General features: G+C 39.3%; 14 protein-coding genes, 1 long non-coding RNA gene, 1 other non-coding gene and 4 pseudogenes across 23 annotated transcripts in view; 10 read left to right on the forward strand and 10 right to left on the reverse strand.

Annotated features, from left to right (window-relative positions):
* The first annotated feature begins 23463 nt into the window (after positions 1 to 23463).
* Positions 23464 to 25452, forward strand: LOC143886750 (putative aquaporin TIP-type RB7-5A). Its single transcript, XM_077390865.1, has 3 exons — positions 23464 to 23649; positions 24442 to 24692; positions 24888 to 25452. Exons 1-3 carry the CDS (start codon positions 23523 to 23525, stop codon positions 25260 to 25262), a joined length of 753 nt encoding a protein of 250 aa, XP_077246980.1. The 5' UTR covers positions 23464 to 23522; the 3' UTR covers positions 25263 to 25452.
* An 847-nt stretch (positions 25453 to 26299) lies between these two features.
* On the reverse strand, positions 26300 to 28450 carry LOC143878061 (putative aquaporin TIP-type RB7-18C). The gene is made up of 3 exons (XM_077380413.1): positions 27648 to 28450; positions 27276 to 27526; positions 26300 to 26773 (listed from the first exon to the last, which is right to left on the reverse strand). The coding sequence occupies exons 1-3, from the start codon at positions 27772 to 27774 to the stop codon at positions 26399 to 26401; spliced, it is 753 nt and encodes a 250-aa protein (XP_077236528.1). The 5' UTR covers positions 27775 to 28450; the 3' UTR covers positions 26300 to 26398.
* A 350-nt stretch (positions 28451 to 28800) lies between these two features.
* Positions 28801 to 39030, reverse strand: LOC143878035 (formyltetrahydrofolate deformylase 2, mitochondrial-like). 2 transcript variants are annotated; one of them, XM_077380411.1, is made up of 8 exons: positions 38839 to 39029; positions 38539 to 38651; positions 37605 to 37755; positions 37407 to 37480; positions 37168 to 37327; positions 33248 to 33346; positions 33056 to 33142; positions 28801 to 29111 (listed from the first exon to the last, which is right to left on the reverse strand). In XM_077380411.1, exons 1-8 carry the CDS (start codon positions 38974 to 38976, stop codon positions 28965 to 28967), a joined length of 969 nt encoding a protein of 322 aa, XP_077236526.1. In that variant the 5' UTR covers positions 38977 to 39029; the 3' UTR covers positions 28801 to 28964. The 2 variants fall into 2 exon arrangements, with proteins under 2 accessions (XP_077236526.1, XP_077236527.1); XM_077380412.1 differs by having other exon boundaries at positions 29087 to 29225; positions 38839 to 39030.
* A 1863-nt stretch (positions 39031 to 40893) lies between these two features.
* Positions 40894 to 41999, forward strand: LOC143878077 (uncharacterized). 2 transcript variants are annotated; one of them, XM_077380417.1, is made up of 2 exons: positions 40894 to 41052; positions 41691 to 41999. In XM_077380417.1, exon 1 carries the CDS (start codon positions 40894 to 40896, stop codon positions 41050 to 41052), a length of 159 nt encoding a protein of 52 aa, XP_077236532.1. In that variant the 3' UTR covers positions 41691 to 41999. The 2 variants fall into 2 exon arrangements, with proteins under 2 accessions (XP_077236532.1, XP_077236530.1); XM_077380415.1 differs by having other exon boundaries at positions 40894 to 41048.
* A 5898-nt stretch (positions 42000 to 47897) lies between these two features.
* PSD1 (phosphatidylserine decarboxylase 1) lies at positions 47898 to 64064 on the reverse strand. The gene is made up of 12 exons (XM_077380421.1): positions 63859 to 64064; positions 61313 to 61401; positions 58761 to 58814; positions 58563 to 58628; positions 58095 to 58155; positions 56015 to 56124; positions 55655 to 55908; positions 54412 to 54518; positions 53438 to 53505; positions 49977 to 50054; positions 48680 to 48793; positions 47898 to 48432 (listed from the first exon to the last, which is right to left on the reverse strand). The coding sequence occupies exons 1-12, from the start codon at positions 64010 to 64012 to the stop codon at positions 48271 to 48273; spliced, it is 1317 nt and encodes a 438-aa protein (XP_077236536.1). The 5' UTR covers positions 64013 to 64064; the 3' UTR covers positions 47898 to 48270.
* Positions 64065 to 65893: 1829 nt separating this feature from the next.
* On the reverse strand, positions 65894 to 75802 carry LOC143878103 (cell number regulator 6-like). Its single transcript, XM_077380427.1, has 4 exons — positions 75502 to 75802; positions 74180 to 74294; positions 71908 to 72173; positions 65894 to 66368 (listed from the first exon to the last, which is right to left on the reverse strand). Exons 1-4 carry the CDS (start codon positions 75610 to 75612, stop codon positions 66147 to 66149), a joined length of 714 nt encoding a protein of 237 aa, XP_077236542.1. The 5' UTR covers positions 75613 to 75802; the 3' UTR covers positions 65894 to 66146.
* A 5233-nt stretch (positions 75803 to 81035) lies between these two features.
* On the forward strand, positions 81036 to 89147 carry LOC143878111 (Ribosomal protein L23/L15e family protein). The gene is made up of 4 exons (XM_077380434.1): positions 81036 to 81191; positions 83096 to 83262; positions 88342 to 88539; positions 88621 to 89147. Exons 1-4 carry the CDS (start codon positions 81188 to 81190, stop codon positions 88864 to 88866), a joined length of 615 nt encoding a protein of 204 aa, XP_077236549.1. The 5' UTR covers positions 81036 to 81187; the 3' UTR covers positions 88867 to 89147.
* A 4019-nt stretch (positions 89148 to 93166) lies between these two features.
* NAGK (N-acetyl-l-glutamate kinase) lies at positions 93167 to 96166 on the forward strand. The gene is made up of 3 exons (XM_077380447.1): positions 93167 to 94124; positions 94663 to 94836; positions 95677 to 96166. Exons 1-3 carry the CDS (start codon positions 93420 to 93422, stop codon positions 95827 to 95829), a joined length of 1032 nt encoding a protein of 343 aa, XP_077236562.1. The 5' UTR covers positions 93167 to 93419; the 3' UTR covers positions 95830 to 96166.
* A 2942-nt stretch (positions 96167 to 99108) lies between these two features.
* Positions 99109 to 101224, forward strand: LOC143878121 (type III polyketide synthase A-like). Its single transcript, XM_077380440.1, has 3 exons — positions 99109 to 99356; positions 99912 to 100232; positions 100426 to 101224. The coding sequence occupies exons 1-3, from the start codon at positions 99155 to 99157 to the stop codon at positions 101076 to 101078; spliced, it is 1176 nt and encodes a 391-aa protein (XP_077236555.1). The 5' UTR covers positions 99109 to 99154; the 3' UTR covers positions 101079 to 101224.
* A 6561-nt stretch (positions 101225 to 107785) lies between these two features.
* On the forward strand, positions 107786 to 131405 carry LOC143878140 (E3 ubiquitin-protein ligase BRE1-like 1). Its single transcript, XM_077380453.1, has 19 exons — positions 107786 to 108480; positions 111640 to 111801; positions 111884 to 111971; positions 112610 to 112837; positions 112965 to 113132; positions 113408 to 113601; positions 113703 to 113786; positions 113943 to 114062; positions 114158 to 114344; positions 114451 to 114611; positions 114722 to 114793; positions 117610 to 117686; positions 120644 to 120838; positions 122107 to 122179; positions 122276 to 122362; positions 125863 to 126000; positions 126106 to 126308; positions 126426 to 126591; positions 130806 to 131405. Exons 1-19 carry the CDS (start codon positions 108370 to 108372, stop codon positions 130935 to 130937), a joined length of 2646 nt encoding a protein of 881 aa, XP_077236568.1. The 5' UTR covers positions 107786 to 108369; the 3' UTR covers positions 130938 to 131405.
* A 16943-nt stretch (positions 131406 to 148348) lies between these two features.
* LOC143886759 (ethylene-responsive transcription factor ERF034 pseudogene) lies at positions 148349 to 149490 on the reverse strand (annotated as a pseudogene).
* A 9719-nt stretch (positions 149491 to 159209) lies between these two features.
* LOC143886769 (dnaJ protein homolog) lies at positions 159210 to 168013 on the reverse strand. The gene is made up of 7 exons (XM_077390887.1): positions 167867 to 168013; positions 166935 to 167100; positions 166697 to 166835; positions 160956 to 161089; positions 160692 to 160853; positions 160337 to 160516; positions 159210 to 160228 (listed from the first exon to the last, which is right to left on the reverse strand). The coding sequence occupies exons 1-7, from the start codon at positions 168011 to 168013 to the stop codon at positions 160047 to 160049; spliced, it is 1110 nt and encodes a 369-aa protein (XP_077247002.1). The 3' UTR covers positions 159210 to 160046.
* Positions 168014 to 176868: 8855 nt separating this feature from the next.
* On the forward strand, positions 176869 to 186880 carry LOC143878148 (uncharacterized). Its single transcript, XM_077380457.1, has 5 exons — positions 176869 to 177138; positions 178288 to 178426; positions 184556 to 184782; positions 185661 to 185918; positions 186405 to 186880. Exons 1-5 carry the CDS (start codon positions 176884 to 176886, stop codon positions 186717 to 186719), a joined length of 1194 nt encoding a protein of 397 aa, XP_077236572.1. The 5' UTR covers positions 176869 to 176883; the 3' UTR covers positions 186720 to 186880.
* Positions 186881 to 188043: 1163 nt separating this feature from the next.
* On the reverse strand, positions 188044 to 191977 carry LOC143886778 (putative anion transporter 6; annotated as a pseudogene). The gene is made up of 4 exons (XR_013253916.1): positions 191502 to 191977; positions 191174 to 191356; positions 190628 to 190839; positions 188044 to 190208 (listed from the first exon to the last, which is right to left on the reverse strand). The product of XR_013253916.1 is annotated as a putative anion transporter 6 (transcript).
* LOC143892865 (peroxisomal acyl-coenzyme A oxidase 1 pseudogene) lies at positions 190630 to 191607 on the reverse strand (annotated as a pseudogene).
* Positions 191978 to 202635: 10658 nt separating the features above from the next.
* LOC143878154 (uncharacterized) lies at positions 202636 to 212441 on the forward strand. The gene is made up of 5 exons (XM_077380463.1): positions 202636 to 202914; positions 204061 to 204199; positions 210087 to 210313; positions 211389 to 211646; positions 211929 to 212441. Exons 1-5 carry the CDS (start codon positions 202660 to 202662, stop codon positions 212250 to 212252), a joined length of 1203 nt encoding a protein of 400 aa, XP_077236578.1. The 5' UTR covers positions 202636 to 202659; the 3' UTR covers positions 212253 to 212441.
* Positions 212442 to 213186: 745 nt separating this feature from the next.
* On the forward strand, positions 213187 to 219758 carry LOC143886785 (uncharacterized). 2 transcript variants are annotated; one of them, XM_077390907.1, is made up of 5 exons: positions 213187 to 213343; positions 214037 to 214175; positions 217477 to 217703; positions 218530 to 218787; positions 219285 to 219758. In XM_077390907.1, the coding sequence occupies exons 1-5, from the start codon at positions 213302 to 213304 to the stop codon at positions 219597 to 219599; spliced, it is 981 nt and encodes a 326-aa protein (XP_077247022.1). In that variant the 5' UTR covers positions 213187 to 213301; the 3' UTR covers positions 219600 to 219758. The 2 variants fall into 2 exon arrangements, with proteins under 2 accessions (XP_077247022.1, XP_077247029.1); XM_077390914.1 differs by lacking the exons at positions 213187 to 213343; positions 214037 to 214175 and adding an exon at positions 216751 to 217222.
* A 700-nt stretch (positions 219759 to 220458) lies between these two features.
* On the reverse strand, positions 220459 to 230046 carry LOC143878160 (putative anion transporter 6; annotated as a pseudogene). The gene is made up of 3 exons (XR_013250885.1): positions 229731 to 230046; positions 229195 to 229396; positions 220459 to 223150 (listed from the first exon to the last, which is right to left on the reverse strand). The product of XR_013250885.1 is annotated as a putative anion transporter 6 (transcript).
* A 119-nt stretch (positions 230047 to 230165) lies between these two features.
* Positions 230166 to 288358, reverse strand: part of LOC143878167 (uncharacterized) — a 67538-nt gene continuing 9345 nt past the window's right edge. Inside the window, exons 6-10 of one of the 3 annotated variants that reach the window (XR_013250888.1) lie at positions 232460 to 232487; positions 232242 to 232365; positions 232036 to 232157; positions 230560 to 230629; positions 230166 to 230391 (exon numbers count right to left, since the gene is read on the reverse strand). This is a non-coding gene — a long non-coding RNA (uncharacterized LOC143878167). Of the gene's footprint in view, positions 230392 to 230418; positions 230630 to 231838; positions 232158 to 232241; positions 232366 to 232459; positions 232488 to 288358 lie in introns of those variants that run through there. The other 2 variants (XR_013250887.1, XR_013250886.1) reach the window with 2 other exon arrangements.
* LOC143846189 (U5 spliceosomal RNA) lies at positions 252229 to 252344 on the forward strand. The gene has a single exon (XR_013234684.1). It is a non-coding gene; the product is annotated as a U5 spliceosomal RNA (small nuclear RNA).

Below are 288358 nucleotides of genomic sequence, written 5' to 3' on the forward strand. Positions count from 1 at the left end.
CCAAAGAAGCCTACGTATCCCCGCCTCCACGAGAATCAAGGCAACGTAGTTCTTCGCGCCTATTCTAAGCTAGGATGCCTAAGACACCTAGACTTCTATCCTAGACTCGATCTAAAAGACCGAACCGGTTATTAAAGTTTCTTGTACGATTATTTAAATTTCAGTGAATTGTGGATTTTATGACACCCTATATGCCCTAACTAAATGCAGATTAGCCCTAAGCTAATGCAGGTGGTTCTTACAACCTATGTGTGACTAGGCTGTATTTCCTACGGAAAACCAAGGGTGGACTAGCGTATCCTACTCTAGTCATCACTCGGCGATATGGATCGCCGACTGACCGGACGGAGGCGCTCCTATAACTCTAGGACAGACCCCTAACTCTAAAACAAGCACACAATAAACAAACAATCAAACAACCTATCAAAAGAAAAATCCTAACTCTAAAACTCTCTATCTAGGAGAAACTCCTAACTTTAGAGGAAGATCTTTTGAAAACAAGATTTTAAAGGTTTTTGAAGAAAGTTTTTGATATTATTTACAAAAAAGGTTTGGCTGGACTTGGGATATAAATCCCAAGCTGCACTACGTACCTCGGAAGAGGATCAAGCCAACGTAGTTCGAAAATCGAACTCGCCTAATACGCTTCTAAAAGAAACACTCAACACTTTAGATTTTTTTTAAGGTTTTTGATGTTTTCAAATGTTTTTTTGAGTTTTAAATTTCTAATGTTTTTGGATTTTATAGCTTTTCCAATGCTCAGGACCTTAAAATATTTTTAATCTTAAAGGGAACACGCAAGTAATACCACAAACTAGGGCAAAGCCCTAAAGCAAAAGGGGAAACCCCGAATAAGCAACTAGCGTCTCAAAGAGACAAACCACAACAAGAAAGATAGCGTCCCAAGAAGAGAGAAAATGGTCCAAGATCCTAAGCAAGCAAAGCTCTAATAAGACTGAGTTAGCCTCTAATCAAAAGCGAAGTAATCAACAACTCTAAAGGAGAAACTCCGAACTAACAACACTAAAGAGGGGAACAAATGAGTCAGAGACTCTCTAATACTACAACTTAGAGGAGGAATGAGTCAAAGACTCCCAAATAACGCCAACAGAAGAACCAATGAGTCAAAGACTTCCTAGTAGTACAACAAAAGAACGAATGAGTCAAAGACTCTCTAAAAGAAATGGAAACATGAGTCAAAGACTCCAATAACACCAACTAAAGGATAGATGAGTCAAAGACTCTCTAAAAGAAAAGGAAACACGAATTTGCACATTTGGCAGAGGTAAAACACCCAGCCGGGCCGGACAGCTACCTAGCCCTAGGGTGCAACAAATGTGCAACCCAATACCCATAAGGGTAGGGGTATGAAGCCAAGCCGAGTATGGTGTTCTCCCAAAACCAAACGGCGCACAAAGAGGACTAACGAGAGAATGAGACCGGGCGGGTCTCCCAAACAAACACAAAGATGGGCTCCAAGTAACCTTATCATTGCCCTTGCAAGGGGGAAGCAAGGCTAAGACAACTAATTGACCAAATTGGTCTCTAATTAACAGAGGCACAAATTGAGGTGCAACCTCAGAGAGGATTCTACAAATGAGGCAAAGCAGACCTTCTTAAGGAATTAAGATGTGACAGAATTTAAGGTCCTTTAGAGATTTTAAGATGATTTTCAATTAATTTCGGATTTTCAATGAATTTTATCAATTTTAATCATATGAGTGATTTTACAAGTGAAGTTGTTGCAAACGAACTCAAAATGAGTTGAAACTTCTCCAGCAACAAGATATGATGAGATGTAACTTACTGGAATATTTTTATAGATTATTACATTAAACTCATATTTAATTTGGATTTAAAAATTAATTGACCAGATTGCAAAAATAACACAGAAACTACTAGAAATAGAAATCTAAATTCCATGAAATTTCTACAGTAGTAAGATATAAGTGAAAATAGCATGCTGTGAGATTTTCATGAATTTAGAAAACTATTTACTATCAGTTTCGGATTTTTCAAATGTCAAACCAGATTATGAATTAAGACTACAGCTCATATGAAACAAGATCAAAATCACTTGAAACTTTTACAGAAGCAAGAAGTATAGAATTTAAGACTACTGTAAAAATTTGGAGAATTGAATCTGTGATTTGACATCAGTAACAATTCTCCCAAAATCTGATAATTTTCAAAGAATGCGTAAAATAATATACCAAACAAAATCCAAAAATGCTCACAAATTCATGGTAGAATGTATCATTAGCATATTATTTTCCCACGAAATTTCATTATTTTTGGAATCTGTTTAGTATATCTTTTAGTTTTCTTCGTTAAAAATCATACAAAAATCCGAAAATATACCAAATAATTCTAAACAATTCCGAGAACGGTGTACCTACCTGTGATCGAAATCCTCGCCGAATCCGAGAGCCGAAAAACTCGAAAATTCCGCCTCCGTGCGATCGCTTCCGCTTTCTTTCTCTTTTTGCTTCTTTCTTGTTTCTTTTTCTTCTTTTCTTGTTTCTTTTCTTTTTTTTCTTTTCAACCCCTCATAGCAACTTTGTTAGAACACATGATAGAAGAGAAATGAGTTCTTCCTCTCTTACTCACCCTCATTGAACCATTTATAGCAAAGGAATGGGAGGGTGGTGGCCACCATTGTGGACTTATTCCATGGTAGGTGGCCACCATTGTGGACATATTCCATGGTAGGTGGCCACCATTGTGGACATTGAATTTTGACATGTGTGTGGCCCCATGCATGTTTTTTTAAAGTCCTTTTGAGTAGGTAAAAGATAATCCAAATGGGTCCCATATGTGACCAAATTCCCAATTGTGCATAAAATCATATGCCCCACTCCAAAGTATGATCGGAACCGTTCATTTGATGGGCGACAATGTGATTTAATTTGTGCTCCGCTAATCAATCCTATGGGCTGATCCAAGCCATCCAATAGATCAAAATGTGAATATGTTACCCCATTTTTAAATCACTCCCATTTGATGATCCGAACCGTCCATTTGATGGGCGACAATTGATGATCTTGACCGTTCAAATGGTGGGTCGCAATGTAAATTGGTTGTGCCCCCTTAAATCATTCCTCTATGACGATCCAGACCATCCAATTGATGGGTCCCCTACCTAAGTAGGTTGTGTCCTCCTAAATCATTTCAATGGGCTGATCCGAGTAACTCAACCTGATGATCGTAACAAAATTGGTTGTTAAAACGACTTCTCTGAGATCTTGACCGTTCTCTTGATGATCATCTTTAGGTGCTGGATCGAAGTAGGTTCAAAACTCATTTTTCACTAAAACAATGCGCGGGCCACCCTGTTTGATCCAAATCTAAACAAATGCTCAAGACGGGCCCATCAATCGGATCCAAATTCTCTCTTGCTCGGATTCTTGGGAATAATCTCTCTCAACACTTAACGGAAAAGTGCGAAACATGGCAGAAATGATTGAACGGGATTTCGCCCAAGCATAGCGAACTTGGGTCCGGTCAAAATGGGGTGTCTACAGATGCCCCTCTTTGGCAAAGCGTGTGTAACACGCGAATGGCAAAGCTGAACAGACGACACATTTTGGCCGGCCCGAAAACAAAGTAAAACAAGTTTTTTTTTTTTTTTTTGTTTTTAAAATGATGTTCACCAGGGTAAAACAACAAAATAGCACTACGAGACTGAAAGACTAGAAGCAAAAGGGAGATGACCTCTCACCGACCTTTAACTCGGCAATCACGACATCTCAATGAGATGGCCTCTCTCTAATACTCACAACTCAACTATTTAAATCAATACGCAAAGACTCTATTAAAGCAAACACAAACATACTCTGTTAAAATAAAGCTTTTAAGAAAACGAACCCAATGAAATTACCTCAAAGAAAGCAGACCACTATCGATGCAGACGTAAATCAACCCTTCAAAGAATATCAAATCAAATTACTCAAAGAGTATGTAACACTCATAGAGTCTCAAATCAAACACTCAGAGAGCTTCATAGAAATCTTTATACTCAAAGAGCCTCAACTACCCGAAGAGTCTGTAACACTCAAAGGGGCTTAACTACTCAAAGAGTCTCAAATTAACGCAAAACATTTATACTCAAAAAGTCTCAACTACCCGAAGAGTCTGTAACACTCAAAGGGCCTTAACTACTCAAAGAGTCTCAAATTAACGCAAAACATTTATACTAAAAAAAGGTCTCAACTACCCGAAGAGTCTGTAATACTCAAAGGATCTCAACTACTCAAAGAGTCTTAAATCAACAAAGATCATTTATACTCAAAAAGTCTCAACTACCCGAAGAGTCTATAACACTCAAAGGATCTCAACTACTCAAAGAGTCTCAAATACATCACAAAAACATTTATACTCAAAGAGTCTCAACTAACACTCAAAGGATCTCAACTACTCAAAGAGTCTCAAATCAACAAAGATCATTTATACTCAAAAAGTCTCAACTACCCGAAGAGTCTGTAACACTCGAAGGGTCTCAACTACTCAAAGAGTCTCAAATCATGGCGAAACATTTATACTCAAAGAGTCTCAACTACCCGAAGAGTCTGTAACACTCAAAGGGTCTCAACTACTCAAAGAGTCTCAAATCAACACAAAAAATATTTATACTCAAAGAGCCTCAACTACCCGAAGAGTCTGTAACATTCAAAGGGTCTCAACTACTCAAAGAGTCTCAAACACATGCAAAAATCTTTATACTCGAAAGAGTCTCAACCACCCGAAGACTCTGTAACACTCAAAGGATCTCAACTACTCAAAGAGTCTCAAACGCACACAAAAACATTTATACTCAAAGAGTCTCAATTACCCGAAGAGTCTGTAACACTCGAAGGGTCTCAACTACTCAAAGAGTCTCAAACACACAAAAACCATTTATACTCGAAAGAGTCTCAACTACATAGAGAAACATTTATACTCAAAGAGCCTCAACTACCCGAAGAGTCTGTAACACTCAAAGGGTCTCAACTACTCAAAGAGTTTCAAATACATCAAAATCTATTTATACTCAAAGAGTCTCAACCACCCGAAGAGTCTGTAACACTCAAAGGGTCTCAACTACTCAAAGAGTCTCAAACACATGCAAAAACCTTTATACTCGAAAGAGTCTCAACTACATAGAGAAACCTTTATACTCAAAGAGCCTCAACTACCCGAAGAGTCTGTAACACTCAAAGGGTCTCAACTACTCAAAGAGTCTCAAATACATCACAAAAACATTTATACTCAAAGAGTCTCAACTACCCGAAGAGTCTGTAACACTCGAAGGGTCTCAACTACTCAAAGAGTCTCAAATTAACGCAAAAACATTTATACTCAAAGAGTCTCAACTACCCGAAGAGTCTGTAACACTCGAAGGGTCTCAACTACTCAAAGAGTCTCAAATCAACACAAAAAACATTTATACTCAAAGAGCCTCAACTACCCGAAGAGTCTGCAGCACTCGAAGGGTCTCAACTACTCAAAGAGTCTCAAATCAACACAAAACATTTATACTCAAAGAGTCTCAACTACCCGAAGAGTTTGTAACACTCAAAGGGTCTCAACTACTCAAAGAGTCTCAAACGCACACAAAAAACCTTTATACTCAAAGAGTCTCAAATCAACACGAAAATATTTATCGATCTTATATCGAGTTCATTGATAGCATAGCTATCTCCTGCTGAGAATAAATTGGAGTGCATGATCTTTGCTGAAAGCAAAACTCAAGTAGATTGATGAGATTTTTAGGTGCTGACTCTCTTTAACAGATGAAAAGCATTCTAATGAGGTTTGAAGGATGTAGGAGTAGATTATATACCCCGCTGGAAATTGAAGTTTATGAAACTTTGACTCCAAAAGAAACAACTTGATCAAGGAATTCAACTCAAAGAGTATGTTCAAGCTTCTCTGGTTTCTATTTGCTAAGAATAGATATCCCAGTTATCATTGTGTAATATCTTTTATGACGCAAGTCATAAAAGATGCCCCTAGTATGATGTGCTTCCATGACAAGGTTTTAAGAAAGCAGAACCAAGGTAAGTAGGAAAAATTTGAGTTTGCATGGGTTCTTTCTTTGGTATAATGGTAAGACCACCTTCACAAAGGCTGAACGTAAGAGTTCTTCATTTTGCTCAGTGCTTGAGGCTTTGATGTTTCAGGCAGGTCTGAATAACAAATCTCTTGCCCTTCTTTGATTCTTAAACCAGGATCTACTCTAGATTTTTCTTTACATTTCGGAAGGTGTACACCCATTCTCTCCAGTGCCAAACACTTTTGATTCTAAAAGAAAACAATGAGAAACAAGGAACAAACTCCTGAGGACTCTTTCAAAGAAGACTTACAATATTCATGGGACTTGACTAAATTTTGATTCACTCTTAAATCAAATGTGTTATTTTTAAATGGTAAGGTCAGCCACTCTTAGAGTAGTCTCAAAAACCATGCCAAAAGGCTCTAGTTTCCTCCATCAGGACATCCGTCATGGTTATACCCCTTCGGATTGCTCGGTTTTAATGCCCCTAGTTTAAAAAGGTGTCAAAGTAAGCCTTGCTGACACTATTCGGATTCCAGGATCCTGCCCTATAGAGGTTGCTTCTCAGTCTCCTTGATTTGTCTTTTCGGAAGAAGTCAAAATTAATGTCTTCCAATTTTTCAGTCTAAAAGACCACTTATCTCAACTTTTGCTTTCCAAGCTTTCAGTCTAAAAGACTACTTATCTCAATTTTTGCTTGTACTCAAACTTAGGAATTCTACGTAACTGAGGAACTCCTTCTGCTTCTATTCAACTCAACTTTTCATGGGAAGTATTTGCCTCTGACTAGATTGTCTCTTCAAGTTTTCAATCCAGCATACCACTACCCTTACCTTCTGATAAGTCAATCATTTTGCTTGTTGACTTAGCAAGAAAAACGACTTTCACCTTTCTCTAGGCCGCCCTTTCGGGTTTTCAACCTAGCGGGTCTTCAGACTCTCATTCTTTTCTTTCTGTTTTTCTTTTCATTCGCCTCGAACCTTTACTTGTTTCACCAGAAGGACTTTCTAGGTGGGCTTGGGTTCGAAAGGGTTGAATACCTAAGGTTCTAAGGATTTAGACCGAATCTGGTCTAGCCAGACTACCTACGTACCCCAAAAATGGAGGATCAGGTCCGCGTAGTTCGCTTAAGGATTTTTCAAAGAATGGTTTAGCATTTAGCTTCAAAATTTTGAAAAGGGATTTTATCCCAAGGTTTGACCGAACCTGAATTAATCAAGTTGCCTACGTACCCCTGAAGAAATGGGGATCAGGTCCGACGTAGTTCGGGTGCATAAATGCCCCGGGTTTATAATGTGTTTGAAAAGAAACATTGGCTTTAAATTGTTGGCCCAAAGGGTTCTCAAAAGGATTTTAAAACGTTAGGATTTTGGCTATAAAAGTTCAAACGCCCAAGGATGGCCTCCTGATGTATTTGATGTATAAGCTCTTTTGCTTAAGGTTCAAAGGCTTAAAAAATTTTCTAGGAGTCTGACGGCATGTCAGGCAAAACTTCAACCACTGTGCTCCACTCTCATCTCAAAGATCTTGGATTTATGCTCAAGATTCCACCACTCCTTGTCCGAAAATCTTCTCTCAGTATTTCATCAGCTCCACAGGATGTCTGATGCTTATCTCTTTAAAATTTTACTCTTCAACTGGATGTCTAAAGCAGATGAAGTCTTGCTTTGCTCAACGACAGGGCATTCCCCTGGTTTATCCTTATAGGATCAAGCAAGACTACCTCAAACCCCTCTAAACAGGTTTATCAATTCTTTGCGTTCCTCGGGAGATAAAGTTTTGCCACTCCATCTTTCTCGAGTTTCGAATTTTGATACCACTATCAATGGCTTCGATTTCTTCTTCAAGTGGCTATGCTCGACGCTCTTCCTCTCGTTTGACCATCTTTCAGATCTCGAGGGGAATTTCGTCTGCATTCTCATCCGAGAAGGGGGTCTTGTAGTTGTTTTAAACATTTAATCCAAGAGTGAATCATAAAAATTTGAAGATACAGACTCAAATGCTTTATTGAATTGAAATACTTTGAAGTACATAGATGACTTTGAACGCGCCTCAGTAGGCTCTACATTGAATTTAATCAAAAAGCTAAACACCGACTCTGAACGAGAAAGACTGATTGACATGACACATTTTCTTTTCTTTTTTTTAACATCAACATAACTGAACTTTTCCAACTTCGAGAGAAGAAAGTTGATGTACACTTAATGAAAGACAAATCTAAAGACACAGGACACTTCTTCAAAGGTAGTGAACCGGCACTGAAAGTTTATAGGTGATACACCTTTCTTCATGATAATGATAATTACAAAGTTCGATCCCGAAGTAGGAATCCCAGAAAAGGCAACTCCACAAGGTCTAGGTTAAATGGGGCAACAAAAGGCTTATGCTGACAATGTGGGTAAAGCAATAGACTGATGTATCGAATGAATTCAGAAATGGTCAGTCTTTTGGAAGAGGGGCTTTTTGTTGAACACAGACTTTTGACTTAGAAGCAATCACACTATCTCAATAGTCATGGGATAAAAATTCTAAACAAATAGAGAAAATAGTAGTCTTGAAATACATCAACGGGTATGTTAATTTGGAAAGAATCCTCAATCTATTCCTTAAGGTGTTCTTTGGATATAACCGTTCTTCTTTTGGGAATGAAAGAGTCAGGAACGATAAACATCCCTAATCAAAATAAGTTTCGATCTCAGCAACGATCATGCACTCAAAGAATACAGGTGAGATCAAACTTTTTCATCAATGATTTCGATATGATCCAGGGGTAAAAGATATATGATAAACATTGGATCAATCAATGGCTCAGATAATAGACCATGGCCATAAGAATGACAAAAGTAGGGTCAAGGACCAGATCTAAAATCTGAATGATGGATATCAACAACAAGATGAGATCAAGATGAGATGAGATAGCATAAGATTGCTTTCAACGGATGGATCATGAATGACTAATCCTATGAGATCTTTGGAAATGAATATGATTTACATCCTAACCCCAAAGGAAAAGTTTTTTAATCTTCGCACATTTTATCAGTGTTACCTGAAGGCATCAACCCTAACCCTAATCTAGCGGAGTGGAGAGAGGATCTCGACTCATGACTTTGTTTGTGTACCTAGGACCGATCGTAGCCATTGGAAGATGGACTACGGCCTAATCTAGACACAAATGGGCCTAATCTAGACACAAATGGGTAGGATATCCTAAACTAGGCTCACACACACAATTGGGTAAGATATCCTAAACTAGGCTCACACACGTGATGCACATGTGTTCGTATACTACATGCATGTGTGGGTTAATCTAGGGGTAAGGCCAAGAGTTCCCTTAGCGCGAATCCATGTTCGATATACTGTACCAGTGTCCGGCGTATCAGTACGTGAACAAGAGATCCGTTTACGTACCATAAAGGTACTAGGCTAAGGGTGGAATGCTTCTCTAGCACAGAGGCACCAGGTGATGAAATCCCAGTCAACCATGCTAGATAACACTCCGGGTTCCTAAAATGGGACGTGTGTGCATGTGAGATGCAAGGGTTTAGATGCAAGTGATGTAAGTGTGTGCAATAAGTTCGCGCAATCTATGATGCCTTCAGGTTTTGTTAGATTAAGTTTGAGTAAATGTGATGAGAAAATAAAGCATACAAACTAATCTAACAAGCATAAAAGAGATAGAGTTTTCATGAGCCAGTTAAAATAGATTCAAATGAGTTATCCTTTGGAATTGTAATGAAGTTAGGTGGTCCCCAGCAGAGTCGCCAGTCTGTGGGACCCGATCCCGCGAGAGGGGCGTGGGGCGCGAGCCGCCGCGCACTATCCCTTGGTCTCTCGTACCCACGCGATTGGCGTGTGCCTTTTATTATTAATTTTAATTCATCTTTTATGTGAACTTGGGATCACTAAGGCAATCCGAATTCCACACAAAAGAGACTGACAGAGTCGCCACCTAGATGTGGGATCTAGGACCCATAATTAACCAGAAATCTAGACTCGCTACCTGGTTACAAGAATGGAAGGTATGGGGATTTATCCACCACATGCACCATTCCTGCCCGATAATCGGTCTTCAATTCCAAAAGTTAACCCTTTTAAATTCATTTTTAATGGCTCATTCAACTCTCTGTTAATGTGCTATCTATGTGACATGCATCTTATGATCTAATTTCAATGTGAATCCTAAATGTGTATCTTGATTTCTTAATTGGTTTGGATTCAATCTAAGTGAAAGTTCTCCTAAAATTCTAATTTCATGGAAAATCCTAAGTGATTTGATTGTTTCAACAGTTTTAAAAGTGATTAGCCCGAGTCCTCAGATGATCTGGTATTCATCCAAAGAAGCCTACGTATCCCCGCCTCCACGAGAATCAAGGCAACGTAGTTCTTCGCGCCTATTCTAAGCTAGGATGCCTAAGACACCTAGACTTCTATCCTAGACTCGATCTAAAAGACCGAACCGGTTATTAAAGTTTCTTGTACGATTATTTAAATTTCAGTGAATTGTGGATTTTATGACACCCTATATGCCCTAACTAAATGCAGATTAGCCCTAAGCTAATGCAGGTGGTTCTTACAACCTATGTGTGACTAGGCTGTATTTCCTACGGAAAACCAAGGGTGGACTAGCGTATCCTACTCTAGTCATCACTCGGCGATATGGATCGCCGACTGACCGGACGGAGGCGCTCCTATAACTCTAGGACAGACCCCTAACTCTAAAACAAGCACACAATAAACAAACAATCAAACAACCTATCAAAAGAAAAATCCTAACTCTAAAACTCTCTATCTAGGAGAAACTCCTAACTTTAGAGGAAGATCTTTTGAAAACAAGATTTTAAAGGTTTTTGAAGAAAGTTTTTGATATTATTTACAAAAAAGGTTTGGCTGGACTTGGGATATAAATCCCAAGCTGCACTACGTACCTCGGAAGAGGATCAAGCCAACGTAGTTCGAAAATCGAACTCGCCTAATACGCTTCTAAAAGAAACACTCAACACTTTAGATTTTTTTTAAGGTTTTTGATGTTTTCAAATGTTTTTTTGAGTTTTAAATTTCTAATGTTTTTGGATTTTATAGCTTTTCCAATGCTCAGGACCTTAAAATATTTTTAATCTTAAAGGGAACACGCAAGTAATACCACAAACTAGGGCAAAGCCCTAAAGCAAAAGGGGAAACCCCGAATAAGCAACTAGCGTCTCAAAGAGACAAACCACAACAAGAAAGATAGCGTCCCAAGAAGAGAGAAAATGGTCCAAGATCCTAAGCAAGCAAAGCTCTAATAAGACTGAGTTAGCCTCTAATCAAAAGCGAAGTAATCAACAACTCTAAAGGAGAAACTCCGAACTAACAACACTAAAGAGGGGAACAAATGAGTCAGAGACTCTCTAATACTACAACTTAGAGGAGGAATGAGTCAAAGACTCCCAAATAACGCCAACAGAAGAACCAATGAGTCAAAGACTTCCTAGTAGTACAACAAAAGAACGAATGAGTCAAAGACTCTCTAAAAGAAATGGAAACATGAGTCAAAGACTCCAATAACACCAACTAAAGGATAGATGAGTCAAAGACTCTCTAAAAGAAAAGGAAACACGAATTTGCACATTTGGCAGAGGTAAAACACCCAGCCGGGCCGGACAGCTACCTAGCCCTAGGGTGCAACAAATGTGCAACCCAATACCCATAAGGGTAGGGGTATGAAGCCAAGCCGAGTATGGTGTTCTCCCAAAACCAAACGGCGCACAAAGAGGACTAACGAGAGAATGAGACCGGGCGGGTCTCCCAAACAAACACAAAGATGGGCTCCAAGTAACCTTATCATTGCCCTTGCAAGGGGGAAGCAAGGCTAAGACAACTAATTGACCAAATTGGTCTCTAATTAACAGAGGCACAAATTGAGGTGCAACCTCAGAGAGGATTCTACAAATGAGGCAAAGCAGACCTTCTTAAGGAATTAAGATGTGACAGAATTTAAGGTCCTTTAGAGATTTTAAGATGATTTTCAATTAATTTCGGATTTTCAATGAATTTTATCAATTTTAATCATATGAGTGATTTTACAAGTGAAGTTGTTGCAAACGAACTCAAAATGAGTTGAAACTTCTCCAGCAACAAGATATGATGAGATGTAACTTACTGGAATATTTTTATAGATTATTACATTAAACTCATATTTAATTTGGATTTAAAAATTAATTGACCAGATTGCAAAAATAACACAGAAACTACTAGAAATAGAAATCTAAATTCCATGAAATTTCTACAGTAGTAAGATATAAGTGAAAATAGCATGCTGTGAGATTTTCATGAATTTAGAAAACTATTTACTATCAGTTTCGGATTTTTCAAATGTCAAACCAGATTATGAATTAAGACTACAGCTCATATGAAACAAGATCAAAATCACTTGAAACTTTTACAGAAGCAAGAAGTATAGAATTTAAGACTACTGTAAAAATTTGGAGAATTGAATCTGTGATTTGACATCAGTAACAATTCTCCCAAAATCTGATAATTTTCAAAGAATGCGTAAAATAATATACCAAACAAAATCCAAAAATGCTCACAAATTCATGGTAGAATGTATCATTAGCATATTATTTTCCCACGAAATTTCATTATTTTTGGAATCTGTTTAGTATATCTTTTAGTTTTCTTCGTTAAAAATCATACAAAAATCCGAAAATATACCAAATAATTCTAAACAATTCCGAGAACGGTGTACCTACCTGTGATCGAAATCCTCGCCGAATCCGAGAGCCGAAAAACTCGAAAATTCCGCCTCCGTGCGATCGCTTCCGCTTTCTTTCTCTTTTTGCTTCTTTCTTGTTTCTTTTTCTTCTTTTCTTGTTTCTTTTCTTTTTTTTCTTTTCAACCCCTCATAGCAACTTTGTTAGAACACATGATAGAAGAGAAATGAGTTCTTCCTCTCTTACTCACCCTCATTGAACCATTTATAGCAAAGGAATGGGAGGGTGGTGGCCACCATTGTGGACTTATTCCATGGTAGGTGGCCACCATTGTGGACATATTCCATGGTAGGTGGCCACCATTGTGGACATTGAATTTTGACATGTGTGTGGCCCCATGCATGTTTTTTTAAAGTCCTTTTGAGTAGGTAAAAGATAATCCAAATGGGTCCCATATGTGACCAAATTCCCAATTGTGCATAAAATCATATGCCCCACTCCAAAGTATGATCGGAACCGTTCATTTGATGGGCGACAATGTGATTTAATTTGTGCTCCGCTAATCAATCCTATGGGCTGATCCAAGCCATCCAATAGATCAAAATGTGAATATGTTACCCCATTTTTAAATCACTCCCATTTGATGATCCGAACCGTCCATTTGATGGGCGACAATTGATGATCTTGACCGTTCAAATGGTGGGTCGCAATGTAAATTGGTTGTGCCCCCTTAAATCATTCCTCTATGACGATCCAGACCATCCAATTGATGGGTCCCCTACCTAAGTAGGTTGTGTCCTCCTAAATCATTTCAATGGGCTGATCCGAGTAACTCAACCTGATGATCGTAACAAAATTGGTTGTTAAAACGACTTCTCTGAGATCTTGACCGTTCTCTTGATGATCATCTTTAGGTGCTGGATCGAAGTAGGTTCAAAACTCATTTTTCACTAAAACAATGCGCGGGCCACCCTGTTTGATCCAAATCTAAACAAATGCTCAAGACGGGCCCATCAATCGGATCCAAATTCTCTCTTGCTCGGATTCTTGGGAATAATCTCTCTCAACACTTAACGGAAAAGTGCGAAACATGGCAGAAATGATTGAACGGGATTTCGCCCAAGCATAGCGAACTTGGGTCCGGTCAAAATGGGGTGTCTACACCTTATTGAGACATAATGTGTCTCCTAGTGGGGCTCTAGATAATTCTTTCATTGCCCTTGCAATGAAGAGGGATTAATGAATAAGGGTGTCTAAAAGACTAAGTAAGTTTACTAAAATAGAAGAGGAAAAAGGGGAAAGCGCTACTAGGCCCGAGCAAGTCCCCTAAAGATGGGTTTGGGGTTATCACCTTCATCGCCCTTTCTACCTAACCACATTTCCTTATTGCAATTAACTATCCTATTTTGCAATTCACAAGAAACTCTTATACACTATTCCATCAGAGAAAATATTATAACAGACATCAGTTTTAAAAGCATATTCTTGAAAATTAACAGGATATCTTATTATCAACTAAGAAGATGGGGAAAAACATGCTTCTCAATTAAAGCTTATCAAAGTAATATACCCAGTAAAAAAAAAAGAACTCCACTATACACCTGTTCTAGCACGTGAAAGGAATAAATTCATATTTCCATATTCAATTGACTTGACCTCCGAATGATAGAAATTGCACCACTTTGGCACTTAAAATGAGAGAGTTATTGATGTATTATTAAATAACTCCCTATATTATCTCAAAATTACAGTTTAATACTTCCTAGAGTAAAAAGACCATCACTCTCTCAACCCATCGAATTTTTTGATGAGGTTTTTTTCTTTAGGAAGAGAATTTGAAGACCTCCGAATGGAAGAAATTTCACCAGTTTGGCACTGAAAATGAGAGAGTTATTTATGTGTTGTTAAATAACTCCCTATATTATCTCAAAATTACTGTTTAATACTGTTTAGGTTAAAGAGACCATAACTCTCTCAACCCATTGAATTTTTTGAAGAGGTTTTTTTCTGTGGAAAGAGAATTTAACGACCTCCGAATGGTAGAAATTTCACTACTTTGGCGCTTAAAATGAGAGAGTTATTTATCTTTCATTAAATGACTCCCTATATTATCTCAAAATTACGATTTAATACTTTCTAGGGTAAAGAGACCATAACTCTCTCACCCCATTGAATTTTTTGATCAGGTTTTTTTCTGTGGAAAGAGAATTTGACGACCTCCGAATGGTAGAAATTTCACCACTTTGGCACTTAAAATAAGAGAGTTATTGATGTTTTATTAAATAACTCTCTATATTATCTCAGAATTACGGTTTAATACTGTTTAAGGTAAAGAGGTTTTTTTTTGTATACTATAGAGATTCTTCCCGTGGCGTGTTCATATTTGTTTTTTCGTCTCTCTGTCTATTGTCCATTTGGGTCTTTGTTTTTGTAAACTAGAGATATTCTTCCTGTGGTGTGGAGTCTGTTACTCTGATGCATTATATCTATGAAGTGTTTTGGTTTTCAATGATCATTAAAAAAAAATCTTCTAATAGAAGGGAAGAAAACTTACAGTGGGTAGTCGTGAGTTGGAGCTCTTTGTTTTGGATTTTAGTCCTGTTGAAAAGTTTGGGTTTTCAATGATCATTGTAAAAAATAAGTCATTTTCTTAGACAGACAGAAAGAAAAACTTTATAAATCTTAAATCCTTTGAGTTGAAGCTCTTAGGTTTGGATTTTAGTCCTATTGAAGCTTTGGGTACTGGGTGATCGAATGACTGACAAAATATGGGTAGTAGAAACTTAATCTTTCTATAGATAATATTGATTGGCCCAGATCAAAAGATCACCAAGGAAAAAAAGGATATACAATGCCACCGGTATTGTAACGAAAACAATTGACTAAGTTGGAGAAGTCCCCTCTTCCATTGACTAAGATGATCATCAGGAACCATCGTGTTGTGATCCCGTCTTGGCAGATTGGTGCACCTAATGACCCGTTTTTGTTGATTTTATTTACAAACAGAAATTTTCTTCTTACACAGACTATTGTTCACTCCCCTTCTTTAAAATCCTTGCAAAGATCACCTATAATATGACTTGATTTTTATTCTTTCATAGGCTCATATCGCAGGACATAACATCTGTAATTGAAATGATTCAATAAGCCATGTTTTCAATGGATATTCTATTCAATATATTTGTCCTAGGCTGTGTTTGACACTGAGACATACTAATAAAATTTTCTTAATTATTTTCTCTTTTTAGGTTGTTGTGACTGAATGTCTCTGTAAAATGAATATAATTCAGGTGCAGAGAGGCTCTCTTTTACCTCGAGTTGGTTTTTGGATATCCTTTTTGGGTCTTCCCATCTTGATGTACAATGTTGCGGAACACCAAACATAGTTTATTAGTACTTCACAGTGGCTTTTTATGACATAATGTGTATGTTATATTTAGTGTCGAATTTTGTTTCTTGGACTACTGTTTCTAATGACGGGAGTTGATGGTGAATTGTCTATAGTTGATTGACATGCTATTTGTAGAATAAATCCCCAAAACAAATACATTATCAAATTCACTAGAGAGCATGATGACCCAACATGCAGTCTTGCAAGGGATCCACATTGGAGGTCAAGAATATTTTTGTTGTTGGAAGTACTACAATGTACTAATATATTGATCTTAAGGAATCACTCTCGGAACATTGTTTATAGATGGTAAAGGAAATTCGGAGTAACTCATCTTCCTAAACTATGTGTTAAGTGGGCTTTCCTCAATAAGCCATGGAGCCTTTAACTCATGATCTTACTAACTCAATACAGTGTAACTAATTGTACTTGATGGGAAGCCTAATTGGTAATAGAAATTTACTAATATAGATGTGACAGCCTATGTTATTTATGCAGCTTCAAGAATATCGACAACCGTTACATTCAATAGTTAAAAAAATTGACATAATTTTTTAGCCAGGAAATCCAACCTAAGGCTAAAATTATTCAAATTTAGTTACATGGATATAAAAATCAGAATATAGTAGTCATTTTAATTAGTTAACATTTGCAAAAAGTTTTAAGCAGCTATACTAAAATCCTGTTCTAAAGAAATTTGACAGGGACCATCACATAAGGCATTTCACGGCTAGGCTGTTGCATGTGAGAGCAGCCACCTCAGATGAATTAAATGGATACGACAAAATCCGAGCATTTGTGGCTTCTCTCACATGCAACAGCCCAACTGCGAAATGCTTTCTGCGATGGTACCTAGCAAATCCCTGTTCTAAAATATCTTTAGTCGCACGTGTATTTTTTACTAGTATGAACAAAGTGAGATGTTCTTCGCAGGTTCAAACCCTGAGCAGAAAGAACAAATTCGTGCAATTCTCAACATTCAGGAAGGCCAACTTCCCATAAAGTATTTTTTTTTTTTGAAAGATGAACTTCCCATAAGATATTTGGGACTATCTCTCATAACCAAGGTTTAAAATTTCGGTTTCGGACCTTTTCGGTCGAAATCTGGTACAAAAATCGAAAGCAATATTTTATTGAATATTAAATTTCGGCCGAAATTACCAAAATTTCGGTGAAATATTAAATTATTTTTTAAAAAAAAACAGTTTTTTTGAGTCAAATTTTGGAAAAACCGAAATTTCGGCCGAAATAAATAACCGTTTCGGTTTTTAGTGGTTTTGGTGTCGGTCTCCACCGAATTCCGAAATTTTGGATCTCGGTCGAAATTTGAAACCATGCTCATAACATCTAGGCATAGTCTCAGAGATTGCCATACTCTCTTGTAAAGATACAAGACAAAATTGCAGGGGTGGACAAGCAGATTTCTGTCAAGATCTGGGCGAATTGAGCTTGTCAAATCAGTTCTAGCTTCATTCCAGATTTATTGGTCTGTTGCTTCCAACCTCCCGATGGGAATTTTGGAAAACATTGACAGAATATTTAGCGAATTCATCTCGGACGGGGGCGAAAACATTAAATAGGCCAAAAAATGAAGGAGGAATCGGTCTAAGGAAATTGGAAGATATGAACAAGGCGGCACAGATGAAACTGCAATGGAACACCTTAAACAACAAAAACACCCCCTCCCTGCGCTGAATGGTTTCATAGGAGATACATTAGAGGCAGAAATTTCTTGATTCTAAAAATGCAACAGAATTTTCTAGACTCTAAAATCTTCTCACAGATAGAGGGTTGGATCCTATACTCTTAAGAGCAACCATATGATGTACTCAAAAGTATTCTTTCCTATGCTCTTATCATCCTCGGAAATAAAAAAGAGAAACGGATGGCACTTTCTCAACAAAATTAGCCTAGGAAGATTTCCGTCCAAAACAAACCAAAGTTCCTTGGTTTTCTACCATATGATCGAGCGGCAGATTTTCTCACTAAATCTTCATGTTCATGCGAGGGGGAGTGCATTCCACTCCATTTTATTCCTCCCCCTCTCTCATTCCTCCTTCTTGTTACAATCATACCCCTTACTACTACCTTACAATTATCAAAGACCTACTATTACTCTACACTACATATACTCAAATACTTTGACCAGGCTCGATCCACATCAATATATCGTGAAAGATAACTAAAATATCTCACTATCTTAATGAAAATCACCAAAAATTCCCATGTGAGACTGGAAAATTGATTGTTAGGATTGAAAAAAATGGTGATTATATACCTGATAGGGCTCATTATAAAAACATAGAGCTTTTGTACAACTCTTGGTCAGTATGGGACTGAACAAATGAACGGGACCGGTCACTAGCATATGAATAGATTTTTTTTATCCCATCATTACCACATTGGCAATTTTTTCTAGCCAATCGACGGACAGAGAAGTATCCATACGCTCAATCTCCACCATGCATGTGGTTATATGAGTGGCGGCTTAATCGGGATTGTTGCGTTATTAAGCTATTAAAAATGTGGATTATTGATATGCTAATGCATATCTATTTCTTAATCTCCTATTTGTATGCCGCCAATTGGACTGTTGAGATTGTTTAATTAGCACAGCTTTTCGTGCATGCACGTTGGATGGATAACCCGATGACCAGACACGTGGCTATGAGTATGGAGAGGATGAAGCCCATGTATATTCCATGGATAGGAAGCAACCATAGTCATTAGAGTGATTAATTAGAATTGTACAACTATAATCTCCCACACAAGTTGGAGAAGATAACCCAACCACCATGGTTTTAAATTTCGACCGAAATCCGAAATTTCGGTGGGGACCGAAACCGAAATTTTCTGAAATTCAATTTTTCGCCATTTACCAAATTTCGGACCAAAATTTCGGTAATTTCAGAATTTTGGTCCAGAATTTGGAACCAAATTACCAAATTTCAACCGATATTTCAGTTTTCCGGAAGTCCGAAACCGGTACTGAAATCGAAAATTTAAACCTTGCTAACCACCACATAGTCCTAATCAATGACTAGATTTAAATTAACTAATGATTATGTTTACATATTTTAGAGGTGGCCTTCCAACTCCAAGCACAACCAAGTCAAAATAATTAATTAACACAATCGAGAAAACATGTCTAATATATGCACTCCTTTGTTTTTAGAATTTTTTACTACTTAAATTCGAAAAGATATTGAAATTACGTATCAAATGCGGTTTACAACTTTTTGTCAACTGAAGTTTTTTTGTATGGGTCAAAATACTCAAATACCCCTCTATTATTTTCTCATAATTTTTTGAAACAAAATAGAAAAAGCCTAAATAACATGGTAAGAAAGAGGATGAAGAACAAGAAGAACAGAGAAAACGAGAACAATAAGAAGCTACTTCCTTTGTATACCTTTTGAGTCTCTTAAAAACATCGAATAGGCAATATTGCGAAAAAGTTAATTTATCACTATAAATTGACTTTTTACCCCTATAATTTATTTACAGCTATAAATTAGCTTTTTACCATTCTAAATTACATTCTTAATAATAATTAATATGCAATGTCATGAAAAAGCAAATTTACCTCTCTAAATTGAATTTTTACTACTATAATTTGAGGAATTCTAGACTGAAGGGAGCCCTTGCAAAAAAGAGGTGAAAGGGCTCTCTCATTGGCTGCACATCACCATCATGCATTAATAACCGCCGAAAAGTAAAAAATGATGGTGATTTGCAGCCAATGGGGGAGCCCTTTCACCACTTTTTTGCAAAGGCTCCCTTCAGTTTAGAATTTCTTCCTAAATTGGTTTTCTATTACTCTAAATTACATTTTTTTAAAATAATGAATACACAATGTCGCAAAAAATGAATTTACCGCTCTAAATAAGAAGGCCGGCTAATGAGATTATTTTAAATGTATTGAATATTAAGAGATTTTATTTATTGATGAGACAAACCAATAATGTAAAAAAGAGTTAATTAACAATCCTAAATTATAATGATTATAGGAGCATAGTTGTCATTATGAAAATCCTAATTTGAATGTGTTTACAATTGAATATCTTAGAAAAATTTTATCGAGATCAGAAAATCTTGGTTTGTGTTTATAAAAAAGTCTAGAGTTGAAATGAGAAAACATAATGTAAGTATTTTTTTTTTGAAAGGTACCTAATGTCAATAATATATATACATTTGTTAATTATTTTGTTAAATAATTATGCCCGTCGATCTACACATTTTAGAGATCAGGGCAGTGATAAATCGACTCCCCAAATGTCTATGTCTCTCCTCTTTCTCTCTAACCTAGAGGAGAGAGAAAGACAAACGGGCAGTCGATTTATCAATTTCGGGAGTCGATTTATCACTCCCCTATATTAATTAACTTAAAAAAAATCAAATCACAAATTTTAATTGAAGTATATGTACCAACAATTATTAAAAATAGAAGTAAACATGTTTGGTAAAAAGATTGGGTCGCCATATTTTTAAGACCACGAGAATCCATATGATCACCTGATTCCGGTTGATATGGCTGCTACGTATTGCTGATGGGAAATAATATATTGGCCCCCCTTTTTCACCTGGGATAGCCCCATCTAGTGTCAAAGAATAGTCAACTCAACAATACACAAAAGGGGCTGTCCTGAGTTAAAAAAAAGGGGCGGATACCAATATTTTGAACCATAGTTTTTAACTTTTAAGTGACTCCAAAGGATGGTTAGGACAGTCTGATCTGTTCCATTGTACACCTTCACTCATTTGATGTTATGCCCAACAGGTGATTGATTTCGATCAGTAGTGTTGTAGACTTGTAGAATCGACGGTGGACATTGGGTGGGGCCACTATTCCATCCAAACCAAGCAGAGGGTAGGCCCCTACATTTACACCTCATTTTCATCGGAAAGGGCGCACCATTTTACTTCACAATGTTTGATGGGTTTGTCTCACCATCTCTACTAAAGCCATGCATAAGGTGGGGCCCACAGTTTTGCATCTCATGTTTTGATGCGTGGGGCCTAGTTTATTACACCTCATTTTTATGAGGTGAGGTCCACCATTTTACTCATCATGTTTTGATGGTGGGTCTCACCATCTCCTCCCAAACCCATGCATAGGGTGAGGCCCATCATTCTGAACTCATGTGTTTGATGGGGTGGTGCCCACCATTTTACAACCATGCTAGGAATGCTAGAATGTATTAAGGGAAAATTACCAATGGGGGACAAACATTAGGCAGAATTATCAACTGGACCCAGGCTTTTCAGAAATTACAAATGGGGGACAAAATCTGTCTTTTCAGTAAAAGCTGGACGAAAATACCCTTTGGCATATAAAACACGTTTTGACTTTGGAAGGAGGTTTTCAAGTCTCTACGATTGGGATTATTAGGTATCAAAATGGGGTTACCAATTTCAGAACGGGGTTTTCAAGTCTTTAGGAATGGAGTTATCTAGTATAAAAAATGGGGTTACCAATTTCTGAATGGGCTTATCAAGTCCTTGAAAATTGGCCGAGGGTATTGGAGTTTTGGAATGGGGTTTTCAAATCTCTAGGATTGGGGTTATCAAGTATCAAAATGGGGTTACCAATAACCTCAATCGTAGAGACTTGAAAACCCCATTCTGAAATTGGTAACCCCATTTTGATACCTAATAACCCCAATCGTAGAGACTTGAAAACCCCCTTCCAAAGTCAAAACGTGTTTTATATGCCAAAGGGTATTTTCGTCCAGCTTTTACTGAAAAGACAGATTTTGTCCCCCATTGGTAATTTCTGAAAAGCCTGGGTCCAGTTGATAATTCTGCCTAATGTTTGTCCCCCATTGGTAATTGGTCCATGTATTAAAAGCACTACTTTTATGCAAAATGATAAGTTAAGAGGTATATGACAATCAAATATATATAAAAAAAACTATATCCCATTCATCTGCAACAATCCTTAAGAAAATTAAAGATTTTTTAAAATGGAAGAAAAATAGACACCTTTATTAATCTAGTCAGACAAACTCAAGGGAAGATCACTTACTTCCATTCTCTCCTATCCAAGGTCATGTTCTCTGTTATGTTCCAGCCATCAAGTCTTTCCTCATTGTTTCTACCCAACTTGTTTCAGGCTTAAGAACGATTGTTAGGAAAATTCTGAAGCATAGACAACACCCACACGGGCACACTATTTTGCAGATTTTGTCTTATTTACTTTACTCATCCAAGGTGGCTCTTCTCTCCTCCAAAAGTGAGCCACGGAATATCTTTCTACAAAATTGCCTAGCAAATTCCTTCCTTACAGCATAGCAACTTTCAAGATTTTATTATGCTACAAACAGTTCAGCGCTTGATAAGGGAAATGATATCAGCACAACCGTGCTCTGATAATATTACAAACTCAGCTTGTATTTTCTTTTATAATCGGCTTGCGAGAGTATTTTTTGGAACTGTAATAACCCTTTAAATAATAAAAGACAATATCGTTTCGTGCAATTATCAAAACATTGTTGTGCTGGTATCATTCCCCCAAAATAATTGTGTCACATTTTATAAACCCACATACGTTAATTTAGAAGGTTGACATCTACGCCCCATGTTTTAGTAGATACACCACCGACCTTATCTTTAATACCCTTTTTTGTTTGTTTGGTTGTCATAAATCACAATCCCCGATGGGCTGTAGGAGCCAATGAAGGAGTTCAAAAAAAAAGGGTTATTCGCAGCACGAGAAAAAAATGGGGGTGTACATATCAATTCCTTATTTTTTTATGCCCAAAATAGACATCACACTTCAATCACTTATCTATTTGGATTTGATATTCTAAAAGGGTGATGATATTTTCACCCCCTGCAGTACTTACACCCACCCCCCGCCTAATAACGTGACGTGATTTGACATAAGGTTGCTCACTTTTCATGTCAAATCAGATTATCAGAGGGGTGTGCACGTAATACAGGGCGGTGAAAATATAATCTCCCTTCTAAAAAGCCATTCTTGTGTCGGCTATTAATTACTACTTGAGTTGTTGTCTTGACTCTCATAATGCCAAATAAATACAAGATGGACGGTGGGCGGCAAATTATAGTATCCACATGATTTACGCCAGCATAGTGATTTATTCGTCCCCATTTCTTCCCCAGGCCACCCTCTTCTAAGTGTAATTTTAACTACTCTTTTTACACTGTAAGGGTGTGGCCCAGGAAAGAAAATGAGTGAATATATCATTTCCACATACACCAACATATTCTTTTCAATCATTCGCACCTGTTCATGGTGGGCCATGGCCGGTGCCGGGCTAGTCTTATGTCGAGCCCATTAGAGGGCTATAAAATGAAACCATAACTGTCTCTATGGCTCAGAAAGTTAGTAAGAATTCTCCCAAAATCTCACATTCTAACCCCCCTTCAATTGCCAAACATGGTGAAGCTCGCATTTGGAAGCTTTGGTGACTCATTGAGCTTTGGATCATTAAAAGCGTACCTAGCCGAGTTCATCTCGACCCTCCTCTTTGTGTTCGCCGGTGTTGGATCCGCCATCGCCTTTAGTGAGTATACTCAAGGGGTGCAACTCGGGTTGAGTTTTGAGAATTCTGGTTGAGCTTTTACCTTGAAAGGTCGGGTTTGGATTGATTCCAATTCATTTTTTAGCAAAAGCTCAACCCCGACCCAATTTGCACCCCTACTCACGCATTCACACACAACTATCAAGGGATTATTTTCACTTGGGCATGTTTGACAACAATGAAAAGTTATTCCATAGAATACTCTTAGAGCCCAATTGTGTGAGAGGGGTAGAGAATGAAGGAGAGGGAGATAACAGAGTGGGAAAACTAGTGGAAAATACCTATTCAGAATTTGCTTGTTTTGTTTTCACTTTTCATGCTCGGCTCATTCCAATCCTCTCAAGTTTCCCTCTCTTCTGGTCCATCTCTCACAACTGGGGCACAAATATTCAATGGAATATCTTTTCACGGTGGCCAAACATGGCATAAGACTATTTCTTTTGCGCGTAAAATTTATTTTACACCCATTTTATGTTGATAAAAACGCCTGTATTTTTTGCATGAATAATGCTGGAGCATACTGATTAATCTAAAAAAAATCCTTGAATGCTACACATGTTAAATACTATCTTATTCTTTTGATAAAAACACCCTTTGAATAACTTTGAGAACATGATTGTTTTGCCCTGAAGTTTTTTGTTTTTGTATCCCTATGAAACCACAGTATTTTTTGATATGAGAAATGCTATAAACTTTAGAAGTGATTGAAAGTCAAATTCAAAAAAAAAAAAAAAATTAAATACCATACTCAATTTTCCTATGTACCATGTGTAGATAAACTGACATCAGATGGGGCATTGGAGCCTGCGGGCCTGGTAGCGATCGCCATAGCCCATGCTTTCGGCTTGTTCGTCGGAGTTTCCATTGCGGCCAACATCTCCGGTGGCCATCTGAATCCAGCTGTCACCTTAGGATTGGCTATTGGCGGCAACATCACCATCCTAACTGGCATCTTCTATTGGATAGCCCAATTGCTAGGCTCCATCGTGGCATGCTTCCTCTTGAAGTTCACCACCAGTGGAATGGTAAATCATCATAACAATCCATTATCTCCGATTTTAAGTAAGAAATCCACGTTTTAGTTTGAAAGCGGTGTAAAATTTCCCTGGCATCTTCTATTGGTCCCACTCAACCCCATACCTAGGCGGGCCCCACTTAGGACCGTAACATCATGCAGACCCGGTTTTTCTAATGCCCTGTTTTTTCCCGGTTTTTTTCAGGCAATCCCGACCCACAGTGTGGCTGCGAGTATGACCGACCTAGAGGGTGTGGTTATGGAGATCATCATAACGTTTGCACTCGTATACACAGTGTATGCCACGGCCGCAGATCCTAAGAAGGGGTCGCTCGGAACTATTGCTCCAATCGCGATTGGGTTCATTGTCGGGGCCAACATCTTGGCCGCCGGTCCATTCAGTGGCGGTTCAATGAACCCGGCTCGCTCATTCGGGCCCGCTGTGGCCACAGGAGACTTTTCAGGCAATTGGGTCTATTGGGTGGGCCCCCTCATTGGAGGTGGCCTGGCCGGGCTCGTCTACGGCGACATCTTCATTGGGTCCTACACCGCACTCCCTGCTTCCGAAGATTATGCTTAAAATGTTGCTTTTTCTGCTTTGATTTGGGGGTTTTCTCAATAAAAGTGTAGAAAGTAAGTAGAATTTCTTCTTCTTCTTTTTTTTAATGTTTTTGGGTGAAATCTCTTGTTGTGCTCTCCTGCTGCTTGAATTGGAAGGTTGGCTTTTGTTCCTTTTTAAATAATGGAAAAAATGTCATTTTTCGAGGTCTCATTGGTGGTGGAACCTATTCTCATTTTCATTAGTGTACACATCCGACATTGATTATTCGAACTCATGTCATTTGTCCAACAAAAATCAAATGTCTAGCTTGCAATTCCAAATGCTCCTGGCTATAATGAAAACAATTCTTCTAGACATGGGCGGACGCGGGGAGGGGGGGGGGGGGGGGGGGGCGCGCAATTGCCCCCTTGGAAATTCAGATTTTTCCCATGTATAAGAAGGGAATTTGCCCCCTCCACCCTCTCTGATACAACATTTGCCCCTCTCTCTATGTGACACCTCTCTCTCTCTCTCTCTCATTTACGCCCAACAAATGAACGGTTTGGATCATCCATGATGTGTGCCCAAAGTATTTTTTGAAAAATGCTAGACTTCACAATCTTCACGCGCTAACAACATATAAAAAATTTTAAAAGCAAAAAGCAAAAGAAGATCTTTTTTCATGCTGTATACGGGTGTAAAATAGTGGGCCCCACCCATCTGAACATGAGGTATTAAGCCCACAAAATATGGTTTCTAAATTGTGGGCTCCATATGCACATGTTAGGGACTTATGGGGGAGATGGTGGGTCCACCTAGCAAAATATGAAGTGTAAAATGACGGGCCCCAACATGCTATAAATACCATTCTCTGCCACTCTTGATACAAATTCCTGGATCTTCTTAGAGGTATCCGAAAAAAGTCCTTATTTTGGCCGGACAAATGAACGGTTTGGATCATCCTTTGAAGTGGGTCCCTCACTGTACTTTTGGAAAAATACTGGACTTCCTAGTGATAGAGGAGAGAGAGAGAGAGAGAGAGAGAGGGAGGGAGAGATCATTAGATCATTAGCAAGAATATTATTGGTTGAAAGAAAAAAATGTGTACAAAAAGTAAATCAATAAAAATAGTTTCCATTGATATGGTTATTGTTATTTCCTGATCTTGAAGGAATCTAAACCACCAAGGCCTCCACTACACCATGAGTGGATTCCCAAGGAATCATGAGATTCTGGTAGACGAGGCCTGCTATTCCAGCACCAATGAAGGGCCCCACCCAATAAACACCATGGTTCTTGAAATTTCCACTTATCATAGCGGACCCAAATGACCGGGCCGGGTTCATCGAACCCCCTGTGAACGGACCGGCTGCCAAGGCATTAGCACCCGCAACGAACCCGATCATAATGGGCCCAATGATGCCCATCGGGCCCTTCTTCGGATCCATCGTTACATAGATAGTGTACACTAATGCGAATGTTAGGATGCTCTCTAAAACCACCCCTCCAAATCCTGTCATCTCCGTCGCGATTGCACTAGCAGGAATAGCCTGAAAAAAACCCGCAAATAAGATTTTTAAGGACATCCCTAAAATTTATTATTTTCCTCTAAATTGTTTTTTTAATGATATTTTCTTCTTAAATTGTAGACAGAAAAAAAAAATCCCAGTTCAAGAATTTTTTTTCTTGCAATCCAAACAGGGCATTATTTCATTGGTTTGCTGAGCGCGCAGCAGCAACATGAATTAACCCGGTTTGGATGGCAAGAATTTTGTGGAAAAGTTTGGATAGGAAAAATATTTCTAAAATTTCCTACTTTTCTTACACACGAAAAAGATAATTAGAACCGACCCCGTTCAAATTTTATTCAGAGGGACTTATAATTTATGATAATAACTAGTCCAAACTAACCATCATCATATAATTTCCCCGTAAATTGTGGAAAGAAAAAAATTCCCAAGAAATTTTTTTCCATCAGAAATGTTTTTCTTGCCATCCAAACGGGTAGGGGTGTAAATATCATTTGTGGAAGATAAATTTCAAAATGCTGACCTGTCCAGCAGTGAGCACTCTCAAGAGAAGGCAGGCCATGGTGGAGCCCAACAACTGCACAGCCCAATAGAATAAAGCCGTGGTGATGCTCACGTGGCCTCCAACAACCAATCCAAACGTGACAGCTGGATTGACGTGGCCCCCTGAGATGTTCGCTGCCATATAAACCGCCGCGGATAACGCAAAAGCGTGTGCCACCGCTGCAACCACTAGAGAAGATGGATCTGACGTGGCATCCGGCGTCATCTTACCTGAAGACACGTGGCATCTTATTAATCAGAAACAGATTTTGAAGAAAAAAAAATCCATAGTTTCTACGGATTACACAGGAATACAGTGTATAAGAGGAAGAAAAAGAAAAGAAAAACTCACTTGCAGACATTGTGGATCCAACGGCTGCGAAGACGAAGATGAAGGTGGAGATGAACTCTGCGAGATATGATCGGAGGGCTGTGGGAGTGAGAGATTTCTCCAATCGGCTTAGGGTCGTTGAAGCCATATCATGCGAGGAGTAAGTGAGGAGGAGTGTCTGTATCAATTTATTTATAGTGCGAGAAGGGTTGGGTTGTCTACGAAGAGGCGGGATCCTGGTAGGAAGTGTTCGTCCGCGAAGAGTCGCATACTTTTTATTTAACGTTAATGGGAAAAAATTTAAAATTTGAAAAACCAACGGGTGAGAGAGGCTATTTTAGGGATTGGATGACAAATAATGGATGGGGATGCTATTTGATGATCTAAGCCGTTCATCTACTTGTGCTGGATATGGATGGCCCATGGCCCACCAGATTATTGGGTCCCAGTACCACAGGCTTTTCTTACTATTTTTCGTGGGTGGGTCATCGTAAAGATCAGTTTTTCTACACTGTTAACAGGTATGTGGAATCAAGACCGTTGATTTAAGGCAACCCAAATGGTCCCGATCTTTCTGCAAGTTACAGGACTGAAAAATCAAATGGTTTAGGCTCTGTTTTTTTTTGGATTTTGAAAGCCGATTGTGAGTCCAAAACTGATTATTGGACTCACAATCGGTTCTTAAAATCCAAAAGTAGGTTATTCCTGTAGAATCCTTAGGCGTGTTTGTTTTGGATTTTGAGAACCGATTGTTAGTCCAACTCTTAGGCCCTGTTCGTTTAAGATTATAACAACCCATTTTGAGTGCCAAACCAATTATTGGACTCAAAATGAGATCAAGAGGCTAGAATCATGGGAACAAAATGGGGTCAACTCAAATGGGCCGGACTTGTGTTCAACATTGGAACAGATGGGCCCAAAAAGTGGCGATTAGGAAAGAGGACTTAACATCCAATTGTTTATAACATTTTTTCCTGTAATTGTTCTCTAGTTAGCTTGGTGGCCATTTTAACTGTCATCTCATTTTAGCAAACCTGTAACCATAAATATCGATATTCAAAGTACTGCTTTGTTATTTGGATCTAACAACATGTGTTTTTATGCTATCCTATTTCTCCAATGACATCTATGAAACTAAATCCATGTAAGCTGTGCAACCAACATGCTAAATCAGTAATCTACCAGGCTCCTTAAGAGCGCTCTGTTAAATTAAATTGAAACCAGTAATTAGTGGCATTGCTGTCAATGCACAAGATTGATGATAAAAAAAAAATGAGACTGAAAAAAAGAAAGGAAAGATTCCATACAAAGTGTGACTCTTTGCGTCCACCTTGTTCTTCAAAATACAACAGTCTTGGATTCCTCGTAGGGCAGCACTCGAAGCTCACAGTATGATTTAATGGCCTTTGCCAAGCATTGTTTCTCAAGATTCTCCGATTTCTGTACAAAGCTTTGTAGGTTGTCTCTGTGGGAAACTCGCTCAACCTGCACAATTAAATTGCAATCAATTGCCAATTTCGATCACTAATGGGCGGCCCAGTGCACGAGGCTCCCACCATTGCGGGGTCTGGACAGGGCTAGATGTACGCAGCCTTACTCCTGCCAATTTCGATCACTAATATCATGTAAAATGAGGATAACTATATCGATTAACAGCAATTTAAGGGAACATTCATGGGAAACCAAGGTAGAACATATTCGAACATGTAAGCGTACATGTAAATGAAGACAAAGGAAAACCCGACCACACAATAGATATGATTCATGTGAATGTCCTGATTCCTACATACACAGTAGATTATAAGATCAACCACATCACGAGTTTTAAGCATTCAATGATTACCCATTGAATCAACCAAATGAACTTTAGTAAAAATTATTCATGATTTGGTTAAACAGATTTGAAAGTAATTGTAATTTAAGGTGCAGTTTTGTGAAATAGACAATGTTTCTCCACTCTTGCTGTCACTGCCTTGTCTCTCTCAATCGCCAGACAAAGTATATTTCCTAGCCAAACAGTACAATTAAACTTCTAGGAAATGACATCATACCATTAAAACAGTGTAAAACTGCATCCTTCTAAAAATACAAGGTGCCACCCAAAGTGTGAATTTGAGCTGTTCTTGGGTAGGTTAGGGAGAGGTTTGAATGGGTTTCATGTGCAGCTAGCAGAGAGTTTGGGAGAAGATGGAGGGGTTTGTTAATAGGGTTTCATGCGGCTGAATCTGGGAGGTTTAAATTGTGGGATTCCCAAGTGTAAGGCTAAGCTGTATGGGCTGAAACAAAACAGAGAAGATTTGGTGCAGGTTTAAAGGGTTATGGGAAGGAGGTTTCACGAAGAGTTTATAAATGGTTTTAAGGGGCTGTTGGGTATTACGGTGGTGAGAAAAATCAAGGAGAGGGTGGCCTGCGGCAAGCAAAACCAGGAAAACTAGTTTCGGGGTATATACCGATTGATGGAAGGAAAGAAATGGGAGGCTATTCAAGGGTCAAGTGAGGGGACCTGCTTTCCTTTTCATTAAAGTGATAGCATTTACAATCTCCTGGGTAAAAGTTTTCCCATCCCTTGCATTTGTATTAGCGTATGATATTTGGGAAGGTTGGAACGAAGTATGCATGGGTGTAGAAAAGAAGCAAGTTGTTTCTCAAGTTTGGGAACCTCCGCCTATAGGCTACCTTAAGCTAAACTTTAGTGGATCTAGGTTGGGTAATCCCGGACCGGCCGGAATTGGGGGATCTTGAGAAATGACCAAGGGGGGATTGTTTGAGCCTTTGTGGGTCCCATAGGGACAGCGGACGCTTAGGAAGCTGAGGTACGTGTAGTCCATCAGGGCATCAAACTATTGGCATCTAATGTGATGGACAAGGTAGTGATTGAAGGGGACTCTTTGAACGTCATCAAATGGCTTACGGGGCCCAAAAAAAATCCTTGGAGATTTGATCGATACTTTGATGAGATTTCATATTGTATTAGATATTTTGGTCTATGCTTCAAGCATGTCCGTCGATCGGCAAACAAGGTGGCCGATAGCTTGGCTAAATTGGGGGTCTCGAAAGACGGAAAGAGTCCCTAGCACTTTTTGGCTCTCTTCTGCCGTAATTTCTTTTGGTTCCCTGTGTAATTTTATCTTATGGTTCTCTTGTATCTTGTATCTTGACCATCTCGTTCTTCTTTTTAATAAAATTGGCAAAAAAAAAAAAAAAACCGATTGATGGACAGACGAATGGGAAAAGCCCTTTCGTTCGGTGGTGCGTGGATGATGCCAGATGGTTCGATCCGAGGAGAAACCTCACTCTGATACCAACTGACGCAGCAGAAACGTGCGGAAAAGGCGAAAAGCATTGTCTTCAACTTGGTAGAAGAAGAAGAACGTCTTCTTTGATAAAAACTCCTGAATTCACTCTCTCAACTATTACTAATTAATCCTAAGATTCTAACTTATCTAGAATTAGAAATTCTAACTAAAAAAATCTACAAAAGATTAGAAAGTATCCTACATCAAGAACTTACCGACTTGCTGAGAACTTGGCCGAAGCACTCGGTTTGGCCAACCTCTGATTATGAGTCCAAACTTCAAGATGTGGAATAATTTAAGCTATATTTTTTTTTTTCATTTTGAATACTTTTAATGCACCTTTTTATTAATCATTTGCTTTTTTTGTAGCCTCCGTGCATCGCACACCGAACACATAAATAGATGATACATGCTAGCTACGCCAATGCTTGTGCCACATATGCCACTTCGAAAAAAAAATTCTAATCATAATAAATCTCCTTAGATATTTATGAGTTATTGTGATTACCATAGCCTGACAAACTGTTTCATCTTTGACAACCTACCTTCTACGAAGGATTCATGTTCTAAGCAATTTTTTCTGGCATTTTTACGAGATTACCATTGGCGTGCAAAATTCTTTCATCACTGACAATCTACCTCCAGAAAATTTCAGAAAGTTTGATAGTATCCCCACCATTGATTCTCATGTAAATTTTCTTTGCAATTAACGCCCCTAACCTTTTCCCGACTAACATAGCAAAGCGGAATATATTGACAAGAAGCTTATGTGCAGTGCCACACAATCATGAAGAGCTCCAATAACCACTAGTACGCACGCCAAGATCTCCTACAGATAGTTGTAACAAGAAGTAGCCCCATTAGAAGCCTCCATTGTGGTTACATTTTCTTCGGTCTCTTCTCACCGCATATTTGTTCTGTATCAAATATATTATGGGATCAATTTGGATTGGTACTAGTTGCTCAGGAAAGGTGTTCTAAATGAATATTGAGATTTAAGACCATCCTTAAGCTTCCTGCTCAGGAGCCTCTATACTGGGGTTTCTTCACCTAGCATGCCTTCACATCTCTGTTATAGCTACCTGAGAAGTCCATTAAGAAGACCAGCACCATTTACAATGACCACATCGCACAAACATGAGTGATCCCCATGATAAATTCTCTTAATCTGTGAGCCCAGACATGAAAATCTTCTCTAGATACGCAAAAGACAAAATAATGAATAGCATTCATTCTATTGTTTCCAGAATTGTTTCCTGACCAGCAGAAAACAAAACTATATCTTGCAGCGTTTCTTCAATACTCAACTCAACTCAACTAAGCCATTGTCCCAGACTAGTTGGGGTCGGCTAATGAATCCTTTAGAAAATTTTCATGAAGAAGGTGAAAGGATCTACGCGGCCCAAATTGACTAAGTCTTATCCTTACACTAGTCGGGTTCGTCTACATGGATCATTTTCTTCCATTCTATCCTATCAAAGGTCATGTTCTCTGTTATGTTCCTAGCCCTCAGTCTTTCCTCACTGTTTCTACCGAAGTTGTTTTCAGTCTGCCCTTACCTCTTTTTACTCCATCAACTTGGCAGGGGTCACTCTTCTCACTGGAGCATACAAAGGCCTATGTTGGATATGCCCAAACCATCTTAAGCGGTGCTCTCTCATCTTCTCCTCAATTGGTGCCACCCCCACCTTTTTACGGATGTCTTCATTTTTAATTCGATCTAACCTTGTGTGGCAGCACATCCATCTAAGCATTCGCATCTCCACTACACATCTTATGCACATGCTGCTTCTTGGTGGTCCAACATTCTGAGCCGTACAGCAAGGCTGGCCTCACAACTGTCTTATAAAACTTTCCCTTCAACTTGGTAGGGAATTAAAAATGGTTTCTTCAATAACGTTGTTAATTAAAAATGGTTGATGGAATGCTCAAAGTTTAAACCACCAAGTATCTCAATGAGTTACAAACCAATCAAGAGTAACTGAAGACTTTTTTTTTTTGAAAGGTAAAGAATTGGATAAATAGAAAAATGGGGGGAACCCCACAACCGAGGTGGTCAATACAGAGTTTGTATCACTAGAAAAATGAAGACTAAAAGATAAAGAAGGGCAATTATGCAGACAATCATCATACCATCTGTTCAATAATAGGACCCGTGTCAAGTTCTTCAGTTACAAAGTGACTTGTTGCACCAATCAACTTCACACCAGCATCATATGCCTGCAAAGTTGTAGCGCAAATTAAACAACTATAGCTAAAAAGCACGTGATATAATAAAATATTGCAAACCCAAATGATCCAAGAGGATATGGAAGAGTACTGAACCTGTTTTGAAGGATTCCCACCCTTGAATGATGGAAGAAGGCCATGATGAATGTTAATTATATCCTTCCCATAGATTTCCAAAAATTTTGCAGACAATACCTACAAAAATATTCAACCTATTATAGACGATATAGACTTCAAACAACACAAAAGGTAATTCAGGTAAACCTATAATTCTATATCGATATGTAATGTATCCAGATAAGGTTACACACAAGGAAGAATATAGTGATTTACAAATTCAGTCAATGTGTGTGTTGCGTGATTCCCAAAATTAAGAACCTTAGCGTGACTCTAGGTCAGTTTCATATCCCTATACATTTTCCTCTGTTTCTTCTTCTTCTTCTCTCCTTCTCCACTCTTTTTTTAATTTTCATTCCCACAAGCCTACAACAACCAACACCTCTACCAGCCCATCACCCATAGCTTCTACCCAAAATTTAAACCTTACCCTACAAACTTCCCAAAAATTAAAACCCTTAACTTTAACCCAGATCTTTTTCCTTACCTGTTCGAAAAATTCTATATACTTTTTCATAGGTTTGTTACTTACTATTTATCTGTACCTATTTAGCACTTTAACAACAAGAAACCCATTTGCCCGGATTCCATTTACATACCTTAGATTTGCGGATTAGAATTCTGAAACCAGTTGCTATTAAATCCTGTAAAGCCTACACTTTAAGAGAATATTCCCCACCTGCTACAACTGTTGGAAGGCTGCACTAAGGTTCCTCCCTATCAGATCTATTATAGACCTTTTATAGACCTCAGTACCAAATTCCTATTCCAGATTTTCCCCAGAGCTGAAACAAACTCGTCTTAGACATTTTGTTATAGATCTGTATTGGTCTGTTATAAAACCCAATACAGTTTTAGACCGATACTTGAACTGTTATAAACCTGTTATAATTTCTGCAGACAGTTCCTATTCAGACCTGTTCCAAACCAATCACTGATTTGATACTGACCCTAAGGCCATGTCTCGCACCAGGAATTTTTTTTTCATGATCAATTAGTATCTCCAAGTGGTGAGAGGGGGGTAGGGCGGGCGAGAGAAGGAGAGAGATTTGAGAGGGCACTACTGAAATGAGAGTTAGAAGTGGCTAAAAATCAGGAAAAAGTCGATCATATTTTGAGTAGAGTTTTTTGTTTCCTGATTTTTCAGGCTTTTTCTTGCCCTATCTTCACTCAATCCCTCTTGTATCTATCCCTCCCAGTCTTCCTCACCACTTGCAGAAGCTAATTTATCACGAAAATAAATTCATGGTAGCCAAACGTGCCCCAAATCTTTACCTGAAAGGCCGAAACACCTTTTATCAACCGTTATGCATTCTTACCATCAAACATTCCATAAGTAGCTCACCTTAGGATTGCTGAGGTTTATCCAAATCCCTCCAACTGAAATGAGGGTGAGAAGTGGCTAAAAATCAGGAAAAAATCTATCATATTTTGAGTAGAGTTTTTTGTTTCCTGATTTTTCAGGCTTTTTCTTGCCCTATCTTCACTCAATCCCTCTTGTATCTATCCCTCCCAGTCTTCCTCACCACTTGCAGAAGCTAATTTATCACGAAAATAAATTCACGGTAGCCAAACGTGCCCTAAATCTTTACCTGAAAGGCCGAAACACCTTTTATCAACCGTTTTGCATTCTTACCATCAAACAGTCCATAAGTAGCTCACCTTAGGATTGTTGAGGTTTATCCAAATCCCCCCAACAGTCCACACTTTTCTCTCATCAAGTTTAGTCAAGTCTGCTCCCTAAATCCTCACTAGCCCAATTCTGATCTTAAGACATATCAACATTCTTTCCCCTTTCTGTCCTACATCAGTTTCGTATCAGAGCTGCCTGTGCCCGTCCCCGCCCAAATTGGGAATCCCAGCCCCGCACAGGGCAGGGCGGATCCCCGTTTTCACTAGTGAAATTGCCAGCCCTAGAGCTACAATACTAGGTGCCTTTCCCTTTCCGTCCTACATCATGGATCCTTCTTAGCAAATCCATCAAAAGAGCAGCTGGATTCAAATATTTTGAGATGAACTGCATGTGGTAGTTGACAAGCCCAAGGAACAATCAAAGTTCCTCCACTTTGATTGAAGCCTGTCACTCTTGTATGGTACAGACTTTCTCACCGTCCATGTGAATCCCCTCCCCCCTCTTCTCCTACCTATTTCATGTCTCACGAACATGAAGCGTGCTCGGGCAAAAGAGAACTGCAACTTCACATAAAGGTGGTTCATTGAGGTGTAGAGGGTGGCCGGAGCATTAGTAAGGCCAAACAACACCATTTGAGACTCAAATATGTCATATCTTATATCACAAGTTATTTTAGGGTCATACCATTAGAAATCCACATCTGATAATAGACAGGCCACAATTCCAGCTTTGAGAAGTACCTTACTACTTGTTCTTCACAGTCACCTTGTCCGTGCCTAATAATCAACACACAACTGCATATTCTATTATGCTTCTTTTGAAATAATATCAGGGCACCAAAAAGGGATAGACAGCCTAATGAATCCCGATTCTAGAAATTCATCAAGTTGACTCCTAAGTTCATCCAGCTCAAGAGGGTCATCTCGTAAGGGCCTCGAGTTGGGGTACACCCTCCCAGACTCAAGCTCAATCCTATGGTCCATTGCCCTTCTCAACAACAATATCACCAGTAGTTTTTTAGGCACAACATCCTTAAAGCTCTCCAAAACAAGTTTGATGCCCTAAGGGATTGGGGGTAGCCACAAAGCTAGCTTCTCCCCTCTTCAGGCCCTTCTTCAACTGAAGATCTGATATGTGCTCGATATCCTTCTCCTGTCTCAACACAGAGACCATGCAAGGGGCTCCTCCCTAAACATGAAAAGGGAGTTGACGCAGGGCATCGGTAAGATTTGATCAACTCAACTCAACTCAACAAAGCCTTTGTCCCAAACTAGTTGGGGTCGGGTAAATGAATCCTTTAGAAAAAAAATTCATGAAGAAGGTGAAAGGAATCTACCCGGCTCTAATCCCGGCTCCAGTTGAGTTCTAGTCGGGCATCGGTAAGATTTGATATGATTTAGAAATGCAATCCCCAATAAGATATGAAAGTCATCCTGGGGTGTTGTTGCTGAGCCAGTGATAGGATGCGTTGTTGAGATCACCATCTTCATTTTACTGGAGCCTTTTTCAAGCTTCAACTTCAGTCGTTTCGCTTCCTGATCAGAGGCAAAATTTGTGTAGCACCGTGTTAATCATTGCTCGAGTCATCTCGCGTTGATGCATGCCTCAATGTACATCAACCTCCTAGATGGGATCTTATTTTTTTAAATGGCGAGATGGGATCTTCTCTATTGTTTGCCCCTTGATAGCGTTGAGCAATCTTAGGGATCCCATCTTGGGTTCCCCTTTTTTTGAATGGTAATCTCAGGTTGCTCATCTTCATCCTCCGCATCTTCATCTTGATTCTAAGGTGGAGTTGCCACAGGCTGCAGAGCATCAAAGGCTTGCTTGCTTGCTTCTGCAGGTAATTGGCCACCCAATATGGCCCTTTGCATATGAAACATTCACCCCTTAGTGCATGGTTTAGATTAAACTACTATGCATTCCCATATACATGGTTTTCTGCAATGTTGTTAATACTCTTCTCGGGTTAATAGTGTTGCTTATTTAACTTTGGAGAGTGAGCTAGGCACCTCAGCTCTCCTGTTTCTAAGGTTCTAACAGAAATTGGACTGGCAACCAATTTGTGATTTATTAGAAGAAGTTTGATCATGCATTCATATTGATTCTAGCTATCAATTTGAAAGTTTACAGGTCATATTGCAAATGCATCAAAGTTGCTTAATGCACCATGGACGATTCAACAAACAAATAAGTATACACTCTTACAATGGCGAAGTATGGTGAGAACCACCAACACCAAAAATATTTTGAGAATCAAAACTACCTGCATATATCTAGCAAGCACCAGAAAATCAGTACGTCCAACCAAATCCAAGATCTCTTCTTCTCTTTTGTTTCCTGAACTCGTGGGTAAGTAGTGATATGGAATTCCATGCCGTTCAAGAAACCGAATTACATGAGTATTTGGAGCTCTCTCGTGATTACTGTGAAAATGGATCATTAAGGCTATGAAGTTAGAAGGATAATATTCCACCAAAATTATTGTTCTTCTTAGAACTTTACCTTATTACACAAGTGATATCTACAGGAAGTCTCCCATCCTGCCATCCATGTAACAAGTCCACCAAACAATGGTCCTGTGACAGAAATTGTTTCGAGTTGGATAAGAAAGAATTAAAGCAAAGTACATAAAGCTTTAAACATGAAAGAGTTCTCAATGGAGCACATCAGAATGCAAACTGAACACACAATCAGCTTCACCTGCTTTGAAACAAGAACTGCTATTTTATACTTTGGATCTAGATCAGGCACTCGTACGATAGATTTTTGTGCATTGAACAACTTTGATAGTTTGAGAAAGTCCTCATCCATCACTGCTCGTGGCCATCGTGCAGGGTTGAAGACAAATTCACTGAAAATCGCATCAGTAGCTACCTTTAGTTTCAATTAAGATAAAACAAAACATTAATGACTAATATATGAATAGAGATGGTTTAGTTGCACATGGAAAATGCATCTCAATAGCAGATTCTTAACACTATTCCTTAACATTAAACATACATGGTCATGTAATGAGAAACACTAAGGCCATGATTGGCAACCATGAATTTTTTCCATGGAATATTAGCTTACCCTGGTGAGAGAGGGCGGGAGAGAGAGAGAGAGATAGAGGCCTGAGAGAGACTGAGTGAGGAGAGGGCAAGAAAACGCTGAAAAAAGAAAGGAAAAATATAACTCCACTCAAAATACAATTTATTTTTCCCTCTTTTAAGCCATTTCTCACCCTCTCTCTCCTTATCTCATCCTCACCACCACTCTCCCACCATTGATGAGACTAATATTCCATGGAAAAAAAAAATTCATGGTTGCCAAACATGGCCTGATTTTAACATCAATGTTCAGTGAAACAGTGAAGGTTCAATAGCAGATTTGAAACAACATTAACATTAAAGATTAAACATAAGGTAGATTTTTGAAATCTTAGCAAACAGAAAATTAATTGAAGAAGATGCACTGCCAATCCACAAAATTCTATGATTTTAACAAGAAGAGATTAAAAAAAAAATCATACTGGAATTTTCTATTCCATTTGAATTGAATACCAAAGCAAACAGAGTGCAAGAGAAAATGAATTCAAGCCCGCCCTGCTAATTTCTGTTCATTGAAATGACGCAATGGAATAAGAAGAAAATACCTTCTGGAATAGAAGAGCTGCTTGCGTTCTGGAACGAAAACATCAACACTCTGTATATTCCCTCCACGCGAAGCAATGCACTGCGAAAGCTTTGCCACGATTCCAACTGAGTCCTAAAACAAACGAATCCAATCCATCTAATCTAAACAGAAGCCGAAATCCCATTTTAGCTACTACTCCTCAAACCATATCTATGAACAAAAAAACCCTAATGGCCTGAATAAAAAACCTAATCTATGAACAAAAATCAAGTTTTTTTTTTTTTTTTTTTTTTTTCTGCTGAGGTTGTGTAGAAGATACCGGGCAATAAAAGACGTGAATTCCATGAGTGGCAGTGGAGGGAGAGTCGTGAGATTCTCCAGGAAATCTCCATGAAGAGAAGGGTCTTAATGAATAACCTACGATTTGAAGGAAATTCGAGACTCTTCGGATAAGCATCTGTTTTTACCTGTAGATTTGCTGTACAAACTCCTCCTCAGATTTGGGGCCTTACACAAAAGTGGTGTAGATTTGGTTCCTCGTACCGGCCGATACGAGGACTCACACACAGTCGTCGAAGTCTTCGTTTCGGTTTCGGCCGATACGATGACACACGAATTTGCGGGACCCATCGGCAATACCCCTAAATTTAAGGGATTTCAACCCAAAATCTTGCTTTTTGGTAATTATTTAATATTATCCCAAATTTCGGCAGAATTTCGGTTAGATAAAATAGCTGTTAAATTTATTTCGTCTGATTTTGGCTGAAATTTCGGTTTAGGTGAGGAGTGACCAAGGTTTAAAATTTCGGTTTCGGTACCGGTTTCAGACCCTGAAATTTTGAAATTTCGGTCGAAATCTGGTACAAGCCCCAATTCAATAGTGAAATATTAAATTAATATTAAAAAAAAAAAAACAGAGTTTTTTGGGTCAAATTTCGGAAAAACTGAAATTTCGACCGAAATAAATAACCGTTTCGGTTTTTGGTGACTTCGGTGTCGGTCTCCACCGAAATTTCGGATTTCGGTCGAAATTTAAAACCATGGGAGTGACTTAGTGAGGACGCATTCGGAAACCGAAATTTGAAACCAGTTTTGTGAAAAAGCTTGGAAAGGATCTAAAATTTCCTTCCTTTTTTTAGACATGGAAAAGTTATACGGAACCAACCAATATCTTTTATTTAGAAGGGCCTTCAATTTATAATGAATTTCCTACCTTTTTAAGTTTTCTTAGACCATGAAAAAATTAACCAGAGCAAATGAATATCAATTTTTATTTAGAGGGGACTTCAATTTATGATGTCCCTCTAAATTAAGCATAATCATATCATTTCGTGAAGGAAATTAACCATTGGATATGTTTTTATTGCAATCCAAAAGTTCCAAACAAATAGTTATCCATCAAACAACTGAATTTTTTGGTACATGAATTTGATAAACAAAGAATGTAAAATCCTTGATTTTATAACCTAAACCTGGATTTTATAACCTAAAACCTAGATTCAATAAGCCGAGTTTTTATATGATGAAAGGCCTTATGGTCCATTATTTTTCAAAAAGTACCGTGGCCCACACTATAGTATGATCCAAACTGTTCATTAGATGGGACACAATCTAAATAGGCTGTGCCCCAAAAATCATTTTCATAGGTTGACCCATCAAAGGGAGTACACATGAGAGGGTTGATCCTAACTATAGATCGGATGGTTAGGATCAACCTATGGAAATGATTTTTACTCCCCCCTAACAGATATCGTTAGGATATACAAAGGGGTGGAGGAGCAACCGTTAACTCTTTAGGCTTAAAAGTTAACGATTTCTGTTAAGAGAGAGATATCCGAAGGGGGGAAAATATCGCTGTCCAAATGCTTTGTTGTATTACATTTTTTTTTGAGTAAAATAGCAGGGAATGTAATTCTCCTAATTATCCGAGGGGTGTTTGGTAGGGATTTAGCATAAATTGAAATTTTGCCGGTTATATCGGCGCTTGTCTCGTCGGGTGAATTTCTCCAAATCAATCATTATACAAAAACTCCTGTAAGTCATAACTCATAACCCGCAAGATTTCGGAAGATTTCACAAAGTTATAAAATCCTTGTATCCAAACAGTTGGTAAAAGATTCCAGTAGTAGGGTAGAAGAAAGCCAAAATCCCTCGTCCCAAAGAAGAAAATCGCAGAGGAATCGTGCCCTAAATTTTCAATCTGCACAAGGAGAGACGATGCCTGTAAGATAAAGAACCTCTCTATCTCTCTCTCTCTCTCTCTCTCTGAAAATCTAGGGTTAGGTTTTTGTTTTTGAGCTTTTAGATTGCAGACTTGAAATCTATGATTAGGCTTTTGTTTCCGAATTAGAGATTTGATATAAGCTTGTTTGAGATGCAGCTGAGGAGGCTACTGGAGGTCGAACCTCCTTCTCCGGTGAGGTACATAATCGGAGCGGCGATAATGATGATCGGAGTAGTTTTTCCGGTCGGTTACATGATGTTCCGCAACAAGCGCGTTCCATCCTCTTCTTCTTACTCCAAGCAGACGTAGGTGTGGTTTTTCTTTTTCTTGATCCTTTCTTTTTTTTCCCTTGAAATGCCGTTCTGGTTCCGAATTTTACATTTTTTTGATCTGGATCTTTGAAATTGGCATTAAATCGTGCTCAAGGTTTTAAATCTCGGTTTCGGTGGAAATTTCGGCCTAAATCTTGTAAATTTCGTGGAAAATTTTCGGTTTCTCTAAAATTTCTTGAAATTTTGAAATTACGGTGGAAATCTTAAAGTAATTTTTGGAATTTCGGTGAAATCCTGTAAAAGAAGGATTTAATGCGAATTTCGTTTCATTCTTGGTGGAGTTCTGAAATTTCGGCTGAAATTTAAAACCATAATTCGTGGCAACTACATAGATCTTCCAATTTTTGGTTTGGAATTTTACATTTTTTGTTCTGGATCTTCCAATTTGGCATCAGAATGTGGCAACTACGTAGATATCATTTCATTGCCTGACATTTTTTTCTTTGGTTTTGAAGGATAAAGGCCTGTGCCTTGTCTTTTTTCTAGATCTGTTTCCTTTTTGCTTCAAATGTTTCTGATTCGGAATTTTACATATTTTGATCTGGATCTTCAAAAAGGCATCAGGTGGACGTAGATCTGATTTCATTGCCTGACATTTTGTATTTGGTTTTCTAGGATTAAGGCTTGATCTAGACGAAATTTTGTCTATCAACCCCTTCTCTTGTTAATGGAAGGCTTGCCGAGTGAATCAATGGTGAAGAAGAAGAAGCTTTTGTCACCTGCGGATCGACCGCTAATGCAGGTGTCCTGATTCGAGTTTTAATGTGAAATTCTGATACATTGTTCTTTGGAATTGTGCATGCCTATTTCTATAAGATGACTGCATTAGTTATTGTTCTTTATGGCTTGGAGAATTGCATTGAAGACTATCTCTTCCCATGTTTGCTGAAATTTTATTTAATTGGTTTTGTGTTTGGTTGCGTACTTGCGTGTTGTTTTCATGCTACCCAAACAAATAGTCATTGTGTTTTTTGATGCCTCGTTAAGGGTTTCACAAAGATATCCTTTTTGCATAATTAATTGGTTCAAAAGGTCAATGGGGGTCTTAATCTTGCCATTTAGATGGTTTTGTCAGGGAGCACTTGATTATTGATGGGATAAGGGTGGTCTATAAGAATAATGGAGAGGATGGTATTTGTAATGAAGTTGAGGGTGTGTGAGTTGTGGATGGTTTCTTTCATAGTTTAGTTTGTCAATTACGATTGATTTTCTGTGGCCAATTTTGTTGTCTTAAATCAGTTGCAATCAATTTAATTTGCCTTGGTGGCATAATTGAAGTTATTATTCAACTGAGATTGGAGCACTCCAACACGCCTCTTTCCGCTCCTTCCTGGTTGCAAGATTGAATCCAACCAGCAACAATAACTTCAATCCCACTCAAATTTAACATCTTTGTTGTCTACTTAATCTGGTTGAAGGGTGAGCAGGAACTAGGTATTGTGTTGTGATTAGTGTTGTATGTGTGGCTTTGGTCATTTTTATTAGCCCGTGAAAAGGGTGGTGTCAAATGATGGAGTGGAGATGAATATATCGTGGTGTCTCCGGGATGTGTAATGGATGCATGCCTTTTAAGCTATTTCGGGCTTCCTCTAAAGCAAGTAATATTCCCGATTTTTAGGATCCGGTTATTGTGAGAGTGGAGCAGAAATTTGAATCATAGGCTAAGATTCTTTTGGATGGAGATGTCTATAGGAATAGGATCCACTTGTTAGCAGGAACGTGAACAGCCCAAAATTGATAGGGTTATAGGGCAGTTTATTATTATCGATATTCTTATTGAGTTTGATTAATTTTATGTTCACGTGGAGACATACCCATTGTTAAAGGCAATAAAGTAACTGAGTCTCAATGTCCAAAGACCATCTTAGAAGCTGAAGAAATGAAGAAAATTCCTTATGCATCAGCTATTGGGAGTTTCATGTACGCCCAAGTCTGTACTTGCCCCGATATTGCGTTCGCAATAAATGTTCTTAGCAGATACTAAAGCAACCCTAGAATAGATCACTGGAAGGCTACTAAGAAGGTGATCAGGTACTTGCAGAGGACTAGGGATTTCTCACTCACAGAATATCCTTTTCATTTGAGGTAATAGGGTATACAGACTGACTTTGCTGAATGTCCATATGATAAAAAGCCGACATCAAGATACATTTTCATGTTGGCTGATGGTGTTATTTCTTGGAAAAGTGTAGCAGTCATAGCTTCATCGACTGTGTAGGTAGTGGTTTTCACCGAGAGGTTTCCATAGCTGACGGTTCATACACGTATGTGTTGGTTGCCTTGTAAACAAGGACGTGGGAATCATCCTTGTTAGTTTTCCTTTGACGGATAAGGAAAGTAAGGAGGTAGTGGGTAGTTTTCCATGAGAATAGGTCACAACTCTAACTCTATAAATCTTTGGTTCCATTAAGTTTGCTGATCATTGAAGCAAAGAGCATAAGGGGAGGATAGAGTTGAATACTGATCTTACAATCCGATTCTACATGAAGCAACAAAATATTTCTTATATCTTATAAAATATTTTGTTGTTAAAAATAAAATAAAATACATTGGTGGTATCAACTCTAAGTCCTAATGGAATGGCATCTTGTATTCTGACGATAGCAACAATGATATCCTAGTCTCAAGTCTCAAGTCATCATGCTCTCTTATGCCTTTTGGGATTAAAGACTATATTGATTTCTTACCCTTGCCTCAAAACAAACAAATCTGCATGAAATATTGCAGCAACAAAACTATGCGACAAAAGGTTTAGTGGTTTAGTTTGGTGATCTGGACCACTCATGATGGACCACCATCATGTGACACAATGTATCTTGTACCCAAGCCGAATGAAAATCTCATGAGTCATGACAATGCACCAGATCTGTGGTCTCCAACTAGATTCAGGACTCAGTATGTAAGTGGGTAAACCAGAACATAAGTCTAGCCATTACAGAAGTAATTTCTTTTAGGAAATCTTTCAAACAATTGGTGGCTGTAAACAAAGTACATAGCTAAAGTTATTTTAACAGATTCATTAAAGAAACGAAATCCCCATTGAACATTTCAATTCAATGCCACTTTTAAACAAGTCAGGACTGCCAATACCAAAGCAATTTCTTTCAAGAAATTTCCCGAACATGTGGTGGCTTCCAATCAAAATATAACTATTTCATATATATTGGCTGAGCAAACCTGCCTCTGATACCACGAATGTTAACATAAACTAAAAGCCAAAAGATGTTATTGACTAAATTGATACAAACATCATGTAGATCTTACAACCAGATTCTACATGAAACAATAAAACATTTTCCTTACCTACCATGGTTGTTATCCACTTTCAGCAAGAACAGTCTCTCTATCCTCCTTTTCCTTATGGCTTTTGATTCGATGATCAACAAGCTTGATATAGCATGAGATTTATAGAGTTAGAATTGGAGCCTATTATCGTGGAAAACTGCACACTGCCTCCATGCTTTCCTTATTCATTAAAGGAAAACTAACAAGGATGATTCTCACGTCCTTTGTTCACAAGGTAACCAATACATACATGAACCGTCAACTATGGGAACCTCTCGGTGAAAACCAAATTTGATTGGAGTGTCCATTTGGGTTTTATGGAAAACGGTTTTAACCGTTGCAAAGACCAAAATCCAACATTTTAGTTAGTGATTTTCCGAAGTGATTATGGCTGTATGGGCTTCTTTACCGGGGCATGATATGCTAGGGATTGTCGTGCATTTACCTTGGATGGTATGAAAATGATGGGCTGGGGGTAATTGGTTATCTTGTTGGGAGACCTTTGGAAGCTTCGAGGTTGGATTGGATCTCTGACTGGAGCTGTTCATGCAAATTGAGTTTTTTTCGACGGGTTGAGCAGACTGGGCTTTGTAACCAAATTTTAATGTCGTCTGTTTTGTGGTTGACAATTTGGGCTAGAGTGATGAACTTGTTAACTTCAAGGGTAGATCTTTCTCGTGGACTGCACAATGGAGAGCATTATTGGTGTGTTACTTTTTTTTTTTGTTTGAACAGCAAAAACTTGGCAGGTGGGTAACTTAATAATGGTTTGATCTGCACGCAAAGGTTTTTGGATTATATGTTTTCATCAGATGAGGTGATACAGTAGTAAGGGTATCATTGGATCCCTGGTTTTATTTTTTTTGAGGCACTTCTTTAGATTTGATCATTCCGAATTGGGAAGTTTCTCCATGAAGGTTGATCTGGAATGATGCAGTTGCCAACGGCAGCTCTGGGTGATAGGCTAGCTTCTAGAGACCAGATCTTCACTGGGTTTGGACTTGCTTTGGAGAAGCTGTTCTTATTTGGTTTGTAACCTTATCTGCAGTGGGGATAATATCATTTCATTGGTTTGCATCATACAGCTACTGCAGTATTTTCCATGGTTGCCAGAGCGGGAATCGAAACGGGAATCGAAAGCGGGAATCGAAGGCTCCGAGGGAAGAATCCTACTTAAGGTTGCCAAAGCGGGAATCGAAAGCGGGAATCGAAGGCTCCCAGGGAAGAATCCTGCTTCCTTGGTATTTTCAGGTGGCCTTTTACTCTTTTGGCTTGGACGGGGTCCTTTCTGTTGCTGCTGCTATGGAAAAGCTACCACTCTCTTCATGGATCCTGGCACGTTGCATTGTCTCCCTCCTTCCGTCATTATTCTGCTAAACCGTGATAAAACATCCATTGTGGACCCACAAATGCCACGTGTGGCAGTTATTTTTTCATTAAAGCGGCACCTTTGTTCATGCTGGGTAAGCTGTGGGATTGAACCTCCAACATCTAGGTTGGAGAACAAAGTCTCGACCATTGAGTTAGAGGCTCAATCCTAATTAAAGAGGTGCAATAATATAATGCTAAAATGGTGGTCAATATGATGTTTTTTTCATATCACATACAAACAATGTATACATACAGAAGTCCTAATTTGCATGCTTTTCTGGAAGGTGAACACAATCCCACCTTCAGGTTCCTTCAAGCAGGGAAAAACCCCACCTTCCCAATTCCCAAATTTTCTGAGCTATTGCTTCACCTAATATTCCCAAACCCAAAACTTTGATCTTAAAGTTGATCTTAAAGATGTGTGACCTCCACAAATGGATGGGTTAGGATGATCCTATGGAGCTGACTTTTGGTACACACCCGGACCCCATCTATGTAAGGGCCTTTCAAATGAATGCTTTGGATCTTCCTAACAAAATGGGCCCACATGTGATTGGGCACTCGAGCGTACCATAAGCTTGGTACACTCGAGCGTACAATCCTTTTCCTCACACACACACAATGGCTTCTTTCATAACAAATAAGTATTCTTCATGCTTCAACGTTTTCTAACTAATTTCACATGGATTATGCATGTTCAATATTCCATCACAGTCCATGTGCTTTACATGACAAAACCACAGATAAAGCAACTTATATGATGTGATGCACCACAAAATATAAACCAAACCTAATATATTGGCATGAGCAGTCCTTGTAAAAGGATCGTGTCTCCGTCCTTTTTTAACTAAGTGAGGTGAAATGAAATTAGTAAAGAATGCAAGTAATTGTCAAAGTAATCGTGCTAAAAGATCAATTGAGATTGAGATATCGGAAGAAACTAATGAAAGTCAAGAACTCTCGAAGTGGGAGGTGGAGAAGGAATGAGATCAAATCTTTCTCATGTTTGAAGAAGGGTTGGTGGAGACGAAGTGGCCCTCTTCTATAGCCGATGGAGTAAGGAGATTGATCTGTAGAAGAATATGTTTTAGATGATTGTTCTGTGTAAGAATATCTTTTAGATGTGGAGGGCAGATCCTCCGTCCTACGAGAATTTGGGTTTCTTGAATTAGGATTTGTTGTATTAAACACCCCTCATATAAAAAAATCATTCATTCTATCACTTTTTCTCAATCTATTTCTACCAAGAAAGAATATTTTTTCACATACAACTAGCAATTCTTATTAGTATCGATTTTTTTTCTTTTACTTTGTGAGATTTTATGCAAGAATAATAATAATTAATATCTAGTCAACCCGTTAAAATTCTTTTCAAATTCTACGTTTGGCCACAGTCCTACACAGTTAAGGCTCAGGGAGGGAAGAGATAAGAAATTCAAGAGAATGGCGTCGAGCTTTTGGTAAAAAATGAATCCGGAATCAACCCGAATTCCCAAAAATTAAGCCGAGTTGCATCCCTAATAAATCCCTCATGAATAAACATAAGGGGCCGTTTGGATATGCAGATTTTAGAATCCAGGTTTTTAGTTTGAAAACAGTGTCAAAGAAGGTTCATGATCGAGCTGTTGTATGCTGTCCTGACAGCGTTTCTTGGATTTTAAGCGACAAAATCAGGTTTTAAAAATCTCTCTTGCATCCTAAGATTTCTAAAACCTGGAAATATGGGAGGATCTGCTACTCTCTTGCTGACGGGAAGAAGGGCAAGAAGTTGAAAACGACGGCCGGTCCACTTCTTCTCTTGTCTCTTAGCTACAATTTTGAAGAAATCCCGGACTCTAAAATCTGCGTATCCAAACAGCCCCTAAGTAAACAAAATATGAAGAGTATTTTCCTACTTAGGTACCCACCATTTCGTTTTGGAACGCTTTTCCATTAGCGTTTGGATACATCGGACCATCTGGGTCCATTGAAATCCCTAGCAAAACCACAAAATGACACCATCTCTGGCTCAAAAAATGGTGGTGGTCCAGGAACGACATGACATCAAGGTCAATCACAAATGCATATAGGTATGTTAAACAGAGCACTGGGGATATTTACCCTTTATTATTGTGTCGTATATTTATCAAAATTTTAGGAATATCTTCATTATTTTATAGGCTTAGCTAAAACAAAGGAAGAAAACGCATGTAAATAAGACTTCTCAGGTGCCCAATATGTGACATTTAAGACATAATTTCTTGTCTCAGCCAATTAAATGGACAACGAACTTACAAAGTATGCATTGAGGAGAGATGAACAGCTTATACTTAGGCCTTGAATGCATTTTCTTCCTCTCAGCCAACATAAAGAGCTGAAAGTTCAGTAACAACTATGTGAATGCTTGTGTTAGAGAACAATAAGTTTAAAATGTGGATTTTGACACAGCTTCTAGACTTCCATCAAATGAAGCAGAAGACGTACAAAAAATAATCCGGTTCCAAAATGAATGATACAATGTAATAACCTACACAAAACACCCCGGTAATGTATGCCGATGCTACGAAGAGCGCCACCTACCCAAGGCTTCTCCAACTTGGATCCGATCCCCATTTCTAACGCAAAACTCAAACTCTGAAGTGCCACCACCATTTTCAGTTGATTTCGAAATAGGCGCCTGGAAAACGAGGACTACAGTAGACCCCAAGTTGAATGCCGCTACCTGGATGAGTCAGTTCAGATTAGTACTAAACCCATGCTAAATTGAATTTATCGGTCTTTTCTTTTACTTCTTTCTTGTTTCCAGCAAAAGGAATGATCCTTTGTGAAATGACCATATTGGATTATGATGAGAGTCATGTTCACAGTTGTTTTTTAAGGTGACCCAACACTTGAGCAGTAGTCTGGTGGGCCACAAATTTCAGATTTTGGAAACAGGGTTATGATAGCATGATTAAGAGCTTCATTACCTCTTCGCCCTTCTTGAGCATAACATGAGGTTCATAGACACGCTCATCTGGAGGCCCTGAATGCAGCAACCTCATTTTTGGTCTGTTTGTCCTGAGTTCTGGTTCAATGAAAAGCTGCCAAGAGCAGTAGTATAATAAACATAAACCAACAATTAACAGAACTTAATCAGGGAAAGACTGGAAATTTGATCAAGGAAAACACTTCGAAAACGGGATTCCGTCTGGAAAATAAAAAGGGACTGAAATGACCGTTGATTTGACTCTTTTCAATGTGTATTTATCACTTTTATGGGGATTTGAACTCATCCATTTGTCTTTTAGTGGACGTGGCTCAAATGGTTTATGCCTGTTTTTTTTTCCCAAAACGGAAGCCCGTTTTCCTAGCGGTACTTTTTGATCAAAGTGTGTCATATCACATCAGAGATGCACAATGAAGTCCTACAAGGATAATTAACAACAAAATTTCTACACACACATTTCAATAGGGACTCCATTAAGTTTCCCCCACAACAGAGCCTCCACTCTATCAGTTCAAAGTCATATAGGACTTAATTCAGTGGGAGTTTTCTTTCAATACTTCAGTTCCAATTCATATTCAGTGGGCGTTTTCTTTCAATGCTTCATTTCTTGATAGGTAGGCTGGGATGCAGCCCACAACCTCAAGGTTGTGATATAGAGCACTGTCCATCTGAGCTATTTGCTAGACCCCATTGCCACTAATTCAGTTCTAGCTGTTAGCCCATGAGTAGTATTAATTAGAAAACAGTAATAAACAAAAACGAAGCCACGGTAACTTAGTCCCAGGAAAATATTGTTTCCCTGTTTACCGAATTCCAATTTTAAGCTAATAATTTCCTCAGAGCATCAAGGCCAAAACACAGTCACCCGATATTCATTTACAGTATGAGCTGGTTCAAAGGTCCCCTACAATGCAGTTCATTGAGGTCGACATAGTCCATCGTGGTTTATTCACTCAGTTCAAAGGTATTATTTTATCTGCTCGGCCAGTCATCTCCGAAGGTGATTACAATAAATCATCCCCATTGATGCAAATTGTTTGTTCTAGTTTTTGAAAAATAACAAAGATAGGCAGGTAACCATTCAAAAAAAACAAAAAAAAAGATAGGCAGGTACCATAATTGTTTTGTATCAATATCAAAAGCAAATGAAAAAATATTTTCTTTTAGATCACATATTTCTAGCAATGCTATATTGTAAACAAATTAGGATTCATGCGACGGTATAAATACGGCATATTTAATAGCACGTTTAGCATGGGAAGAGAACACCACCGAACCTCAATGGATCCAACATTTGTCGCACCAATTGCCGCAATTGCCAGAAACCCCCCTGCCCACTGACCTTCAAGAACCACCTAATGACATGACCACATTTATTTAAATCGGTAAACACATGCATCAAGAAAAGATACCAAATAAAGGAATTTTAAATGTTGAAATTCAAACAGAGTTCCAACCAAAGAGAATGTCTCAACTCAACAAAGCCTTTATCCCAAACTAGTTGGGGTCGGCTAAATGAATCCTTTAGAAAAATTTCATGAAGAATGTGAAAGGAATCTATCCGGCTCTAATCCTGGCTCTAGTTGGGTTCTTCTACGTGGATCATTTTCTTCCATTTTATCCTATCCAAGGTCATGTTCTCTGTTATGTTCCTAGCTATCAAGTCTTTCCAACGAAAGAGAATGTATATCATCAAAATAAGAAGCCTTTAAATTATCTATCAAGTTTACTTGGTTTGAAAACTAGACTAAGAACTGTTGTTACGAACGGATTATCAAAGGGCAATAATGGAAGTTGTCAAATCAACAGAATAAACACAAACTAAAATAAATTAAAAACAGGATATGGAACTAATGAAATCAATAGTTGGCTGCATGATGGGACTTCTGTTGTGTAGCACAACTAGTGACTTGGAAATCCAAAACCAGAAAATATGGTTATCAAATTATGGATTGACCTGTAACAGGAGATGCATTTCGTGGTTTTCATAGAGTGGCTTCAAGACAACAATTAGAAGATTAATCTATTCTAAGCACTATGGCCTAGCCAACACCCAATGCTAAAATGTATGGCACCACCGACAATAGAAAAATTGTCTGAAATTTGATTAAAGATAACTCGAAATGAAAATATAACATTTATACTTGGACAATAGTTTCTACAGGCTTCAATGAGAAACCACACTCAACTTGTGAATAAGGGTGCCGACAATCACATATTATGCTAAAAATCTGGAAAGTCACTCTAAAAGTGCCCACTACAGAGAAAGTTCCTATCCAAGGTTACTAATAAAAATTCAGCTTTAACTGGCATATGAAAAAATTCCGACTACAGGCGATGATTTACCCATAAAAATTGTGCCATGAATACTACAAACCCATACAACTAGTGGAAAAGCACTGCACATAGGTACTCCCATCCAATGTTATCGGAAAAATCCCCTAGAAGGTTAGAACGAGCTTCCAGGGAATCGCATTTCGGAAGCAATAAAAGCGACGCTTCTCAAAAGCGGAGGAAGCATGTTTCCAATTTGTGGGAAGTGTGTTTCCTAATTTTAGGAAGCACATTTTCAACTTTGGGGAAGTTTGTTTCCCAATTTGGGGAGCGTGTTTCCTAATTTTTTTTTCTTTTTTTCTAAATTTTTTCTGTTTCTTTTCTTTTTTGTTCGTGTAATCCTATCCTTTTTTAATTTAAATTTTTTTATTAAATCATAAATATTTACTTATGAAGGTTGTTAATTTCTTATTTGAAGAAGATGAAGAAGTATGTATTTAAAGTTTTCTTTTTATTTCCCCTGATCTCCATTTTCTTTTTTATTATCTGAGTATTGATCAAGTTGTTTTTAATTGATTAATCACAAGAGGATGAAGAAGACAAATCAAGAAAGATGAGAAGAATAAGAAATAATATTTGATTTAATACTTTGATTAAATTACAATACTAAATTAACCATTTAACACTTTAATACTTTAATTTTCATTTTAGAATTTATTTTTTTTTTTTTTGAAGAGGTAAGTATAATCTATTAAAAGGGGCCAAAAAGCCCTAAGCAAGATACAGGGAAATATACAATACAATACAGAAAGGGAAAAGAAGAGAAAATATCAAGGAGGAAGATAGTCAAACGATTGCATGCTCTCCCAAACGATTGCATGCTCTCCCTATGTACTCCATCCTTGGCTAACTTATCGGCTACGACATTAGCGGATCTTTTAACATGATACGCCTTATGATGAGGGCCACCAATAATATCTTGGATTTCATCAAACCACGGTGCAAATCTCCATGGGAATGAGTGTGCGCCGCAAATCCAACTTATCACATTCTTCGAATCTCCTTCAATTTCAACCTTCTCCAATATATCAGTGGATAACAACTTAATACCTTAATGAGCTGCTCTCACCTCAGCTTCATTTGAATCCGTGACCCCAATGGGACCCGAGTAAGCCCAAATAACGTTTCCTTGATCATCTCTTAAAACTCCCCCGATTCCGGAAGGTCCCTGGTTACCCATGCTAGATCCGTCAAAGTTTAATTTGAAGGCTCCTTGCGAAGGGGGTTCCCATACCTGATCCACTCTAGATGCTTCCCTGTCTCCATTACATATAATATTCCAGCCACCCCAAAGGTCATAAGCTGACACAAATGCAAAGCTAGGAAGTAATCTCACCCAAGAAACAATGAGAGCAATAACCCTATTGAAAAGGAAAAGAGGTTTTCGAGAGAATCCTTTGAAAATTCTAGCATTTCTTTCTTTCCACAAAACCCAGATGACCGCGAAAAAAGACATTTTCCAAAGGCATTTCCCTTTCAAGGAGACAACCCCCAATTATAGCCACACATATTCATTTTACAATATGTGTGGCTATAATATATGTACGTTAGTCAGTTATTGTTCATAATTCATATATGAGATGATTTATATGCTTCATTGTAGTGTATATGTAATGTTGATGTGTAATTTAGTTATGTTTTTATATACTAGTAACTATATTGATTAGGTGATGTTAGTTAGTTAATGTTAGTTACTTTATTTTAGTGATTAATTGTACATTTTAGTGAAAAGGTATCCATTTGTCACACTTCACTTTAGTGTATTGGTAATGTTGATGTGTATATTTAAAAGTGATACTAGTTAGTTTCTTCACTAAGCAATTAATCATTAAATTGTCCCTTTTATACTTGAGAAAATTTTGCATTAACTTTGATATATGACACTTGCCCAACCCTTCACACTTCCCGCTTCCTCCCTTCCTGATAGCCATTGCTTCCCGCTTCCACTTCCCGCACTGGCAATTAGGTTCCCATCACTCGAAACAATTTGATAACTCGATACGAAATGCAATGTGGAAAATCGATCATAATACTTCAACAAACGTAGCAACAGAAGCAACTCTAAATATAAGAATGTTAGGTCCATTCCATTAAAAAAAAGGAATGTTAGGTCCATTCTCATGACCCATGTTTATTATTTGCAATCCACCATACATGTGGCAGTTGTGTGAAGTGATTGGATCCATTGATAGGGTGGACGACCCATACTGTAAAGGTAAGACCGGTTCGACAATTGAAAAGTTATTCAGAAAACCGGTATGACTGGTTTTTGCTGACCAGATTAACAGCCACAATCATCCCTACACATGTACCAGATGTAAAGTAGACCACAAGCAAAAAATAAATTGCTTGAAGAGTGGACCTAAGAGGTATCAAATATATCATGTGAGAAAATAGAATCTACCCTTTCATTCTCAATATGCAAGTTTCTGATTGTCCGTGTAGCACGTTCATTCAAAGGGAAAAGACGACCTGCAAATAAATTAACAGTACAGTTATTGAGTAAAACAACAAATAAGACACATAAGAAATGATAGAATTACTGATGCTCAAATCTTATAAAATAATTTGACTTGCAAGTTATAGGACATGTCAAAGTCATTTTCTCAAGCACCTGGAATGCGCAACCACAACCTCCGCATCTTTTTATCGGGTACTATTTCATAGACCTCTCCATAATCTCATGTGTTTTAGTACTGCTAAATTTTCCCTTCGAACTCTTTTTAAGATTAAGTACCCATGCCAGGACCTGTAACTTTTTCAGGATACAACTAAGCTGCTCCTAGGAAAATGTAGAAGCTTTATGTGCAATGAACCTAAGGACCATATTCTGAGAATATATCACATACAATAACATGGGAACTTTGAAACAAAGGAAAAGCTTCTCTGATCTGAGTTTTGGACCTAGTTAAAACTTCTCAGATAAAACCTTTTTCACTAATGACCAACTAACCATTTGACCATTTAGGAGATGAGATGTGTGGCTCGATACGAAAAACTATTAGGGATGTCAAAGTAATAGTGTGGATATGTTTTGAGATGGTATCCACATTTGGTGTCTTCAATTTTCAACTTGAAAAAAAATTAACAGGCACTTGATGAAGCTTGTGTTAGAATAAACACTATTATCAGTCACTCACCGGACAAACCAGGCTATGTTAAAATCGATAATTCTTAGGTTTTGGATTTATGGAAGTGGTATACAGAAATTCAGCAGTTCAGTTTGGCTCTTACGAAATATCAGTTTAGTGAACTATAAACAGCCAAAAGTTCAAAGTGTCATGTAGCAGTGAGGAATTGCTAAACACAAGAATTGGAATGTCATATAGCAGAGAGGAATTGCTAAGGAGGACAAGAATTGTAATGAAATATTGATACCTGAGAAATGACGACGAAGAAAAACCTGCCAATCAACTGGAGAGTGCACCCGGTGATAATCACCCAGCTTTAAATATATAACACAATAAAACACACCCTTCATTGGACTGCCATGAAACATTGAATTAGTCTTCATATTTCAATGCATTCACAAAAACAAAACAAAAAATACCCTTTAGAGGAAGTTAAACTTCGGTCCATGTTTCCTCAAATAAGATACAGTCAACATTTCATGAATATAAGGACGTACCAACTATGACAATGCTAAATTTAAACAGTAGCTACCGTATAACTTAGAAAATAAAATTGTACATGAGGCTGATGTAGCTCAACCAAAAGAGAGTTCTAGAAGAAATAGCCAGGAAACCAGCATGTATAAGATAATAAAATAGACATTTGCGGAGGAAAAAACAAAAGCTAACACAAGAAACTTCCCACAGTATATATCATTCTATACATGGAAAAGCTTATTAATGAACAGTTGAAATAAAGAACAAATGGAACAGCAGGAAACTGTTTATCCATGTAGCATGAAAAAAAACTGTCACAAATATCTCCGATATCAAAATATAGCGGTTTTATCGTGATGTTTTGATAAAACAATAAAATCCTGATATAATTTCAAGAATTTAAAAAATATAGGGATATTTACATTTTCCCACGATAACATCACATTATTTTTTTTTTTTTTCTTAATATTTATATTTTATATATTTTAAACTAATTTTATTTTATTGTTTTTCCCAAAAATAAACCCGAAAAAAAATAAAAAAAATTAATATATCCCGAGATTTTCCCTTACCGAGAACAGCCTATGCAGTTTTACCCTAGCCGATAGACTTAGATTTATTTGCCTAGACGGCTAAGCAATTGCCTGTAACTACAGTTCTTACAGACGATGAGGAAAATGATAATCATTACAACAATCATAGTTTTAAATTTCGGCCGAAATTTCGAGAAATTGATTTTTTTTTTTTAAAGAATATAGAAATATTCCGAAATTTCAGTAATTTAGGCCAAAATTTTATAAATAATTAATAAATTTTTATCATTAATTAAATAATTTTTATCATTATTACCGGATTTCGTCCGAAATTTTGGGATTTCAGCCGAAATTTTGCTTTAGGCCAAGGCCAAAATGGACTCCGAAACCGAAATTTAAAACCATAACAACAATCAATCAGAAAACTGTCAGGCATTCTACCAAGATAGAAAACGTGAAAATAAATTAAGAGGAAAGTACCACATTGGAAGGGGTTCCTGCACTTTAGGTGATGCAAAGGAAATTCTCCACCATGACTTTCTGTTTGAACCATTCGCAACATTTTTCTGTTCATCGTGTTCTTCATGTGTATCCTCTTCAGTTACCATATTAAGGAAGGGATTTCCACCAAGAAGAGAAGTAACTGGATAAGAAAATCCTTTGACTTGCTCGATCATAGCCCTTGATTCTTTAAGCTCTCCAATTCTCAGTACTGTACCATCCACAGGACTAACCTATTTCAACAAGGCATAAAATATGGTTAGTATGCCATCCTGCAGCATTCTAAAGTTTGAGAAAACTACACAAAGTAGGAGAAGCACCCGGTAAGTTACCAGTTACCAGACAAAATGGATCAGGGTCAATGGGCCTTGAGCCTTCTTTGAGGGTGCGGGCGAAAAAATCGCGTAAAGAAGCATAGCTTTCCAAAGGTAGCGCAATTTCTTCTAAATCTGCAATTAAGGAATATTTGTGAAGCCCTACTGATTTTACTTTAAAATATCACATTTGGTTTGAGTAGCAGTGATGCAGAGCAGGGGATCCATCAAGAGAGACCATAGGAGTAAAAAAAAATTAGCATCCCAATTTGATGGTAAAGAGGGCAAAGCAGAAAGAAGCCATTCTATTGTGGAATATAATATCATATGGTTCAACGATGCTTTATGAAGGACAAAATAGAGGATGTTGACATTTGAAGGAATCCAACAATCATGAAAAATCAACCAGCAGAAAAGAAAAGCTAGCTTGAAGGAATGAAAAGTTGTGCAAGTGACTAACACTAACTGTACCTGACTATTTACATTATGGCAAACATAATTGTCATTAAAAGACTAATGTTATTGTGATCCATAGTGTGAGGTGTGTTATGTTTCCATTGCTTTCCTGCAAAGTTCATATATGAAGATGCTGTCTGGAGACTACAGTTTAAACAATGCTGAAATGTATTAATATGCCTATCTTATCGCTGAAAAGAAATATGGCGCCCAAGAGCAAACAAAGCTGAAGTTGAGGAGGCATTTGGAGAGAGAGGGAGATGAGGTTCAAAGCAATCCTCAATAACTATGGCATTAATCTTCTGAAAAAGAGCAAGTAGTTCCCTCTCTCTCTCTCATATAAGGGATTTTTTTTTTTCATTTTAACTCATTATTCAGTGTTAGTCCTATTCATTTCAAAGAGCATTTTAGTCATTTGAGCATAATTAAGATGTATATATGTAATCCCAAAGGACTGAACTGAGACACATAAGAATCATCCCAAATCATAGACACACTATGTGATCCTTATGCATGTCTCATAATGAGATCTGCTCATGAGTAACAATCAACCACACTAATTTACCGAAAACGAGAAATTCCTGAGAATGGCTTTTTGTTGATCTATGATCCTTCTGTTGAGTGTCTGCAATCCACTGCAACTTGTAATACTCATCAGAGCCATATCTGACCCCTATTTAAATAAGAAAGTAATATGAGGGGCGCTTAGAGAGAGTGTCGGTGACGAGACGACCACACTCGTGTGCTGCACACATAGGCCAGACTTCTGATCATGCACGTGTAACACAGGGAGTGGCTGAACTAATGAGAATATCTCTGATGTCTGTGAAGAGGTACAGTTCTATTCTTTCCTTTGTTGGCGCCATCTAGTCCAATTTTTGTATTGTATCTTCAACATTTTTAAATTAGTTTCCTCGTTATTTCTCCAAGAAAAAAGCTGTAGTTGGTAGAGACTAGAGAGTGAGAGCAGGTATTAACACTTGCTATATACGCACCAAAAGCCAAAGTATCATAAAGATGTCAACCAGTCCTGTTGATGTAAGCAAAGTAATGGGACAACCATAAAGGATGATGGAGTTAACAAGGCAGATATGTCCAAGTTCAAATCTAAGATTAAATGGAAAATTAATTAACTACTTGTTGGCATTGTCATGCCACTCAGACTAGTATTTGAATGGCTTTTACCTTATGTGAAAGTCTGGAGGGTTAATTAACACGAGTTTAAAGCGGGTGAATGGTGAGCACTGGAGGAAGGAAAGCGTGACACACTATCCAACCCAAAAGCACAATAGCTTCTTTTCTTTTTTTTGAACGGTAAAGAATTTATTAAGAAAAGACCGAGATGGTCAAGTACAAGAAAGAAAGAAAAATAGAATCCAAAAGAACAATAGCATATTCAGCTATTTACGTGAGATTGCATTTGTCTGGGCATCCTCAAAACAAAGGCCAGATAAAAAAGTTCCATAAATGATATAAAACAAACGTTGTACAGTACTGTAATCCATTTATATTTGGACAAGAAAACTAGTTTTAAAATGAATTAACAGATTATAATAAACACATAACCATCCTAAATAGTAAATGGCCTACAAGTAGAATAATTCAGTATCAGCAAAAAATGAAGAGGAAAATGGCAGAGCGGCCATTACTTGAATGAAATGCTCTAGCCCACCCTTTGTAGACATAAGGACGCAACCAGACAGGTATTTCCTGGGAGAAAAAACATTAGCAAATAATGAGATACAAAAAATGTCCAGACCCGTGGCTATGGAGAAATACATGCTTAAGCAAAATTTATAAGGTACAAAAAAATAGGGATGGATGTGTCAGCAGAACATGGAGTAATAGTAAATGAATAGAAGCCCTCATATCGATCAAAACTTTGGAAGAAAAATGTTTGGGAATCGAAAAGGTAGCAGAGCATGATGTTAAGAGAATGGGAGAGAGGGAACAGAGCATAAAAAGTGTTTAGCTGAAGGAAAGAAATATAAATGAGAGTCAAGTCCAAGTTGGAGAACAAATTATCAAATGTCTTGAGGGCTTCAATATCAAAAACATGTTTGCAAGTGTAACATAAAAAGAATCCATTATGTAAAAAAGGGAAGAAGATTACTGACCATACTTGCCATTAAACCGCAAAAACGTGAAATGGAACGCAAGGGTAGCAACCTTAAGAATGCAGCCTATATATCAAAAGGACACAGATTTCTTGATGAGATGCTAGAATATCAATATAGTATTTTATGCATAGCTATCATAACTTAATCACAAAATCCAACGGAAGAATATTGGTGATTAAATATATAGTTAATTACTTTGGCATCAGGCGAGAACTCAAATTCAACCCCTTTCTCCCTTGCCTCTTCAACCTGGCATTCCACTGGGTTAAGCAAAGAAACAAATGATCCATCCAACAATAACAAACCAAAAGAACTAATCAGGAAAATTCAACAACAGTTACTACAATGTTCAAGTTTAATAGCATAAAAGACATGAAGAGAGATGAGAGTCCAAATATTTGCAAGAAATAGATAAATATTGAGGGGATTCTGTTTATATAGCATTGCAAAACATAAAATTCCAAATACCATGGACAAGAGTTCCATTCGTACAGCATGAAAAGCGAGCGCATTAAATACTATGCCAAAAAAAATTAACTTAAGGATCACACTAATTTATACAGGGAATGATGCAAAAGGACCTGTGTGATGTAAGATGGGGTCTATGTAAAGGATTTTAGGAAGTAATATAGGGGATGTTTTGATGAACTAGATGGGATCCAGAGAGAAATTATAAAGAAAACTGAAAGAAGAACTGATTTTTACTGCTAGGGGTGTCTATCAATTTTTAAGACTGATGCCTAGGAATTTTCAAACAAGGTCCAACCATCTGATCTGTTCGCAGTTCTTGAAATAGTAAATCAAATCTTCAAATTGAAGGGTTTAAACAATAGAACAACAATCGAACTTGTCTAACCTCTGGATTTTTCAAGAAAGTGAGAGATTAATGAAGAAAGATAGATATCAACGCAATCTAACTGTTGATCATTAGAACTTTTAGTATGATTGAAGTTAAAATCAGTATCCCATGAGAACTTTGAATTCATAAAATCGCAAAAAATAGAGAAGAATTCAAGTTGCTAACAAGACAAAAATAGGAGAAAGCTTAAGAAATACCTTAGGTAGAATAGATAAAAAAAACCTTTAAAAAATAGACAGAAAAAGATTGAAGCTCCAAGGCATCGAACCACTGAGTCCTAGGGCATCACGGTTCTAGACTTGATCAAGGCATCACATAAAGAACAAAGAGGATTCAAAATACATGGTTGCACAAGGCAACAGGGGATTTTCTTTCATTAACCATAATATCAAAACGATGGCCCTAAGACATTTACAATATATAGACCTTCACTTCTACATACTTTCTAAGACACATAACAAATGTGTGCCCTATTGACTAAAACCCTAAACTCACAAGGATCCCACTTCAAAACCCATGAAATAAAGCCCTCCCAGCTAAAATCTATCACTTAAAACTTTCCCTACTTAAAACAACATGTTGTTGGAATTGATGGGCCCTAGGGGTATCCCTCATTAAATAACCAAACTACCCTTAATGACTTAAATGGCTCAATTAAAACTCTATTCACTATCTAATACAATTATATTTCAGCAATGATGGACCCCCATCATCATGTTTAGCCTCTTTTGTGAATTGTGAAGGACAGTCCCTATCAACATGCCAGGAGGGAACAAGGAGGGAGCAAGGCTCCCAAGCAACAACAGGTCACCAAAGGGTGACCAAGCAACACTTGCCTGCCACGGGCACTCTTAAGGGCAAGGAAATGAAGACCATGACAACGATCAAGCCATCTAGCATAGTTTGCAATACCGGCCGAATTTCGGATCTCGGCCAGGGCCGACACCAAAAGTGCCTGGATCCCTGAAATTTCCACCAAAATCCAAGATTTTCACCAAAATTTTAAAAATTTCCACCAAAATTTCAGAAATTTCCAACGAAATCTTGTAAAATACCTATTCTGAAATTTTGGCCGAAATTTCGGCTGAAACTGACATTTAAAACCTTATCATCTAGTTCACGGATAGATAAGAACTAGGATTTTCCCTAGTATCCCCATGATGTTGTTTCCTACTTTCCTCAAAAAAAAATGTGGCAAAAGTCAAAACAGTTACAACAACGAGTTGAATTGGAGAAGCCCTCCTGATCCATCCCCTTGAACTGGTCTTCCTCCAGTCCTCCCTACGAAATCAATAAAGCACTTTCCTCATAAACTCTACAAAAAATTGAAAAGCAAGTTCCATAAAGTCAGTGGTCACTACTTGCAGGCAGGAATTAATTTCAAGACCATGGGATCTGGCTTTATTTCCTGAATAGTATCAATCAACAAGTAGAAATGTAATATCCAACAAACAACCAAACCAAGCATGTACCCAAACTGCTGCATAATCTGAGATGATCAATCAAGCTCTAACATTGATACAACATCAATTAAAAACCATAAAGACCAACAATTAGTACCAAGAATCAAAAACTAAATAAGAGACATGCATATTTGTGTACACAGTGCTCCAATGACTTTGAAGTCATATCAACAGACCTATTTAAAAATAAAAAATAAAAAGGTGAAAACCTTCCCAGCCAGATTCGGAATGAAAGAAAACAATGCACACTCACTTAACATAAAACATTGACTACTACTATGAATTTAATCACTGATAAGAGGTTTTTGGATCCTCCATTAAAGGGTAATAGATCTCGAGTATTAAAAAAAAATACTGAAAATGGACTATTTTATCCTTATATGGCATGCATAAAGATTCAAAAGGAGAAGATGACTAATTTGTACCTTCTTGTCATCATAGAGGCGTCGAGCATGAAGCAAGCCAAGCATAACTATAGTAGCCACAGTTGCACCAGGCACAAGGAAAGAATTACCTGTAAGCACACTCATAAATGAACAACACACAAAAGAGTGATTATACACAGCAGTCGCTAAAAACATTACAGTGATAATTTAAGTAAAATTACATTAATACATCCAAGAGATGAAAATAATGTAAGTATGCAACAAATGACCTCAACGAACATTAACCATCAAAATTTGTAATTCTATAAATAATCACATAAGCAAATGTTATTGAATAAAATTATAACTTAGTTCAGCTTGCATACATGCGTGCCCCTTAACAGAGCTTATCGCTTTAGAAACAATACATCACAGAGTAGAAGGATTAAATCTCCTACAAAGGCACAAGCATCAAGGGAAACACCATAACAATGATGCATCTATAGTTCCTAGCATATCTTACCTAAAAGATAAGATACAATCTTAACCTTTTGTAACCGCATATCTTACTTAAAAGATAAGATACAATCTTAACCGCAAAGTGGGATTATTTGGACTCTAGTCCAGCAGAAACTGCAACTCTGCTCAAACCTGGCCTTCATCTAGACAAACACTTTCGCTAAAGCGGATGAAACGACCTTTCCGATGGCCTCAAACTTGAAGTTGTGTTTTTCGTTTCAATTGATTACAACTAGCTTTGACTCGGGGCAGTCGCATTTCATGGAAAACCAAGAACCAGGCAATCGGTTCTAGACCGTCTGTTGAAGCTAGATATAGGTCCATGGCTTCCGTCAGTTGCGAGCTCACCTAGCTGAAATATCTTCTCGAAGATTTCGGTGTGAGACATTCCCAACCAATATTGATGTTCTGCTAAAACCATGCATCCTTATACATTGCTATAAACCCCGTGTTTCATGAGCATATGATGCACATCGAACATGACTGCCACCTTGTGAGTGAAAAAAAGAAGACCTATCAGGCATAATTTGGAGTTCATATCTTCACACTAGGCAATAGATGGCTGACTTCTTCAACAAAGCCACTTGGGCAAGCACAGCTCTAACTCTTAACAAGCAAGTCCGGGTGTCACTGATATCCATACACCAAGGGAGAGTCTTTTATCTCCCGTAACCATGTACCTACTCTTTATCTCTTGTAACAGATCTTAGCCTACACAATCTTTATCTCTTGCAACCATAGTTAGCAAACCATGATTCAGCAAAAAAAAAAAGGACAGGAAAAATTCAAGTTTAATACAGTATTGTTTCACAAAAAACATTGTAAAAAAACAGAAACACAAAAAAATGCGTTTAAAATTTTATCATTTTAGAAAATATAGTCTACATAAACACCCCTTCTTCAAATTCATGTTGAATGAGGAAAGGGCCGAGAGGAGGTTGAATTGGGAAGCCAACAAGATAGTAGGCATCCGGCTGGTGGAGGAAAGGATCGCTAGCAGAAAAAATCCTGGATATCTGGCTCGGATTCCAGAGGATTTGCTCATTGAAATGCCGGATTTCCAAATCCGGCACATCATGGAGGAGTTGGAGAAATGCTCGGCGTCAGTACTTTCAAGATCTCCATGGGAAGATCGCAAAGATTAGAATTGGTTTTAGTTTTTTATGAATTAGTAGGAGGCGGATAGTATTTAGGTATACAGTGGTGGAAGCATTTCTCGTTGATTCACAGCTGATCGTGGTGTGGCCGGAGTTTTTGGCGTGGAGTTTTGGTATGGTATGAAGAAAAAGTCAATCTATGGTATCTATCATACTATGTAAAAACACGAGGGCACTCCTGGTCCCCAGTGTAACCTAATGTATTTTTCATGGTATGAATACAATTGTCATATTTCAAAAAAAAAAAAAAAAAACACACACACACACACACACACATATATATATATATATATATATATATATATATTGGGCGTAAAGTTGGAAAGGTTGGCCAAAAAACGTGTTTTAAACACATTTAAGTGTTTAATACGTTTTCCTCAAAAAAAAAATTTGAGTTTTTTGTACTAGTTTAAAATGGAGTTTTGCTAACTACGCTCGCAACCGATCCAAGTGTAACTCAGCTCAACTCAACTAAGCCTTAGTCCCAAACTAGTTGGGGGTGGGCTAATGAATCCTTTAGAAAATTTTCATGAAGAAGGTGAAAGAATCTACCCGGCTCAAATTGACTAAGTCTAATCCTGACACTAGTTGGGTTCATCTACATGGATCATTTTCAACATATGATCAAATGGACATACTGACATTCAGAAGTAAAAAATAAAATCCTGAAAAAACAGATGCGCACGAACCTCATCCCCCACTCTTACGATTCTACTAATCAGATTTCTCATAAAACCACTAAGTTTTAAAAATAAAGCTACAATGCTTCTTAATTTTGCCATACAAAGAACAGATAGCAAGCATAAGAGTCACATCTAGGGCTACATCCAATAGAAAACAATAAACAAATAGGTTCTATGAAAAGAAAATCAAAGAGAAATTACAAAATAAAATATGGCACAAGTTGGAATTATCAAATAAGAATCTAACCATCACTGCTTTTTCCTCCACCGCCATTAACAGAAGCTCGAGGCGTTACAAAGTTTTTAGAGAAGGAAGAGAAGTTGCGATGGTGAGAAGAAACGCTATGGAGCCTTGAAGTGTAAGGAAGAAGAGACCGTCTCGGGTAAACCCTAAACTTCATCTCCGAGTTACAAGAAGCAGAGCGCGTATCGACTTTCAGACAGAGATGAAGATTTGCAGGCAAAAAGCGTGATTAATCTTTGAGGGGTCAGTATATTTATAGTAGGGCCCACTAGATAAAAGTCACTTTTTTCAGATCATTTATAAGTCAGCTTGGCTCGTGAAACCAAACCGTCACGTAAATAGGTTGTGCACAAAAAAATTTCGATTTTGGTATGTATTTCGGCCCTCGTCGAAACCGAAACTTCGGCCGAATTTCGGCAAAAAAAAAAAAACAATATTTTATTCATTACGAAATTTCCAGAATTTCGGCAAAAAATTCAGAAAAACACCATCTTATTTTTAAAAAAATTGAATTCTTGAAATTTCTTCCGAAATTTTGGATTTTGGGCCGAAATATAAAACTATGGTTTTTTTTTTTTTTTTTGTGTTTCATGATTCAAGCTCTCTCCATTGTCTCTTTGTGGACGTGTACCAATGATGTATCCCCTTCCTTTTTAATAAAACGGATTCCCGTTTTGCTAGCAGCGCTCGAAAATTAAACACAAAATCAATTCCCAAAATCCAAAAAGAACAAGGCCCAAGAGTGAAAGCTTAGTTCGTTTTGGATTTTGAGAATTGATGTTTGGAAATGATATTAGCTCACCCATGTTTTAATAATTACACAAACATAGCTTGTCTTTTCTTTTTTAATTAGCTTGTGATAACCTTTTGGGAATTGTAATAACCTTTGACATCTCTTTGAATAATAAAAGACAAGACGGGTTAGTGAAAATTTCAAAACATGGTTGTGTTGATATCACTTATCTTGAATTCTAGTTCAAAACTTGTTATTGGACTCAAAATTAAACGTGAATTTGATTTCAATGCTAGTTTTGGACTCCCAATCAAGCTCTTGCCTTGATCCCACTGCTTCAGCCACTATGAATTTTTGTTATGGAAAATAATTATAAAAAATCAAGTTTTTTGAATGAAATCCCTTAAATCTCGACCGAAATTTCGGCTATCAAATTCGGTTTCGGTCTTCACTGAAACCTGAAATTTCGGACTGAAATTTTGGTCGAAATTTAAAACCTCACCCTCCTCTGGCACAACTTGGAAACAGTTAGGCTGATCCAATGAACACGTGACATTTGTCCTTCGTGACGAGGAGCCTTGATATGATGGGCCCATCACAGGACGACCAAGCGGATCCAGGTCTGATACCGAAGAGAGATCACATTCACAAGATTGGCGCAGAAATCAACATGTAAAGATATCTTTAGGATGTCCTTTTCATCTCGCCCGATCAAAGGTTTAGAATTAATTTTCCAATGATGGTGGGATCAAGGTCAATTGGCTGGCCAACAATATCCATGGACCCAATCACCGTGCGCATGGCAGTGGGGTCGATTCTTTCCACGTAAAATGGGGATAAAACGAATTTTGCGCCCATGTTTAGTGGAAAAATGGGCGTAAAACAAATCTTACACCTGTTTTATGTTAAAAGAAACAGAGCCTAATGAAAATGATGCTAGACTTAAAAGATAATTCCTTTTCAATTGTCAAGACCCTTGCATTAGTGTGATTTTGTACCATGATCCGTCAACAATGGGGCCTACGGGTCAATAATTTGAGGTCAATCTTATAATTTTTTTTTAAATAAGGTCAATCTTATAGTTAATCACCCCATATTAATAAAGTGAAAGGCTGATTTCTGGGCGACACACTTGAGCTGTCGCGGCCACATGAAACATCATCTTTGTTCAAAACCAATGACGATTTTTCAAAGTTAATATCACAATATCATTGTTTAGATGTTTATAAAGCCTAAGAACAACTTGAACTACACGGATCAGAGTAACAGAGCGGGGTCAAAACTAATCCAATGTAGGCGGAGTGGTGATGTAATAAAATTTTGTTGTAAACTTCTTCAGAGTATAGTGTTTCCTTTCCTAAGAATGAAAAGGCTACAGGTGTAAAATAAAGCCAAGAGTTCCTATATAGTGTTTCTTACAGTCTCCAAGAGTTCCTAATTTCCAATATGTTTATAACCAACTCAGCCACCAAAGACCTAAACAAAAGGAACAAAGAAAATGAGGGAAGAAAATACAAAACCTGTGCTCTGCCCCAAGAAAATCTTTTTCTGAACTGAACTACAAAGCTCGCATCTCCAGATTAGTGTGCTCGATGCCGTTCTCAGCAGCCGCAGTCTCCTGATTTTCGCCCATATTCATTTCTTGAACAGGAGGTGGGTTTATGATTGTCATGGGCATGACAACATTATCAGAGAGACGTACTTTCATTTCCCGGTGCTCTTGACAGAGGGCACACCAGTGCATGCAGCAATGAACCATGCATGGATCGCATGGCGAGTTCTGCAGCCAGTAACAGTAATCGGAGTCAGTTGTCTCGCTAAATGATTATTGGGCCGAAAGAAGAAATGGCTGCATTTGCATAAGTTGATAATGCCACTCCTCTCTTTTATGTTCCCTTCAATATTGCTGTGTAAATCATCATCACTAGCTCTTTATGAACATATCCATGGCACACATTGCATACGTTAAAACAGATTTTTTATGCATTGCTTGTATTCAATATGAATGAACTTAGACTGCCATAAAACCCCATTGGCCCATTTTATACAAGAGAAACATGCATACAAACAAAATGTTATTTTCTACCATCTTGATAAATTAGCATTCACATTATTTGTATTGGCACCATTGGAAGATCAATCATGACTTGATTACTCAAATAAATTGATGATTAATTTTTGTTTCTTATTGATCTCCATATTCCAGACCCCGCAATGGCGAGATCCACATGTACTGAGCCGCCCTTTTATTGATCTCCATATTCCATGAAGAACCCTTCTTCAATTCTCTATAAGATGCCCTAAAATAGATCTCCACCCACTCCTATTGCTGCAATTGATAGGACTGCCACTAGGCCCACTATTAGGCAGTGCGACGCTAATGGTTTCCTAAGACACCTATGAAGTAACTGAACTCAATGAGTGCGAGCTCGCATAAAAGTTAGAAGATGAGTTTTAATGCATATGTAATAGAACTATCAGATGACATGGGTATCAGTCCGATTTTCAATGTGGAGGACCTTATTGCATATCATGGGCAACATGTTGGCACTCAATCCGCACCACCTGTTCCATGACTAACACATGTTGCTGAAGTCTAGGATACTTTTGAGGATGTTCTTAAGGAAAAAATCATTTCAAAAAGAAGCAGAGGCTACCATAAGTTCTTAGTCAAACAGAAGGACCGGCCAGTTCCAGATGGCACCTAAGTCTAAATCCTAAACTCCTCTAATAATAAGTCCTCAAGGGCTTTGTTCCTCCTCTGATAAGTCTTCAAGTGCGATATCAGTCCGATTTTCAATGTGGAGGACCTTATTGCATATCATGGGCAACATGTTGGCACTCAATCCGCACCACCCGTTCCATGACTAACACATGTTGCTGAAGTCCAGGATACTTCTGAGGATGTTCTTAAGAAAAAAATCATTTCAACAAGAAGCAGAGGCTACCATAAGTTCTTAGTCAAACAGAAGGACTGGCCAGTTCCAGATGGCACCTAAGTCTAAATCCTAAACTCCTCTAATAATAAGTCCTCAAGGGCTTTGTTCCTCCTCTGATAAGTCTTTAAGTGCTTCTTATTCCTATCGTCTCTCTCCATCTGAAAAGAACTCGACTCCGACGAGTTAATGCGCCATAATCATCATATACTTAAAGCTCCAAAGAAAGCCCCAATCCTAATTTGGTGTGTGTGTGTGTGTGTGTGTGTGTGACTATTAACAGGGGTCCTATTATCATTAGGGTGTCAATATCAAATATGGGTGTTATTATTATTTGATGGCAACATAATTGATGAGGTGTCATTATCATTATTGACACCCCTACAAATGTAATAGCTCATGACCTTTCGAGGCATGCTTGAATATTGAATCAACTTGATTAGTCCCAGCAAGGTATTCAACTCACTTAGGAGAAGGCCCATTCGTGGGTAAACTCTCTCTTGCTCTCCTTCCCTCTCCGCTCTTTCTTTCTTCTCTTCATGTTCTTGAATACTTGCAACCTATGAACACCGCTGCTCCTTCAACCCTTCGACTGCACCTAGCCCTCACCTCATCCCTATGAACACCACCAACCCTCTCCTCCCTCCCTTGCTGACCTTCAGCCCACCTCTTTACCCTTTCGCCCAGCCATAAGCTCCCCTTTTAAACACATCACCTATATGACTGCCCAGAACTCCCTTTCCTACCCATTGAACAGCCAAAAAACCTTTTAATTCCTGCTCACCTAAAACATCCCATCTATGATCAATTACCATAAACCTAAGACATACGAAACCTTTTCCCCTACCTAAACCCTGCAGCAACGTCCTTGAGCCTTACCCAGGCCAGAACCTTTCGAACGGACTGAAACTTAACCCTTTTCCCACAGTACCTGTGAAGTTCATCTTGGGGAACTGTCTGTCCAATAATCATGCAATAAGCTACCTGTAACCTGCTAATTGCCATGTAGCCAACAGATAACCCCTTGAGCCCCTAACCTTTGGACTAGTAACCCTCCTAAAGCATGTTACCGATTCACCCTTACCTTGCAGTGAAGTCCACTTCTTTCGATTTACACCACGCTTACCCATACTTTTTAATCTCCTTTCCACTCTCTCTATCATGAGGTCCAAAAGTCTTTTAGTGGGTCTACCAATTCATAACAGAAAGCCAAGGTAAGAATTAGGGATGGAGCCTATTTTCCATCTCAAGATGTTAGCAAATTCCTCAACTACCTGATCTTCCAACCTAGCCCTAGCCCTCATTACCATGGATTAAGCAAAGTTCATCCTTTGACCTAGTAACGCTTCATAACATTTGAGAACAGCCGTTAGATTCTTAATTTTAAGAGGATCTAGGCTACTACAAACAAAGGTATCATTGGCATATTGAAGGTGAGATTTCAGCCTGGCAAAATGTAGAAGCCTTCAATGAGACCTCTAGATCTAGCCTTTTCCATCGTTCTACTAAATGTCTCTGCCATGACAATTAACAAGAAAGGAGAGAGGGTCTCCTTGATGGAGGCCTCTGGAAGTATGAAAGAAATCTTTAAGTATCTCACTAACCAAAATTGAACACCAAGTTGACGATAAGCAAGGGGTGCAACTCGGGTCGAGTTGAGTCTGGTTGAGGCCAACCCGACCCGACCCTGAGGAACCCTTTTTCCAACCCGAACCTGACCCGACCCGATTTCCAACCCAACAATGTTGAACCCGACCCGACCAGAGGAACCCTGTTTTCCAACCCAACCCGATTTCCACCCCAACAATGTTCGACCTGACCCCGAAGAACCTTTTTTCCAACCCGGACCCGACCCGCCCGAGTTTTTAAGCTTACAAAAAAAATTGATAAAATATGTCGGGTTCCACTCGGGTCAGGTTGCCCAAACCCTCAACCCGAACTCAACCTGGGTTGGGAAAACTCAATCTGAACCTGAACCCAAAGTCAACCCGACCCAACTTTTTTTCGGGTTGAACCCAACGCGAGTTGCACCCCTACGATAAGCATTTTTGCCATAGGCCTTTTTCATATCCAACCTACAAAGAATCCCTTGTTTACCCAATCATGATAGAATTCAATGCACTCATTGGTTAGCAGGGCCCCATTGCGGATTTGTCTGCGTTGAATGAAGGCACTCTCAGACTTGAAAATAATTCCTCCCAACCTCAAAACCTATCCCCCAACGCTTGAGCCAAAATATTGTAAATACTACCGACTGGGCTAATGGGACGAAAGTCAGTGATACTCCCTGCTCCATCTTTTTTTTTGGATAAGAGCAACAAACATGACACCTATGCATGCTGATAGTAGATAATTGTGCTCTATATGTGGAGTGAGAGAAAATAGACCGCGTGTTTCGAGGCTCGCTAGAGAGGTATGGAGTAGGATTATGGGTAAATTTGGCCTATTGTGGGTCTTTCCATCCAGACTGACCGACCTTTTAAAGTGTTGGTTCCATGTCCCCTGGCACTCAAAAGGAAAGACTATCTAGGGATGTGGCCTTGCTGGCTACCCTTTGGGTCGTTTGGAAGGAAAGGAATGCTAAGGTTTTCGAGGGCTTTGTGAAGTCTTCGCAATTTATCTACACTAAGGTGGTCGCCCTAACCATCGCTTGGGCAAACACCCTCCCCCAAGCTTCATGTTTGTATCTGCTTTTGACCTTTGGCATAGAGGGAGATATGCTGTAGTGGTGAATAACTGACAACTCCCTCTCATGTTTGAGATCCGTGGGAACCCGGGAAGATGAAATTTAACTTTGATGGATCTGGCCTGGGCAACCCTGGACCAATAGGAGTAGAAGGGGTGTTGAGAGATGATGAGGGAGTCACAAGTTGGGCCTTATCAGTTCCAGTTGGGATATCGGATTCCAACAAGATGGAAGTGAGAGCGGTTTTCCGGTGCATACGGATTATAGACGGTAACATTATGGACAAGTTGATTGTAGAGGGAGATTCCCTTAATGTAATCAAGTGGCTGAAGGCAAGTCATCCTCATCCATGGAGGTTTGTGCATTGGTTTGATGAGATTCACGAGTGAGTTGCGGGAGTATCCATCACATACAAGCATGTTAGAATATCGGCAAACGGCGACGCAGACAGGTTAGCCAGGGCTAGTGTCGATAGGGAGGGTTTACAGATATTTGACTCCCCCCCCCCCCCCCCCCCTCTTGAGGGCTCTAGATTTCTGTATTCCTTCTATATGTTCTTTTTCTACCTTGTGTTCACCAACTCGGTCGTCGGGGTGGATGATATGGTAGGAAAAGAATAGCAGGATATTAAAAAACAAGAGCAGCGAGGTTTTAAATTACTAAAGAGAAAATCCTCCATTGCACAAATTGATGAACAAGTGTACGGGAAAATTGGCCTTCTAGGCCCTATCGGGATTAGAGATTTCAGCCACGAAGAAGCGTTAGCAATGCTCTAAGGTTTAAAGTTGGCGAGAAATCGGAACCATTGGCTATGGATGATAGAAGTAGAATCTAGGCTGTCATTGTGTGGGCATCCCAAGTGTCACTTGGATGATGGCCAAACCTTTTTCTTTTAATGGAAAGAAAAACATTTTTGCGAGGTTATTGAACTTGTATGAACTTTAGATGCGATATTTGGTCATGTTTAGAAAGAAGAAAATTTTATGGCCGATCAGTTGGCTAAGGAAGCTGTCACAAGGGAGTCGATTGTTGTTGAAAATCATGTTCATCTTTAGTTGTTTCATTGTAACTACAGCATTTTTCCCATAGACCATTTGTCAGTGTTTCAAAACACAGATATGGATCAAAATGGGGTAAAAGCAAACCTTGGTCAGCTCGACTCGACGCGATCGAGTACTTGGTTGATGCAGCTGAGTACTCAGTTGACGCGGTCATAACACGGGGCAGTCAAAGGTGTTTTGATTGGCTTTATAGGATGAAACGCGGACTCCGGACAGAACACGACCAAGGTACAAGGGAGTCGACTCGGGGGAGTCCACGATGCAACTATGCATTTTTCAGCTTACTAGTGAAAATTGTTCAGTTAAAAATATAACCGCTTGTGTAATTTAATGCCTTTTTTACCCCTCAATCACTTGTTAAAGAGCATTTTCTAAATAAACAGCTTTTATCTCTACAAAGGGAGCACTGGCCTGGACAAGATATCACCAGCTATATGTGTGCGCTTCCACCAAACCAGATGTATGATACATGCTAACATAAGTACCAGTGCCAAACAATTGCATGCAAAGTAAGATGTAAGTGTATGCATGCATGTGAAAATGTGCCCGTCCTGGAATATATGTGTAGAGTCTGTGGTGTTTATGTGGAAATTGGTGCTGGCGGCTAACATATGCATTGACGGAAATGGAGATCACCTTGAGATGATATTTCTTCTGCAATGATTGTCGAAAGAGACCAGTATAGACACCACACATCCACCAAGCAAATATCAAACCCTCACCAATCAGAAACGCTGTCCTCGGATCGATACCATGAAACACCGCAGTTGCAGCTGCAAGGGCCAAGCCACCTTCAACACAAAAGGCATGACAGATGCACGGTTTGGTCCAATCAATGTCTTCTCTTAACGTTTCAACATTCCGCCCAAACAACACACATGGGCAGAGCAATCCAGTCCAGCCTGAAGACACAAAGAACCAAGATTTTAGTTAATATGGGACAATGTAAGACGGGTGCATATTATATAGCGGAAATGAGGAGAAAGAAGATCGGATAAATCATTCAATAAAGAAACGGATGAAAAAATCAATATCTCTTGGCTGAAAACCTTGTTGTGTGTGTGTGTGTGTGAGTGTGTGTGTGTGTGTGTGTGTGTGTGTGTGTGTGTGTGTGTGTGTGTGTGTGAGTGTGTCGCGGGGGAGGGGGGGGGGGGGGTAGATACAAGCATCTGTTTGTGGCCGTTTGTGTGGAGCAAGTGGGAGAGAGAAGATTGGGTTTAGCAATTTATCACAGAACTCCTCGTAACTCATTATATTCATATTTTTCATCTTGAGCTGTTTCCAAATGAACCATAAAGACAAACCGACAAGTTTCAGTAATTAGTACTTACAGCTAAGAACAAAAATATAAAGTGACCTAAAACCAACTAAACACCATACATATGCATGGTTACGTGAAATTAGGTAAGGGAAAACTCCGGAAAAGTACAATTTGCTATGTCATATTCACATTGGATGGATTCAGTAGAGATTGGCAACAAAATTATCAAGAACAAACTAGATGGTGGAGGTACATGAAATTCGAGACTGGCATACTTGTGTGTATTTCCAGAAACGAAAATGGAGGTGTCTCATTCACCAATTCTAAGCACTGAAGATGTTATTGGCAAAGGTTGCAGCCCTTTTAGCATGCTGTCAACCAAGCTATTTTAGGTTGTTCCATTGACTCATTTGACTAGATCGAGTTCTTGAAACATTCAACCAGGTCAATTCACCAGGTCACTAGGCAAACACCCAAATCAAAATTGAGTTTTAGACATTGGGATAAGCAATGGCAGTTCATTTCAATAATACTTTTACCCAAGTTGCTTCTAATCTACGTTACATAATGAACATTAGCACACCCGTCCACATCAAATGTGAAACTGAAAAGCCAAAGCCATATTTACAAACGACAAACCTCACAAAAGAACAAAAAAGGACCAAGTATGAGAGTGGGGCCCATTCAAAGAGCATTAGTGTTTTTCTTAATTTTATAGGGATATCTTTAAGGATATCCCATCCCCAGACCCTGCAATGCCGGGAGCCTCGTGCAATTGCAGGGAGCCTCGTGCACTGAGCCGCCCTTTTTTTACAGGGATATCTTTAAGGGTGAGTTGAGTTGAGAGATATCTTTAAGGCGTAGTGAGAGTGTGAGATGCTACAATATATTCATTTCTATTAATTTCTATATGTTATCCTTTTTATTAGTTCTTGTGTTCTTTTGTTAGCAAGCATATTATAGTTTCTAGTCATTTTCTAGCAATTGTTTCTATCCTTCAATCCTCATCTAGAATAGTGAGACATTATTCTAGATAAGAGAGGTTATGTTCTATCGTTAATTGCTGCGTGTTATAGAGATCCATGCACTTTTCTATAGTTTTATTGAGTTTCTCTTCCTTCCCTAGCTGTCCTACATCACATATCTTGGACGAAAGTTAAAACTTAAAAACCAAAGAAGACAAGTAAAAATTGCTTTTGGAATCATCATTAAGTAATCATTATGCTAAACTGTAAATACACTCGTGAACTATAATCAAGAAGTTTTCCTTGATTGGAACAAAACTCTTGAAGGGAACATGGATGATGAAGACAGATCATCAGATGCACTTTTCATGACCGCAAAAAACAGATTGATATATCACTACTCCTCAGGACAAGGTAATGAAAGAAGAGTCACCAGTTTCCCTGATGCTGCTAAGTAAAGGACGGAAGTTTTTATGACTGCATGATATGTATCAAGTCAAGCAAAATCCTCTGCATTCTTAGAACATGCACAGTCGGAAAAAGAAAAAGAAATTATAAGTAGAACAGCAAGGAAATATAATTCTAGCTTTTACCATCAATAGTAGGAATAAAGCACCAAAACTAATCGCCAATTAAAAAAAGTGTTTCCAACTTCCAGTGTATAGGAGGAAGGAAATCTTACAACTGTCTGTATCTTCAGCACATCCAAAAATCCCAGTTGACCAAGGTTCATCAGCAGGGGGCGAGTAGCTTTCAGGAAGGGGTTGACCACACTCATTACATCTGTGAACGGCCAGCTGCCCAATAACACAATCAACCAGTTTATTATCCAAGAGGATTTTCAAGAATAAGTGCGTAATGAAATCCCCAATCAAAACAGAATGCCACATAATAAATGTCGTCATACCAACAAGGCTGGACTAGATTTTATCCAAAGGGCACGTTTGGCTACGATGAAATTTTTTTCATGATAAATCAGTGTCTCCAAGTGGAAATGAGGGTGAAGTGGCTAAAAATCCAGGAACAAAAAACGGGGAACTGGTGTCTCTGAGTGTGAGAAGTGGCTAAAATTCTGGAAATGATCGATCCTTTTTATATTTGGAACAAAAATATAATATACAAAATATCAGTACAGAGCATCTCTATTCGTCTTCCTGTAGAAACGACCCATATCAGCAGATATATAAACACGGATATGGATAGTACATAGCAAAAATGAAATGTACATACTATTATAGTGTTTATGGGGTAATTGTAATGGGGAAATGATATCTGCGCCAAGGTGTTTCAATAAACAAGCGCTCCACTTGTTTGTCGTGTGGTATTTAAAGGGTTAAAGGGATTTCAGAGGATATTACGGTTCTCAAAAAGCTCTTTAAACCCTTTAAATACTACACGACAGACAAGTGGAGCGCATGTTTATTGAAACACTCGGCGCAGATATCATCTCCCATTGTAATGCAGCTATTATGTGTTTATGGCTTATGTACTTTAGAGTAATGGGTGTTAGTTGTAGTACAATAGAAACCTAAAGAATTTGGCAACAAAGAAACTTTGTTTTAGGAGAGTCCCTCTGAGAGATCCAGTTGCCTCAAATCAACCCTTCCCCTCTCTTTTTCTATCATTTTCTTTGTTTATTTGTTATTAGAGAATAAAATCAGATCTCACAATATCAATCTTAGATTGATTAGACCCAGTTTAGACAACCCGATCTGATTAAATAACTATATCATATTAGGTTTATCTCTTTCCCTTCTTATCATGATCCCTTTCTATGTTTATCCCTATGAGTGTTTTATATAAACACACATTAGGGCTCTTTGTAAATCATCCAATAAATCAATGATTAATGAAGTTTTCTATAATGGAAAACTATGAAACCCGATCAATCACAATTGAAAGATCCTAAAACAGAGTTAGGCATCAAGAAATTAAAATTTAAGACTCCATTAATACTGAAAATTTTTCCCAATAAATGAATGAATATAGAATAAAATCGCAAACCTGAGGAACTTGAACGGGCTGATTGAGCTCTCCGGGCCTAATATCCTCCGCCGGAGCATCTTGATCCTTCGTGAGCTTCACGTAACGCGATTTTACAGTCTCTTCCGCCATCAGATCCAACACCAGAGAAAAAACCCTACTTCGCTCAGACAAACCCCCAAAATCGCAACCTGAAAACTCTAGATATGGACGATATATAGAGATGGTGAATCCAGTCTAAACTGACGTAGAGACGAGGAGGATTCGGGTCCGTTTCTTATTAGAATCGTTGTGATATAAGATTGTTTCGCCCCCTCTGCAAAATAATGCGCCGGTTAACGTGAATTGTAGGCAGACTCGACGCTTTTAGATGTCAAATCACGCTAACAGGGGAGCGCATTATCCTACATGGGGGCGAAAAAATCATTGTCCGTGAGATAATGTAAAACTGTAATAAATAAATAAATAGAGGAATTCTAAGACTGAAGGGACCCTCGCAAAAAAGAGGTGAAATAGAGGAATTCTAGAATGAAGGGACCCACGCAAAAAAAAAGGTAAAATGGCTCTCTCGTTAGCTGCACATCACCATCATGCATTAATAATTGCCGAATAGTCAAACATGATGGTGATTTGCAGCCAATTGGGGAGCCCTTTCACCTTTTTTTTTGCAAGGCTCCCTTCAGTTTAGACTTCATCATAAATAAATTTACTACAATATAGCGGGAGGAAAAAGAAATTTCTTTTTTTTTTAATCTGGGATTTACACGTCAGAATTACTTTTTTACCATTAACCCCTTTGTTGATATTTAACATCTATCTCTATGAGAAATTATTTGAGAGTAAAATTGTAATCTACATACGAATAGTACCGACACAGGTACTTGTCTATGACATTTACGGAAAAAAAAACTACCAAGAAGAGGTAAAGACATGACAATGACGAAAGAACTACTCTATATTCCCCATGCAAGACACTTGCAAAATATTGTCAGATTCCGAGCACCTGAAGAGGAACAACAATTATGGAACCTCTATCGATTGGAGCGCTAGGATCAACCTATTGAAATGATTTTACGGGCACAACCGATTGATATTGTGTTCCATCACATGGACGGCTTGGATCAACCTATAACCCTCTATAGATCGGAGGGTTCAGATCAAACTATGAAAATTATTTTTGAGGCACAACCTATGTAGGCAGTGGCCTATCTAATGCACGGTTTGGATCATCCTATGGTACGGGCCATACCGTACATTTTAATAAAGTGAGGAGTGCGATCATCAAAATACAGTGAGTAATGCCATTATAAAATATGGTAGTGGAGACATTAGCACTATATATAATTTGAAATCATCGTTGTTACTTAGATGTTCTCACGTGGGTCGGGTTCAACCCGAATTTGGGTTGAGTTGGGTTAGGCTTTTTTGCAAATCGGGTTGGGTTGGGTTGAGAACAATCAACCCGAATTGGAAATCGGGTCGGGTCGAGTTGGGCTGTCGGGCAACCTGACCGGACCCGAAACCCAAATTTGGGTTCCATCTGAAGAAGTTCTGTATATGTGTTTTTCTTTTTCAACATTGAAATAGTCTCCACAGTCCACAATGGACGGTTTGGATAATCCTATGGTGCGGGCCATACCGTATTTTAATAATGTGAGGAGTGTGATCATCAAAATATAGTAGTGCGGATAACATTTTCTTTTGTTAATTGTTAGTCCCTGTTTGGTTTGGATTTTGAGAACCGATTGTGAGTTAAAAAATGATTATTGCTGACTCACTATTGGTTCTCAAAATCCAAAACAACCCGGCTTGAGTTGAGGTGGTCTAGGGCTGCACATGGTTCGGTTCGGTTCGGTTTTGGGGGATTTCTTGAACCGAACTGATGCCATCGGTTTGGAAAATTTCCAAACCGTAACCGAACCGTTTGGGGGTCAAACCGAACCGAACCAAACCGATCTTGACCGGATCGGTTCGGTTCGGTTCACGGTTTATCCAATTTCCTTTAGTTAGATTGTTGCTACTTTTATGCCCTGTTTGGATTACAAGAAAAAACATTTTTGATGAAATTTTACTTCAGTTTTCAGCATGTAATAAGTTATTCTTTTAGTTTTTGGTGTTATATTTCCGCCCATTTATTTACTTGGAACCACCCATTTTGGTCGGTCTCTTCTCTTTCCAGTTAAATACATTAGATTTGGGTGTACGAAGTAAAGAAAATTGATATATATATATATATGATTTATAAAAAAAAATAAAAAAATGGCAAAGATACCATCGGTTCGGTTCAGTTTAAATTTTTCCAAGACCGTGACCGAACCGATCCAAACGGTTTATGGAAAACCAAATCCGTGACCGAACCAATGCCACTAAAAACCGAACCGAACCAAACCGAAAGGCCCGGTTCGGTTCGGTTTATCGGTTTAGGCGGTTAAATGTGCAGCCCTAAGGTGGTCAACAATTGGTACCATATCAAATCGCGTCAACCCGACCCGACCCAACCCGAATTGGAAATCGAGTTGGGTCGGGTTGGAAATCAGGTCGGGTTGGAAAATATGGGTTCCTCGGGTTGGGTCAGGTTGAGACCCAAGTTGCACCCCTAACGATGACGAAAAAACTACTTTTCCTTATTCACTATGTGCAGGTCAAATTACGGAAAGTTTGATATTACGAATGTAGGACACCTGTAAAAATATTGACGAATTCTGGACACCTTAAGAGGAACAACAATTATGGAAACCTCTATAGATTGGAGGGCTAGGATGAGCCGATGGAAATTATTTTACAGGCACAACCTATTTGTGTTGTGTTCCATCACATGGACAGTTTAGATCAACCTATGATGTGGTATGTACAATTCTTTGTCGACCCGTGCATTGCACAGAGTTTTTTACTAGTACAGGTATACACAACATAGTCCATGCCCGTTAAAAATGTGGTTGATGATAAAACGAGCGATTCGCTTATGGCCTAAATCACAAAAATGCCCTCGTTTGACTCACAGCTTGGGGCAAAAAAATTGTAGGGTCGTGGGACCGACCTTTTCTTGTACCCATTTTGATGCAAGGAAATGACATATTCGCCCCTGTTTCTTCCCTGGGCCACCCCTTGTAGTGGAGTAAGAGTAGTTATAATCATGGTTTTAAATTTCAGTTTCGGTACCGGTTTCAGACCCCACCGAAATCAAAATTTTTGACCGAAATTTTGACATTTCAGCCAAAATCCGGCGAAACGATAAAAAAATTATTTTATTCGATACCAAATTTAGGAAATTTCGGTAAACTATAAAATTAATTATAAAAAAATAGGTTTTTGGGTGAAATTTCCAATTTCAGAAAAAATGAAACTTCAGTCGAAATAAAATACCATTTCGTGTATGTGACATTTCAGTGTCTGTCCCGACCGAAATCCGTTTGGTTGAAATTTAAAGCCGTGGTCATAATAAACACTCCGGAGGGAGCGACACTTTCCGTTCACATTAATGATCTACGATGAATGCTAAACTGAAGGGCGCTATCAGCTCCTAGGGGCTCCCTATTGGATCACAAATGAACGGCTTGAATCATCTGATAAAGTGGGCCGCTGTACTTTTTTGAAAAATAGTGGACTTCTTGTGGGGCAGTGATAAATAATGGACCCCGAGTAATCTTGTAGTCTCTCTCCCTCTATCTCTCTCTCCAAACATAACCTTTGGTTGGGCCTAACAAGTGAATTGTTTAGATCTTTCAACAAGGTAGCCCCCCCCCCCCCCCGTAGTACCCTCTCTTTCTTCTCGTTGAGCACCAACCCTGAGTAAGGCCAACAACGAATGGTCTAGATCATCACAACCAGTACTCTCCTTTCTCCTCTCCTCGAGCACCGACCCTGAATAAGGCCAACAATTGGTCTAGATCATCACAACCAGTACTCTCCTTTCTCCTCTCCTCGAGCACCGACCCTGAATAAGGCCAACAATGAAGCTGGGCATCATAAAAATGTATTTAAAAAAAAGAAAAAAAGAAATCACTTGGGCACGTGTGACACGTAGATCCAAACTGCTTTTGTTGGGGCCCAGCAAAAATAGGCCTTTCCCCAAATTTCACCTCCACAGGATGATCAATTCCCCCTGAACAGCCTCTACAGCCTAGAGAGTCGAGATCACCATACGTAGATGACTTTTGGTGAAGGGCCTATTTACATTGGGCCCATCAAATAAACAGTTTGGATCTTGGAGTAAGGGCCGCAGTGAATTTTATAATAAATATGTGTTATATGGTGTATGTAGTTATGTACAAAGTTGCACGCATTTTTTAAAAATAGAGTGGGGCCCACCTTGTTCAGAGATCTAAACCATTCAGTTGGTAGCCCCAACATAAATACGTCTTACCACGAAAATCATCTCCATTGGATGATCTTAACTCATCGATCTATAGAGATTTCTATACGATATAATTTATCCATAGATTAGAGAGTTAGGATCATCAAAATGGAACTGGTTTTTGGGGCACAATCCAATAACATCAGGCCCAACAATTGAATGGTTTGGATCTTCGGATAAGATAGGCTTCACTGTATTTTTCAATGTACATGCTCACCTACGAATAGACGCAATATACACCAGTGCCCATCTCACCTATGTGCATACTGCATACATCATGTAATGCATATTTTTTTGTTAGAAAACTCATTGAGCCAGTTTTTTTCGAAGATTGAAATCGTTCATTCGTTGAGCTTCAACGTAAATAGGACGTGTGCCAAAAATCATCTCGACGATCTTAACCCTCCAATCTAATAAGGCGGTACCATATATGAATCACCATGGATCGAAGAGTTAGGATCATCCCAGGGAGATGATTTTTGGTTAAGGCCTTTATGTTGGGTTGCAACAAATGAATGGTTTGATCTTCGAACAAAGCGAGATATGGTGTCCAACTTCAAATATCTAAATCATTCATCATTGGGTCCTATTCAATGAGATGAGAGAGTGTGCGTACTGATTGTGAGAATAAGTACAGGTGGGGCCTATCTTGTTCAAAGATTTAAGCAATTCAATTGTTGGGCCCTACCAATGGTTCATATGAGGACACGGCAGGAGTTGATGAGGCTGAGTTTGGTGGGGTTGGTGGATGCTTGAGGAAGAGGAGAAAATGAGTGGGTGAAGAGAGAAAGACGGTTTACTTTCTTGGCTATGAGGAGGTAATAAGACTTTCCTTTTGTTCCTCTAGTCCGTCCCAACCCATGTATTTGGAAAACAACAGATAGGGCTGAACTCAGTTACTCGTACATTGCTTAACCAATTGTCAAAAGATCAAGACGGTCCGATGGACCATCTGAATCACAACTCGACCGAACAGGATGTAGACACATTAGTTTGGAAAATAATTTTTTCCCCAAATTTAGTATTTTCCAATTTCTGATTACGGCTAAGTAAATACAGAGTTACAGCATACCAATTCAAGTTTTATTAGGAAGGAACTTCAATTTATAATTAATCTCTCTAAAGAAGCCAGAACTATATCATTTCAGAGGAAAATGTTTTCCACTAGGAATATTATTTCTCCAAACCAAACAGCGATGACTTAAATGAGTGCAACGGACGGTCAAGATATTTTCAAAACAAACGGTTGAGATCTGCTATACCTAAAACCCTAGTACCTTATAATCTTTACCAGGAGGTCTCATCCGAACTCTCTGCCATAGAAAACCTTAGGAAGAAGAGGATCGTTCTGCCATGGGTAAGCCACTGTAATTTCTTCTCGAATCATCCATGAAAAATCTTTTGATTTCTTCTTTGTTTTCATATTTTATGCATCTTGTTTACACTATTATTTTCTATTCTCTGATGGATTGAGTTAGGGTTAGGGTTTTTGGGTTGTTTGAATCTGGATATCTCTACAAATGCTTACAGGTCGTTTGGATACATGGATTTCAAACTCCATGATTGTAAAATGCTGAAATTTACCTAAATTTTAGAAGCTAAAACCTAGATTTTATAAGCAAAAACCTGGATTTCACAAGCTAAAACGCAGATATTTATAAAATAAAATCTAGATTTTGTAAGCAAAAGCCTAGATTGTACAAGCTAAAACGTAGATATTATGAACTAAAACCTAGATTTTATAAGCAAAAACCTAGATTGTACATTTTTCAGGATTATTAAATCTAGGTTTAAGCTTATTAAGTCCCCGTTTTACCTTCTAAATTTCAGCATTTTACAATCATGGATTATGAAATCCATGTATCCAAACGGCCCATGGTTCTTGTGTTTGAATCCGTGTAGTTTTTAGGGTTTGATTCTATATTTCGTTTCTTGTCTGTTTCTTATATTGGATTCAAGGACTGGTTTGGCATTTTTTTTGGTATCCGCGGAGGAAGGATTTCCTCCGATGAATCCATTGGTTTTGGTATCAATTGTTGCTTATTTTCATTTGTTTTTTATAATCCATCTTTTAGCCCTTTTTCCTCGATTTAGTGGCCGTTTGGATACATGGATTTTATAATCCTGGATTTTATTAGCTAAAACCTGGATTTTATAATCTAAAGCCTGGATTGTACAATCCTTAAAATGTAGAATCCAGGTTTTCGCTTATAAAATCAAGGTTTTAGCGTATAAAATCCTGGTTTTAGCTTGTGAAATTTAGGATTTTACCATCCTGGATTATAATATCCATGTATCCAAACGTCTCGTTAAGGATTTATCATCTTAGGTCTAGTGTTTTGATGTCTTCCGTCTTGATTTTTGAGCCGTATTTTGTTCATTCAGTGCTGTATAAATTGATCGACTATTTGGGAATACGATCTTGGGTTCGATTCTGTTTAGTTTCATTTTCTCCCCATAATGCCTCTCTTCGCTCCATTTTTTACCTCAAAGAGATTTTTCTGTGGCCATTACAGGGCTGGTCAATTTTGTTTTCACACGGAATTGACTTCAAATTTTGCATTAATTGCGATACGGCTTTAGTTTATAATAATGCAGCTCGGATTAAGAAAAAATAGATTACAGTTTATACTAGTGAAGCTCTGAGTTTTCTTACGACATCACTCCAGGGTAGTAACTCTTGAGGAAATGCAGAAATTTATTGTATGTTTATCTCCTTAGGTTTTAGCATTTTGATACTGCGTCGTAAGGTTTTAGCATTTTGATACTGGGGTTCTGTGTCTGAAAAATGCGTGTATTTTCAGATGGGTTTTGTTGTTTTTTGAGTTTTGGAATGGGGTTTTGATTTTGGTTCTTAGCACTCAGGGGTTTAAAAATACGTTGCAGAGCAATGGAGGAATAAGGATTTATCATCTTAGTTTCGTTCAGGGTTTTGGTGTCTGCTGTCGTGATTTTTGAGCCTTATATTGTTGACTCAGTGCTGTATAAATTGATGCACTATTTGGAATATAATTTTGGGTTCAATTTCGTTCAGTTTCATTTTCTCTACATATCATCTTGCTTCGCTTTGTTTTCGTCTCTTTCCAGTTTTAGGTAAGAAAATTTCCGTCGTAAGGTTTTAGCATTTTGTTACTGGGTCGTAAGGTTTTAGCATTTTGATCTTGGGGTTCTGTGTCTGAAAAATTCATGTCTTTTCAGTTGGGTTTTGTTGCTTTTTTTGAGTTTTGGAATGTAGTTCTGATTTTGGTTGCTAGCATTCAGGTGCTTACAAATACGTTTCGGAGCTATGGAGGAAGAAGCAGTCCGATGTGATGCGGTTCTTGCAGAGGGTGAGGTGCTGGGAGTACCGACAACACCCGTCTATTGTGCGTGTCACACGACCGACACGTCCTGATAAGGCTCGCCGTTTGGGATACAAGGCAAAGCAGGTATATTGATGTGCTCAATGAATCCCATCCCTTCCTTGATTTTGCTGTTTGATATTTTTATTTTAGTTATCTTTTGTTTTTGTTGTTTGGGTTATTGTTTACGGAGAGGAATGGTAGGCAGATGCAAGGTCCATGGATGCACCTCAAATATGCAGCTTCATTTCTAAATAAAAAACATACCTGCCTTCTTCGTAGTTTTCAACCCAAAAACAGCGTGACTGTAAGGACTTGTCCATGTGTTTAGGGTGCATTTGCATACCTTGCGACTGCTGCTAGCATTCATATTATTTTTTTGGGAACGATACTATGTGATGGAGTTCTGTAGACATGTTAGATACTGTGGTTGGGCTAATACATGTGGTATCATGGTGGTTTTGATCGTTCTTATGCTGGACTGATTGTGGAGATGCCATGGCCTGAAAATTTTTTCTATTATATTTTCTAACCTTCCAATTGGAAGTCAGAGATGTGAGGTTTAGGATCTGATCCTAGTGATTTCTGGGTCATGTAAAATAGGTACTGGTTACTGGATAAGTGGTCCAGATCTTGCAGTGATTGGACCCAATCGCTGCTTCGCATTGGCTAATACTTCTCTTCTTTCTTTATGCTCGAATTTCATGTTTGTGATTTTTATTTCTTCATTTATTTTTGCAGCGGTCTTAAATATTAAAATCCACATATCGTTGGTTTATCAGGCTGATGCAACGATCGATGATCTTATGGTTATTACCTGCATTTGTGATGATCTTAGCCCGAATACATTTTTTCTTATCCAAAACACCGTCACCCGCATGGTTGCATACATTTTTTCCCCTGCATGTGTTTTCTTATTTGTTTCTTAGCCATTTGTGGCTAGACTCTCTCTCTCTCTCTCTATATATATATATATACACACACACACACATAGAGAGAGAGAGAGAGAGAGAGAGAGAGAGAGAGAGAGAGAGAGAGAGAGAGTTTTATAGGTTGTAAGCCCTTATAGTCCCTTATTTTTCAAAAAGTATTCTACGGACCACATCATAGGATGATCCAAACCGTCCATAAGATGAAGCACAGTGTAAATAGGCTGTTCCCCAAGAATAATTTCCTTTGGATGATCCTAGCCGTCCGATCTATAGAGGTTTCCATAATATGCAGTTCCTCATAGATCGGAGGGCTAGGATTATCCTATAGAAATGAATGATGTGGTCCGTACAGTACTTTTTGAAAAATATGGGACTATAAGGGCTTCCACCACATATATATATATATATATATATATATATATATATATATATATATATATATAGAGAGAGAGAGAGAGAGAGAGAGAGAGAGAGAGAGAGAGAAGGGTTGCTGCGCTCGAGCACAGAAACAGGGGGGTGGGGCCATTGGGGGGGTGATCCTAAGCATTCATTTGGAAGGCCCCATCATGGATGGGAGGCCTACCAAAAATCAGCTCCATTGGATCACCAATGGGTGTCCATTTGTGGGGCCAAAAATGGACAGATACTGTTTGTCCACAAATCTGTCCATTTTTGGCCCCACAAATGGATACCCTAAGGTGATCCAATGGAGCTGATTTTTGGTGGACACCCTACCCATGAAATGGCCCATCAAATGAATGCTTTGGATCCCACCCAAAATGTGGCCCCACCCTGTTTCTGTGCTCGAGTGCAGCAAATGCATGCTCACACACACACACATATATATATATATATATATATATATATATATATATATAGTTGCAGACGACACAATGTTTAGTATTTACATTGATGATTTGTTCAACATTTTTCCTTTCTATTATGTTTTTGGCATGCAAGTGGTTATTTTATTAAGTTGAAATATGGTTTCTTTTATTTTTTAACTTCTATTATTTTGATCATCTAATTGTTTTAAAGTTGATTTTATGAGCCATTTGTCCGTGATTTATTTTTTCTGTGATTAGCCATCGAATTATGTATATCTAAGTGGTTTGGCTGCTTTTTCATTTTACATATGATAATTTTCCTAGTTTGGTTATAGCTGTTCATTAGTCTTTATTTCTTTTGAATTGGAAGGTTTCATTTGGCACATGTGCTTAAGTTTTAACACAAGCTAGCTTCTATTGATTGTTTCTAATTAATTTACAACACAAGCCAGCTGCGATTGACTGTTTCTAATAAACTATTGATGCTGTACAACAGTCTTAGGATTAGTTTTATGTATGATTATTTGATGGAAGCCTTGTTTATTATTGAAGTAGGATTCATTTTAGTCTTTAAGTTGCATTTTATAGGTCTTAGATGTGGGGGACATCCACATGAACCCTATGGCCCACTATAGTTACGCATTACCAATGATCCCACTACTCAAGATCCCAGCCCAAACAAACTCATATAAGAATATATTGTATATCCATTGGTTCCCTACCATGACCCGCGACTTAAACCTTTCCTTATACTCCTTATATCCTATTGACTACACCTATCACCGATGACCCACCCCTTAAACCCCTCACCTTTCCCATTTTCAAACCTCATAACCCCTCTCACACCCTAATTTTTACACATCGAAAAAAGAGACCCCCCTCTCCCCCAATCAAAATAAAATGTTGGGCTCCTCCCCTCTTTCCCTTTCTTTCTTCTTCTACCCTTCACGGCTGAGTTGCAACCTCTCCTCCCTTCTCCTATTCTCTTTCACCTCCCTCATTCCCATTTTGCATCTCCTCTCTTCCCCCTTCTCATCTCCCTCTCCTTCGTGGCTGGTGGGCATGGAGCAGCCATCATCCCATTCTCTTTCCTCCTTTCTATGCTCTGTTTCCTCTGTTCTTCTCCTCCTTTCCCTTCCCTTTCGTTCTCATGGAGCCCCACACCCGCACATGTCCACACTTTTTTCCCTATAGGTTTTTATTTATTTGTTTATGAGGTGTGTCATTTGTGGCTGGACTCTCTCTCTCTCTCTTTGTGTGTGTGTGTGTGTGTGTATATATATATATATATATATATATATATATATATATATATATATATATATATATATATAGTTGCAAACAACACAATGTTTAGTAGTTACATTGATGATTTGTTCAACGTTTTTTCTTTTCTATCGTGTTTTTGGCATGCAAGTGGTTCAATTGTCAAGTTGAAATATGATTTCTCTTATTTTTTAATTTATATTATTTTGACCATCTAATTGCTTTTAAAGTTGATTTTATGACCCATTTGTCAAGAGACTTATTCCTCTGTGATTAGCCATTGAATTATGTATTCTATATTGGTTTGTCTGCTTTTTCATTTTGCATATGATATTTTTCTTAGTTTGGTTATAGCCGTTCGTTAGTCTTTATTTTCTTTCGAATTGGAAGGTTTTATTTGGCACATGTGCGTAAATTATAACACAAGCTGCCATTGATTGCTTCTAATAATTTTGTAATTCAAACCAGCTTCCATTGATTGTTTCTAATAAATTATTGATGTGATCCAGCAGCCTTAGGATTAATTTTATGTATGGTTATTTGATTGAAGTCTTGTTTATTTTTTTTGAATGGCAATTGAAGCCTTGTTTATTATTGATGTAGGATTTATGAGAGTCTTTTAGTTGCATTTTATAGGTCCTAGATGCGAGGGAAATCCACATCAACCCTATGACGCACTATAATTACACATTACCCATGACCCACCACTCAAGATCCAAGCCCAAATTTATTTAGGAATATCTTGTATCACTATTAGTTCCCCACCATGACCCACCACTTAATCCTCTTCTAAGACTCCTTATATCTTATTGGCTACCCCTATGACCCACGCCTTAATCCCATGATCTTTCCCATATAAAAACTTCATAGCCCCTCTCAGGCCCTAATTTTTGCACATCGTAAAAGGAGAACCTCCCCCCTAATGGGCTCCTCCTATTTCCCCTTGTTTCTCCTACCCCTCCTTCCCCTCATGGCTGAGTTGCAATTGCCCCTTCTTCCCTTATCTTTCTCCTCCCCTCCCTTTTTTTCCTTCCCCATCTCGTCCCCCCCTCCGCCCCCCCCACCACCCCCCACCCACCCAAATTCTCTCTCTCTTTCTCTCTCTCTGAAAAAAAAACAAAGAGGAGGGAGGGTGCTCCTTTGTTTCTTACTCTCCTCTTCTATTTTCTCCTCCTTTTTCTTTAGATCGCCTTAGCCTATGGCCTTGTTCTTCCCTTTGCCCCTTACCTTCTCTTCTTCTTTCTCCCATGTTTCCTTGTTCCTCTTGGCTGAGTTCACCCTTTTCCATCTCATACGCTTAGATACCTTGTGCGTCACGACGATCAAGGCACGAAGTTCGGTATGCCGTTCTGATTTCAATGATAGATTTGATTGAGATCTGATCTCCTACGACAGGTTTGGTTGAGATCTGATTTTATTCCCATTGGCTAGCTGTTTTATTCCCAATTAGGTAGCTCCTTTTGATATACCTTTGTAAATATTTCTATTTTGTCGGCCTTTCTTTTAGTCATTTGCTGTACAACTTGATTCTGGTTTTTTTGCCTGCATAAATGTTTGTTTTCTCATTTTTGGATTCTTATTGAAATTGTCTGGTGATGTTCTTGTCCCTGACCTTGTGATATAAGCAAGAAAGATACTTCTATTCTGTCATAGCTGTGTATTAGTTGTCTCATGTTGCTTTCAAATCCGAATTACAAACGTTGTTACAATTCTGAAAAGGGAAATGATATCTGCGCCAAGTGTTTCGATAAACATGTGCTCCACTTGTTTGTCGTGCAGTATTTAAAGGGTTTAAAGAGCTTTTTGAGAACCGTAATATCCTATGAAATCCCTTTAAACACCACACGACAAACAAGTGGAGCGCTGTTTATCGAAACACCTTGGCGCAGATATAATTTCCCTTCTGAAAATCTACCAATTACTAGAGAAGTTTAATACAAAGATAAGCTTCATGAATATGTTTGTGTAGATCATGATGGCTTGAGGATGTGAGTTGGTTTTTTCATGCATGCAATGTGTTCTTTAAAAAAAAAAAACTGGAAAGATAAAACGGATGCAAAATTTGTTTGTATGTTACTTGAGCTGATGTTTGTCCCTTCACTTGAATTAATGCTGCCAATGCATGTTTGCTTTTTGCCCAGGGGTACGTGATATACCGTGTCCGTGTTAGACGTGGTGGTCGAAAGAGGCCCGTCCCCAAAGGTATTGTCTATGGAAAGCCCAAGAACCAGGGTATTACTCAATTGAAGTTCCAGAGGAACAAGAGGTCTGTGGCAGAAGAACGGGCTGGCCGAAAACTGGGTGGTCTGAAGGTTCTGAACTCCTATTGGATAAATGAGGTAAGGATAATCATGTAACCCGCGGGACACTTTTTGAATCCAACCTTGTTGCAACTGTACTAATAATACAACTCCCTGCAGGATTCAACATACAAGTACTTTGAGATAATCCTGGTAGATGCGGCTCACAATGCAATTCGAAATGATCCCAGGATTAACTGGATCTGCAAACCAGTCCACAAGCACAGGGAGCTCCGTGGGCTTACTTCTGCTGGGAAGAAATACAGAGGTCTCCGTGGGAAAGGACACTTGCACAGCAAGGTACGCCCTTCCCGAAGGGCAACCTGGAAGAGAAACAACACCCTTTCCCTTCGCCGTTATCGCTAGTATGGGTTTTGTTGCTTTGTTTCTATTATCAATCATTTAGTTGTGGTTGAGACTTGTGATGATTTTGTTGAGGTGTGATTTGCCTAATTTGGATTTGTCGAGGGAGTAGATAATTTGTTTTCTTTTCTGGTTTGAGACATTTCATGCCAGTGTTTTCAGTTTGCTGTTGCTAAGACTCCCATTCCATGCCGTTTGGGTTAAAGCTTGGAAGTTTTTTTTTCTTCTTGTGGAACAAAGCCGGTTATTAATCTACCTGTGGTGCCTCATCAGTCATTCGTACATGTTTCTTCAGTCTTAGAAAACTCTACATTGATACCCAACCCCAAAAGGTTGCATAATAAATCTCGATGACAAGTTTAGTGGTCTGGTAACCCACGCCAAGGGCAAGCTAACGCAGAACAAGTTTCTATGCCCCACATCACAAGCCCAATCCACACTATCTTCTTACACCATCTCATTCAAACCCACCTCACCTCACCCGGTACTTTCTATTCTAAGGCCATGTTTGGCAGCATGAAAGTTTCTTACATGGGATATTTAGATCAGAGTGGTGAGAGAGGGGCAGGGAGTGGGAGAGATAGTTTAGAGAGCATGAGTGAGGAGGCTGAAAAATAGGGACAAGTCACTACTTAAAATACAGACTGTTTTCCCTAATTTTCAGCCTCTAGGCCACATTTCCCTGCTCATCCCATCTCAAATCTCTCCCTCTACAACTCCTATCACGCCTCTCTCAACACTTGATATCAGGCCTCTCTCATTACCTGATGAACATGATCTGAAATTAACATCTCAAGCATTAATATATTTTTTCCCTAGGTAAGAACTTGAAAGATCTAACTGAAGGCTCAAAAAACAAACTCTCTCTATTTTTACCAATTTTCTTGAATTGCTTACAACAAATCATGAATATTTTCTAAAGGATTCATTAGCTGACCCCAACTAGTTTAGTTGAGTTGAGTTGCTTACAACAAGCATAACAATTGGAAAACGTTTTTCATCTTCAATTAATCATGGGTCCAAAAGACTCACTCATCAAAGGAAAATTTTCTTCTCAGATTCATATCTCAAACCTCAATAATATTTTCCTCCGATAATGCTTTTTAAAGCACAAACAAATCTAAAAACCTACAAAAAAGAATCCCTCCTCCTGTTTGGATTGCAAGAAAAAACATTTTTACGGAAAGTATTTTCTTGGGAAATTTTTTTTCTGGGAAATGATATCACCACTACAGTATTTTGATGATCGCACCCCTCGCATTATTAAAAAGTAAGGTATGGCCTGCACCGTAGGATGATCCAAACCGTCCACTAGATGAGCCACAGCCTAAATAGGGTGTGCCCCAAAAAGCTCTTTGAAGTTCCAGATTTCAAAAGTTACCAGCCAACCTATAATAAGTAACAAAAATAATTACACATGGAATCGGATGCAAATTTCAGTAAGTTACCAATAATACATGGATTTTAGAATAAGATTTTATTCTCCAACATAGTTCTCATCTCTCCTTGCAGAGAGCTCTCATTTCAGAATAAGTCTCTTTCCCATTATTCTCCAAAAAAGTCCTTGCCTCCCCTCTCAAAGCTCTCATTTTCCCCCACAAACCTAAGAAAAATCCGCACATGAAAAGATTACAGAATAAATATTTCTTCCAGGATTTTTTTTGTTTCCACTAGTTTGAGGGATATGATAAGCAGTAGGACGAGCATATAATTTCTTTAAAACCGTACTGCTGTTGGATCAAATATCAAGGGAGGTGCCTCTTGCACGAGTGGGCATGCTCGGGCACGGGCATGCTCGGGCACCTAGGGCTGCAAACGAGCCGAGCCGAACATTGGGTTGTTCGTGCTGGGCTCGCTAAGTTTGTGGCTCGGCTAGGCTCGTGGCGAGCTTTTTTTTTTTGGGCTCGTGTTCGGCTCGGCTCTGCTCGTTTAGTAAACCAACGAGCCCGAGCCGAGCTTAAAAAATCAAATAAATACCTTAATATATCTACTACAATATAGGGGAGGAAAAAGATATTTCTTTTCTTTTTATCTGGGATTTACCCAGCACTACTCTTTTACCATTAACCCCTTTGCTGATAACTAACATCTATCTCTATGAGAAATTATTTGAGGGTAAAATCGTAATCTTTTGTCTATGACAATTTCGGGAAAAAACTACTAAGAAGAGGTAAAGACATATGACAATGACGAAATAACTACTTTATATTACTCATGCAGGACACATGCAAAATATTGACAGATTCCGGGCACCTGAAAAGGAACAACAATTATGGAAACCTCTATCGATTGGAGGGCTAGGATCAACATATGGAAATGATTTTATGGGCACAACCGATTGATGTTGTGTTCCATCACATGGACAGTTTGGACCAATCAATGAAAATTAATGGATTTTTTTGAATTATTTGAAAATTCTATGAGAATTACACATCACTTTTTTGACTTTTTTTTAATAAAGGCACCCATTCAACCCACATATTTTCAATCCTACCCCCTCCTTTATGCTTTTTTAACAACGGCACCCATTAAAGCCACATAATTCCAATCTTACCCCCTCCTTTATGCTTTTTTAATAAAAAATCTATTGGGTGATCTTAACCATCCGATTTAAGAGGAACAACATATTATGGAAACCTCTATAGATTGAAGGGCTAGGATCAGCCTATGGAAATGATTTTTGGGGCACAACCTATTTATGTTGTGTTCCATCACATGGACGGTTTGGATCAACCGATAATGTGGTCTGTACAGTTCTTTGTCGGCCTGTGCATCGCACGGGGTTTTTTACTAGTATATCTATATAGTAGAAGAGAAAAGGAGAGAATTATTTGAATTTCTCCCAAAATTTTATATGAATTACACATCACTTTTTTTGACTTTTTTTAACAAACCCACCCATTCAACCCACATATTTTCAATCCTACCCCAACCTTTATGCTTTTAAACAAAGGCACCCATTAAAGCTACATAATTTCAATCCTACCTCCCTCATTTATGCTTTTTTAATTATGGAGACCTCTATAGATTGGAGGGCTAGGATTAGCCTATGGAAATGATTTCACGGGCACAACCTATTAATGTTGTGTTCCATCACATGAACGGTTTGGATCAACCTATTAATGTTGTGTTCCATCACATGAACGGTTTGGATCAACCTATGATGTGGTTCGTACAGTTCTTTGTCGGCCCGTGCATCGCACGTGGTTTTTTACTAGTATATATATATATATATATATATATATATATATATATATATATATATATATAAGGAAATAAAGTATGTGCAGCTGTACAGATAAGCTATTTTGCATGACTGCACATACCATAGTGGGGGCCACATTTTTTGGGGGATCAAAAGCATTCATTTGGAAGGCCCTTCCATGTATAGGGTGTGTACAAAAAATCAGTCCTATAGGGCTATAGGATCTTCCTAACCGAATCAAAGTTGGAGAGGAAAATGGACAGACACTGTTTCAGCCCATTTTTTCCCTCCACAAATGGTAGGGTTAGGATGATCTTAAAGGGCTGATTTTTGGTACACACCCTATCCATGAAAGGGCTTTCCAAATGAATGCTTTGGATCCCTTCCAAAATGTGGCCCCCACTATGGTATGTGCAGCCATGCACATATAGCTTATCTGTGCAGCTGCACATACTTCATTTCCTCTCTCTCTCTCTCTCTCTCTCTCAGTATATATGTATATATATATAACGAACATAATCTGAGCTTTAAAGCTCGGCTCGGCTTTATGAACCGAGCCTAAAAAGTTCACAAGCTTGTCCGAGCCGAACTATACAAGGCTCAAGTTTGGCTCGTTTATTTGACGAGCCTAATTTTTTGCCTTGGGTTCGGCTCGTTTAGTAAACGAACGAGCCTGAGCCGAGCTTTTAATGAGCCGAACCCAAACATGTTCATGATCCGGCTCGGTTCATTTGCAACCCTACGGGCACCATAAAATTTCTTTACTTAAAAGGAAATCATCATAAAGTGAAGGCCCATGAAATGTGTTCATCCAAGTTTCTTTTTTCACAATGTAGGAAACTGTGGAAAACTTTTCTTCTCCAAACTTTTCAGAAAATTCCTGTAATCCAAGCAGGGCCTAAGTGGGTTGCCTCGAAATCAGCCTTTCCATTAAAAAATAAAGGGCTGAGATTAAAATTAATAAGTATTTTTACGAGAAAGTCACTTTCTAAATCAACGTGAAATCAAGACCACTGATCTTGTTAGGGTCCAAATGTAGGGCCCAAAAAAAAAAAATGTTCAGGAAGAGTTTTTTTCATTCTTCCCTAATTAGTCCCCTAAAATGGTTTACAGGAAGCTTCCCCGTATATGTGCCAAAATAAAGATGAGAGAGGCATCTACTGAAAAATTCCCAGAAAGAGGCGATCTAACCTCCCTCGCTTCCCACCTGTTTCTTTTTACGACCTAAAAACTCTCCATCTAACCTTCTAAAACCCTACAAAACCCTCCATCCAACCTTCTAAAACCCTAGAAAACCCAACCCTAAACACACAGAGAGAGAGAGAGAGAGAGAGAGAGAGAGAGAGAGAGAATGTTAACAGCAAAACCCTCAACCCTCTGCTCCCTATCCCCCTTCTCCAAAACCCTAAAAACCCCAAACCCCACCTTCCCTATTTTCTATAAACCCAAGCCTTCTCTTCTAAAATCCACACCCCTAAAATCTTCATCCACACCCCTAACAACTCCCTCCCTAACAAAACCCCAACAAAACCCAGCCCAAACCCGAGTCGACATTCTCTCAGAATCCCTCCCTTTCATCCAAAAATTCCGAGGCAAAACCATCGTTGTCAAATACGGTGGCGCCGCCATGAAATCAAAAACCCTCCAAACCTCAGTCATCAACGACCTAGTCCTCCTCGCCTGTGTCGGACTCCGCCCCGTCTTCGTCCACGGTGGTGGGCCCGAAATCAACCTCTGGCTGAGTCGACTCGGCATCCAACCACACTTTCTAAATGGCCTCCGAGTCACTGACTCGTCCACTATGGAAATTGTGGAGATGGTTCTTGTTGGAAAGGTTAATAAAACTCTAGTCTCTCTTATTAATAAGGCGGGTGCTACCGCTGTTGGGCTCTCCGGTAAGGACGGCCGGCTACTTACTGCTCGGCCCTCCGGCCAATCGTCGGATCTAGGGTTTGTTGGGGATGTTGCTAGGGTGGACCCCACTGTTTTGAAACCTCTTATTGCTGATGGGCATATTCCGGTGATTGCGTCTGTGGCGGCCGATGAGGAGGGACAGGTGTGAAAACAATTAATTACACTCCATAAGCTTAAGTTGTTTTAGAATTGGGTTTTATTTAAGCATGGGTTTTGCTAACAAGTGACCTTTAATAAACATGAATTTACACATTTTGAGGTTTTGCTAAGGTGCATCGGAAACTGATTGTTGCAATCGTTTTACACATCCTTTCAGAATTCTACACATGTTTTGATAAAAATGTTTAAAATATCACGTGTAAAATTCAGTTTCAATGCACATTAACTAGTGTCTTTAGCAAAACCCAAAAAGAAAAAATGGGTTTCTGGTTAAGGTGCATTGGAATTGTAATTTCATGAATGTTTTGAGACTTTAACATGCTTAAAATTATGTTTCCAATGCACTTTCCGGCACTAGTTAGCAATACCATTAATCGATTAATCTTCAACTTTTTTAGATCAGGCATACAGATGGATTTTTAATAACAAGGAGTATATGGGTTTTGATGAAACACCCAATTACTGCAATAGCTTAATCTAATAGAGTTGGTGATATTTAATCATTTATTTTTTAACAACAGGCGTATAATATTAATGCGGACACGGTGGCGGGGGAGCTGGCGGCGGCTCTCGGGGCGGAGAAGCTGATTTTGCTGACGGACGTGGCCGGAATTTTGGAGGACAGGGAGGATCCGGGGAGTTTGGTTACACAGATTGATATAAAGGGGGTCAAGAGGATGGTGGAGGAAGGGAAGGTAATTTCTCCAAAAGATTAAGCTTTTAGAGTTGTGTTCTTTCATGCGATTTTTTTTAGGGCACTTTTGGCTACCATGATTTTTTTTTTCCATTATAAACTAGTGCCTCCAAGTTGTGAGAGAGGGGTGGGGCAGGTGTAGTGGCTCAAAAATCAGGAAACGAGTGCCTCTGAGTGGTTACAAATCAGGAAACAAAAAACTCCAGTCAAAAGAAGATCGACTTTTTCCTTATTTTTAGCCACTTCTCACCCTCATCTCAATCGTGTCCTCTCAAATCGCTCTCCTTCTCCCACCCTGCCGCACCCTGCTCTCACAAGTCACAACTTAGCACTAATTTATCATTAAAAAAAATTCCTGGCTGCCAGACGTGATCTTAATATCAAGGAGTTGTTGGGTTTTGAAACCATGACCTAACGTGAGGCAATAGCTCTGATACCATGCGAAACGACCAATTACTCCAAAAGCTTAAGCTTTTAGAGTTGGTGTTATTTCATGCGGATTTTTTTTCAAAATATCAAGGAGGAGTTGGGTTTTGAAACCATGACTTAACATGAGGATATAGCTCTGATATCATGTGAAACAACCAATTACTCCAAAAGCATAAACTGTTAGAGTTGGTGTTATTTCGGGTGGATTTTTTTAAATTATGGAGTTGTTAGGTTTTGAACGTGTTATTTAATATCAAGGAGTTGTTGGGTTTTGAACACGAGGCAATAGCTGAAATACCACAGGAAACATCCAATTAATTCAAAAGCTTAACCTGTTAGAGTTGGTGTTATTTAATTGTTTGTACTTTAAGCTGTAAGTGATGGTGTTATATAATCATTTATACTTTAACAGGTTGCGGGTGGGATGATTCCGAAGGTGAATTGTTGTGTTCGATCGCTGGCTCAGGGTGTGAAGACTGCGAGCATTATCGACGGCAGGGTCCCGCACTCGCTGCTGCTCGAGATTCTCACTGACGAAGGGGCTGGAACCATGATCACCGGGTGAGCTGAAATGGAAAATCTCCAGTCACAGACCCGTCAATTTTCTTTTTAAGTTAAATTTCTGGGTTTTTTTCTTTCTTGGTTTTTGTCTTCCCTTTTTGGGTTGGGGTGAGGGGTGAGCTGTGTGTTGGAGGTTATATTATGCTGTGCTATAATCTCATTGTCATGGAGGGAGGAAGATAACTAATAAAGGTGTTTCAGGTGGTGTTGTTGTGGGTTTAATTTAATTATTTTGGGAATTTTTTTTCTTTTTTGTTTCAATTAAAATGGAGTTTTTTTAGAATTTGAATGGAGGAGGAAGATATTTAATAAAGCTGTTTCAGTTGTTGTTTTGGGTTTAATTCAATCGTTTTGGGTAAAATTTGTTTCTTTTTTGGTTGAATTAAAATGGAGTTTTGGAGACTTTGATTTGATGAAGATGAAACATGTTTACCATTTGTAATGGTTATATACTCAATTTAAGAAACTGACTGGCTCAACGTAGGTTGATTCCTAGAAAGCTAATAATCTTAAGTAGGCTGATTGGGGAGGGAAACTCGTTCAATGTAATCAAATGGATAGATGGTAGCCACCTCTACACATGGAGATTTGATAACATGATAGATGAGATCTAGGAGCGTGTGGTTGATCTTCATATCCGTTTCAACGTGTTCATAGATCGGCTAATAGGGATGCGAATTGCCTAGCCCGGGCTGGTGTGGGTAGGGAGGCTTAGTAAAAAATTTCCAGAGACATCACCCTTCCACAATTTTCTTTTTAAGTTAAATTTCTGGGCTTTTTTCTTCCTTTTCTATGCTGTGGTCTTTCGTGGTCATGGTGGGGGGAGATATTTTATAAAGCTGTTTCAGGTGTTTTTGTTGCTGTTATTGTGGGTTTAATTCAATTAATTTAGGAAATCTTTCTTCTTTTTCTTTGAATTAAAATGGAGTTTTTGGAGAATTTGATTTGAGGAAGAAGATGAAACACGTTTAGCATTTGTAATGCTTGTATGTCCAATTGAAGAGACTGACTGAGATGATGTCTGTTATAGTCTTGAGTAGTGGATGAGTCTTCAAGTTCTGATTCAGGAAAAAATGGCTATATTGAGTTTTGAAATCTGAATCTTTGAGGAAAATTTTCATTTATTTTGAATAAATGTTGAATTTATGGAGCACTGTTTCCATGAAGAAGATGAAATACATTTGCCAATTGTAGTGTTTTTTGCAACCATTTGAAGAAACTGATAGAAGTGGGAGGGATTTATTTGGAGATTTTGGTTTGTTTGAGCATTTTAATGTCTTATTGGGGGTAAATAGTATCGATGTTTGAGATGTGGATGAAGAAAATTTCTTTTGTTAAGAGTATTTTTGGAGCCTTGATTTGATGAGATGGTGGAAGAAGATTGTGAAGTTGAGGATAGAACTTGTAATTGCTTTGCTTGCCCTTGTCCTGGGTTAGGCCATATACCTGCATGCCAAATTCACTAACTTGGACCTGGTCTTTCTTGCCATCGGATCCTTGCAATTTTTTTTTTTGAAAAGAAACCAGGAAATATATTAAAAGAAAGAGAAATTACAAAGGAGCAGTGGTTTCCCCTCATGCGAGGATCAGAGGACAGCTAGAGTAGAGACTCAAGTAAGTGGACCTTGTGAAGATCATCATTGATCTGAATTAGTAGGTATTCTGACTTGAAAGTACCCGTAACGTAAGCAAAGAGCTTAGTGAAATAAGTGGCCTAAAGTACTCTTTCTCACTCTCCCCAATCCTCTCAAAAACTTCTCTGTCTCTGCTTTCTCCTCAATAGCATATTATTTTTTCTTTCTTTCTTTTTCTTTTTGTGTGTGTGTGTGTGTGGTGGTGGTGGTGGTGGGGGAGGATTCAAAACCATGACCAGCCTAAAAATGAAGAATGTGAATGAAGAAAGGAAGAATGCGAAAGAGATCGAGAAAATATTGACTTTGACGAGCTAAATTGAAGTGCATAATTAGTCTGATTAGACAAGCTTAAAGGAGAGCGCTCGCGTGCACACCTCTGTCGATGTGCTTCACCGATCCATGGAATCTTATTTACATTGATTAGTCGGACTAAACAGAGAGGCCTCGTATTAGTCGATGGGAGGAGGTCCGTGATGAGTTCATGCGGGTCTACGCTCCAGTGCATACCTTTTAATGAGTAGTTGTCCAATTCTGGCCAATATTTGCTCCCTTTCTCCGGCAAAGACAACTACATAATATTCGCGGGGCTTGGCATGATGGCTATTCTTTTCTGCCAACCTAGAATAAAAATGATGTTGGACACTCGATTTAGCTATAAAATCATCAGCAAGCTATTCGGTTGATGTACGAATACACGGAAAAGATACATGGATGTGTTTTAATGTGAATTCATCCGTGGATTTTCGTGTTTCATACCCTTTTTCTGATAACAGGATTTACCTGCTACCATTGTTTCCCTCTGCAAACCTTCCTGTACAAGGGGCGAGGTTTTTGGAATGCTCCTAATAACCAATGAATAGCAAGTGCTTTTCCTTGTGTAGATCTTCTTTTAATGGGAACTTGATGAGTCGATCCGTGTGTGGTGATTGGGCCATTTACCTGGCGGGCCACCACCTACCTTGGCTCTCATGTTGAATGAATCTTCTTACTCCGTATTTTTAATGGGAAATATATTTTAACTTGGACCAGCATAGTTTTTTTTAAGGAAAATGACCATGTATCGACATGGACCCACTGCCAAATGTACAAGAATCGAGTCTATGAATATTGTTTGCAATTACAAGTTGGCCTATTGAACTCGTCCCATTGATTGATTTTTTCCTTTAAGCTGTTGATTTTTGTACGCCTCGATCTTGGGAATGAGAAAATAACACTGCTACCTAGTTTGCTTTGGATTTTGATAACTGAATGTGAGTCCGAAATTGATTGTTGGACTCAAAACTAAACTTAATTTTGGGTCCAACAATCAGTTTTGGACTCACAATCGGTTTCCAAAATCCAAAACAAACACGGCCCCAAACATATTTGTGTGTGCGTGCGTGCGTAGAGTGGCTCTCATTCAAAGAACCGAAAGAGGGAGGCAAAGATTAAGCTAAGCTAGCTAAATTCTCACTCACTCCTTACCAATAAGAAGATAATTGGGTTTCTCCAAACTTCACAACCGTTTCCTAAATGACCAACCAACCTTTACCAAAAATACATTTTCTCCTCATTCATGATTGTCTTCCTTGGAACCAAACTCTCTCCAAAAAAAGCTCCCTTCACATTAAAACCAGAGACCTTTAAGGAAAGGAAACCACAGGATAGACTTGTATTAGCTTCATCTTTTCACTTAGCTTATTTCTCATTTTAAAGATGCAGGGAACTGATCTTAATGGCAATGGTAACCCCAATTGCGTGCCAAACAAGCGTGTCCATACACCGGGGAAGGCAACTGTTTTGGCTTTAGGCAAGGCCTTCCCCAATCAAGTCATCCCTCAGGAATTCCTCGTTGAGGGCTACTTTCGCGATACCAAATGCGAAGATTCGGCGATCAAGGAAAAGCTCGAGCGTCTGTGTAAGAAACTCCATTGGGCTTTGTTTCTTCGACGAAAAATGGTTTGGGCCTAAAACAAGTTTTACAACCTTTTTTTAGTGGAGATGGGCATAGAATTTGTTTTACGCCCATTTTTAAGTCCAAAAAAAGGGGGCCTTAGGCCGCGTTTGGCAATCATGAATTGTTTTTACAAGGAATATTAGTTTATCAAGTTGTGAGAAAGGGGCTAGGGAGGGTAGGAAAAAATAAAATTTATTTTTATTGGAGTTTTTGCTTTTCCATTCTTTTCAGACTTTTCTTACCCTCTCCTCACCCATGCCCTCTCTAGTCTCTTCTTCTCCCACCCTCCCTAGCCCTCACCACCTGATTAACTAAAATTCAATTATGGAAGAAATTTTCATGCATGGCAGCCAAACATGCTTTAGTGTTTACATGCTTTCCTTTAAGATAAAATGAGTTAGGTTCTTAATTGTTACAATTCTAGGGCTAAATTGATCTAATTTTATGAGTGAAAACACTAACCAATTTTCAAAACCATGTTCACTAAAAGAAATACCATTGTCTCTGTTTTGCTAGGCAAGGCAACCACTGTGAAGACTAGGTACACTGTCATGTCTAAGGAGATCTTAGACAAGTATCCAGAACTAGCCACGGAGGGCTCACCGACGATCAGGCAAAGGCTTGACATAGCGAACACCGCGGTGTTAGAAATGGCTGTGGACGCGAGCCTTGCTTGTATCAAAGAATGGGGACGTCCAGTTTCCGATATCACCCATGTTGTCTATGTTTCTTCTAGTGAGATAAGATTGCCCGGAGGCGATCTATATTTAGCGAGTCAACTCGGCTTGAGGAATGATGTTGGCCGTGTGATGTTATACTTTCTTGGGTGTTATGGAGGTGTCACAGGTATGATTACAAATTTATTTCTTTTGTCCATAGTCCTAGAAGTGCCATTGATCTTGCAGATCGATTGGCCAAATCATGGGCCTTGCGGGGGGCTCCTTGTATGTTGGGCAATCTTTGTCAGTTGACTTGCACTTGTAATCTCCTCTCTTTTAATATAGTTATCTTCTGCTAAAAAAAATTGGAGGTGTCACAGGTCTTCGTGTTGCGAAGGATCTAGCCGAGAACAACCCAGGTAGCCGTGTCCTACTAACGACCTCCGAGACTACCATTCTAGGGTACCGCCCTCCGAACATGGCCCGCCCTTATGATCTTGTGGGGGCAGCCCTCTTTGGGGATGGGGCAGCAGCAGTCATTGTGGGAACCAGCCCTTTAGAAGGCGTCGAGACGCCTTTCATGGAATTGAATTACGCGGTGCAACAATTCTTGCCAGGGACCCATAACATAATTGATGGCCGACTGTCTGAGGAAGGGATAAATTTCAAGTTAGGAAGAGATCTCCCTCAGAAAATTGAAGATCACATTGAAGGGTTTTGCAAGATGCTTATGGAGAAGGCGAATTTGAAGGAGTTCAATGATTTGTTCTGGGCCGTTCATCCGGGTGGCCCCGCGATATTGAATCGATTGGAGAGTAATCTTAGCTTGAGAGCTGAGAAATTACAATGTAGTAGGAAGGCATTAATGGATTATGGGAATGTGAGTAGTAACACTATCTTTTATGTTATGGATTATATGAGGGAGGAGTTGAAGAGAGATGAAGGGGAGGAGTGGGGTCTTCTCTTAGCATTTGGGCCGGGCATCACTTTTGAGGGCATCCTTGTTCGTAGCCTCCTCCACTGATGTGCTTGCCCATTTACTCAACTTGGAAAAATGTTTGCTATGTTGTTACTTATATTTCTCTACTTAAAAAAAATTGAAATAGTTACTTCTTGCTGACATCTGTAGTGCTTATATTTTTGTAAAACATATAAAGAAGTTTTAAGTTAGTAATGGTGTGAGAAAAATCTCTAATGCAGTCGAAGCTATCTTTTACGTTGAAATAGTTATAAGCACTATTTTACATCGAAAGAAATAACAACGCGCCCCGCGCCCCCCTCTCTCTTGTGTGTGTGTGTTTTGCTTGTGGACTTGTATTAAATTGAGATTGTATGAGATAAAACTAAGGAAAAAACTTCCAATACAGGATTTCGTTTAGTTAAACACAAGTTTGCAAGTGTAAGGTGAATCTAGAGAGTGTTAATCTTTAAGTGTTAAACACGAGTTTGCTAGTGTAAGGTGCATCTACAACTAGTATTGCTCTTCTTTAAGTGTTGGTCTCTTACAAACATAAATTCTCTCATTCATATTAGGTACTTAAGCCATGTTTTTTTTTTTTTTTTTTTGGATTTTGAGTCCAAAACTGATTATTGGAACACAATTTTAAGTCCAACAATCAGTTTTCCACTCACAATATGTTCTCAAAATCCAACACAAATAGAGGATTAATGATTTTGATTTGAAAGACAGATAAAGTATACATTCTACCAAATTAGAAAGATATCAAACAATGACCCCTTGTGCATATCCTTTTCATCATACTAGTTTTAGAGGAAAAAATAGAGCATCTCACAACTCAACAACAAATTCTCACGGTGTTCCTTTTAAAAGGGGCTCTTATAAGTGGAACTTTTATATGGTGTTCCTTTTGTAATCACGGTGCCACCTTTGATATTTTATCGAACATCATCCGACTTTATAACAGGTTGCTGTTGAATCAAACACCAAAATTGCAAGTTTGTCGTCCCCACCATTACGTGCAGCTACATGTACACACCAGATCATTTCGCTTAGAAAATTCCCATGAAGCTTCTGTGCTGTGACAAACCCTTCTTAAGCTTAGAAATTATAACTAAGCAATCCCATTTTACATAGTTCCAAAAATGTTCACGGTAAGTTTCATTGTAAACATTGTAAAATAGACTAGACTTTTCTTCGTATAGCCGGCCTAGCAAAGGCAAAGCAAGTAGTTTAGTTATTTTTCTCTTTCTGTACAATACTTACTTTTTTGTATCCCAACCTACTCCAATCCAATTGCTCATCATTTCAATTCTGTCGATTAATTTTGTATGGGAAGTGATATGCACCCCTTTCTAGTGTATTTAGTGTATTTTTATGGTGGGTAAGATGGGATCGAACCTGCGACCTCAAGGTTGAGAAGCAACCCCATCCTCTAGTACGTACTATGATTACTCTTTTTAGACTACAAGGGGTAGCCCGGGAAAAAAGGGGAAAAATATCATTTTCCCTTTTGATGTTGGTACATTAAACAAGTGTAATTAGATTTCCTTATTCTGTTTGGATGCAGATAGTTTTTCCCTTAGTCTGTTTGGATGTAGATAGTTACCATGTAGATTAGTAGTATAAGTTGTCAATAGGGAGACAAACATTTGTAATGTTTGATCTACCTAGGAGTTACCTTGTAGAATAGTGATAAGTAGTGTATGGTTGCCAATCTCGTAAGAGTAAGGGAGGGAGTGTCATTAGCAATATATAGAAAGAGAAGAGAGAGGGAAGAGAGAGAGAGAAAAAAAACAAAATTCTACTTGACAAATTCTTCCTTTTTTTTTGAGGAGGATGGCATGGAAGGTATAAGTAGGGAACATGGGTGGCACCGGGGCGGACGCACATATAGCACGAGGGGGGCCATGGCCCCCCAATGACTTGCAAATTCCCTTTTGCATTGCATGGATGTACATGCATGCTTAGATAGTTTAGTGGGCGCACTGACCAATGCAACCAAGTGTAAATTAGTCCGCCCCCTGTGAAACTACCAGTTACTCCAAAAGCTTAAGCTGTTGGAGACGATGTTATACTGTTATTAATCTTTTATACTTTTAACACTCCCCCTCGTGTGTGGCCTCTCTTTTTAGGTTTGGTCTACACTCTGCACATGAGGCGCCTCTTTTGGGTCTGGCCATTGCATGTGAATTTTTGCTATCAAGGAGGTTTGAACCAAGGCATTTGCTCTGATACCATGTGTAACGAGAGTATTCATTGATGAATGAAACATAATACCTCCATCGATTAATGAATTCTACCGGACTTGGCCCTCATACGTCACTGTGATGAGGGCCATATCTACAGGTATGTTTCTCATCATATCCGATGGTAGGAATGTCGGTGACCAATTTCTTGCTGGCCATATCTTTGATGCGTTGAAGATTGCAATGTCCTAGCCTTTTGTGCCATAGGTTGGTGACATCTAGGATGGAACTATCCTTAGTAGTGGAGAGGTTCATTGTTAAAGCAAACAAACGACCGACTTTCTTACCAACAGCTATTAGATTGCCATTTGATTTTCTGAGTATTTCACATCCATTATCATTGAAGACAACATCATAACCTTGATCAACTAATTGCCCTACAGACATAAGATTTTTATGAAGTTACGGAACATTGTTTAATACCTCCATTTGTGTGAAGCAGAGTGATGTTGCCTTGACGTTCAATTTTTAGAGATGTATTATCTCCAGTGATAATCGCAGATGCGTATCTGATTGGTTCTTTGGTGATGAAGAGATAATCTATTGGAGTCATGTGATTTGAACATGCTGAATCAATGAATCGTTGATCTCTATTGGTATCATTTGATTCATGTGTAACACACAAAGCTTCTTCAATCTTGTCTTCCGTGGTTTCTTCATCTTCACACTTCTATATGGCATTGTAGTTTCCTTCTTTGTACCAACAGTCCCTAGAATAATAATCTGTCTTGCCACAGTTATAACAAGTAGGTTTCCTAGGGTTGTCATGATTATCTTGACTACTTGAAGATCGGAATTGCTGGTGGTTTTGTGATCTCCCTGTCCCACGGAATCGTCCATGAGGTTTTCCACGAGCATTAGTAAATACAGCTTCATTGGTTTGTTCCTTCCTTTCATTGTTTGATTCTAGCTTCCGTCTTTCAAGAAATAAGGAAATAGCTTCTTCCTTGGGTGGCTTAGTCTTTTGAACAAGTACTCGCATTGCATCAAATTCGATCAGTTCTTAAGTTTTCTAAACTGATAGCAACCGAGTGTCATTCACCATTTTGGTGCCTAAGCCTTCCATTTGATCACATAATCTTTGACTTTTCGTGAGAATGCAACAAATGTGTCAATATCTTGTTTGCATGATCGTAATTTTGCTTCCAAGAATGCCTTCCTTGCTCCGCTTGCTTGTTCCTGCACAGTGGCGAAATGATCCCAAGCTTCCTTTGCCAAATCTAGCTCTCTTATGTAAGAAGCATACTCGAACCACATGAAATTTGAATAGCGTGTAGAGTTTTGCCATTATTCTTCCACCATTGATTGAGTCCGGGTTGATTGCCTACTGGTTTAACTTCAGAACCATCAACGAATGTCTCAAAGTCCTTGGCCTAGGAGATAGCTTTTGAGCCATACTTTCCAGTTCCCATAGTTCTTCTCTGTAAGAACTTCTGGAACAATTGCACTGGATGTAGACATTGAATGAAGTAACTGTTGAGTGCCTTATTCTCTTTTGTTTCAATATCTGAGCCAACCTAGCTTTGATACCATATTAAACTACCAGTTACTCCAAAAGCTTAAGCTGTTGGAGACAGTGTTATTTAATCTTTTATACTTTAACACCCTAGAGTGTAAATTCTTGGCTCCGCCTCTGGGTGCCACATCACCAGACAAGCAATAATTAGCTTTGAATCTTGTCTGGTAGTCTCTATGGATTGTGATGCTAAATTGGCCACCAAACACCATAAAAGTTACCAAAAAAGATTTTTTCTACTTGGGGGCGTCCTTGAGGATGCCATGCATCTAGCAACCAAACAGACCCTCAAGTCGCTACACTTCAGTTGGAAAGGAAAGGAATTTGTGCCCAAAATCCACCCATAAAGCAAAATCCTGGTGTTTAATTGATGCACTACAGGTGGAGGGGAATATGACGTGGATTTCCGCTAGCTTGACGTGGATGGACAAGATCTGCAGCGCAAAATCCTCTCCCAAGGACATGATTTTGTTCAAAATTCGTTGGAATCTTGTCTCGAGAAACCCAATCTCGACAGCTAAGAAATCAAAATAGAGTCGTTGGGCATTTACTTTTCTCATTTGTAGCATCTTCTCTGCATGATCTTTCCATTTTCGCCAACCCCATTCTCGGAAATCTTCTCTGCACTCATCGTCTTGCAGCAAACCCTCTCTTTTATAAGAACTCATTGTCTTGGAGTTCATCATCTTGGAGCAAACCCTCTATTGTCATGGGAGAGGATCCTCTTCTTACCAACGATCGTTCCATCCTCGCCGATTTCATCATAGCCAAGTGAAGCAATCTCTCTCTCTCTCTCTCTCTCTCTCGTAGATTTCACTTATTTTTCATGGTCATAGGTGTCTCCTCTATCAGAAACCTCCCGGAGCTATCGTTTTCGGAGATCATCGCTTCCCGGCTCCTTGAATCGTCATCCACGTGTGCCTCTGTCCCTTGTTTTCCGGTTAGCCCTCCCTCCCTCTCTCTCTCTCTCTCTCTCTCTCTCTCTCTCTCTCTCTCTCACTCTAAAAAAGGTTTTTTTTTATCGTTTCTATTTTTTGGACCTTGTCTTGGTTTTTTTTTCCAAAAGTATTATCTTCCCTTTTTTGCTAACTTCTCAATCTCTCCCTCTCCCCCCCCCTCCCCCTCTGTCTCATTTTCCCCCATTGTTGGTTTCGTATTTTCCTTTTTATTTCGCATCCATTGCTAATTTATGTTCTATAGTTTCTTTCCAAAAAATTTAGATCATACTTTCTTGTTGATATTGAAAGAGGTTTTTCCCAAGTTTTTCATTGCATTTGGTGTAATAATGTATATCTTTGCTACTACTGTAGCTTTTTTTGCTGGATTTAACCACGCTCTTTTGGTTGATTCATCATGTTAACTTACCAACTTCTCCAAAAGCTTAAGCTTTTGAAGAAATGCGTTATTTATCTTTTATACTTTAACACTGCCCTGCACGTGTGGCCTACTTGGCAAACACGTGGCACATGTGGTCCCACTTTGGGCTGACCATCACATGTGGATTTTTGCTATCCAGGAGGTTTGAACTCGAGACCTTTGGCTCTGATACCATGTTAACTTACCAACTTCTCCAAAAGCTTAAGCTTTTGAAGAAAGGCATTATTTATCTTTTATACTTTAACACATCACTCTTTTATCTTTATTGCAAGTGGTTTTGTACTCGAATAGTGGTTCTTCTCCATCTTACACAAACAACTCAGGTATTTATGGAACTCCTCACTAGGTTGGATTTTTTAGGTAGCTTTATGTATAGCTTGACCATCTGCTCTATAGCTCTTTAAATATTACGGCTACTCATTTGCTAATTATTAGGTTTGGATTTTTATGGTTGTTCATTTGATATTTATTATGTACTGCTATTAGACCCATCTTTCTTTTAAAGGTACTGACCGGCTTTCCTTTCCATTCCTTTCCATTTCCCTCATCACTTTCCTTTCCTTTCCCACGCCCATTTAGCATTTTAGCAGCTGAACTGAGCCTAAGAAACCCTCCCTTAGAAAAAAAGTCTCCTCATTTTCTAAGGACTTGTTTAACAATCATGAAATAGTATTCCTTTTGAATATTAGTGGGACCAATCATGAGAGATACAGGCAGAGAAGGAGATACTAAAGATGCTGTAAATGAGGGGAGAATGAAAGGTTCCTTATAAACAAACAGGAAAATTCCCTAATTTGAAGTAGGACACCTTTTGGCTACCATGAATTTGTTTTCTTGGAATATTAGCTTACACAAAGGTGAGGGAGCATGAATTTGTGTTCTTGGAATATTAGCTTACACAAAGGTGAGGGAGGGTGGGACATGAGTTTGTTTTCCTTCAACACGAGAGAGACTCAGTGAGAAGAGGGTAAGAAAAGCTTGAAAAACCAGGAAACAAAAAACTCTACTCAATAAATTTTCATCGTTGCCAAATATGCCCCTAAATATTCTTGGTTTTCAGCTTAACCGCAAATTTATTAGGAAATAGATATTTTCCTTCGATCAAAACAGACGAGTTACAACCCGTATGAGTTAACCATGAAGATTTTGAGTGACCCAACGAGTTATTCAACCTGGTTTCACTCGAAGCGAACCCGTTTTGCAATGAGAAATATATCTTTAATATGGGTTTTGCTAGCGTCCATCGCGGAAGGAATTTTGCGGATGGGCCGTTGCATGTGATAGCAGCCACACAGGCTCAGATTTTGTCTCATTCATTTTATTCACCTGAGGTGCCTACTCTCACATACAACAGCCCATGCGCTTAATGCCTTCTGCATTGTCCCTAGCAAATCCCTTTTGTTATATAGAGTACTGATGTTGGCACTGCAATGTTTTAATAATTGCACGAACACAGCCTGTCTTTTCTTTCTTAAACAGCTGTGAAAGGAAATAACAGTTCCCAAAAGATCTTAGAAGCCAATTAATAAAAAGACAAGATGATTTTGTGCAATTATTAAAACAGGGTAGTGCGAACATCAGTAACCTATGTATGCGTGGATTTTTTTGATACTCCCTCTCTCTCTCTCTCTCCTATTCGAGGAAAGGACTGCATGCATTGAAACATTCTCTCCTCTATTTCAATCAAGTGAGGCCAAATTCAACCTGAAATTCCATCCCTTCCTTCTAATCTCTACCCAATCTCATTGAGCATCCTATAAAATTAGGGTTCAATCAAAGAAAATCAGTACCTTAACAGAAACCCCATCTTTATTTTCACCTACCTTTTGCCCTAATCTTTCCTTTCCCTTTTATAAAATTAGGGTTTTAGAAAACCAATCTGTATAAGAAAAGTCCAGTCCTTTACTTTCCAATCCTTTATGCCCTATCTGTTTCTTCAAGAAATTAGGGTTGAAGTGAAGAAAATCAAGAGAAACCCCATCTTTATTTTCACCTACCTTTTGCCCTAGAATTTCCTTTTAACTTTTATAAATTAGGGTTTTAGAAAACCAATCTGTATTAGAAAAGGCCAATCCTTTATTTTATAATTCCTATGCCCTCTCTGTTCTATCTGTTGCTTTTATAAATTAGGGTTTTAGAACTTTAGTTGCCCTAATGTGAGTGGAGCTGGTAGTTAGGGTTAGGGTTAGGGTTAGGGTTAGGGTTTTCAATCGCCATGGGGAGCACAGGCGAACCATACCGCAAACGCCGCCACATCAGTTCCATCTCTACCACCACTACAATGGCCAAAAATAATCCTTTTTCGCCTAATAGTGATGATAAAAAGGTATATATTTTCCTATTTTCTGTTGCTCAAAATTGCAAGAATTGTATGCGACTCGTTTTTTAAATTTATGGGTTGTTTGGATACATCGATTCTATAATCCAATACTGTAAAATCCTGTGTTTTACAAGCTAAAACTGAGATTTTTTAAAGCTAAAACCTAGATTTTAAATCCTAAAACCTGGATTTTGAATGCATAAGTAAGTTGTGTTACCACTCATCCTGGTAAAATCCAGATTTTAGCTCAAAAATCTAGGTTTTAGACAATCATGGATTGGAAAATCCAAGTATCTAAACTGCCCCTATGTGTACATGAGTAGTTTTTTGATTGGGTTTCTGTGTCGATGTCCTGATCTGTAAATTTGTTGGTCTGAATTTTGTCAGGTTTTTGAAAATTTGATTGGTATCTGGTCATGTACTGGCTATAGATTGTCTCTCTTTGTCGGGGTGGACTTATGTGCGTTTGTTTTGCTGTGGAATTTGGTTTAGTTTTGTTTGCGCTGCCTGTTTCATGGCAGAACCTTTCTCAATCTGTATTCTTGGTGGTTCTCTCTTTATTTATAGTGCTATAATTTTTATATTGCTGGAGATACAATTGTAATGGAATTAGGTTTAATTTCATGGTGCTATGTTTAATTCGTGGTAGAAATCCTTCTTGGCCTGTCATTTTAGGTTAAGAACACTATCTTTTTTTGTAATATATTTTTTGGAAGGAGATGATTCCTGTGATAATTTGTTGGTGTTATCTTCTGGGTATGATCTATGATATTCTTGTGAAATGTAGTGCTAGTGATCTGTAGAGTAAGTAAATAATTGGTCTATTTTCGTTTTTTTTTCTTTTTTCCTTTTTCTGAAACAGTGAGATTCATTAGAAAGCACACGACGGAGAGAGCCAAGGCGGCAAAAATACAATGGAAAGTGAGGATTTTCATATAAGAAAACAACTTTTGGTTGTTTGCATATAAGAAATCAAGTTTTGATTAGAGGCTTCCTTATGGTTTCTTCCACTAGAGTGAGAAAAACCTAAGGAGTGTAAAAGCTGAAGAATTAACTGTTGTGAACATGCAGTCTTATTAAATGAGCCTAGTTATTCTGGAGGAAGGGCAGTATGGTACGGGTGAACATGTAAGTTTATGCGGCATTGTTAGATCAAGAGATTCTGTATAGTAACCAAATTTCCTTTCAATTTATAAGAGGCATCGATAATGTTGGGACCCGTGTAGAACTCACCCTTAAAAGCTAGCAACTATGGGGAGGGTGACCAAGTCCTTGTAAGCCCATCCACATCCATTCACTTTTTCGATGTGGGATCTTTGCTTTCACGTGGAACCCCTAACAATGTCCCTCTCCTCGCAGAAGCAGTGTGGACAATCTCTCCCCTCCAAGCGGAGGCAACGTGGGAACTACGAGATCTTCTCCGAGGGAATTTCACCATCCTCAAAGGTACACGTGGTTACCGAGATCTTCCCCGAGGGATTTTCTCCATCCTCGAGGGTACACTGGGGTGCCCAGGCGAGGGTGCCTGTTGTGCAGATTTCTTGTATTCTGGCATTATACAAGACCTTGACAGACTAATGTGCGCGACGCACACACGTGTCGAGCTACGCAGATAGCTCGCTGAGGGTGCCGGGGGTAGCGCTGCCTGGTTGGGGTTATCGGGGCAGCGCCCCGGAAGGTAAATTTAAGTTTTGGGTTTTCTCTTAAGGGTATTTTGGTAAATTTCTCCATGTAGTGGCGTTGATATATAAGCCACATGTTAGGGTTGCAGGATTAGGTTTTTCTCTGTGTTTTCTTGGCCAAGTAGAAGAGAGTTTGTACCCTAGACCGAAATATTGGAAACCTCCCCCCCTCCCGGCGGCCGGTGGACGTAGGCAGTGCCGAACCATGTAAAATCTTGTGTTTCTTGTGTGATTGTTCTTTTCATCGTTCTTTTGGTGTTTTGTTGCACATCTTGGTTGATCCTTGTTGAGAAGGTATTTCTCGGTTTTTCTACGTTCCCAAGCCCTTATAAGCTCATCCACATCCATTCACTTTTCCCAATGTGGGATCTTTGCTTTCGCTTGAAACCCCCAACCGATACAATTTACTTGTCTCAAATTTGGTGCTGCTTGTTTCGGCATCCCTTGAGAAAATAAAAAGATATATTAAGGACTAGTTCTTATACTGAAAGGGCTAGTGGTGGTTGCATGGACTACCTTGATAAAAGATACAAGTTGCTGTGTGGAACTAGGAGATACATGACATTCTTCTTCAGTCTACATCTCTTTTAAATATTTTGCCAGAAACTGTATGCGGATGTTGATGCAAGACGTTCTCAATAGTCATACCGGAGATGCATAAAAAAAATCATCAAAGTCTGCTATTTTGCATGAGAAGGTTGATCCTTGGATTTCATCTAGTTCATTATGGATCTTGGGAAGAATAGTTTTTCCCCTATTTTACTAATCTAATGCACTTATGCAGGCTATTGAATAATCCGAATTTCTGAACTATACCAGATCTTTAGTGCTAATTCGAAAAGTTTCATACCAGACTGTAAATAAAGTTTGATGAAAGGTGATGTTGTGATTTGATAATTATCATCATCCTGGAAGCCATTTTTCCTTCTAAGTAGTTTCCGCATGCTGGATGAACAAGTGGAAGTCCCATCATTTACCAAATATTTGATGCTTTATTTATGCTTTTCCATTTAAAAAACCTAACCGATGAACATCAGTTCGTTCCTTTGGTCATTTCGGTGGTTATTAATTTGATTTTTCCATGTGCGTATCATGCAACCTTGATAAAGAAGTTGATGCACAACCAGCAAACAGTAGTTGATAATGCAAAATTTTGGGGCTAGATTCAAATAAGGCAGAGACATTAGAGAAACAACAAAAGTGGGGGTCAAATATCACAAATAAGTGGGTCTTCCATTTTTTTGTTCAAATCTGAACTTCTAGTCAAAGGTTTCTGTTAGAATCCTAGAGCTTGTAAGTTCTAACAAGGATAATGGATCACCCCGTTTTGTAGTTTAGCCAACTTTTATTCATCTTTTTTTTTTTTTTGGGATATTCTCATAGGAAAAATATCTTCTTGTCATATATGCCAAGACATAATAACCAATATGCTAATTGTTCTTATCATAGCTCAGTTTCTTCTGGTAATTTTCTTCTCTTGTAGCTTGATGCTGCTGTCCTCCAATATCAAAATCAAAAGCTTGTTCAACAATTAGAAGCTCAGAAGGCTGAATTTTTTGCCGTTGGGAATAAATTTCATCAGATGAAAGAGAAGCAACACACTTATGATGACATATTACACGTGGTGAATAGGTCTTGGGAACAGGTATGTAAACTACTCAGTGCCATTCTGTCAGTACGCAGTTGTATGCTTGTTTTGTTTTAATTCAATTTGGTTGTTTTAACAGTTGGTAGACGATGTTGAATCACTATCCATTCGCATAAGAGGATCTGCGAATGGTGGATGCGATGTTAAACATCCTCAACTTTTGAAGGGTAAGAAATGTCAACCACCTTATTTATCTTTATTTTTCTCTCAGTGTTTCTGGGTGTAGTTAAGCTTGAATTTTGGATTATCCATTGTCGTTCTATGCTTATACAACCACATATGGTGATCAACTGCATCCTCTTTGTTGGTCATGCACATTTGGTCATATGGTGGGGTATTTACCCATGCAAGCAATTAGAGTTGGGGAAAATACTGGGTGCTTTTATGGCTTATTTCTGGTTTTACTGACATCAGTCTGCAAGTTACTTTGTCGTTGTTTTTTACTCTAGATGTCTGACACGAGTTCAAAAGACAATATCTTTGTTAAATCATTGATTTTGGGGGATCTGGATTTTTTCAACTGCTGAAGTGGTGAACCAAATGTGGTGTCATTCATTAAGAACTCAACAAGTATTTACTCTAATGGACATAACATTTCTGTAGTAGTATGCGATAGACATCATAGACTTTTCAATTATGAATCAGATTTTTTTTTTTGAGAAATGGCAAAAATTATATTAAAGAAGAGAAACAAGGCGTGGGGTGGGAGTGGGGACCACAATGACTATGAATAAAATGTGTTTATAGTTACTGTTTAAGAGTCACAATTTCATCCTCATACAGGGCTGTGAACTTTTTGTTTCAGGTGAGCCATATTGTCCCCCGGATGATGCCTTCTTGAGCAGACTCCTGGAAACTGGTGCCACTGACAGTTGCTCTGATAACATGTCTCCTAATCAAATGGAAGATGATATTAAAAAATCACCTGCAACAACTAAAAACTTCTTACAAAATATACTAGCTGCCATTAACGACCTGCGGGCTGTAAATGATAGACTGGCTGTGACACTACTGGAGACATTACCAGGAGATGGTAAGCTTTACTACGAGATATGGATTTAGTTGCTGCATTTTATCTTACTTCTATAATTTCAGCTTAGAGTATTTTCCATTTAGGCTTAGTTCCTTAGCTCTTACACAATTCTGTTCTTTCTCTATAGAGCCCACCAGACAAATGCAAAAGACAACTAATGCCTTAAGGATGGAGGTTAAGAACTTACGTGTGGCTCTAAGTGACCTTCATTTGAAGCACAGATCATTGGCCAATGAGTTACAATGCTATCGGGACACAGATGCAAAGAATAAAGCTGAGCTTAAATATTTGGCAGGTAATGTTCTTCTCATTGATTAAAATGTTGCCATTAAAAAACTGTTCTTCTCATTGATAAGAGAATATACTAGTTGACCAAAAATTGCTTCAGCGTAAATTTTGTTTCTTTTTACCATTCAAAAAAAAAATAAAAATACAAAAGTTTTCTTTTGCTAAAAACTTCTGTTTTGTGGAATAACATCTACAAAACATTATTGTAAAACCTTCTAAAATACTTTAATGGCTCCTAACTATACAAATTTTGACTGTAGCTCCTCTATTGATTTTTTGAAGGGGAATTGGAGAAAACTATTTCGGACTTAGAAGACAGCAATAGTAAACTGGCAGCCCTTAAAGCACAAAGAGATGCCGCACAAGGAGCTTCTTTCCCTGTCCTAAATTTAGGGAATAAACATGTTGCAGGAGATAAGATGAGAGACAAGCAAAAAGACTTGCATGATATGGAATCTGCTCTCAAGGGGGTTTTGGTAATTCGTCAATGGATTTATCTTTCCTTTCTGTGTATGCATTTTATAGTAAATTTTGCTGAAGCCGGTAAATATACGTATTGATTCGAGTTCTTGATCAGGATTTAGCCTCAAGTCGACTCCTAGAACTTCGGCATGTGCACGAAGAAAGGATTGAGATTTTGAATCGCTTAGCTAATTTGCAGGTTTGTGGTTTTAAATGATTAATTTTGCTCGTTTGTCTTAAAGTACTTATCAGTTCTCCCCCTCTTTCATTATCGTTATTCCGTTTCTTTATTATATATGTATATATATTGATAAATACGTTTCTTTATTATATTAATCAGTGTTTTGTTTGACAGAACACTTTGAAGGACGTGAAGAGTATTTCTTCATCCAAAACTTATCTACTGCTGAGTGATCAGATTGAAAAATCCAAAGCAGAAGTTTATCGGTATCAGGCACTATTGGAAAAACTACAGGTGGTAACTGGTTGGTAGATTCTTGCATAGTTATTTCAGTTGACGCTTTCCTGTCTCTTGTGTCTTAATATATTCTTTGAAATCTAATACTGCAGGTTGAGAAGGATAACTTTTTCTGGTGGGAAAAAGAAGTAAACTTGAAAATTGATTTAGCGGATGCTTCTCAAGAAGTTTCTGAAATCGCCGATTCACGAATATCTGAGCTTGAAAATGAGTTACAGAGACGAATTGATGAAAGAAATCTGCTTGAAACTAAACTTGAAGAGTCTTCGAGAGAACCAGGTATAAATATGTGACCCTTATGCATTTTCGATCCTAATGATTTGTATATTTTTTTTTTCTTTTTCTTGATCTGATTGATATAACCGGGATTATCCTTGTATTTCAGGAAGGAAAGAAATCATTGCAGAGTTCAAAGCACTGGTTTCTACACTCCCCAAAGACATGGGTGTTATGCAAAGTCAACTGAATAAATACAAAGAAGCTGCTCTGGAAGTTCATTCTCTGCAGGCCGAAGTTCGATCTCTGTCTAATATCCTTGATAGGAAGGTGTGTCTCATTGAGTTATTTCAATAGTATGTAGTATGTACGTGCATGTGTCTGCATTGTTGTGCCTGTGTTATATTGTTTGAAGGACTTAAGGTGTAGTCTCAATACAGGCAAATGAGTTGGGAACTTTGTCTGGTAAATCTGCAGACCAAGATGCCGAAATACAGAAATTGCAGTATGTGGTATGCTCACTCTCTTCTGTCATCATCTTCTTCTTTTTCTTCTTTTTAATTCTATTGGCACAGGTTATCTACAGAAGCTTGGTTACATGCTAATTGCTTGAGTTATAATTCAATTTTTCTACAATGACTTAAGACCTTAGCTTATTACATGCTAATTTTAAACCATCCTTACGATCTTCTTAAATTTGATGCCCACCACCCCATGCATTTTTATTAGCGACATGAAATAGACTGGGAGATTTGAATGGATGGCACTTTATCTTTTCCTCTGGATGAAAACATGCTACTGGATTTTTTTTCCCCAACACACTGTTATCTAAGATACTGCCTAAAGGCAGCACCTCAAAGTCGATCAAAGAATATCAACTTCTACATTGTCATTCCCCAAAACATCACAATACCATATGCAAATTGGAGATATGATTTATTTTTTTGCATTTTTTGTGAACAGTAACAATCATTTTCGTACAAGAAAAGTACCAAGAAGGTGATTGAGGTGGTTAGAAAGAAACCAAGAAACAAATACATAACAATAAAGAATGATATCACACATCCTCTCCAACCAGTAATGAAGCTCTCCACAATCATTGGCCAACGAATCATAGTCTCCAGAAGTACATGAATGAAGGTCACATCAGCCAATCTCCATGGAAATTCCTCTTGCTCAAAACCAATCTATTTTCATTCAGTGAGACCTATATGAGCCTAACATTAAGGCGACAATAAAAAACTTCAAACCTTGGCAAATATCCAAAACATCAGCCTTGTTGGAATCTGTGAACAATAATAGGCTTTCATTCCCTCACAAGACCGCCCACACTCTCTAGACCAGGATTTCCAAACGAAGAGCCGTCAAAGCTAGCTGAAAATATGTTTCTTCCTACTTTAAATCCTTCAATGAAGCTCATTTCTTCTGCTCGACTAAGAATTACACTCAATGTTTCAGCCATCATAATGAAGAAAAACTTTGAAGAAGATCACCCTCTTTAATCCCCCTTGAGCTACAGAAAACCTGACAAGCTGGCATTTATGTGAATAAATGAAGTTTTCTAATGAGATATTCCGGTCCACATGAGCACCCTTGGGGAGGGGGAAGCAGATGACGAAGCAGTGTTTCTACAAAACAGGATTATCGGATACTTGGATCTGGATAATCCAACCATTGGACATCAAGCCCGGTCTGGTTCTCCGAAGCCCATCCCTCTTAATTCATTTTCTAAAAATTCCACTCCACATGAGTCTTTCCCATGTCCATCTAATACACAACCCATAGCACCCTTACTTCTTTAAGAATCTATTCTCTCACTTTCAATTTGCACTGCAATTGTAATTGTTTACTTTCTACGGATGCCCCTTGGAATGGTGAGATCACTTGGGAAAACCTTCCTTATTGTTATAGAAATTTGAAGTGAGTGGCACAAGATCATGTCCATTTTTGAAACATCCCGTGAAAAATGGCTTGAATGACATGGCATGATCAGGATGACTTTCTTTTGTGTTCTTTCTTCCATTCCTTTTTGTAGTTAATAATTTAATATATCTATGTGATAAGTAGAATCATGATAAGCATGCCTTTTAAGTTTTAAGTGATATGTGCACAAATCATACGTGGTATTGAGCTTTTTCTTTTCTTTGGGGCAAGGGTGGCTATTGTAATTTAGATGGCTAAGTTCCTTTCACATGATCCACTATCTAGGCTAATAAAGGCCTTTTTTTTTAATGATAGGTTAATAAAGGTTTCCATTTCCTTATTTACTGAATTTTTGAATTTTCTGTTACTCCATAGAAAGTTTTCCATGGTGGCAACGAAATTTATGTGTTTTGTGTAGGATCTTGGTTAACACAAAATTGATAGAGGTAAAATAGTCCCAAGAAATTCTTCAAATACCTCCTTGTAAACATTAATTATAATTTTCACTGAAAAAGAATCTGTAATCCTGTATTGAAACCATAGTTTTAAAACTCCCCGCGTCATCGTGGACATGGTTTAAAATTTCGGTTTCGGTAACCGTTTCGGACCCCACAGAAAACGAAATTTCGGCAGAATTTCGGCCGAAATTTGGTAATTGGCGAAATTCAGAATTTCGGTTTCGGTCCCCATCGAAATTTAAAACCATGATCGTGGACTCCCTTGAGTCGTCTCCCTTTTCCCTTGGCTGCGTTCCGCGTTTTGCCCAACATAGTAAATAAAAACTCCTTTGACTCTCCCGAGTTATAACCTTGTCAACCAAGTAGTCTACCACATCGTGCCGAGTCGACTAGGATTTTCTTCGGCCGCGTTTTGACCTGCATCCGCCTTTTGAAGCACTGATTGGAACTAATTCTACGAAGATGTACTCTTTTTTTTGTTGGAATTATTCCATTCTTAAATTGCCCCTAAATGGGCTTAAGGTAGCTACATGGCAATGTCTGTAGGCTCATAACAAGTTTTGTAGAATTTGTTAAACATTTCAGTATGTTCAGTAAAGAATTAAATGAATGATTTCCTACAGTCTACCTGATTTCCAGTTATGCACTTCTATCATCTGAACTCAGTTGCATCTTAAATTCTGGTCGTACGAATTTACTACTTACTGCTATGCCCGTTGCTGAAAAACAGGCATGCATGTGGTTTTCATAAGTACCGTGGTAGTATTGTTGTTTAATACACTTTCCTCCCCTTCACTTCCTTTTCTTTTCCTCATGAGTTTAATCAAGGTATTAGCTGTTTGGATGACCTTGCTATCTTGCATTCATGCTTACTGAATTCCATTTCACTAATATGATGGGTCTGCTTCTCTGTAAGAAATTTGAGGAATTTGTCTTTCTTAATACAGGTCAGTGATTTGAAAGAGAGTGAGGAGGAGCTAAATCTATTTTTAGAAATGTATAGACGTGAATGCACTGATTCAAGGTCAGAATATATTGTGCTTAACTTTCATTTCAAGGTCTTGAATTTTACTTGCAATGTTTCATCTTATGATATTCTGAATACAGATTGATTCATTGCAGTAGTTTGAAAAATATGTTGAGTAGTTGATCGGTGGTTATAATTTATTCTATGCACTATTGTCATCTCTTGTTATACTTTTATTTCTCTTTTTAACAAACACAATGAAATGCGTATGTGTGTTATTTGCTAGATCTTCTCATTGTTCGTTAACACAGAACCAAGACTTAGTTGGAATACAAGAGCGCATCAACATGTCAATTTGTGAAACTTAGAACCAAGAAGAAAGTAGTTTGTAACTCCTGCTTTGCTCTTAATGCTCCATGCCTGCTAAAGTTGAGCTGCACCTGGTTGCACGAATTACTTAAATTGCTATTTGTCGTTGACTTTTCTGGCCACTTGAAAGTGGGTGTTATGCTACACCAATCTTCTTTGCTCATTAGAGATATGTTGGGATTTAGCATTTAAAGCTTTTCAATGTTTCTGTTCTAGGTTTTGGAGCATTGGACAAGAGTGGTTTCTGTATATGGGGTTTTTAATTTTGGCTAGCTTCTATTTTAATTATTTCCTTTTAGTGCTAAGAGGATTAACTTCACTTCAGAATGTCTGTGGCGCTTCCGCCAAGATTGGGTCAGCTCTGAATAGTGGGGTAGGGAGTAAGAGCGATTATTACTTAGTTTGGACCTTCGAGTGGTTCTAGAGAATGTTCATCCATACAGCTCAATAAATTTATAAGATTCTTATTAACCTTTGCATAGGTTATCCCTTGAAAGCAGTTAAAGCATTTTCTAAGGGTAGATTTGTAAAAGTGAATCATGATGCTTCTCTCAACTATCAGCGAACTTAGAGGTTGGGGATGTCTCAAGGTTATGTCAAAGATTTTTAACCAACTTTGGCATAGTTGAATTGGCTAGTGGAGCATTTCAAAGGTAGGCCAATCTTTCATGGAGGGTGATGTTGTTGAAGGCTATTTGGTCCAATCTATAGAATCAGGGAGTAGAGCTCAAGAAACTCAATGCTAGAGGCCAAATATGCAATTTATTTATTTAATTATTATTGTTATTATTGTTATTATTATTATTTTTTTGGGGGGGTGGGGGTTGGTCTATAACAATGGGTTATATGGCAATCAACCAAGAACCAAATCCTAAGCCAGATGACACGTCAAACAAGTCTCTGTTGATGTAATGATAAGCCTTTTTCATGTGCTTAATTATGTCTGGGCTTACCCTATTGGGCTTCAAATCTAAACAAATATGGTCATTTGAGTTATTCAAGGGAGTGGTCAGACTAGACACAGGCGCCTCCCTAGATGGAGGTAGAGCAGAGATTGGAGCCATCTTACGGGACAAAGAGGGTTCAATCCATACAGACCCGGAAGAGATACATGCTCTTGAAATAAACACAACTCATCAAGGAGTCTGTATTGCCATGGAGAAAGAGATTTATGATATTTGGGTGGAGTTGGATTCTGTCATAGCTGTAAATGTGATTAAGGGCATCTATAAATGCCCGTGGAAGAAGAAGCTCATTCTATCAAAGATAAAAAAAACCTCGCATGCTTCAAAACCTTGAAAATATCTCGTGTGGAGAGGCAAACACTGCAGCCGATTTCTTGTCAAAAGCCGACTGCCCGTGCAAAGGAGACAGCAGCATCTCTCTTTCTGTCATTCCTCCACCTCTCCTAGACATTGTATCTTTGCAGGTACTTGTTATGTAAAACTCTAATTGTTATATTTTCTAATGATCTGGTAGCGTCCGTCAAAACCCCAACTTACCTACAAAAAAAAGGCATTAAAAGACTTGCACTAAGATGTTAGTCTACACATGGGGGAGCTTTATTAGAAGAAAAGATTAGGATTTAGAAGTGGTTACAGTTTGTGAGTTATATTTCTGTAATTATTTTCCCCATGTCAGAATCCCTTGTAGATTCGGCTGAACTTCCACTTTCTTTGACTCGCTGTCCCAAACAGGCTGAGGTGCATCAATTGCTCATGATGAAACATCTAGGTCTGGAAATTTTGGATGAGTTTATTAAGAGCAGATTGGCATTTCAGTTTGACCTACTATAGGATGCCTGATTAATCTGTACACAGTAGAACTGTTGAATAGCTGAGGAGACAGCATAGTGTTATGTAAAATGCTTTCAAAGGCCCAAACAATTGTCTTATGTATCGGAAAGGCCCATCCCTATATTTGTGTCTTCTTAGTCAGGATCCACCTTGGTTCCATAGTACGACTATGTAGTCAAATGAATTTCTCGGAATCCTTTGATTCATTAAAGCAGGATAAGTTTGCCTGCAATATGGGCCTTTTGGTTATGAACTTTGCTGAGTTGATATTAGAAATGTGGAAGTGGAAACAAAGTCAAGGGGTCATTTGCAGTTCTATTCTGCCAACTAGTGGCTGTCACATTGGCAACCGATTGGGCTCTCACTCGAGTCAAAAAATTTGACAGAACAAGAATTGTAAGATATGACTAAATACAAGGCCGGTGGCTCCGGTTTCTCATGTGAGAAATCAACTGCCAAGACTGATGAAGCAAATCACAATCAATCTAGTCTAGGCCATTAATGATGAGTACTGAAGGAAATCATTGGATTCTAATGGCAGCGTCTTGCTTTCGCCAATCTCAAGGATAAGAGAAAGATGTGTTGGCAGGGAACTACGAGTTCCATCATGACATGTAACAGATGACTTTTAGAGCATGGAACTTTGATGAATTTAACTTGATTTCCCTACACATACTTTAGTTGTTCTCTTCATTGTGTGATGGTTTTGCTAAACAGGCACTGTTTATTCAGCCTATGATGTCATACTTGAAAGAGATGGTTTAGTCAATGTGAACTGTGAAGTGTTCACTTCATTTCTGATATAAATTGATGCCATAATTTCTGCTTTGATATCTTTTCCATCTGCAGGGATGTCATTGACGCTAGGGACTTGGAATATAAAGCATGGGCCCACGTTCAAAGTCTTAAGTCTTCTCTTGATGAACACAACTTGGAGTTGCGTGTTAAAGCAGCAAATGAAGATGAAGCAATCTCTCAGCAGAGGCTAGCTACTTCTGAAGCTGAGATTGCTGACCTGAGGCAGAAGTATGAAGCTTCTGGAAGGTTAAATTCTTTAATTATAATCTTCCTATGTTTCTGAATTATTCTGACCTCTATTTTTAGCATCATGTTTGAGTACTCCTGGCTTTTGCATCACTGCATTCTCATTTCTGTCAATGAATTTGCATCCTTAAGGCCCTGTTTGGATTGCAAGAAAAACATTTTCGATAGAAAGTTTTTTCTTGGAATTTTTTTCCTTCTTGATTTAAGAGTGAAATAATAAGATTAGGATTAATTTAGAGGGATATTAAGTAAAAATTAATAGAGTTGGTTACATTGAGCATTTTTTGCGTGTAAAAGAAAGTAGGAACTTGTAGAAATATTTTTGCTTTCCAAACTTTTCCATAAAATTCCTGCAATCGAAACAGGGCTAAGGACAAACATTTCTGTTTATTTACTTCTATCTTAGTTTAACTTAATGCTTGGTATGCTTTTTCTAATTAGTATGTAGCTACCATACTCAGATACATCTAGAGCCCGAACGTATCGTGCTGACAAGACATCGTACTTGGATATTTAAAGTGTATTTCATGGTAGATGCTTCAATTGGTCAAATAATTGTCCTGTTTCAAACATATGTATCTCTATTTGAATTAGCTGTCATGTTTTTTTTTTTGCTCGTGAGAGTATCTGCATTTATAATTTTGAGTATTTGGATCTTACAAATGCTATTTAAAATGAGAAAAGGGTTCCTGAGGTGGCGCTAGCGCTACCTTATATGAGGTGGCACTCACAAAACATAGGGTCCCACTTTGTTTGGTTGATCCAAAGCATTCATTTGATAGGCCCTCACATAGATAGGGTGCCCACAAAAAATCAACTTCATCGGATCATCCTAACCCTTCCATTTGTGGAGGTTAAAATGGATGGGTATAAACCTCCACAAATGGAAGGGTTAGGATGATCCTATGGACCTGATTTTTTGTGGGCACCCTATCTATGTGAGGGCCTATCAAATGAATGCTTTGGATTATCCAAACAAAGTGGGCCCCCTATGTTTTGTGAGCGCCACCTCATATAAGGTAGCGCTAGCACCACCTCAGGAACTGGTTAGTCATTTTAAATTTATTATTAATTTCATCTTCCTCATGAAATCTAGTTAAGTTTTATGATATTTTATTTATAGATGTCTTGTGTCTTATCTCATGTCCCTCTCCTACATTTTAAAAAATTCCGAGTTGTCATTTAACAGGGCATTGGGCAATTTATTTCAAGAGTCACTTATCTTACCATTTAAAAAATTCCGCATCTCAATTTTTTCTCTTATTCAGGGATATAACTAAACTCTCTGAGGTCTTGAAATCTAAACATGAGGAAGGCGAAGCCTACTTATCAGAGATTGAGGTTCATAATTTCTCCTTTCTTTTCCATTTGTTAGGTGGACTGTATAACTTTTGAAAACATGAATAGGGCTGTAAGTCTTACTTGTGTTCCCTGCAGTCAATTGGGCAAGCATATGATGATATGCAAACTCAAAACCAACACCTGTTGCAACAAATTACAGAGAGAGATGACTGCAATATCAAGGTACTTCCTCTAAATATGTTTTATATTATCGCCTCACAGGAAAAAAACAATAATAAGGTTGTTTGATGTTTGTTTCATCTTGATCATGCCTTTCCTGTTAATGTATGCATGTAACTTGTAATCTTATTTTGGTTCTAGCAGTTTGAAGTCCGTTATTTTCATTTAGTGCATATAATGATTTGTTCCATGTATGAAATTCAGTGCAAGTTAGCGTTGGCTGAGAACTGTATTTCATGATGATAACACTGGCATGGACAAATTGGTTCCACAGATTTCTTAGATGGATACAACTTTTGAGACTTATTTATTCAGTTTATCGGTTAAAAGATCCAAAAGAAAATCCTAGTGTGGATTTATATGTTATATTCGACTTTTTTGGTAGGTAAGCTGGGATCACCATCGACCTCAAGGTTGAGATACAAAGCCTCAACCATTGAGCTACAGGACCAACCCTGTTATATTGGACTTCTTTCAAATACAGAACTGTATTTCATGATGATAACACTGAGATGGACAATCTGGTTCCACAACTTTCTTAGATGGATACCACTTTTGAGACTTATTTACTTAGTTTATTGGTCAAACGATCCAAAAGAAAATCCGAGTGTGGATTTATATGTTATCTTCGAGTTCTTTGAAGTGGTTGGTGGCTCAGAAACTACTACAAGTTGGCTTCACATATACAAAATATTCTTTGTTTCTCAAAACTTGGTTCTTGGGTGATGTCTCGTGGCTTCTTTGTTTCTGTGTATATGTTCATAGCATTTTAGGTGAAGGCTTATGGAGGTGCGTAGGATTGGTATCTTCTATTTCCATTTATTTGAGACCTCAGGTGAAAGGATGTTTCAAGAATACCCATAAGATGTTATTTACTTTACTGATTTGAGGCAATACATTGTATCACATTTGTCAAAACTGTTGAATCAAAGCACTTCATTTTGGGTGTTCCCAAGTGGATTCTTTGTTTGTATGTTCTTGCATGTTTCCAAGTTATTTAGGTGAAGGCTTATGGAACTGCATAGGATTTGTATCTTTTAGTGCCATCTGTTTGAGGCCTAAGATTGACTTCCAGCTGATACTATGTTACTAAATGAATTATGAAGAAAACCCATAAGATACTATTTATTTTACTGATTGAAGGAAATACGTTGGATGAAAGTAACTCTTCCTATGAGTTAGTTTCATGTTATCGACGAGGCCATATATTTTAACTGTATACTTTGTTATTAATCTCTATTTGTTGTGCTAAAATGATAATTTCTGCTAATATAGTGATGACACTGTTACCATCATGTGGTACAAAATGATTGTTCTAAACTTATTCCTTCGTACAAGAATGGGTTGACCAACTACACTTTGAAGAAGGCCCTCTACATGTAGCAGGCCGTAGAAGCTATGACACTATGACCTGGGTGCCTGCTCTCATGTATAGCTTTTTCCTAAGATATTTTATCAGGATACACACGCAGTCACACAGGTGGATCCTCCAAATTTGGTTGTTCCATGCGATGTTTTGAATGATCCGATATAAAAGTATCTTAATGAGTATCCTTATTTAGGACAAGGAGGGTCCAATTATTGCAGTTTCAAATTGCAAATGCATAGGACAATCACGATCTTTGTCACAAGGATTTTTTTTTTCATATGCGCTCTTCCCTGAGCTTTCTATGAGAGAAGCATTTTTTTTCATCTGTTCAACCAACCAACCATGACAGGTATCCAATCATAGTGCTATCTTGATATTGGCTATTTTTTGGCTGTAATAAATGTCCGCATCATAGTTGACACTATCAGCTAACCAGTCTCTTCCACCCATGTCTGGGAATTAGTTCACTGTGATAGTTTTTATAAAATCTTCATCTCTGAAATTTATTTCCGACTGCTTCCATATTCTCGTTTCACTTTAGCTTCTGTATTTTCCTTAGAGAAGTTCTAATGTAGGCCAAATCTTTAACGCAATTTCAATGGACAATCAGGCAACATGTATTTAACATGGCCGATGAACGGCAGAATTTCATGACTTGGGGCTTTTGGTGTATGCTTTTAGAGGTGCTTGTGCAATATTTTTTTTTTGATAGTTGAATGACTGCAAATTCAGGGTGTCTTACAAATAACTGTTCTACCCTCATTAACCTACAATTAATGGGAAAATCCGCAATAAAGTTCTCTCCAACAACTACTGAGCTCCAATCAAAGTTCATATGTACAGAACCCAAGTAAGAATGACCTGCAGGATATTGGGACAAAATCTCTTCATTCCCTGTGGACTGCAACTTTTGTATGGATTGAGTCCCAATTTGGGTTGTATTCATTCATTAGTTCGAATTGGGTTAGGCAGTTACCAAATTCATTTCTCTACTCAAACTTCTACTTACTATATTCACTTTATCACCTTTATGCACTTCAATTTTTAAGCTGAGCTCTACTTTCGTTTGCTTGACTGTGTGGAGTAGACCAACTTAGAGGGAAACCAGTTGAATTTGTTGCCACAGTTCATAACTCATCTGGATTTCGCTATATGCCTTCAATTGGCATTTACTTTGAGTCATCCATCTATTCACAATTTTAGTGGCTTGCAATCGAATGAAATGAGCCAAAAGGATCAATAGAGGTGGCAACAATCCCAGTTAGTTCAGCCTAGCTTGTGACTGAAGTTGTGCCCACTTGACCTTTCCTGTATCCATTCCCCTTGCCAGGGTCACTGAACTTCTAATTTATTTGATCATTCACTACAGCTTTAGATATCCAGATATATTTGTTGCACGATCATATACTATTGTTTGGTTTATGTGTGGCTACTCACTGGTATTTATGGGTCATTCTGATGCAACTATTGGCATGAAATACCACTGATAGACAATCAATTTGTAACCCTTTGAGCACATTGAATAGATGTTTAAATTCCTATTAATTTTTCAAATATATATTCCTAGATAAGAACTTCAGGTTTTCATTCAATTTTCATCAGTTTTATAATTTCAAACTTGACATGCATGGACCCATATATAACCTATTTATTTTAACTGTTCTCCTGCTTCTGTAGATAATATATGCAGTACACCACCCATCTGCTGTCCTCGTATTCCCACTGTGCCTGTGCAATTCAGTTTAGAATATATTAGAAATTAGTATTGTATCTATAAATCCATATGCATGCTGCCACGCATGAGATACACATGTGCAATGAATGTATGCATGATGACCACTTGCCTCATTGTGTTTTAGTCTTAATCATTGATTTAAATTTCGGTTTCGGTTTCGGTTTCGGCCAAGGCTGAAACCGAAATTTTGGCCAAAATCCTGAATTTCGGGGAAAAAATTGAATTTCATTTTTACTACCAAATCCGAAATTTTGGGTTTTGTGCATTTCAGTTTCGGTCCCAACCGAAATCTGAAATTTCGGTATTTCTGCTGAAATTTAAAACCGTGATCTTAATTATAATAACCTCACACCATTCTCCCATATTGCAGTCTTCTTACCCTGACCATTTCTGTTCCAGCTTGTTTTAGAGAGTGTGAAGGCAAGACAGCTGCAGGATGCTCTGTGCATTGAAAAACAATTCATGGAAAAGGAAATGCATCAAGCCAACGCATCTCTGGATTTTAATAGCATGAAAGCTGCACGGATCGAGGAGCAGGTACCTTTTCTAGTCCGAAGTTAACTCAAGGATAAGGGCCATATTTCTTGGAGGGGTTTTTATTTTTATTTTGTGTGTGTGTGAGCCATTTACTTTCTGTTGCAGCTGAAAATGTGGTCAGAGCAGGTTGGAAAACTTACAGATGATGGGCGGCAGAGTTCAGTTGCTTTGGAGAGTACTAGAAGTAGACTATTGGATGTACAGAAAGTATCTCAGGAGCTAAGGCAATCTTTGGATGTATCACAATCCAAGGTTCAGAGAAGCAGACTCAATGTTGCAGAGCTGCAGATAGAACTAAAGAAGGAGTGGTAATCAATTATTTAGTTTTATTTATAAAAAAAAATAAAAATCAATTATATACTTTTCTCTTCTCTTTATTCTCTGGAATGTAGCCCAAATGCTTAGAGTTTCAATAATTTTATCAGGTTTGAGAAGAAGAGGATAGAAGAGCAGTTGGAAGTTGCAAGAAGGAAAGCTGCCCGTCTTACTGCACATACAGAGGGCTCATCAGTCTTGGAAAAGCATCAACAAGAACTCCGAGAATACAAGGAAATACTGAAGTGTAGTATCTGCCATGACAGACAAAAAGAGGTAAAGATCCAATTGCAATCTTGAGTATCATATCTACCATTTAATTCCCACTATATGTATATATAATGAAACTCTAAAGCTATTAGTGCAAACCTAGGGTTCGCTAGTTAACTTCTAGGAACATTGGATCATAAAATGAGATTTAGTTCAATAGCGTCAGCAACTTACATTTCGAAACCAGATTACACAAAGCATAATAATCAAATTCAGCTAGGGTTTTCATAGAAATTCTAAGCTTTAGAAGTCATTCATCTAATAGAAACCAAATCATCCAGATAAGTTCCATACATTAAGTACCATTAAAAAAAAAGTTCCATACAATAGTCCAAAACAATAAAACAGCTAACTACTGCGAATATAATCAAATCTCAGTAAAGTCTGTCTTGGATTTTTTTTCTTTTTTTGGAATGGTAATAGAATTCATTGAAAGAACAAGAGACTGAGAAGGTTCCAGGATTACAAGAGGGGCTGGCATACAACCCTATAACATTACAACAAATCTAAACAGTTAAGGACGAAGAAAGTCGAAAAGCTCAACTCTCTACCTAAGAACTCCCTCTCTAGCAAGTTTATCAGCCTCTCCATTCACTGACCGCCTTTTATGGTTGAAGCACCGCCTTATATGGTTGAAGCAAATCGAGGAAGATCCAATTGTGTCCTGAATCCATGGTTTGAAATTTTGGTAGAGACCGAAACCGAAGTTTGCCGAAATCCGGAATTTCGAGAATTTTGGCCGAAATTTTGAGAAAATTGTCTTTTTTTTTCTTGAAAAAAAAGAAAAAAGAAATGTTACAATTTCGAAATTAATTAAATAATATTTTTTAATTATTACGAGATTTTTGCCCGAAATTTCGGATTTCGGTGGGGTCCAAAATCGGTACTGAAACTGAAATTTAAAAACTTACCTGAATCTCATCGAATAATGCGGCAAACCTTTTCCCCCTCAGTCTTCTATTAATATATCTTCGCCAATATTCAAAAAAAAAAATGCGGCAAACCTCCAAGGAGCCGGTAGTGAGCCTCTAAGCCATTTAATGACATTGAGAGAGTCCCCTTCTATCATCTCCCTATTAAGATCTTCATTTTGAAGCAACTTAATTCCTTGGTGGATTGCTCAAATTTCTGCCTCATTAGAATCTGCTACTCCTATTGATCCGCTAAAAGCCCAAATCACCACCCATTCCTCATTCCTTAACAATCCTCCAATACCTGAGGGTGCCCGGGTTGCCCAAACTCGAACCGTCAAAATTTAGTTTGAGAGTTTCTTGAGAAGGTAGGGACCAAACTTGAATAACTTTGGGATCATTGCTCGATGCGTAGCATATCTTTTTCCATGCATGCCACAGATCATAGGCCGATACAACTTCTCATTTGCCTGTCTTAACTGTACCTCATCTAACTACAGAGCATCCTCTCCAACGAATTAGGTTCCTCAAGTAAAATCACAGGTCTTCGTTGTCCGAACGCCCATGATGTAAGCTCCGGAATATAACGAAGCGATGTTGTTGGACATTGGCAAGTATCCAAAGCGTGGACAATGACAGACTCCAATCGCGAACTGATCACATTGAAGGACTGTCGTCACTTGGACCCCAATACTGTAGAAATGATATTTCTGTTGTTGATTAATGGCCACCTCGTTCCTCTCAGTACTCTATCACAAGCTTTCTAACAGCCTCGATGCACCCCCTCAATGTAGTGGACGATGGCATTGGCCTTGGCACTGCACTTCCTAGGACTACGTATAAAGGTATGGTCTCGGAGTTGTGGAATGGGACGGAGAAGAATGATCTCAGAAGAACGGGTAATGTGACTGTATTTTAACTCTGTTAAGGGAAGAATTAAGTTCCATTGATGATGTTCCTTGCCAGCTAAGCATTTCAACAAATGCACTAAGCTGTGATTTGAAGATCACTTCTATCTGTCCATCAGCTCGGAAGTAGTATGTGCTATCAACTTGGAGTGTAATTCTATTTTACTCCATAAAATTCTCCAAAAATGACTTAAGAATAACCTAGCTATACAAATCAGTATGAAATGAGACATCTTAGAGAACCCAACAACAATAACAAGTCTTTTTTTTAATGGTACAATAACAACAGTCATTAATCTTAAGTAAATTTGTAACAATGTACTCAAATCTTCTAATGGATTGACTTTTCGTGCACTGGATCACATCACATTCTAACCTAGGCCAAAAGTACCTTTGACTGACATGTAATGCAGTAGTACCTGATAATGGAACTGTAGGGTACTGATCCTTAGGAGATCTCAAAGTGGACCACTTACAAGCTACCTCACATTTATAGTGGCTCAATAATAATGCTAACTGCTTTCCTTTTAGCCCGGAGATGTTGACACATCTTTCGACAACATAGGGGCATCTCGTACTGGAATTAACTTAATTTTCTTGCTGTCTTTAAAGAACAAATATGTGTTATTCTCACCATCATGGGTGGCCTTACTATTATACTGCCAAGGACGACCCAAATAAGATATGACAACTCTAATGAAGCGACGTCGCACCAATTTGTGTCTTTATAAATATTTCAATGGAAAAGTTCACAAGACATCGGGTTTGAACTGAGACCTTGATCTCGCCTTTGATCCACGCGATGTCATATGGTCGAGTTAATGTCTCAGTATTCATCCTCAACTTATCTACCATCATTTTCAAGACCAAGTTCTCATTACTTCTACTGTCAATGATAATAGTGCAGAGCTTTCCACTTGTTGTACAATTCTGGTGGAAAAATATTGTTCCTCAACCAGTATGTCTCTAGCGTCTGAGGGGATACCGCATCACGATAAATCCCACAAACTGTCCCCACATGACCTCCGTCAAGAATGATATCATCGTGCAGAGAGAGGAGGGAGGGGGAGTTTTTTTTTTTAATTTGCAATAAATTAGGTTTAGCCGGGGGTAAGTGGTGGCTCATAGAGGATGACCACTAGGATATAAGAGGGGTAAGTGGTGGACCATAGGGGGTGGCCAGTAGGATATAAAGTTGAGGTTTAAGTGATTGGTCTTGGGCTTGGATTTAAGCCAATGAGATATGGGTATGGGCATGGAGCCATAGGTTGATGTGGACATCCCCACATCTTTTTTGTCTTTTTTTTTGAGAATTGACAAGGATTTTATTAATTAAAGGAGGGACAAGGCATCCCAGTACAGAAAAACGATATGGGGTCAGGCACAGAATTGCCTATGTATTCCCCGTAATATCATTACAATTGACGATCATTTCTGCCAAAGTTACCCCTTGTTTGGCCAGTATATCCGCACGAGTGTTGGCAGTTCTCCTCCTATGAATAAGCTGTGGATGGAGTCTCCTTACTAGGTCTCGTATTTCATCGAGAATATTGTGTAGTCTCCATGGCCCGCCTCCACGATTGCTTGCCCAAGCTATGACATTAGATGAGTCCCCCTCCACTATAAGGGGTCCTAAATTATGCTCAGAGTACCATCTTAAGCCCAACAGCAGTCCCCTCGCCTCCGTTTCATTAGCATCACATGTTCCTGCCGGTCCCCACATCTTTTTTTATAAAGATAACAAAGACATCCCCACATCTAGGATCAATAATAATGCAATAAAAGACTAATAAACCCTAAGTAAACAATAACAAAATGTCTATCAAGTAGTCACAAATAATATAATCCTAAGGCTGCTGGATCACATCAGCTACCCTTGCCAATGGTTCTATTTCTACCGATACACTGCCGTATATTTACCCGGTGTCTCAAGATTGAGATATCTATTTGTTATAAACCATTTAACAGTTGCTTATTAAAACCCACACAGATTGTTGACTCCTTTTTACCTAATATTGTGAAGCTGTCATGCTTTAGTCCCTTATGGAGATACCTTTCCATTTTTGAACAATAAATGGACGCGCTCATGATATTGTATGCACATGCCTTGTTAACTGGTTCTCACACAGTTTTTATCAAATCCCACATGTGGGCCCATTTGATGGACATGCGCTGATGCACGTAGGCCCCATTTTTCTTCTCTTCCACGTGAAGATACCTTTCTTACGTCTCTTGCCAGCTATAGTGTATAACATTTAGGAGTGATTCTTTTTTTTTTCTTTTTTTTTTGTAGGAAGTAAAGAGTGATTCTAATGTTCTATTTTATGTTACTTTGGGTCAGTTTTGGCTTCTTTATGTACTGTCTCTTTTTTTAACTTAATCTCCTGCTCTTGGGATTCAGGTTGTCATCACCAAATGCTACCATCTATTCTGTGCTACTTGTGTCCAGAAAACCTTAGGAAGCCGGCATCGGAAATGTCCCATCTGTGCCACAAGCTTTGGGCCTAATGATGTCAAAAACGTCTACATATGACAAAGCTGCATGGTGGCCGTGCCCAAAAGAACCCCATAAGAATCCTGAAAGAACCCTGAGTCCGATGTTCACCGCCTACAGATTCCGGGCTCGCCACAGGTTCACTTGTGTCTTATATTGAATTTTGTAAAATTATTTTGACAAGAATCGGTGAGATTGTTTCCGCTTTTCGTCCCCATCAGATTGTTTTGTATTGCAGGCTCAGGTTACAGTATAAGTTATAGCAGATTGTTGCGCATTGCAGGCTCTGGTTAGGGTGTAGAGTTTTAGGGTATGAGGTTTCTTGTGTTCTGTGTAAAGTTTTAGATCCATAAAACTGTTCGGAAAACTGTTATCTTAGCATTTGGAATGTCATTTATTATAAATCCGCCAAAGAGCGTGCTCTTTTTTATGCTCATTTCTCTGTGTTCATCACACAATTTTGCAAAAGATTGTTATGAATGAAGAAAATTTCCACCGTTTGCTTTCTATGTTGCCTATGCCTCATTGGAAACTCTTGTGCAAGAAGGAACATGAGTAGTGGAAATGCTGGAAAAGGGATGGAAATATCATTTCCCTTTAAATAAATATTTTACTATGCCTCCATTGGAACTCTTGTGCAAGGATGTACATGAGTGGTGGAAATTGAATTTGCTGCTACTATGATTCATTACATAGGCTGATATGCTGGTTCTCAGTCAAATGCAATTTTATTTCTATTGGAAAATGAATTTTCCAATATTTGTAAACTCTATCATGGAAAGTTTTTCCAATATGGAAAATATTATTTTCCATAATTTTCTTTTCCCCATAGGGATATATTATCATTCTCTTTCATTTCCTTCCCAATAAAATCTGGTGTCTTGTTAGGAACTAATAGGGGTGCAACTTGGATCGGGCTCAACCCGAACCTGACGGGTTCAACCTAATTTTGGCTTTGGTTGGGTTGGGTTAGGATTGGGAAAAGCTAGCCCGATTTAATTTCGGGTTGGGTTAGGGTTGAGGCCTTGGCAATCCGACCTGATCCAAACCCGACCTCCGTCCCCGAATTTTATCTTTATTTATTTTTTTGGGGGGTGTTACTGTATTTTTCTGTTTGGCACAAGGCGAACCTGAACCAATCCGACTCGATTTCGGGTTAGATGGGTCGCGTTAGGGGTGAGAGATTTAGAGGAAGGTTGGGTTAGGGTTGACCATCCTCAACCTGAGGCTCGGGTTCAGTTGGGTTAGGGCTGAGGGAATGCTATGTTGGGTTGGTTTAGGGTCAACCTGATCCAACCAGACCTGGGTTGCACCCCTATTAGGTAGGACGTATCATTGAATTCACTGCTCGAACTCGATCTTGAATGTCATTAGAACTGACGGTTAAGATCGTCTGAAGTTTTGGCAGTGGGCCCGTTAGAGAAACACTTAGATCGACCGAATCATCATAATATCACAATGCATGAAACATTGACTAAATTCTACCAATCATCCACACAATCCTTTCATTTTTCTTTTTCCTATTTCTATTGCAAAACAGTCCTGGAAAGTGGAAAGTAGAATAAATAAGATGGTTGAGGCGAAAAAGAAGATGCAAAAATTCATAAAAGCTCCAATAAATTCCATCTACTTTACATTGAAAACGACGTATTCCTACTATTAAGAATATTATTGCTATCTTTTAATGAGCTCATCATGCTCCCCTCCCTCCCACTCTCTTAACTCTCTCCCTCTTCTGCCCATCTCTCGTATATTTCATGGAATATTTTTCATTGTTTCCAAACATGGCCTACTACTTTGGAAGGATTTCTTTTTTGTCTTTGGCCATGTTTGGCAACCATGAATTGTTTTTCATGATAAATTTAGTTTCTCAGGTGGTGAGAGAGGCGTAGGGTAAGTGGGGGGAAGGAGAGATTTGAGAGGGAACGACTAAGTAGGGCCCATCTCACCACTTGAGAAACTAAATTTATTTTGCAGGCCCCTCTTAGCTTTTCTCTTAAAACTATAAGAGTATGCCCATATTTTAGCTTTTTTCCCCGTATGTCAAGTTGGGCCACTTTATAAAACATGGAAAATAAAGGAAATGACATCTACATTACCCTTTTAGGTAATGACACCCCTTTTTATTTACACTTTTTTAATCTTCAGTTACTTGTTACAATTCAATCAAAAAGAAATTAACGAATAATTTCTCTGAAATTCATTACCATAACAAGTGAGTAAATAATTCAATTCTAGTTCAAAAAAATGAGCTCCGTTTTATGAGCTCATATTAGGACACGCCCTCTTTTTGGTATTGGCAGCTCTCAATTTACTTGAAACTTCTCCCGTTGGATGCTTTCATACTTTGTTCTTTCTCTTTCACATAAAGGTGAAACAATAACTTACACACACACACTCACTCTCTCTCTCTCTCTCCAACTTGGATGGACAAGACAAAAGCTCATGTCCTGCTCTCTTTAGTCTTTGTTTCCCCCAAATAAGAAAACCTACAAAAGAGTCCCATTCCTAGTCAAATTAAGATGGCTCCACTCAAGCTGTGGCAGATAAGACAAGTAATAGTTGTCACATTTTCTCAAATGATTTATAAAATTTTACTTTAATCAACTTTAACTTACCCTTTGGATGTACATACCATAATGTAGAAGCAGTAGGAAAGGAATATAGATTCCTATTTCTTTACTTTCACTTTCTTCTTCATTCTAGAGGAAATTCAAACAGTTAAAAAAGACTTATATTTGGAAAATTCACAGCCCACAAGGACGGTCATGTGAATAGTGAATAGTGAATGACAACCAGTCATTGTTAGGCAAAAGAAAATGTTTACTTTCTTAATTTTGGCTACAGACCTGAATGAGTTATCAAACCTCAAAAATTATGAGTTTTGCATAAACCTTGTTTTAGGATTTTTTTTCCAGTGTAGTCAAAGATACACTGTAACACTGGCCATGTTTAGGTACCATGAAAAATATTCTATGGAATATTTCCGGGGTAAGTTGTGAGAGATGAGCTGGAGATTGACAGACTTGAGAGGGTGATAGTGATGGGAGCATGAAAAGGTCCTAAAAACTAGGATAGCAAAAAACTAATTCTAAATAGGTATTTTCTTTTCACTAGTTTTTAGAGATTTTTTATACAACGTCTAATCCCACTCACTCAATTCTCTACCTATCCTTCCTTCTCAGCCCCTCTCACATAGTTGAGCGAGCCCACGAATATTCCATGGAATAATTTTTTCATGGTTTCCAAATATGGACTAAATGTACGACCTCAAGATCTCCATGATCGATGTCCTTATAAAGACAAGTTCTATAAATGACATTATCCTTTCCTCTAAATTTCATTTCTTGGATTCTTAAATGCAAATTAGGGATTTGCTATTTTTCTTCTTGTCCACATGAAGCTTCAATCTTTGTTTGGGTCTCAATGGCTGTTAGGCCTAAAATCGGTAACAGGTTATGGTAGGACTGGGTGGTCCAGGCTAACGAGCCACGGCTGAATAGCTGGTTGAGTCCTGCGCTGCACAAAGTACAGACAAGAAAGAAAAAGGGTCAGAGGACCAACCCGGAGTGATACTCCGGACGGGTGCTTCGACACTCAAGTCAGTATGAGCAGGAGTGTAGAGCAATGTCAGAGCAAAAAGCTTTTGAGTTTTGGTTCTCAGATTTTCAGGACCCTCACCTTAGAACAAGTGAAGGCTATTTATAGTGATTCTGAGCCACCTGTCTAAGACAGGTGGTAGTGGTGAGACAGGTGGTGGCCTCTGTATGGACCAGGTCTCATGCCTAAGGAGGGCAGGTGGAGGTCCCTGATTGGTCCAGGTGCCACACCTAGGGGAGACAGGTGTTGGCCTTTCAACGGTCCTTGTGAGGGCCACGTGCCAGAAGCTAATTGGATGCTGAGTTCGGATCCCTCAGTGCTGAGTCCGGATTGCTGAGTCCGGATTCCCTCAGTGCTGAGTCCGGACCCTATCAGTTGCCCCCTGGTTCTTCAAGCCACGAAAGTGGCTAGAAGAAGCAAAGAGAAGGTAAAGACAGCGTTGGGCCGGCCTTAAAACCTCCAGGCAGCTGAGGCCGGGCTCAGACTCAGCTAAGAGAAACAGTGGCTGGACAGGAGATTCCTGGCGCCCTGGCCTGGCCTTGGCGTTTAGCCTGTAGGGGTACGGCCGGGCAGAAGGCATTTGACTATCCAGCATGGCTGAATTTTTGACCAGGGGCCTGGGCGGCCAGGGGTCCTGAACGTCCTTGGTTCAGGAAGTCATGGGGTCCTGCTCGGCTAAGGCTGTGAACGGCCAGCCGGGCAGGTCTTTGCTGGTGAAACTTTTTGTCGTCTAGCGCTTTTGTCGTCTAGCGAACGCGCCATATTCTGTCCGGACAGCCGGACAGGTCTTTTGTCGCCTAGAGCTTTTGTCGCCTAGCGAACGCGCCATATCCTGTCCGGACAACCGGACAGGTCTCTTGTCTTTTGAATTATCCTGTCCGGACAGCCGGACAGGTCTTTTGTCGTCTTGAATCATCCTGTCCGGACAGCCGGACAGGTCTTTTGTCGTCTTGAATCATCCTGTCCGGACAGCCGGACATGTCTTTTGTCGTTTAGCGCTTTTGTCGTCTAGCGAACGCGCCATATCCAGTCCGGACAGCCGGACAGGTCTTTTGTCGTCTAGCGCTTTTGTCGTCTAGCGAACGCGCCATATCCAGTCCGGACAGCCGGACGGGTCTTTTGTCTTCTAGCGAATGCGCCATATCCTGTCCGGACAACCGGACAGGTCTTTTGTCTTCTAGCGAATGCGCCATATCCTGTCCGGACAACCGGACAGGTCTTTTGTCTTCTAGCGAATGCGCCATATCCTGTCCGGACAACCGGACAGGTCTTTTGTCTTCTAGCGCTTGCGCCATATCCTGTCCGGACAGCCGGACAGGTCTTTTGTCGTCTAGCGCTTTTGTCGTCTAGCGAACGCGCCATATCCAGTCCGGACAGCCGGACAGGTCTTTGTCTTTCGAATGCCCCATTTCCTGTCCGGACAGCCGGACAGGTCTTTTGTCTTCTGGCGCTTTGGGACCTGTGCCTTGTATTTAATGCAGGCGGCGCATTTAATGCGAGCGGCGCATTTAATGCGAGCGGCGCATTTAATGCGGAAGGCGACGTGGCGCACTCCGGCTGGCGGAAATGGGCGGGATTTTTCCCGCTCTTCCCAGCTTCTCTATAAATACAGGAGTTTACTCTTCATTTCTTACTTTTCATCTTTTACTCTCCTCCTCTTCTGTTCGGCTGCTCAAGTTTTCTGCCCGCTTCGGATCAGTGAGCCCGGAGGTCCTCGTCCAACACTCCAGTTCGGTAATCTTTTTTAGCTTTTAGCCTTTCTTTCTTTTTTTTGCTTTTTATGTCTAGCACTAGTTCGGAGACGGACTCCAGTTCAAGGGAGTCCGGTTCGACCAGTACCGCATCGGGGTCCGAGGCATCAGAGAGAGCGGTTCCGGCCTCACCTATAGTGGAGGCCGGTGTTGAGGGCGAAGAGCTAGTGATCATAATAGACGAGGAGAGCGGTGAGGAAATGAGTGTGGACTTAGACACAATCCCGGCCTGTGGGGACGGACCGGACCGGGTAGAAACCAGCGACGATGATGAGGACGTCGAAGCGGCAGTCCCTCAATCGTCGCGCATGCCAGTCGAGGTGATAGCGGAGGCACAGATGGAAGCCAACCCGCAGTATAACATCGGGGCCCTATACGAGGTGAACCATCTGTGGCCGAACAGGCTTCAGATCGTCAGGGACAAATACTGTATTCCTGGCCGGTACATTCTGAGGGCGGCTGTCGAAGGGGATCGGGCCAGCAACGATAGCGCAGACCTCTGCGTGTATGAGGAGGCCTTCCGGGCCGGGCTTAGGCTCCCCTTCCACCCCTTCTTTGCGGATGCACTGAATTACTACGGGCTGGCAGTTACACAGGTCGTCCCGAACTCTTGGAGGACACTGATCGGCTTCTTGTACCTTCTTGAAGTCCGGCTCCGTAGGAACCCCACCGTGCCCGTCTTCAGGATGTGTGCGCACCTGAAGAGGCATAAGGACGGCGGCTGGATCTACATTAGCCAGAGACCCGAAATGAAAATGATCACTGGGATACCTTCTTCCATTCACACATGGAAGAACAGGTTCTTCTATGTAAAGGACACCGCGCCGGGCTCGCAGTGGCCGTTCTCATTACAATGGAGAACGCCAGACACTCGCCGCCTTAGTAAAAAACCAGCTCTCGAAGACTATGACCATATGACCTTCGCTCTGATCAAAGAAGAGCTCAAGCGAGGTCCAGTTCACTGCTCAGAGTTCGAAGAGGAGGCCGAGCTGGTCGCACTCGGGGTCAGCCGTGCGACGCCGGCACGTACGTAGACACTATAGGATAGCATTTACTTTTCTGAAGTATTTTTTAACTTTCATATTGCTGACTGCGCTCCGTTCTCTTTTGCAGAAATGGTGAAGCAGATGTCCCTTTTGGACAGAATCAAGCAGTCTTCGGGCGCGTCTCCAGCGCAGGAGCAGCCCCAACCAAAGGGCAAGAAGAGGAAGGTGCCGGAGTCGACCCCGCCGATGGTCGCGCTGGCTAAGCCTCTTAAAAGCAGCCGGGCGACGCATAAGCTTGCCCTATCTAGCCGGGCAGACACCACGGGTCAGAGCTCCAAGTCCGGAGCGGCGACGGGGTCAAAGCACGGCGGGGCAGTACTGGGTATGCCGGCTACGGCAACGGTTGGAGGCGACAACGTCTTCCGCCCGAACTGGGCCGTGCAGAAAACGGACACCGGCCTGGGGGATACCCGGGTGGCCGCAGAGTTGATGTACAAGGGTGTCCTCGCCCGCGACCGGCTAGCGGTCGAAAAAGAGGTGCCGGAGACCTGCGAAGCGGCAATCAGCTCCGCCCTCTATCAACTCCAGGTGTACTCAAGGGATATGGCCAAGAAGCGATATCTCTTCTCTGAGACGATCACAAGGATCGAGTCTGAAAAGGCCCAGGTCCAGAAGGAGAACGGCGAGCTGAATGAAGCCGTCCAGATCAAAGAGGCCGAGCTCAACAGCTTACAGGACGAGCTGCAGAGGGTCAAAAACCAGGCCGTGCAGGATCTCCTGAGTGCGGCTGAGAGGGCCGGAAGGAAGGAAAAGGCGGCCGTGGAGGCGGCCGTGAAGGAAACTGAGGAGAGGAAGGATGCCCAGCACTTCGACTTAGGCCTCCAGGCCTACAGGGCGGGTTTCCTTCTCTGCTCCGAGCAGGTGAAGAGGATTCACCCCGGCATCTCCTTGGACGCACTAACCGTCCCGTATGCACCTCCAGAGGACGAGGAAGATGAGGAGGAAGACGAACCGGACTCCTCCCGGCCTATTGAGGTGGATGCGGGGGTGACTGTGGCCGCCGTCGCCTCGGCGGCGGCGGAGGGTGGCGAGCTCGCAGCCCTCACTCCCGAAGGGGTCGTCACCGAGGTGGTGGCCGACGAGGAGGCCTGAGCAGCAGCCTTCTTTCTTTTTTGTTTGCACAGTTGGTAACGCCTATTCTTTGTAAGCCAGCTCGGCGAAGAGAGCAATTTTGTAATGCAAATATGAATACTGAATACAAATACATTTTTTGTTAAACTGTCTGTACAGCATCCTTATTTTTTTGTACGCGTATTATTTCTGTGCTTCATCGAGAACCGTGCTGGGAATATTTGAAGTTGGTTTCCACCAAGGGCATCTTGGCTGGAACTGATCTCCAAGCCACTAGGACGAGCCGGAGTGCACCACTGCTGCTCGTCCTAAGTCTGCGAGAGCCGAGCTGGAAGCTTGGTGCTCAAACACTTAGGAAATATTTGAAGGTGGTTTCCACTGCGGGCGTCCTGGCTGGAACTGATCTCCAAGCCACTAGGATGAGCCGGAGTGCACCACTGCTGCTCGTCCTAAGTCTGCGAGAGCCGAGCTGGAAGCTTGGTGCTCAAACACTTAGGAAATATTTGAAGGTGGTTTCCACTGCGGGCGTCCTGGCTGGAACTGATCTCCAAGCCACTAGGATGAGCCGGAGTGCACCACTGCTGCTCGTCCTAAGTCTGCGAGAGCCGAGCTGGAAGCTTGGTGCTCAAACACTTAGGAAATATTTGAAGGTGGTTTCCACTGCGGGCGTCCTGGCTGGAACTGGTCTCCAAGCCACTAGGATGAGCCGGAGTGCACCACTGCTGCTCGTCCTAAGTCTGCGAGAGCCGAGCTGGAAGCTTGGTGCTCAAACACTTAGGAAATATTTGAAGGTGGTTTCCACTGCGGGCGTCCTGGCTGGAACTGATCTCCAAGCCACTAGGATGAGCCGGAGTGCACCACTGCTGCTCGTCCTAAGTCTGCGAGAGCCGAGCTGGAAGCTTGGTGCTCAAACACTTAGGAAATATTTGAAGGTGGTTTCCACTGCGGGCGTCCTGGCTGGAACTGGTCTCCAAGCCACTAGGATGAGCCGGAGTGCACCACTGCTGCTCGTCCTAAGTCTGCGAGAGCCGAGCTGGAAGCTTGGTGCTCAAACACTTAGGAAATATTTGAAGGTGGTTTCCACTGCGGGCGTCCTGGCTGGAACTGATCTCCAAGCCACTAGGATGAGCCGGAGTGCACCACTGCTGCTCGTCCTAAGTCTGCGAGAGCCGAGCTGGAAGCTTGGTGCTCAAACACTTAGGAAATATTTGAAGGTGGTTTCCACTGCGGGCGTCCTGGCTGGAACTGATCTCCAAGCCACTAGGATGAGCCGGAGTGCACCACTGCTGCTCGTCCTAAGTCTGCGAGAGCCGAGCTGGAAGCTTGGTGCTCAAACACTTAGGAAATATTTGAAGGTGGTTTCCACTGCGGGCGTCCTGGCTGGAACTGATCTCCAAGCCACTAGGATGAGCCGGAGTGCACCACTGCTGCTCGTCCTAAGTCTGCGAGAGCCGAGCTGGAAGCTTGGTGCTCAAACACTTAGGAAATATTTGAAGGTGGTTTCCACTGCGGGCGTCCTGGCTGGAACTGATCTCCAAGCCACTAGGATGAGCCGGAGTGCACCACTGCTGCTCGTCCTAAGTCTGCGAGAGCCGAGCTGGAAGCTTGGTGCTCAAACACTTAGGAAATATTTGAAGGTGGTTTCCACTGCGGGCGTCCTGGCTGGAACTGATCTCCAAGCCACTAGGATGAGCCGGAGTGCACCACTGCTGCTCGTCCTAAGTCTGCGAGAGCCGAGCTGGAAGCTTGGTGCTCAAACACTTAGGAAATATTTGAAGGTGGTTTCCACTGCGGGCGTCCTGGCTGGAACTGGTCTCCAAGCCACTAGGATGAGCCGGAGTGCACCACTGCTGCTATATACTGATGGCTAAATGAGTTACTCAAAGAGAGACAATTATTTGGGAAACTTATTTTATTCATTGCAGAATGTGGATGATTACAGCAGTTCTTTACAAGCCTATGAAGGCAAACAAAATTACTGATAGTAGATCCGAAGATTTCTAGAATTCCAAGCATGTGGCAGCATCTGTTCGTCGAGGGACTCTAACCGATAGCTTCCTGGGCGGATGACTTCCTTGACTCGGTATGGTCCTTCCCAGGTCGGAGAGAGCTTGCCCACGCTTCTTGGCTGGGAAACGGAGGCTTTCCTCAGGACTAGGTGGCCAGCGCGGAATTCTCTTGGTCGGATCTTGACGTCATGATATCTGGATACTTTCTGCTTATAGGCCGCCGACCTGATCTGAGATTCCTCACGGACTTCTTCAAGCAAGTCAAGGTTGGCACGGAGTCCGTCCCCGTTGAGCTGCTCACTGAAATGGACGATCCTTGGGGAGGGGACGCCGATGTCAACCGGGATCACTGCTTCTGTTCCGAAGGAGAGATTAAAAGGCGACTCGCCTGTGGCCGTACGCGGAGTAGTCCGATACGCCCAGAGCACATGATACAGTTCGTCTGCCCAACGCCCGGCCTTGCCATCCAGTCTCTTCTTTATCCCCTGCAAGAGGGTCCTGTTCGTCACCTCTGTTTGCCCATTCGTCTGAGGATGTGCCACAGATGTGAATCTTTGCTCTATGTGCAGGTCAGAACAAAACTTTCGGAAATTCCTCGAGTCGAACTGCTTGCCATTGTCCGTTATGAGGACCCGGGGGATCCCGAACCTGCACACCACCGATTTCCAGAAGAAGTTCTGTACATTCTGCTCTGTGATCTTGGCCAGAGGCTCTGCTTCCACCCACTTGGTGAAATAATCAATGGCAACAACGACGAACTCACGGCCTCCTGAGGCCGGCGGAAAGGGGCCCAGAATATCCATCCCCCATACTGCGAAGGGAAGAGGACTGATGATCGGGGCCATCGGAACGGGTGGCTGGTGGACGGCTGGAGAGAACTTCTGGCACTTCTCACACTTTTTCACAAGGCTCAGCGCGTCCTTCCTCAGCGTAGGCCAGTACAGACCTCTCAGGAGGATTTTAATGGCCAGGGCCTTGCCCCCGAGGTGCTCTCCACAGATTCCTTCATGGGTTTCCTGCAGGGCTAACAAGGCATCACTGGGGCGAAGACACTTCAGATACGGGAGGGTATACGACCTCTTGTATAGAGTCTCGCCATCCAGTGAAAACCTCGCTGCCCTCTGCATGACCTTACGGGCTTCCTTTCTCTCTCCCGGGAGCTCTCCGCTGCGCAGATACCTGATTATCTCATCCATCCAGCACGGTTCATCGTCGATCTGCATCACCACGACGGACTGGGCGTCGATACTGGACCTCTTCAGGAACTCCATGCGAATTTCCCTGAGGGCGGTGTAACCTGAGGCTGCGAGCTTTGATAGCACATCTGCCTTTACATTCTCTGCTCGGGGGATTCTGACGACCTCAAAGCTCTTGAAATGAACGGCAAGACTGCGAACCCTCCCCAGGTACTTGATCATTCGTTCTTCACGGGCTTCATACACTCCCTGGATCTGACAGACGACGAGCTGCGAATCGCAGTACGCCTTTAGCCTCTGAGCACGGGTCTGCACAGCAAGATTCATCCCGGCGATGAGCGCTTCATATTCTGCTTCATTATTGGACGCACGGAAACCGAACCTCAAGGCATAGTTCAGGACGAAGTCCTCTGGTCCAGTGAGAACTAGCCCTGCACCACACCCTGTCTTGTTCGATGACCCGTCCACGTAAACTTCCCAAAGCGGCTCTTCATCAAAAACTGGGTGCGAGATGACGGTCTCAGGCCCGGGGGGCGGTGATGCTCTGGAAACGACCCGGGGATCTGGCACGGCCAGCTCTGCTTCTGGAGATGGAACTGCTACTAGCCCGGGGTCTGGGTCCGGAACTGTGCACTCGGCTATGAAGTCAGCGAGGATCTGAGCTTTGATCGCCGGCCTGGGTAGGAACTTGATATCAAACTCACTGAGCTCCACGGCCCACTTGACAAGCCGGCCCGAAGTGTCTGGCCGGTGGAGGATCTGTCTGAGGGGCTGTCCTGTTAGGACTTTGATTGTGTGCGCCTGGAAGTACGGCCTTAGCTTCCGGGCCGCCGTAATGAGGGCGCACACGAGCTTCTCTACTCTCTGATATCTGGTCTCGGCATCATGGAGGACCTTACTAACATAGTAGATCGGCTTTTGCTGATTAGATTCTTCTTTGATCAGTACTGCTGCAACCGCCAAGGGTCCCGCTGAGAGGTACAGAATCAGCTCTTCTCCTGGCTCCGGCGTGGACAACAAGGGTGGGGAGGACAAATACTGCTTCAGCTCCTCGAACGCTGCTTGACACTCCGGAGTCCAGGGCGCGGTTTTTATACCTCTGATCGCATTGAAGAAAGGGAGGCATCTCTCGGCGGATTTTGAGATAAACCGCCCCAGAGCTGCCACCAGCCCGGTCAGCCGCTGTACTTCTCTGATAGTGCTCGGAGGAGTCAGCTCCATCACCGCCTTGATCTTCTCCGGGTTCGCCTCTATTCCTCTCTGGCTTACCATGAAGCCCAGGAACTTGCCCGCTCCGACGCCAAATGTACATTTGGTCGGATTAAGCTTCATATTGTGTTCCCTCAAGACTTGGAAGGCCTCTTCGAGGTCGGAGACGTGGTTGGAAGCACTTCTGCTCTTCACTAGCATATCATCAACGTAGACCTCCATGTTCCGGCCAATCTGATTTCTGAACAGCTTGTTGACGAGACGCTGGTAAGTGGCTCCCGCATTCTTCAATCCGAAAGGCATCACCCGATAGCAATACGTCCCCTGGTCGGTAACGAATGATGTCTTCGGGATGTCAGACTCGTACATTCTGATTTGATTGTATCCCGAGAAAGCATCCATGAAACTGAGCAGCTCGTGACCTGCCGTAGCGTCAATGAGCTGGTCTATTTTTGGAAGTGGGTAGCTGTCTTTTGGGCAGGCCTTGTTCAGGTCTGTGAAGTCTATACAGGTCCTCCACTTCCCGTTGGACTTTTTTACCATTACCACATTCGCGAGCCAGTCCGGATACTGGATCTCACGAATGAAATCGGCCTTCAAAAGCCTCTCCACCTCTTCTCTGATGGCTCTCCGTCTCTCCGGTGCAAAGTGTCTACGCTTCTGCTTCACGGGCTTGCAGGTCTGATCGACACCGAGCTCGTGGGTGCTAATCGACGGGTCAATGCCGGGCATGTCTGAAGGAGTCCAGGCAAAGACATCTGCATTGGCCCTGAGGAACTGAGCGAGATCCTGCTGCGCGGCCTCTGGCAGGGCAGAGCCGATCTGGACAACCCTCTGTTCATCATCGATGTTCAATTGAATGGAGATGAGGTCCTCTGCGGGCTGGTTGACTGTGATCTGCGCTTCGTCTCTCAGATCGTACAGCTCGATTGGAAGAGACTCAGACGCATTCTTCCCTCTCAGTGCTGCCGCATAGCATTGTCTTGATTGGGGCTGATCCCCTCTGACTTCACCTACGCCTCCTGGCGTAATGAACTTCATCTTCTGGTGATAAGCGGAGGGAATCGCTCGGAGGAGGTTCTGGCCGGGGCGTCCTAGAATGGCGTTATAGGCCGACTTGGCCTTAACCACCAGGAAGGTCACCATTGCAAAGGACTGGCAGGGCGGCTCCCCGATCAGAACTGGAAGCTCAATCTGCCCTTCGACCTTGACAACTTCTCCCGAGAATCCGAACAGATCTGAGTTGGCCGGCTTCAGACGGTCAGCTCCGATCATCATCTGTTCGAAGGCGTGGTAGTAGAGGATGTCGGCGGAGCTCCCGTTGTCGACCAAGATCTTCTTCATTTCCCAGTTCGCCACTAGCATTGTGACGACCAGGGCATCATCGTGCGGGAGGATCAGACCGTCCAGATCTGCCTCCGAAAAGGATATCTCATTTTCTGGCTCGGCCCTCTTGCTGCAGGCATGGACGGCGTTGACCTGCCGGGCATAGGTTCTGCGGGCCGATGAAGAGGTCCCTCCCGCGGTCGGCCCTCCTGAAATGGTACCAATGACACCATGAGGTTGGAGTTGAGGTTGAGGTACCTGAGGAGGGAGAACGGCCGGGGCTGGAGCCTGGATGAGGTCGCCCAGGGGTTGGGCGTCTCGAGGACTTCTGTCTCTGGGTCTCGGGTTGTCCTGGCGCTCCCTTCTATTGTCGTTATTTTTTAAGTACCTCCCGAGGTACCCTCTGCTTATCAGCTGCTCGATTTCCTCCTTGAGATGAATGCAGGCGTTGGTGTCGTGGCCGTGGCTCTTATGGAACCGGCAATACCTGGACATGTCTTGGGTGCCTGCCTCCGACGTCTGCTTCTTCGGCCACCGGATGAAGTCTTCTTTCCGGATGGCTGCCAAAATTTGAGCCCTAGACGCGGTGAGGGGCGTGTAGCGCTCCCTCGTCGGGGGGCTACTCTCCTTTCGAGGCCGGGGGGAACTCCTTTCCTTCCGGGACGGACTGCTCTCCTTCCTCTGAGGTCTGTCATCCCTACGCTGCTTGGCGGGGTTCTTCTCCTCTGGTCTTCTCTTGCTGACGGAATCCAGGGCAGCGAGAGTCTCCTCGACGGAGATGTATTCTTCCGCCCCGGTCATCAGATCTGCCAAGGACTGCGGATTTCGCCGGGCGACTGCTCTTCGGAAGTCGGTGGACCGGGCTCCGGCCAGAAGAGCATTCGTTGCCGCGGAGGGATCCAGGTTGGGTACCTGAAGGGCCTCCCTGTTGAACCGGCCAACGAACGCTTTTAAGGCCTCACCGTCTTCCTGCCTCAGGGCCATCAGTGAAGCCGTCGTCTTTCGAGGCCTTCTGCTGCTCATGAAATGCCGGGCCAAGTCGTCCCCGAAGTCGTCGAAATTGTCAACGGACTTGGGCTTGAGCCGTGAGTACCAATCTCTTGCGGCTCCGGTTAATGTGGTGGGGAGTGCCCTGCAAAGGAACCCGTCCAACGCCCCGTGGAGAAGCATCGTGGTCCTGAAGGTCTGCAGATGATCCACGGGGTCGGTGGTCCCATCATACTGCGGGATCTGCGGCATCTTGAAGCCCAAGGGGACTGCCGCACCGAGTACCCGATCTGTGAAAGGGGGATTGCTACTAAAGATCCTTGAAGCAGGGCGGCCATGATCTCTAGCCAGCTCCTCGATTCTGTTATCGATCTTCTGGATTCTTAGCAACATCGGATCATCCCTCTGTTCGGCCAGACGGGCAGGTCTACTTCTTACGGCTGATGGGCTCCTTGCGGATCCGGACTGGCTGAGGGGACTCCTTCGCCGGTGCCGCGATCCCTCTCCGTGCATAGGGTCTCTCTTGCTGCCCCGCTTCTGCACGGAGGGAGATCGTGACCGGTGATGCTGTCGACGAGGCTCAGGACGCACGCTCCTGTCCCGCGAGTGGTTGTTTCTTCGAGTGGAGTGACGAGTTTGGTCGCGGGGTGGAGACGCGCGTTCTCTGCGGGAGCTTTCTCCCCTCTGAACAGGTCGAGAAACCTCGACGGGGTGTTGCTGGAGTGCGGGAGCCGCATTCCTGAACTGCGCAACTACAGCGGTCATTTCCTGAAAAAGGGCCCTCATCTCCCTCGGGGTCGGGGTGGGGTCTGAACGGTCCGAGTGGGGCGAAGTCCGCTCCACGGCCGCCCCGACCTCCACTTGTGAGGCCAGACGCTCACTTCGTCCTTCACGGGGGGCCGTAGCCCGGGTAGCCCGAGAAGTCGGAGGTGCTCGCTTGCCGGTCTGTCCTACCATTTTTATCTGGGTGAGATTTTCGAACAGCTTTTTGTTGCGGGGTCCCACGGATGGCGCCAAATCTGTTAGGCCTAAAATCGGTAACAGGTTATGGTAGGACTGGGTGGTCCAGGCTAACGAGCCACGGCTGAATAGCTGGTTGAGTCCTGCGCTGCACAAAGTACAGACAAGAAAGAAAAAGGGTCAGAGGACCAACCCGGAGTGATACTCCGGACGGGTGCTTCGACACTCAAGTCAGTATGAGCAGGAGTGTAGAGCAATGTCAGAGCAAAAAGCTTTTGAGTTTTGGTTCTCAGATTTTCAGGACCCTCACCTTAGAACAAGTGAAGGCTATTTATAGTGATTCTGAGCCACCTGTCTAAGACAGGTGGTAGTGGTGAGACAGGTGGTGGCCTCTGTATGGACCAGGTCTCATGCCTAAGGAGGGCAGGTGGAGGTCCCTGATTGGTCCAGGTGCCACACCTAGGGGAGACAGGTGTTGGCCTTTCAACGGTCCTTGTGAGGGCCACGTGCCAGAAGCTAATTGGATGCTGAGTTCGGATCCCTCAGTGCTGAGTCCGGATTGCTGAGTCCGGATTCCCTCAGTGCTGAGTCCGGACCCTATCAATGGCAATTACAATAAAAAAAAAGGAACCATGCATCAAAAGCATACATGTTTCTTAGAGTATGGGTGGGTACAAAAGCATATGAAGTTCTTTCCAACATAAAAGAAAGTGAAGGTTGTCTCCTTCCCCTTCTAGAAGGATCTGATGCCTTGCTTGTGCTGACTCTAGTAACCCTTTTTGCACCATTAGGTCTAAAGTCAAGTAAGATCAATGTACGTACATTTGTTTCCTTATCACTAGCCCATGAGATGATCCATGGTCAAGATCATCTTGTTGTTTTCAGATACCATTTCTTGAGTTAAAAAGCCATGTTTCTCTGTTTGATTGCAGGATAGATTTTCATGTATAAGACCCATTCTTGGGTTTCCTTGTACTCCAGTTTAGTTTAACCCTGGATAAATTAAATTCTATCGCATATGATTGCAATCCTTGAAAACAGGTTTTCTTCAGAAAATAATGTTAGCCGAATTCTACTTTGATTGGAATTACAATTGTCCTTATTCTTCTTTATGAACTATGAAGTGCTTTTCTAGGGTTGATCTTATCCTCAATATTTGTAGGACAAACAATGGATAACTTATAACTTGGAAAATATCTTTATTCAAGATAGGTTGTCCTGATATTGCATGTTTTGATAATTGCACTAACTCCTCTCGTCTTTTATCATTTAATGAGCTGTTCAAATGTTATTACAATTCAAAAAGAAAAGACAAGTGACTTAGCGCAATTATCAAAACATGGTAGTACCAATATCAGTACCTAATTTTATTAGAAACTGCAAAGTACAGCATAATTAGTCTATAAACTAATCTTCACCTCATAATTCCTCTCTTTTACTTTTCAGACTCGTCAAAGGAATCATTCCACATTAATCCTAACCACCATACAGTAAGAAAGCTGCTAAGTAGTCAAAACCTTAAACACTAAACCCTAAATATGTGGGTATGTGTCAAATATTGATATTGAAAAGGTTTAGTTATACATAGTCCAAACCTCAATCATTGAGTTTGTAATGTAATTACAAGCTATTTTCGCCTGTATGGCATTAATTCCGGAGTAACCAATGGGATTAAGACACCTGGAGAAAACGATGGATAGATAAGACTCTCTTGTGTGGCCTCACCTGTTAATCCTCACCTTAAACCCTATATCCTAGACCCTAAATATCTCTGTAGAGTCAAATACTTACATTGAAATGGTTTAGTCATACTTAATTAGTCCAAACCTCAATCATTGGGTTTGTATGCAATTACAGGTGATTTTCGCCTGGATGGCATTAATGTCTGAGTAACCAATGGGATTAAGACACGTGTAGAAAATGATGGAGAGAGAAGCCCAATGAAAGATGTAGTGATAATGAGGTTATACTCACTCTTGAGATGGCCCCTCATTTGTTCATCCTCCACATTCACCAAGAAGAAATATGACTTTAATTACTTGTCAAAGATATTGTCTCCATGTAGAGTGTCTGTATCAATGTCCACTTCAGAAGAGACCTCCTTTTTTTTTTATTAATCATGGTGGGGAAAGGTGATGTGGGCAAAAATATTGTATATAGATCTTTCTCTATTTGGTAGATTAGCCTTCAAATTTATAATATATTCTATATAGATCCTTCTTTATTTGGTAGATTAGCTTTGCAATTTAGTACATGTAAAATACTCAGGAAAAGGGGATGAACTGTCATGCGATCATCATAAGAATCACTGAAGGATTTTCCAAATATAGCAGAAGAATAACACTTTAGAGCCAAGAAACACTGAAGAAACCAGGATTGTATTACATTCCTTATTCGTATCCATGGACAACTGCAATATCATATATCCCAAAGGGTAGTGAAATACAGAGTCAGATGGCAATAAACTCATCCCAACTGAAGAATTTGACAATTGCATTCAAATCCATTCCACTTTTCTGTGTTGGGTGTGTGCTTTTTCAAACCAAATGTGGTAAAATTGAAAGTCTGACTAAAATTATGTTCACGTTGAGCTATATGGGCTATAGTAGTAATCCCATAAGCAAGTCTCATCTAGGCGGAATCCTGCATTGGCTCCGGTAGAAGAGGAGTAAAATCCGGCGGTGTCGATGAAGAGATCCGGCAGGTCGAAAAGTGTGTCGTCATCATCATTGGTGGACGGGGAATTCGAAGACGCCCGTGTGTCATCCGACCCGGATGTCCTAGCCGGGGAGTGGGAAATTGGCGACTCGGCTTGGCTCGGCTCGGATTCTTGGCTAGGCTCGGCTTCACGGCTTCTCAGTTCGCCGAACGTGGCGGCGGCGGCTTTGGCGGCGGCGGCTTGGATGTCTTTCGGGGACGTTGTGACCGGGCGCGGGAGTACTTGAGCGAGCTCGGGGAAGTTGAGGTAAGCCGCTTGGCCTTTGATCGTGAGCGAGGCTACATCGTGGGCTCGAGCCGCCATTTCGGGCGTGGAGAATGTCCCAAGCCAAATCCTCGATTTCTTTCTCGGCTCGCGAATTTCTGATACCCATTTGCCCCAATTACGCATTCTCACTCCGCGGTACGTCGGATGCTTGCAGTCATCACCGCTCCTTTTCTGCTTCTTGGTCTCATTCCCGTTCGATTCCGGCAATCTATTGGAGATTCTCCGGGGACTCTTCGAATTTTGGCCTGATTCCAGTAAGGATTCCGGTGAGACGCCTTGACCCAACAAAGTAACGGAGGAAGATGAAGAACTATTAGCTTCACATTCTATGATGGGCGGTCCTTCCATTGCCGGAGAGGCTTTGGTGTGTGTAGTAGGAGGGAATATGAAGTGGTGCATAAATTCAAGAGTTGGGGGCTTTTATTAACCATTAATTAGTTAGGGATGGGTGGAAATAACAGCCTGGGCCCTTGCATAAAAGGAATACAGTTATACTATATCTTACTTCTTACAAAAACTTTTGTTTCTTTTAAATGACTTCGACATCATCATTTTGTGGGATTTGCTAGGGAATTACATGGAAAAGGCATTTTGCGGCTGATTTTTGCATGAGAGAACAGCCAAATCAGATTTATTAAATGAATAAGACAAAGTCTGCAGAAAAGTGGGCCTCTATGACTGTTCTCCCCTGCAAGAGACAGCCGCGAAATGCCTTTCGGCAAAAGTCCCTAGCAAATCTCCCTTCTTTTGTACTTAGTTTCTACTATTTCTTCTAAACAAAGGTATTTAATTTCATGTGTGGTTTGGCATCAATATAGGATCACTATCATCCCAATGGGAGATGGGGCCCACTTAAAACCATGTAATTTACATTAGAGTGGGCCCCAGATGCCACCCTCCTAGTCCTATACACATGCCACCATTCAGGCCGTCTCGAGTGGGTTGTGCCTTGTGGGTCATGATCTGGGTTGTTGAACCCGTACGTTCTTTTTTTATTGTCCTTGCACTGCCCATTTCCCGGCGCTCATAGATAAAACGGTGTCATTATCAATAATGTAGTACAAATTAAAATAATAGAAAATGAAAACAATAATTCATTCCAATGGATCAACCTGATCGGTATTTTCAAATCCCAGAGACCCAAACCGATTCAATAGTTATTAGCCATTGAATTTCGACTGTGAAGCAGAGTCAAGATTCCAAGAGAGTAAAAGACAGTGATAATTGGATTTTCTTTTTGGGTTTTGTTAAGGAGCATTTAAAGCACCTATTTTCATGCACCGCAACGCTTATATCCTCAAACACATTTATTACTGGACCAACGATTGTAATCGAGACTTTATTTCCACAATTACAATTTCAACAAAAGAGGCCTCAGTGGGTGAGGGTTTGGTTTTTACAAAAATACCCCCACCATGACAAAAAAACAAGAATACCCCTATCTCATAAAAGATAACGGAAATACCCCTACTTATATCTCATGAAAAGTGACAAAAATACGTATATCTTCGAATATAAAAAAGGAAAAATTATTAAAAAAAATGCAAAGTTTTCATTATATTGTGAAAAAAGGGTAGTCATTTCAAATTTATGAAAGAGGGGGGGGCTCTCTCGGGGTACGAAAATAGGCCTTTAGGACAAATATACCCGTTGCCTTTTCCCACCAACTTCATAAGCTCTAATACCTAAGCTATTTGACCTACTACATTTTATTTTTCTTTCTTCTTCCCCAACCAACTTCCAACGTGAAAAACAGCCATTGTTGGATACCTTGGTAGGTCATCCAACATGAATAGCAGCCATAGTCTTTTGGGAAAAAAAACACCATTACTTGTTTCTACTTGATTGATAAACATAGCTCCAAGTATGGCTATTCTCCTCTACTTGAATAAGGTTTACATATTCTTTTCATGTTTTCATGTTTTCATGATTTCTTGGGTTTTCATGTTTTCATATTATTTGTGCGATGTTTTCATGTTTTCATGGTCTACCAGCCTCTTTGTTTGGATATTACCATGTTTATCTTGACATCTCTTTCTCTCTCTGTGTATAGAAAGAAGCTTGATTGGACATCATATGTATACTTGGACTTTTGGAACCATTACTTAGGCTTCGGAATCACAATTTAGTGGTTCCTCGGAGGTTAAATAGTGGTTCCATGACTGTAAATTATGGTTCTCAAGTGGTTGGTACATTGTAATACTACTTTATTGGTTGTGAAAGGGATCATGACTGTATATTAGTGTTTGGAACATATTGGAACTATTACGTAGGCCTTGGAACCACAATTTAGTAGTTTTGAGAGGTTACATAGTGGTTCCAAGACTCAAAATTGTAGTTCCAAGAGTCCAACTAGTGTTTGGTACATTATTACAGTATTTTAGTGGTTTTAAAAGTCATCATGGATGTATCATTGGTGTTTAAAACATATTGGAACCATTACTTAGGCCTCGGAACCACAATTTAGTGGTTCGAAGACATTTTATACCGCGGAACATGTGGTTCCCTACTGGTTCCGGGGTATAAAATGTGGTTCCCTAGTGGTTCTGAGGTATAAAATGTGGCTCCCTAGTGGTTCCAGGTAATAAAATGTGGTTCCTTAGTGGTTTCGGCGTATAAAATGTTGTTCCCTAGTGGTTCCGGGGTATAAAATGTGGTTCCGTAGTATAAAATGTGGTTCCATGAAAATGTGTTTTGAGGATAAAAGCGTGGGTACATGAAAATAGGTGCTTTAAATGCTCCTTAACTTAGGGCACTCGTTAGCAAAACCCTTTTGTCATTTTTATGAGATAGTGTATTTTGTTCATAAGATCGATGATCCTAACCTTCCAATCTATGCATTTTTTTTTTTATATTGTGGTGTCCATTTTAAACTTCCTCAAAACCCTTTGTCATTTTACGGGCCCACACTATCTACATCAGGGCCCAAAAAAATGAATTGTTGCATCACCAAAAAAATGCGGCCACCAGTATTTTTTTCGGGTTGCATGTACGTGCAGAGCCGTCCACCATATAAATTCTCTTGCATTAGATAGGGTCTTTTTTTTTTTCTATGAGATATAAGTATATTGATATTTTTTATGAGTGAGTGGTACTTTGATCATTTTCTATGAGATAGGGTCTTTTTATTTTCCATGATATATGAGTATTTTTTTTTATTTCACACTTTCTATGAGATATAAGTATTTTGTCACTTTTCATGAGATTTAAGTAGGGCTATTTTCGTTATCTTTTATTAGATAGGGGTATTCTTGTTTTTTTGTCATGGTGGGGGTATTTTTGTAAAAACCAAACCCTCGCCCACTGAAGCCTCTTTTGTTGAAATTGTAATTGTAAAAATAAAGTCTCGATTACAATCGTTGCTCTAGCGATAATTGTGTTTGAGGATATAAGCGTGGGGGTGCATGAAAATAGGTGCTTTAAATGCTTCTTAACGAGTGCCTTAGGGCACTCGTTAGCAAAACCCTTTTTTTTTTATGACATAGGGTATGCCCACGCCAATTTTTAGGGCGGGACTATTCCCTACGGATGCGCTCAATCACCCGTAAACCATGCCCATCGTGTGAGCCCGGGGGATTCAAACTTGCGTCAATGGGGAGCATACCCATGACTTTTAAGCCAAAGAGCCACACCCGTACGGGTTAATAATTGGAAATTTTCATGAGAAAAGTATGCAAAGACAAAAAATAATCTCCCATGTCTATCCACATGCTTCAGATTAAGACAACTAATAAAATGTTTACAATGCATGATTAATAATCGAAAAATTAAGTCACTTTCAGAGTGTCCTTTTATTATATTTATTTATTTCGCTCACACACTTATTTAGTGATGGGGCCATTGAATCTAGTCTGTCATCACATGTACTGATGTACATGCTATCAAACGCCATAAAGGGCCACTAAATATCTTAAGTGGCGAAAATAGTCGTCACTAAATATCTTAAATTCGCCACTAAAAGGTTTTAGTGACGACAAATTCTTTGCCACTGAGTCGCCACTATAGATGTGTCACTAAAGATAATAGTGACGAGTTCAAAATATCGCCACTAAAAGATGAACGGTCTTACACTTCTTGTAATTTGAGTGAGAGACCAGTTGACAGTTTTACACTCATTTGATTAGAAATATTTTCTATGTATACACCCTCCAATCCTGTTTTGACACCTGTTTTCTTTTCTATTGTCTCTGGAAAACACTTCTAAAATGGGATCCCGTTCAGAAAATAAAGACGATGGTGAAAATGACAGAATATTTGGTCATCTTCACTTGATTTTTTGGATGTCATGGATGCGAGCTCACTTTTTTGTCTTCTTGTGCAAGTGTCTCATTCGGAGGGCACTGTCTCTTTTTGCCAAACGGGATCCAGTTTTGCTCACAGCTCTCATTTTTGTTTTTCTCTTGTTTCTCCTATGGTGTACCTACATAGAGTAGAGTATATGCACTTTGAACAATATTTTCTAGAAGGCACTCTCTTAAATCTTGTATAACTAGATATTTCTACTTTTTTTTATTAAGTAGTAGAAATAAGAGATTATAAATTACCAATATAGGAACAATCGTAGTTCAAAATAGGATATAAGAGATTATAAATTTATGGAGCATTAATTATGAGAGCCCCAAATGTGTGTGTAGGGCTATATTTATCTGGTCTGACAGGCCAGATAAGTTAGATGGTCCGTAAGAAAGAAACACAGTGGGCCCACATTGTTTGGGTGATTTAAACCATTCATTTGATGGGCCCTGGCATAGATAGGGTGTGCCAAAAAATCAGCTCCATAGGATCATCCTAACCCTTCGATTTGTGGAGGTTAAAAATGAACAAATTTGTGGAGGACACATCAGGTGAATTAAACAGCTAAGACAAAATCTGTTAAAAAGTGAGCGTGTGGTTGAAGGGAGATATGCATGAGCTTTGATCTAGAGGTGGAGATAGCCCAAAGATGGAGCCCTCCTAAGCCTGGGTGGTGAAGCTAAATTTCGACGGATGTAGCCTTGGCAACCCGGGTCTGGCTGGCATTGGACGCCTAATCAGAGATGAGTCCGGTGCCACCAAGTTGGCTTTCTCTGGGCCCCTTGATTCCTTGGCTAGAGGAAATTTAGATAATTCCATTGTGAAAGACGACTCCTTGAATGTAATCAGGTGGCTAGATGGGAGGCACACTCCCCCTTAGAGATTCGCTGAGCTTGTAGATGACACTGTACGGAGCCACTCAGTTCGATTCCATCGTAATCGGAGGTCCATGAATGGGGAGGCAAACAGGCTCGCTTGGGTAGGAGTTCATGGCTTGTCTTACGAGATTTTTGTATTCTTTCCCTATTTGACTGTGATTGTTCTTTGTTGATGAGCATTTTATTCTTCTTCTCTTTATGCTTCCCAGCCATAGTTGAGAGTCCTTTTTCATTAACAAATTATTATCATTTCAAGAAAAAAAGTGAGCTTGTGAGGTTAAAAGTATTAAAGCTTTGAAATTGCCTAGCAAATCTCATATAAGGCCGACACGCGATATTTTTTTAAATGGTGAAGATTTATTAATTAAAAAGTACAAAAAGCCCTCGATGCCAAATCTGGGTGGAATCTGACTCCCTATCTGCTATTGAAACCATCTCAAAGGAGTCTAAATGCCCCCTGGAAAGCTATCATGCTTCTTGGCAGAATTGAATCCCTTCTTAGCACCTTCAGTTATTGGAAGATCACCGAGATCAGCCCGCTGATTTTCTCTCAAAGACGGATTGCCTCAACAGCTGGATCTTATTGCTCGCGGCTCCACTGGAGCTCCTTATTATAGATTGTAGTTTAATTTTTCATGTTTAATGCCTCTATAAAGGCCCTCTCTCTTTTCCTTCGATGCCTTGGGGTGCCTGTTCCTCCTTGCTTGGCCTTTAAGCCCCCTTTGAATTTGTAATCCTTTCTTTTTTTTCCAATATATCTGGTAGGGGTCCTGCCTAACCCCAGCTTACCTACCAAAAAAAAATAAAATAAAATAAAATTCCCTAGTTATTACTCATTAGACAAGTGTGCCACGTGCTGGGCTAGCAACAACATTTTTTATTTTTATTTATTTTTGGCAAGTAAGCTTCTTTTATTTTCCCCGTAATTAAGCTGGGATAGTAACAAAATCTGCCACATTGACTGGTGTTATATAGAACATGTGTCCTCCGTACTACCTATTAGAAACGCGGTGAGGTACGAAAAGCAATGGCTTTATGAGTTGGTCCAAAGAAGAAAATAATTGCTTATGGCCCTTCTTATATCTACTCACAAATCATGAAGTAGTACAGAAACTATATCGTGGGTTTTGTTGTTTTATAGCTTTTGCAAGAGGGGCCTTCATTAGCCATCTTCGCATGAAGAAATCCTTTTCCATGACACAGCCATTAATTGAACTAAAGACCTTCCAAAACCTTAATTTGTTTACTTAGGAGATTAATTTCCTAATTAATGCAAATTCCATTCCCTATCCTTATAATCTTAGACTAATAAGCTTTTGCTTAAACTAATCTTGATATACTCGTATGATCATCATCAGTATTTTTTTAAAGATTATTGACCCAAAGAAAAATATCATGTAGATTTGTATCAAAGCCAGATGATTAGTTTAATCAAGACTTGTGACATTTGATTAGCTTAAGGTGCTTAATGGAAGATGAGTCATGTAAATTCAAGTTGGGTCTCAATATTTAATTTCCTGTCGGAGGCCAGCAACAGATCTTGGCTGCATGTTGGTGATTTTTAGCGATATAAACAAGATTAACAATATAAAATGGAGTTGTCTAGGCAATTTAGCAAGAGCAATTTTGCAGTCCTTCGATTTTACGGTTCTCAAAAAGCTCTTATAAGCCCTTAAAATACTAAACGACAAGATGATGTGCGCATCTTATCAAAACAAAACAATGGATTGTTGAAATCATTTCCCTAATAATAATAATAATAATAATACAAGAGGCTATGTTACCTAAGAGGCTATGTTACCTAACTCTAATGAAGAGTTTTATTAAGCTTTAAATGGCCTATCGTGTTATGTTACCTAACACATCCATGACTCATATCAGCCTCTTAAATCGTTTGTACTCTCTAAAATGTAGATAAAATCCCATCTTTTCTAGCATTATATACCTCATGCAATGAAATATGAAATGGGCTTGGATTTTTCAAGCCTTAAGGTGACATTTGGCAACCATTCACTTAGCGCTTTCGCCGCACTTTTTCCTACGAGTAGGGTAGAAACCCTAACCCCTCTCAACTAATTTTCTAAGTCGGGTGGTTTGGGTTGGCCCGGGGCAAAAACAAAAAAGAAATAAAAAAAAAGAAAAAGAAAAAAAAGAATATTGTTTTCAGAGGGGTTGGGTTAGGGTCTCAAAAATAATTAAAATAAAATTAGGGAGACAATGCCAAGTCCAGTCGGGTCGGGGTGCCCAAGGCCTCAAGCCTACCCAACCTAAAATTAAATAGGATTGGTTTTTCCCAACCCAACCCGAGCCGAAGAGGGTTGGGTCCAACTCTTGCCAAGGCCATGTTTGGCAACCATGAAAAATTATTCCATGGAATATCGGTGGGCCCAATTGTGTGAGAGGGGCAGAGGAGAGAGAGGTAGAGAATTTTGTTGGCCCTAGTGGATAAAGCATAAAAAATCCGTAAAAAGTAAAAAACTACAGGAAAAATATTACCAATTGTGTTTTTGTTTCACTGGTTTTAAGAAGCTTTTCATGATCCCCTCACTCCCACCATCTCCTCCCAATCTCTCATAACTGGCCCCACAAATATTCCATGGAATATCTTTGAACGGTGACCAAACATGGCCTGAATTTTGTAGCTAGAAAGCTGTCCATGTTCACAGCCCTCTTAGTCCATGCAATTTCGTGTGGTGGAAAGGAAGCCACAAGGTCTACCTCTCAACAAGAAATTGTTAAAGACACCCTCTTGCAACATGTAAAACCTCATCGTCATGGAGGGGCTCATAAAGATCTCACAAAGATTTCTTCTTTTTCGTATCTTAATAACACTGATAACAGTCCAATGCTTTCATTTTCTTCTTCATCGCTACCTAATTAATTAAAGGAAGAAAACAAAGGCACGTGTTTTTTGCATGGCCAAGTAGAAATTGACCCTTTTCTTCTATCAAATTAATAAGGAAATGCTAGAGCCATAAGCGTGCTAATCAACATAACTTGGGTTTTTTTTTTTTTTTTTTTCCCGTGGAAACAAATTCCAGGGCACGGTAGGGTCAAAACTCAAAAGGTTATTACATTTCCCAAAAATCTCTCACAAGCTGATGAAAGAAGAAAAGACAGCTGGGTTTGTGCAAATATCAAAATATGTTTCCCTAATCAAATTGCTGAATTTTTGTCACGTCCAAAGCGAGGCCTACTCGATAGATGGTACAGATCAGCGTGTTGTCTAGTCACCGTCCCAATAGATGTACGTTGTACTGCTCAAATTATTCGCATGATTTGCATCATCTTCACGAGCTGTAAGGGGGTGTCATTACTAATTTTGAGGGTGGCAGTACGAGATCCCATTTTATTCTCACCTTGCAAAATCTAATTTTACATGGGATAAAAATGTCTAAAATTTCGTCGCATGTGTGAAAAAAAATAATCAAAATCATCATATAATTTCTCAAGGGAGATGATTTTTTCACCCCTGTCGGATTATGCGCCACCTTTTAACGTGAATGTAATATATTTTTGACAAGGGCCATGCATTGGGCCACTATGAATAAAAAAATATTCCAAGAAGCATTTGTGGGTCCATTGACACCCGGACCCACTGTTTACCGAATTAGCACTCACCTTATCAATTAAATAATTATCTAAACTCAACTAAGCTTTTGTCCCAAACTAGTTGGGTCGGCTAACGAATCATTTAGAAAATTTTCATGAAGAAGGTGAAAGATCTACCCGGCTCAAATTGACTAAGTCTGATCATGACACTAGTATAGTTCATCCGTATGGATCATTTTCTTCCATTATATCCTATCCAAGGTAGTGTTCTTTGTTATGTTCCTAGCCTTCAAGTCTTTTCTCACTGTTTCTACGTAAGTTGTTTTCGGTTTGCCCCTACTATAAATTAAAAAAGTATCTAAATTAAAATTAATTTATTTTCTTCGAGCTAGTTAGGTTCAAAGCTTATTAGAATAATGATAATAAGAGCAGCTTCACATTCTCTAAACTTTAAGGGCATGTTCGGTAAGGCTTCTCATTCTCGCACCCACGGAATAGGTAAAAGCTGTTTTTGGTAAGGCTTCTCATTCTCGCACCCACGGAATAGGTAAAAGCTGTTTTTAAGGTGTTTACCGAGAGTTCCCATACCGAACAAACCCATTCGTGGAGGGCTTTGGAATCAGTTTCAAGATTTTATCAGTTTCAAGACATTACGAGGCTGGGTTTTGATAAAAAAAACACTGGGCATAAAGGCGTGGGGAAATGAGATTATAAAAGTTAATTGCAGAATTAAGAAAAGTGGGATAGACAGACATGAACTATCCCTTAAAAATAAGGGAACTATCCCTTAAAAATAAGGGATATTTGATTTTTTTTAAAATGGTGTGTTATGTAGGAGCCGCATTTCGTATTAACCAAGGCACGTGCCTAGTTGGCAAAAGCTGTTCCATCAAAATTGACTACAAGATCAACTAGAGTTCCCCATGAAATTGTTTCTAGAAGTTCTGAAGCGTTTTACCATATTGCCCTTTAGCTTTGTAGGAAAGACAAATAGAAATTCCAGAGGTATAGCATGGTTGTGTTAGAGAGTTACTATTCAGCTACAATTGTTCAGAGGGATTTGCTAGCGTTCATCGCAGAAGGCATTTCGCGGATGGTCTGTTGCATTTGACAGCCAAGGCATTTCGCGGATGGTCTGTTGCATTTGACAGTAGCCACCTCGTGAATGAAGACAAAATGTGCTGAAAAGTGAGCATGTGTGGCTGCTGTCAAATGCAACAGACCATCCGCGAAATGCCTTCTGCAATGGACGCTAGCAAATCCCTTGTTCAGATTAGCTGTCTGAAGCATGAGGTTCTCGAATATCCAAATTGCATTAATTTGTACTCATTTATGGCACATATAAATTAAATTCTCACAAGATGTCGTAGCCAAGTATTCCAAGAACAAAGGTCACTGCATAAAGTACTAGATTTCATCAAGAGCTTACGATCCAATTCAGAAGAAATTAAAAAAAGTAATAACAACTCAGACAAGTAGCTCTCACATGGAACTCATACCAAGGTACATGGTGACTTTGATTTTCTAATAGCTGTAATACTATCAAAAGCCAACAAAAACAAGAAACATAGTGATTGAATCAAACGGAAAAAAAAAAAAGGGTTTTTGCAAAAGAAGTCCTCTGCTTTATTTGCAAAAACAGTCTTGTAGTTTCACAATTTGCAAACAGAGTCACCACCTTTGAGTGGATTTTGCAAATTAGGTCATGCCATCAATTTGTGACCAAAATGCCCATGATTTTTTTAATAGTAAAAGACCAAAATTTCCTTTTATATAAAAAGATGAAAATTACCTAGCAAAAGGACCAAAATACCCATGAAGGTCAGTGATATGATTTGATAGGTGGGTCCCACTAACCCAATTCAAATCCATGCATCAAGTGAGGCCCACCAGGCCCACCATTCTGCCTTATGCTTTGATGTGGTAGGTTCCACGGTAGAGCCATTTATATGGTGGACCCCACAACTTTACACGTCATGTCTTGTTTTGATGGGGTGGGCCCACTTTTTGACACCCTTGATTCAAAATTGATCTTTGACTGTCAAATGTATTTTGGTCTTTTTAATCTTAGTCTTTTTTTTATCGTATAAGGAGATTTTGGTCCTTTCAACGGGTCAACAAAAATCTAACATGGGTATTTTGGTCAAAAATTAATGGCATGACCTGATTTGCAAAATTTGCTCAAACATGATGACTCTATTTGCAAATTCTCAAAGTAGAAGACTCTTTTTGCAAATAAAGCAAAGTGCAAGACTTCTTTTGCAAAACCCCCCCAAAAAGAATGCTACACTAAAAAGTTCCTAGTCAAGCCATGAAAAAAAAAACCCTCCATTGTGAGACTGACTACATTTTGTGAGGCGGGGTTATTGCTGTGCACACTAGTGTGCACCCGCGATGCTGATGGTTCGTCATCCTCGTTATATGCTTCCTGCTGCTGTTGTTGCTGTTTTTTCCGCCTCATCTCGTCTTCCAAATTGACATCATGCAAAATGGTATATAAATAAATACCTTAGGAAGATTAAAAACAAAGATTATTGATAACACAAGCAGGTAATTGATAACTAGAATCCATACCCGGCTTGATAACTTCACCCATGTTTGATTTGATGAGCAGCTGTCTCCCGTCGAGATGAGTCAAGGCAAACTGGAAACCACAAAGAGCTTCTGTCAAGCTGAGTGTGTGTTCTACATAGAGATCATCAAACTTTCTTTTGAACTTGGGGTGCTCCTTCAGTTGCAACACAAAAACAATGTAACCGCAGGCTGCAAACAGACAAAAACAGACAGTTACATAAAGTACAAAGTGCAGAATGCACAAAAAAATATAACTGCGATTCCAAGCAATAAGGAGAACTATTGGAAATGGCCTGAGAAAAAAAAACATAACGTAATTAAAGTTACAGTGTCAACAATGACAGGCAAAAGTGAGCTGTAGAAATGTTGCTTACAGCTTCATCTGCTTCTCCCTGGAATACAATTTTCTGACCATGTTGCATGCCTTTCTCAACATGCACTTCCAGCACCTTCTTCTCCTGAGTGACTTTGTTCCCTTTGCATTGTGTGCATTTATCCTTCTCACTAATAACTTCCCCTGCATTCACATTGTGTTTCAGGAAAAGGTGAGCAATGACAACAATGCAAAAAAATAAAATAAAATAAAGAAGAAAGAAAAAAACAGAGATCTCTTATGGACCTGATCCTCGGCATTCAGGACAAACATGTTGCATCTGTTGGATCATTCCCAGACCAATCTGTCGAGTTTTGACTTTCATCCCTGAACCTTGGCATCCATAACATCTCCCCGATGCCCCGCTCTTTGAGCCTTTCCTGAAATTATTAACAATGCAAATTAGAATCAATTCTAGAAAACATTTTGGAATTGATGCAAGCAAGATGACTGGCATTGGATAAACATGAGCTGGTTAGAAAATGTCAAATATCCAAAAAAAAATGCCAGTAGCACTGGAGTTTTTTTTTTGTTTTGACAAAGATAGCAAGAATTTCATGTCACTGGGCAGCAAAGGCGCCGGGTACATATGCTTGAGTCTAGACATACCTAATTTAGCCAATTTATCGGCCAACTCATTGGCATTCCTCAGTAATACTAGACTTCCTTTATGCTAGTACAGAACAAGAACAAATAAAGAGCCACACGAAAGTCACCCTAACTCAGTCAACTGTATCTGGATCTCATTAAGTGGTGGCATGGCAGTCACACACAAGCTCAGCAACGCTGCAGAGATCAAGCCCTGGCACCTGTGTAAGAGACCTGTCTGGACTCGGGAATTGCCCAACAGAACAGTCAGATGCATCCAGGTGACATGGCAAACATCTAGACTTCGTTAAAGAGGGTGCTCCACCCAAAGGTAAGGAGTTGGCACTATTCCTATAACGCTCAATGCTCAAAGACACTAGCAAAGAAGCGAATATGGTTTTAGGCCTCGTAGGGAAAGAAGAGTCGAATAGTCTCCCTATCCCACCTGAGATGCTGCCATTGTTGGATAAGTTCCCTGATTTGGTTCCTGACGACTTACCTGATGGACTCCCTCCATTGCGCGATATTCAGCATTGTATTGATCTCGTGTCGAGGTCAAGCTTGCCTCTTTTACCTCATTAATGTATGAAGCACTATTGAGCACGATGAGTTGCATTGACAGGTTTTAGACTTGTTGAAGAAGGGATACATTAAAGAGAGCATGAGTCCATGTGCAGTTCATGCCCTTCTAACTCCTAAGAAAGTTTGGGCAGGGAGGATGTGCGTCAATAGTCAGCACCATCAACAAGATAACCATCAAGTATAGATTCCCATTACCTAGGCTTGACGACATGTTAGATATGTTGAGTGGTGCGTGTATATTCTCCAAGACCGATCTTAAGAGCGGGTATCATCATATTGAATACGACCTAACGACGAATGGAAGACCGCCTTCAAGACTCGTGAGGGTCTATATGAGTGGTGGTTATGCCATTTGGTTTATCTAACGCACCCAACACCTTTATGTGTGTGGTGAACCAAGTGTTGTGGCCCTTCATAGGGAATTTCGTCGTCGTCTATTTCGATGATATCCTCATCTATAGTAGGGACCCCAACGAGCATGTTTCCCATGTGCGGCAAGTTTTTGAAGTCTTGTGGGAAAAAAAATTGTTCGCAGGTGTGTTTTCTTGGCCGATAGCTTAACATTCTTGGGATATATTATGTCAGCAGAGGGCATTAAAGTTGATCCTATAAAGATCGAGTCCATAAGAAGTTGGTAACTGCCGACATCGATCAGTGATGTGCGACGCTTTCACGGGCTTGTGTCTTTCTATAGACGATTCATTCGCAACTTTAGCTCCGTGATTGCGCTAGTCACTGAAGTGTGGTGTATTCATTTGGACCACTGAGGCTGATAGGAGTTTTAACCTTATTAAGACCAAGATGGCGAGTGCTTCAATCTTAGCGCTCCCAGATTTCAGTAAGGTCTTTGATGTTAACTGTGATGCCTCACTGGTAGGCATTGGAAATGTCCTTAGTTAGGAGGGGCGCCCAGTGGCTTTCTTTAGCTAGAAGCTAAGTGATGCGAGGTTGAGGTACTCGATGTATGACGTTGAATTTTATGCCGTCGTTTAATCTCTCAAAATTTGGAGGCACTACCTTATTCAATGTGAATTCGTGCTTAATTCCGACCATGAAGCATTGCGCTACATTAATTCGCAGCGTACCTTAAATAAGCGCCATGCCAAGTGGGACACCTTCTTGCAGGAGTACATGTTCAACCTCGGGCACAGACCATGGGTTCAGAATCGTGATGCCTTGAGGAAGAGGACATATCTGCTTGTGACACTGAGACCCGTAGTGGTCTCATTTGACTCCCTTAAGGATCAATACCTGAATGATCCATTCTTTGGTTCTATTTGGGAATCATGTCAGGCGACAGGTGTGGATCCTAGTTCAACATTTGTTGTTCATGAGGAATTTTTGTTTTGTGGTGTACTCGCTTGTGCATTCTAGAGGGATCTTTGCACGTGAACCTAACTCAGGAGCTTCACAGTGGAGGCTTGGCGGGTCACTTTGGGCAAGTGAAGACCCTTGCTCTGGTCGAGCAAACTTACTTTTGGCTGAGGTTAAAACGCGACGTGATTCGTTATGTGCGTTATTGTAGGACGTGTTGGTCTTTTAAGGGCCAGGCCTAGAGCACAGGTTTGTATTCTCTGTTGCCTATTCCTAGCAGACCTTGGGAGGATTTTTTTTTTTTTTTTTTTGCACTGAGGTCCCGGGACGAACCCGATGATTTTATATGAAAAATCCAAAGAACAAGGCCCAAACAGGCTTACAAAACAATGAGGACTTGTACGTCTAAAGCTCACTTAAAAACAAGAAACATGATCAACCCTTGAGATGGAGACTAAAAATCCCCACACTATCGCATCTCATTGCTCCTTTTGCCTCTTTAGGAAGATCCCTCCAGAAGAAGAATTGTTGATTGGTCTGACTTTGGCATGCTTCATTGGCCAAAGCATCGGCAACTTGATTGCCCTCTCGATATTCACGAGAGATAGTGAGGGTAAGCTCTTGCATTAGGCAGGAAATTTCTGACCAATCGTATTGAATGACCCAAGGAATTTGAGCTTTATTTAGGACCATGTCTACTAGCACTTTGCTATCAGATTCAATCTGAAGTAGTTTTATATCCAAAGACTTAGCAAGTCTTAATCCATCTAAAAGGACCCTACATATTCTGCTTGCATATTGGATCCTTCGCGATAAAAATGTGAGAATGCCACACACGTCTTTGCTTTATCATTTCTAATAATGCACACTCCGCCCGACTTTTCTGGATTACCTTTAGATGCTCCATCAGCATTTAGCTTGAACCTTCCTATTTCTGGCCTCCTCCACTGAATAAGACTAATTTTATTACCTTTGTGATATTGGAGAGTAATGTCCAACACTCCAACCATCTTAGAACTTCACATTCAAACCTGTTATTGGGATCTAATGTAAATTTCTTACATATGCTTGTGATTCATTCTTTGACCTTGGGAGGATGTTAGTATAGATTTTGTTATTGGTTTACCCCAAACTGTTAGGAAGTTTGATTATGTCTTTGTTGTGGTTAATAGGTTCTCCAAAATGTCACATTTCATTCCGTGTCAGAAAACATCTTATGCGTGTCATGAAGCTGATTTATTCTTTAGAGATTGTTCGTTTGCATGGAGTCCCTAGGTCCTTCACTTCTGATAGAGTTCTAAGTCACTTTTAGAGAACTCTATGGAGCGAAATGTGGACTGAACTTCAATTCTGTGTGTTTAAAAACTAGTTGACTCGACTCAGAACTCGCCTGAGTCGACTCCCTTTTACCTCGGCCGTAATCCGTGTTGCACCACATCGGCATTCCGCGTTTTGCCCTACAAAGTCAATAAAAACTCCTTCAAGCATCTAAATACACCGGGGTTGTAAGTGAAAAATGACTCCTCCAGAAAAATGAAGTTATTCAACTACTTTTCCCCAAAGAAGTCCCGCTTTGACGGGCCTATCCATACAATGATTGTACGAAATTGATAGATCCACACATTGTCCTTTCAAATTGCTTCCTCTGATGCAAATTAAGCAGTTGGAAGTGTGCCTTACTATCTCCAACCTAATTAATGCCAGCCGTCGTATGTTCCTCAGAGGATAGAGACATTTGCTAAGTGATATCATCGCATAGTGACTGAAAGATTGAAAACTTGATCCAGTATCCTCACCCCCCACACCCCCCCTCCTTTGTCATCAGTTGGTTTGTTTCGTGAGCAACGTATTGAAGCAGGGCTCACAATGACGAATGGCCTTTTTTTAAATGTGCTAAGCCCGCAGGGGACGAAAAATAGGGAAAACGAAAGGCGTCTTCTATTCGTCCTCCTCCCCCCCGCCCCAAACAAAGTTCAACTCCAAACTAGAAAGCAGCTAATCTTTTTTTTTATTTTTAAAGTTAACCTAAAGACACAATTCATGTTTTTGTTGATAGACCTTGTAAGAAACCAACCTAAACTCGTTCTTGACTGTAGTTAAAATTTACTAAAAGATCTATAAAATAATTATGACCATGACCCCTAAGTCCCAACCAAACTGACATGGATAAGGCCAATTTTTAACATCATCACTTGTATAGGTCACTTGGATCCCTTTTTAGATTTGATGTAAGTCTATATCTTGTTCGTAAGATTTGGGGTCATTGCTGGACTCACGGCCTTCATAATTTTCCCTAGTTAGAGAGAACAGCATTCAAGTCTGAATCCAATGACATATCCACCACCGATCCATCCTCACCAAGGGATTATCTCCTAGATCTCCAAATCTATCTTGATTTCTACCTTGACCACAATCCCAATCTTCGTCTTAAGTATGATCATGATCTCGAAAAAATCTTTAACTTGACATTGAAATCCATCTAAATTGCAATCTTGATGTGTATGGTGGTTATACATCAGAAACCATCTCAGTTCGTCTTGATGTACCACAACCAAGCTCCTACAACACATATACACGATACATATGAACATGATAAATTATACATATAAACTCTACCCCACTCATATCCATACATACAAATTCTACCTTAATCACTAGAGAGAGACCTAAGCATGGGGAGGGACAAACCTTGTTAAACGCATAGTCGCAAATATTGTCTTGGGAATTTTTCAAAAAGGGTGTATTTCGGGGTAGTTTTTTTTTTTTTTTTCGGGTTTATATCATGAAAGAATTGGAAATTTTAAATATATATAAAATATATAAAAATAAAATTTAAGAACAAAATTAGAAAAACAAATAATACATAAAAATAAATTTAAGAAAATTAGAAAAACAAATAATATCATGATATTTTTATGATATTTTCGTGACATTTTCACAATAAAAAAATATGAAGATATCTTGATGATTTTTTAGAATAACGTAACGTGAAAATTTTAGGATTTTGTCATTTTATCAAAAATAAAAATTGTGATATTTTTGAAAATATCGGATATAACCGTGACTATGATTAGACACAACAACAAAGTGGCCTCGAAAACTACACAAAGCTTCTACTTATACTCTAATTAACTCCAATTTATATTCCTGAACATTATTTTTTTAGATATATACTTCTCTTCTCGGATGATTATCGTGCATTTGAAGCCGATAATTACTTGTATAAGACTTACAGGTTTACTACTTTCGACACGAAAGGAAGATTAACCACCCTGACTCTACAACAAAACCAAGTGGCATCTCAGAATCATTTTAAAAGAAAACAGAAAGCAGAAGGATTTAGAAATAATGGAGGCCTTCAAATCAGTATTCAATCATAATAAAACCCATAAGGTTACCTTCAAGATAATGTATCATGCTAAGACCATCTATTCATATAAATAATGATCCTAACAAACTAATACAAAAAATAATATATTGAAAAAAGTCGATTAAAGACATACCTTTTGCATTTTGGACACAGAACATTCCTAGAGAGAGATAGCTTCTTAGATGTTCCATTATACAAGTCCTCAAGAGAAAATTTCAAAGTGTGAACTACATCTTCACCTTGTTTCTGCCTTCGTCCTCTTGAGCTACCACCTAGACCATTAAAATTATCAAAGAAAATGACAATGATTAGCACAACTGGATAAAAATTAAGAAAGAGAAGAATACATAAATATAATAACAATATCTTACCACCAAAAGCTCCTCCGCCAAAGAAAGACTCAAATGTATCAAATGGATTGTGAGAGCCACCACCTCCACCCATTCCCTCTTTCAATGCATCTTCTCCATATTGGTCATAGATTTCTCTTTTATCGGGATCACTGAGAACTTCATATGCATAGGCCAACTCTTTGAACTGCTCAAAACCAATTAAATAAAACGGCAAACAATTAAGTGTCAATCAGTGTACATTCACTTGCACATGAAGAACAGAACTTGCATTGCCATATTCATGAGCCCAGATAAGTAAATTAACATGTTTAACAAAATGTGCTTTTTCCATGCATAGATATTAGCTCAAGCCTATGTTAAAGGTTTAGCGGAGGTCTGTAAATATATCCATAGAAGTGCGAATGAGATGCCCAGAATATTAGTGAAATATGGGGTTAAGCGAGCTGTATTGAATTTTGCCCAATTATTTCATGCTGCTGTCGAAATGTAATTTTATTTTAATCAATGAATGGTTATCCTTTAAAAAAATGATAAAGGTAACTCCGGATCTTCTTCTTAAATGTACATCAACTTGCACAAACATTTAGGAGGACGAAGACTTTGCACAAATAATTCACAGCCTAACTTTGTAAGTGATGGATTAAAACATTCAATAACTCATTAATTCCGGATGACGACAAAGATCTGCAGCAACCTTGCTAATGCTATCCTATTTTTCAGGATAATTCATTACTTAGATTCAAAAAATAAAGGATAATTCGTTACTTGTTTTCTCAATGTGTTGACAAACCTGAAACTTGCAAATGTAAAATCTCTTGCAATTCCTCTCTTTTAAGAATTTCCCTTACAATTGATGCAAAAAATTATAGAGTATAAAGTTGTGAAGCATCAGTAATTTTACGGGAACTTAAGAAAACAATAAAAAGATAAAAAAGTGGGGAATGGTTGACCTTCTCAGAGTCTCCACCCTTATCTGGGTGGTTCTTTATGGCAGCTTTTTTATATGCTTTCTTCAGCTCATCTTGGCTAGCACCTTTTGAAACACAAAGAATCTCATAGTATTTGGTGCTGTTACTCTTCCTTGGACCGCTGAACATGATTAAAGCACTTCAATTAAAGACAGATTATGTACACACAGCTAAAGCTGATCCCAAATCTCACAGAACGGTTTATTCAGTATACCTGAAGTCAACAATCAAACAATGAAATGTATAAATTAAACATATGCATAACATCAGTTGAACCCCTTGAATCAATCGAATTTATAAATTTACAAAATGCTAGTGAACCATTGTAAAAAGATTATTCGTTCAACTTGGGATTTCAAACACAATTGAAGTACTAGGATTGATGAATAGATCAGTGTTTTATACGTTGTGTGGGTGTGAAGTCCAGTATTATTCAAAAAGTACTGTGGGGCCTACTTCATAGGATGATCCAAACCATTCCATTTATCTCTTTCTTGTTGAATGCGAGAATGTCATCACTCCGACTCGGCAATTGATCAAGCCCATGTGCCTCCTCGCTCATGGCAGTAGATCAAATCACCCGACGATTCTGCGCTTGATCGAGCTCGCATGTCCCCTCGCTTGTGGCATAGATCAAGAATTTTCTTTTCCCACAAAAAAAAAAGAGGAAAACTTTCCAGATCTATCTGATTTCTAAGATCCTCGACGAACGCTTACGTATCAAACTGCGTCAATTGGTATCAGAGCTTAGGCCTGCAGAATTTCCTAATCGTTGCGGTCCTGGGAGAAGATCGGGTTCAATTTTGATGAAGATTTTTTTTGCAAGTTCTGTCCATATTGATGCCCTTGTTGGAACTGTCGGCTGAGGAATTCCTTGCATGATTCTATTGGTGAGTCGGTAAGAGGAATCATTGCTTGTTGTTTACATTTTCATTTAAAATCGTGACCAAAGATGAGAAGACTCCTTTTCAAGCCAGAACATTCCAGATTGAGATGCAATTTTGAATGATCTAATTGAGGAGTTCAACACGACTTGAGCACCCAAAATTCATTACAAGAAGCTTCTGATATAGATGCGCTAAATGTAAAGTGGCCGGATCACCTTCAGACATTTTCTGGCTTGAAATTGCATGGATAACAGACGAGTTATTTGTTGAATGGCCGTCCAGCATGTTTACTTGCAATTGAAAGCCTCCTTGATACTACATGGAAAATTATGTGTCACCTTGATTCTAGTGAGAGGTATCCAGAAAATATAAGATTTGGTATGAAAAGTAGAAAATACAACAATCAAAGGACTTGTTTTTATAGGTATCTTGTGCAAGACAGAGGAAACATTAATGAGAAGAAATAAAATGAAATACTTTAGGGACTATGCTGCCCTTCCAGATCTAAGGTCAAGAGTTGAATAAATTTCAAAGGCAGAACATATTCAGCATGAGCCATAATAGAAGAACTCGTTGAGCAAAAATCTACCTCTAAGGATGGTGAATTACAGTAACTCATGTTCAGGTCATACTTAAATTCCCTAACGAGAGATCGAGATGGAAGGGCAGCATATTCTCCCCACTGATTCATCATTTTGCACCCTCCACTCAATATTCACAATATCCAGGTCCTCATCATTCACATAGGATGGATTCTCACAAGATGAAGAATTTCAATAGCCAAAGCATAAAAGGAAAATCCTAGTGAATACTAGCTCAGGCAATAAACAAAACACACAAAGGAAACATTAATGAGAAGAAATATGGTATACAAATTAATTCATCTCTACCTTATTCTGAGTCTTTCGTAATTAATTCATATCTGTAGTGCCTTCTCAAATAAGGTATATCCTTATAATAAGAATGACATAAAGTCTTAACTATTTCAAAATATATATAGTTTTAAGAATGACATATGTCTTTGTTCAATATATATATATATGCCTTCTCGGTTCATTTTTCAATATATATATGTTACCATTTAAAAAAAAAAGTCTTAACTATACAAATTGATAAATATAATCGCATACAAAAGAACATTAGACAGATCAACTTAAGGCGAATGAATATACCTTCACGAAGTCCATATCCGTAAAACTTGAGAGACAATCCATGTATCTCATCACAAATATACCACAATCGGTCATGCATCAATGATTATATCATAACCTCAGCTTCAAACACTATTCTATACATATGAGGTGTTATTGAATAAGGAAAGTGGACAAATAAATACAAATTCTTTTGTTGGGAACAGTCTTCAACTCCAATCATATCCCACTCAGGCTCGTGACCACCAAGAACTAAAAGGTGTTTCATCTGAAGTAATTGCAAACACAATATAACAAAAGGCCGAACTAGTGAGGGCTTACAATTCTAAGTCATGAAAACGTGATCAAGTCACAACCTTCAGCTACATAAACTAATACTTACGATCTTTCCTACTTCTTTAACCCCTTCCCATTTTAATTCTTTTGAAAGAAAAGAATTATAAAATATGAACTTGTTATGCTTGATGTCAGCCACAATAAGTATGTAATGTTTATCATGAAGAATTGGTATGAAAAGTTGGCCAAGACCGTTCAGTACTCCAATAGGCACAACATTTTCAAGATACCAACCCCATCTATGTTCCATCACCATATTCATATGACCATCTTTTCTTTGATTCATATCATCATCCTTCTTCCGATCCATCTCAACATCCTTCTCCTTATCCATCTCAATTTTTCTCCCCTGAAACGTTTGCTGCATATTCATACAATCACAAAAGGTATGTGAGGCTACTATTATAATTATTTAATGACTCTACTACTACTTTATCATACTATACCTGGCGCTTACATGAAAGGCGACATCTAAAATAATTACATTGGCCTTTCGGGCTTTCAATCTTTTATTCATTATCCCTATGTAAATATCAATAGCCTAAACAACAGCAAACTCCATCGTTAGTTATGCAAACGGTTAAGACACAAAGTATAGATTGAGGACTACAATATTACTGACTATTGTAGTGACAACATTGTTACTCACGATATCATAGAGCTCGTTCTTCAGTCACAGAATGGTAGTCGTACTTGACCCCTCGAGTAGAGGTCATAAAGTTTTTCACTACTCTCTCCTTCTCATCATCTAATTTTTTCGTAAGCGGAGTATTTAATGTAACTTTTAGCCTTTTCACATCCCTCTCCTCACATTCCCCCCGCACTTTCTCCCCTCCCATACCCCTCTTTCAGCCAACCCCTATTGTCTGCTCTTTCTGGGCCACCTCCTTCACCCTGGTGTCTCCTGTTTGACTTTTTCACTTCTTACTCGTACCCTCTTGTTATTTTATATCCTTTTAGTAATTGCATCCATGTATGAAGGTTTATCAGTTGTGAGCACAACATTATCTCCCAACACCTGCTCATTTGAGACTCTCTTTTTCTGCTCCTTCACAAGCACTGTTGACTGCAAAACAACTGACTGTTTAGCCAAACTGGCAACCTTCTTCTCCCTATTAGCTAATTCTTCATTCTTGCTTTTCAATTCGGATAAAATTCTATTCCTCTCAACATCCATCCTAGTCATTTCTGTAATCTTTTCCTTCAAATTGGCATCCATTGCTCCCAAACAACCGATCTTTCTCCATAACATCACTCTTCAACTTCTGCACTGCCCTTCTAAAATAATTCCTCTTTATTTAACAATGGAATTAATCTGTTCCGGTTTCATCTCCAATATCATTTTGGCAGCATCATGTTCTGATTTTAAGGCTGTCAAAGTATAGTTGAGTCAGGAGCTTTCTGTAATCTTTTCCTTCAATTCAGCATCCCTTACTCCCAACAACCAATCTTTCTCTACAAGATCACTCTCCAAGTTCTGCACCCCGCCCTTCTAAAATTCCTCTTTCTTTAACAATGGAATTAATCTCTTCCAGTTTCATATCCAATGTCATTTTGGCAGCATCATGTTCTCTGATTTTAAGGCTGTAATAGTAGAGTTGAGTCTGGAGTTTTTCGCCTCCAGTTGCAATACCTTGGCAAGCACTTGAGATTCGATTGTTTCCAAAGCTTTCATAGATGTGTCCAACTGTTGCTGATTTGCAACAATGTCGGACTTCATGACCTCTAACTCATCCTCCTTTTTCACTCTTGCATCCAAAACATTCTCCTTCGTAACCAACTTGGCTTTCTCCTTAGCAACAGTTGCTTCCCTGGATGCTACTTCTTGGATGGTTTAGTTATACTTAGTCCAAACCTCAATCTCATTGGGTTTGAAGCTGTAGTAGGGTTTTGTTGTTTCTAAGTATCTACTTTTTTGTTCTTTTGTGTAAAGTTTCTCGAATTCACAGTTCAAGCGGGATTGAATTTTTTCGAGCCTGTGTTGTTCATTTTGTTTGGGTTTATATATACTAGTAAAAAACCCGTGCGATGCACGGGCCGACAAAGAATGTACGGACCACGTCATAGGTTGATCCAAACCGTCAATGTAATGGAACACAACATAAATAGTTTGTGCCCCAAAAATCATTTCCATAGGCTGATCCTAGCCCTCCAATCTATAGATGTTTAATCGGATGGTTAAGATCACCCTATAGATTTTTATTAAAAAACCATAAAGGAGGGGGGTAAGATTGAAATTATATGGCTTTAATGGGTGCCTTTGTTAAAAGCATAAAGGAGGGGGTAGGATTAAAATTATATGATTTAATGGGTGCCTTTGTTAAAAGCATAAAGGAGGGGGTATGATTGAAATTATATGAGTTGAATGGGTGCATTTGTTCAAAAAAGTCAAAAAATGTGATGTGTAATTCTCATGTAATTTTCAAAAAAATGGAAAAAACTCTCTTCTTTTCATTCCAGCTTATTGTAGTAGATATATATATATATTATAGCTCTCTATTGTATTTCTTTATTGATTTCTACAGCGTACGATTAAATTTCGAAGTTATTGGAAGCTGTTCAATATCCTTTTTATTGAGGACACTCAAGATTGAACCTTCTAGTGTGATTGTGATTTAAAAAGTAACCACAAGTACACGGATCGCGTGTAGTTACGGGTCGAACTCAGGGAAGAGCAATCTTGTTTGTGAATCCTATTTTTGTATCACTTAGAATATAAACTATGATATATGGTGCTTGGTATTTACTCAGGATTTCCGTGGACGTACCTCGGAGCCAACAATATCTATAAGTTTATATTCTAAACAATCTAAGAATCGAATACAAATAAAAGATTTGATAATCTTAATTTAGGCAAAGTGTACCAAAATTCTAATGATCTCTATTAACTACTTATCTAATCTAGTTAGAAAATCAAATTCTAAGGGTTTAAGTAAATTGGAAAATTGCAAAAGTAATTTGAAATAGTGTAAAAACCTTAATTCAATATCAAAGAATACTTAGGGTTAGAATCCACCATTGGTTTGGATAAAATTGATTAATTAAAACAATCATTTGAATTAGGTTGAAAATCCAACTAAACAGTAAATAAATATCTAAAAGATGTCATTATTTATGAGTTATTTAATCGAAAGTTTTAGTTCTAATTACTGGGCCCACACAACTATTTGTGGGCCCGCATCAAATTAGGGCATGTCACACAAACTAAAAGGTGGGACCATAGGATACCTGCTCTCCGTAATTGTGGTGAGAAATAGGGGGGCATTAAAGAGAGAAGATAGATACATCAGCCATGTCCATGATGTCAATTGATCTTATCCAAGAAGAGATTAAAAAGTTAGAATAAGGAGAGACTGAACTACTCGGTGAGTATTTTAGAATTAGATACTTTTCATTACCCCAAAAAAAAAAAAATCAGTAAAAGAAGAAAGAGACAAGCCGCACTCCACCCCCTCCCCTAGAAAAGGTCTTTAAAATTCTTCAACTGCTCCGCTTCTTAGAAAAAGAACCCCACCAGGCCGCCACCACCACCACCACCAACAACAACACCAAATATAATATGTCTCTCTCTTCTTTTTCCTTGAAAACTCATTATATTAAGGCTGTTGATGTCATGGCTTCAACTATGCCCTTGGCGTCCTTGCAATTCCAATACACATTCCCATATTCTTATAAGTTTCACAATTAGTTTCAAAGCTATTTCCCAATTAAAATATGTATATATATCTTTTATTTTTGGACGCTAGGCAATTGCTATTGTTGTTGGGCTTATTATATTGCAGCTGCACCTTGCCTTGTTATGAAGTGATGACATCATCTCTCTACTAATTCATTAATCCAAACCGTCTACTACTTGGCCCTTACTATCCAAATTGCATTTTTGAAATTCCTTTAAAACAGTGAGATCATCCCCCATATGTAACTGAGTGCTTGCTTCTATAAAGTCTCCTTTTTGGGAATTCCACTCACACTCAAAAGAGATAAATTTACCGTAGGTCCCACTTATGTCCTCAATAAGCTTAAATCAATTTGACTCTTTCTCTTTTCTGAAATCAATCTTTTGAATGGTTGGGATTGACCCTATGGTGTAGCTTATACAATCTTAGTTGCACCACTTATTCATGTTCATAAAACAATCCAACTGTCCATTTGATCCCCTATCAAAATCGTCTATTTTCTTTTTCCAATTAATATCACCAATGAAATAGGGGAAATCCCTACTAAATAGGAAATTAAATCCACCTTTGGAAAGCGAAGTAGGGAGTGTGGCATTATCAATTTAAGCCCACTAAAGCGTCATGCCAATTCGGCCAACTAAGGCATCTTGGAACTTTGGATTTTCATGACAATTGGTCATTTCTTCACTATTTTCTTCTTTTAAGCTCCATTTCATTCACAATTCCAATAGCAAACCTGAAACAACAAAAATACCTTAGTAGCACCTCTTAAAACATAAAATATGCATGCATCCTACTACTACCATTCACACATACATGTGTTCATCATAGTGGAATGAACAAGAATGACTATGTTACTGCTAACCAATATAACAACTACACAGGAATGAGTCAACATGTTTCAAGACTAGGCTTGGCAAACGGGTGGGCTGGGCCGGGTTTCACCCTACCCGTACGGGTCCGGGTCAAACGGGCCGGGTAAAAAATGACTCGTAAAATTTACGGGTCACTAATCGTGGATCCAGACCCCACTCGTACAGGCCAGGTCGACCTACGGGTCACCTATTTTTTCTCAATAATTTTTGTTGCTTTTTTCCCCTGTTTTCTCCAAGAAGACCAAATGTAACAAAGATGAAAAAAACACAATTTATTCAGACTAGAAAGGATTTCACTAAATCCGAAAACCCTATGAAGAAATACCTTGCAAACCTGAAAACACTATGAAGAAATGGAGCAGAAGTTCTCCCTAAAACAAAAACGAAAACCATATTTTGAAGGAATCCCCTAAAACGGAAACCCCTAATCAATGGTTTGAAAAAAATCCCTAAAACGAAAATCCTTATGATGCTTATTCAAATGAACGGGTTTACAAAGCTGCCAAAAGTTTAGGGTTTTGCTAATGGGGTTTAATGAAATGGAAAAAGCATCAAGAGGATAGAGAGTTCAGAGAGAGAGAGAGAGAGAGAGAGAGAGAGAGAGAGAGAGAGAGAGAGAGATCTGGACTTTGGGGTAGGGGTGGCCAACCGGTTCGGTTCGGTTCTCGGTTCTCGGATCCTTTTTTTTCGGTTCTCGGTTCTCGGTTCCATGAACCGTAAGAACCGAACCAAACCGTAGTACACAGTAGGACCGAACCGAACCGGACCGAACATAATCGGTTCGGTCCGGTCCGGTTCTTCGGTTCTAATGGCTAATTATTAATTATTAATTATAATTTATAAAAACTTTTAATTAAAGTTATAATATAAGTTACTTTCTTATTATAAGAATAGTATTAACTATTACTTATTAATATTATAAGTAATTTATATTATTAAGTATATGTATAATAGAAATATAAAAATATTATATATATATATATATATATATATATATATATATATATATATATATATATATATATATATATATATATATATTCAAAGTTCGGTTCTTCGGTTCCGGAACCGAACCGAAAACATTAGACCCGGAACCGAACCGAAAACATTAGACCCGGAACCGAACCGAAAACATTAGACCTGGAACCGAACCGAATAAGTTCGGTTCTTCATCAGTGGAACCGAACCGGACAAAAAATATTTTTTTACAGTTCGGTTCCGGTTCGCTTCTTCGGTTCTGGCCACCCCTACTTTGGGGGTCCCCGACTCACCGGAGAGGCTGCCGGAAAACGGTGCCGAAGGCAGAGGGGGAACCTCGGTAGCAAGTTAGGGTTCGAGAGTGGAGATAAGATAACACGGCAGAGAGAAGAGAAAATAAAGCCTTAAAAACCAGACCAATTTCATTTGAGCTCTGTTTGGTTGCCAAAGGTGGGAAGATTAACAACGTTTCAAACGCCGCTGATCTTCCACACTTCTTTCCGACGTATGTTTGGTTGCCATTTTGCATTGAAACTCCGTTTAACTCCTAGACATCTACTAGACATCATCATTGCCCTTTTTCATATGTGGCGCCTACATGGCCACCATGTTCCCTCCTCTAATCTTCTCTCTATCTTTCAGCATTTTAGTGAAATTTGGGTGGAAGAAGAGAAGATTCTTGTCTTATTCTCTTCTCTCTCTCCCCCCTTTTCTCTCTCTTCCACTCTCTATATCATTGTAATGACACTTCTACGTCTTTCTCCAATCTTCTCGAGGATTGCCGCCCAACCAATCACTATTTACCATTCTTCCGCTATTCGTCTCCACATCTTCCTTGCTTCTCTACTTCCCTTTGAATTCTTCTTCTCCTAATCTCCCAGCCACTTTTGGCACAAAATTAAGGTGTGCTAAACTCAAGGGTTCCCTTGCAAGAATGGGTTGAAAGGGCGCCCACATTGGCTGTAGGTCACCGTGCATTTAATACTCTTTCATCTGCAGCCATTATAAAATGTAGATTTGTAGCCAACCGGGTGCCCTTTCAACCCATTTTTACGAGTTTGCCCTTGTGTTTAGCATCTCTATTTTGTGGGACCCATGAGAGAATGGGATTATGGGATCCAGCCCACTACATGCAATTATTTGCCGGCGAGAAACTTCCCTCTTGATCGAAGCGTTGAAAATGAAATTATTGAACACTTTTACCAGTCTCGAGGCAGCCATAGAAAGTTCTCATCAGTAAGCAACAAGTGCCCTGTATTCCAATCCTTCACTGATACAATAACCAAACAAGTAAGAGCATTTTCAGGAATGGTGAAAGCTATCAGAGTAAATGAACTTGGTGGTCCAGAGGCAAGTTTCTTCCTTCAATCCCTTTATGTATTCTTCTTTTTCAACAATAACATATATGGTTATCTATCCTTCATGTAAATTCTATTTTCTCTGCTGGTGAAGAACATTGTACTTTGATGGATACAATATGATCAAGTTCTCTTTGGTCTGGTCTGGTCTTGTCTTAAGTTAGTGTTTTAGGGCTTATGCTTGATTATGTGATTTAGTGGATAAATACGTTTGAAACATTGGGTTCGATTGAAATTACCAAGATTGATTAGACTTTAATTAAATTGAAACTAACCCATTTTAGTTGGGTCTCAACTGAAATTACCCAAGATCCTTTAGACCCTGTTTGGATTGAGGGAATTTTATGGCAAATTTTGGAGAGGAAAATAGTTCTAAGATTTCTTACTTTTTTTACTTACAAAAAAAGATGACATGAACCAACCCTAATCAATTTTTACTTAGAGAGACCTTCAATTTATGATAATATCACTGTAAATTAATTATAATCTTATTATGGAAGCAAAATTGTGGAAGGTTTTCAATCAGAAATGTGAAATGTTTTCTTGCAATCCAAACAGGACCTTAATTAAATTCAAACTAACCCATTTTAGTTGGGTCTCAACTGAAATTACCCAAGATCAATATTTTGCAATTCTCAATACTTGCTACTCAGTTCTTAGGCAAATACCTCGAAGATCATTTGGTTTGGGCTTCCATAGAAATTGCCAAGGTAGTTTCTTTGGTCGGTTCTAGATGGTGAATTGAACCCAGTTCTCCGGTAAATAATATATTCAGTAGAAACTCACATCAGTCATGTTTTAATTGGACTGACCAAGATCAATATTTGGCTGGTTCTTGATATCAAATTGAACCCACATCTTATTTTTCGTTTGTCTGTATTTGGGTGTGTTGTCACTGTACTTCTCAGTTCTGATTTATGTTTAGCTTTGGTGAAAAACGTCCATATAGTTGGCCTTCTTTGTTGCGGTTGGTTTATATTATTGGCCAGATTAATCTCTTCCAGTAACATCTTCTGTGCTAGTGGCACTTTTTTGAGTATTTGATCTGATTGGCAAGAGTGTTTTATTTATTTATTTATTTTTTGGTTATGAGATTATGATTTAAAGTTATCGTTCCTTTCCTCAAATAAAAAAAATTCAGGTGCTGAAGTGGGAGGATGTGGAAATAGGAGAGCCCAAGGAGGGTGAGATCCGTGTGAAAAACAAAGCTATTGGGGTCAACTTCATCGATGTGTATTTCCGCACAGGAGTTTACAAAACAACCTTGCCGTTTACTCCAGGTGACTTTGGTTGCTCTGTTTTCAACTTTTCATTGTTCCCCGAAGAAAAGAAGTTCAGGTTCTAGTTTCTATCTGTTTATATCGTGCTTATATTGTAGACTAAATTTCATTCCGCCTAAATGAATTTGTTGTATTGGAATTTTCCAATGTCAATGAATTTGTTGCATTGGAATTTGTTCCAGCATCAAAGAAAATTGTGGTATTGACATGGTTATAAAGATGTCAATAACCATTCTTTCATCATACTCCCAGGGTTGCTTTGAAAGTGGAGGAATGAGATTGGGGACGGCTGATAGCAAGGAAGGCTGTGTTCTTGGAAGCTTAAAGATCTGAAAAAGAGAATTAGATATTCCCATCCTAATGCTATTTCAGATCATTCCCCTGTAGTGTCCGAATCAGATGATATAACTGTGGGCTAGAGACCTTTCATATTTGAGAATTTGTGGCTTGAAGTTCCTAGGTTTAAAGAGTTGCTTTGAAAGTGGTGGATGATATTGGTGACGGCGGATGGGAAGGAAGGATGTGTTCTTGGAAGCTTAACAATCTGAAAAAGAGGTTAGATAGTGGAGAATGAACTCTTTTGGTGTTGTTATGCTGTTAGCCAAATCAAAAAGCGCTTGTTAGGAGAGATTGGAACCTTGGAGAAGTTGGTGGAAGTAAGGAATCTCTCTAAAGATGAATGGGTGTGAAGAATGGAACTCAAAAAAGAGTTTGAAGAGGGAACACATGGAAGAGATTACTTGGAGACAACGATCAAAGGCGCTTTGGCTAAAAGAGGGCAATAGGAAGTTTGCTTTCTTTTTTCCATAGAGTTGTAATGTGGGTGCTTAAGAGAGAAGAAGAAGAAGAAAATTAACACAAGAACACAACTAGAGGAGGAAACGGGAGCAATGCTCAACCAAATTGATATATTATCAATAATCTAAGTATGTCTAAAAAATCTCATCTGCCTCTAATACAACACATTTTATAGAATCCTTACAAAGGAATCTCTACACAACATTAACTGCACATAGAAATCTCTGCACAACATTAACTACTACAATTCCCAACACCACAACTTACTAGATTTACTTAAGTAAACACAACTTACTAGACATAACTTACTAGACTTACTTAATGCAACTCAACTTACTCGATACTAGTTAATGAAACTCAACTTACTAGACCACTTAACGAAATACAACTTACTAAGATTAAGAAATGAGGTAGTTGTAGAAAAGTCTTCCAAGCATTCATTACAAAACAACCTTGGATACTCACCCAAGCCACCTAGGCGTGACATGGTTGCCAAGTTGGCACTACATCAAGTTGCCAACACATGGAGGAGGTCTAATGCCATTAAGGGCTTAATGGTGAATTGTATTCAAGTTGAAGATAGAAAGTGGATTGTAGACGCTATATCGATTCCATGAGACACTTTATGCCCAACCTTTCCACTTTTATTAGTGGGAAAGCTGTGAGTTTCTTTAAGCGTAGTTGGGGTTTGAGCCTTTCTTGTTTACTTTGTTTATCTCTCTTCTGTAGTTTGCAGATGAAACACTGATTTTCTTTAGTGGTTTGAGGAGGTGTGGGGTTGAAGATTAATGTGAGATTATTTTTGCCAGGTTTTATCATTGAGGAGAGTAGGTGGTAGAACTTGCGGAGGTATTTGGGTGTAAAGTAGATAGGCTTCTTTTTTCGTATCTTGGGTTCCCCTTTGCTTTGGGCATTCCTTCAAAATTGTTGTGGGACTCGGAGATAGTGTATTGAAAGGAGGTTGGTGCTTCAGAAGGACTATTTTTTAGTGGGACAATCACCCTTATTAAGGAGGCCTTCGTTAATCTTCCTACTTTGTATGGGAGATTAGAGATTGTTAATTGTCCTAGATAAAGGGGTGGGGTCTTGGGATTGGTGACACTTGTCCGAGCAATAACATCCCTCAAAAAATGGCTTTGGAGGTTGGGAGAGGAGCACAATTCCCTTTGGACCACTATTATGGGAAAATATGGCGTGGGTGGGGTGTGGTGGATGGGTGGGAAGAGATGTAGGTTGGGAGCATGACAACCAATGTTTAGTTTCAAAGTTGAGTTCTTTTCGTTCATTTAGTTTAGGGCGGGGACAGGGAGAGGGGATATGGCTTTGGTATGACTTGTGGTTGGGTTGAGACCCCTTTATATGCCATGCCTACATGAGCCTCTATAGGTTAGAGTGTGTGAATGAGACCCTTGATGTTGATTGTTATGAGAAAATAGGTGGTAGGGTGGTTTGATATTGGTTGTTTTATTGCCGTTTCAAGGATGAAGGGATAGATCATTGGTTAATGCCATACATAATTTAGAAGAGGTGTTTTTGTCATTCTTATGGATAGGAGGATTCTAGCTCCGGATTCTAGGGGAGAATCAAAAGTTCATTCCTTCTTTTGTTGTTTGGTTAAAGGAGGGCGCCCATCTTTCAAGTGGATATAGCGGTGTTAAGTCTTGCGCCCCACTTATGATGCAAAGTTTTTGTTAGATGGTGGCTCAGCAAAAGCTTAATACATTAGACATCTTAAAGAGGAAGATGTGCCATTTGATGAATAAATATAGATATGTGTTGTGTAAGGTGCCCAAAGAGTCTTGTGATCACATTCTCTTTCATTGTCTGATTGCTAGAAGGTTGAGGTTGGATCCTTTTATAATTCAATATTTTTTTTGTCTTTCCTTCTCCCTTCTCGGCTTTGTGGGAGTAGCATTGTCGCCATCTTCGGGAGAGAGGTAGAAATGTTTCCCTTGCATGGATTATTGGGGAGGTTAGAAGCCTCATCTTCTCGTGGGTTGTTATAGGAAAGGAATTTAGTGGTTACTCTATCCAAGACCTTCATAGAAAATGGGAGGTGTTCATTTTAGATAGAAATAGAAAGGAGAAGAGAAAAGCTAAGTGGAACCCTCCATCTCCTTATGGAGAAGAGAAAAGCTAAGTGGAACCCTCCACCTCTTAATGCTCTTGAGCTCAACGTCCATGGGGCTTCCTTCAGCAACATGGGTTTGGCCATTAAGTGTGGTTAGAATTCATTTGGAGGATGTCGTGCTTTCCTTCTCCGGTTCAATGGGCAGAATGCTCAATCAAAGTGGAGACACATGTTTTACTGACAAGTCTTAGGCTTTTCATTACAGGATCTTGGTGGGAGCCTTCTTGTGGACGGAGATTCGTCCAATGGGAGCCAAAATAGATCCATGGGTCCATGGAGATTAGCCATGATTATTAATGAGATTAAAGAGATTTGTAAACCTCTTTTTAACCTTATATCCCTCTTAATGCTAACAAGGTTGTGGATGCTCTACTAAAGGGAGCATACATAGAGAATCGTTGTATGTGGGGCAATCTCTGCCTCTCATGTAATTCTCTTTTTTGCTCGTCATTTAATAAATTTTTTATTTACAGTCTTAGAAACATTTTTTTTACTGACTTGTGTAGAGAAAGAGCAAGCTTCAATGCATTAGAATGGAGGGAAACCAGCCCATTAACTTCACCTAATTTTCAACCAAATTAAGCCGTGGTTTGATATGACCCCTACCAAATTTATTAAAAAATATAAAAAGAATTACTATCTGGTGTATTTCCTCTTTTTAGAATCAACTGATATAATCAGTAAAAGGTCACTATGAATGGAGGAAGGAGGAATACAAAGAATGTGAATAGGAAACGATGCAGTGCAACTTGGCAGCCATGTCACGCCTAGGTGGCTTGGGTAGAGTACCCAAGGTTGTTTTGTAATGAATGCTTGAAAGACTTTTTCTACAACTACCTCATTTAATTAGTCATAGTAAGTTATGTCGAGTAAGTTGTGTTTCTGTAAGTCTGTCTAGTAGGTTGTGGTGTTGAAATTGTAGTAGTTAATGTTGGTGGTCGTGGTCGTGGTTTGGGGGGGGGGAAGGTTCCTATGTAAGAATTCTATAAAATGAGTTGTATGGGATGGAATTGGGGGATTTTGGACAAATTTAGATTATTGATAATATATCAATTTGGTTGAGCATTGCTCCTGTTTCCTTCTTATCTTGGTTATAATCTTGTGTTCTACTTTCTTCGTCTTCCCTCCTAATCACCTACATCAGGAAATGAACTTCTTGATAGGGTATTTGCTGCCATGTTTGCTTCTTCAAAAAAGGGCGGCCCAGTGCACGAGGCTCCCGCCATTGCGGGGTCTGGGGAGGGCTAGATGTACGCAGTCTTACCCCTGATTTGCAGAGAGGCTGTTTCTGTGACTCGAACCCGTGACTACCAGGTCACAATGGAGCAACCTTACCGTTGCGCACCTTACCATTGCGCCAAGGCTCGCCCCCAAAGCTGCAATGTTTGCTTCTCCAAGTATGTGAAAAATTCCAATACATGAATTCTCATACAATTCATGCATTTAGGAAAGTCCAGCGACAACTGTCATTTCTCTCCCTTGTGGTTGCATCAATTAATGGAATTGTTCGGAAGTTAGAAAATATAAAACAGCCTTCAAAGCTGCAATGGTGACACTTGGCAAGAAGAAAGAATGCATAAAACTGCTTGCAAGGGAAATGCGAGGTGTGGCACCTATTCCTCCAATAAAAGAAGCAAGACTTATGGATAGAAAATCAAGAGGGTGAGTTTGGTATTTGTAAATCTTATGGCAGTATGCATGCAATGGGGTTCTGTTGAAAAGTTTTAAGAAGTTACGAGCGTGATTTCTCACCGTTTTTAGGAGCTGGTGAAAAGATATTGACCTGGCAGAAAAGCAAACATTTGATTCAGGCGGTGGAGTGCCCAAAACCTAAGTAGAGTTACCTTTGTTCCTGCCGTTGAGCTTGTAGGAATTTCTTCTTTGGCTATCCCGTCCTTCAAGTGACCAAGAAATGCACATTTCCACAATCTGTGGCAAGATCCACAACCAGTTGAAGAAACAAATTTTTATTAAGCCCGGAGGATGCTTTTAATCACATCATGAAGGGGATCTCCCTTTTCCCTGCTTCAGTAATCTTTCAGTAATCTATAAGATTGAGGCATTCTTTCTTCTTTTTTGGATGGTAAGATTGATGCATTCTTCTTCAGTTTAATATGGAAGAAAAACAATTTATGAGATGCAAATTTTAGCTGCATTGACTAAAATTGAGAGGGATAAATGAGTAAAAGGAAGGAAACAAAAGAGGGGTTGGAGTGGTTTGATTTCCTTCCCCCGTGAGAAGTTTCGGCTCTGTTTTCCTTTGTATTTTTTGCTGTCCTTTGCTGTTTTTCCCTTTTGTATTATTTCTGGTGACCTTCTCGGTTTCCTTTTTCAATATATATTGCCTTTTCAAAAAAAAAAAAGGAAACAAAAGAAAGACAAAACAAGAAAGGTGAGATACAAAATGAGAAGGAAAAAAATGATGAACGAGAAAAAGGAAGCAGGATAAATTGAAAAATGAATGACAGAGAGAGAGAGAGAGAGAGAGAGAGAGAGAGAGAGAGAGAGAGAGAGATGGTAAGAAGAATTTATAGCTTGAAGAGAAGCAAGGAAATGATAGCAGAGATTATGAGTTGAAGAGCAGCGGTTCATTTTGTTCCTTCCTTGTTGCCTTTTATATTACAGACTGATGTAAATATTCACTGGAAGACGTGCAAAAATGTAAAAGAATGGAGAATTATACAACATCATTCAGGAATGACTAATATGCCTTCATATTCTAGTCATGTCTCATTGGTAAACCACCTATCTGTTAACTACATTATGTGGCACATCATTGTGGCGTCTACTCAAAGAAAGGTTTTGGATATATATATTAGTTGCTAGGCACAGTTGAGATTGTAATGGAAAAAATTACCCAGCAAAGAATGGCCCCATGTAGGTGCTACAAATCTATAGAACTTGCATTTTCTCTTTCATTTTCACTGATTTGACCGAAAAAAGTCAACCTTGTCCCCGGAAAAGACAATAAGTCATAAAATGCATATCATTTAGTTATTAGAGCTCGAGTTCCTCTATAAAGAGTTACAATCAAGGAGAAAGCGCTCACAACCTATCCATAGCCAGTTAGCCACCAAGCCTGCTCTGCATGGTTCAACAATTAGTCATCTTACTGTTATAATACTAGACAGCATATATTGAAAATTTTCTCCTTGCAGTCTATACATCACATACAAAGAACCATGGTCATTGTTTTACAGGGCAGGAGGCAGTTGGAGTGGTGACAGCTGTAGGCCCGGGTTTGACCGGTAGGAAAGTAGGAGATATTGTTGCTTATGGTGGTGGTTCAATGGGTTCCTATGCAGAAGAACAGATCCTTCCTGCGAGCACTGTGGTGACTGTCCCACCTTCTATCACTCCTGAGGTTGCAGCATCCATCATGATTAAGGGTATGACAGTGCAGTACCTAGTCCGCCGATGTTTTAAGGTTGGTTCTACTGAGATGAATGGCCATGAGCATCGAACTAGTAAATTGAAAACCGTTCTTCCACAAATTAGTAATTTATATGTTCTTATAATTGTGGATTTAAATTTCGGTTACGGTTTCGGCCGAAACTGAAATTTCAGCCTTAATTCAGAAAAATAATAATTTGTATTTCATTTTTAATCTGTAATTTCGGCCGAAATTTCCAAAATTTCATATTAAAATTAAAATTGTAAAGAAAACTCATTTTTCCGTCCGAAATTTGGGCAAAATCGTAAATTTTGGGTTTTGTGCATTTCGGTTTCTGTCCCAACCGAAATCCAAAATTTCGGTATTTTGGCCGAAATTTAAAACCATGTTTATAAATAATGAAGATGTATACACATGTGAGTGCGCCTGTGCGTACACAAGCAAATGCGAATGTATTCTCTTCTTGTATCCATTTTGTGAGATCAGTGTTTAGAAACTCGGTCTCGGACACGGTAAAGCCTAGCTGACTTGGGCAAGTCATTAATTGAAACCGTCAATTAATTTTTCATTAACAGGGGTGAGTCTAAGGAGTTTTTCGTTGACTAATTAACGAAAAAATGCCTAACCCGTAGTGGTTAGGCATTTTTGTGCTGAGCCTCAATTTCAATAGGAAGGTTCTTTGTGTTGCAACCACGAATTTATGGTTTCAAATCAGCCTCTTCCTATTACAAAAAAAAAAAAAAAAAAAAAGGGATAAAAGTCAGATTCAGACTCTCGTCTGCTGGGGTAAAACTTAGTTGACCTGGGCGAGTAGTCGATTGAAGAGTTTTAAAAATGAGTAAGACATGCCTTTACATAACACTTGTACATATAATCTTCGAAAAGGAGGACTGACTTTACTGTGAGTGCAGGTTGAACCCGGGCACACTGTCCTTGTTCATGCAGCAGCTGGAGGAGTTGGGTCTCTACTCTGCCAGTGGGCAAATGCCCTTGGTGCAACAGTCATCGGAACAGTGTCAACCGAAGCAAAAGCGGTCCAAGCTACTAAGGATGGATGCCATCATGTCATAATCTACAACCAAGAGGATTTTGTTACTAGCGTCGACAAGATAACTTCTGGGAAGGGAGTTGATGTGGTCTACGACTCCGTTGGAAAAGATACATTCCAGGTAAAATATTCATCAGAGGAACTTTAAGTGCAATGTGGGTACCATTTTCACAATGTCTAAAAACTTGGACTCAGAGTCTCAGACAAAAAACTCGGCACAAGGTAAAACAAGGAGATTCAACTTGGGTGAGTCAGTGATTGGTAGGACAAAACTTGAGCAAGTTAAAGGAGTTTTTGATTGACTTGGTAGGACAAAACTTGGACTCGAACGAAAACTCAGGCAGAGCAGAACCAAATTGACTAAAAACTCGGACTCAGACTAAAACTCAGCCAAGGCAAAAAGGAGTAAACTTGGGTGAGTCGATGATTGACACGGTCAAGTTTTCATTAACTTGGGCAGTTCAAAAGAGTTTTTGATTGATTTGGTAGGACAAAACTTGGACTTAGACAAAAAATCGAGTGAAACCAAGTTGACTTTGACGAGTCTAAGATTGATTTGGGGAGTTTTGAAGCAATGCTTTCACAGTGATCTAATGCTTTGGTGCAGGGATCATTGGCGTGCCTGAAGGCTCGTGGGTACATGGTGAGCTTCGGGCAGTCATCGGGTTCCCCAGATCCAATTCCATTGTCAGCCCTTGCCGCGAAATCTTTGTTCTTGACAAGGCCTTCCCTCATGCATTACAATGCAACCCGGGACGAGTTACTAGAATGTGCCGGAGAATTGTTTGCCAATGTTGCATCTGGTGTGCTGCGGGTTCGTGTTAATCACACCTACCCTTTGTCTCAAGCCGCGCAGGCTCATGCGGACCTTGAGGCCAGGAAAACGTCCGGTTCGGTAATATTGATACCGGAATCTAACTAGTATGAGCAGTACCTATTTGTCCAAAAGGGATTTGGAGGGCTTCTGATAGAAAACTTATGATTTTCTGAATAATGAGTTGTTTTGCTTTGAAGGACCTGTTTACCTGACAGATGAGCCCAATCATTGGTTGAATCTAATGTCCATGTTTGATTGATGAAACATGATACCTAGATCAAGGATTTTCGCTTTGATGTCAAAAGGAAACAGAGAACAAATACAAATAGAACCAACTTGTGATGCAAATTTTACTTAGTGAGTAAAATGACAAAAAAGAACTTCACTATAAAAAGACTCAAAAGCCAATCAAAGTGTAAAATAAGGTGGGTTCTCCTCATTATAAAAAATGGTTGTACCAAGCTATTACAATTCCCAAAAAACTCTCAGAAGCCAATCAAAATATGTGTACTTCATAGAAATGACCAAATACTCTTATATCATATTCATTTAAAAAAATACTCCTATATCATAAAAAATGACTCCTACCTAAGAAAAATAAGAAAATGCCCACACCTCATGAAATAGTGGTATTTGGTCATTTTTCATAAGGTACGTGTTTTTTTTTTTTTTGGTTGCTAATTTTCCATGAGATAAGGGTGTTAGGTTATTTTTTGAGTGTTATTTCAGTCGTTTTATGAGATAAAAGTATTTCAGGAATGCAGAACTCAAGCACCCTTGCAAAACATCAGCTCCTACTCATATATTACCTACAAGAATACTCAACTCAACTAAGCCTTTGTCCCAAACTACAAGAATAATGCAAAATAATTGAGCCATTCACAGTTGTGTTAAATATTTGGGTCTGCCATTCTCCCTCTCTTAATTTAATTTTTCTTTTTTGCTAAGCATCAGAATTAGATGAAGAAGTAACAAATACAAGTTAAGAAAGACTTTCATAAAACCATTAAACAATAAGTTCTTTGACCAAGCAAATGCATAAATATTGCTATGGTCAAATAAATGGACGAAAGTCTGACATGCATTTTTTTTTCTGGTGGGTAAGATGGGGTTAGGCAGGACCCCTGCCGGATATATAGATATGAAAAGAGATTACATCTAGGGGGACTCAAAAGCCAACAAAAAGGGAACAAGCTCCCACTTACAACCCGCACACCCAAAATAGGCTAAGTAGTCCCATTAGAATCAGCAACAATGATGTCCAGCAAATCTATAGGGAGGTCAACCACGGGGATATCCACTCCCTCAATGTAACAGGTGGGTTTAGAGAGAAAATCAGCAGCAGCGTTAGCCTCCCTCCACACATGGGATAACTTCCAATTATTCAGTCAGAAAAGACCATCCCGAATATCAGCAAGAACCGGGATGGTCATAAATAGTGGTAGTATCAAACAAATAGAAGAAATCCTCATTGTCGCTAAGCAGATAGAGAACTGTCCAATTTGAGAGCGAATAAGCTCAAGTAGTTCACATGAAATTTAGAAAAAGAAAAAGAATAATAGTAAAATACAAATTAGCTTTTCCTATCATGAGAACCAACTCACATGTGAAGCTTAGTATGGCTCTACATTGCTTCATGACTACATGGTTCCCTTTGGCGATGATAAAGATGCTGGAAGGGACACAATAGCAGAGTGACTGACATCTTGATGCCACAATATGCCTTCCTTTTTTTAATGCTGAATTTCCATAAACATTTTGAACATTACGGGCTGTTAATGCTGGATAGGAGACGAGAGAAGAAGAAGACTGTTCATCGTTTTCTGATTTCTTGCCCCTCTTTTTGTCAAACGAGAGAGTAGGAGATTGTCCCGTGTTTCCAGGTTTAAGAAATCTAAGGGTGGGGGAGAGATTTCTAAAATCTTGATTTCTTAAAATCAAAGAAAACAATTGATGTCCGAGATTTTAAAGAAGGAGACCGTCTGATTTGTTGCCCCTCTTTTAGACTACTTCCAAACTAAAACCTGGATTCTAAAATCCACATATCCAAACAGCCCCTACAGGTTTTAAACTACTTCATCAGTCAAAAATCCTCTCTCCAGTAGAGAAGACCAAAAATATGAATGAACTAAACATGCAGAGATAACCCGGAATAAAGAACACCGGTTTCCAGCTCTCTGGACTTGAAAGATCCGCATGGGCAGTTTTGCAGCCTAGAGAATCCTGCCCGTGAGCCCAACCCCGACGATACCTGCCAGTGTCCCTGCAGTATTGGAAACTCCCATTACTATTCCAGCATATTTGGGAGCCACATCCAAGTGATTCACAGCAAATCCAGCTCTTCCAAGTGCTAAGAAACCAAGAGACGCCGAAGAACAAAATATGGCACCATTAGAAGTTCTGAACATAGGGAGTGCCATCAAAGCGAAGGCAGCTACAACAAACCCAATTGTGTTAAGCAATTTTCGAGTCCTGGTCACGGACAAGATCCTTCTAGTAATCAAATGATCAGCGACCACTCCACCTATATTGGAGAATATGAACATGTTAAGATAAGGAAACATTTTAGATGAACCCATATCTTGAAGACTAAGCTGAAGGCCTTGTTCGAAGTACGTAGGCAGCCAATTCATAAGAACATACAAAGCATAAAGGAAAGTAAAGTTGTTCACTACAATTGCCCAAACTGGTAAACTAAGGACTATTCTTTTCCTTGGAATTTTGGCGACAAGAACTGAACTTCTGTTATTTTCTATTTTCATCTTATGCAAGCCCCCATTGATTTCATTGAACTTAGCGACTGGCAACAAAGATTCCCCAAAACTTGGAGCTGTTGCCTTCAGTTGATCTAAATGTGGAGGGTCACTAGCATATTTGAACCAAAGAAGAGACCACATGGCACCTAGTACTGCTTCGGCTAAAAATATTGATTCGGATCCCTTGAACTTTACCAAGCTCGGCAATATAAGCATGCCAGCTGCCGCACCTAGGTACATGCCCGATGTTGTCAGAGAAACAGATCGTGATCATTCATGGGGTGGGACCCACTGTCCTAGAACATTATGGATCGAGGGAAAGATGAAACCTTGGGCCACCCCGACGAGTAAGCGAGCGAGTACCAAAATTTTGACTTGGTTGGGGTCGAGCGGAACTGAAGCACATATGAGTGACCATAATAAGAATGAGAGAAGGAGAACACGCCTGCCCCCTATCCATTGGGATACCCATCCTCCAGGGACCTGTGACATGGCATATCCATAGGAAAATGTTGATAGTATCAGGCCCTTGGTTGACTGGTTCACCCCGACGGCATCTGCAGCTACGGTGTAAGCAATTGAGAAGCCCACTCGTTCTATGTAGCAAACACATGTGCTGATGAACAATAAAAGGACAATCACATACCGCTTTGGGAATTTCATGCTTATCATATTTCACTTGGCCCATGCATAGAAGTGAAATATGACTGCTTTATTTTTCATATCATTCCCACAATAAACAGAATTATCACCCTATTAACAAGCAAAGATCCATAGACCCAAAGGCATCATTTTCATGTCCTCAAACACTCCGAAGGATTGGTGGACCTGGAAGAAGCTGCACAAGCAAATAAGAAACACATGATCACAAAACACAATAGGAAACTCCACAGGCACAAAAAAAAAGCAGTATACCAAATGGGCTAGATGCCTAGATCAAACTAGGGTTACAAGATTTTGTCTTCTAATTCAAGTTTGATATAGCCCAGGCAGCATCATTTTGTGCAAGTTCTATAGCCCAGCAAAGAATGGCCCCATGTAGGTGCTACAAGTTCTATAGCCCAGCAAAATGAAAGAGAAAATGCAAGTTCTATAGCCCAGGCAGAGCAAAATTCTCACTAAATCCACTCCCGCTGGTCGTGGGCAGCTTAAACCTTATTAGCACAAACGTTATAGGACAGGGAAGCAATAATAAGATGGTAGATATGTTTTCAGATGTATAACAAACATGGGGGACTGAATTTTACTCTAAATCACCTTCAGAGTTTCGCTATCCTGAGTTGTTGCTTCAGCAGAGGTCGAATATATTCATGGTAACCATCAGTCACAACTGAGTCATTGAGGGGCTCCTTCCATGCTTCCTCATATAGTTTTGGATATACATTTCCATCATAGCGGCTGAGAACAGAGCCTGGGTAATGGTCAGTGTAGTTAAAAGCATCAACAAGGGCCACAGCATTCAGTTGCACCTGCCATGGCAACAGAAGGGGCAGTTCAGGAGAGGAATACAGTGTAACAGTGAGTAGCAACATGCAAGAAACGCCCGTTTGGAAGATATATTTAGGCCATGTTTGGTAACCATGGAATTTTTTTTCATGGAATGTTAGCTTACCAAGGGTTGAGAGAAGGGTAGGGAGAGTGGGAGAGGGAGAGAATTGAGGGTGCATGAGTGAGGAGATGGTGCGAAGTGACTGAAAAATAAGGGACCCTTGCCCTTCTCCCACCACTTGATAGGCTATTATTTCATGGAAAAAACTTTCATGGCTGCCAAACATGGCGTTAAGGGAATGATTTTGTACAAACCTGGGAGTATAGAGATCGGAGCTGATCATTTGCAAGTGCAGATTGCTTAGGGGGTGATGCACCCAGTTGAGAGGAAATCATCAAGATGCTTGTGAAGCAAAGAGAGAGCATAGATGTTGCAGAGAGCTTGTAGTTGTTCTCTGACTCCCTTCCCGTGGATGTCGTTGCGCCTTCTCAATGAACCTGAATGAGAAAATAGCATTTAAGGAAGTTTAGAAGGGGGGAAAAAGTAATTTCATGTAACCTAAATAGCTTGCTCTTTGTAATTTCACAAAAAGAAAATGCTTTGCATATCTCAGAATAAGCAACTCTAGGGTTGCTGAATCACCAAGATGCTTGTGAAGCAAAGAGAGAGCATAGATGTTGCAGAGAGCTTGTAGTTGTTCTCTGACTCCCTTCCTGGGGATGTCTTGTTGCGCCTTCTCAATGAACATGAATGAGAAAATAGCATTTAAGGAAGTTTAGAAGGGGGGAAAAAGTAATTTTATGTAACCTAAATAGCTTGCTCTTTGTAATTTCACAAAAAGAAAATGCTTTGCATATCTCAGAATAAGCAACTCTAGGGTTGCTGAGGTGGCTGCAATGTCAGTTACCAATTCAAAGTGGCTAGTCCTATGATCCAGCTTCATCAACCTCAAATCACACCATTTATTAACAGCATTGGTCTATCAGAAACAAATGACCATGTTCAAACTAGGGTCTCCCAGATTTTGAAACTTATCAATGACCAGATTTATTGCCGGGTCATTTACAATGACATCTTTCTATCATAGTATCAATGATGAGAAAATGTCATGGTATGGGAGGGAGAGAACAAAAAAGGAAGATACTTGGAAACAACAATTAACTGGCAGTGAGCTATTGCTAAGATTGTTGTGTAGGTACTCTCTCTCTCTCTCTCTCTCTCTCTCTCTCTCTCTCTCTATATATATATATATATATATATATATATATATATATATATATCTCCATGTTTCGTTTTGTGTTGTGTAGTGGTTGAGCTAAATCCAGTGGGTTGAGCTAAACCCGTGTTCAACCACTATTTTGTGGTAGTGAACGACTATGTAGTGTGTTTTATGAAGAACCATTGATAATAGTTATTGTGAACCACTATCTAGAGTTCAATCTATTGATAGTAGTTATAGTGAACCACTATGTTGAGTTCAATCTAGACTTCAAAACGGGCTGAGCTAATACCGTTTTTGAACCACTATCTAGTAGTTGATGTGTTTACATAGTGTTTCGTAAGTGTAAATAGTCGTTAAAACTGTGTTTACGTAGTGCTCACTATAAATAGTGGTACATGGATGTAAGCAGTGGTTCAGGGTTGTTCAAAGTGGTTCATTGGATTCCATCTAGTTTAAATTGGTTCATTGGATTGGATTCCATCTACTTCAGTAGTGGTTTATGATTGTTGGAATAGTAGTTCATGTGTTTACATAATATTTCCTAAGTGTAAATAGTGGTTCAGAGACTATAAATAATGGTTCAAACTCTACCAATAGTGGCTCATGGGCGTAAGTAGTGGTTAAAACAATATAAATAGTGATCCAGGGTTGTTCAAAGTGGTTCATTGGATTGGATTCCATCTATTTTAGATTGGTTCATTGGATTGGGTTCCATCTACTTCAATAGTGGTTTAAGATTGTCGGAATAATGGTTCACAGTGTTGGAATAGTGGTTCATGTGTTTACATAGTGTTTTCTAAGTGTAAATAGTGGTTCAGAGGGTATAAATAGTAGTTCCAACTCTGCCAACAGTGGTTCATGGGTGTAAGTAGTGGTTAAAACAATATAAATAGTTGGTAAGGGTTGTTCAAAGTGGTTCATTGGATTGGATTCCATCTAGTTTACATTGGTTCATTGGATTGGGTTCCATCTACTTCAATAGTGGTTTATGATTGTTGGAATAATGGTTCGAAGTGTTGGATAGTGTTTCCTAAGTGTAAATAGTGGTTCAGAGCGTATAAATAGTGGTTCAAACTTTGCCAATAGTGGTTCTTGGGTGTAAGTAGTGGTTAAAACAGTATAAATAGTGGTTCAGGGTTGTTCAGAGTGGTTCATTGGATTGGATTCCATCTATTTTATATTGATCCACTGGATTAGGTTCCATTCCATCTACTTCAATAGTGGTCTAGAATTTTTGGAATAGTGGTTCCTAATGTTGGAATAGCGGTTCATGTGTTTACATAGTGTTTCCTAAATGTAAATAGTGGCTGCATTTTATATACCTGAAAAGAAAACAATGAACTTCGAATTTACATGTACATTTAGTTACATTGAAAAATTACAGAAATTAAAGTAGTTATCCATCTGTTCCTTCCATCTACATTCAATTACATAAAACAATTAACGTCATTTCCTTTTCATCTACAATGTTCACAAAGTCCTATATATTAACACACTCATACACACCCTCTAAGAATTCATCGAGTAGAGTTGTTCTCATAGCAGTATTATCAGCCTGTCCGAAGTCAAAACTTTCATCTCTGCTCAGGCAATCCATTTCTTTAATAACAAATAGCCCACAGTCAAAGCTGCAAGAAATGAAGACTACAAGAAGTTAGAACTGAACAGATTTCAAGGTTATAGGGACGAGTTCAAAATGTGCAGTTCGACACCTTCTAGTTTGACCAAATGTCCAAACGGGCTACTTTTTATCAAATCTTCATGCTTTTCCCTAAGTTTTAAGGACTGAATGTAGTCGTGAAAACGGAAAGGGCAACATCTAGATGAAACAAAATGCCTGCACAAAAATGCATTATCGTAGAAGCATAAGCACTTAGACAAAAACTGCAAATGAATTAATAAATATACGGATTAAAGTCATGGTTACTCACCGTGATGTTACCCTAGCCTTACTCCGCCCTTCATTGTAGAAACAAAAAAATTGCAATATGTGAACAGATGTTATAGAGGAGGAGATGTATCATAAAGACAGTAAAATATAGACACTTTTAACTACTAATTACATATTTCAACCACTAATTTCTTACTATACACAACTATTACACATATTTTCACATTTTCAACTACTTTTCAACCCTATTTGGACACTTTAAACCAAGACACTTTGAACCACTTTTTTTTATAAAGATGACGTTTTCGTTGATATTAGAAAAGCAATGGGGACCAGGAGTCCCGTCCTACATTACAAGATATCAATAAAACTGGACCGGGCATACCCGGAACCAAGGAAGGGTAGAACGTAACAAAACAAATTTAGCTGCAGTAACATTTTCTTTTCTTCCTTCACCAAGCCATTAGCAGACTTTACTTTGGGGCCTCAAAAGCATCTCTCTATATCATCAGTCCATTTTACAAGCCAAATCCCATTAATCTTGTTAGCACCACTATTAACAAAGCATCAAATGTTCATAAAACCAAACACAAATAAGCCCAAAAAGCTCATTTTCCATCTATCCGAGCAATCAGACAAAAAACCGTCAAAGAAACATCCCTCACCTGAACATTTCTCCAATTCCACAAGAAGAGATTTGATTTTGTCAAAAAAAGTTTCTTCTTCCAACACTTCATCTTCTTTATTTGAAGTCCTACTCTCCGAAGCCTTTACACTTAATAGTTAAGATCTTTTCTTCCAATTTTCGAATCCCTGCCTCTTTGTTCGCTTCCCAATCATGTCGCCTTTCTCTTCTTTCATCCATCATGAACTTGATGAAGAAAGGGTGTTTATGCATTGGCTTATGGGATTCTTTCACGTTATAAGTCCCAGTCACGCTGAAAAGGACTTCCCTTCTCCTATTGGCTTCTCTCTTAAATAAAGTCCATTACCTTTTTATAAATTCACCCATTTTCTCAATAGGAGTTGGAGAGGACTTTCACGCTTGTTCTTCATTGTAGTTCATGCTCCTAATCCTTAGTAGAAACTCCTCCAGGTCCAACTGATCCGAAGGACACTTCATTTTCCGATTCAGACCTACCGGGGGAGAGGAAGGGGAGGGAGAAGGTTGTTTCTGATATTCTGTTTTCCTTATTGTCTGAGGACTGGAATGATTTGCTTCCAATGTTCCTTATATTAAGGAGGTAACCGCGAAATAAAATCAGAAACCACTTACTAAAACCGATAACCGCCCCCATATCACACGAAATAGGTGCCCCGGGCTTGATTTGAAAGCACTTTGAACCACTTTCAACCAATAATAACATATTTCAACCACTAATTTCTCACTATAGACACTTTGAACTACTTTGAACCACTATTTGGATACTTTGAACAACTACTTAAAGATCTGAACCACTAATTTGTCACTATAAACCACTATTACACCTATTTTTACATTTTGAACCACTATTTCGACACTTTGAAAAAGTATATACAGATTTCAACCACTAATTTGTCACCATTACACCTATTTGGGACCACTATAGACAATTCGAACCAATTTAACCAATAATTACATATTTCGACCACTAATTTCTCACTATAAACCATTAATTACACCTATTTTCATATTTTCAACCATTATGTGGCAACTTTGAACCACTATTTGAACACTTTGAACCACTAACTACATATTTGAACCACTAATTTCTCACTATTACACCTATTTGGACCACTATAGACACTTTGAACCAATTCCAACCAATAATTACAGATTTCCACCTCTAATTTCTCACAATAATTACAGATGTACACCTATTTTCATAATTTCAACCACTATTTGTGCACTTTGAACCACTATTTCAACACTTTGAACCACTAATTCCAGATTTCAACCACAAATTTGTTACTATTATACCTATTTGAACCACTATAGACACATTCAACCAGATTTCAACCACTAATTTCTCACCATTACACCTATTTGGACCACTATAGACACTTTGAACCAATTTCAACCAATAATCACAAATCTCCACCACTAAGTTCTCACTAGAAACCACTATTACACCTATTTTCAACCAATATTTGAGCACTTTGAACCTATTTCAACACTTTAAACCACTAATTACAGATTTAAACAACTAATTTCTCACTATTACACCTATTTGGACCACTATAGACACTTTGACCTAATTTCAACTAATAATTACAGATTTCCACCACTAATTTCTCACAATAATTACAGATGTACACCTATTTTCACATTTTCAACCACTATTTCGGCACTTTGAACCACTAATTTGTTACTATTACACTTATTTGGACAAGTATAAACACTTTGAACCAGATTTCAACCACTAATATGTCACCATTACACCTATTTGGACCACTATAAATACTTTGAACCAATTTTGACCAATAATTACAGATTTCCACCACTAATTTCTCACTATAAACCACTATTACACCTATTTTCCTATTTTCAACCACTATTTGCCCACTTTGAAGCACTATTTCAAGACTTCGAACCACTAATTACATATTTCAACCACTATTACTCACTATTACAACTATTTGGATCAATATAGACACTTTGAACCAATTTCAACCAATAATTACAGATTTTTACCACTAAGTTCTCACTAAAAACCACTATTACACCTATTTTCATGTTTTCAACAGCTATTTTGTCACTTTGAGCCACTATTTCAACACATTGAACCACTACTTTAGAGGGTCCTCAATAGTGGTTCTCCACAAAGAAAAACCCTAACAAAACCCTAAATGCAAAAACCGAACAAAACCCTTCATCTATTATGCAAAACCCTAAATGCAAAACCAAAATTTCTATGCAAAAGCCTAGTCTCTCAAATCTGTATTTTAAGCATTGAAGATGAGAAAACCTACTAGGTAAGGCGTGCTTGAACGGCGTGCGTCAACGGCGTACTTAACGGTCTTCACCGGCGGCTTTAACGGCGTGCTTTACCGACGGCTTCAACGGCGTGTTTCACCGACGATGGGGTGGGTTTCTCCGTCGAAAATGAGAAAGGCAAAAGGAAAGAAAAAGGTAACTTTGAAACAGTAAAAACAACAGAGGATGTGAATTCTTTATTTGAAAAGGGTAAAGGGCATTTGTGTCCTTCCCAAAATATGAATAGTGTAAAGCACTCTTCTTTGGTCCTATTCAAAACACCACTGTTTTTTTAATATTCGTGCAAAAAAGGACTTTTTTTGGTCATTTTCCCTTTAAATAACAAAGGAAAATTTTCCTATATGTCTTTTTATATTCTATAAAAGAAGGCTTAGGGTCTCTAGAATTGTTTAGGGTCTCTAGAATTTTGTTCTTTCATTGTTCCATACCGTTCCATCTAATTTTTTCATGCCACATGGTTACGTTATTGAACTTGGAGTGCAGTCTTCTTTCATCGATAGTGGTTGGCACTGTATGTCTTCAGGATTTTATTTCCCCGTGCCACCTGCATAAGTGGGGAAATAAAATCTCTGGGGCCATGTTTGAAAGCGTGAAAAATTATTCCATGGAATACTCATGGGCCCAACTGTATGAGAGGGGTTTTGTTAAGATTTGTCAATCGGATCATGATAAGAACTGGTTGTTCATCATTTGGAGGTAGATTAGGGAAGTTGGTTTAGATTAGCATGATCTCCATCTCATGTTCTTATCTTTATCTCTCTCTCTCTCTCTCTCTCTCTCTCTCTATATATATATATATATATATATATATTTATCTGTAAATGCTTATTTAAGCATCTTTTACTCATTAATGAAAATTATCAGAGATTAGTGATATCTGGAATTTAACATGGTCATTGATGAAAATGATCGGAGATTAGTGATATCTGGAATCACCACATAGCTTCTGTTTTCCGGCGGATGGCCAATTGGCCATCATCGCCTATTGATGCAGTCAATCATCGCCGCCATCCCGCCCAAAGCCCAGCATTTGTTCATCTTCAAGCTCCCCCACAGTTGAGAAGAGCATCCAAAATAGCTTTTTTATGTTTGGTTTCTTTGATGTGTTACATTGGGATTTGGGATGAGGGGCGGGAATCAAGAAGAAGAGAAGGATTTTTCTTATAAAAAAGATGGGTAAGGGCTATACAACTTTTTAAGCAACCAAGACCATCATAATTCTTCTCTCTCTTTCTTTGTTTTTGCATGCCCTTGTTATTTTTGTCTTAACACCTCTTCCACTAGATTCCAAAGCTCTAGAAGACTTCAAATGCACAGCTATTGATGCTAGCTGCCTATGACCTATGGTTCTCAATTCGAAATTACGGCCATTGATTATTTAAAGCAAAACCGCTAGTTGCCCTTCCATTTAAAACAATAATCATTCATCAAGTCATAGGTCATCTTGCGTTTCACATTAGTATTTGTCCTTCCAAGCCACTAGTTGCCCCTTCTCTATGTCCATTTTTATCATTTTTCACTATTCTTCGACTTTAACTTCAGTTTTTCCTCTATTTCAGTTGAGGTACCTCTCTTTTAGTTGTGGTCTTCTGACACTGTTCTTGGCGGACGGCCGATCGGGCACAGCTTCTAATTCTTCTTTTTCTTTCATCAACTTCCTTGTTTGACGTCTCAATAGTCACCTTGTACATCAATCCGGCCATTCTAACATGCTGGCGGTGGAAAATCTCTTGGTGCCGCAGCTTTGAAGAAGGCAACTTCAAGAAGCAGTATGGTTGGCCTTCAATTCTCCATCAGCAAAAATCGCCCAATTTTTCATGTAAACCTTTCTTTGAGTGTAAATACTGTAATTGACGAATCGTGTTTTCATGATGTGTGTTACAGCTTCTACATGTTGATTATTAAAAATCAAATTATTAGATATCCTGAATTATACGGTGGATTATTGTATCCTCGTTGATCTGTCCCTAATCACCACCATTCATTGGCATCTTATAATTGACATAATCACTAATAACGCATTAACAAATAACATGCGCATGTCAAATGTTAGAGTAATGGTAAACTCAAGGGCGCCCTTGCATAAATGAGATGAAAGGTAGCCCCCATTGGTTGAAAGTCACCAAAGTGGATTTAAAATAGCACCGAAAAATGTGAAGTAAAAAACGGCTTTGGTGACTTTCAACCAATGGGGGTGCCATTTCATCTCATTTATACAAGGGCACCCCTGAGATTAGCATTCCTCCAAATGTTATTATAATTATCTTCTGACCTTAATCATTGTCAGCTTTAGGAATCCAATTTTGTCTTCATTCACGAGGTGGCTGCCCCATAATCTTATTTGCAAATAAGGAGCTACTCCAAGGTTGCATTCGGCAACCACTCATGCATTTTTCTTTTTGACACTTTCTCTGCAAATTGCTGCTAAAGACTGTTACATAAGAAACTGTTCAATAAAGTGAGGAATGCCATTATCTAAACAAGAGAGTGCAGGTATCATTACCTTAATCATACTGATGTGATTATGTAGCCAAACAGTTATGTCGGTACTCAAGGGATAATCACTAGACATTCTACTTTTAGCATAATCTCATTAGGGACAGCACAGTATAGAAAAAACTACAGATAGGAGGGTTTAGGGTCATCCTATGGCGATGATTTACGAGGTACGACCAATTTATGCTGTGACCAATCAAATGAACGGTTTGGATCATCCCAAGAGATGGGCCCCACTGTACATTGTGAAAACTACTGGCCTTCAGACGCTCAGATCATATCCAGAAAGTTTTGTAAGCTAACAAAGTACAGATAGGAACTTGGATTTGAAGCAAATAGAATAGCCGAACAGGACACTAAATCACACAGCTGTAGATGAAAAGCCTTTTATTTGTTGGTCTAGGTAAGAATAAGATCATGCTGGCAACAATCAGCGAAGGAATAAACTTTTCCCAAAAATCAGAGACTCACCCCGATACACTCTTGGCTCAGTCTGGTTCAATTGATCAAGCAACAAGTACAACAGCACGAGTTACAAACCAGAGGACCAGAGGCCAGCCAAAATGGATGGCAGATTATGTGAGGGATTAAGGAAACTAATAAGACTTAAGCTGGGGAGGTTAATACAGTTGAGATTGGTTAGAACTAGAGTTAGTTAGCTGGTTAAAATGCTGTAACTATAGTCAATAGACAGTTGATGGTTGTAACGGTGGTAACAGATTGTACTAAAGGATATAGCTGTACTCTTTGAGGAGAATAACTAAGAAAATACTCAGAACTTCTTTCTCTTTTCTACTCTTCCTCTGTTTCTTCTCTCAAGGTTTTTCCTCTTTCTTGATTCTTTCTAATTGCAGAAGTGCAGATTGCATTATCAATCAGATTCTTCTTCCAAGAAGCATCACACCCCTGAACTTGCCACCAGCAGCATAACCATGGCGAAGATTGCCAAAGAAACAAATACCTCCTCGCTTTGATGAAGATCCCCAAGACTTTATTTACCCATAATAATGCAAAATTGATGATCATTTGATCATTCCTGGCATTACAATCAAGCTTCGACTAGCTTTCGAATGATTATTGTTCTGTGGGTCATGTGATATAGTATAACTTTTCAGCTAGATTTTGATCGTACGAAGAAGATTGATCACAGGAAGGAGATTGATTATAGCCCAGATTTTAAACAATGAATAAAGCAAAAATAGGAGCAAAAGAGAGATGGAAAAACTAATTAATGTTCTTGACCCTGACCCAGGATAGAATGTAGGATAGTTTGACGCAAATAGGGCTTCATCCTTCACAATAATCAAAAGGTCAGTACGCCACTAAAATGAGGTAGGACAAAAGAACGCAAATAACACTATTCATGTCATTGTTCATGTCACTATTTATATACTATTTTCATCACTGTTCACAATGCTATTCATATCATCATTCATAAGGTTTGAGTTTGAGGCTAAGTTCATTTATTCTTGTCTAGAAGTCAGTAGTTAGAAGATTTGAAGTGTTAGGATTGTCAGTGCTTTAAAAGGAGTAATTAGTTTAGTACGTCTTCTATGTTTATTTTATCTTTTTTTAATTAGAAACGTAGTCTGACTAGAACTCTAATTATCTTATATAATGAATATGACAAAATTTGCTGAAAAGTGAGCCTGTGTGGCTGCTCCCTCATGCAACAGCAAGCCGCGGAATGGGTTTACAAAGCTGCCAAAAGTTTAGGGTTTTGCTAATGGGGTTTAATGAAATGGAAAAAGCATCAAGGGATAGAGAGTTCAGACAGTTCAGAGAGAGAGAGAGAGAGAGAGAGAGAGAGAGAGAGAGATCTGGACTTTGGGCGTCCTCGACTCACCGGAGAGGCTGCCGGAAAACGGTGCCGGAGGCAGAGGGGGAACCTCGGTAGCAAGTTAGGGTTCGAGAGTGGAGATAAGATAACACAGCAGAGAGAAGAGAAAATAAAGCCTTAAAAACCAGACCGATTTCATTTGAGCTCTGTTTGGTTGCCAAAGGTGGGAAGATTAACAACGTTTCAAACGCCGCTGATCTTCCATACTTCTTTCCGACATATGTTTGGTTGCCATTTTGCATTGAAACTCCGTTTAACTCCTAGACATCTACTAGACATCATCATTGCCCTTTTTCATATGTGACGCCTACATGGCCACCATGTTCCCTCTTCTAATCTTCTCTCTATCTTTCAGCATTTTAGTGAAATTTGGGTGGAAGAAGAAGAGAAGATTTTTGTCTTATTCTCTTCTCTCTCTCTCCCCTTTCCCTCTCTTCCACTCTCTATCATGGTAATGACACTTCTACGTCTCCCTCCAATCTTCTCGAGAGTTGCTGCCCAACCAATCACTATTTACCATTCTTCCACTATTCTTCTCCACATCTTCCTTGCTTCTCTACTTCCCTTTGAATTCTTCTTCTCCTAATCTCCCAGCCACTTTTGGCACAAAATTAAGGTGTGCTAAACTCAAGGGTTCCCTTGCAAGAATGGGTTGAAAGGGCGCCCACATTGGTTGTAGGTCACCGTGCATTTAATACTCTTTCATCTGCAGCCATTATATAATGTAGACTTGTAGCTAACTGGGGTGCCCTTTCAACTAGGGCTGCACATGGTTCGGTTCGGTTCGGTTTTGGGGGATTTCTTGAACCGAACCGATGCCTATCAGTTTGGAAAATTTCCAAACCGTAACCGAACCATTTGGGGGTCAAACCGAACCGAACCAAACCGATCTTGACCGGATCGGTTCGGTTCGGTTCACGGTTTATCCGATTTCCTTGAGTTGGATTGCTGCCTAAGTTATTCTTTTGGTCTTTGGTGTTATATTTCTGCCCATTTATTTACTTGGAACCACCCTTTTTGGTCGGTCTCTTCTCTTTCTAGTTAAATACATTAGATTTGGGTGTGCCGAGTAAAGAAAATTGATATGTATATGATTTATAACAAAAAATAAAAAAATGGCAAAAATACCATCGGTCCATTGGTTCGGTTCGGTTTTTCCGGTTGAAATTTTTCCTAGATCGTGACTGAACCGATCCAAACGGTTTATGGAAACCGAAACCGTGACCGAACCGATGCCACTAAAGACCGAACCGAACCAAACCGAAAGGCCCGTTCGGTTCGGTTTATCGGTTTAGGCGGTTAAATGTGCAGCCCTACTTTCAACCCATTTTTACGAGTTCGCCCTTGTGTTTAGCATATCTATTTGTGGGACCCATGAGAGAATTGGATTATGGGATCCAACCCACTACACGCAATTATTTGCCGGCGAGAAACTTCCTTCTTGATCGAGGCGTTGAGAATGAAATTCTTGAACACTTTTACCAGTCTCGAGGCAGCCATAGAAAGTTCTCATCAATAAGCAACAAGTGCCCTGTATTCCAATCCTTCACTAATACAATAACCAAACAAGTAAGAGCATTTTCAGGAATGGTGAAAGCTATCAGAGTAAATGAACTTGGTGGTCCAGAGGCAAGTTTCTTCCTTCAACCCCTTTATGTATTCTTCTTTTTCAACAATAACATATATGGTTATCTATCCTTCATGTAAATTCTATTTTCTCTGCTGGTGAAGAACATTGTACTTTGATGGATACAATATGATCAAGTTCTCTTTGGTCTGGTTTGGTCTTGTCTTAAGTTAGTGTTTTAGGGCTTATGCTTGATTATGTGATTTAGTGGATAAATACGTTTGAAACATTGGGTTCGATTGAAATTACCAAGATTGATTAGCCTTTAATTAAATTGAAACTAACCCATTTTAGTTGGGTCTCAACTGAAATTACCCAAGATCCTTTAGACCCTGTTTGTATTGAGGGAATTGTATGGCAAATTTTGGAGAGGAAAATAGTTCTAAGATTTCTTACTTTTTTAACTTACTAAAAAAGATGACATGAACCAACCCTAATCAATTTTTACTTAGAGAGACCTTCAATTTATGATAATATCACTGTAAATTAATTATAATCTTATTATGGAAGCAATGGAAGGTTTTCAATCAGAAATGTGAAATGTTTTCTTGCAATCCAAACAGGACCTTAATTAAATTCAAACTAACCCATTTTAGTTGGGTCTCAACTGAAATTACCCAAGATCAATATTTTGCAATTCTCAATACTTGCTGTACTCAGTTCTTAGGCAAATACCTCGAAGATCATTTGGTTTGGGCTTCCATAGAAATTGCCCAGGTAGTTTCTTTGGTCGGTTCTAGATGGTGAATTGAACCCAGTTCTCCGGTATATAATATATTCAGTAGAAACTCACATCAGTCATGTTTTAATTGGACTGACCAAGATCAATATTTGGCTGGTTCTTGATATCAAATTGAACCCACATCTTATTTTTCGTTTGTCTGTATTTGGGTGTGTTGTCACTGTACTTCTCAGTTCTGATTTATGTTTAGCTTTGGTGAAAAACGTCCATATAGTTGGCCTTCTTTGTTGCGGTTGGTTTATATTATTGGCCAGATTAATCTCTTCCAATAACATCTTCTGTGCTAGTGGCACTTTTTTGAGTATTTGATCTGATTGGCAAGAGTGTTTTATTTATTTATTTATTTTTTGGTTATGAGATTATGATTTACAGTTATCGTTCCTTTCCACAAATAAAAAAAATTCAGGTGCTGAAGTGGGAGGATGTGGAAATAGGAGAGCCCAAGGAGGGTGAGATCCGTGTGAAAAACAAAGCTATTGGGCTCAACTTCATCGATGTGTATTTCCGCACAGGAGTTTACAAAACAACCTTGCCGTTTACTCCAGGTGACTTTGGTTGCTCAGTTTTCAACTTTTCATTGTTCCCCGAAGAAAAGAAGTTCAGGTTCTAGTTTCTATCTGTTTATATCGTGCTTATATTGTAGACTAAATTTCATTCCGCCTAAATGAATTTGTTGTATTGGAATTTTCCAGTGTCAATGAATTTGTTGCATTGGAATTTGTTCCAGCATCAAAGAAAATTGTGGTCTTGACATGGTTATAAAGATGTCAATAACCATTCTTTCATCATACTCCCAGGGGTGCTTTGAAAGTGAAGGAATGAGATTGGGGACGGCTGATAGCAAGGAAGGCTGTGTTCTTGGAAGCTTAAAGATCTGAAAAAGAGAATTAGATATTCCCATCCTAATGCTATTTCAGATCATTCCCCTGTAGTGTCGGAATCAGATGATATAACTGTGGGCTAGAGACCTTTCATATTTGAGAATTTGTGGCTTGAAGTTCCTAGGTTTAAAGAGTTGCTTTGAAAGTGGTGGAATGAGATTGGTGACGGCGGATGGGAAGGAAGGATGTGTTCTTGGAAGCTTAACAATCTGAAAAAGAGATTAGATAGTGGAGAATGAACTCTTTTGGTGTTGTTATGCTGTTAGCCAAATCAAAAAGCGCTTGTTAGGAGAGATTGGAACCTTGGAGAAGTTGGTGGAAGTAAGGAATCTCTCTAAAGATGAATGGGTGTGAAGAATGGAACTCAAAAAAGAGTTTGAAGAGGGAACACATGGAAGAGATTACTTGGAGACAAAGATCAAAGGCGCTTTGGCTAAAAGAGGGCAATAGGAAGTTGGCTTTCTTTTTTCCATAGAGTTGTAATGTGGGTGCTTAAGAGAGAAGAAGAAGAAGAAAATTAACACAAGAACACAACAAGAGGAGGAAACGGGAGCAATGCTCAACCAAATTGATATATTATCAATAATCTAAGTTTGTCTAAAAAATCCCATCTACCTCTAATACAACACATTTTATAGAATCCTTACAAAGGAATCTCTACACAACATTAACTGCACATAGAAATCTCTGCACAACATTAACTACTACAATTCCCAACACCACAACTTACTAGATTTACTTAAGTAAACACAACTTACTAGACTTACTTAATGCAACTCAACTTACTCGATACTAGTTATTGAAACTCAACTTACTAGACCACTTAACGAAATACAACTTACTAGGATTAAGAAATGAGGTAGTTGTAGAAAAGTCTTCCAAGCATTCATTACAAAACAACCTTGGATACTCACCCAAGCGACTTAGGCGTGACATGGTTGCCAAGTTGGCACTACATCAAGTTGCCAACACATGGAGGAGGTCTAATGCCATTAAGGGCTTAATGGTGAATTGTATTCAAGTTGAAGATAGAAAGTGGATTGTATACGCTATATCGATTCCATGAGACACTTTATGCCCAACCTTTCCACTTTTATGAGTGGGAAAGCTGTGAGTTTCTTTAAGCGTAGTTGGGGTTTGAGCCTTTCTTGTTTACTTTGTTTATCTCTCTTATGTAGTTTGCAGATGAAACACTGATTTTCTTTAGTGGTTTGAGGAGGTGTGGGGTTGATGATTAATGTGAGATTATTTTTGCCAGGTTTTATCATTGAGGAGAGTAGGTGGTAGAACTTGCGGAGGTATTTGGGTGTAAAGTAGATAGGCTTCCTTTTTCGTATCTTGGGTTCCCCTTTGCTTTGGGCATTCCTTCAAAATTGTTGTGGGACTCGGAGATAGTGTATTGAAAGGAGGTTGGTGCTTCAGAAGGACTATATTTTAGTGGGACAATCACCCTTATTAAGGAGGCCTTCGTTAATCTTCCTACTTTGTCTGGGAGATTAGAGATTGTTAATTGGCCTAGATAAAGGGGTGGGGTCTTAGGATTGGTGACACTTGCCTGAGCAATAACATCCCTCAAAAAATGGCTTTGGAGGTGGGGAGAGGAGCACAATTCCCTTTGGACCACTATTATGGGAAAATATGGGGTGGGTGGGGTGTGGTGGATGGGTGGGAAGAGACGTAGGTTGGGAGCATGACAACCAATGTTTAGTTTCAAAGTTGAGTTCTTTTCGTTCATTTAGTTTAGGGCGGGGACAGGGAGAGGGGATATGGCTTTGGTATGACTTGTGGTTGGGTCGAGACCCTTTATATGCCATGCCTACATGACCCTCCATAGGTTAGAGTGTGTGAATGAGAGCCGTGATGTTGATTGTTATGAGAAAATAGGTGGTAGGGTGGTTTGATATTGGTTGTTTTATTGCCGTTTCAAGGATGAAGGGATAGATCATTGGTTAATGCCATACATAATTTAGAAGAGGTGTTTTTGTCATCCTTATGGATAGGAGGATTCTAGCTCCGGATTCTAGGGGAGAATCAAAAGTTCATTCCTTCTTTTGTTGTTTGGTTAAAGGAGGGCGCCCATCTTTTAAGTGGATATAGCGGTGTTAAGTCTTGCGCCCCACTTATGATGCAAAGTTTTTGTTAGATGGTGGCTCAGCAAAAGCTTAATACATTAGACATCTGAAAGAGGAAAATGTGCCATTTGATGAATAAATATAGATATGTGTTGTGTAAGGTGCCCAAAGAGTCTTCTGATCACATTCTCTTTCATTGTTTGATTGCTAGAAGGTTGAGGTTGGATCCTTTTATTATTCAAAATTTTTTTTGTCTTTCCTTCTCCCTTCTCGGCTTTGTGGGAGTAGCATTGTCGCCATCTTCGGGAGAAAGGTAGAAATGTTTCCCTTGCATGGATTATTGGGGAGGTTAGAAGCCTCATCTTCTCGTGGGTTGTTGTAGGAAAGGAATTTAGTGGTTACTCTATCCAAGACCTTCATAGAAAATGGGAGGTGTTCATTTTAGATAGAAATAGAAAGGAGAAGAGAAAAGCTAAGTGGAACCCTCCATCTCCTTATGGAGAAGAGAAAAGCTAAGTGGAACCCTCCACCTCCTAATGCTCTTGAGCTCAACGTCCATGGGGCTTCCTTCAGCAACATGGGTTTGGCCATTAAGTGTGGTTAGAATTCATTTGGGGGATGTCGTGCTTTCCTTCTCTGGTTCAATGGGCAGAATGTTCAATCAAAGTGGAGACACATGTTTTACTAACAAGTCTTAGGCTTTTCATTACAAGATCTTGGTGGGAACCTTCTTGTGAACGGAGATTCGTCCAATGGGAGCCAAAATAGATCCATGGGTCCATGGAGATTAGCCATGATTATTAATGAGATTAAAGAGATTTGTAAACCTCTTTTTAACCTATATCCCTCTTAATGCTAACAAGGTTGTGGATGCCCTACTAAAGGGAGCATCCATAGAGAATCGTTGTATGTGGGGCAATCTCTGCCTCTCATGTAATTCTCTTTTTTGCTCGTCATTTAATAAATTTTTTATTTACAGTCTTAGAAACATTTTTTTTACTGACTTGTGTAGAGAAAGAGCAAGCTTCAATGCATTAGAATGGAGGGAAACCAGCCCATTAACTTCACCTAATTTTTAACCAAATTAAGCCGTGGTTTGATATGACCCCTACCAAATTTATTAAAAAATATAAAAAGAATTACTATCTGGTGTATTTCCTCCCTTTAGAATCAACTGATATAATCAGTAAAAGGTCACTATGAATGGAGGAAGGAGGAATACAAAGAATGTGAATAGGAAACGATGCAGTGCAACTTGGCAGCCATGTCACGCCTAGGTGGCTTGGGTAGAGTACCCAAGGTTGTTTTGTAATGAATGCTTGGAAGACTTTTTCTACAACTACCTCATTTAATTAGTCATAGTAAGTTATGTCGAGTAAGTTGTGTTTCTTGAAGTCTCTCTAGTAGGTTGTGGTGTTGAAATTGTAGTAGTTAATGTTGGTGGTCGTGGTCGTGGTTGGGGGGGGGGGGGGGGGGGGGGGGGAGGTTCCTATGTAAGAATTCTATAAAATGAGTTGTATGGGATGGAATTGGGGGATTTTGGACAAATTTAGATTATTGATAATATATCAATTTGGTTGAGCATTGCTCCCGTTTCCTTCTTATCTTGGTTATAATCTTGTGTTCTACTTTCTTCGTCTTCCCTCCTAATCACCTACATCAGGAAAGGAACTTCTTGATAGGGTATTTGCTGCCATGTTTGCTTCTCCAAAAAAGGGCGAACCCGTGACTACCTGGTCACAATGGAGCAACCTTACCATTGCGCACCTTACCATTGTGCCAAGGCTCGCCCCCAAAGCTGCAATGTTTGCTTCTCCAGTGAAAAATTCCAATCCATGAATTCTCATACAATTCATGCATTTAGGAAAGTCCAGCGACAACTGTCATTTCTCTCCCTTGTGGTTGCATCAATTAATGGAATTGTTCGGAAGTTAGAAAATATAAAACAGCCTTCAAAGCTGCAATGGTGACACCTGGCAAGAAGAAAGAATGCATAAAACTGCTTGCAAGGGAAATGCGAGGTGTGGCACCTATTCCTCCAATAAAAGAAGCAAGACTTATGGATAGAAAATCAAGAGGGTGAGTTTGGTATTCGTAAATCTTATGGCAGTATCCATGCAATGGGGTTCTGTTGAAAAGTTTTAAGAAGTTCGAGCGTGATTTCTCACCGTTTTTAGGAGCTGGCCAAAAGATATTGAGCTAGCAGAAAAGCAAACATTTGATTCAGGCGGTGGAGTGCCCAAAACCTAAGGAAAGTTACCTTTGTTCCTGCCGTTGAGCTTGTAGGAATTTCTTCTTTGGCTATCCCGTCCTTCAAGTGACCAAGAAATGCACATTTCCACAATCTGTGGCAAGATCCACAACCAGTTGAAGAAACAAATTTTTATTAAGCCCGGAGGATGCTTTTAATCACATCATGAAGGGGATCTCCCTTTTCCCTGCTTCAGTAATCTATAAGATTGAGGCATTCTTCTTCAGTTTAATATGGAAGAAAAACAATTTATGAGATGCAAATTTTAGCTGCATTGACTAAAATTGAGGGGATAAATGAGTAAAAGGAAGGAAACAAAAGAGGGGTTGGAGTGGTTTGATATCCGTCCCCCGCGAGAAGTTTCGGCTCTGTTTTCCTTTGTATTTTTTGTTGTCCTTTGCTGTTTTTCCCTTTTGTATTTCTGGTGACCTTCTCGGTTTCCTTTTTCAATATATATTGCCTTTTCAAAAAAAAAAAGGAAACAAAAGAAAGACAAAACAAGAAAGGTGAGATACAAAATGAGATGGAAAAAAATGATGAACGAGAAAAAGGAAGCAGGATAAATTGAAAAATGAATGAGAGAGAGAGAGAGAGAGAGAGAGAGAGAGAGAGAGAGAGAGAGAGAGATGATAAGAAGAATTTATAGCTAGAAGAGACGCAAGGAAATGATAGCAAAGATTATGAGTTGAAGAGCAGCAGTTCATTTTGTTCCTTCCTTGTTGCCTTTTATATTACAGACTGATGTAAATATTCAGGAATGACTAATATCCCTTCATATTCTAGTCATGTCTCATTGATAAACCACCTATCTGTTAACTACATTATGTGCCACATCATTGTGGCGTCTACTCAAAGAAAGGTTTTGGATATATATATTAGTTGCTAGGCACAGTTGAGATTGTAATGGAAAAAATTACCCAGCAAAGAATGGCCCCATGTAGGTGCTACAAATCTATAGAACTTGCATTTTCTCTTTCATTTTGACTGATGACAATAAGTCATAAAATGCATATCATTTAGTTATTAGAGTTCGAGTTCCTCTATAAAGAGTTACAATCAGGGAGAAAGCATTCACAACCTATCCATAGCCAGTTAGCCACCAAGCCTGCTCTGCATGGTTCAACAATTAGTCATCTTACTGTTATAATACTAGACAGCATATATTGAAAATTTTCTCCTTGCAGTCTATATACATCACATACAAAGAACCATGGTCATTGTTTTACAGGGCAGGAGGCAGTTGGAGTGGTGACAGCTGTAGGCCCGGGTTTGACCGGTAGGAAAGTAGGAGATATTGTTGCTTATGGTGGTGGTCCAATGGGTTCCTATGCAGAAGAACAGATCCTTCCTGCGAGCACTGTGGTGACTGTCCCACCTTCTATCACTCCTGAGGTTGCAGCATCCATCATGGTTAAGGGTATGACAGTGCAGTACCTAGTCCGCCGATGCTTTAAGGTTGGTTCTACTGTGATGAATGGTAATGACCGTCTAACTAGAAAAAAAAAAAACCGTTATTACACAAATTAGTAATTTCTATCTGCTTATAATAATGAAATGGGAATGTCTAGGCAATTTCACAAAAGCAATTTTGCAGCCCCTTTTCTCAGGGGAGATGTGCGACCTCGTATGAATTAAGAATATGACAAATTCAGCTATGAGGTGGCTATTCTCTCTTTAGAAAGCGGGGCCATGAAATAGCTTTGTGCAAAATTGCCTAGACGCTCCATAATGAAAATACATATATACCTATAAAAAAAAAATCTATCAAAAAAAAAAAAATACATATATGCACATATGTGCAAGCAAGCATGATTTCACAAGCGAAAGTGAATCTTTTTTTTTTCATGTATCCACTTTGTGAGACCAGTGTTAAAAAACTCGGTCTCGGACAAGGTAAAACCTAACTTTACTTGGGAAAGTCATTTATTGACACTGCTAATTTTTCTAAGGAGTTTTCTATTAACTCGGGTGAGTTTTAAGGAGTTTTCTGTTGACTGCGTAGGCAAATGTTTGTAAAAAAGATGCAAGCTATACAGTGGTTAGGCATTTTTGGGCTTTGATTCTTCCTGTACTAGTCTTGAACCCTACACCTCACGTTTTTTGGGCTTGAGCCCCCTATATTAGTAGGAAGTTTCTTTGTGTTGCAATCGCGAGGTTATGGCTTCAAGTCAGCCTGCCTATTAAAAAAATTAGGGCAAAACTCGGACTCGGCCGAAACTCTGCTAAGGTAAAACCTAGTCATCCTGGGCCAGTTGATGATTGGCTGAGGAGTTTTTAAACAGTGAGGGGAAGAAGAAGAGATAAGAGAGAAAAGAAAATTAGAGGGGAGAATCTGTATCAGTATTATTTCATTAAAAACTAAAAATCTCTAATACATGAGGCTTGTATATAGGCAATGGAAATAAAATTCCATGGAAATAAATGAAAGTCCTATTAGGCAAATATACGTCTTATTGCATCAATGCCTATACACAAACACCTGTATTATATAACCTTTTGGAAGGGAGAACTGACCTCACTACGAGTGCAGGTTGAACCCGGGCACACTGTTCTTGTTCATGCAGCAGCTGGAGGAGTTGGGTCTCTACTCTGTCAGTGGGCAAATGCCCTTGGCGCAACAGTCATCGGAACAGTGTCAACCGAAGCAAAAGTAGTTCAAGCTACTGAGGACGGATGCCATCATGTCATAATCTACAGCCAAGAGGATTTTGTTGCCAGTGTCAACAAGATTACTTCTGGCAAGGGAGTCGATGTCGTTTATGACTCTGTTGGAAAAGATACATTCCAGGTAAAATGTTCATCAAAGGAAGTTTACATGCAATGTGGGTAGCACTTTCATAGTGTTTAAAAACTCGTCCTATACCCAACGCTCAGCCGAAGGCAAAAATGAGTCAACTTGGGTGAGTCAATAATTGACTCAATCAAGTTTTCATTAACTTGACAGAACTTGAACTCGTACAAAAACATGGCCAGAGTAAGCTGAGTTGACTTGGGCAAGTTGATGATTGATTTGGGGAGTTTTGAAACAATGCTCTCACAGGGATCTTACTTGGGAAATGCTTTGGTGCAGGGATCATTAGTGTGCTTGAAGCTACGTGGGCATATGGTGAGCTTTGGGCAGTCATCGGGAAACCTGGATCCGATTCCATTGTCAGCTCTTGCTGCGAAATCTTTGTTCTTGACAAGGCCTATGCTCATGCAATACAATGCAACCCGGGAAGAGTTACTAGAATGTGCCGGGGAATTGTTTGCTAATGTTGCATCTGGTGTGCTGCGGGTTCGCGTTAATCACACCTACCCTTTGTCTCAAGCCGCGCAGGCTCATGCAGACCTTGAGGCCAGGAAAACATCCGGTTCGGTTATATTGATACCGATACCGGAATCTCTCGTGTGAGCAGTACCTATTTGTCCAAAAAATATTAAGAGGGCTGTCTGATGATTTCATAGAAAACTTATGAATTTCATGTGAATAATGAGTTGTTTTATTTTGAAGGACTTGTTTACATGACAGATGACTCCAATTATGTGGAGTTTGATCTATGTGTTTTTTCCTATTCTAGTATGAGCAGTACCTATTTGCTAATGTTGCATATGTTGTGCTGCGGATGCTGATGATGAGTTTTAATATAATTATTTGTCAATTCTCGAGTTTTGACCTTAGGCTTCAAAATGATGATAATAACTGTTATTGATGCCCTCTCTTTCATTTGAATCACTCTGGCGGGCCCAGAAAAAGTCATAAAGACAATACCATGATGATCATTAAACCCCTCACCCCCTAATGAATCACTTCCTCTTTCTATATAGGATTTTCATTAATATGCCAGATGATCTCCATTTGACATGGGACTTAGCTCTCCATTTCTTTCTATGTAAAATGAGGCTAAAATAAATAGGCCCATTTTCACTTAAAATTTGAGTAAAATTTGTTTTACGCCCATTTTACATGGAAAGTAATATGTTTCGTAATGAAATCTCATTTTGCCAGAACATCCCATCTTCATAAGCCACTACCAAATGATGCCATGTGTATGCCCAACTAGGTTGTATGGCTAGGATTGACATTCAACCATGGTCCTCTAACCATCACCGTTCAATCTAAAATTGGATGGTGGCAAATTTCACCACAGAAAGCTTGGGGTCCTCTTGATATAAAATTTTGAGAAGCTTTTATGGGCCTCCCAAGATACCATTCAGGATTGTGAGACCCATAATTAATGAGATCCAGCCCACTATTCTCGTGCATGGCATTCACCATACTTCTTTGTCACCTCGTAATCTCGTTATTATCACCAGTCTTTGACCTTCGTTAAGAGCTAGGAAAATGGGTTTTTGTTAAATTTATCTAGGGACCCAAATGTCCTTGTTAGAAAGTTGTTATTAAGCAAGAAGTGCCATTCCTTCACCCTTACAATAACCAATCAAGTAAGATCATTTTCAGGAATGGTGAAAGGTATCAGAGTCTATGAGTTTGGTGGCCCAGAGGTTATTGTATAATTATTTTGCAACTATACCATATATGTTTATCTCTCATGTAAAATCTCTTTTCTCTGCTGATGAAGAAAATACTTTGATGGATATAATATGATCAAGTTCTTTGGTCTGTTCTGACTTCTGAGTTGGTGTGTTCTGAAGAAAAAAACTTTGACGGATATAATATGATCAATTGAAACTACCCAGATTTATTCTTCAGCCATTTTCAATGTTGAGGGTCTTTAATCAAATTCAAACTAACTCACCTGAGTTGGGTCTCAACTTAAATTATTTCGATTGGGCTTTAATAGAAATTGCTCTGGTCATTTCTTTGGAGGGTTCTAGATGGTGAATTGAATCCACTTCTCAGATTATAATATATTCAGTGAAATGAAAATCAGTAGCTTTTTTTTATAGGAATAACCAGGATCAATTCTTGGCTGATTCTAAATTGAACCCACTTCTTATTTTTTGTTTGTTTGATATTTTTGTGTCTTGTCACAAGCCAGTTCCTTTGATTAATAAATTTCCACCATTTTTAAAAAAAAAAAAAAATTATTTGGCAGATTAATCTCTTCCTATACATATTGTGTTACTGGCACTTCTTTTGGTCTGATTGGTAATAGTTTCTTATTTTTATTTTTTGGTTATGAGATTATGATTTAAAGTTATTGGTCCTTTAAACAAATAAAAAAAATAATTCAGGTACTGAAGTGGGAGGATGTGGAAATAGGAGAGCCCAAGGAGGGGGAGATCCGTGTGAAAAACAAGGCTATTGGGCTCAACTTCATCGATGTGTATATCCGCAAAGGAGATTACAAAATGCCCTTGCCTTTTACTCCAGGTGACTTTGGTTTCTAAGTTTTCATTGTTCCCTGCATAAAAGAAGTTGAGCTTCTAGCTTCTATCTGTTCATATCATGCTTATTTTGGAGACTATAAATTTCATCCAGCATCATGAATTTGTTTTTTGGAATTTCTTCCAGTGTCAATGAAATTGTTGTATTGAAATTTTTATTTAGATGTCAAAGACCAAATACCATTTGGCAAGACTTTCATTTCAAGTACCAGTGACATCCCAAAAAAACCTGCCTGACTGAACTGTAAGGGCACTTGGTTATTCAGATCACATACGTTAACAACTTAAAACTTTGTTCTTCCATCCTGATTTGGTTTTGGATCTTACGAAATTTGCGCACCATTGCACCCTTCTACAGATCAACAAGGATAGGAGGTATAGATGTTTAGATAACATATGGTATTTCATCATATAGTAGGTGACTGGTATCAAACATGCAAATATTTTCTGAATTTATTGAGAGGAGTGCCAAGGTGGTATGGTTGTTCTCCACTTCTCCCATGTGTGAGAGAGAGATTCCAGTTTTGGGAAGAGCTCGCCAATATTCCCATCCTAGTGCTATTTCAGATCATTCCCTAGTATCTAGGAATCAAATGGTATAACTATAACTTTGGGCCATATACCTTTTAGATTTGAGAAATTGTGGCTTGAAGTTTCCTATGTTTATAGAGTTTCTTAGAGAGTGGTGGACTGAGATTGGGGACTGTGGAGGGGAAGGATGTGTTGTTCGAAGCATAAAGCCCTGAAAAAGAGAATTAGATAGTGGGGAATGAACTCTTTTGGTATTGTTAGTCAAAACAAAAGAGCTTGTTAGGGGAGATTGGAACCATGAATTAGTTAGAGGAAGTGAGGAATCTCTCTTAAAGATGAATGGTTGTGAAGAATGGAACACAAAAAGGTGTCTGAAAAGGCATAACATGGGAAGAGATTGTTTGGAGACAAAGATAAAAGGCGCTTTGTCTTAAAGAGGGTGATAAGAAGTTGGCTTTTTTCCAGAGTTGCCAACGCAAGGAGAAGGTCTAATATCATCAAAGGTTTAATGGTGAATTGTATTCAAGTTGAAGACAGAGAAGGGATTTTAGAGAGAGAGAGAGAGAGAGAGAGAGAGAGAGAGAGGGATGGAGAGAGAGTTGGGCGGCCTTTGGAAGAGGAGAGAGAGAGAGAGAGAGAGAGAGAGAGAGAGAGAGAGAGAGAGAGAGAGAGAGAGAGAGAGAGAGAGAGTTGGGCAACAAGTGCAGGCAAGATTGAGGGGCCTTTGGAAGAATAGGTGAGAGACTGATCTTTGGGATGGACACGGTTAGAGCTTTGCTTGCTATTTAGAGAATTGGGAATTACTCAAGACTCATGTGGAGGATTCAATTTAGAAGTTGGATTACGGGTTTATCTCAAGGGGCAAGGGGAACCCTTCTCCTTTCTTGTTTAGTTTGTATATCTCCCTTTTGTAATGTTTTGATGACATGAGACTCTCAAATGCAACTTTGTAATGAGAGATGTATTCGTAGGTGGTCTGAGGAGGTGTTGGGTTGAAGATCAATGTGTGATTTTTTTTTGTTCTTGGAAGGTGTTATCATTGAGGAGAGTAGGTGATTGAGCTGTTGTAGATAATGATAAGAACAGAATGTAGAAACATAACAGTAGAATTTGTTGGGCAAGGCACTTCCAGGAAGCTATCTTTAAGATAGTAATTTCCCACGTATAGATGCAGAAGGACTCAGAAATTCTATCTCCAGATACGTGGGAAATTACTATCTTACGTATAGATGCAGATTATATATATATATATATATATATATATATATATATATATATATATATATATAATTATTATTACTTGAAGTTCTTTCATGGTGCTCTCTCAAAGAGAAAGAGCTCCAAAGAACTTGAATGAGATGAGAGAAACAATCTCTTATTTATAGATGAAGGAGAGAGGGGTTTGAAACCCAAATCTCCATTTGGGATTCACCAAATTTCAAATACTTCCCACCAAAGCATTTGAAAAGATTCCAAATGAAAAAGATGGAGGGAACTTTGCAGAACTTTCAAGACTTTGATTTTTCCCTTCAAATTAATCGAGGGAACTTGCACAAGTCTCAAAAACTTTCTTTTTCCCTTCAAAATATATTATTGTAATATAATATAATTAATAACACAAATTACATTATTAGTAATATAATAATTTATAATATATAACATGAGCTTGTAGGGGTAAATGGGTGTAAAGTAGGTAGGCTTCCTTTTTCGTATATTGGGTTCCACTTTGGGTGGGGTGTGGACCTGGAGATGCATTGTTGGGTAGTATGCCTCTTACATAATTCTGTTTTTGCTTTCATCTTTTAATAAAGCTTTTATTTACCTTCACATAAAAGAAAGTCGGTGAAAGGTGTAAAGAAAGAACAGGATTGAAGCCACTTGAATGGAAAAAAAAGCAGCCCACTAACTTCACACACAATTGTCAACCACAGTAAGCTCTGATTTGACAGGGCCCCTACAAAATTTATTCTAAACCCCATTATAATCATCTGATATGATCAATTAAAGGTCATTGAGAAAGGAGGGAGGAGGAATACAAGGGATGTGAATAGGAAAGGAATCTTATGGCAGTATATATGCAATAGGGATCTGCGAAAAGTTCTAAGAAGTTCATGTTTCAACGTGATTTCTCATCGTTTTTAGGAGCTGGCCAAAAGATATTCAGCTTGCAAAAAAGCGAACATTTGATTCAGGTGGTGGATTGCTCAAGACCATAAGTTACTTTTGTTCCCGCTGTTAACATTGTAGAAATTCCTTATTTGGCTTTCCCGTCCATCAAGTGACCAAGAAATGCACTTTTCCACAACTTCTGACAAAATGATACCGAAAAGAGAAGGCGGGAGACGGATTGAACACTCTTAGAATTCATTCAAGAAAATATGGGATTTGGGCAAAAATGGAGAAGTTGGATCAAAGCATGCATTAAAAAAAACTACACCGACCTTTTCCATTCTAGTAAATGGATCACAAGTTATTTTTTTCCGCTAGATCAAGCGGTTCAAGGCAAGGCATTCCCCTATCTCCATATCTATTTATCATTGTAGTGGAAGCACTAAGTCTCCTCATAGCAAAGAGCTATAGTCAAGGAGAAAGCACTCACGACCTATCCATAGCCACCGAGCCTACTCTGCATGGTTTAACAATTAGTCATCTTACAGTTAGAATATGTAGAGAGTGTAGACTCCCCCTCTGATACGAGGGAACCTCCTTAGAAGGGACCAATATATCTATAAAGAACTGTGGTCATTGTTTTGCAGGGTGCGAGGGAGTTGGAGTGGTGACGGCTGTGGGCCCCGGTTTGACGAGTAGGAAAGTTGGAGATATTGTTGCTTATGGTGGTGTTCCAATGGGTTCCTATGCAGAAGAACAGATCCTTCCTGCAAGCGCTGTGGTGACTGTCCCACGATCTATCACTCCTGGGGTTGCAGCATCCATCATGATTAAGGGTATGACAGTGCAGTACCTAGTCCGCCGATGTTTTAAGGTTGGTTCTACTGAGATGAATGGCCATGAGCATCGAACTAGTAAATTGAAAACCGTTCTTCCACAAATTAGTAATTTATATGTTCTTATAATTGTGGATTTAAATTTTGGTTACTGAAATTTCAGCCGAAATTCAGAAAAAATAATAATTTGAATTTCATTTTTAATCTGTAATTTCGGCCGAAATTACCAAAATTTCATATTAAAATTAAAATTGTAAAGAAAACTCATTTTTCCGTCCGAAATTTGGGCAAAATCCTAAATTTTGGGTTTTGTGCATTTCGGTTTCGGTGGATTTCGGTATTTTGGCCGAAATTTAAAACCATGCTTATAAATAATGAAGATGTATACACATGTGAGTGCGCCTGTGCGTACACAAGCAAATGCGAATGTATTCTCTTCTTGTATCCATTTTGTGAGACCAGTGTTTAGAAACTCGGTCTCGGACACGGTAAAGCCTAGCTGACTTGGGCAAGTCATTAATTGAAACCGTCAATTAATTTTTCATTAACCGGGGTGAGTCTAAGGAGTTTTTCATTGACTAATTAACGAAAAAATGCCTAACCCGTAGTGGTTAGGCATTTTTGTGCTGAGCCTCAATTTCAATAGGAAGGTTCTTTGTGTTGCAACCACGAATTTATGGTTTCAAATCAGCCTCTTCCTATTACCAAAAAAAAAAACAAGGGATAAAAGTCAGATTCAGACTCTCGTCTGCTGGGGTAAAACTTAGTCGATTGAAGAGTTTTAAAAATGAGTAAGACATGCCTTTACATAACACTTGTATATATAATCTTCGAAAAGGAGGACTGACTTTACTGTGAGTGCAGGTTGAACCCGGGCACACTGTCCTTGTTCATGCAGCAGCTGGAGGAGTTGGGTCTCTACTCTGCCAGTGGGCAAATGCCCTTGGCGCAACAGTCATCGGAACAGTGTCAACCGAAGCAAAAGCGATCCAAGCTACTAAGGATGGATGCCATCATGTCATAATCTACAACCAAGAGGATTTTGTTACCAGCGTCGACAAGATAACTTCTGGGAAGGGAGTCGATGTGGTCTACGACTCCGTTGGAAAAGATACATTCCAGGTAAAATATTCATCAGAGGAACTTTAAGTGCAATGTGGATACCATTTTCACAATGTCTAAAAACTTGGACTCAAGAGTCTCAGACTAAAAACTCGGCACAAGGTAAAACAAGGAGAGTCAACTTGGGTGAGTCAGTGATTGGTAGGACAAAACTTGAGCAACTTAAAGTAGTTTTCTTTAACTTGAGCAAGTTAAAGGAGTTTTTAATGACTTGGTAGGACAAAAGTTGGACTCGAATGAAAACTCGGGCAGAGCAGAACCAAATTGACTAAAAACTCGGCCAAGGCAAAAAGGAGTAAACTTGGGTGAGTCGATCATTGACACGGTCAAGTTTTCATTAACTTGGGCAGTTCAAAAGAGTTTTTGATTGATTTTGTAGGACAAAACTTGGACTTAGACGAAAAATCAAGTGAAACCAAGTTGACTTTGACGAGTCTAAGATTGATTTGGGGAGTTTTGAAGCAATGCTTTCACAGTGACCTAATGCTTTGGTGCAGGGATCATTGGCGTGCCTGAAGGCTCGTGGGTACATGGTGAGCTTTGGGCAGTCATCGGGTTCCCCAGATCCAATTCCATTGTCAGCCCTTGCCGCGAAATCTTTGTTCTTGACAAGGCCTTCCCTCATGCATTACAATGCAACCCGGGACGAGTTACTAGAATGTGCCGGAGAATTGTTTGCCAATGTTGCATCTGGTGTGCTGCGGGTTCGTGTTAATCACACCTACCCTTTGTCTCAAGCCGCACAGGCTCATGCGGACCTTGAGGCCAGGAAAACGTCCGGTTCGGTAATATTGATACCGGAATCTAACTAGTATGAGCAGTACCTATTTGTCCAAAAGGGATTTGGAGGGCTTCTGATAGAAAACTTATGATTTTCTGAATAATGAGTTGTTTTGCTTTGAAGGACCTGTTTACCTGACAGATGAGCCCAATCATTAGTTGAATCTAATGTCTATGTTTGATTGATGAAACATGATACCTAGATGAAGGATTTTCGCTTTGATGTCAAAAGGAAACAGAGAACAAATACAAATAGAACCAACTGGTGATGCAAATTTTACTTAGTGAGTAAAATGACAAAAAAGAACTTCACTATAAAAAGACTCAAAAGCCAATCAAAGTGTAAAATAAGGTGGGTTCTCCTCATTATAAAAAATGGTTGTACCAAGCTATTACAATTCCCAAAAAACTCTCAGAAGCCAATCAAAATATGTGTACTTCATAGAAATGACCTAATACTCTTATATCATATTCATTTAAAAAAATACTCTTATATCATAAAAAATGACTCCTACCTAAGAAAAATAAGAAAATGCCCACACCTCATGAAATAGTGGTATTTGGTCATTTTTCGTAAGGTACGTGTTTTTTTTTTTTTTTTGGTTGCTAATTTTCCATGAGATAAGGGTGTTAGGTTATGTTTTGAGTGTTATTTCAGTCGTTTTATGAGATAAAAGTATTTCAGGAATGCAGAACTCAAGCACCCTTGCAAAACATCAGCTCCTACTCATATATTACCTACAAGAATACTCAACTCAACTAAGCCTTTGTCCCAAACTACAAGAATAATGCAAAATAATTGAGCCATTCACACTCTTTTAATTTAATTTTTCTTTTTTGCTAAGCATCAGAATTAGATGAAGAAGTAACAAATACAAGTTAAGAAAGACTTTCATAAAACCATTAAACAATAAGTTCTTTGACCAAGCAAATGCATAAATATTGCTATGGTCAAATAAATGGACGAAAGTCTGACATGCATTTTTTTTTTTTGGTGGGTAAGATGGGGTTAGGCAGGACCCCTGCCGGATATATAGATATGAAAAGAGATTACATCTAGGGGGACTCAAAAGCCAACAAAAAGGGAACAAGCTCCCACTTACAACCCACACTCCCAAAATAGGCTAAGTAGTCCCATTAGAATCAGCGACAATGATGTCCAGCAAATCTATAGGGAGGTCAACCACGGGGATATCCACTCCCTCAATGTAATAGGTGGGTTTAGAGAGAAAATCAGCAGCAGTGTTAGCCTCCCTCCACAAATGGGATAACTTCCAATTATTCAGACAGAAAAGATCATCCCGAATATCAGCAAGAACCGGGATGGCTTTCCAGGGACAGGTCCAAACGAAAGTCTGACATGCAAGTTCATAAATAGTGGTAGGATCAAACAAATAGAAGAAATCCTCATTGTAGCTAAGCAGATAGATAACTGTCCAATTTGAGAGCGAATAAGCTCAAGTAGTTCACATGAAATTTAGAAAAAAGAAAGAAAGAATAATAGTAAAATACAAATTAGCTTTTCCTATCATGAGAACCAACTCACATGTGAAGCTTAGTATGGCTCTACATTACTTCATGATTACATGGTTCCCTTTGGCGATGATAAAGATGCTGGAAGGGACACAATAGCAGAGTGACTGACATCTTGATGCCACAATATGCCTTCCTGTTTTTAATGCTGAATTTCCATAAACATTTTGAACATTATGGGCTGTTAATGCTGTATAGGAGACGAGAGAAGAAGAAGACTGTTCATCGTTTTCTGATTTCTTGCCCCTCTTTTCGTCGAACGAGAGATTAGGAGATTGTTCATCGTTTTCTGATTTCTTGCCCCTCTTTTCGTCGAACGAGAGAGTAGGAGATTGTCCCGTGTTTCCAGGTTTCAGAAATCTAAGGATGGGGGAGAGATTTCTAAAATCTTGAGTTCTCAAAATCCAAGAAAACAATTGATGTCCGAGATTTTAAAGGAGACCGTCTGATTTCTTGCCCCTCTTTTACACTACTTCCAAACTAAAACCTGGATTCTAAAATCCACATATCCAAACAGCCCCTACAGGTTTTAAACTACATCAGTCAAAAATCCTCTCTCCAGTAGAGAAGACCAAAAATATGAATGAACTAAACATGCAGAGATAACCCGGAATAAAGAACACCGGTTTCCAGCTCTCTGGACTTGAAAGATCCACATGGGCAGTTTTTGCAGCCTCGAGAATCCTGCCTGTGAGCCCAACCCTGACGATACCTGCCAGTGTCCCTGCAGTATTGGAAACTCCCATTACTATTCCAGCATATTTGGGAGCCACATCCAAGTGATTCACAGCAAATCCAGCTCTTCCAAGTGCTAAGAAACCAAGAGACGCCGAAGAACAAAATACGGCACCATTAGAAGTTCTGAACATAGGGAGTGCCATCAAAGCGAAGGCAGCTACAACAAACCCAATTGTGTTCAGCAATTTTCGAGTCCTGGTCACGGACAAGATCCTTCTAGTAATCAAATGATCAGCGACCACTCCATCTATATTGGAGAATATGAACATGTTAAGATGAGGAAACATTTTAGATGAACCCATATCGACTAAGCTGAAGGCCTTGTTCGAAGTACGTAGGCAGCCAATTCATAAGAACATACAAAGCATAATGGAAAGTAAAGTTGTTCACTACAATTGCCCAAACTGGTAAACTAAGGACTATTCTTTTCCATGGAATTTTGGCGACAAGAACTGAACTTCTGCCATTTTCTATTTTCATCTTATGCAAGCCCCCATTGATTTCATTGAACTTAGCGACTGGCAACAAAGATTCCCCAAAACTTGGAGCTGTTGCCTTCAGTTGATCTAAATGTGGAGGGTCACTAGCATATTTGAACCAAAGAAGAGACCACATGGCACCTAGTACTGCTTCGGCTAAAAATATTGATTCGGATCCCTTGAACTTTACCAAGCTCGGCAATATAAGCATGCCAGCTGCCGCACCTAGGTACATGCCCGATGTTGTCAGAGAAACAGATCGTGATCGTTCATGGCGTGGGACCCACTGTCCTAGAACATTATGGATTGAGGGAAAGATGAAACCTTGGGCCACCCCGACGAGTACGCGAGCGAGTACCAAAATTTTGACTTGGTTGGGGTCGAGCGGAACTGAAGCGCATATGAGTGACCATAATAAGAATGAGAGAAGGAGAACACGCCTGCCCCCTATCCATTGGGATACCCATCCTCCAGGGACCTGTGACATGGCATATCCATAGTAAAATGTTGATAGTATCAGGCCCTTGGTTGACTGGTTCACCCCGACGGCATCTGCAGCTACGGTGTAAGCAATCGAGAAGCCCACTCGTTCTATGTAGCAAACACATGTGCTGATGAACAATAAAAGGACAATCACATACCGATTTGGGAATTTCATGCTTATCATATTTCACTTGGCCCATGCATAGAAGTGAAATATAGCTGCTCTATTTTTCATATCATTCCCACAATAAACAGAAATATCACCCTATTAACAAGCAAAGATCCATAGGCCCAAAGGCATCATTTTCATGTCCTCAAACACTCCGAAGGATTGGTGGACCTGGAAGAAGCTGCACAAGCAAATAAGAAACACATGATCACAAAACACAATAGGAAACTCCACAGGCACCAAAAAAAAGCAGTATACCAAATGGGCTAGATGCCTAGATCAAACTAGGGTTACAAGATTTTGTCTTCTAATTCAAGTTTGATATAGCCCAGGCAGCATCAAGGAAAAGGTGCACAAATAGACAGCTGGAGAATGAAAAGATTGGTAAATGTGGAGAATATTGCTCCAGTTTCACTTAACAATCATAAAATAAACATTGGAGGTCTACCATTTAAACTCCAAGTAGCAAAGAGAAAATTAAAAAATTGTGATGATCAAACAGTAAACCGTATCAGGAAATCTGATATTGAGTAGCAAACACAAATAGCATAGGGGATATTCTACCAAAATTTCTGACATAGAATGTCATGCCATCCACTACAAAGTACTAATCTCAGCGCTAAATTTAAGGTTGGGACTTGACCCGTACCTTTGATTCCAAGGAAAATTAATTTTGTCAAAACTGTTGAGGGTGATGGGCAGAGGGGTAAATAAGGAATACATGCAGCGATAAATATTCAGCATTGATCTGTCTGGCATGTTTTGATGGAGATGTCCAGAAACACTACTGGAGAATTTGCCAGTAATTCGTAGTTTCCAAAACAAATCTAACGGCATGACACCTTCATTAATAATATATTCAATGGAGGCAGGTCAATCTCTGTTCCTGTCGAATATTAGATTTGAATAAATAGAAAACCAAAATAATAAAGAGAATCTGCAGTCAAAGAAAGTTAAGGTTGAGTTCTTTAACCATTCTCATGATTCTCATTCTGGCAGCCAGAATTAATTCTTATTCTTTGGAGTGCTTCCATAATTAGAATCACATTTTTCAACTCATTTCTAAAAATCATTTTTTATCTTTTTAGAGTATAATCATGTTCTCCTGTTAACAAAAAAAAAGTAATTCTAGAGTACTAATTTGAAGGATATACATGACAAACATAATAGAAATATAAGGGATTTGCTAGCCCCTTGCGGACAGCCATTTCGAGCCCGGCTTTTGCATGTGATGACAGCCATGTCAGATGAATGAAATTTGTAAGACAAAATCTGCAAAAAGTCAACATGTGCCGCTGTCATCACATGCAAAAGCCGGGAGCGAAATGGCTTTCCGCGAAAGTGGCTAACAACTCCTTAGAAATAATTTAGGATTACTTGCATAACAATACTCATATCATCCCATGTGAATATTATCTCAATAAACTGACAAGCAACAAAAATCACTCTAAAGTTTAAATATGCAAATGATAGTATAAACCCTGGAACAAGAAGCTTATGATGCCAAGGTACAGAAGCAGGCAAGGATTCGCACAGTAGTAGTAACTACACCAGCATATCATATAATGTGGCAGAAGTCACCTTAGACTGAAGAGATTAACTTGACCTAGCTTATCAGACCTTTGATATATTTCAGTGTTCTAAGATGCTCCTTATGTCAAACAGGTGGTGAACCAAAGGAACTACCTACATCTAACTAAGGAAAATGAAGATAGTGAGGACTGAGGCGCACCTGTCTGATGTTCCCAAAAAGAGTGTCAAATCTGGTTGTTGTGTAAGCCCTACACTTGACACCTTAACCACTGGGACTGACCTACCTGCTGCTTGCCACTAAGAGAGGCTGTCATTGGATTCCAGCTTTCTACAATGGGGCGATGTACCTACTGCTTTCACTAAAGCCCTGTTCGTTTAAGAATAAGGCAACCGATTGTGAGTGTTACACCAATTATTGGGCTCAAATTTAAATGTAATTTTGAGTCCACTGATCGGTTTGATCTTCACAATCGGTAGTTATAATCTTAAACGAACAGGGCATAAGAGAAACTGTCATGGGATCGACTGCATTTCATATATGTGAGAATTAAGTTGCAGTGGATTGGATACACAAATGTATTGAGAGGTCTTTATTGGCTGCTCTTTGAATAGATTGAGACAAGGAAACATCTAGAAAGGATCCTTTTTATGGATCATCAAATCTAGTGCCGAAATAAAATTCTGTTATCCATTGCGGACATAGACACCTCTTAAAGAGATCTACTAGTATCTAGTGCCCATGGAATTGTATGATATATCATATAATAGAGAGTATGAAAGCATTGCTCGTAAGAAAATAATTATTGTTGCTACAGTGAAGAGAACAACAACAAGAAGAAGAAGAAGAAGAGGAAACATGCAATGACAACTACTAAGAAACCCAAAATATACTAATGTAATGTCGGGATAAGGACACCTAAAAGACCTCACATATTGAACATCGATGATTTGTTCAACAAGGTTGTCATCGGAAAATTTGTCATTCCTCTCAACCTGTCCAATGCCATCGAGAAGATCCTCATCCACGACCATTTATGCCTCAAAATCTCAATCATTTTAAAAACACGGCAAAAGAGCTTTGATGAACAACATGATGAGTTCAGTTTGAAAATGGAGTTGCCTCAACTCTGGATAGCGACATGCGAAATGGCAATTGATTACAAGATGAAGAGCGGAAGAAAGGGATAGAGAAAGAAAAAAAGAAAAAGAGATGAGAATTTTACAAAGACTTGCACAAGAAGATCGCCCCAAACTCCTTAACAACCGGCCAATGCTTAATCTCCAACCTTGAACCTTGAGGACATGGTTGATTTCAAGGCTGGTGGAATGTTACATGCTTAGATGGGTCCACTTGGGGTAGAATAAATTAGGTTAGATTTTTTAGCTTTTGGAGTTTTCTTTCTTAGTTGTTTGGTATGGATATGATTCTTAGAGATAAGGATTAGGGTTTCTAGATTAGCTTTATTTTTGCACACAAAGAGGATTGACCCTTTCCTAGAAGTGGGCCAAGAGGCTGCCCTTACCTCTAAGAAGATTGTTAAATACCTTATCAATATGCCAAAAGCTCCAGAGCTGACGGAACACATTATGCAAGGTCCTTTAAACCTGTCCCATATTGGGTCCCACCTAGTCCCATACCTAGGCGTGCCCCCACTCGGGATTGTAAAATTCCACCACGCTTTCGCAACCGCCATCCTCGGCAACCCACTATGAGACGGATTTCACTCTAGCCTTTTTTCTAGGTAGCCCTTTTCCATAGGTCGCCCCTTCCACGTGGCCCACTCTGTGGTAACTGCACTGTGGTGGCTTTCACTCTGGCCTTTTTCCAGGTAACTCTTTATAGGTAGTCCTCTCCATAGGTCGCCCTTCCGTGACTTGAACACGGGACGTGGTGGCTGCTCTGATACCAAATACCAGGTACCTCACCAATACGCCAAAGGCTCCCTTTAAACATGTCCCATAACATGCTGTGTCCCACCTAGTTCCATACTTAGGCAGGCTCCCATTGAGGATTGTAACAAAGATCAATAACGAACTGAGTTGGGTTCATAACAGTCTGGTCTATCATGCTTGATGAAGGCCTGGATTAGGAATGGCAATGGGGTTGGGCTGGATGTTGCATTCCCCGTCCCCGTCCAAACCTCAAGGAAAACTCTCTATCCCCACTTCGGGGATGGAAGGGGAACAAGGAAAATCTAATCCCCATCCCCGCCAGCACACTACAGGGAAAAATTACCCTCCCCATCCTCGCCCTGCTATAATAATAATTTCTAGTTTTTTTTAATCTAATCAAACAAGTATTAAATAAGAATCCAAAGTTCCAAACTAAAATATAACACTTTATGAAAAGACAACCACTTATATATCTCAATATTTTCATTTCAAGCATGATGATGATCAAAACCATTCGATAAAAAAAAAAAGGGAAATGATTTTAGAACTCCACTGTTTTGATAGGTGGTGACTGAAACCGAAATTTCCCGAAATTCGCCATTACCAAATTTCGGTTAATTGTAATTTTTGTTTTAAAAGAAATATGTTACAAAATTTCGGCCCGAAATGCCGAAATGCATTATTTTTTAATTAATACCAAATTTCGACAGAAATTTTCGGCTTTCCAAATGTCCGAAACGGTTACCCAAACCGAAATTTTAAACCATGCCTCTACCATATGGTCCGTATAGTTGTAAGGCCTCACACCATATAAAAACTCTTAAAAAACAACACCACATTGTCCAATAACTCATCTCTGCTTCGGGGGATTTTTTAAATCTCCGTCCCCGCTTAAATCGGGGAATCCCAGCCCCACTTATTAACTATCAATTGTTTTTAGAGAAAGTCTAAAGAAAAAAAAAATTTAATCAATAAGTTGGGATGTTCCTGCTCAGATTGAAAAACAAACTACAAATTTCTTTTCAACTAATAAAATCAGAAGCAGACAATGAACACCTTTAGTTTGGATTTTTTTCTTAGATGCTAAAAAAATGATTAAAAAATGGGAAAAAAATGAAAATACCTTTGGATTTTTCATTCTGTTCTTCTTCTTCCTTCCTCTGCTGCAGCTTGAATTGGAATGAAAGAGGGAAAGGGCAGTAGGAAATGGGGAAAATTGGGTCCACTAATATTTCATGGAATAACTTTTCACGGTTGACAAACATGGCAAATTACACCGTTCCATACTTCCATGAAAGTACATGATTATGAGAATTATCAGCATCGGGGCCCACTCCACATAAAAAAGAAAAGACAAGATGAACTTTGTTCAATTGTTAAAACATGGTTGTGCCGACAGTAGCCATTGAAAAATTATTGAAAGAAGATCCTTCCCCCCCTCCCCACCCCCCCCCCCCCCCCCCCCACATCTACTCAACTCAACTAAGGCTTTGTCCCAAACTAGCTGGGCGGGATATGCTCGAAAATCTAAAGTCATTCATTTCCCTACCCCTAACATAAATAGGTCATGCCGGGAATATCATCTCCATCAGATGGTCTTAACACTCCAATTTGTAGAGGGCGAGGGGGCGGTACATTATAGAAACCTCTACATATTTAGGGTCAAGACCATCTTATGAAGATGATATTCAGCGCAGACTATTTACATTTGAGTTCGAACAAATGAATGGTTTGGATCTTCGAACAAGGTGGGCTCTATTTCTCTGTCTTGAAAAATACTCACTCCTACGCGCTCACAATACGCATGGGCAAAATATAGAGTTCGGTTCAAAAAGCTGCTCCATTGCATTTCCTCAATTCACATGATGATCCCAAGCCATCGATTGACACCTTAAAAAATTGTCTAGATAATTTTTTATCAATGTGAGGATCAACGGCTAAGAATCATCCGATCATAGTGGAACCAAGAGCAATAGGCATGACTACTAATAGCTCGCCAGATCAACAGACCTGATCACCTAAGGTGCCATGGGTTTTGTGAGCAAGAACCTATTACCGACAAGGCGACAACAGTAGTTTCTTTTCAAACGGCTACTTTTTTAGCCCCACTAAGAGATTATTAGATCCGTTGATCTGACCAGCGAGCACAAATCCGGCAAGTGCCATTTACCGCACCTTGATCTGTTGATCCATCCAGTCTCGTCTATCCCCCGCCAAGAAAATCTAAACCGTTGATCTAACACAGGGTGTGCATTCCGTATGGGGCCAGGACCATGTTCCTCGCCTCATGATGGTCTACAAGATCAATGGTCTCAATTACATGTCCCTGCGTGGGACCCAAAAATTGATCGATATAAGACTGAAATAATCCACACCCAACATGCAAAAATCTGTTAAACTGAATGTAGGATCATCAATGCGTTTCAATTGTGAACCACGACACAGTCCAAGTTAAGGCTCACCACGCCGATTGTCTGTATGATCAGACTGTATGGCAATATATGTTCATTGTTATCTACAAGAAATGATATCTTAATCTCTTATAGATGAATCAGTTCAAATAATAAACTGCACCAAATTTGGAGCAGGAGAATGTAAGAATTAATGGTAATCAGTATAATTTTTCGGCGGTGTTCCAACAATTGCAGAGCAAAATTCTCACTAAATCCACTCCCGCTGGTCGTGGTCAGCTTAAACCTATTAGCACAAACGTTATAGGACAGGGAAGCAATAATAAGATGGTAGATATGTTTTCAGATGTACAACAAACATGGGGGACTGAATTTTACTCTAAATCACCTTCAGAGTTTCGCTATCCTGAGTTGTTGCTTCAGCAGAGGTCGAATATATTCATGGTAACCATCAGTCAAAACTGAGTCGTTGAGGGGCTCCTTCCATGCTTCCTCATATAGTTTTGGATATACATTTCCATCATAGCGGCCGAGAACAGAGCCCCCGGGTAATGGTCAGTGTAGTTAAAAGCATCAACAAGGCTTCGCACCTGCCATGGCAACAGAAGGGGCAGTTCAGGAGAGGAATACAGTGTAACAGTGAGTAGCAACATGCAAGAAACACCCGTTTGGAAGATATATTTAGGCCATGTTTGGTAACCATGGAATTTTTTTTCATGGAATGTTAGCTTACCAAGGGTTGAGAGAAGGGTAGGGAGAGTAGGAGAGGGAGAGAATTGAGGGTGCATGAGTGAGGAGATGGTGCGAAGTGACTGAAAAATAAGGGACCCTTGCCCATCTCCCACCACTTGATAAACTATTATTTCATGGAAAAAACTTTCATGGCTGCCAAACATGGCGTTAAAGGAATGATTTTGTACAAACCTGGGAGTATAGAGATCGGAGCTGATCATTTGCAAGTGCAGATTGCTTAGGGGGTGATGCACCCAGTTGAGAGGAAATCACCAAGATGCTTGTGAAGCAAAGAGAGAGCATAGATGTGAGTGCTTGTAGTTGTTCTCTGACTCCCTTCCCGTGGATGTCGTTGCGCCTTCTCAATGAACCTGAATGAGAAAATAGCATTTAAGGAAGTTTAGAAGGGGGGAAAAAGTAATTTTATGTAACCTAAATAGCTTGCTCTTTGTAATTTCACAAAAAGAAAATGCTTTGCATATCTCAGAATAAGCAACTCTAGGGTTGCTGAATCACCAAGATGCTTGTGAAGTAACGAGAGAGTATAGATGTTGCAGAGAGCTTGTAGTTGTTCTCTGACTCCCTTCCTGGGGATGTCTTGTTGCGCCTTCTCAATGAACATGAATGAGAAAATAGCATTTAAGGAAGTTTAGAAGGGGAGAAAAAGTAATTTTATGTAACCTAAATAGCTTGCTCTTTGTAATTTCACAAAAAGAAAATGCTTTGCATATCTCAGAATAAGCAACTCTAGGGTTGCTGAGGTGGCTGCAATGTCAGTTACCAATTCAAAGTGGCTAGTCCTATGATCCAGCTTCATCAACCTCAAATCACACCATTTATTAACAGCATTGGTCTATCAGAAACAAATGACCATGTTCAAACTAGGTCTCCCAGATTTTGAAACTTATCAATGACCAGATTTATTGCCGGGTCATTTACAATGACATCTTTCTATCATAGAATCAATGATGAGAAAATGTCATGGTATGGGAGGGAGAGAACAGAAAAGGAAGATACTTACTTGGAAACAACAATTAACTGGCAGTGAGCTATTGCTGCCTCCAACAAATCAGCAGAGAGTTCAGAAATTCCTGTAGAATTTGCAAAAATAATAAACAGATTAATCACATTTTAAAATGCTCCCCTTCCATTAGAGGCATTTGAAGATTGTTGTGTAGGTACTCTCTCTCTCTCTCTCTCATTCTCTCTCTCTCTCTCTCTCTCTCTCTCTCTCTCTATATATATATATATATATATATATATATATATATATATATATATATATAGCTCTGTATCTCTCTCCATGTTTCGTTTTGTGTTGCGTAGTGGTTGAGCTAAATCCGGTGGGTTGAGCTAAATCCGGTGGGTTGAGCTAAACCCGTGTTCAACCACTATTTTGTGGTAGTGAACCACTATGTAGTGTGTTTTATGAAGAACTATTGATAGTAGTTATTGTGAACCACTATCTAGAGTTCAATCTATTGATAGTAGTTATAGTGAACCACTATGTTGAGTTCAATCTAGACTTCAAAACGGGTTGAGCTAATACCATTTTTGAACCACTATCTAGTAGTTGATGTGTTTACATAGTGTTTCGTAAGTGTAAATAGTCGTTAAAACTGTGTTTACGTAGTGCTCACTGTAAATAGTGGTTCATGGATATAGCAGTGGTTAAAACAATATAAATAGTGGTTCAGGGTTGTTCAAAGTGGTTCATTGGATTCCATCTACTTCAGTAGTGGTTCACGATTGTTGGAATAGTGGTTCATGTGTTTACATAGTGTTTTCTAAGTGTAAATAGTGGTTCAGAGGGTATAAATAGTGGTTCCAACTCTGCCAATAGTGGTTCATGGGTGTAAGTAGTGGTTAAAACAATATAAATAGTGGTTAAGGGTTGTTCAAAGTGGTTCATTAGATTGGATTCCATCTAGTTTACATTGGTTCATTGGATTGGGTTCCATCTACTTCAATAGTGGTTTATGATTGTTGGAATAATGGTTCATAGTGTTGGATAGTGTTTCCTAAGTGTAAATAGTGGTTCGGAGCGTATAAATAGTGGTTCCAACTTTGCCAATAGTGGTTCTTGGGTGTAAGTAGTGGTTAAAACAGTATAAATAGTGGTTCAAGGTTGTTCAAAGTGGCTCATTGGATTGGATTCCATCTATTTTATATTGGTCCATTGGATTAGGTTCCATTCCATCTACTTCAATAGTGGTCTAGAATTTTTGGAATAGTGGTTCCTAATGTTGGAATAGCAGTTCATGTGTTTACATAGTGTTTCCTAAGTGTAAATAGTGGTTGCATTTTATATACCTGAAAAGAAAACAATGAACTTCGAATTTCCATGTACATTTAGTTACATTGAAAAATTACAGAAATTAAAGTAGTTATCCATCTGTTCCTTCCATCTACATTCAATTACATAAAACAATCAACGTCATTTCCTTTTCATCTACAATGTTCGCAGAGTTCTATATATTAACACGCCCATACACACCCTCTAAGAATTCATCGAGTAGAGTTGTTCTCATAGCAGTATTATCAGCCTGTCCGAAGTCAAAACTTTCATCTCTGCTCAGGCAATCCATTTCTTTAATAACAAATAGCCCACAGTGAAAGCTGCAAGAAAGGAAGACTACAAGAAGTTAGAACTGAACAGATTTCAAGGTTATAGGGACCAGTTCAAATTGTGCAGTTCGACACCTTCTAGTTTGACCAAATGTCCAAACGGGCTACTTTTTATCAAATCTTATGCCTTTCCTTGAGTTTTAAGGACTGAATGTAGTCGTGAAAACGGAAAGGGCAACATCTAGATGAAACAAAATGCCTGCACAAAAATGCATTATCGTAGAAGCGTAAGCACTTAGACAAAAACTGCAAATGAATGAATAAATATACGGATCAAAGTCATGGTTACTCACCGTGATGTTACCCTAGCCTTACTTCGCCCTTCATTGCAGAAACAAAAACATTGCAATATGTGAACAGATGTTATAGAGGAGGAGATGCATCATAAAGACAGTAAAATATAGACACTTTTAACTACTAAGTACATATTTCAACCACTAATTTCTTACTATACACAACTATTACACATATTTTCACATTTTCAACTACTTTTCAACCCTATTTGGACACTTTAAACCAAGACACTTTGAACCACTTTTTTTTTTAAAGATGACGTTTTCGTTGATATTAGAAAAGCAATGGGGACCAGGAGTCCCGTCCTGCATTACAAGATATCAATAAAACTGGACCGGGCATACCCGGAACCAAGGAAGGGTAGAACATAACAAAACAAATTTAGCTAGAGTAACATTTTCTTTTCTTCCTTCACCAAGCCACTAGCAAACTTTACTTTGGGGCCCCAAAAGCATCTCTCTATATCATCAGTCCATTTTACAAGCCAAATCCCATTAATCTTGTTAGCACCATTATTAACAAAGCATCAAATGTTCATAAAACCAAACACAAATACGCCCAAAAAGCTCCTTTTCCATCTATCCGAGCAATCAGACAAAAAACCGTCAAAGAAACACCCCTCACCTGAACATTTCTCCAACTCCACAAGAAGAGATTTGATTTCGTCAAAAAAAGTTTCTTCTTCCAACACTTCATCTTCTTTATTAGAAGTCCTACTCTCTGAAGCCTTTACACTTAAGAGTTAAGATGTTTTCTTCCAATTTCCGAATCCCTGCCTCTTTGTTCGCTTCCCAATCATGTCGCCTTTCTCTTCTTTCGTCCATCATGAACTTGATGAAGAAAGCGTGTTTATGCATTGGCTTATGGGATTCCTTCACGTTATAAGTCCCAGTCAGGCCGAAAAGGACTTCTCTTCTCCTATTGGCTTCTCTCTTAAATAAAGTCCATTACCTTTTTATAAATTCACCCATTTTCTCCCTAGGAGTTGGAGAGGACTTTGACGCTTGTTCTTCATTGTAGTTCATGCTCCTAATCCTTAGTAGAAACTCCTCCAGGTCCAACTGATCCGAAGGACACTTCCTTTTCCAATTCAGACCTACCGGAGGAGAGGAAGGGGAAGGAGAGGGTTGTTTCTGATGTTCTGTTTTCCTTATTGTCTGAGGACTGGAATGATTTGCTTCCAATGTTCCTTATATTAAGGAGGTAACCGCCAAACAAAATCAAAAACCACTTACTAAAACCGATAACCGCCCCCATATCACACGAAATAGGTGCCTGGGCTTGATTTGAAAGCACTTTGAACGACTTTCAACCAATAATAACATATTTCAACCACTAATTTCTCACTATAGACACTTTGAACTACTTTGAACCACTATTTGGATACTTTGAACAACTACTTACAGATCTGAACCACTGATTTGTCACTATAAACCACTATTACACCTATTTTTACATTTTGAACCACTATTTCGACACTCTGAAAAAGTATATACAGATTTCAACCACTAATTTGTCACCATTACACCTATTTGGGACCACTATAGACAATTTGAACCAATTTAACCAATAATTACCGATTTCGACCACTAATTTCTCACTATAAACCATTAATTACACCTATTTTCATATTTTCAACCATTATGTGGCAACTTTGAACCACTATTTGAACACTTTGAACCACTAACTACAGATTTGAACCACAAATTTCTCACTATAGACACTTTGAACCAATTCCAACCAATAATTACAGATTTCTACCTCTAATTTCTCACAATAATTACAGATGTACACCTATTTTCATAATTTCAACCACTATTTGTGCACTGTGAACCACTATTTCAACACTTTGAACCACTAATTACAGATTTCAACCACAAATTTGTTACTATTACACCTATTTGAACCACTATAGACACATTCAACCAGATTTCAACCACTAATTTCTCACCATTACACCTATTTGGACCACTATAGACACTTTGAACCAATTTCAACCAATAATTACAAATCTCCGCCACTAAGTTCTCACTATAAACCACTATTACACCTATTTTCAACTAATATTTGAGCACTTTGAACCTTTTTGAACACTTTTAACCACTAATTACAGATTTAAACAACTAATTTGTCACTATTACACCTATTTGGACCACTATAAACACTTTAACCCAATTTCAACTAATAATTACAGATTTCCACCGCTAATTTCTCACAATAATTACAGATGTACACCTATTTTCACATTTTCAACCACTATTTCGGCACTTTGAACCACTATTTCGGCACTTTGAACCACTAATTTGTTACTATTACACTTATTTGGACAAGTATAAACACTTCGAACCAGATTTCAACCACTAATATGTCACCATTACACCTATTTGGACCACTACAAACACTTTGAACCAATTTTGACCAATAATTAAAGATTTCCACCACTAATTTCTCACTATAAACCACTATTACACCTATTTTCCTATTTTCAACCACTATTTGCCCACTTTGAAGTGCTATTTCAAGACTTTGAACCACTAATTACAGATTTCAACCACTATTACTCACTATTACAACTATTTGGACCAATATAGACACTTTGAACCAATTTCAACCAATAATTACAATTTTTTAACAATAATGTCTCCCTAAAAACTACTATTACACCTATTTTCATGTTTTCAACCGCTATTTCGTCACTTTGAGCCACTATTTCAACACATTGAACCACTACTTTAGAGGGTTCTCAATAGTGGTTCTCCACAAAGAAAAACCCTAACAAAACCCTAAATGCAAAAACCGAACAATACCCTTCATCTACTATGCAAAACCCTAAATGCAAAACCAAAATTTCTATGCAAAACCCTAATCTCGCAAATATGTATTTTAAGCATTGAAGATGAGAAAACCTACTGGGTAAGGCGTGCTTGAACGGCGTGCGTCAACGGCGTGCTTAACGGTCTTCACCGGCGTGCTTTACCGGCGGCTTCAACGGCGTGCTTCACCGACGATGGGGTGGGTTTCTCCGTCGAAAATGAGAAAGGCAAAAGGAAAGAAAAAGGTAACTTTGAAAAAGTAAAAAAACAGAGGATGTGAATTCTTTATTTGAAAAGGGTAAAGGGCATTTGTGTCCTCCCCAAAATATGAATAGTGTAAAGCACTCTTCTTTGGTCCTATTCAAAACACCACTGTTTTTTTAATATTCGTGCAAAAAAGGACTTTTTTGGTCATTTTCCCTTTAAATAACAAAGGAAAGTTTTCCTATATGTCTTTTTATATTCTATAAAAGAAGGCTTAGGATCTCTAGAATTGTTTAGGGTCTCTAGAATTTTGTTCTTTCATTGTTCCATACCGTTCCATCTAATGTTTTCATGCCACATGGTTTCGTTATTGAACTTGGAGTGCAGTCTTCTTTCATCGATAGTGGTTGGCACCGTATGTCTTCAGGATTTTATTTCCCTGTGCCACCTGCATAAGTGGGGAAATAAAATCTCTGGGGCCATGTTTGAAAGCGTGAAAAATTATTCCATGGAATACTCATGGGCCCAACTGTATGAGAGGGGTTTTGTTAAGATTTGTCAATCGGATGATGATAAGAACTGGTTGTTCATCATTTGGAGGTAGATTAGGGAAGTTGGTTTAGATTAGCATGATCTCCATCTCATGTTCTTATCTTTATCTCTCTCTCTCTCTCTCTCTATGTTTATCTGTAAATGCTTATTTAAGCATCTTTTACTCATTAATGAAAATGATCAGAGATTAGTGATATCTGGAATTTAACATGGTCAATGATGAAAATGATCAGAGATTAGTGATATCTGGAATCACCACATAGCTTCTGTTTTTGGGCGGATGGCCAATTGGCCATCATCGCCGATTGATGCAGTCAATCATCGCCGCCATCCCGCCCAAAGCCCACCATTCGTTCATCTTCAAGCTCCCCCACAGTTGAGAAGAGCATCCAAAATAGCTTTTTTATGTTTGGTTTCTTTGATGTGTTACATTGGGATTTGGGATGAGGGGCGGGAATCAAGAAGAAGAGAAGGGTTTTTCTTATAAAAAAGATGGGTAAGGGCTATACAGCTTTATAAGCAACCAAGGCCATCATAATTCTTCTCTCTCTTTCTTTGTTTTTGCATGCCCTTGTTATTTTTTGTCTTAACACCTCTTCCACTAGATTCCAAAGCTCTAGAAGACTTCAAATGCACAGCTATTAATGCTAGCTGCCTATGACCTATGGTTCTCAATTCGAAATTACGGCCATTGATTATTTAAAGCAAAACCGCTAGTTGCCCTTCCATTTAAAACAATAATCATCCATCAAGTCATAGGTCATCTTGCGTTTCACAATAGTATTTGTCCTTCCAAGCCACTAGTTGCCCCTTCTCTATGTCCATTTTTATCGTTTTTCACTATTTTTCGACTTTAATTTCAGTTTTTCCTCTATTTCAGTTGAGGTACCTCTCTTTTAGTTGTGGTCTTCTGACACTGTTCTTGGCGGACGGCCGATCGGGCACAGCTTCTACTTCTTTTTCTTTCATCAACTTCTTTGTTTGACGTCTCAACAGTCACCTTGTACATCAATCCGGCCATTCTAACATGCTGGCGGTGGAAAATCTCTTGTTGCCGCAGCTTTGAAGAAGGCAACTTCAAGAAGCAGTATGGTTGGCCTTCAATTCTCCATCAGCAAAAATCGCCCAATTTCTAAAAGCCAGAAAATACACAGACCTTTTTTCATGTAAACCTTTCTTTGAGTGTAAATACTGTAATTGACGAATCGTGTTTTCATGATGTGTGTTACAGCTTCTACATGTTGATTATTAAAAATCAAATTATTAGATATCCTGAATTATACTGTGGATTATTGTATCCTCGTTGATCTGTCCCTAATCACCACCATTCATTGGCATCTTATAATTGACATAATCACTAATAACGCATTAACAAATAACATGCGCATGTTAAATGTTAGAGTAATGGTAAACTCAAGGGCGCCCTTGCATAAATGAGATGAAAGGTAGCCCCCATTGGTTGAAAGTTACCAAAGTGGATTTAAAATAGCACCCAAAAATGTGAAGTAAAAAAGGTTTTGGTGACTTTCAACCAATGGGGGTGCCCTTTCATCTCATTTATACAAGGGCACCCCTGAGATTAGCATTCCTCCAAATGTTATTATAGTTATCTTCTGACCTTAATCATTGTCAGCTTTAGGAATCCAATTTTGTCTTCATTCACGAGGTGGCTGCCCCATAATCTTATTTGCAAATAAGGAGCTACTCCAAGGTTGCATTCGGCAACCACTCATGCATTTTTCTATTTGACACTTTCTCTGCAAATTGCTGCTAAAGACTGTTACATAAGAAACTGTTCAATAAAGTGAGGAATGCCATTATCTAAACAAGAGAGTGCAGGTATCATTACCTTAATCATACTGATGTGATTATGTAGCCAAACAGTTATGTCGGTACTCAAGGGATAATCACTAGACATTCTACTTTTAGCATAATCTCATTTGGGACAGCACATATAGAAAAAACTACAGATAGGAGGGTTTAGGATCATCCTATGGCGATGATTTACAAGGTACAACCAATTTATGCTGTGACCAATCAAATGAACGGTTTGGATCATCCCAAGAAATGGGCCCCACTGTACATTCTGAAAAATACTGGACTTCAGAAGCTCAGATCATATCCAGAAAGTTTTGTAAGCTAACAAAGTACAGATAGGAACTTGGATTTGAAGCAAATAGAACAGCCGAACAGGACACTAAATCACACAGCTGTAGATGAAAAGCCTTTTATTTCTTGGTCTAGGTAAGAATAAGATCATGCTGGCAACAATCAGCGAAGGAATAAACTTTTTCCAAAAATCAGAGACCCACCCCGATACACTCTTGGCTCAGTCTGGTTCAATTGATCAAGCAACAAGTACAACAGCACGAGTTACAAACCAGAGGACCAGAGGCCAGCCAAAATGGATGGCAGATTATGTGAGGGCTTAAGGAAACTAATAAGACTTAAGCTGGGGAGGTTAATACAGTTGAGATTGGTTAGAACTAGAGTTAGTTAGCTGGTTAAAATGCTGTAACTATAGTCAATAGACAGTTGATGGTTGTAACGGTGGTAACAGATTGTACTAAAGGATATAGCTGTACTCTTTGAGGAGAATAACTAAGAAAATACTAAGAACTTCTTTCTCTTTTCTACTCTTCCTCTGTTTCTTCTCTCAAGGTTTTTCCTCTTTCTTGATTCTTTCTAATTGCAGAAGTGCAGATTGCATTATCAATCAGATTCTTCTTCCAAGAAGCATCACACCCCTGAACTTGCCACCAGCAGCATAACCATGGCGAAGATTGCCAAAGAAACAAATACCTCCTCGCTTTGATCAAGATCCCCAAGACTTCATTTACCCATAATAATGCAAAATTGATGATCATTCCTGGCATTACAATCAAGCTTCGACGAGCTTTCGAATGATTATTGTTCTGTGGGTCATGTGATATAGTATAACTTTTCAGCTAGATTTTGATCGTACGAAGAAGATTGATCACAGGAAGGAGATTGATCATAGCCCAGATTTTAAACAATGAATAAAGCAAAAATAGGAGCAAAAGAGAGATGGAAAAACTAATTAATGTTCGTGACCCTGACCCGGGATAGAATGTAGGATAGTGTGACGTAAATAGGGCTTCATCCTTCACAATAATCAAAAGGTCAGTACGCCACTAAAATGAGGTAGGATAAAAGAACGCAAATAACACTATTCATGTCATTGTTCATGTCACTATTTATATACTATTTTCATCACTGTTCACAATGCTATTCATATCATTATTCATAAGGTTTGAGTTTGAGGCTAAGTTCATTTACTCTTGTCTAAAAGTCAGTAGTTAGAAGTTTGAAGTGTTAGGATTGTCAGTGCTTTAAAAAGAGTAATTAGTTTAGTACGTCTTCTATGTTTATTTTATCTTTTTTTAATTAGAAACGTAGTCTGATTAGAACTCTAATTATCTTATATAATGAATATGACAAAATTTGCTGAAAAGTGAGCCTGTGTGGCTGCTCCCTCATGCAACAGCAAGCCGCGGAATGCCTTTCTGCGCTATATTAATTGGGACTTCTATTTGAAATAGTTTTTTTTTTTTTTTTTTTTTTTTTTTTGACATGGAATAAGAAAAGGGAAGTTTAGTTGTAGCACAGAAAATTTCTATAATTATTTTTGTTCTTGAAATTGTTGCACGTTTCGCTATTGTTCGTGAGAGATTTTCTCGGTGAAAGCTTCCCTCTTTGACAGCCTTTGCTAGAATTCTCTGCAAGGTTCACTAAAACACTTGTCTACGATTGTAATAAAATTAGACCGGACCTCTTGGGCCTCAATTATCATTTTTTGGGCATTAGTACCTAAGTAGCGCTTAGCTATAGAATTATATTGTCGATATTTGAATTCAAAAGTTAACCATCAAGTTTTAGACTTTATTCTTAGCAAAAGCTATGAATAGACATTCATTTGCTAAAATTGATCACATATTAGGTTTTCTACAAACATGGGAAGACTTGGAGAAAATGAAATGTTACCTCTATCACAGTCTAATGTAGGCATTTGATGCAGCATTTTTTACATGGTCAAGCATCTTTGATATATAGCTTATACCAAACTCAAACATGGAAAATTCTCTATAAACACACTAGGTGTTGCTTACCCAGATGGTCTCCAAGAGTGAAAAGTATGACATGAGCAACATAATCATGCAGTAAGAACCCAAAGCCAAGGTTTTCTTTATCCACACCAATATGTGTTACGGTGCTTCCAGTCCTTTGCCCTCCTTTAGGGCTCCCATCATCAAAGTTGATGTTTGAAACCCAATTCAATTTCCAAAACTCTTGTAGTAACTCTTGGACCCTCTCTCTCAATTGTTTTAAAAACTGTACATCCTCCACATTATTCCCTGGTTAGATGGTCAACCCAAGTCACGGACTGTTGGACAAAGTTCTAGGTTTATCACAAAATTTTCTCAGTTTGTTAGGTATTGTTTGTAAATTTCCTTATTTTCATAGTTCTAGTAACCTCAAGTCAATGTGTTGCACATCCCTTATCCATGCTCAATTTCAACATCTACTTATATGATAAACCTAAGTCAGTGCATAGTTTATGTCAATAACCACTCCCACGCTTTTGAAAGCATAGGTTGCCTCCTTAGTGGTCAGTGCTCCATTGGGGATTTACCTCCCCTTCACAAATACATCAGCAACTAGAAAGCACCTCACATCCCTAATTCCTGGGACCCATCACCTTAAATCAAGAGGTTTTCTATCTTTGGAAATAAGAGCAATAAAACTAGCATTGTTCAATGTATTGTTGGCTTGTGGAATGGGAAAACTAAGGTCTAATTTAAGATGCAATATGATTCACCTAAATCTAATCGATACAGGGTTTCAACGGTAAGTATCTAACCTTGATATGATTAAAATCAATAACCAAAACAAACGAAAGAATTGAAAATCATGGAATTGCAATAAAGAGAGTAGAATAAATGATGAGAATAAGAAAGAGATTTATAAACACCTTTGGTAGAGAAAGAGAAGGATAGAATCACCATGACATCACACCAAGGCCTACCCAAGGCATCACATCACTAGGGTTGTCGAGGCATCACACCACGACGTATGGGATTTCACATCCAAGATTGCACATGGCAAGGTGTTTCTTCTTCATTCATTCACAACTCGACGGCCCTTAGGCCTACAATATATATATATATATATATATATATATAGGCTTCCACACGAATTCTTGAGAGTTCATACGACTTGAAACGAACATGTAGGTTCCCGCATATATGAGATGTGAGTCAATCTTGTCACAACTTGAATTGTGATGCCGATCATCAGCCTCAATAGAATATGTCATGTTGCCTTTGGTCCTAACATAGCCTACGCATCATAATCAATTCAAATTGTTCATGAAAAGTAGCAACTAAAAATTTGTCTTGGCCCATCTTAGTTGATAGATGAAATATGCTGAGTTGATAGATGAGATTCAAGAAAGAAAACAAGGTTTGGTTTAAGGTTTCGTCATGTTAAAAGATCAGCCAATTGAGAGCCTGATAGGTTGGCTTGTGCTGTTGTATTTCTAAAGTTCGGTGTGTTAGCTCAAGGAGTAGCAGCATACCCAGAGAAAACTAGAGCCGTCAACGAATAGTCTCTCCCTAAGAATGTCCATGAGGTAAAGAGTTTCCATGCATTAGCCACTTTTTGTCGGCGATTCATTCGTGGCTTTAGCATCATTATTGCTCATATTATCGATTGCATTCAAAAATGAGAGTTAAAGTCGATAAAAGCTGCCATCGAGGCTTTTGAGGAAATCCAGAAACTATTGATAGAAGCGCTTGTGCTTCGACTTCAAAATTTCTCCAAAGCCTTTGATGTTGCTTCTGATGCTTCAAGAGTAGGCATTGGTGGTGTACCTAGCCAGGAGGGTAATCCGGTCGCATTCTTCAGCAAGAAATTAAATGATGCAAATTGAAAATATAGCACGTATGAGAAAGAACTCTGTGTGTTTGTTCAATCACTGCGTTATTGGCATCATCACTTGTTACTACCAAACACTTAGGTACATGAGTATGATTCCTTGTGTTGTTCTCGCGCTTCTCACCCCAAAAAACGACGGAAGTTGGCATATGCGTGTTGATAGTCGAGCGATCAACAAGATCGTAGTCAAGTATGGATTCCCAATTCCATGACTTGAAGATATGTTGGACATGATGGCTAGATCCGAACGGTTTTCAAAGATTGATCTTAAGAGTGGCAATTTATCAGATTCATATCCGCCCAAGTGACGAGTGGAAAATTGCCTTCAAGACGAATGATGGTAAATATTAGTGTCTGGTCGAGCCTTTTGGCTTGACCAATGCGCCTAGCCCTTTCATGGTGATGATGCCATTAATAAGGCAGTTCCCGGTTGTCTATTTTGATGACATCCTCATCTACAATCGAACACCGAAGGAACATCTCCTACACTGAAGAAAAGTGTATTGTATTGAGGGAGGAGAAGCATTAGGCATATGAGTATGATTCCTTGTGTTGTTCTCGCGCTTCTCACCCAAAAAAACGACGGAAGTTGGCATATGCGTGTTGATAGTCGAGCGATCAATAAGATCATAGTCAAGTATCGATTCCCAATTACATGACTTGAAGATATGTTGGACATGATGGCCGGAGAGTGGCTATTTATCAGATTCATATCCGCCCAAGTGACGAGTGGAAAATTGCCTTCAAGAGGAATGATGGTAAATGTTTGTGTCTGGTCGAGCCTTTTGGCTTGACCAATGATCATGGCCCTTTCATGCGCATCGTGACATAGGTGTTGATGCCATTAATAAGGTAGTTCCCGGTCGTCTATTTTGACGACATACTCATCTACAATCAAACACCGAAGGAACATCTCCTACACTTGAGAAAAGTGTACTATATTGAGGCAAGAGAAGCATTGTTTGAATTTTAAAAAGTGTTCCGCCATGAACCATCATGCTGTATTTCCAGAGTTCGGTATTTAGGCAGGAGAAGCATTGTTTGAATTTTAAAAAGTGTTCCCCCATGAACCATCATGCTGTATTTCCAGAGTTCGGTGTGTCAACTCAAAGGGTTGCAGCCATGGTTTTAAATTTCGGTTTCAACATCCATTTCGGCCTTGGCCGAAATTACCGAAATTTCGTAATATTTCTATATTTTCTATAAAAAAATCAATTTCCGAAATTTCGGCCGAAATTTGGTAAAACCCAGTATTTCGGACTTCGCCAAATTTCGGTTTCGATCTCAACCGAAATCTGAAATTTCGGATTTCGTCCAAAATTTAAAACCATGGTTGCAGCAGACCCAAACCATGGTTTCAACATCCATTTCGGCCTTGGCCGAAATTACAGAAATTTCGTAATATTTCTATATTTTCTATAAAAAATCAATTTCCGAAATTACGGCCGAAATTTGGTAAAACCCAGTATTTCGGACTTCGCCAAATTTCGGTTTCGATCTCAACCGAAATCTGAAATTTCGGATTTCGTCCAAAATTTAAAACCATGGTTGCAGCAGACCCAAACCATGGTTTCAACATCCATTTCGGCCTTGGCCGAAATTACAGAAATTTCGTAATATTTCTATATTTTCAATAAAAAATCAATTTCCGAAATTACGGCCGAAATTTGGTAAAACCCAGTATTTCGGACTTCGCCAAATTTCGGTTTCGACCTCAACCGAAATCTGAAATTTCGGATTTCGTCCGAAATTTAAAACCATGGTTGCAGCAGACCCAAAGAAAGTTAGACCTATCAACGAATAGTCTGTACCTAAAAATGTTCACGAGGAAAAAAAATCCATGCATTAGGGACCTTTTATCGACGATTCATTCGTGGCTTTAGCACCAATATTGCTCCTATTACCAATTGCATTAGAAAATGAGAGATAATGTGAACAAAAGCTGTCATTGAGGCTTTTGAGGAAATCATGAAACAAATGATAGAAGCGCTTGTTCTTTGCCTTCAAGACTTCTCCAAATTCCTTGAGGTTGCTTGTGATGCCTCGGGAGTAGGCATCATCGGTATACATAGCCAAGATGGTCATTCGGTCGCTTTCTTCAACGAGAAATTAAATTATGTGAACCGGAAGTATGGCACGTATGAGAAGGAACTCTATGCATTGGCTCAATCACTGCGTTATTGGCGTCATTTATGTCAATTTTCTATCCTTCTATCTTCCAGTAAATTTGAGGCTTTATTGAATGCAGCTTTGCTGATGGAGCTTTCTTGCATGGTTGATCTAGTTATTACACATTTATCTTCTCTTGCAGAAGGTTGATGTTGCCTATCATTCAAGCACCCAATTGGACCGAACCATTTGAAATTATGTGTGATGCTTCGGACTTTGCAATAGGCTCGTGTTGGGTCAAAGATTCAATAAATTACCGCATGTAATCTATTATGCAAGTAGGACTCTCAATGATACACAACTCAACTACACCACTACGGAAAAGGAATTCTTAGCGGTTGTGTTTGCATTAGAGTTGTATTTAATTATCTTTTAATTGTCTTTTAAACAAATATTGGTTTTAGTTGCCTTTTAATTCTAGGTTTCAAGTTTGATTTCAAATCTAATTTTTCCGTTTTAATGCTGTTAGTAAATTTTCGAAGCTAATTTTAGACAGGTAAACGACTAAATCAGAAAAAAGCATAAACATAAAAGTTGTAGATCGTTCAAAATCCTTCGAAATGAGTACTTATGGCTTAAAATACGAGTTCAGATGAGTAAGATATGACTGTTTTAAAAAACAGTATTTTTAATTCCAGATTCTAAAATTCATACTTTAGTTTTTGATTTTCTAATTAGAATAGTTTTAATTTGTTTGTTAATTAGAACTGATTTCTTTCATTAATTTGAACTGATTTTTCTTATTTAGTATTTACTTAATAGAATAATTAAATCTTTATTTCACTTTGCCTAGATATAGGAAATAAAATAATAATCAAATTAAAGTTAGTTTCGATCTTTGTTTTGTTTAAGGATTAAATTTATAGTGAGTTGTTGGCTCCGAGGTAAATTCACGGAAATCCTGAGACCCATGCCAGGCAATAACTTATTATACTTTTATTTCTAAATAATATAAAAATAGGAAGTCTACATTCTCTTCCCTGAGTTCGACCCGTAACTACACGCGATCCGTGCACTTGCGGTTACTTTTTAAATCACAATAAGAGAATATAAGATCTTTTGGAATGAGACCATTGTCAATTGTGTTGTTTGTTTAAGTGCTAAACAGCCCACACCGGTGATTGGTTAACAATTCAAATACCTGTATTTGTTTCCAGTTTTGTATATTAACAATATACGAAATTTTTAATACCACATTTAGCATGGAATTTTATTGATAGTTTGGTGACACAGCCGGTCAACAACACCTTATCTAAATGTTTTTATTATTTTCTGCAGGTATGGCTGCCAATTGTGGAGCTTGCAAGGTTCTTAAAAGGAAGCACTGCGCAGGTTGTAGATTTTATTTGTTTTTTTCAGCATTTAAAAGAAATGATTTTTGGTCGATCCATGAAATTTATGGATTGGCCAGCATAAATAAGCAGATGGAGTATGTAGTTGGGACAAATCCTCAACAAACTCAACAGTTTTTTGATAACTTGAAACAACAAGCTCAACAAAGAATGGATGATCCAATAAGGGGCAGCTGTGGGAGGATTCTGGAATTGGAAGAAGAGAATCGAGGTTTGAGACAACAAATTCATGACTTGCAAAGACAAGTTCTGAGGTTGACTGACAAAGAACTTATGGGAAATCGTCAGCCTGAAGTGGTAGGTGCTGAGGAGTTAACTGAGTACACACAAACTTATCAGCAACTAATCCGTCAGCCTGAAGTGGTAGGTGCTGAGGAGTTAAATGAGGGCACGCAAACTTTTCAGCATCTAATCCATCAGAATGATCTAGGGCAACAAGATGCGGAAGATGATTTTAGAGATATCTTGAATCTGTTAGGACCTGCTGATTTTGGAGATATCGGGCATCTGTTAGGACCTGGTGTTATGGATGGGAGTATACCGCCATAATTCTTAGACTCGAAACAGTACAACAACCGATTGAGGATTGGTGGCAGCATTTGGAATTGATTTTGGCGTTGAATATACTTGACCTTTTTTCTCTCTATTGACTCATTCTTTTGATTCCTTACACAGTAAAAGATTTTGGGGTGGTCGTTGTAATTCAAATAATGAGACATCTAAACTGAAAATGGATACTAAACCAGAGTATTAGAAATTTCCTTGCAGCCTCGCAACTCTTTTCATACTACAGCTTCTTGCATTCTTTTCCATCATAGTTGTGCTTCCAAGCATTTTTGCTTTGCTACAATTTTGAGTTTTGTAGAAATATCTGTGACTTCTATGTTGGTTACTAAATGGTTCAAATCTGTCTTTTGCATCAGCCTCATCATTTTTTTTTCAATGCCATGATAATTGGCTTAACTAACATTTGTTCTTACTGTTATGTATGCGATTTCTTACTATGGTCTTTTTTTTGAATGGTGAGAAGAACTTTATTAAAATAAAGATAGGAGGTCTAAACAGAAGGATAACAAAAAGTCAGAAAAAGAAGAAATACAAACAAAAACAATAAAGGCCAGAGAATGAATACAAACAAAAAACAATAAAGGCCCAGGGGCATCAAAGATCTGTCGAGTTTCTCTACCCGCCCAAGCTAATATATCCGCGTCATCTTAGCACGTGATGAAAACGAACACGAGAGTTTGCAAATTGCTCATGGATCTCATCTGCCATAGTATCAAATTAACATAGAATCAAAGGTCTCTAGAGTTTCTCTGCCCATCCCTGCCTAAGCAAATATATCTGCGTCATCGTCGGCCGATCTTAGCTTTGACATTATCTTTATATGCCCACTGGCTTATCAGCTCAGATGAGCAGAGATGTCCGGTGATGGAAATTTTTAACATATTGGATTTGGTTCCCTGCAATAGTAATGCAGTATGTCAATTTTCTATCCTTCTATCTTCCAGTAAATTTGAGGCTTTATTGAATGCAGCTTTGCTGATGGAGCTTTCTTGCATGGGTGATCTAGTTATTACACATTTATCTTCTCTTGCAGAAGGTTGATGTTGCCTATTATTCAAGCACCCAATTGGACCGAACCATTTGAAATTATGTGTGATGCTTCGGACTTTGCAATAGGCTCGTGTTGGGTCAAAGATTCAATAAATTACCGCATGTAATCTATTATGCAAGTAGGACTCTCAATGATACACAACTCAACTACACCACTACGGAAAAAGAATTCTTAGCGGTTGTGTTTGCATTAGAGTTGTATTTAATTATCTTTTAATTGTCTTTTAAACAAATATTGGTTTTAGTTGCCTTTTAATTCTAGGTTTCAAGTTTGATTTCAAATCTAATTTTTCCGTTTTAACATTACTATTGCAGGGAACCAAATCCAATATGTTAAAAATTTCCATCACCGGACATCTCTGCTCATCTGAGCTGATAAGCCAGTGGGCATATAAAGATAAAATCAAAGCTAAGATCGGCCGACGATGACGCATATATATTTGCTTAGGCAGGGATGGGCAGAGAAACTCTAGAGACCTTTGATTCTATGTTAATTTGATACTATGGCAGATGAGATACATGAGCAATTTGCAAACTCTCGTGTTCGTTTTCATCACGTGCTAAGATGACGCGGATATATTAGCTTGGGCGGGTAGAGAAACTCGACAGATCTTTGATCCCCCTGGGCCTTTATTGTTTTTTGTTTGTATTCATTCTCTGGCCTTTATTGTTTTTGTTTGTATTTCTTCTTTTTCTGACTTTTTGTTATCCTTCTGTTTAGACCTCCTATCTTTATTTTAATAAAGTTCTTCTCACCATTCAAAAAAAAGACCATAGTAAGAAATCGCATACATAATAGTAAGAACAAATGTTAGTTAAGCCAATTATCATGGCATTGAAAAAAAATGATGAGGCTGATGCAAAAGACAGATTTGAACCATTTAGTAACCAACATAGAAGTCACAGATATTTCTACAAAACTCAAAATTGTAGCAAAGCAAAAATGCTTGGAAGCACAACTATGATGTAAAAGAATGCAAGAAGCTGTAGTATGAAAAGAGTTGCGAGGCTGCAAGGAAATTTCTAATACTCTGGTTTAGTATCCATTTTCAGTTTAGGTGTCTCATTATTTGAATTACAACGACCACCCCAAAATCTTTTACTGTGTAAGGAATCAAAAGAATGAGTCAATAGAGAGAAAAAAGGTCAAGTATATTCAACGCCAAAATCAATTCCAAATGCTGCCACCAATCCTCAATCGGTTGTTGTACTGTTTCGAGTCTAAGAAATATGGCGGTATACTCCCATCCATAACACCAGGTGCTAACAGATGCCCGATATCTCCAAAATCAGCAGGTCCTAACAGATTCAAGATATCTCTAAAATCATCTTCCGCATCTTGTTGCCCTAGATCATTCTGATGGATTAGATGCTGAAAAGTTTGCGTGCCCTCATTTAACTCCTCAGCACCTACCACTTCAGGCTGACGGATTAGTTGCTGATAAGTTTGTGTGTACTCAGTTAACTCCTCAGCACCTACCATTTCAGGCTGACGATTTCCCATAAGTTCTTTGTCAGTCAACCTCAGAACTTGTCTTTGCAAGTCATGAATTTGTTGTCTCAACCTCGATTCTCTTCTTCCAATTCCAGAATCCTCCCACAGCTGCCCCTTATTGGATCATCCATTCTTTGTTGAGCTTGTTGTTTCAAGTTATCAAAAAACTGTTGAGTTTGTTGAGGATATGTCCCAACTACATACTCCATCTGCTTATTTATGCTGGCCAATCCATAAATTTCATGGATCGACCAAAAATCATTTCTTTTAAATGCTGAAAAAAACAAATAAAATCTACAACCTGCGCAGTGCTTCCTTTTAAGAACCTTGCAAGCTCCACAATTGGCAGCCATACCTGCAGAAAATAATAAAAACATTTAGATAAGGTGTTGTTGACCGGCTGTGTCACCAAACTATCAATAAAAGTCCATGCTAAATGTGGTATTAAAAATTTCGTATATTGTTAATATACAAAACTGGAAACAAATGCAGGTATTTGAATTGTTAACCAATCACCGGTGTGGGCTGTTTAGCACTTAAACAAACAACACAATTGACAATGGTCTCATTCCAAAAGATCTTATATTCTCTTATTGTGATTTAAAAAGTAACCGCAAGGGCACGGATCGCTTGTAGTTACGGGTCGAACTCAGGGAAGAGAATGTAGACTTCCTATTTTTATATTATTTAGAAATAAAAGTATAATAAGTTATTGCCTGGCATGGGTCTCAGGATTTCCGTGGATTTACCTCGGAGCCAACAACTCACTATAAATTTAATCCTTAAACAAAACAAAGATCGAAACTAACTTTAATTTGATTATTATTTTATTTCCTATATCTAGGCAAAGTGAAATAAAGATTTAATGATTCTATTAAGTACATACTAAATAAGAAAAATCAGTTCAAATTAATGAAAGAAATCAGTTCTAATTAACAAACAAATTAAAACTATTCTAATTAGAAAATCAAAAACTAAAATATGAATTTTAGAATCTGGAATTAAAAATATTGTTTACTAAAACAGTCATATCTTACTCATCTGAACTCGTATTTTAAGCCATAAGTACTCATTTCGAAGGATTTTGAAAGATCTACAACTTTTATGTTTATGCTTTTTTCTGATTTAGTCGTTTACCTGTTTAAAATTAGCTTTGAAAATTGACTAAAAGCATTAAAACGGAAAAATTAGATTTGAAATCAAACTTGAAACCTAGAATTAAAAGGCAACTAAAACCAATATTTGTTTAAAAGACAATTAAAAGATAATTAAATACAACTCTAATGCAAACACAACCGCTAAGAATTCTTTTTCCGTAGTGGTGTAGTTGTGTTGTGTATCATTGAGAGTCCTACTTGCATAATAGATTACATGCGGTAATTTATTGAATCTTTGACCCAACACGAGCCTATTGCAAAGTCCGAAGCATAACACATAATTTCAAATGGTTCGGTCCAATTGGGTGCTTGAATGATAGGCAACATCAACCTTCTGCAAGAGAAGATAAATGTGTAATAACTAGATCACCCATGCAAGAAAGCTCCATCAGCAAAGCTGCATTCAATAAAGCCTCCAATTTACTGGAAGATAGAAGGATAGAAAATTGACATACTGCATTACTATTGCAGGGAACCAAATCCAATATGTTAAAAATTTCCATCACCGGACATCTCTGCTCATCTGAGCTGATAAGCCAGTGGGCATATAAAGATAATGTCAAAGCTAAGATCGGCCGACGATGACACAGATATATTTACTTAGGCAGGGATGGGCAGAGAAACTCTAGAGACCTTTGATTCTATGTTAATTTGATACTATGGCAGATGAGATCCATGAGCAATTTGCAAACTCTCGTGTTCGTTTTCATCACGTGCTAAGATGACGCGGATATATTTGCTTGGGCGGGTAGAGAAACTCGACAGATCTTTGATCCCCCTGGGCCTTTATTATTTTTTGTTTGTATTCGTTCTCCGGCCTTTATTGTTTTTGTTTGTATTTCTTCTTTTTCTGACTTTTTGTTCTCCTTCTGTTTAGACCTCCTATCTTTATTTTAATAAAGTTCTTCTCACCATTCAAAAAAAAGACCATAGTAAGAAATCGCATACATAATAGTAAGAACAAATGTTAGTTAAGCCAATTATCATGGCATTGAAAAAAAATGATGAGGCTGATGCAAAAGACAGATTTGAACCATTTAGTAACCAACATAGAAGTCACAGATATTTCTACAAAACTCAAAATTGTAGCAAAGCAAAAACGCTTGGAAGCACAACTATGATGTAAAAGAATGCAAGAAGCTGTAGTATGAAAAGAGTTGCGAGGCTGCAAGGAAATTTCTAATACTCTGGTTTAGTATCCATTTTCAGTTTAGGTGTCTCATTATTTGAATTACAACGACCACCCCAAAATCTTTTACTGTGTAAGGAATCAAAAGAATGAGTCAATAGAGAGAAAAAAGGTCAAGTATATTCAACGCCAAAATCAATTACAAATGCTGCCACCAATCCTCAATCGGTTGTTGTACTGTTTCGAGTCTAAGAAATATGGCGGTATACTCCCATCCATAACACCAGGTCCTAACAGATGCCCGATATCTCCAAAATCAGCAGGTCCTAACAGATTCAAGATATCTCCAAAATCATCTTCAGCATCTTGTTGCCCTAGATCATTCTGATGGATTAGATGCTGAAAAGTTTGCGTGCCCTCATTTAACTCCTCAGCACCTACCACTTCAGGCTGACGGATTAGTTGCTGATAAGTTTGTGTGTACTCAGTTAACTCCTCAGCACCTACCACTTCAGGCTGACGATTTCCCATAAGTTCTTTGTCAGTCAACCTCAGAACTTGTCTTTGCAAGTCATGAATTTGTTGTCTCAACCTCGATTCTCTTCTTCCAATTCCAGAATCCTCCCACAGCTGCCCCTTATTGGATCATCCATTCTTTGTTGAGCTTGTTGTTTCAAGTTATCAAAAAACTGTTGAGTTTGTTGAGGATTTGTCCCAACTACATACTCCATCTGCTTATTTATGCTGGCCAATCCATAAATTTCATTGATCGACCAAAAATCATTTCTTTTAAATGCTGAAAAAAACAAATAAAATCTACAACCTGCGCAGTGCTTCCTTTTAAGAACCTTACAAGCTCCACAATTGGCAGTCATACCTGCAGAAAATAATAAAAACATTTAGATAAGGTGTTGTTGACCGGCTGTGTCACCAAACTATCAATAAAAGTCCATGCTAAATGTGGGATTAAAAATTTCGTATATTGTTAATATACAAAACTGGAAACAAATGCAGGTATTTGAATTGTTAATCAATCATCGGTGTGGGCTGTTTAGCACTTAAACAAACAACACAATTGACAATGGTCTCATTCCAGGAGTTTGTTCTCTATAGTGACCCCCAAGCACTCGGGTATTTTAGAATTAATCCTTGTGTTATTCCTGCGCTTCTCACACCCAAAAAAGATGAAAGTTGGCGTATGTGTGTTTATAGTCGGGCGATGAAGAAGATCGAAGTCAAGTATCAGCTCCCAATTCCGCAAGTTGAAAATTTGTTGGACGTGATGGCTGGATCCGAGCAGCATTCAAAGATTAATCTTAAAAGCGGCTATGATGGTCACATCATAGTGAACTATTCTTTTGCCTTTCACTAAAGAATATCGTGTGTTCACCTTTTTAGAGGCATATGCCTATTTTTGGAGCGTTTTCAATTAAAGGCCCTATAAAACCATTCAAAAAAAAAAAATCTTAAAAGCGGTTATGATCAAATTCGTATCCACCCCATTGACGAGTGGAAAATTGCCTTCAAGATGAAGGATGGTCAATATGAATGCCTAGTCATGCCTATTTGGCTTGACCAATGCGTCTATCACTTTCATTCGCATTATGACACAAGTCTTGAGTCCATTTATAGGGCAGTGCTTGGTCGTCTATTTTGACGACATACTCATCTGCAAACCTACCCTGGAGGAACATCTCCTACCCTTGAGGAAAGTTTTTAACGTATTGAGGAAGGAGAAGCGTTATGTGAATTTAATAATGTGTTCCTCATGACCCAACTCAACAACTCAACTAAGCCTTTGTCCCAAACCAGTTGGGGTCGGCTCAAGGGGGTATGGTGTGTCAACTCAAGGGGGTGAAGCAGACCCAGAGAAAGTTAAAGTCATCAACAAATAATCTCTACCAAAGAATGTCCACGAGGTAAAGAGTTTCGATGCATTAACCACCTTTTATCGGCGATTCAGTCATGGCTTCGGAATCATTATTGCTCCTATTATTGTTTACTTAGAAAATGACAGTTTATGTGGACAAAAGATGCCAATGACGCTTTCTAGGTAATCAAGAAATGAATGATAGAAGTGCGTGCTTCGCCTTCAAGATTTCTCCAGAGTCTTTAATGATGTTGCTTGTGATTCCTCGGGAGTAGGCATTGGTGTACTTAGCCATGAGGGTCATCCGGTCGCATTCTTTAGCAAGAAATTAAATGATGTGAAATGGAAGTAAAGCAACTATGAGAAAGGACTTTGTGTTTGTTCAATCATTGCTTTATTGACGGCATTACTTGTTACCTCAGGAGTTCGTTCTCTATAGTAACCACCAAGCACTTACATACTTGACTATAAGTCCATGTGTCGTTCCCGGGCTTCTCACTCCTAAAAAGACAGAAGTTGGTGTATGTGTGTTGATAGTCGAGCGATCAACAATATCACAGTCAAGTATCATTTCCCCATTCAACGACTTGAAGAGATGTTGGACATGTTGGAGAAAAAGTTGATGGTGGAGATGGAAATGAAAGTTGAGATGCTTTAAGGCGCATTGTCGTTTTTCTTATGACGATATTCGCCCCCACCAATTATGTGCAAGGACCATGAATTCGCCTCCAAGATACAATGTAGCCTGGTGAATTCTTCACCAATTGTTTGTCAATGTTTTAGACCAAACGGAGAAAAACCTCGAATCACCTTTGGATTTAACAAGTATGCAAGACTAGTGTCGGTCTCTCGAGAATAACAAAACACTAGAGATAAAACTTCTAAAAATGTAAAGAATGAATTTTGAAAGGCTTCCAAGAGAGTGAAATCTGCTTAGGAATTTCTCAAATTCAAATTCCTCAAGTGGGTTTTCATAATCTTCTGTAAATGGGTGGTTTCTGCCCTTTTTATAGAGATTTTGGTGTCTTTTACCTTTGGAAAACATCCTAACAAGGCACCTTTCTAGATTGGTTTGAAATTTGACTGTTAGATTGCGCCAATACGCGATTCTACGGTCGAGATCAATCCTGGAGTGTGACTGTCGGCTTGTGTAAAACCTATGTTCTCCCCCATAACCTCTAGATCGTCAATACATGGTATCGATTACACTTGATCGGCTCTTGATCGTTGCATCGTGACGGGACGCGATCCGACGATCCACAATGCACACGATTGCCGACTAGCCGTTACCCACGATCAGACGCTTCAGATCGCACCCCTTCCTGGATTAGCCATTGGGGCACATAAGATCGACCGATCGACCAACTAATCACATCGTGGCTGATCCAATGACCAGACCAACCAACTAGTGATCAACTGACCAATCACCCTTGGTTTGCACCGATATTGATTGAACAGTCTATATCCAATCTAGAAAATTTTAAGCGCTCCAATCGGTCCTCTTGACAATGCGTCGTGCAAAGTGTGCCAAAAAGCGCCACTAGCGCCTTACAACCCTCTGCCCACACCTCAGGTGCGAGGATAGTACGTTGCACCGTCTTGTGGGTCCACCACTTGCTATAACCCATTGTGCAACAAAACAAAAGAGAGAAGTAGGTAAAGCTTTATATATCTCTGTCCAACTTCTTGAGTTTCCAATGTGGGACTATTCCCACAAAGCAATTTTCACCTCTTTTCAAAAAGCACCCACTTTTACAATCAAAATGCACTTTTCATGAGAAAACCTTTTCAAAACCATTTTATTTTGAAAATACTTCAACATGACATGATGGCCGGATCCGAGCGGTTTTCAAAGATTGATATTAAGAGCGGCTATCATCAGATTCGTATCTGCCTAGTGACGAGTGAAAATCACCTTCAAGACGAAGGATGGTCTATCCGTCTATATGAGAGCATGGCCATGCCTTTTAGCACTAGTGTGCCTAGCGCTTTCATGCGCATCATGACACAGGTGGTGAGCCCATTTACAAGGCAGTTCCTAATTGTATATTTTGACGAAAAATTCATCAACAATCGAACCCGAGAGGAACATTTACTACACTTGAGAAAAGTGTTTACGAATTGAGGGCTAAGGCAAGATAAGCATTATGCGAATTTAAAAAAAAGTGTTCGTCTATGAACCATCATGTTGTATTTATGAGGTTCAGTGTGTCAGCTCAAGGGGTTGCAGAAAGCCCAAAGAAAGTTAGAGCCATGCATTAGTACCATTAGCCACCTTTTATTCGGCATTCATCGTGGCTCTAATACCATTATTACTCTTGTTAGCAATTGCATTAGAAAATGAGTTCATGTGACAAAAGCTGCCATTGAGGCTTTTGAGGAAAAAAAAACGAATCATGAAAGCACGTGAGCTTCGCCTTGAAGATTTCTCCAAAGTCTTTGATGTTGCTTGTGATGCCTCGGGAATAGGCATTGGTGGTGTGTACTTAGCCAGGAGGGTTATTTAACCACATTCTTCTGTGAGAAATTAAATGAAACGAAATGAAACGAGCACTTAGGTACTTGAGTATGAGTCCTTGTGTTGTTCCCGCGCTTCTCACTCCCAAAGAAGACGGAAGTTGGCGTAAGTGTGTTTATAGTCGGGCGACCAACAAGATCACAGTCAATTATCGGTTCCCAATTCCGTGACTTGAAGATATGTTGTACATGATGGCCAGATCCAATTGGTTTTCAAAGATTGATCTTAAGAGTGCCTATCATAAGATTCATATCCACTCCTATGACCAATGGAAAATTGCCTTCAAGACGAAGGATAGTCATATAAGCGTCTTGTCAAGCCTCTTGGCATGACAAAATCCGTCTAGCGCTTTCATGCACATTATGATACAAGTATTGAGGCCATTAAGGGCAGTTCCTGGTCGTCTATTTTGATGACACACTCTTCTACAATTGAAACTCGGAGGAGCATCTCCGACACTTGAGGAAACTGTTTGCCGTATTGAGACATGAAAAGCTCTATGTGAATTTAGAAGTGTTCCTTCATGAAATATCATTTTGTACTTTTGGGATTCCGTGTGTCAGCTCAAGGGGTTGCAGCAGACCCAGAGCGATAAATGAATAGTTTGTACCTAAGAATGTCCACGAGGTAAACACTTTCTATGCATTAGCCACCTTTTATCGACTATTCATTCGTGGCTTTAGCACCATCATTGGTCCTATTATCAATTGCATTAGAAAATAAGAGTTTATGTGGACAAAAGCTGGCATTGAGGCTTTTGAGGAAATCAAGAAATGAATGATAGAAGTGCTCGTGCTTTGCCTTCAAGATATCTCCAAAGTCTATGAGGTTGTTGTGACGCTTTGGGAGTAGGCATTGGTGGTGTACTTAGCTAGGAGAGCCATCCGGTCGCCTTTCTTCAGCGAGAACAAATAATGCAAATCGGAAGTGCAGCACGTATGAGAAAGAACTCTGTGTTAGTTCAATCATTGCGTTATTGGCATCATTACTTGTTACCTCAGGAGTTCATTCCCTGACCAATGAGCACTTAGGTACTTGAGTATGTGTCCTTGTGCTGTTCCCGCACTTCTCACTCCCCAAAACGATAGAAGTTGGCATATGTGTGCTGAAAGTTGGTCGATTAACAAGATCAAAGTCAAGTATCGGTTCCCAATAACGTGACTTGAAGATATGTTGGACATGATGGCCGGATCTGAGTGGTTTTCACAAAATGATCTTAAGAGCGGCTATCATTAGATTCATATCCGCCATGACGACAAGTGGAAAATTGCCTTCAAGACGAAGGATGGGTCATATAAGTGTCTTTTCGCACCTATTTGCTTGACCAATGCGCCTAGCATTTTCATGCGCATTATGATACTGGTGTTGAGGCCATTTATAATGGCGTCGTCTATTTTGACGACATACTCATCTACAATTGAACCCTGGAGGAACATCTCACACACTAGAGAAAAGTGTTTACATTATAAAGGCAGGAGAAGTGTTATTTGAATTTATAAAAGAGTCCCCCCATGAATCATCAAGTTGTAGTTATGGGATCGGTGTGTTAGCTCAAGGGGTTACAACAGACCCAGAGAAAGTTGGAACCATCAACGAATAGTCTGTACCTAGGAATGCCCATGAGGTAGAGTTTTCATGCATTACCCAGATTTTATTAGGGATTCATTCGTGGCTTTAGCATCATTATTGCTCCTATTATCAATTGCATTAGAAAAAGAGGGTTTATGCGGACAAAAGCTCCCATTGCAGCTTGTTAAAGTATAAAAGATTAAATAACGCCTTCTCCAACAGCTTAAGCTTTTGGAGTAATTGGTAGTTTCACATGGTATCAGAGCAAATGCTTCGGTTCAAACCAATGTTACCTGGAACGCAGTTCGTTCCGGTACGTGGTACGGGAACAGGATACGATCGTAGCCCAGTACGCGGTATGATGAGGGTATGCTATGTTGGTTCGTTATTTGGGGTCGCGGGTCAGTTGGAGCGCTAATTCGGACTCACACACACACACACACACACACACACACACACACACACATATATATATATATATATATATATATATATATATATAATTTCATATATTTTTACAAGAATATTATTCCACAGTACACACTACATACATTTAATATAAAAAACATAAAAACCTCATGTATGTCATACATATTTTTTCATAAAGAAAGTTCACGCTGGAATATATGAATATTTCCATAGTCCATACTTCATCCATCTAATAAACAAAAAAAAAACCTCATGCATGCCCTACATATTTTTTTCAAAAAGAAAGCTCTAGTTCTAATCCAACCCAAAATATATAAAATTTGTAGCTCTCTCTCCATCTCTCCTTTAGTCTATATGCGTCTCTCTCTTTCTCTCCCGCGGGTCATTGCGGGTCGTCATTTTTGGCGATCCAGGTCGCCAGCGAACCATGTTTGGGAACGTGCAACCCCGGATCACGGGTCGGAGGGCTGATGACGAATCCGGTGACTATGGTTCAAACCTCCTTGATAGAAAATTCCACATGCGATGGCCAAACCCAAAAGTGGGGCCACATGTGTGCCACGTGTAGGCCAACCCAAACAAAGAGGGGCCGCCACACATGAGGGGGAGTGTTAAAGTATAAAAGATTTGCTAGCGATGTGAAAGGAATAGCGTTGAATCTTGAGAATGAGAATGTAGGGATTGTTGTCTTTGGTAGTGATACCGCTATTAAAGAAGGAGATCTTGTCAAGCGCACTGGATCTATTGTGGATGTTCCTGCGGGAAAGGCCATGTGGTCGACGCGTTGGGAGTAGGACTTGAGTTGAGTAGGCTCCAAGTGGGACTAGAAGGTATAGGGGGCTGCAAGCAGCTACGGGAACTGGAGCAGCGAGCAGGGATTGCAACTTATTCGATCTGACCCACTAGCCCTGCCATCTCACCCTTTCCTCTCTCCACTCCCTTTTTGATCGTCGGGTGAAAAAATAACAAAAAAAGAAAACTTATTGCGCTCCCTTTCCTTCACTTTTCTAATTAGGATGCATTTGATCAGGAATAATGAGAGAGATAGGTGGCATTGGAGGTTCCGTCAGTAATCGATCCATCCTTCAATTAGTTCAGTTTAAATAGATCGCTAGCTTTTGCATATATGTCTGACACCAAAAACCATGTTCAAGACCTTTAAGTTCGTTACGTTCATTCAAGGATTAACCCTCACTTCACTTCACTTCACTCCATGTCAAAACCCCAACACAAACATTTGATTATGTAACCTCTGTAAACGTCCTTATTTATTTCTATCTCTCTCTGAAGGTGTATCTCTCCGCTGCCGCAGGTAGCGAACCTTGTGAATTCATGAATGGTTCTTGGGTTTGGATCTCCAATCTTGTTTCCTTGATGTAATGGCATAATAAAATAAAATTGATACACGACTAACGGTTATGGCTTGGCCCTATCATCGCCCCTTGTTGCCGGAAGTATCATATCGTGCTGGTGTAGTGAAAAGGGTATGAGGTATATGGAGAAGCAGACAACCCAATCGTATTCAGAACTCTAACGCTATGGCATCCCTCGCTTCATCACCACGGGCAATGGGAAGCCTTTCAAGAACAGCTTGATGAATCAGCTCTTTTGTGCATGATAGATCAATTGCTGACAACATTCTCCTCATGCAGGAGATTGTTGGCTAGAATGGCTGAAGCGATTTGAAATGACTAACTGGTGAAACAGAAAGGAAAGGAAAGGAAGGTATTTAACCAGTTGCATTCGTATCTGCCCCCCAATTAGGCTATCACTGAATGGGAGATTCCAAACAAGGTGGCGGAGTGCGGACTTTCCTTGGCCTTGTGAACTACTATCGGTAGGGTGCCAGACCCTCAACAAAAGAATGGATTAAGGTGACAGAGTGTTATCAGGGGCTTCGAAATTGCAAAATTTGCTCAGCCGGATGCACCAGTAGTCAAGGCCTGGCCAGTTTACCATCACTAGAAAGGGCAAAGGTAGCAGTATATGATCAACCACCAAACGTAGATTAGTTCATACCCGGGACTGAAGACTGAAAGGTGAGCGTAGAGCTAAGTTTTGAAAACAACTAATGAAAGGAGACCAGCTAAGGCGGCAAATAAACTTACATTTTTAAGCTCCCCCGAGGGGCAGCCTCACTCAATTCGAGATCGAGAGAATCATCCGCGCAATACGAGACTGGGATTATGTCAAATAAAGAAAGTTAGAAAATGTTTGAAAATAACAAACATAAATGAAAGTCAAAAGAGGAACAAATCGAAAAAGAAAACTCAAAAATGGCATTTTCCATTGACCCAATCTTGTTTTTCTCCTTCGGGAAAAACACGAAAATTTCAGGGTAGCAAACATTATCTAGAATTTCTCTTAGATTCGAACCCATAGCTGATGATGGAACTAAAATAGATATTTTTTATTTCCTACTCACACGGGCCCATATCCTTGCTTTTCTATCAATCTCTAATTCTGATCTTCCTCCCCAGTTTGATATTATGCTACCGGTATAGACAGAAATTCCGTTATGGTCCAATTCTGAAACGTAATAAATACCGGGACTTTGCAATATTTGATTGATCACAATTCTGTATATTCCATTTACTATAGAATTGCAATTTCCCGAGTGGTACGAGGCTTTGAAAGAGTGGAATAAAGAAATGCATGTTAAATGCACCTATATAATGGTGTTCAATTATCAAAAACAGAATTTCCGAAAAACTGGTTAACAAACGGGATTCAAATAAAGATCTTATTTCCTTTCTATCTGAAACCTTGACGGGATCTAAACTACAATTTCATCATAGAGATCAACTCCATACAATTGATCTTTTGCACCTGCTTCAAGTCATGATGACTAATCAACCAATCTTGGGGTAAACAGTTTCCACTGCTTATCTTTACTTCCACTTTCCTCTCGTACATAGGGAATGAGAATCAATCTTCTTACTGCGAATCATAAGCTGTTTTGTTTCACTCATATAACTATCTGGTTTAGTTCATCGACCAAATGATGAATAAAAAAATCAAGATATCTATTCAATACATTCAACCTCTTTCCTAGAAATAAAGGAAAGAAATAAAAGTTCATGTTCCAACTAGCCCAAGGGAGGAGTCATCCTCTCGGAAGAGGAACGCAATTGTCTGGCGAAACGCGGGTTATATTACCCATCTCGTCACAGATCCAATCTGACTGAACGAAGAACAACCCAAAGAAAGAGGGGCCACACGTGAGGGGAAGTGTTAAAGTAAAAAAGATTAAATAACGCCTTCTCCAGTAGCTTAAGCTTTTGGAGTAATTGGTAGTTTCACATAGCTTTTGAGGAAATCAAGAAACGAATGATAGAAGCACTTGTGCTTCGCGTTCAAGATTTTTCCAAAGTCTTTAAGGTTGCTTGTAATGCCTCGGAAGTAAGCATCAGTGGTGTACTTAGCGAGGAGGATCATCTGGTCGCATTCTTCGGCGATAAATTACGAACCGAAAGTATGATAAAGAACTATATGTGTTTGTTCAATCATTGCGTTATTCACGTCATTACTTGTTACCTCAGAAGTTTGTTCTCTATAGTTACCACCGAACACTTTGGTACTTGAGTATGAGTCCTTGTGTTGTTCCCGCGCTTCTCACTCCCAAAAAAGATGGAAGGTGGCGTATGTGTAAATATAGGCGGGCGGTCAACAAGATCACATTCTAATATCGGTTCCCAATTCCGTGACCTGAAGATATGTTGGACATGACGGCCAAATCCAAGCGGTTTCAAAGATTGACCTTAAGAGCGGCTATCATCATATTCGTATCCACCCCTAGTGACGCGTGGAAGATTGCCTTCAAGATGAAGGATGGTTTATATGAGTATCTGGTCGTGCCTTTTCGCTTGACCAATGCATCTAACACTTTCATGCGCATCATGATACTGGTGTTGAGGACATTTACAAGGCAATTCTTCTTCGTCTATTTGGCAACATACACATCTACAATCGAACCCTGGAGGAACATGTCCTACACTTGAGAAAAGTGTCTATCGTATTGAGGCATGAGAAGCATTGTTCAGTGTGTCAACTCAAAGGGGTTCGACAATAAATTAAATAATGTGAACCAAAAGTACAGCATGCATGATAAAGAACTATATGTGTTTGTTCAATCACTGTGTTATTCGCGTCATTAAGTAAGCATTGCTGGTGTATTTAATTAGGAGGGTCGTCTCGTCGCATTCTTTAGCAAGATATTAATTAACACGAACCAAAAGTATAGCACATATAAGAAAGAACTCTATGCATTTGTTCAATCAAAGAGTTATTGGCGTTATTACTTTTTAGCGCAGGATGTTATACATAGCGACCATTGTGGTCCAGTGTGTGGGCTCAAGGAGTTACGACCAAGGTTTTAAATTTCGGTTTCGGTACCTGTTTCAGACCCCACCGAAATCAGAAATTTCGGTCCGAAATTTGGTATTAAGCTTCAAAATTTGGGACTGAAATTCCAAAATTTCGGTTTCGGTCCCCACTGAAATCTGAAATTTTGGATTTCGGTCGAAATTTAAAACCATGGTTACGACAGACCAGAGAGAGTTAGAGCCATCAAAAAATAATTTGTACATAAGAATGTCCATCAGGCAAAGAGTTTCCATACATTAGCCACCTTTTAAGGATGATTCATTCATTGCTTTAGCACCGTCATTGCTCTAATTACCAATTGCCAATGAGGCTTTTGAGGAAATCAAGAAACGAATGATAGAAGCGCTTGTGCTACGCCTTCAAGATTTCTCCTAAGTCTTTTTTTTATGTGGCTTGTGATGCCTCGGGAGTAGGCATTGGTCGTGTACTTAACCAGGAGGCTCATCTGGTGGCATTCTTCAACAAGAAATAATATAATGCAAACCAGAAGTATTGCACATATCAGAAAGAACTCTATTCGTTTGTTCAATCACGGCGTTAATGGCGTCAATAGTTGTTACCTCAGTACGTTCCCCACAGCGACCACTGGGTACAATGCCTCAGCTGAAGTGGTTGCAGCAGACTTAGAGAAAGTTAGAGCCAAATACAAATAGTCTGTAGCTAAGAATGTCCACAAGGTAAAGAGTTTCCACGCATTAGCCACCTTTTATCAATGATTTATTCGTGGCTTCAGCACCATTATTGCTTCAATTACCAATTGCATTATAAAATGAGTTTATGTGGACAACAGCTGCCATTGAGGCTTTTGAGGAATTCAAGAAACGAATGAAAGAAGTGCTCGTGCTTCACCTTCACGATTTCTCCAAACTCATTTTTTATGTGGCTTTTGATGCCTCGGGAGTAGGCATTGGTAACCACGAGGGTCATTTGGCCGCATTCTTCAGCAAGAAATTAAATAATGTGAACCAAAAGTATAGCACTTATGATCAAGAACTCTATGCATTTGTTCAATCAAGGCGTTATTGGTGTCATTACTTTTTACCTAATGGTGTTCTCCATAGTGACCATTGGGGTTCACTGTGTCAGCCCAAGGGGTTGCAATAGACCTAGAGAAAGTTAGAGCCATCAACGAATGTAACTAAGAATGCCCATGAGGTAAAGAGTGTACATGCATTTGCCACCTTTTATAGATGATCCACTCGTGGCTTCAGCACCAATATTGATCCAACTAACAACTGCATTAGAAAATAAGAGTTTAGATGGACAAATCCTGGCATTGAGGGTTTTGAGAAAATCAAGAAACGAATGATGGAAGTGCTTGTGATTCGCCTTCAAAATTTGGAATTCTCCATAGCAACCACTGTATTTCAATGTCTTAGCTCAAGGGCTTGCAGCATACCTAGAGAAAGATAGAACCGTCAACAAATAGTATGCACCTAAGAATGTCCACGAGGTAAAGAGCCTCCGCGCATTAGCCACCTTATATTGATGATTTGTTCGTGGCTTTCGCACCATTATTGCTCCAATTACAAATTGCAATAGAAAATAAGGGTTTATGAGGACAAAAGCGGACATTGGGGCTTTTCTGAAAATCAAGAAACGAATGATAAAAGCGCTTGGGATTTGCCTTCAGGATTTCTCCGAAGTCTTTTGATGTGGCTGGTGATGCCTCTGGAGTAGGCAATGGTGGTGGTGTGCACATGACCAGGAGGGTCATCTGGAGGCATTCTTCTATGAGAAATTAAATGATTCAAATCTTAAGTATAGCACATATGAGAAAGATCTCTACGCGCTTGTTCAATGAAGACGTTAATTGCGTCACCGCTTGTTACCTTAAGACGTACTACATAATGAACACGAAGCACTAAGTACTTGAGTATGAGTCCTTGTGTCGTTCCCATGCTTCTTACTCTCGAAAAAGATGGAAGTTGGCATATGTGTGTTGATAGTCAGGGGGGTCAACAAGATCACAGTCAAAGTATCGGTTCGTAATTCCGCGACTTGAAGATATGTTGGACATTGTGCCCGGATCCGAGCGGTGGTCAAAGATTGATCTTAAGAGCGGCTATCATCACATTCGTATCCACACCGGTGATAAATGGAAAATTGCATTCAATACGAAGGACAGCTATATGAGTCTTGTCATGCTTTTTGGCTTGACCAATGTGTCTAGCACTTACAAGTATTGAGGCCATTTATAAGGCAATTCATGGTCGTCTATTTTGATGACATACCCCACTATAATCGAACCTCGGAGGTGCATCTCCTACACTTGATAAAAATGTTTAAGTATTGAGGCAAGAGAAGCATTATGCAAATTCAAAAAAAGTGTTCATCCATGAACCATCATGTTGTATTTCTGGAGGGGTTACAGCAGACTCGGAAACATCAACGAATAGTCTGTACTTAAGAATGTCCACGAGGTAAAGAGTTTCTCTGCATTAGCCACCTTTTATTGCTGATTCATTCATAGCTTCAGTACCATTATTGGTTCAATTACCAATTGCATTTGCAAATCAGAGTTTTGAAAATGATGGAAGGACAATAACAACTTGTGGAAGGTTTGAAAAAATTAACACAATGAACGACGAAATGCGCAACAATAAAGAAAATCATAATCTTGAAAATGTTGATTTTCAAATAGAGAAAAATGAAAGAACAGATGGCGACAAAGATAGTTTTGTTGAAGGCACAACAAAGGATCGTCTTGATCTTGCTCAACCATTCGATCATTTCATCATTTTGAAGTGGCTTCAGGAAAAATCTTATTTCTTCCCAACTTTGTTTACATTGAATTTTGAAGGCGGGGTTTGTAGACACCCCCATTTTGCTACACTTAAAGCAAAAGATTCGGTAGTTTGTCAAGTTTCGAGTCCATATTCCACCTAGGCTTAGGCATCTGTGCATTTAAGGGTAGATTTTGCCTCGTTGAAGGAATTCTGAAGTTGATTCGCAATCCTAAAGGTTTCTAGGGTGTTCCAATGGTATCTGAAAGATGAAAGTTCAAGTTTCCAAGCAAATGAAAAAAACTGCTATTTTTAGAATTTTCAGGGTTTCCCTCATTTTGGAAATTCCGAGTGTTGAGGGCATTTTGGGTATTTTCAGGGGATACAAAATGATCCTGTTTGATATTGCTCACCGAAAGGACCCAACTTTAAAAGTTTATAATTTTTAAGTTTGACCACAAAGACTTTCCATTTTTAATTTCTCCCATTAGGGGTGAACTAATTTGAGGGTATTTTGGTCGCATTTGGATGTCTAACGGTCAAATAGGGGCATTTTGGTCCGAAAAGTTGTTTTCCAAAGGAAAAAGAGATGGTTCGATCATGTATTAGGGATGCACCATAAATGTCAAATGGGTTGCATCCATATATAGAATGTTCAATTTATAAAGATTTTATTGAATTTTCATTGAAAAAAACCCAAGATACATGTCATAAGGCCTATTGGGCTAAAGCCCACAAGGTGGGGGTCCATGTGGACCCACCCATGTAGGTCGGCCACATAAGTGGGCGCCCCACATGAGGAGGCCACATGCAAAAACGTCCAACATGGAATGAGGTGGTTGGAGACATCATATTTGTTTTACAAAAATAATAAAGATAGGAAGAGTTATAATTGGAAAGGGCTTGTATGGTCAGGTTACTAGAACTGCCATAACTTTTTACCTTTTTGTCTAAAAATTTTGCAATTATACTTGTTTCGAACGTCTCGAAAAGATCTACAACTTTCTGGTTTATAACTTTTCCTGAGTCAGCCACTAAATAGGTCAAAAATGAGCTCAAACGTCGGGCAGCCATTTTTGGACGAAAATCATTCATAAAAGCTAGTTTCCTATGTGAGAAGACTTCTAGATTGATCTTGAAGGATCTCCATTGTGTAATTTAGCATTGCTTGGCTTGCAAGAAATCAATATTAGAAGTAAATACAATTTAGAAGGTAAGGGAAAAGCAAGCCATAAGCGAGAATTAGAAACTAACTAAAGGTAGGAGTCCTCACATTGGAAACTTCAAAATCCAATCTAACCCTAACTTTTTCTATAAAAACAAAGCAAGCACAACCTTTGGCCTGGCTCTAGAAAATTCATCCCTCTCTCTTCCTCCTTGGAATTCATTCATCTCTTTAAGTGTGTTCATCTCTCTCTCAAGTGTTCTTCACAAAAGGGGTTCTTGAACTTCTTCTTCTCCAAGGCATCATATAATCAAGGATTATTGGAGTGTTGTTTTGATATTTTTTAGCATATAAAAGGGTTGGACAAAGTGTATATCTCAGATCACCAACCCTAGAGACAAGGATCGCGATCAACAGTAAGGATCTCTCTTCTTTGCAAATTAGAACAAGCATGCTAGGTTTTTATTTTTGAAATATCAAATCAATGAGTTTTCTTTTGAAATTCCAGTATGTTATACTATAGATTAAAGGCTTTCAAAATCCAAAATTTCAACAAAAAATTAGTTTTCCTCCATATAAATAATAATTTTCTTTCTTTATTCTTCAATATGAGTTTAAATTCAATTTTCAAGGCAAGTGTTTCAAAACATAATCTTTTTCAAAAAACGAATTTTTTTAGGTTAATAAAAATTTCAAAACTACTGGAAAGTGAAATCTTGAACTACGGTTTGACCGCCTCGATTTCCGTTTTATTTTTCGAAAGATAACCCGGAAAGGGTTATTTCTTGAAGAATAAAATGGAAAACGGGTCAAATCAAGTCCAAGTTTCATGAAAATTTGGTTCCAAACCGATTTTTGGATTTCCAGCTCACCAAAAAAAATTTGGAATTTTTTTATTTTTTTAATCAGGTTTTAATTTATTTTAATTTTGGGTTATTTTTAATAAATATCAAACGATTTTAAAAATTGATGAAACTTTCCATAACTCAAGTTTAATTATAAATTGAAGTTTTCATGGAATAAATTAGAAAACAGTAAAGAAAATATTTTTTTCAAAATTTTATTCGATGAAAATTTCAATTTATAATTAAACATGAGTTCTGGAAAGTTTCATCAATTTTTAAAATCGTTTGATATTTATTAAAAATAACCAAAAATTAAAATAAATTAAAACCTGATTAAAAAAATCCAAAAATTCGAAAAATTTTATGGTGAAATGAAAATCCTAAAATCGGTTTGGAACCAAATTTTCATGAAACTTGCACTTGATTTAACCCGTTTTCCATTTATTTCTTCAAGAAATAACCCTTTGCCGGGTTATCTTTCGAAAAATAAAACGGAATCGAGGCGGTCAAACCGTGGTCCAAGATTTCACTTTCCAGTAGTTTTGAAATTTTTATTAACCTAAAAAAAATCGGTTTTTGAAAAAGATTATGTTTTCAACACTTACCTTGAAAATTGAATTTAAACTCATATTGAAGAATAAAGAAAGAATTAATATTTATATGGAGGAAAACTAAGTTTTTGTTGAAATTTTGAATTTTGAAAGCCTTTAATCTATAGTATAACATACTGGACTTTCAAAAGAAAACTCATTGATTTGATATTTCAAAAATAAAACCCGAGCATACTTGTTCTAATTCGCAAAAAGAGAGATCCTTACCGTTGATCGCGATCCTTGTCTCTGGGGTTGGTGATCCGAGATATACACCACCAACCCTTTTATACGCTCAAAAAGATCTAAAGAACACTCCAATAATCCTTGACTATATGATGCCTTGGAGGAGAAGAAGAAGTTCAAGAACCCCTTTTGTGAAGAAGACTTGAGAGAGAGATGAACACACTTGAAGAGAGGAATGAATTTCAAGGAGGAAGAGAGAGGGATGAATTTTCTAGAGCCAGGCCAAAGGTTGTGCTTGCTTTGTTTTTATATAAAAAGTTAGGGTTAGATTGGATTTTGAAGTTTCCAATGTGAGGACTCATACCTTTAGTTAGTTTCTAATTCTCACCTATGGCTTGCTTTTCCCTTACCTTCTAAATTGTATTTACTTCTAATATTGATTTCTTGCAAGCCAAGCAATGCTAAATTACACAATGGAGATCCTTCAAGATCAATCTAGAAGTCTTCTTACATAGGAAACTAGCTTTTATGAATGATTTTCGTCCAAAAATGGCTGCCCGACGTTTGAGCACATTTCTGACCTATTTAGAGGCTGATTCAGGAAAAGTCATAAACTAAAAAGTTGTAGATCTTTTCGAGACGTTCGAAACAAGTATAGTTGCAAATTTTTTAGACAAAAAGGTAAAAAGTTATGGCAGTTTTAGTAACCTGACCATACAAGCCCTTTCCAATTATAACTCTTCCTATCTTTATTATTTTTGTAAAACAAATATGATGTCTCCAACCACCTCATCCCATGTTGGACGTTTTTGCATGTGGCCTCCTCATGTGGGGCGCCCACTTATGTGGCCGACCTACATGGGTGGGTCCACATGGACCCCCACCTTGTGGGCTTTAGCCCAATAGGCCTTATAACATGTATCTTGGGTTTTTTTCAATGAAAATTCAATAAAATCTTTATAAATTGAACATTCTATATATGGATCCAACCCATTTGACATTTATGGTGCATCCCTAATACATGATCGAACCATCTCTTCTTTTTTTTTAAAACAACTTTTCAGACCAAAATGCCCCTATTTGACCGTTAGACATCCAAATGCGACCAAAATACCCTCAAATTGGTTCCCCTAAAGGGAAAAATTAAAAATGGAAAGTCTTTGTGGTCAAACTTAAAAAATATAAACTTTTAAAGTTGGGTTCTTTTGGTGAGCAATATCAATCAGGATCATTTGGTATCCCCTGAAAATACTTAAAATGCCCTCAACACTCAGAATTTCCAAAATGAGGGAAACCCTGAAAATTCTAAAAATAGCAGTTTTTTTCACTTGCTTGGAAACTTGAACTTTCATCTTCCAGATACCATTGGAACACCCTAGAAACCTTTAGGATTGTGAATCAACTTCAGAATTCCTTCAACGAGGCGAAATCTACCCTAAAATGCATAGATGCCAAATCCTAGGTGGAATACGGACTCGAAACTTGACAAACTACCGAATCTTTTGCTTTTTTTAAGTGTAGCAAAACGGGGGTGTCTACAGATGGAAGTAGGCATATGTTGGTTGTTAGTGGGGGGGGATCAACAAGATCACAGTTAAAGATGAATTCCCAACTGCGCGACTTGAACATATGTTGGACATTATGGCCGAATCTGAGTGGTTTTCAACTATTGATCTTAAGAGCGACTATCCTCAGATTCGTATCCGCTCTTGTGACGAATGGAAAATTATATTCAAGACGAAGGATGGCCATATGAGTGTCTGGCAATACCTGTTGGCTAGACGAATGCGTCTAGAACTTTCAAGCACATTATGATACAATTATTGAGGCCATTTATATGGCAATTCCTAGTCATCTATTTTGACGATTGAACCTTGGAGTAACAGCTCCAACACTTCATAAAAGTGTTTACCGTATTGAGGTAAGAGAAGCATTATGTGAATATAAAAAAGTTTCCTCCATGAGCCATCATCATGTTCTATTTAGGGGGTTCAGTGTCAACTCAAGGGTGGTTGCAGCAGACCCAGACAGATGTTGATTCATTCTTAGAGCCATCAAAAGAATAGCATGTACCTAAGATTGTCTAGGAGGTAAAAAGTTTCCATGCATTAGCCACCTTTTATCGATGATTGATTCGTCGCTTCAAATATATATATATATATATATATATATATATATATATATATATATATATATATATATATATATATATATATATATATATATATTTGTTTTGAATGGTTCGTCGCTTCAAATATATTATTACTCGAATTACAAATTGCAATAAAAAATGAGAGTTTGTGGACAAAAGGTTTCATCGAGGCATTTCAGGAAATCAAGTAACGAATGATAGAAGCGATCATACTTCCAAATAACAATTTCTCTAATGTTTTTGAGGTTGCTTGTGATGCCTTACGAGTCAGCAATGCTTCGAGATAACGATTTCTGTAATGTTTTTGAGGTTGCTTGTGATGCCTTAGGAGTGAGCAACGGTAGTGTACTTAGCCAGGAGGGTCATCCGGTCGCTTTCTTCATTGAGAAATTAAATGATGCAAACCTGACGAGCAGCACATATGAGAAAGAACTCTACCCGATTGTTAAATCACTGTGTTATTGGCGTCATCACTTGGTACCTCGTGAGATTGTTCTCTATAGCGACAACCAAGCACTTGAGTATTTGAGAATGAGTCATTGAGTTGTTCTCATGCTTATCACACCAAAAAAGACGAAAGTGTATGTGTGTTGATAGTCGGCCGATCAATAAGATCACAACCAAGTATCTGTTCTCAATCCCGTGACTTGAAAATATGTTGGACAAGATGGCCGGATCCGAGCAGCCACCATTAGATTCATATCCGCCCTGGTGACGACTGGAAAATGCCTCCAAGACGATGGACGGTCTATAAGTGTCTGGTCGTACCTTTTGGCTTGACAAATACACCTAGCATTTTCAAGCGCATCATGATACAAGTACTGAGGTCATTTATAAGGCAAGTCCTGGTCGTCCATTTTGACGACATACTCTTCTACAATCGAACCCCGGAGGAGCATCTCCAACACATGATAAAAAGTGTATACTGTATTGAGGCAGGAAAAGCATTATGTGAATTAAAAAAACCATTCCTCCCTGAACCATTGTGTTGTATTTTTGGGGTTCAGTGTCTGGTCGTACCTTTCTACCAAACAAATGTGTCTTGCAATTTCATGCACAATATGAAACAGGTATTGAAGGCATTTACAAGGCAATTCCTGGTCATCTATTTTGGCGACATACTCTTCCACTATAGAATCCTGGAGGAACATCTCCCACGCTTATGAAAAGTTTTTACCGAATTGAGGTAGGAGAAGCAACATGGGAATTTAAAAAAGTGTTCCTTCATGAACCAAAATGTTGCATGTTGTATTTCTGGGGTTCAGTGTGTTAGCTCAAGCGATCGCAGTAGTCGCAGAGAAAGTTAGAACCATCAACGAATAGTTTGTACTGAAAAATGCCCATGAGGTAAATAGTTTCTGTGCATTAGCCAAATTTTTCAATGATTCATTCTTGGCTTCAGCAACAATATTGCTCCAATTACCTGTTGCATTAGAATATGAGAGTTTATGTGGGCAAAAGCTGCCATTGAGGCTTTGAGGAAATAAAGAAACGAAGGATAGAAGGGGCTTGTGCTTCACTTTCAAGATTTCTCTAAAGCTTTTATGATGTGGCGTGGAATGCCTCGGGAGTAGGCATATTGGTAATGTACTTAACCTGGAGGGTCATCTGGTCGCATTCTTCTACGAGAAATTAAGCGATGCGAACGAGAAGTATAGCACGTATGAGAAAGAACTCCATCTGTTTGTTCAATCACGGCTTTATTGGTGCCATTAAAGATGAATTCTAAACTCTGCGACTTTAACGTATGTTGGACATTATAGCACAATCTGAGTGGTTTTCAACGATTGATCTTAAGACCAACTATCATCAGATTCATATTCGCCCAGGTGAAGAATGGAAAATTGCATTCAGGACGAAGGATGGCCATATGAGTGTCTGGCAATGCCTTTTGGCTAGACGAACGCGTCTAGCACTTTCAAGTTATGATACAGTTATTGAGGCAATTTATAACGTAATTCCTAGTCATCTATTTTGACGAACGATCCTACACTTGATAAAAGTGTTTACCATATTGACTAAGGGAAGCATTATATGAATATAAAAAAGTTCCCTCGTTGAACCATCATGTTCTATTTAGGGGGTCAGTGTCAGCTCAAGGGGGTTTGCAGCAGACTCATACAAGAGTTAGAGCCATCAAAAGAATAGCATGTACCTAGGAGTGTCCAGGAGGTAAAAAGTTTCCAACCATTAGCCACCTTTTATCGATTATTCATTCGTCGCGTCAGCACTATTATTGCTCCAATTACCAATTGCATTAGAAAATGAGAGTATGTGGACAAAAGGTTTCAACGAGGCATTTGAAGAAATCAAGAAACGGATGATAGAAGCGATCATGCTTCTAGGTAACGATTTCTTCAATGTTTTTCAGGTTGCTTGGATGCCTTAGGAGTGAGCAATGCTTCGAGATAACGTTTTCTCCAATATTTTTGACTTTTCTTGTGACGCCTTAGGAATGAGCAATGGTAGTGTACTTAGCCAGGAGGGTCATCCGGTCGCTTTCTTCAGTGAGAAATTAAATGATGCAAACCGGACGAGCAGCAGATATGAGAAATAACTCTATCCAATTGTTCAATCACTACATTATTGGCACCATTACTTGCCACCTCGGTAGTTCGTTCTCTATAGTGACCACGAAGCACTTCAGTATTTGAGAATGAGTGATTGAGTTGTTCCCGTGCTTATGACACAAAAAAGACGAAAGTGTATGTGTGTTGAGTCGGGCAATCAATAAGATCACAGCCAAGTATCGGTTCCCAATTTCGTGACTTGAAAATATGTTGGACGTGATGGACGGATCAGAGCAATTTTCAAATAGTGATCTTAAAAGCAGCTATCATTAGATTCATATCCGCCTTCGTGACCAGTGGAAAATGCCATCAAGACGAAAGACGGTCAATTTGTGTCCGGTCGTGCCTTTCAGCTTGACAGATATGTTGAAGATTATGGCCGGATCCGACAGGTTTTCAAAGATTGATCTTAAAAGCAGCCTCGCAATTAGATTCATTTCCGCCCAGGGGACGAGTGGAAAATGCCTTCAAGACGATGGACGGTCTATAAGGGTCTATAAGTGTCACGCAGTGCCTTTTGGCTTGACAAATACACCTAGCACTTTCAAGCGCATCATGATACAAGTACTGAGGCCATTTACAAGGCAAGTCCCGGTCGTCTATTTTGACGACATACTCTTCTACAATCGAACCCCGGAGGAGCATCTCCTACACGTGATGAAAAGTGTTTACCGTATTGAGGCAGGAGAAGCATTATGTGAATTTAAAAAAAAAAAAACATTCCTCCCTGAACCATTGTATTGTATTTCTGGGGTTCGGTGTCTGGTTGTACCTTTCTACCAGACAAATGTGTCTTGCAATTTCATGCACAATATGAAACAGGTATTGAAGGCATTTATAAGGCAATTCCTGCACAACTATTTTAACGACATACTCTTCTACAATAGAACCCTAGAGAAACATCTCCTACGCTTACGAAAAGTTTTTACCAAATTGAGGCAGGAGAAGCAACATGTTAATTAAAAAAGTGTTCCTTCATGAACCAAAATGTTGCATGTTGTATTTTTGGGGTTAGTGTGTTAGCTCAAGGGGTCGCAGCAGTCCCAGAGAAAGTTAGAACCATCAACGAATAGTCTGTACCTAAGAATGCCCACGAGGTAAATAGCTTTCATGCATTAGCCAAATTTTTCAATGATTCATTCTTGGCTTCAGCACCATTATTGCTCCAATTACCAGTTGCATTAGAATATGAGAGTTTATGTGGGCAAAAGCTGCCATTGAAGCATTGAGGAAATTAGGAAACGAAGGATAGAAGGGGCTTGTGCTTCACTCTTTCAAGATTTCTCTAAAGTCTTTTATGATGTGGCGTGGAATGCCTCAGGAGTAGGCATATTGGTAATGTACTTAACCTGGAGGGTCATCTGGTCGCATTCTTCTACGAGAAATTAAGTGATGCGAACAAGAAATATAGCACGTATGAGAAAGAACTCCATGCATTTGTTCAATCACGGCTTTATTGGTGCCATTAACACCTCAGGGTGTTCCCCATAGTGACCACCAAGTACTCAGGTACTTGAGTAAGAGTCCTTGTGCCGTTCCCACGCTTCTCACTCTAAAATAAGATGGAAGTAGGCATATGTTTGTTGTTAGTCGGGGGGGGTCAACAAGATCGCAGTTAAAGATGAATTCCCCACTCTGCGACTTGAACATATGTTGGACATTATGCCACAATATGAATGGTTTTCAACGATTGATCTTCAGACCAACTATCATCAGATTCATATCCGCCCCGGTGACGAATGGAAAATTGCATGCAGGACGAAGGATGGCCATATGAGTGTCTGGCAATGCCTTTTGGCTAGACGAACGCGTCTAGCACTTTCAAGTAATGATACAGTTATTCAGGCCATTTATAAGGCAATTCCTAGTCATCTATTTTGACGATGGAACCCTTGAGTAACATCTCCTACACTTGATAAAAGTGTTTACCGTATTGACTAAGAGAATCATTACGAGAATATAAAAAAGTTCCCTCGTTGAACCATCAAGTTCTATTTAGGGGGTTCAGTGTCAGGTCAAGGGGGTTTGCAGCAGACCCATACAAAAGTTAGAGCCATCAAAAGAATAGCATGTACCTAGGAATGTCCAGGAGGTAAAAAGTTTCCAACCATTAGCCACCTTTTATCGATGATTCATTCGTCGCTAAAGCACTATTATTGCTCCAATTACCACTTGCATTAGAAAATGAGAGTATGTGGACAAAAGGTTTCAACGAGGCATTTGAATAAATCAAGAAACGGATGATAGAAGCGATCATGCTTCCAGATAATGATTTCTCCAATGTTTTTCAGGTTGCTTGTGATGCCTTAGGAGTTAGCAATGCTTCAAGATAACGTTTTCTCCAATATTTTTGAGTTTTCTTGTGATGCCTTAAGAATGAGCAATGGTAGTATACTTAGCCAGGAGGGTCATCAGGTCGCTTTCTTTAGTGAGAAATTAAATGATGCAAACCGAACGAGCAGCACATGAGAAATAACTCTATCCAATTGCTCAATCACTACGTTATTGGCATCATTACTTGCTACCTCGGTAGTTCGTTCTCTATAGTGACCACGAAGCACTTGAGTATTTGAGAATAAGTCATTGAGTTGTTCCCGTGCTTATCACACCAAAAAAGACGAAAGTGTATGTGTGTTGAGTCGGGCGATCAATAAGATCAAAGCCAAGTATCGATTCCCAATTTTGTGACTTGAAAATATGATGAACGTGATGGACGGATCAGAGCAATTTTCAAATAGTGATGTTAAAAGCAGCTATCATTAGATTCATATCCGCCTTCGTGACAAGTGGAAAATGCCCTCAAGACGAAGGACGGTCTATTTGTGTCCGGTCGTGCCTTTCAGCTTAACAGATATGTTGGAGATGATGGTCGGATCAGAGAGGTTCTCAAAGATTGATCTTAAAAGCAGCCATCATTAGACTCCTATCCGCCCTGGTGACGAGTGGAAAATGCCTACAAGACGAAGGACGGTATATATGTGTCTGGTCTTGCCTTTTGGCTTGAAAAATAGACATAGCACTTTCAAGCGCATCAGGATACAAGTGTTGAGGCAATTTTAAGAAAGTCTTGGTCGTCTATTTTGACGACATACTCTTCTACAGTCGAACCCCAGAGGAACATCTCCTACACTTGTTAAAAAGTGTTTACCGTAATGAGGTAGGAGAAGCATTATGTGACTTAAAAAAAATATTCCTCCCTGAACCGTTGTGTTGTATTTCTGGGGTTCAATGTCTGGTCGTGCCTTTCTACCTAACAAATGTGTCTAGCAATTTCATGCACATTATGAAACAGGTATTGAGGGCATTTATAAGGCAATTCCTGACATACTCTACTACAGTAGAACCCTGGAGGAGCATCTCCTACACTTACGAATTGTTTTTACCGAATTGAGGCAGGAGAAGCAACATGTGAATTTAAAAAAATGCTCCTCCATGAACCAAAATGTTGCATGTTGTATTTTTGGGTTCAGTGTGTTAACTCAACGGTTGCAACAGTCCCAAAGAAAGCTAGAACCATCAACGAATAGTCAGTACCTAAGAATGCCCACGAGGTAAAGAGTTTTCAAGCATTAGCCAAAAATTTTCGATGATTCATTCTTCGCTTCAGCACCATTATTGCTCCAATTACCAGTTGAATTACAATATGAGAGTTTATGTGGGCAAAAGCTGACATTGAGGCTTTGAGGAAATCAAGAAACGAAGAATAGAAGGGGCTTGTGCTCCGCCATCAAGATTTCACTAAAGTCTTTTATGATGTGCCGTGGAATGCCTTAGGAGTACGCATATTGGTAATGTACTTAACCTGGAGGTTCATCTGGTCGCATTCTTCTACGAGAAATTAAGTGATGCGGACGAGAAGTATAACACGTATGAGAAAGAACACTATGCGTTTGTTCAATCACGGCTTTATTGGTGTGATTACTTGTTACCTGAGGGTGTTCACCATAGTGACCACAAAGGACTCAGGTACTTGAGTATGAGTCTTTGTGCCGTTCCCACGCTTCTCACTCTAAAATAAGATGCAAGTAGGCATAGGTTTGTCGTTAGTCGAGGGGATCAACAAGATCACAGTTAAATATGAATTCCCAACCTCGCGACTTGAACATATGTTGGACATTATGACCGAATCTGAGTGGTTTTCAACGATTGATCTTAAGAGCGACTATCATCATATTCATATCCGCCCCGGTGACAAATGGAAAATTGCATTCAAGTCGAAAGATGGCCATATGAGTGTCTGGCAATGCCTTTTGGCTAGACGAATGCGTCTAGCATTTTCAAGCACATTATGATACAGTTATTGAGGCCAATTATAAGGCAATTCCTAGTCATCTATTTTGACGGTCGAACCCGGAGTAACATCTCCTACACCTCATAAAAGTGTTTACCGTATGGAGGTAAGAGAAGCATTATGTGAATATAACAAAGTTTCCTCCATGAAACATCATGTTCTATTTAGGGGGTTCAGTGTCAGCTCAAGGTGGGTTGCAGCAGACCCAGACAAAAGATAGAACCATCAAAAGAATAACATGTACCTAAGATTGTCCAGGAAGTAAAAAGTTTCCATGCATTAGCCACCTTTTATCGATGATTCATTCGTCGGTTCAGCACTATCATTGCTCCAATTACCAATTCTATTAGGAAATGAGAGTTTGAGGACAAAAGGTTTCATCGTGGCATTTGAGGAAATCAAAAAACAAATAATAGAAGCGATCATGCTTCTAGATAACGATTTCTCCAATGTTTTTGACGTTGCTTGTGATGCCTTAGGAGTTAGCAATGCTTCGAGATAACGATTTCTCCAATGTTTTTAAGGCTGCATGTGATGCCTTAGGAGTGAGCAACGGTAATGTACTTAGCCAGGAGGGTGATCCGGTCGCCTTCTTCATTGAGAAATTAAATGATGCAAACCAGACGAGTAGCACATATGACAAAGAACTCTATCCGATTGTTCAACCACTGCGTTATTGGTGTCATTACTTGGTCCCTCGAGAGTTCGTTCGATATTCTGACCACCAAGCACTTCAGTATTTGAGAATGAGTCATTGATTTGTTCCTGTGCTTATCACACCAAAACAAGACGAAAGTGTATGTATGTTGATAATCGGGCAATCAATAAGATCACGGCCAAGTATCGGTTCGCAATTCCGTGACTTTAAAATATGTTGACATGGTGGCCGGATCCGAGCAGTTTTCAAATAATGATCTTAAAAGCAGCTATCATTAGACTCATATCCGCCCTGGTGAGGAGTGGGAAATGCCCTCAAGACGAAGAACGATCTATATGTGTCAAGTCCTGCCTTTTAGCTTGACATATATGTTGGAGATGATGGCCAGATCCGAGAGGTTATCAAAGATGGATATTAGAAGCAGCCATCATTAGATTCATATCCGCCGTGATGACGATGGGCAAATGCCTTGAAGACGAAGGACGGTCTATATGTGCCTGGTCATGCCTTTTGGCTTGACAAATACACCTATCACTTTCTAGTGCATCATGATACAAGTGCTGAGGCCATTTATAAGGCAAGTCCTGGTCGTCTATTTTGACGACATACTCTACAACGATCAAACCCCGGAGCAACACCTCCTACACTTGATAATAAGTGTTTACCGTATCGAAGCAAGAGAAGCAATATGTGAATTAAAAAAATCTTTCCTCCATCAACCATTGTGTTGTACTTCTGAGGTTCAGTATCTGGTCGTGCCTTTCTACCTGACAAATGTGTCTAGCAATTTCATGCACATTATGAAACAGGTATTGAGGGCAATTATAAGGCAATTCCTGGTCATCAATTTTGAGGACATACTCCTCTACAATAGAACCCTAGAGGAACATCTCCTACAGTTACGAAAAGTTTTTACCGAATAGAGGTAGGAGAAGCAACATGTGAATTTAAAAAAGTGTTCACCCATTAACCATCATGTTGCATGTTGTATTTCTAGGGTTCTGTGTGTTAACTCCGGCGGATGCAACAGTGCCAGAGAAAGTTTGAACCATCAACGAATAGTCAGTACTTAAGAATGCCCAAGAGGTAAAGAGTTTTCATTCATTAGCCACATTTATCGATGATTCATTATTGGCTTCAGCACCATTATTGCTCCAATTACCAATTGCATTAGAAGATGAGAGTTTATGTGGGCAAAAGCTACCATTGAGGCTTTGAGAATATCAAGAACCGAAGGATTGAAGGGGCTTGTGCTTCGCCTTCAAGAATTCTATGATGTGGCGTGGAATGCCTCAAGAGTAGGCATATTGGTAATGTACTTAACCTGGAGGGTCATTTGGTTGCATTCTTCTACGAGAAATTAAGTGATGCAAACGAGAAGTATAGCAAGTATGAGAAAGAACTCTATGCATTTGTTCAATCACAGATTTATTGGTGTCATTACTTGTTACCTCAGGGTGTTCTCCATAGTGACAACCAAGCACTAAGGTACTTGAGTATGAGTCCTTGTGCCGCTCCCACGCTTACCACTCTTAAAAAAGGCATATGTTTGTTGTTAGTCGGGGGGGTCATCAAGATCACAGTTAAAGATGAATTCCCAACGCTACGACTTGAACATATGTTGGACATTATGGCCGAATCTGAGTGGTTTTCAACTATTGATCTTAAGACCGACTATCCTCAGATTCGTATCCGCTCTGGTGACGAATGGAAGCCTGCATTCAAGGCGAAGGATGGCCATATGAGTGTCTGGCAATGCCTTTTGGCTAGACGAATGCTTCTAGAACTTCCAAGCACATTATGATACAATTATTGAGGCCATTTAAAAGGCAATTCCTAGTTATCAATTTTGACGATCGAACCCTAGAGTAACATCTCCTACACTTGGTTAAAGTGTTAACCGTATTGAGGTAAGAGAAGCATTATGTGAATATAAAAAAATTTCCTCCATGGACCATCATGTTCTCTTTAGAGGGTTCAGTGTCTGCTCAAGGGGGGTTACAGCAGACCCAGACAAAAGTTATAGCTATCAAAAGAATAGAATGTACCTAAGAATGTCCAGGAGGTAAGAAGTTGCCATGCATTAGCCACCTTTTATAGATGATTCATTCGTCCCTTCAGCACTATTATTACTCCAATTACCAATTGCATTAGAAAATGAGAGTTTGTGGACAAAAGGTTTCATCGAGGCATTTGAAGAAATCAAGAAACGACTGATAGAAGCGACCATCCTTCCAGATAACGATTTCTCCAATGTTTTTGAGGTTGCTTGTGATGCCTTAGGAGTGAGTAATGGTAGTGTACTTAGCCAGGAGGGTCATCCGGTCGCTTTCTTCAGTGAGAAATTAATCGATGCAAACCGGACGAGTAGCACAGATGAGGAAGAACTCTATGAACTCTATCTGATTGTTCAATCACTGCGTTTTTGGCATCATTACTTGGTACCTCGGAAGTTCGTTCTCTAAAGCAACCACCAAGCACTCGAGCATTTGAGAATGAGTCATTGAGTTGTTCCCGTGCTTATCACACCAAAAAAAGACAAAAGTGTATGTGTGGTGATAGTCGGGCGATCAATAATATCAGAGCAAAGTATCGGTTCCAAATTCCGAGACTAGAAAATAGCTTAGACATGATGGCTGGATCCGAGCTGTTTTCAAAGAGTGATCTTAAAAGCAGCTATCATTAGATTCATAACCGCCCTGGTGACGAGAGGGAAATGCCCCCAAGACAAAGGACAGTCTATATGTGTCTGGTCGTACCTTTTAGCTTGACAGATATGTTGGAGATGATGGCCGGATCCGAGAGGTTTTCAAAGATTGATCTCAAAAGCAGCTATCATTAGATTCATATTTGCCTGGTGACGAGTGGAAAATGCCTTGAAGACGAAGGACGGCCTATATGTGTCTGGTCGTGCCTTTTGGGGTAACAAATACACCTAGCACTTTCAAGCGCATCATGATCCAAGTTGTGAGGCCATTTATAGGGCAAGTCTTGGTCGTCTATTTTGACAACATACTCTTCTACAATCGAACCCCAGAGGAACATCTCCTACACTTAATAAAAGAATGTTTACCGTAATGAGCCAGGCGAAGCATAATGGGAATTAAAAAAAAAACATTCATCCCTAAACCATTGTGTTATATTTCTGGGGTTCAGTGTCTGGTCGTGCCTTTCTACTTGAAAAATGTGTCTAGCAATTTCATGCACATTATGAAACAGGTACTGAGGCCATTTATAAGGCAATTCCTACTAATCTATTTTTACGACATACACCGCTACAGTAGAACCCTGGACGAACTTCTCCCTCACTTACGAAAAGTTTTTACCGAATTGAGGCAGGAGAAGCAACATGTGAATTTAAAAAAGTGTTCCCCGATGAACCACCATGTTGCATGCTGTAATTCTGGGGTTCAGTGTGTTAGCTCAAGGGGTTGCAGCAGTGCCAGAAAAAGTTGAAACCATCAAGGGATAGTATGTACCAAAGAATGACCACGAGGTAAAGAGTTTTCATGCATTAGCCACATCTATCGATGATTTATTATCGGCTTTACCATCATTATTGCTCCAATTACCACTTGCATTAGAAGATGAGAGTTTATGTGGGCAAAAGCTACCATTGAGGCTTTGAAGAAATCAAGAACCGAAGGATAGAAAGGGCTTGTGCTTCGCCCTAAAGTCTTTTATGATGTGGTGTGGAATGCCTCAGGACTAGGCATATTGGTAATGTACTTAACCTGGAGGGTCATTTGGTAGCATTCTACTACGAGAAAATAAGTGATGCAAACGAGAAGTATAACACAGATAAGAAAGAACTCTATGCGTTTGTTCAATCACGGATTTCTTGGTGTCATTACTCGTTATCTCATAGTGTTCACCATAGTGACCACCAAGCACTCAGGTACTTGAGTATGAGTCCTTGTGCCGCTCCCACGCTTCCCACTCTAAAAAAAAGATGGAAGTACGCATATGTTTTTTCTTAGTCGGGAGGATCATCAAGATCACAGTTAAAGATGAACTCCCAATGCTGCGACTTGAACATATGTTGGACATTATGGCCGAATCTAAGTGGTCTTCAACGAATGATCTTAAGAGCGACTATCCTCAGATTCGTATCCACCCAGGTGACGAATGGAAAATTACAGGCAAGCCGAAGGACGGCCATACGAGTGTCTGGCAATGCCTTTTCACTAGGCGAATGGGTCTAGAACTTTCAAGCACATTATGATACAATTATTGAGGCCATTTATATGGCAATTCCTAGTCATCTATTTTGACGATCGAACCCTGGAGTAACATCTCCTACACTTCATAAAAGTGTTTACCGTTTTGAGGTAAGAGATGCATTATGTGAATAAAAAAAAGTTTCCTCCATGAACCATCATGTTCTTTTTAGGGGGGTTCAGTGTCAGCTCAAGGGGGGTTGCAGCACACCCAGACAAAAGTTATAGCTATCAAAAGCATAGCATGTACCTAAAATGTCCAAGAGGTAAGAAGTTTCCATGAATTAGCCACCTTTTATCGATGATTTATTCGTCCCTTCAGCACTATTATTACTCCAATTACCAATTGCATTAGAAAATGAGAGTTCGTGGACAAAAGGTTTCATCGAGGCATTGAGGAAATCAAGAAATGAATGATAGAAGCGACCATACTTCCAGATAACGATTTCTCCAATGTTTTTGAGGTTGCTTGTGATGCCTAGGAGTCAGCAATGCTTCGAGATAACAATTTCTCCAATGTTTTTGAGGTTGCTTGTGATGGCTTAGGAGTAAGCAATTGTAGTGTAATTAGCCAGGAGGGTCATCCGGTCGCTTTCTTCAGTGAGAAATTAAATGACGCAAATCGGACGAGTAGCACATATGACAAAGAACTCTATCTGATTGTTCAATCACCGCGTTATTGGCGTCATTACTTGGTATCTCGGGAGTTCGTTCTCTATGGCGTCCACCAAGCACTTGAGAATTTCCGAATAAGTCATTGAGTTGTTCCCGTGCGTAGCACACCAAAAAAAGACGAAAGTGTATGTATGGTGATAGTCGGGCAATCAATACGATCACGGCTGAGTATCAGTTCCAAATGTCGTGACTTGAAAATAAGTTGGACATGACGGTCGGATCCGAGCAGTTTTCAAAGAGTGATCTTAAAAGCAACCACCAATAGATTCATATCCGCCTGGTGACGAGTGGAAAATGCCTTCAAGACAAAGGACGGTCTATATGTGTCTGGTCGTGCCTTTTGGCTTGACAAATACACCTACCCCTTTCAAGCGCATCATGATACAAGTTGTGAGGTCATTTAGAAGGAAAGTCCTGGTCGTCTATGTTGACGACATACTCATTCTACAATCGAACCCTGGAGGAACATCTCCTACACTGGTTAAAAAGTGTTTACCGTAACAAGGCAGGAGAAGCATTATGTGAATTAAAAAAGAAACATTCCTCCCTGAACCATTGTGTTGTATTTCTGGGCTTCAATGTCTAGTCGTGCCTTTCTACCTTACAAATGTGTCTAGCAATTTCATGCACATTATGAAACAGGTATTGAGGGCATTTATAACGCAATTCCTGCTCATCTATTTTGACGACATACTCCTCTACAATAGAACCCCGGAGGAACATCTCCAACACTTACGAACAGGTTTTACAGAATTAAGGTAGGAGAAGCAACATGTGAATTTAAAAAAGTGTTCACCCATAAACCATCATGTTGCATGTTGTATTTCTGGGGTTCAGTTTGTCCGGTCGTGCCTTTTAGCTTGACAGATATGTTGGAGATGATAGACATATCCGAGAGGTTTTCAAACATTATCTTAAAAGCAGCCATCATTAGATTCATATCCGCCCTGGTGACGAGTGGAAAATGCCTTCAAGACGATGGACGGTCTATAAATGTCTGGTCGTGCCTTTTTGCTTGACAAATACACCTAGCACTTTCAAGCGCATCATGACACAAGTGCTGACGCCATTTATAAGCCAAGTCTTGGTCGTCTATTTTGGCGACATACTCTTCTACAATCGAACCCCGGAGGAACATCTCCAACGCTTGATAAAAAGTGTTTACCGTATTGAGGAAGGAGAAGCATTATGTGAATTAAAAATAACTTTCCTCCCTGAACTATCCTGTTATATTTCTGAGGTTCAGGGTCTGGTCGTCCCTTTCTACCTAACAAATATGTCTAGCAATTTCATGCACATTATGAAACATGTATTGAAGGCATTTATAAGGCAATTCCTGCACATCTATTTTGACGACATACTCTTCTACAATAGAACCGTGGAGGAACATCTCCTACACTTACGAAAAGTTTCTACCAAATTGATGCAGGAGAAGCAACATGTGAATTTAAAAAAGTGTTCCTCCATGAACCAAAATGTTGCATGTTGTATTTCTGGGGTTCAGTGTGTTAGCTCAAGGGGTTGCAGCAGTCCCAGAGAAAGTTAAAACCATCAACGAATAGTCTGTACCTAAGAATATGCCCACGAGGTAAATAGTTTTCCTACATTAGCCAAATTTTTCAATGATTCATTCATGGCTTCAGCACTATTATTGCTCCAATTACCAGTTGTATTAGAATATGAGAGTTTATATGGGCAAAAGCTGCCATTGAGGCTTTGAGGAAATCAAGAAATGAAGGATAGAAGGGGCTTGTGCTTCGCCTTCGAGATTTCTCTAAAGTCTTTTATGATGTGGCGTGGAAATCTCAGGAGTAGGCATATTGGTAATGTACTTAACCCGGAGGGTAACCTGGTCGCATTCTTCTACGAGAAATTAAGTGATGTGAAGGAGAAGTATAGCACGTATGAGAAAGAACTCTATGCGTTTGTTCAATCACGGCTTTATTGGTGCCATTAACACCTCAGGGTGTTCCCCATAGTGACCACCAAGCACTCAGGTACTTGAGTATGAGTCCTTATGCCGTTCCCACGCTTCTCACTCTAAAATAAGATGGAAGTAGGCATATGTTTGTTGTTAGTCAGGGGGATCAACAAGATCGCAGTTAAAGATGAATTCCCAACCCCGCGACTTGAACATATGTTGGACATTATGGCAGAATCTAAGTGGTTTTCAACGATTGATCTTGAGACCAACTACCAACAGATTCATATTCGCCCCGGTGACGAATGGAAAATTGCATTCAGGACGAAGCATGGCCATATGAGTGTCTGGCAATGCCTTTTGTCTAGACGAACGCGCCTAGCACTTCCAAGTTATGATACAGTTATTGAGGCCATTTATAGGGCAATTCCTAGTCATCTATTTTGACGATCGAACCCTGGAGTAACATCACCTACACTTGATAAAAGTGTTTACCGTATTGAGTAAGAGAAGCATTATGTGAATATAAAAAAGTTCCCTCGTTGAACCATCATGTTCTATTTAGAGGGTTCAGTGTCAGCTAAAGGGGGGTTGCAGCAGACCTACACAAAAGTTAGAGCCATCAAAAGAATAGCATGTACCAAGGAATGTCCATGAGGTAAAAAGTTTGCAACCATTAGGCACCTTTTATCGATGATTCATTCGTTGCTTCAGCACTATTATTGCTCCAATTACCAATTGCATTAGAAAATGAGAGTTTGTGGACAAAAGGTTTCATCGAGGCATTTGAAGAAATCAAGAAACGGATGATTGAAGTAATCATGCTTCCAGATAACGATTTCTCCAATGTTTTTGAGGTTGCTTGAGATGCCTTAGGAGTGAGCAATGCTTCGAGATAACGATTTCTCCAATATTTTTGAGGTTGCTTGTGATGCCTTAAGAATGACCAATCGTAGTGTACTTAGCTAGGAGGGTCATCCGGTCACTTTCTTCAGTAAGAAATTAAATGATGCAAACCGGACAAGTAGCACATATGAGAAATAACTCTATCCAATTGTTCAATCATTGCGTTATTGGCATCATTACTTGGTACCTCGGGAGTTCGTTCTCTATAGTGACCACCAAGCACTTGAGTATTTGAGAATGAGTCAATGAGTTATTCCCGTGCTTGTGACACCAAAAAAGACGAAAGTGTATGTTTGTTGAGCCGGGCGATCAATTCCCAATTTCGCGACTTGAAAATATGTTGGACATGATGGAAGGATCCGAGCAGTTTTCAAATAGTGATCTTAAAAGCAGCTATCAATAGCTTCATATCCTCCTTCGTGACCAGTGGAAAATGACCTCAAGACAAAGGACGGTCTATTTGTGTCTGGTCGTGCCTTTAGCCTGACAGCTATGCTGGAGATGATGGCCGAATCAGAAAGGTTTTCAAAGATTGATCTTAAACCCAGCCATCAATAGATTCATATCCGCATTGGTGATGAGTGGAAAATACCTACAAGACGAAAGACGGTCTATATGTGTCTGGTCGTGCCTTTTGGCTTGACAAATACACCTAGAACTTTCAAGCGCATCATGATACAAGTGCTGAGGCCATTTATCAGAAAGTCATGGTCGTCAATTTTGACGACATACTCTTCTACAATCAAACCCCGGAGGAACATCTCCTACACTTGTTAAAAAGTGTTTATCGTAATAAGTTAGGAAAAGCATTATGTGACTTAAAAAAACATTCCTTCCTGAACCATTGTGTTGTATTTTTGGGGTTCAATGTCTGGTCGTACCTTTCTACCTGACAAATGTGTCTAGCAATTTCATGCACATTACGAAACAGGTATTTAGGGCATTTACAAGGCAATTCCTGCTTATCTATTTTGACTACATACTCTTCTACAATAGAACCTTGGAGGAGCATCTCCTACACTTACGAAATGATTTTACCGAATTGAGGCTGGAAAAGCAACATGTGAATTTAAAAAAGTGTTCCTACATGAACCAAAATGTTACATGCTATATTTCTAGGTTCAGTGTGTTAGCACAACGGCTTGCAACAGTCCAGAGAAAGTTAGAACCATCAACGAATAGTCAGTACCTAAGAATACTGACGAGGTAAAGAGTTTTCATGCATTAGCCATTACAATATCAGAGTTTATGTGGGCAAAAGCTTATATTGAGGCTTTGAGGAAATCAAGAAACGAAGCATAGAAGGGGCTTGTGCTTCGCCTTCAAGATTTCTCTAAAGTCTCTTATGATGTGGCGTGGAATGCCTCAGGAGTAGGCATATTGGTAATGTACTTAACCTGGAGGTCCATCTGGTCGCATTCTTCTACGAGAAATTACATGATGCGAACGAGAAGTATAACACGTATGACAAAGAACTCTATGCGATTGTTCAATCACGGCTTCATCGGAGTCATTACTTGTTACCTCAGGGTGTTTTCCATAGTGACCACCAAGCACTCAGGTACATGACTATGAGTCCTTGTGCCGCTCCCATGCTTCCCACTCAAAAAAAAAGATCTAAGTAGGCATATGTTTGTTGTTAGTCGGGGGGATAATCAAGATCACAGTTAAAGATGAATTCCCAACGCTACGACTTGAACATATGTTGGACATTATGGCCGAATCTGAGTGGTTTTTAGCGATTGATCTTAAGACCGACTATCCTCAGATTCGTATCCGCTCTGGTGACGAATGGAAACCTGCATTCAAGACGAAGGATGGCCATATGAGTGTCTGGCAATGACTTTTGGCTAGACGAATGCTTCTAGAACTTCCAAGCACATTATGATACAATTATTGAGGCCATTTATAAGGCAATTCCTAGTTATCAATTTTGACGATCGAACCCTAGAGTAACATCTCCTACACTTGATAAAAGTGTTTACCGTATTGAGGTAAGAGAAGCATTATGTGAATATAAAAAAATTTCCTCCATGGACCATCATGTTCTTTTTAGAGGGTTCAGTGTCTGCTCAAGGGGGGTTACAGTAGACCCAGACAAAAGTTATAGCTATCAAAAGAATAGCATGTACCTAAGAATGTCCAGGAGGTAAGAAGTTGCCATGCATTAGCCACCTTTTATAGATGATTCATTCGTCCCTTCAGCACTATTATTAGTCCAACTACCAATTGCATTAGAAAATGAGAGTTTGTGGACAAAAGGTTTCATCGAGGCATTTGAGGAAATCAAGAAACGGCTGATAGAAGCGATCATCCTTCCAGATAACGATTTCTCCAATGTTTTTGAGGTTGCTTGTGATGCCCTAGGAGCGAGGAATGCTTCGAGATAACAATTTCTCCAATGTTTTTGAGGTTGCTTAGGATGCCTTAGGAGTGAGTAATGGTAGTGTACTTAGCCAGGAGGGTCATCCAGTCGCTTTCTTCAGTGAGAAATTAAATGATGCAAACCGGACGAGTAGCACAGATGAGAAAGAACTCTATCCGATTGTTCAATCACTGCGTTATTGGCATCATTACTTAGTACCTCGGGAGTTCGTTCTCTACAGCGACCACCAAGCACTTGAGTATTTGAGAATGAGTCATTGAGTTGTTCCCGTGCTTATCACACCAAAAAAAGACGAAAGTGTATGTGTGGTGATAGTCGAGTGATCAATAATATCAGAGCAAAGTATCGGTTCCAAATTCCGTGACTTGAAAATATGTTGGACATGATGGCCGGATCCCAGCAGTTTTCAAAGAGTGATCTTAAAAGCAGCTATCATTAGATTCATATCCGCCTTGATGACGAGTGGGAAATGCCCTCAAGACGAAGGACGGTATATATATGTATGGTCGTGCCTTTCAGCTTGACAGATATGTTGGAAATGATGGACGGATCCGAGAGGTTTTCAAAGCTTGATCACAAAAGCAGCCATCATTAGATTCATATCCGACCTGGCGACAAGTGGAAAACGCCTTCAAGATGAAGGACGGTCTCTGTGTCTGGTCGTGCATTTTGGGTTAACAAATACACCTAGCCCTTTCAAGCGCATCATGATACAAGTTGTGAGGCCATTTATAAGGCAAGTCCTGGTCGTCTATTTTGACGACATACTCTTCTACAATCGAACCACGGAGGAACATCTCCTACCCTGGATAAAAAGTTTTTACCGTAACGAGGCAGGAGAAGCATTATGTGAATTAAAAGAAAACATTCCTCCCTGAACAATTGTGTTGTATTTCTTGGGTTCAGTGTCTAGTCGTACATTCCTACCTGACAAATGTGTCTAGCAATTTCATGCACATTATGAAACAGGTATTGAGGGCATTTATAAGGCTATTCCTGCTCATCTATTTTGAAGACATACTTGCCTACAATAGAACCATCGAGGAACATCTCCTACACTAACGAAAAGTTTTTACTGAATTGAGGCAGGAGAAGCAATATGTGAATTTAAAAAGGTGTTCCCCCATGAACCATCATGTTGCATGTTGTATTTATGGGGTTCAATGTGTTAGCTCAAGGGGTTGCAGCAGTGCCAGAGAAAGTTGGAACAATCAACAAATAAGATGTACCTAAGAATGCCCACGAGGTAAAGAGTTTTCATGCATTAGCCACATTTATCGATGATTCATTATTGGCTTCAGCACCATTATTGCTCCAATTACAAGTTGCATTAGAAGATGAAAGTTTATGTGGGCAAAAGCTACCATTGAGGCTTTGAGGAAATCAAGA

Source organism: Tasmannia lanceolata, unplaced genomic scaffold, assembly GCF_043159265.1.
Source record: "Tasmannia lanceolata isolate RefF3 unplaced genomic scaffold, GAP_Taslan_0.1 ptg000002l, whole genome shotgun sequence".
Classification (NCBI taxonomy): Eukaryota; Viridiplantae; Streptophyta; class Magnoliopsida; order Canellales; family Winteraceae; genus Tasmannia; species Tasmannia lanceolata.

What these genes read in the sequence shown, in the direction of transcription:
- LOC143878121 (XM_077380440.1), top strand. Translation starts at nt 99,155, where the DNA reads ATGCAGGGAACTGATCTTAATGGCAATGGTAACCCCAATTGCGTGCCA. An exon ending in GGAAAAGCTCGAGCGTCTGT is followed by an intron (nt 99,357 to 99,911) that starts GTAAGAAACTCC and finishes CTGTTTTGCTAG; the next exon opens with GCAAGGCAACCACTGTGAAG. An exon ending in CTTTCTTGGGTGTTATGGAG is followed by an intron (nt 100,233 to 100,425) that starts GTGTCACAGGTA and finishes AAAAAATTGGAG; the next exon opens with GTGTCACAGGTCTTCGTGTT.
- LOC143878077 (XM_077380415.1), top strand. Translation starts at nt 40,894, where the DNA reads ATGCAGCTGAGGAGGCTACTGGAGGTCGAACCTCCTTCTCCGGTGAGG.
- LOC143886785 (XM_077390907.1), top strand. Translation starts at nt 213,302, where the DNA reads ATGGTGAAAGGTATCAGAGTCTATGAGTTTGGTGGCCCAGAG. An exon ending in ATGAGTTTGGTGGCCCAGAG is followed by an intron (nt 213,344 to 214,036) that starts GTTATTGTATAA and finishes AAAATAATTCAG; the next exon opens with GTACTGAAGTGGGAGGATGT. An exon ending in GCCCTTGCCTTTTACTCCAG is followed by an intron (nt 214,176 to 217,476) that starts GTGACTTTGGTT and finishes ATTGTTTTGCAG; the next exon opens with GGTGCGAGGGAGTTGGAGTG.
- LOC143886750 (XM_077390865.1), top strand. Translation starts at nt 23,523, where the DNA reads ATGGTGAAGCTCGCATTTGGAAGCTTTGGTGACTCATTGAGCTTTGGA. An exon ending in TGGATCCGCCATCGCCTTTA is followed by an intron (nt 23,650 to 24,441) that starts GTGAGTATACTC and finishes TACCATGTGTAG; the next exon opens with ATAAACTGACATCAGATGGG. An exon ending in AGTTCACCACCAGTGGAATG is followed by an intron (nt 24,693 to 24,887) that starts GTAAATCATCAT and finishes GGTTTTTTTCAG; the next exon opens with GCAATCCCGACCCACAGTGT.
- NAGK (XM_077380447.1), top strand. Translation starts at nt 93,420, where the DNA reads ATGTTAACAGCAAAACCCTCAACCCTCTGCTCCCTATCCCCCTTCTCC. An exon ending in CGGCCGATGAGGAGGGACAG is followed by an intron (nt 94,125 to 94,662) that starts GTGTGAAAACAA and finishes TTTTAACAACAG; the next exon opens with GCGTATAATATTAATGCGGA. An exon ending in GGATGGTGGAGGAAGGGAAG is followed by an intron (nt 94,837 to 95,676) that starts GTAATTTCTCCA and finishes ATACTTTAACAG; the next exon opens with GTTGCGGGTGGGATGATTCC.
- LOC143878035 (XM_077380411.1), bottom strand. Translation starts at nt 38,976, where the DNA reads ATGCTTATCCGAAGAGTCTCGAATTTCCTTCAAATCGTAGGTTATTCA. An exon ending in TTCACGTCTTTTATTGCCCG is followed by an intron (nt 38,652 to 38,838) that starts GTATCTTCTACA and finishes CGTTTGTTTTAG; the next exon opens with GACTCAGTTGGAATCGTGGC. An exon ending in CAGCTCTTCTATTCCAGAAG is followed by an intron (nt 37,756 to 38,538) that starts GTATTTTCTTCT and finishes TGCGATTTTCAG; the next exon opens with TGAATTTGTCTTCAACCCTG.
- LOC143878140 (XM_077380453.1), top strand. Translation starts at nt 108,370, where the DNA reads ATGGGGAGCACAGGCGAACCATACCGCAAACGCCGCCACATCAGTTCC. An exon ending in CTAATAGTGATGATAAAAAG is followed by an intron (nt 108,481 to 111,639) that starts GTATATATTTTC and finishes CTTCTCTTGTAG; the next exon opens with CTTGATGCTGCTGTCCTCCA. An exon ending in GCCATGACAGACAAAAAGAG is followed by an intron (nt 126,592 to 130,805) that starts GTAAAGATCCAA and finishes CTTGGGATTCAG; the next exon opens with GTTGTCATCACCAAATGCTA.
- LOC143878103 (XM_077380427.1), bottom strand. Translation starts at nt 75,612, where the DNA reads ATGGCGGAAGAGACTGTAAAATCGCGTTACGTGAAGCTCACGAAGGAT. An exon ending in AGCCCGTTCAAGTTCCTCAG is followed by an intron (nt 74,295 to 75,501) that starts GTTTGCGATTTT and finishes GTTATTGGGCAG; the next exon opens with CTGGCCGTTCACAGATGTAA. An exon ending in TGCTGAAGATACAGACAGTT is followed by an intron (nt 72,174 to 74,179) that starts GTAAGATTTCCT and finishes TTGTGTCTTCAG; the next exon opens with GCTGGACTGGATTGCTCTGC.
- LOC143878154 (XM_077380463.1), top strand. Translation starts at nt 202,660, where the DNA reads ATGAGAGAATTGGATTATGGGATCCAACCCACTACACGCAATTATTTG. An exon ending in ATGAACTTGGTGGTCCAGAG is followed by an intron (nt 202,915 to 204,060) that starts GCAAGTTTCTTC and finishes AAAAAAATTCAG; the next exon opens with GTGCTGAAGTGGGAGGATGT. An exon ending in TTGGAAAAGATACATTCCAG is followed by an intron (nt 211,647 to 211,928) that starts GTAAAATGTTCA and finishes GCTTTGGTGCAG; the next exon opens with GGATCATTAGTGTGCTTGAA.
- LOC143886769 (XM_077390887.1), bottom strand. Translation starts at nt 168,013, where the DNA reads ATGTTCAGCGGTCCAAGGAAGAGTAACAGCACCAAATACTATGAGATT. An exon ending in CTGTGTCCAAAATGCAAAAG is followed by an intron (nt 161,090 to 166,696) that starts GTATGTCTTTAA and finishes TAATAATTTCAG; the next exon opens with GAAAGGCTCAAAGAGCGGGG. An exon ending in TCCTGAATGCCGAGGATCAG is followed by an intron (nt 160,854 to 160,955) that starts GTCCATAAGAGA and finishes ATGTGAATGCAG; the next exon opens with GGGAAGTTATTAGTGAGAAG.
- LOC143878061 (XM_077380413.1), bottom strand. Translation starts at nt 27,774, where the DNA reads ATGGCTTCAACGACCCTAAGCCGATTGGAGAAATCTCTCACTCCCACA. An exon ending in TGGATCCACAATGTCTGCAA is followed by an intron (nt 27,527 to 27,647) that starts GTGAGTTTTTCT and finishes ACGTGTCTTCAG; the next exon opens with GTAAGATGACGCCGGATGCC. An exon ending in GAGTGCTCACTGCTGGACAG is followed by an intron (nt 26,774 to 27,275) that starts GTCAGCATTTTG and finishes GGTTTTTTTCAG; the next exon opens with GCTATTCCTGCTAGTGCAAT.
- LOC143878148 (XM_077380457.1), top strand. Translation starts at nt 176,884, where the DNA reads ATGAGAGAATGGGATTATGGGATCCAGCCCACTACATGCAATTATTTG. An exon ending in ATGAACTTGGTGGTCCAGAG is followed by an intron (nt 177,139 to 178,287) that starts GCAAGTTTCTTC and finishes AAAAAAATTCAG; the next exon opens with GTGCTGAAGTGGGAGGATGT. An exon ending in TTGGAAAAGATACATTCCAG is followed by an intron (nt 185,919 to 186,404) that starts GTAAAATATTCA and finishes GCTTTGGTGCAG; the next exon opens with GGATCATTGGCGTGCCTGAA.
- PSD1 (XM_077380421.1), bottom strand. Translation starts at nt 64,012, where the DNA reads ATGAAGTTTAGGGTTTACCCGAGACGGTCTCTTCTTCCTTACACTTCA. An exon ending in GCCTCTATGATGACAAGAAG is followed by an intron (nt 58,815 to 61,312) that starts GTACAAATTAGT and finishes GTGGAATGCCAG; the next exon opens with GTTGAAGAGGCAAGGGAGAA. An exon ending in GCGGTTTAATGGCAAGTATG is followed by an intron (nt 58,156 to 58,562) that starts GTCAGTAATCTT and finishes TTTTTCTCCCAG; the next exon opens with GAAATACCTGTCTGGTTGCG.
- LOC143878111 (XM_077380434.1), top strand. An exon ending in TGGGATACAAGGCAAAGCAG is followed by an intron (nt 83,263 to 88,341) that starts GTATATTGATGT and finishes CTTTTTGCCCAG; the next exon opens with GGGTACGTGATATACCGTGT. An exon ending in ACTCCTATTGGATAAATGAG is followed by an intron (nt 88,540 to 88,620) that starts GTAAGGATAATC and finishes AACTCCCTGCAG; the next exon opens with GATTCAACATACAAGTACTT.